Below are 288,358 nucleotides of genomic sequence, written 5' to 3'. Positions count from 1 at the left end.
GGTAGGTTTCCCTAGGTGCCGGTTGAGCTAGAGGCCAAAATCTACAGGTAGGCACTTTGCAAAAAACACCTCTGTTTTCTTTCAAAAAATGTGATGTGTCCACGTTGCGTTTTGGGGCATTTCCTGTCGCGGGCGCTAGGCCTACCCACACAAGTGAGGTATCATTTTTATCGGGAGACTTGGGGGAACGCTGGGTGGAAGGAAATTTGTGGCTCCTCTCTGATTCCAGAACTTTCTGTTACCGAAATGTGAGGAAAATGTGTTTTTTTAGCCAAATTTTGAGGTTTACAAAGGATTCTGGGTAACAGAACCTGGTCAGAGCCCCACAAGTTACCCCATCTTGGATTCCCCTAGGTCTCTAGTATTCACAAATGCACAGGTTTGGTAGGTTTCCCTAGGTGCCGGCTGAGCTAGGGGCCAAAATCTACAGGTAGGCACTTGGCAAAAAACACCTCTGTTTTCTGTACAAAAATAGGATGTGTCCACGTTGTGTTTTTGTCCATTTCCTTTCGTGGCCGCTAGGACTACCCACACAAGTGAGGTACCATTTTTATCGGGAGACTTGGGGAACACTGGGTGGAAGGAAATTTGTGGCTCCCCTCAGATTCCAGAACTTTCTGTCACCGAAATGTGAGGAAAATTTGTTTTTTTAATCCAAATTTTGAGGTTTGCAAAAAGATTCTGGGTAACAGAACCTGGTCAGAGCCCCACAAGTCACCCCATCTTGGATTCCCCTAGGTCTCTAGTTTCCAAAAAGGCACAGGTTTGGTAGGTTTCCCTAGGTGCCGGCTGAGCTAGAAGCCAAAATCTACAGGTAGGCACTTTGCAAAAAACGCCTCTGTTTTCTTTAAAAAAATGTGATGTGTCCACGTTGCGTTTTGGGGCATTTCCTGTCGCGGGTGCTAGGCCTACCCACACAAGTGAGGTATCATTTTTATCGGGAGACTTGGGGGAACGCTGGGTGGAAGGAAATTCGTGGCTCCTCTCTGATTCCAGAGCTTTCTGTCACCAAAATGTGAGGAAAATTTGTTTTTTTAGCCAAACTTTGAGGTTTGCAAAGGATTCTGGGTAACAGAACCTGGTCAGAGCCCCACAAGTCACCCCATTTTGGATTCCCCTAGGTCTCTAGTTTTCAAAAATGCACAGGTTTGGTAGGTTTCCCTAGGTGCCGGCTGAGCTAGGGGCCAAAATCTACAGGTAGGCACTTGGCAAAAAACACCTCTGTTTTCTGTCAAAAAAATAGGATGTGTCCACGTTGTGTTTTGGGGCATTTCCTGTCGCGGGCGCTAGGCCTACCCACACAAGTGAGGTATCATTTTTATCAGGAGACTTGGGGGAACGCTGGGTGGAAGGAAATTTGTGGCTCCTCTCTGATTCCAGAGCTTTCTGTCACCAAAATGTGAGGAAAATTTGTTTTTTTAGCCAAACTTTGAGGTTTGCAAAGGATTCTGGGTAACAGAACCTGGTCAGAGCCCCACAAGTCACGTCATCTTGGATTCCCCTAGGTCTCTAGTTTTAAAAAATGCACAGGTTTGGTAGGTTTCCCTAGGTGCCGGCTGAGCTAGGGGCCAAAATCTACAGGTAGGCACTTTGCAAAAAACACCTCTGTTTTCTTTCAAAAAATGTGATGTGTCCACGTTGCGTTTTGGGGCATTTCCTGTCGCAGGCGCTAGGCCTACCCACACAAGTGAGGTATTATTTTTATCGGGAGACTTGGGGGAACGCTGGGTGGAAGGATATTTGTGGCTCCTCTCTGATTCCAGAACTTTCTGTTACCGAAATGTGAGGAAAATGTGTTTTTTTAGTCAAATTTTGAGGTTTGCAAAGGATTCTGGGTAACAGAACCTGGTCAGAGCCCCACAAGTCACCCCATCTTGGATTCCCCTAGGTCTCTAGTTTCCAAAAAGGCACAGGTTTGGTAGGTTTCCCTAGGTGCCGGTTGAGCTAGAGGCCAAAATCTACAGGTAGGCACTTGGCAAAAAACACCTCTGTTTTCTGTACAAAAATAGGATGTGTACACGTTGTGTTTTGGGCCATTTCCTTTCGTGGGCGCTAGGCCTACCCACACAAGTGAGGTACCATTTTTATCGGGAGACTTGGGGAAACGCTGGGTGGAAGGAAATTTGTGGCTCCTCTCAGATTCCAGAACTTTCTGTCCCCGAAATGTGAGGAAAATTTGTTTTTTTTTAGCCAAAGTTTGAGGTTTGCAAAAAGATTCTGGGTAACAGAACCTGGTCAGAGCCCCACAAGTCACCCCATCTTGGATTCCCCTAGGTCTCTAGTTTCCAAAAAGGCACAGGTTTGGTAGGTTTCCCTAGGTGCCGGCTGAGCTAGAGGCCAAAATCTACAGGTAGGCACTTTGCAAAAAACACCTCTGTTTTCTTTCAAAAAATGTGATGTGTCCACGTTGCGTTTTGGGGCATTTCCTGTCGCGGGCGCTAGTCCTACCCACACAAGTGAGGTATCATTTTTATCGGGAGACTTGGGGGAACGCTGGGTGGAAGGAAATTTGTGGCTCCTCTCAGATTCCAGAACTTTCTGTCACCGAAATGTGAGGAAAATGTGTTTTTTTAGCCATATTTTGAGGTTTGCAAAGGATTCTGGGTAACAGAACCTGGTCAGAGCCCCACAAGTCACCCCATCTTGGATTCCCCTAGGTCTCTAGTTTTAAAAAATACACAGGTTTGGTAGGTTTCCCTAGGTGCCGGCTGAGCTAGAGGCCAAAATCTACAGGTAGGCACTTTGCAAAAAACGCCTCTGTTTTCTTTCAAAAAATGTGATGTGTCCACGTTGCGTTTTGGGGCATTTCCTGTCGCGGGTGCTAGGCCTACCCACACAAGTGAGGTATCATTTGTATCGGGAGACTTGGGGGAACGCTGGGTGGAAGGAAATTTGTGGTTCCTCTCTGATTCCAGAGCTTTCTGTCACCAAAATGTGAGGAAAATTTGTTTTTTTAGCCAAACTTTGAGGTTTGCAAAGGATTCTGGGTAACAGAACCTGGTCAGAGCCCCACAAGTCACGTCATCTTGGATTCCCCTAGGTCTCTAGTTTTAAAAAATGCACAGGTTTGGTAGGTTTCCCTAGGTGCCGGCTGAGCTAGGGGCCAAAATCTACAGGTAGGCACTTTGCAAAAAACACCTCTGTTTTCTTTAAAAAAATGTGATGTGTCCACGTTGCGTTTTGGGGCATTTCCTGTCGCAGGCGCTAGGCCTACCCACACAAGTGAGGTATTATTTTTATCGGGAGACTTGGGGGAACGCTGGGTGGAAGGATATTTGTGGCTCCTCTCTGATTCCAGAACTTTCTGTTACCGAAATGAGAGGAAAATGTGTTTTTTTAGTCAAATTTTGAGGTTTGCAAAGGATTCTGGGTAACAGAACCTGGTCAGAGCCCCACAAGTCACCCCATCTTGGATTCCCCTAGGTCTCTAGTTTCCAAAAAGGCACAGGTTTGGTAGGTTTCCCTAGGTGCCGGTTGAGCTAGAGGCCAAAATCTACAGGTAGGCACTTGGCAAAAAACACCTCTGTTTTCTGTACAAAAATAGGATGTGTACACGTTGTGTTTTGGGCCATTTCCTTTCGTGGGCGCTAGGCCTACCCACACAAGTGAGGTACCATTTTTATCGGGAGACTTGGGGAAACGCTGGGTGGAAGGAAATTTGTGGCTCCTCTCAGATTCCAGAACTTTCTGTCCCCGAAATATGAGGAAAATTTGTTTTTTTTTAGCCAAAGTTTGAGGTTTGCAAAAAGATTCTGGGTAACAGAACCTGGTCAGAGCCCCACAAGTCACCCCATCTTGGATTCCCCTAGGTCTCTAGTTTCCAAAAAGGCACAGGTTTGGTAGGTTTCCTTAGGTGCCGGCTGAGCTAGAGGCCAAAATCTACAGGTAGGCACTTTGCAAAAAACACCTCTGTTTTCTTTCAAAAAATGTGATGTGTCCACGTTGCGTTTTGGGGCATTTCCTGTCGCGGGCGCTAGTCCTACCCACACAAGTGAGGTATCATTTTTATCGGGAGACTTGGGGGAACGCTGGGTGGAAGGAAATTTGTGGCTCCTCTCAGATTCCAGAACTTTCTGTCACCGAAATGTGAGGAAAATGTGTTTTTTTAGCCATATTTTGAGGTTTGCAAAGGATTCTGGGTAACAGAACCTGGTCAGAGCCCCACAAGTCACCCCATCTTGGATTCCCCTAGGTCTCTAGTTTCCAAAAAGGCACAGGTGTGGTAGGTTTCCCTAGGTGCCGGTTGAGCTAGAGGCCAAAATCTACAGGTAGGCACTTTGCAAAAAACACCTCTGTTTTCTTTCAAAAAATGTGATGTGTCCACGTTGCGTTTTGGGGCATTTCCTGTCGCAGGCACTAGGCCTACCCACACAAGTGAGGTATTATTTTTATCGGGAGACTTGGGGGAACGCTGGGTGGAAGGATATTTGTGGCTCCTCTCTGATTCCAGAACTTTCTGTTACCGAAATGTGAGCAAAATGTGTTTTTTTAGTCAAATTTTGAGGTTTGCAAAGGATTCTGGGTAACAGAACCTGGTCAGAGCCCCACAAGTCACCCCATCTTGGATTCCCCTAGGTCTCTAGTTTCCAAAAAGGCACAGGTTTGGTAGGTTTCCCTAGGTGCCGGTTGAGCTAGAGGCCAAAATCTACAGGTAGGCACTTTGCAAAAAACACCTCTGTTTTCTTTCAAAAAATGTGATGTGTCCACGTTGCGTTTTGGGGCATTTCCTGTCGCGGGCGCTAGGCCTACCCACACAAGTGAGGTATCATTTTTATCGGGAGACTTGGGGGAACGCTGGGTGGAAGGAAATTTGTGGCTCCTCTCTGATTCCAGAACTTTCTGTTACCGAAATGTGAGGAAAATGTGTTTTTTTAGCCAAATTTTGAGGTTTACAAAGGATTCTGGGTAACAGAACCTGGTCAGAGCCCCACAAGTTACCCCATCTTGGATTCCCCTAGGTCTCTAGTATTCACAAATGCACAGGTTTGGTAGGTTTCCCTAGGTGCCGGCTGAGCTAGGGGCCAAAATCTACAGGTAGGCACTTGGCAAAAAACACCTCTGTTTTCTGTACAAAAATAGGATGTGTCCACGTTGTGTTTTTGTCCATTTCCTTTCGTGGCCGCTAGGACTACCCACACAAGTGAGGTACCATTTTTATCGGGAGACTTGGGGAACACTGGGTGGAAGGAAATTTGTGGCTCCCCTCAGATTCCAGAACTTTCTGTCACCGAAATGTGAGGAAAATTTGTTTTTTTAATCCAAATTTTGAGGTTTGCAAAAAGATTCTGGGTAACAGAACCTGGTCAGAGCCCCACAAGTCACCCCATCTTGGATTCCCCTAGGTCTCTAGTTTCCAAAAAGGCACAGGTTTGGTAGGTTTCCCTAGGTGCCGGCTGAGCTAGAAGCCAAAATCTACAGGTAGGCACTTTGCAAAAAACGCCTCTGTTTTCTTTAAAAAAATGTGATGTGTCCACGTTGCGTTTTGGGGCATTTCCTGTCGCGGGTGCTAGGCCTACCCACACAAGTGAGGTATCATTTTTATCGGGAGACTTGGGGGAACGCTGGGTGGAAGGAAATTCGTGGCTCCTCTCTGATTCCAGAGCTTTCTGTCACCAAAATGTGAGGAAAATTTGTTTTTTTAGCCAAACTTTGAGGTTTGCAAAGGATTCTGGGTAACAGAACCTGGTCAGAGCCCCACAAGTCACCCCATTTTGGATTCCCCTAGGTCTCTAGTTTTCAAAAATGCACAGGTTTGGTAGGTTTCCCTAGGTGCCGGCTGAGCTAGGGGCCAAAATCTACAGGTAGGCACTTGGCAAAAAACACCTCTGTTTTCTGTCAAAAAAATAGGATGTGTCCACGTTGTGTTTTGGGGCATTTCCTGTCGCGGGCGCTAGGCCTACCCACACAAGTGAGGTATCATTTTTATCAGGAGACTTGGGGGAACGCTGGGTGGAAGGAAATTTGTGGCTCCTCTCTGATTCCAGAGCTTTCTGTCACCAAAATGTGAGGAAAATTTGTTTTTTTAGCCAAACTTTGAGGTTTGCAAAGGATTCTGGGTAACAGAACCTGGTCAGAGCCCCACAAGTCACGTCATCTTGGATTCCCCTAGGTCTCTAGTTTTAAAAAATGCACAGGTTTGGTAGGTTTCCCTAGGTGCCGGCTGAGCTAGGGGCCAAAATCTACAGGTAGGCACTTTGCAAAAAACACCTCTGTTTTCTTTCAAAAAATGTGATGTGTCCACGTTGCGTTTTGGGGCATTTCCTGTCGCAGGCGCTAGGCCTACCCACACAAGTGAGGTATTATTTTTATCGGGAGACTTGGGGGAACGCTGGGTGGAAGGATATTTGTGGCTCCTCTCTGATTCCAGAACTTTCTGTTACCGAAATGTGAGGAAAATGTGTTTTTTTAGTCAAATTTTGAGGTTTGCAAAGGATTCTGGGTAACAGAACCTGGTCAGAGCCCCACAAGTCACCCCATCTTGGATTCCCCTAGGTCTCTAGTTTCCAAAAAGGCACAGGTTTGGTAGGTTTCCCTAGGTGCCGGTTGAGCTAGAGGCCAAAATCTACAGGTAGGCACTTGGCAAAAAACACCTCTGTTTTCTGTACAAAAATAGGATGTGTACACGTTGTGTTTTGGGCCATTTCCTTTCGTGGGCGCTAGGCCTACCCACACAAGTGAGGTACCATTTTTATCGGGAGACTTGGGGAAACGCTGGGTGGAAGGAAATTTGTGGCTCCTCTCAGATTCCAGAACTTTCTGTCCCCGAAATGTGAGGAAAATTTGTTTTTTTTTAGCCAAAGTTTGAGGTTTGCAAAAAGATTCTGGGTAACAGAACCTGGTCAGAGCCCCACAAGTCACCCCATCTTGGATTCCCCTAGGTCTCTAGTTTCCAAAAAGGCACAGGTTTGGTAGGTTTCCCTAGGTGCCGGCTGAGCTAGAGGCCAAAATCTACAGGTAGGCACTTTGCAAAAAACACCTCTGTTTTCTTTCACAAAATGTGATGTGTCCACGTTGCGTTTTGGGGCATTTCCTGTCGCGGGCGCTAGTCCTACCCACACAAGTGAGGTATCATTTTTATCGGGAGACTTGGGGGAACGCTGGGTGGAAGGAAATTTGTGGCTCCTCTCAGATTCCAGAACTTTCTGTCACCGAAATGTGAGGAAAATGTGTTTTTTTAGCCATATTTTGAGGTTTGCAAAGGATTCTGGGTAACAGAACCTGGTCAGAGCCCCACAAGTCACCCCATCTTGGATTCCCCTAGGTCTCTAGTTTTAAAAAATACACAGGTTTGGTAGGTTTCCCTAGGTGCCGGCTGAGCTAGAGGCCAAAATCTACAGGTAGGCACTTTGCAAAAAACGCCTCTGTTTTCTTTCAAAAAATGTGATGTGTCCACGTTGCGTTTTGGGGCATTTCCTGTCGCGGGTGCTAGGCCTACCCACACAAGTGAGGTATCATTTGTATCGGGAGACTTGGGGGAACGCTGGGTGGAAGGAAATTTGTGGCTCCTCTCTGATTCCAGAGCTTTCTGTCACCAAAATGTGAGGAAAATTTGTTTTTTTAGCCAAACTTTGAGGTTTGCAAAGGATTCTGGGTAACAGAACCTGGTCAGAGCCCCACAAGTCACGTCATCTTGGATTCCCCTAGGTCTCTAGTTTTAAAAAATGCACAGGTTTGGTAGGTTTCCCTAGGTGCCGGCTGAGCTAGGGGCCAAAATCTACAGGTAGGCACTTTGCAAAAAACACCTCTGTTTTCTTTAAAAAAATGTGATGTGTCCACGTTGCGTTTTGGGGCATTTCCTGTCGCAGGCGCTAGGCCTACCCACACAAGTGAGGTATTATTTTTATCGGGAGACTTGGGGGAACGCTGGGTGGAAGGATATTTGTGGCTCCTCTCTGATTCCAGAACTTTCTGTTACCGAAATGAGAGGAAAATGTGTTTTTTTAGTCAAATTTTGAGGTTTGCAAAGGATTCTGGGTAACAGAACCTGGTCAGAGCCCCACAAGTCACCCCATCTTGGATTCCCCTAGGTCTCTAGTTTCCAAAAAGGCACAGGTTTGGTAGGTTTCCCTAGGTGCCGGTTGAGCTAGAGGCCAAAATCTACAGGTAGGCACTTGGCAAAAAACACCTCTGTTTTCTGTACAAAAATAGGATGTGTACACGTTGTGTTTTGGGCCATTTCCTTTCGTGGGCGCTAGGCCTACCCACACAAGTGAGGTACCATTTTTATCGGGAGACTTGGGGAAACGCTGGGTGGAAGGAAATTTGTGGCTCCTCTCAGATTCCAGAACTTTCTGTCCCCGAAATGTGAGGAAAATTTGTTTTTTTTTAGCCAAAGTTTGAGGTTTGCAAAAAGATTCTGGGTAACAGAACCTGGTCAGAGCCCCACAAGTCACCCCATCTTGGATTCCCCTAGGTCTCTAGTTTCCAAAAAGGCACAGGTTTGGTAGGTTTCCTTAGGTGCCGGCTGAGCTAGAGGCCAAAATCTACAGGTAGGCACTTTGCAAAAAACACCTCTGTTTTCTTTCAAAAAATGTGATGTGTCCACGTTGCGTTTTGGGGCATTTCCTGTCGCGGGCGCTAGTCCTACCCACACAAGTGAGGTATCATTTTTATCGGGAGACTTGGGGGAACGCTGGGTGGAAGGAAATTTGTGGCTCCTCTCAGATTCCAGAACTTTCTGTCACCGAAATGTGAGGAAAATGTGTTTTTTTAGCCATATTTTGAGGTTTGCAAAGGATTCTGGGTAACAGAACCTGGTCAGAGCCCCACAAGTCACCCCATCTTGGATTCCCCTAGGTCTCTAGTTTTAAAAAATACACAGGTTTGGTAGGTTTCCCTAGGTGCCGGCTGAGCTAGAGGCCAAAATCTACAGGTAGGCACTTTGCAAAAAATGCCTCTGTTTTCTTTCAAAAAATGTGATGTGTCCACGTTGCGTTTTGGGGCATTTCCTGTCGCGGGTGCTAGGCCTACCCACACAAGTGAGGTATCATTTGTATCGGGAGACTTGGGGGAACGCTGGGTGGAAGGAAATTTGTGGCTCCTCTCTGATTCCAGAGCTTTCTGTCACCAAAATGTGAGGAAAATTTGTTTTTTTAGCCAAACTTTGAGGTTTGCAAAGGATTCTGGGTAACAGAACCTGGTCAGAGCCCCACAAGTCACGTCATCTTGGATTCCCCTAGGTCTCTAGTTTTAAAAAATGCACAGGTTTGGTAGGTTTCCCTAGGTGCCGGCTGAGCTAGGGGCCAAAATCTACAGGTAGGCACTTTGCAAAAAACACCTCTGTTTTCTTTCAAAAAATGTGAGGTGTCCACGTTGCGTTTTGGGGCATTTCCTGTCGCAGGCGCTAGGCCTACCCACACAAGTGAGGTATTATTTTTATCGGGAGACTTGGGGGAACGCTGGGTGGAAGGATATTTGTGGCTCCTCTCTGATTCCAGAACTTTCTGTTACCGAAATGTGAGGAAAATGTGTTTTTTTAGTCAAATTTTGAGGTTTGCAAAGGATTCTGGGTAACAGAACCTGGTCAGAGCCCCACAAGTCACCCCATCTTGGATTCCCCTAGGTCTCTAGTTTCCAAAAAGGCACAGGTTTGGTAGGTTTCCCTAGGTGCCGGTTGAGCTAGAGGCCAAAATCTACAGGTAGGCACTTGGCAAAAAACACCTCTGTTTTCTGTACAAAAATAGGATGTGTACACGTTGTGTTTTGGGCCATTTCCTTTCGTGGGCGCTAGGCCTACCCACACAAGTGAGGTACCATTTTTATCGGGAGACTTGGGGAAACGCTGGGTGGAAGGAAATTTGTGGCTCCTCTCAGATTCCAGAACTTTCTGTCACCGAAATGTGAGGAAAATTTGTTTTTTTTTAGCCAAAGTTTGAGGTTTGCAAAAAGATTCTGGATAACAGAACCTGGTCAGAGCCCCACAAGTCACCCCTTCTTCGATTCCCCTAGGTCTCTAGTTTCCAAAAAGGCACAGGTTTGGTAGGTTTCCCTAGGTGCCGGCTGAGCTAGAGGCCAAAATCTACAGGTAGGCACTTTGCAAAAAACACCTCTGTTTTCTTTCAAAAAATGTGATGTGTCCACGTTGCGTTTTGGGGCATTTCCTGTCGCGGGCGCTAGTCCTACCCACACAAGTGAGGTATAATTTTTATCGGGAGACTTGGGGGAACGCTGGGTGGAAGGAAATTTGTGGCTCCTCTCAGATTCCAGAACTTTCTGTCACCGAAATGTGAGGAAAATGTGTTTTTTTAGCCATATTTTGAGGTTTGCAAAGGATTCTGGGTAACAGAACCTGGTCAGAGCCCCACAAGTCACCCCATCTTGGATTCCCCTAGGTCTCTAGTTTTAAAAAATACACAGGTTTGGTAGGTTTCCCTAGGTGCCGGCTGAGCTAGAGGCCAAAATCTACAGGTAGGCACTTTGCAAAAAACGCCTCTGTTTTCTTTCAAAAAATGTGATGTGTCCACGTTGCGTTTTGGGGCATTTCCTGTCGCGGGTGCTAGGCCTACCCACACAAGTGAGGTATCATTTGTATCGGGAGACTTGGGGGAACGCTGGGTGGAAGGAAATTTGTGGCTCCTCTCTGATTCCAGAGCTTTCTGTCACCAAAATGTGAGGAAAATTTGTTTTTTTAGCCAAACTTTGAGGTTTGCAAAGGATTCTGGGTAACAGAACCTGGTCAGAGCCCCACAAGTCACGTCATCTTGGATTCCCCTAGGTCTCTAGTTTTAAAAAATGCACAGGTTTGGTAGGTTTCCCTAGGTGCCGGCTGAGCTAGGGGCCAAAATCTACAGGTAGGCACTTTGCAAAAAACACCTCTGTTTTCTTTCAAAAAATGTGATGTGTCCACGTTGCGTTTTGGGGCATTTCCTGTCGCAGGCGCTAGGCCTACCCACACAAGTGAGGTATTATTTTTATCGGGAGACTTGGGGGAACGCTGGGTGGAAGGATATTTGTGGCTCCTCTCTGATTCCAGAACTTTCTGTTACCGAAATGAGAGGAAAATGTGTTTTTTTAGTCAAATTTTGAGGTTTGCAAAGGATTCTGGGTAACAGAACCTGGTCAGAGCCCCACAAGTCACCCCATCTTGGATTCCCCTAGGTCTCTAGTTTCCAAAAAGGCACAGGTTTGGTAGGTTTCCCTAGGTGCCGGTTGAGCTAGAGGCCAAAATCTACAGGTAGGCACTTGGCAAAAAACACCTCTGTTTTCTGTACAAAAATAGGATGTGTACACGTTGTGTTTTGGGCCATTTCCTTTCGTGGGCGCTAGGCCTACCCACACAAGTGAGGTACCATTTTTATCGGGAGACTTGGGGAAACGCTGGGTGGAAGGAAATTTGTGGCTCCTCTCAGATTCCAGAACTTTCTGTCCCCGAAATGTGAGGAAAATTTGTTTTTTTTTAGCCAAAGTTTGAGGTTTGCAAAAAGATTCTGGGTAACAGAACCTGGTCAGAGCCCCACAAGTCACCCCATCTTGGATTCCCCTAGGTCTCTAGTTTCCAAAAAGGCACAGGTTTGGTAGGTTTCCTTAGGTGCCGGCTGAGCTAGAGGCCAAAATCTACAGGTAGGCACTTTGCAAAAAACACCTCTGTTTTCTTTCAAAAAATGTGATGTGTCCACGTTGCGTTTTGGGGCATTTCCTGTCGCGGGCGCTAGTCCTACCCACACAAGTGAGGTATCATTTTTATCGGGAGACTTGGGGGAACGCTGGGTGGAAGGAAATTTGTGGCTCCTCTCAGATTCCAGAACTTTCTGTCACCGAAATGTGAGGAAAATGTGTTTTTTTAGCCATATTTTGAGGTTTGCAAAGGATTCTGGGTAACAGAACCTGGTCAGAGCCCCACAAGTCACCCCATCTTGGATTCCCCTAGGTCTCTAGTTTTAAAAAATACACAGGTTTGGTAGGTTTCCCTAGGTGCCGGCTGAGCTAGAGGCCAAAATCTACAGGTAGGCACTTTGCAAAAAATGCCTCTGTTTTCTTCAAAAAATGTGATGTGTCCACGTTGCGTTTTGGGGCATTTCCTGTCGCGGGTGCTAGGCCTACCCACACAAGTGAGGTATCATTTGTATCGGGAGACTTGGGGGAACGCTGGGTGGAAGGAAATTTGTGGCTCCTCTCTGATTCCAGAGCTTTCTGTCACCAAAATGTGAGGAAAATTTGTTTTTTTAGCCAAACTTTGAGGTTTGCAAAGGATTCTGGGTAACAGAACCTGGTCAGAGCCCCACAAGTCACGTCATCTTGGATTCCCCTAGGTCTCTAGTTTTAAAAAATGCACAGGTTTGGTAGGTTTCCCTAGGTGCCGGCTGAGCTAGGGGCCAAAATCTACAGGTAGGCACTTTGCAAAAAACACCTCTGTTTTCTTTCAAAAAATGTGATGTGTCCACGTTGCGTTTTGGGGCATTTCCTGTCGCAGGCGCTAGGCCTACCCACACAAGTGAGGTATTATTTTTATCGGGAGACTTGGGGGAACGCTGGGTGGAAGGATATTTGTGGCTCCTCTCTGATTCCAGAACTTTCTGTTACCGAAATGTGAGGAAAATGTGTTTTTTTAGTCAAATTTTGAGGTTTGCAAAGGATTCTGGGTAACAGAACCTGGTCAGAGCCCCACAAGTCACCCCATCTTGGATTCCCCTAGGTCTCTAGTTTCCAAAAAGGCACAGGTTTGGTAGGTTTCCCTAGGTGCCGGTTGAGCTAGAGGCCAAAATCTACAGGTAGGCACTTGGCAAAAAACACCTCTGTTTTCTGTACAAAAATAGGATGTGTACACGTTGTGTTTTGGGCCATTTCCTTTCGTGGGCGCTAGGCCTACCCACACAAGTGAGGTACCATTTTTATCGGGAGACTTGGGGAAACGCTGGGTGGAAGGAAATTTGTGGCTCCTCTCAGATTCCAGAACTTTCTGTCACCGAAATGTGAGGAAAATTTGTTTTTTTTTAGCCAAAGTTTGAGGTTTGCAAAAAGATTCTGGATAACAGAACCTGGTCAGAGCCCCACAAGTCACCCCTTCTTGGATTCCCCTAGGTCTCTAGTTTCCAAAAAGGCACAGGTTTGGTAGGTTTCCCTAGGTGCCGGCTGAGCTAGAGGCCAAAATCTACAGGTAGGCACTTTGCAAAAAACACCTCTGTTTTCTTTCAAAAAATGTGATGTGTCCACGTTGCGTTTTGGGGCATTTCCTGTCGCGGGCGCTAGTCCTACCCACACAAGTGAGGTATAATTTTTATCGGGAGACTTGGGGGAACGCTGGGTGGAAGGAAATTTGTGGCTCCTCTCAGATTCCAGAACTTTCTGTCACCGAAATGTGAGGAAAATGTGTTTTTTTAGCCATATTTTGAGGTTTGCAAAGGATTCTGGGTAACAGAACCTGGTCAGAGCCCCACAAGTCACCCCATCTTGGATTCCCCTAGGTCTCTAGTTTTAAAAAATACACAGGTTTGGTAGGTTTCCCTAGGTGCCGGCTGAGCTAGAGGCCAAAATCTACAGGTAGGCACTTTGCTAAAAACGCCTCTGTTTTCTTTCAAAAAATGTGATGTGTCCACGTTGCGTTTTGGGGCATTTCTTGTCGCGGGTGCCAGGCCTACCCACACAAGTGAGGTATCATTTGTATCAGTAGACTTGGGGGAACGCTGGGTGAAAGGAAATTTGTGGCTCCTCTCTGATTCCAGAGCTTTCTGTCACCAAAATGTGAGGAAAATTTGTTTTTTTAGCCAAACTTTGAGGTTTGCAAAGGATTCTGGGTAACAGAACCTGGTCAGAGCCCCACAAGTCACGTCATCTTGGATTCCCCTAGGTCTCTAGTTTTAAAAAATGCACAGGTTTGGTAGGTTTCCCTAGGTGCCGGCTGAGCTAGAGGCCAAAATCTACAGGTAGGCACTTTGCAAAAAACGCCTCTGTTTTCTTTCAAAAAATGTGATGTGTCCACGTTGCGTTTTGGGGCATTTCTTGTCGCGGGTGCCAGGCCTACCCACACAAGTGAGGTATCATTTGTATCAGTAGACTTGGGGGAACGCTGGGTGGAAGGAAATTTGTGGCTCCTCTCTGATTCCAGAGCTTTCTGTCACCAAAATGGAGGAAAATTTGTTTTTTTAGCCAAACTTTGAGGTTTGCAAAGGATTCTGGGTAACAGAACCTGGTCAGAGCCCCACAAGTCACCCCATCTTGGATTCCCCTAGGTCTCTAGTTTCCAAAAAGGCACAGGTTTGGTAGGTTTCCCTAGGTGCCGGTTGAGCTAGAGGCCAAAATCTACAGGTAGGCACTTTGCAAAAAACACCTCTGTTTTCTTTCAAAAAATGTGATGTGTCCACGTTGCGTTTTGGGGCATTTCCTGTCGCAGGCGCTAGGCCTACCCACACAAGTGAGGTATTATTTTTATCGGGAGACTTGGGGGAACGCTGGGTGGAAGGATATTTGTGGCTCCTCTCTGATTCCAGAACTTTCTGTTACCGAAATGTGAGGAAAATGTGTTTTTTTAGTCAAATTTTGAGGTTTGCAAAGGATTCTGGGTAACAGAACCTGGTCAGAGCCCCACAAGTCACCCCATCTTGGATTCCCCTAGGTCTCTAGTTTCCAAAAAGGCACAGGTTTGGTAGGTTTCCCTAGGTGCCGGTTGAGCTAGAGGCCAAAATCTACAGGTAGGCACTTGGCAAAAAACACCTCTGTTTTCTGTACAAAAATAGGATGTGTACACGTTGTGTTTTGGGCCATTTCCTTTCGTGGGCGCTAGGCCTACCCACACAAGTGAGGTACCATTTTTATCGGGAGACTTGGGGGAACGCTGGGTGGAAGGAAATTTGTGGCTCCTCTCAGATTCCAGAACTTTCTGTCACCGAAATGTGAGGAAAATTTGTTTTTTTTAGCCAAAGTTTGAGGTTTGCAAAAAGATTCTGGGTAACAGAACCTGGTCAGAGCCCCACAAGTCAGCCCATCTTGGATTCCTCTAGGTCTCTAGTTTCCAAAAAGGCACAGGTTTGGTAGGTTTCCCTAGGTGCCGGCTGAGCTAGAGGCCAAAATCTACAGGTAGGCACTTTGCAAAAAACACCTCTGTTTTCTTTCAAAAAATGTGATGTGTCCACGTTGCGTTTTGGGGCATTTCCTGTCGCGGGCGCTAGTCCTACCCACACAAGTGAGGTATCATTTTTATCGGGAGACTTGGGGGAACGCTGGGTGGAAGGAAATTTGTGGCTCCTCTCAGATTCCAGAACTTTCTGTCACCGAAATGTGAGGAAAATGTGTTTTTTTAGCCATATTTTGAGGTTTGCAAAGGATTCTGGGTAACAGAACCTGGTCAGAGCCCCACAAGTCACCCCATCTTGGATTCCCCTAGGTCTCTAGTTTTAAAAAATACACAGGTTTGGTAGGTTTCCCTAGGTGCCGGCTGAGCTAGAGGCCAAAATCTACAGGTAGGCACTTTGCAAAAAACGCCTCTGTTTTCTTTCAAAAAATGTGATGTGTCCACGTTGCGTTTTGGGGCATTTCCTGTCGCGGGTGCTAGGCCTACCCACACAAGTGAGGTATCATTTGTATCGGGAGACTTGGGGGAACGCTGGGTGGAAGGAAATTTGTGGCTCCTCTCTGATTCCAGAGCTTTCTGTCACCAAAATGTGAGGAAAATTTGTTTTTTTAGCCAAACTTTGAGGTTTGCAAAGGATTCTGGGTAACAGAACCTGGTCAGAGCCCCACAAGTCACCCCATCTTGGATTCCCCTAGGTCTCTAGTTTCCAAAAAGGCAGAGGTTTGGTAGGTTTCCCTAGGTGCCGGTTGAGCTAGAGGCCAAAATCTACAGGTAGGCACTTTGCAAAAAACACCTCTGTTTTCTTTCAAAAAATGTGATGTGTCCACGTTGCGTTTTGGGGCATTTCCTGTCGCGGGCGCTAGGCCTACCCACACAAGTGAGGTATCATTTTTATCGGGAGACTTGGGGGAACGCTGGGTGGAAGGAAATTTGTGGCTCCTCTCTGATTCCAGAACTTTCTGTTACCGAAATGTGAGGAAAATGTGTTTTTTTAGCCAAATTTTGAGGTTTACAAAGGATTCTGGGTAACAGAACCTGGTCAGAGCCCCACAAGTTACCCCATCTTGGATTCCCCTAGGTCTCTAGTTTTCACAAATGCACAAGTTTGGTAGGTTTCCCTAGGTGCCGGCTGAGCTAGGGGCCAAAATCTACAGGTAGGCACTTGGCAAAAAACACCTCTGTTTTCTGTACAAAAATAGGATGTATCCACGTTGTGTTTTTGTCCATTTCCTTTCGTGGCCGCTAGGACTACCCACACAAATGAGGTACCATTTTTATCGGGAGACTTGGGGAACACTGGGTGGAAGGAAATTTGTGGCTCCTCTCAGATTCCAGAACTTTCTGTCACCGAAATGTGAGGAACATTTGTTTTTTTAATCCAAATTTTGAGGTTTGCAAAAAGATTCTGGGTAACAGAACCTGGTCAGAGCCCCACAAGTCACCCCATCTTGGATTCCCCTAGGTCTCTAGTTTCCAAAAAGGCGCAGGTTTGGTAGGTTTCCCTAGGTGCCGGCTGAGCTAGAGGCCAAAATCTACAGGTAGGCACTTTGCAAAAAACGCCTCTGTTTTCTTTAAAAAAATGTGATGTGTCCACGTTGCGTTTTGGTGCATTTCCTGTCGCGGGTGCTAGGCCTACCCACACAAGTGAGGTATCATTTTTATCGGGAGACTTGGGGGAACGCTGGGTGGAAGGAAATTCGTGGCTCCTCTCTGATTCCAGAGCTTTCTGTCACCAAAATGTGAGGAAAATTTGTTTTTTTAGCCAAACTTTGAGGTTTGCAAAGGATTCTGGGTAACAGAACCTGGTCAGAGCCCCACAAGTCACCCCATCTTGGATTCCCCTAGGTCTCTAGTTTCCAAAAAGGCAGAGGTTTGGTAGGTTTCCCTAGGTGCCGGTTGAGCTAGAGGCCAAAATCTACAGGTAGGCACTTTGCAAAAAACACCTCTGTTTTCTTTCAAAAAATGTGATGTGTCCACGTTGCGTTTTGGGGCATTTCCTGTCGCGGGCGCTAGGCCTACCCACACAAGTGAGGTATCATTTTTATCGGGAGACTTGGGGGAACGCTGGGTGGAAGGAAATTTGTGGCTCCTCTCTGATTCCAGAACTTTCTGTTACCGAAATGTGAGGAAAATGTGTTTTTTTAGCCAAATTTTGAGGTTTACAAAGGATTCTGGGTAACAGAACCTGGTCAGAGCCCCACAAGTTACCCCATCTTGGATTCCCCTAGGTCTCTAGTTTTCACAAATGCACAAGTTTGGTAGGTTTCCCTAGGTGCCGGCTGAGCTAGGGGCCAAAATCTACAGGTAGGCACTTGGCAAAAAACACCTCTGTTTTCTGTACAAAAATAGGATGTATCCACGTTGTGTTTTTGTCCATTTCCTTTCGTGGCCGCTAGGACTACCCACACAAGTGAGGTACCATTTTTATCGGGAGACTTGGGGAACACTGGGTGGAAGGAAATTTGTGGCTCCTCTCAGATTCCAGAACTTTCTGTCACCGAAATGTGAGGAAAATTTGTTTTTTTAATCCAAATTTTGAGGTTTGCAAAAAGATTCTGGGTAACAGAACCTGGTCAGAGCCCCACAAGTCACCCCATCTTGGATTCCCCTAGGTCTCTAGTTTCCAAAAAGGCGCAGGTTTGGTAGGTTTCCCTAGGTGCCGGCTGAGCTAGAGGCCAAAATCTACAGGTAGGCACTTTGCAAAAAACGCCTCTGTTTTCTTTAAAAAAATGTGATGTGTCCACGTTGCGTTTTGGTGCATTTCCTGTTGCGGGTGCTAGGCCTACCCACACAAGTGAGGTATCATTTTTATCGGGAGACTTGGGGGAACGCTGGGTGGAAGGAAATTCGTGGCTCCTCTCTGATTCCAGAGCTTTCTGTCACCAAAATGTGAGGAAAATGTGTTTTTTTAGCCAAACTTTGAGGTTTGCAAAGGATTCTGGGTAACAGAACCTGGTCAGAGCCCCACAAGTCACCCCATCTTGGATTCCCCTAGGTCTCTAGTTTTAAAAAATGCACAGGTTTGGTAGGTTTCTCTAGGTGCCGGCTGAGCTAGGGGCCAAAATCTACAGGTAGGCACTTGGCAAAAAACACCTCTGTTATCTGTCAAAAAATGGGATGTGTCCACGTTGTGTTTTGGGGCATTTCCTGTCGCGGGCGCTAGGCCTACCCACACAAGTGAGGTATCATTTTTATCGGGAGACTTGGGGGAACATAGAATAGCAAAATAAGTGTTATTGCCCCTTGTCTTTCTCTACATTTTTTCCTTCCAAATATAAGAGAGTGTGTAAAAAAGACGTCTATCTGAGAAATGCCCTGTAATTCACATGCTAGTATGGGCACCACGGAATTCAGAGATGTGCAAATAACCACTGCTCCTCAACACCTTATCTTGTGCCCATTTTGGAAATACAAAGGTTTTCTTGATAGCTATTTTTTACTCTTTATATTTCAGCAAATTAATTGCTGTATACCCGGTACAGAATGAAAACCCACTGCAGGGTGCAGGTCATTTATTGGCTCTGGGTACCTAGAGTTCTTGATGAACCTACAAGCCCTATATATCCCCGCAACCAGAAGAGTCCAGCAGACGTAACAGTATATTGCTTTAAAAAATCTGACATTGCAGGAAAAAGTTACAGAGTTAGGCGTAGAGAAAAATTGCAGATTTTTTCACCTCAATTTCAATATTTCTTTTTTCAGTTGTTATTTTCTGTAGGAAACCCTTGTAGGATCTACACAAATTACCCCTTGCTGAATTCATAATTTTGTCTACTTTTCAGAAATGTTGCGGTGTCTGGGATCCAGCATTGGTTTCATGCCCATTTCTGTCACTGACTGGAAGGAGGCTGAAAGCACAAAAAATCGTAAAAATGGGGTATGTCCCAGTAAAATGCCAAATTGTGTTGAAAAATTGGTTTTACTGATTCAAGCCTGCCTGTTCCTGAAAGCTGGGAAGCTGGTGATTTTAGCACCGCAAACCCTTTGTTGATGCCATTTTCAGGGAAAAAACCACAAGCCTTCTTCTGCAGCCCCTTTTTCCCATTTTTTTTAAAAAAAACGAAATTTTCACTGTATTTTGGCTAATTTCTTGGCCTCCTTCTGGGGAACCCACAAAGTCTAGGTACCTCTAGAATCCCTAGGATGTTGGAAAAAAAGGACGCAAATTTGGCGTGGGTAGCTTATGTGAACAAAAAGTTATGAGGGCCTACGCGCGAACTGCCCCAAATAGCCAAAAAAAGGCTCGGCACAGGAGGGGGAAAAGGCCTGACAGCGAAGGGGTTAAACTGTAGCTCTGAGGTGTTCAATGCAGATGTGCAATGCAAAATCAAACTCACCAGCTCCAACCGCAGCTCTTCGTGGAATTGCAATCCCCTGTGATGTTAGCTGCTGAACCTGGCTGTGGTTGTCAATGCAGCAGCTTCAAAAGGAAGGGACCCCCAAAATTAATGTTCAGCAAGAGTTATGTTCGAAAACGCAAGAATAACATAGCCATTAATGATTATGTTGGGAACATGTTGCACACCAGCTTCAGATGCTATAAAAGTGGCACAACCTGCTAATATCCTTTCACAAGGAGTTGGTTTATGGGCACAATTTGAGAATCAATATTTTACAACACTATACATGGCACACGTACCTGATGGACAGATGGTAGTGGGTCTGACTGCTAAAGCCAGGATGTCTTCCAAACCCCTGGGTGGTGCTGTCTGGGTCACAGAGGAGGTCCTGACAGCAGCTGTAATGTGCCATACATATCCATATTTCAATACAATGGAACAATGGATGATGGTAATCATTTTACATGTATGTGTCATAGATATAGAGCAGCGATACTCAAAGTACGGTCCGGGGACCATAAGCGGCCTGTCTGACCTTTACGTGCAGCCACCCAGGTCTTCTGTTAACTCAACATAGCAATGACATTGAAGACATGTGAAATTAACAGGTGAATGTGTATTTGAAGGTAAATTTAGATTAAAGAAAGGACGTAACTGGGATGCCCTGCATTGCTTAATGTTAGAAACACCTTAGTTGTAAAGACATCTTGAAGCCTACTTGCATAAGTATAAAAAAGTACCTTTAATATTCTAACAGGGAATTTCAATAATATGCAGAACTGTGTCACTTTAGTACATCAGATTACGTTGGTGCATTGCAGAATAGATTTTTTAAAGGGATTGTTTTCTGATGAAAATTTGCTAACATTCATTGTTCAACTACTAAGAGGTAAATCAGTTGTAATATGCACTCTCCGGGTGGCTTATGTTCCTATTCATCATCATTGTTTTTTAAACCCAACACTGGAGAACGTTTTGTACAGCACATGTCCTAAAGCCATATATTTCAAGGTTTTCTGACATGTAACCATGATGAAAGAGGAGGGAAAGTGAAATGAAACAGTTGCCTAGGATCACACACATTAGCCCTCATCACAACTTTGGCGGTCTTTTAAAAAGACCGCCGAAGCTGTGGGCGCCAGTATGCCACCAGTGCTGGCGGGATATCTGGTTTCCTATTATGACTTTTCTGCTGGGCCAGCGGACGGAAACAGTATTTCCATCCGCTGGCCCAGCGGACAAGTCACATCAACATTGCAGCAGGGTCGTAATAGAGCCAGCGGCAATGTTGATGTGCAGCGGGTGCAGCAGCACCCGTCGGGCATTTCATTGCCTGAAATTCGGGCAGTGAAATGCGCGATGGGGCTGTGCCTGGGGGCCCCTGCACTGCCCATGCCAAATGCATGGGCAGTGCAGGGGCCCCCAGGGGCACCCCGAGTCCCCCTTACCGCCAGCCTCTCCATGGCAGTGTTTACCGCCGTGGACAGGCTGACGGTTGGGGACTCATAATCCCCAGGGCAGCAGTGCTTGCCCTGTGGATTATGACCGCCAGGCAGAAGCCTGGCTGTATGTTGGAGGGGTCGGCGGTATGGCCGTGGCTAATGCACCACGGTCATAATAGCTGGCGGAACACCGCCAGCCTGTTGGCGGTGCTACCACCAGCTTACCGCCGGCCACCAGGGTCGTAATGAGGCCCATAATTTGGTTATGTGGAGAAACAGGGATGAATCATGCATCTTCAGGTTTCACGTTGTGCAGCTTGGCCACCAGATGTATATGGTTTGCTTCCCTATACCCACCTTACCACCAACCACCTCCACCCCCAAACACCAACCACATGCATGGGCCTCCGCCACATCCCTGACCATACATTTTTACCCCTGGGAAAATGTTTGAGAGTATCCATGGTATGAACTTTCAAGCCAGTTGTAGCTACTCCTCTTTATATGAGGCAATATAGGCAATTTGGTACATACTGTATTAATTTGACATAAATGTAGAGTCATCCTTTAATTACCCAACATGTTATGAAGTAGTAAACTCTTCTGAGCCATATCCGAGCATATGGAGATGAGTGATAACAGGGATATTAGACACACACCACACACTACTGACATATCATCCAATATTTCAGAAGCATGAATAGTTTGTGAAATCCTTATGAAGTACCATCTGCCCAGTATGTGGTGTCTGACCAAATGTCACTCCCATCTGTGGAGCAGAGATTGCTGTAGTAAATGTTTTTCCGGCCAACCTCATGTGGCCTGAAATGATATGAGTGTATTTAGTTTACATTCAAGTTGGCACATGTTATGTACCACGTTTCCTAGTTCAGTTCTCATGTTTGAGAGTATTAATGGATCCTATGTAAAATATCTACGGATTGTTGTATCACAATGTAGTAGAAGGGACCCTCTTTAGGCCATATTTATGTACCAGTTGGTGCTTGTGAAATGGATTGACGTTGCCTCCCTGCAAGTGAAAGGACCTCTGCTCCAGTGTGTGATCCTACACTGGTTGTATGTGGCAATGAAAATGAGACGTCAACAGATAATACCAACAAATGATGATTACATACAACAAATTACACATTTGCTCAATTGTGTCTAAAAGACAACAGTGATGGTTACTAACTCAGGCACGTTTTCTAATGCTACATACCAGTGTAAAATGAAATCACCAGTAGTGATGGGCCACAGTTTGTGAATGAGACAGTGGATGTTACCATACTTTTCACAAAGGATTCTAGGACGTTTAGTGCAATAGACAAAATGAGACACATGAGAGTCTAACTCACTATTGATATCTGAGCGACCTTGGACTGACTTCCATAGTCACATTTGCAACATATCATACACTTTAAGCATTCTAAGTCATTGTTTAATTCTTCACATATTACCTGGCACCACATTAAGTTCATCAGTCACATCAGCCCATGTAGCAGTTGGGAGTGCATGGTGGAGAGAACGTCCCTCCCAAGTGGTGTGAGTCGGAGGTGGGTTCCAGTTGGTCCACCAAGGAGAGTTCTGAACACCTCTATCCTGGTGAACTTCTCCTTCACCCGCCTCTGCTCATCCTGCCACGTCTTCCTTATGTCAGTGACAGTCCGGATGTCCTCTCCCCAATGCAGTAACAGCAGTTGCCAACTGCTGCCATAGGGGTGCTATTGGGCTGCCTTCTGTGTTGCACTGGTGTGGTAGGATGGAAGGCCATGCAACTTTTTGTAGTTTCCGACTACAAAGTTGACTTGGAAGTCTCATCCTCTCTGTATTTCTTCTTCCTCCTCAAAGGTAGCATGGTATAAGATTATCCAGGCACAGAGCAGGCAGGTGCAGTGTTGGTGTAGAAAGACCAGAGCCTTTAATGTGTGCTGCTTTTATGTGGTTTGTAGTGTAGGGTTGCAGGTGGTATTAATTGTCTGCAGGTGTTTGAGATTAAAATTTCCGGCCCAAGTGGGGAGTCTCCGCCTCGAGTGCGGAGATTCCGCCACAAGGGTGTACTGAATAACCGTCCCAAGTGCGGACATAAAGATACTACTCATAACTTACCTTTGTGAATACCAAAAGGCGTAAACTTAGACTTTTGGTCTAAGTTTACCTTTGTTTCTTTGCAGCATATGATAGTTTAAAATCTAACAGAGTGGTCTTTTCAAGGCAGCAAGAACATATAAAATAGACATAGTCAAATGGCTCGCAGCTGGGGGTAGAGAACACAACCAATATTTGGTTTTCATTTTTGCAAAAAAATGTGTCTTGGAAAACCCAGCCTTCTTAGCAAAATGCACTGACTGTCACAATAGGTAAATGCTTATTCATACTTGCATATATGTGTAGGTTTCCCTAGAATGTATGAGACAGATGTACCCCCACTGCATCTGCATGAAATTGAACGTTTTTCTCCTAATAATTTAGCATTCTTTTGAGCCGTTGATGGGAAGTCCATGAAAGCAGCGAGGTTGGAATTGAACGCATAAAACCTATGGAGAAATTCTGAGAAGTGATTACCACTTACCGGGGGCACTCACAGTATCTGTGCCACAGGTAGTTTTTCAGAAATTGAAAGTAAGAGTTCAATGATTTTCTGTTTATATGTCTATTGAACTCTTGGATAAATTATGTATTTCTCAGGAAGAAGTTATCAGCTATGGGACTGTGTGTTCAATATCTTTCAGTTAACTAGAAGATAGGGCACACTGTCAATAGATGAACAAAACTATCTGCAGTTTTGCAAAAGTTCAAAACATGCAGTTTAAATTGAGAGGCAATTTGCATTATAAATCAGGAGGCTTACTATTGGCTTGTAATAGAGGCTCACAGGTGTGGGAAAGAGATCAGGATGTGGACCTGGTATCAAGGATGCACCTCTTGTATTGTTTGTCTGCCAGTTTTAAATGTTTTTAGACTCTTACATTTGTACAGGCATCTTTTGTAAAGGTAATATTAGAAAAGTGCAGGTAGTAATGACGTATTTGTACTCCACATCCTTTGTAAATGTTTGTTGTCTTCTGTTTTGTTTTTTTAACTTCATTTTTTAACATTGTTATTTTCCCAGTTGATGCACTGTTGAGGATTAGGCATTTTATTGTTGTTTATGTAATTATTGAGTTGAACTTAAACTAGTTACACATAGCACTTGAATAACTGGGTCTGCAGTAGATCTAAGGGCATATGGCTAGATGACCACAAACACAATTACTACGTGTAAAAGTGCTCAGACGTATGGGAACCAGTCCTTCTGTCTTCAGGAAGTACTGTAATGCATAAGGAAGTGATCCATGATGTCTTCTAACACCTCGGCAAGATGCTGAGCTCTTTGCATCAAGAACCCACAGTTTCTTATAGAACCCTCAGCATAACCCCATTTCTTTATTGGGTTCATAAAAACGCAATGTGTTTTTTACTCCAACATCCGGTAGATATAAGTCATAGAAGCATGATCACCTCCCACCAGATCCAGTAAGGAATGATGCTTTGAGTACAGAACACACAAGGGAGCCTTTTTACTAAGCCATTTTGGGAATGTAAAACAGTACTCAAGTAGTACTCAGTTACGTACTCTTACATGCCTTTGAGAATTATCCTCATCGCATCTAAAATGCGAATAAGATAGGATTAGTCATGGACTATACATATACAGTTAGTACTCATAGAAAGGACTATTCCCTCTTTGCATTTTACTAATAGGGACATTTGTCTGATTCACCAAGGCAGGTATGAGCATGTAAAAGAGTACTACTGTAGTATTATTTCCCAAACTCCTAAATGCTTTTGTGAAGCACCTTCAATGTCCTTGGCAAGCATTACAGAGAGGCAAAAGTGTGGCCAATATCCCACCTGGTGGTACATGCACATCCATAGGAATTAAATTAATCCAAATGAAGTGCCAGCCTCACTAGGCAAATGTCCAGAAGTGAAACTCTGGCATTTGCCAATGCTCCCAAGGTTCATACACAGATACCATTGCATCGCCATCTTCAGCATGCCATTCCTGCCTTGATGGCCATGCTGGATCATTAAGTAGACTGTTCCCCACTCTAAACACTGCATAGACCATCTTTAAAATGGCTCTTCTCAGCAAATAGACCCATTATGGACATTATTTCAATAGAGATTGAGAGTAGCTTACTGAGCTTTCATTGATCTCTACAATGTGGGCCAACTCTCACTAGACAATGCTAGACACATAGCCCAGCAGCAGCTACAGATGCCACAAGATGAATTTGATGGTGTTGTACTGCTGATCGCAGATTGCACCACACCTCCCTAGACTAGCCTTTTCCTGAAGGGATAGAAACTCCAACAACCCTGGAGCTCCTGTTTATTTCTCATTGGCATTTGTTCTTATCTGGACTCGCTACATTACATCAGTGCTGTCCACCTGCAAGTCTCACACAGGCAATACCAGTATCCTTGAATCTCTGCAGACCGAAGACTGCCCGCACCCTCACATCCTCCTACGTACCCTATACCTATTGTCAAAATACATGTAAGTGAAGTTCAACATACCAGATTGATACCTACATCTAGATACTTACCTTTATAATATTTTCAGAATGTTTTGATTGACACCTGTTTATACTTACCTCCATAGTATTAAATACTTATCTGTATTTATTTACCTTCATAATATTCTCATAATATGTTTGTTGTCGATATTCTTGCTACAATATTTTTGTGGCATGATATTCATGACTGTATTCCTACTAAACCTGTTGTTAGTACAACTTCTTTGCTGTTTGGGTCATACGAAAGCTCAAGTGCAAGATGTTTTAGGTAAGCAACCCAGGAGACTTCTTTGACATCTCTGATGGAGTAAAAGCCAAAACTTTTCCTCCATCCCACATTCTGACCTTGTACCTGGACCCGGCAGCCATACAAATTGTGCATCAACTTTTTGAGAATGGAAAGGAATTTTGTATACCAACCTATGTACTTATAGACCGGTTAGCAAATTTCTAAATCATAGTGGTTCACAGTTCGACCTACCTCATTAATATGCATGAGGCAAGTCACAAATTGTGACCCGGTATGACTGGCTAGAGTCACAGGCATGGTGGTCTGCTCGGGTCAGCAGAGCACAATGCCTGGGATTGCTTTTCAATGAAGCAATCTTTTTTTTTTAAATGCAGCCCATTTTTTCTAATAGGAAAATGAGACACAATTAAAAAAAATACAAAGTTACAGAAACCTTTTTAGGAGTATCCCTGTTCCTAAAACACATTTTTATGTCCACATTTTCAAAGGGGAATGGATTCCCCTGGCAAATCCTTACAGTGCGCGAATGACATACCACCAATTTGGAGGTAAAATATTGTTTTGCAACTGGATTTCAGTTGTAAAACATTAATATATCTTTTAAGGAATCGGTATTTCGGAGGGATGCCCTTAACATGCTCCTTCGAAATAGCGATTTGTTATTGTTTACTTAACCATTTAAATGATTTGGAAATGTTTTCCTGAATCATTAACTGGGCTAGTAAATTACAAAAAGTGTTTCAGAGGTTGCAAACCCTGAGATTTATTAAATTTGAGTGTTTGTGATTGTTAAAACATTTTGTAAATCAGGCACTTTAAACCCTTCCAGAGAAGGAGAATAACATCTTAAAGAATATCTGGAGAAGCACATTCAGTACAGATGTGCCCATCCCTCTCAGTCACCTGCTGCGTATCAGCTGTTTCTTGTGCAAAGGGGGCAGTGAATCCATGACCACACCATGAGCAAGATAACCATAGAGGATAGGCACTGCTGTGATTGTGCTGATATTGGGCACAGTCAAAACTTCATCTTGGCTGAAAAATGAGACTTCAATGGGCTGGTCAGTTGGCTCACAGGACAAGAATAGAAAACTCTTGTTGACAAAATTCTATTTATGCAAATATCAGGTTGTGCCATAGGACCTTAAGAACCTGCTACTCCATAATACTTTATCTATGTATTATCCTGCAAGAATACATAGATACATTTTATATTGTCTATTTTGAATAACTTTTTTCATTTTTAGGTTTCCCCGACAGGACGCTTGGTGCATGCTTGCGAAATCTCTTGTAACGAAAAAAAAAAAAATGTTAAAAGAGGCTTAGAGTCCGCCCGTTACGTGACCTTTACTTACTATTGGTTGGCTCCCGCGTCACTATTGTTTCCTTTCTTCTTGTTGGTCAGCGCCTCCTCCTGTCACCAGCTTCCTGTGGCCAGTGCCCATCCACTGGCCATGAACTTGTAGAGGCACTTTATTTTTTTCCAGTGTCTGCATTCCAGTTTGTTGCACTCCCATTCCTCCCACCACCTCATTCCCATTGCTGCATGTCCCTTCTTTGTTCGTTGCTTGCCCCTCCCTCCCACCACCTCACTTCCGTTGTTGTATTTCCTTTCCCTTCTTGCCCTTTCTTCACCTAATAAACGACTTTTAGCAAATGTACACTCATTAGGAACCCTGCCCTATCTAATAAATGGACCCAAATGTCCCCACATAAATGTACCTGCATGCATATAAACACACATACATATGCAAACGTAAATACACAACAGCACGAAAGTACAGGCACACCCACAATGCATTCACGCACACATTCACACGCCTGCACACACATCAAACACACATGTACACAATACGCACAGACACAAAACACACAAACACATAAAGACGTATGTATGAAAACTGGCAAATGAAGGGCTTCCATTACAAACTTACATGAATATATTTAGAGCTCTCTGTGATTTTGCAAGATTTTTTTTTATAGTCACATAGAATAGGTTACCTGGAGCTGAAAGGCACAGGGGCTCTCCAAATAAATTCCTAACCCCCCAGGAGAAACCGTAATCCTGCAGTCACCACATGTGACATTTCTCATACGTGCCGCACCCGTGAGAACTCTGCATGTGGTGCATTTACTTTTTGTTATTGTGAGTTGTGCCTCCCGTTAACATGAGTGACTTTCCCGTTGACATGCGTGACATTGAAGTCTGTTTTCACCAGAGTAATGTTGCTCCTAGTATAATAATATTAATGCACAACACTCAAAAATGCTGAGGATGCCTTTAATTCTAATTTTTGATTGAGTTTAGACCCCTGGGTGTACTGTGCTAGGAAGAAAAATAGGAGACTTGTTTTTTCTGATAACTGCTTTTTTCTGAAATCATTAAAGGACTACTGTCAAGCATTGGCCAAGCTAATAGGTTTCACATATGGGTTTTTACAATGTTTTTTTACATGTTCCACAGAAGCTGAGCGGCTAAAAAAAAGCGCTATGACCCTGCCAGCCTTGTCCGCATAGCAAAACATATTGGCTTTGCCAGAGCTTGTTATGTCATGGAACGTTTTGTGAAAAAGTAAAGCGTAATATCTGCTGTGGTTGTCAATAGGCGGCACCGGCACTTGTTTTATGGAACCACAACTTAGGCCCAGATTTATACTTTTTGACGCAAATCAGCGCCAGGGCAGATTTGCGTCAAAAAGTTTACCGCCGGCTAACGCCATTCAAACGCGCCAGCCGGGCGCTTTATTTATGGAATGACGTTAGCCGGCGCTGCGGCTTGGTTAGCGTCAAAATTAATGACGGTAACTGGGCAGCGGAGGCGAAGGGAAGACTGGGGGTTGTGCGCCAAAGAATGGTGCAAGTCAGGTTAGAGTAAAAAATATTGGCTCTAACCTGACTTGCGCCATTTTTTGATGCAGAACCCCAATGGAAGTGACTCCTGTCTTAGCAAAGAAAGGAGTCATTCCCCCCTGCCCAATGGCCATGCCCAGGGGACTGCTGTCCCCTGGGCATGGCCATTGGGCACAGTGGCATGTAGGGGGGCCCAAGTTAGGCCCCCCATGCCACTTAAAAAATATATATATACATAATTACCTGCACTTACCATTGATGAGTCCCCCCATCCATGGGTGTCCTCCAGGGGTGGGCGAGGGTGGCAGGGGGTGTCCCTGGGTGCAGTGAACGGCACCTGTGGACTGCTTCCATGGTCTCCCACCATGGAAATGAGCCCACAGGTCCCTTAACGCCTGCCCTGACCCAGGCGTTAAAAAACGGCGCAAATCTGGCTGGGTGCCTTGTTTTAAGGCCCGCCTCCTCCTGTCCGTCATTTTGACGCCAGAGGATAAATAAGACGTACATGCCTTAGAGTTATTTTTTGCACGGGAACGCCTACCTTGCAGGTCATTAGCGCAAGGTAGGTTTTCATGCCCAAAAATTGACTCAAACTCCATAACTTTGGTGCTGGACGGGTCTAGCGCCAAAGTATAAATATGGAGTTAAGTTTGTGCCGAATTTTCGTAAAATAAATGATGCAAATCTGGCGCAAACAGAGTATAAATATGGGCTTTCATTTTTATCATCTGACTGTAACCCTGGGCACGAGAGAGGGAAAGGCAGAATAGAGAAGAGGAAGGAAGAGAAAGATAGAAACAAAATAAAAATGAGAAGCAGGGAGGAAAAAGAAATTGCAAACATCAGATATAGAGAGTGAAGAAGTGTAGGGTGGTGGAAGAAAGAGGCGTGAAATGTAATCAAGACTAGTCAGCCTTGGTATTCTGCAACCCTGCATTTGGCAGCACCAGGGCTCTAGACTTGTGATAAAAACATTTATTATTTACAAATTAGGCTTAATTTGGGCTCTCTACAACATACTCTGGCAACGCAAACTAATTGCTAGAGAAGAGGCATACCAGTGAATTCTAAAGACAATACCATTTTTGTGTTTTGTTAAATAATTCGGGGAATTTACATGGACTAGAACAATGTCCAAGCAGTGTTGAACTGACCTCAACCAGGCTGTTTTTGGGGCAACAATGTTTTGATGATAAACAAATTGTGCTTGCGAGTTTATTTACAGCTTCACAGTAGTAGCCCCATTTGACTGACAATTTCTCAAAGGGGCACAATTTGACTGTACCCCAAAATCTGAGGAAGCCTTTCTGAAGAAATGGGTGTCACAAAGTAAGTTGAAATCAGGATATAGTTTATCCTCACATTAGGAGAAATCCAGCTCAGCAGCAGACCAGTCTGCCATCCAGCACCAGAAGCCACCCAATTCAATTCCCACTGTTCTAAAATGAAACTCTAGCTGTCCCCAGCCTGCTCAGAGGCAGACAGACATAATGCACAGAACACAACGATTTCTCTTTCTAAATTCAGTGGCACCGTTTTTCCAACATGCCAACCCATTCTTACCCTCTGGAACCAACTTACTAGCCATGGCAGCCCCAACTCCAGCCACACCTCCTAGAACACCACCTGCTTCTATCCAGAGATTTCCATCGTTCAACTCTTTCCTTTGCAACCCCAGGCACCAGACACTGATATTGCATTAAGATTCCAGATCCTTTTATGCCACCCTCATTTGCCTAGCTGAATACTTCCACCACCTTAACTGGCACAGACCATTTCGGGAACCCCTTAACCAGATCAACAGGTAACTTAATACAAACCCATTTGTCAACTCTGGATTGAAGTCATGTAGGCCTTCCTTCCTTAGTATCTATATATTCTTGCGTCATATTCTGGTATTTTTCCACCCTTTCTCTCTGACTTTGTTCAAATTCATAACTCCACTATCACTCTTACAACCTTTAAGCCACCAAGCACAAGTTTGAAACCAGATTTCCTACCTCTCAACAATTCAGACAGAGAAAACCCAGTGACCAATTTAGGAGTGGTTCAGTGCATCAATAAAGTGCCTCCCTTCAAATGAAACTGACTATTTCCCCTCTCTGTTAAATCTTTCCACCTGACCAATTGAACATCTATCTATATATACCTCCACTTCCTTGCTGACAAACTACGGCCCATTATCTGACAAAAATTCCTCTGGTATACTTTCTCTGCAAAAAAATGTCAACAAGAAATCAAGGATGGCTCTAAATGTTACTTTTCCTACCATTGTAACTTTTTGCTATTTTGTAAAGTCATCCACTAACATAAGAGCAAATGCCTCCTTCTTAGGCAGCACCGAAAAAAGACCAACATAGTACCAGAGAACACTTTTTAACACAGTTTGGTGGATTTATCACTGCTAGCACAGGCAGAACACTGCCTCACACAATGATCCAGTAATCTGTCTATACACGACCACCATTAAAACGTTTGTAATATGTTTTTTTGTAGTTCACATACTCAAATGTCCTTCATGTTGTAAATTGAAAGTTCTTTTTCTCAAACCAATCAGCAAAGTTATAGGATCTTCTGTCATTAATACACCATTCTTTCCCATCAGTTCTTAGTTAACTTTAAATACAGTTCCTAAATCTCCTTTAAGTGTATGCTTTTCAAGCCAACTACTCACCAGATATCCACCCATCTGTGCCATTCCTGCATCCTTCTTATATGCCCCTTTCCACTCCTCCTTTGAAAACAAAGATTTTGATTCCTCCTTACCACTTTAAACATGAACATCCTCATTTGTAAATGCTCTTTACACTCACCATCCTCTGCCCTTAAACATGCATCTTATTACAGGGATAAACTTAACATCCAATCTGCTTGTGAATTAACCTGAAATGTACTCTCCAGAGCAGTGCCGTAGCGTGGGGAGTGCAGGGAGGGCTGGCCGCACCGGGCGCAACATCTTGGAAGAGACTAAATCCACGGGTTAGGGGGCGCAAATTAATTGCCTTGCCCCGGGTTAGGGGGCGCAAATTACTTGCCTTGCCCCGGGTGCTGACAACCCACGCTACGCCACTGCTCCAGAGAACTGATAGGAATGTAACCCAGCAGCCACGCATGCTAACCGGGCTGGTAAAGACCTCCCACCACCCAGTGATAACAAATCAACCAATGCTCAAGAAGAAGTAAAGGGAGCCCTTTCTCTTGAGGTCAATCGTCCCATGTTTACTGAAGCTTTGATTGATCTCACACTGCAGATTGAGGCACAGATCCAGTGTCTTAAAAAGGAGAGAAGAGGAGTTTTACATTCCAGTTGGCCAAGTATCGCTTTCTTAGAAATTTGAGAGATGGTTAGGACAGAAGAACTTATGAAAGTAGGGGCCACCAAAAAGACCATTCCACCAGAGGAAAAAGAAGGCCACCAGAAAGGTGATCTTTATTTTTACTATGTTCTTTTAGGTTGTTTTGTGAAGCAATGCATGCACCTGTCTGGAAATGAGTATGCGCATCCCTGGAGACAAGACCCAGGATGAGCATCTCCTAAAAATCTATCTTCGTCACCTCTGCAGAAATGTTTACACATACTCCTGGCCAAAGACAACAGTCCATTCCAGACATTTGCTTTAGTGGATTCTGGGGTCTCCAGCTGCTTTATGGACTAAGCCTTTGTAATTGCAATTGCATTTATACAATGTTTACTACAACTGATGAGGCACAGAAGGGCTTTATGTCAGGCAGCACGCTGCTTATAACCCAGGGTAGGTGGGTAGTCCAGTATTACTGGATATATTGAGTATTGGGATTAGTTTTATGTGGACAAGCAAACCACATTTCTTGAGCTGGATTAAATTAATATGAGTTATTTGTAGTCATTAAAGAGGGTATGCAACACAGTGGTGGGATTAACAGATGAGCTGGAGGAGGTTATCGATTCTTGGGTTGCAGGGGTATGACTTTCAGAGGATGGGAGGTTGTGATCTTGTAAATGTGGTGTCGGCAGTTTGTAGAAATACAATAATAGAAAATAAGGTGAACGTGCATGTAAAAGACTAGATTGAGCTCAGAGCGAGGAGGCATGCAGATATTAGAAGGGAAGGAGAGGGCCATTTTAAAAGAAAAAGGAGAGACAACAATCACAGTTTTTAAGTAAAGGTCAGTTTTTAATGCCAGAATTTAGGGGAATAGAGGATCTTCTCTCGAAAAGATCCTCTTTTTGAGATAGCATGCAATATGGGGATGCAAGACTGTACAAAGAAACAACATTATTTGTTTCTGGAGATAGTTCTATCTAAAATATTATCAGGCACTAGAGTCAGGCAAACACTCTGTCCCCTGCTAGGTTACTGCTAGATCACCAATCCAGCCTGGCCAGCTGATGAGCTCATGGGTTGGAAATGAAGCGTAATGGCTGCACGCATATGTAGGGAAATATCAAGAGCTTTAGGCTGCACTCACAGGAAGCTGTACCCTCAATATCATAGCAAAGTAAGAAGATATATGAGGAATGAATACAAATGTTGAAAATGCTAAAGCAGATGTCTTCTGATGTTCATCCTCAAGTTTGGCTCACAAAAATAATTATAAAAGCAAAGTGTTGTCTGTCTGGATGAGTCTGGTTTGCCATGGTACAAGATGGAGGGTTACGACAGCTTCCCCAGACATTGGGACAGTGGAAGTGTATTGCTCTTTGTAGGAGGCTGGACTGGCTTGTAGTGAGTACCAAGGGGTACTTACACCTTGCACCAGGCCCAGTTATCCCTTATTAGTGTATAGGGTGTCTAGCAGCTTAGGCTGATAGATAATGGTAGCTTAGCAGAGCAGCTTAGGCTGAACTAGGAGACGAGTGAAGCTCCTACAGTACCACTAGTGTCATATGCACAATATCATAAGAAAACACAATACACAGATATACTAAAAATAAAGGTACTTTATTTTTATGACAATATGCCAAAAGTATCTCAGTGAGTACCCTCAGTATGAGGTAGCAAATATACACAAGATATATGTACACAATACCAAAATATGCAGTAATAGTATTAGAAAACAGTGCAAACAGTGTATAGTTACAATAGGATGCAATGGGGACACATAGGGATAGGGGCAACACAAACCATATACTCCAAAAGTGGAATGCGAACCACAAATGGACCATAAACCTATGTGACCTTGTAGAGGGTCGCTGGGACTATTAGAAAATAGTAAGGGTTAGAAAAATAGCCCACCCCAAGACCCTGAAAAGTGAGTGCAAAGTGCACTAAAGTTCCCCAAAGGACATAGAAGTCGTGATAGGGGAATTCTGCAGGAAAGACACAAACCAGCAATGCAACAACGATGGATTTCCAGTCGAGGGTACCTGTGGAACAAGGGGACCAAGTCCAAAAGTCACAAGCAAGTCGGAGATGGGCAGATGCCCAGGAAATGCCAGCTGTGGGTGCAAAGAAGCTGCTACTGGACAGTAGAAGCTGAGGTTTCTGCAGGAACGACAAGGGCTAGGAACTTCCCCTTTGGAGGACGGATCCCTCACGCCGTGGAGAGTCGTGCAGAAGTATTTTGCTGAAGAAAGACCGCAAACAAGCCTTGCTAGCTGCAAGTCGTGCAGTTTGTGTTTTTGGATGCTGCTGTGGCCCAGGAGGGACCAGGATGTCGCCAATTGCGTCTGGGGACAGAGGGGGCGTTGAGCAAGACAAGGAGCCCTCTCAGAAGCAGCCAGCACCCGCAGAAGTGCCAGAATACGCACTACAAAGTGGAGAGAAACGGTGCTCACCCTAAGTCGCACAAAGGAGTCCCACGTCGCCGGTGGACAACTTAGGAGGTCGTGCAATGCAGGTTAGAGTGCCGTGGACCCAGGCTGGACTGTGCACAAAGGATTTCTGCCAGAAGTGCACGGAGGCCGGAGTAGCTGCAAAAGTCACGGTTCCCAGCAATGCAGTCTGGCGTGGGGAGGCAAGGACTTACCTCCACCAAACTTGGACTGAAGAGTCACTGGACTGTGGGAGTCACTTGGACAGAGTTGCTGGATTCAAGGGACCTCGCTCGTCGTGCTGAGAGGAGACCCAGGGTATCGGTGATGCAGTTCTTTGGTGCCTGCGGTTGCAGGGGGACGATTCCGTCGACCCACGGGAGATTTCTTCGGAGCTTCTAGTGCAGAGAGGAGGCAGACTACCCCCACAGCATGCACCACCAGGAAAGCAGTCGAGAAGGCGGCAGGATCAGCGTTACAGAGTTGCAGTAGTCGTCTTTGCTACTTTGTTGCAGTTTTGCAGGCTTCCAGCGCGGTCAGCAGTCGATTCCTTGGCAGAAGGTGAAGAGAGAGATGCAGAGGAACTCGGATGAGCTCTTGCATTTGTTATCTAAGGAATCCCCAAAGACAGAGACCCTAAATAGCCAGAAAAGAGGGTTTGGCTACTTAGGAGAGAAGATAGGCTAGCAACACCTGAAGGAGCCTATCAGAAGGAGTCTCTGACATCACCTGCTGGCACTGGCCACTCAGAGCAGTCCAGTGTGCCAGCAGCACCTCTGTTTCCAAGATGGCAGAGGTCTGGAGCACACTGGAGGAGCTCTGGGCACCTCCCAGGGGAGGTGCAGGTCAGGGGAATGGTCACTCCCCTTTCCTTTGTCCAGTTTCGCGCCAGAGCAGGGCTGAGGGGTCCCTGAACCGGTGTAGACTGGCTTATGCAGAAATGGGCACCATGTGTGCCCATGAAAGCATTTCCAGAGGCTGGGGGAGGCTACTCCTCCCCTGCCTTCAGACCATTTTCCAAAGGGAGAGGGTGTAACACCCTCTCTCAGAGGAAGTCCTTTGTTCTGCCATCCTGGGCCAGGCCTGGCTGGACCCCAGGAGGGCAGAAGCCTTTCTGAGGGGTTGGCAGCAGCAGCAGCTGCAGTGAAACCCCGGGAAAGGCAGTTTGGCAGTACCCAGGTCTGAGCTACAGACCTGTGGGATCATGGGATTGTGCCAACTATGCCAGGATGGTATAGAGGGGGCAATTCCATGATCATAGACATGTTACATGGCCATATTCGGAGTTACCATTGTGAAGCTACATATAGGTAGTGACCTATATGTAGTGCACGCGTGTAATGGTGTCCCTACACTCACAAAGTCCGGGGAATTGGCCCTGAACAATGTGGGGGCACCTTGGCTAGTGCCAGGGTGCCCTCACACTAAGTAACTTAGCACCCAACCTTTACCAGGTAAAGGTTAGACATATAGGTGACTTATAAGTTACTTAAGTGCAGTGTAAAATGGCTGTGAAATAACGTGGACGTTATTTCACTCAGGCTGCAGTGGCAGGCCTGTGTAAGAATTGTCAGAGCTCCCTATGGGTGGCAAAAGAAATGCTGCAGCCCATAGGGATCTCCTGGAACCCCAATACCCTGGGTACCTCAGTACCATATACTAGGGAATTATAAGGGTGTTCCAGTAAGCCAATGTAAATTGGTAAAATTGGTCACTAGCCTGTTAGTGACAATTTGAAAGAAATGAGAGAGCATAACCACTGAGGTTCTGGTTAGCAGAGCCTCAGTGAGACAGTTAGTCATAACACAGGTAACACATTCAGGCACACTTATGAGCACTGGGGCCCTGACTAGCACGGACCCAGTGACACATACAACTAAAACAACATATATACAGTGAAAAATGGGGGTAACATGCCAGGCAAGATGGTACTTTCCTACACAACCCCCCCCCCCCAAACGAAGGACAATAAGACTAGCCATGACCTGATGAGTCTTCATTGTCTAAGTGGAAATATCTGGAGAGTCCATCTGCATTGGAGTGGCTACTCCCAGGTCTATGTTCCACTGTATAGTCCATTCCCTGTAGGGATATGGACCACCTCAATAATTTAGGATTTTCACCTTTCATTTGTTTTAGCCAAAGTAGAGGTTTGTGGTCTGTCTGAACAATGAAGTGAGTGCCAAACAGGTATGGCCTCAACTTCTTCAGTGCCCAGACCACAGCAAAGGCCTCCCTCTCAATGGCAGACCAACGCTTTTCTCTAGGGGTCAACCTTCTACTAATAAAAGCAACAGGTTGATCCTGGCCCTCAGAATTAAGTTGTGATAGGACTGCCCCTACTCCTAATTCAGATGCATCAGTCTGGACATAGAATTTTTTAGAGTAACAAGGGCTTTTCAGGACAGGTGCAGAGCACATGGCCTGCTTCAGCTCCTCAAAAGCTTTCTGACAGCTAGCTGTCCACAATACCTTTTTAGGCATTTTCTTGGATGTGAGGTCATTAAGAGGGGCTGCAATGGAGCCATAGTTCTTAATGAACCTTCTGTAATACCCAGTGAGGCCTAAAAAGGCTCTCACCTGGGTCTGAGTAGTAGGGGGAACCCAATCTATAATAGCTTGGATTTTCCCCTGAAGTGGTGCAATCTGGTCTCCACCAACCAGGTGTCCCAGATAAACCACCTTCCCCTGCCCTATCTGGCACTTTGAAGCCTTGATAGTGAGGCCTGCCTTTTGCAGGGCCTCCAAAACTTTCCATAGGTGGACCAGGTGATCATCCCAACTGGAGCTAAAGACAGCTATATCGTCCAGATATGCTGCACTAAAAGCTTCCAGCCCTTGCAGGACTGTATTCACCAACCTCTGAAAAGTGGCAGGTGCATTTTTCAATCCAAAAGGCATTACTGTGAATTGGTAATGTCCTCCTATGGTTGAAAATGCAGTTTTTGCTTTTGCATCTTCTGATAATTTGATCTGCCAATACCCTGCAGTCAAGTCAAAAGTGCTTAGATACTTGGCAGATGCCAGCGTATCTATGAGCTCATCTGCCCTGGGTATAGGGTGAGCATCAATTTTGGTTACCTGGTTGAGACCTCTGTAGTCAACACAAAACCGCATTTCCTTCTTTCCATCCTTGGAATGAGGTTTTGGTACAAGTACCACAGGCGAAGCCCATGGACTTTCAGAGTGCTCAACCACTCCCAGTTCTAACATTTTCTGCACCTCTTGCTTTATGCAGTCTCTGACATGGTCAGGCTGCCTATAGATTTTACTTTTGACAGGCAAGCTGTCTCCAGTATCTATAGTGTGCTCACACCAAGAAGTGGTACCTGGCACAGTAGAGAAGAGTTCAGAAAACTGACCCAAGAGATTTATGCAATGGTATTTCTGCTCAGCAGTGAGACAATCAGCCAACACTACACCTTCCACTAGAGCATCTTGCTCTGTGGAAGAGAAGAGATCAGGGAGAGGGTCACTCTCTTCTTCCTGTCCCTCATCAGTTGCCATGAGCAGGGTGAGATCAGCCCTGTCATAGTAGGGTTTAAGGCGATTGACATGGAGCAGTGCCTAAGTCAACTAAGTAGGTGACTTCACCCTTCTTTTCAACAATTATGTGGGGTCCACTCCATTTATCTTGGAGTGCTCTTGGGGCCACAGGCTCCAAGACCCACACTTTCTGCCCTGGTTGGTACTGAACCAAAACAGCCATCTGGTCATGCCATTGCTTTTGGAGCTCTTGGCTGGCCTGAAGGTTTTTACTGGCCTTTTTCATGTACTCAGCCATCCTTGATCTGAGGCCAAGTACATAATCCACTATATCTTGCTTTGGAGCTTTTAAAGGTTGTTCCCAACCCTCCTTGACAAGTGTTAGTGGACCCCTCACAGGGTGTCCAAACAGGAGTTCAAAGGGGCTGAAGCCCACTCCTTTTTGGGGTACCTCCCTGTAGGCAAAAAGGAGGCATGGTAAAAGGATATCCCATCTCCTGCGGAGTTTTTCAGGGAGTCCCATAATCATGCCTTTCAGAGTTTTGTTAAATCTCTCCACCAGTCCATTTGTTTGTGGATGATAGGGTATAGTGAACTTGTAGGTCACACCACACTCCTTCCACATGGCCTTTAAGTAAGACATGAAATTACTTCCTCTGTCTGATACCACCTCTTTTGGGAAGCCCACCCTGGAAAATATTCCCAGGAGGGCCTTTGCCACTGCAGGTGCTGTAGTGGTCCTTAGAGGAATAGCTTCAGGATATCTTGTGGCATGGTCCACTACCACCAAGATAAACCTATTGCCTGAAGCAGTAGGAGGGTCAAGGGGGCCAACTATGTCAACCCCTACCATTTCAAAGGGAACCCCAACCACAGGCAGTGGAATAAGGGGTGCCTTTGGAGTGCCACCTGTTTTGCCACTGGCTTGACAGGTTTCACAGGACTTGCTAAATTCTTTTGTGTCCTCTGACATTCTAGGCCAATGAAACAAGGGAACAAGTCTGTCCCAAGTTTTCATTTGTCCCAAATGTCCAGCTAGGGGAATGTCGTGGGCTAGAGTTAGGAGGAACTTTCTGTACTCCTGAGGAATCACTAACCTCCTGGCAGTTCCAGGTTTAGGATCCCTTGCTTCAGTGTACAAGAGGTTGTCCTCCCAGTAAACTCTGTGAGAGTCACTGACATCCCCATTAGCTTGTTTGACAGCTTGCTGTCTTAGACCCTCTAGTGTGGGACAGGTATGCTGTGCCACACTCAGCTCCTCCCTGGCAGGCCCCCCTTCACCCAAAAGCTCAGCAGTGTCTGCTTCCAGCTCCTCTGGTGTAGGTTCTGCACAGGGTGGAAATTCTTCTTCCTCAGAAGTAGAATCCACTGTAGAGGGAGGGATAGTAGGAAGTGTTTTACTTCTACTAGCCCTAGCTTTAGGGAGCATTTGGTCCATTGTTCCAGGATCCAAGTCACCCTGTCCTTTTTGCTTTTTGGCCTGAGCCCTGGTTAAAGCAAAAATATGCCCTGGGATGCCCAGCATTGCTGCATGGGCCTCCAACTCCACATCTGACCAAGCTGATGTCTCAAAATCATTTCCTAGTAGACAGTCTACAGGTAAATCTGAGGCTACCACAACTTTCTTTGGACCAGTAACCCCCCCCCCAGTTGAGATTTACAACAGCCATGGGGTGCCTAAGTGTGTTGTTGTGAGCATTGGTTACTTGGAACTGGTGACCAAGTAGGTGTTGTTCAGGGTGGACCAGTTTCTCTATTACCATTGTAACACTGGCACCAGTGTCCCTGTAGGCCTGAACCTCAACACCATTTATTAGGGGTAGCTGCTTGTACTTATCCATGTTAAGGGGACAAGCAACTAAGGTGGCTAAATCAATAGCCCCCTCAGAGACTAACACAGCCTCTGTGGTCTCTCTAACAAGACCAACCCCAACTAAGTTACCAAAAGTGAGCCCAGCTACTCCCTTGGATTGGCTATTAGTAGGTTTGCTCCCACCACCACTGCTATTAGTAGGGACACTAGGTGTAGCAGTAGGGGTTGTAGTGGTAGGAGGCTTGGTGCTTTTCTTTGGACAACTGGGATCTGTTGTCCAATGGCCTTTTATTTTACATAAATAGCACCATGGTTTCTTTTCTTTGTTTTGATTAGAAGAGGATTTGGGCCCACCACCCCCACCAGAGTGTTTTTGTGGGCCTGATGAAGACTCATTTTTAGATTTGTCCCCACCCTTGTCAGAAGACTTACCATCCTTCTTCTTGTTGCCATCTTTGTCACCCCCTGTATGAACTTTTCTGTTCACCCTTGTTCTGACCCATTTGTCTGCCTTTTTTCCCAATTCTTGGGGAGAGGTCAGATCAGAGTCTACCAGGTACTGGTGCAACAAATCAGACACACAGTTATTAAGTATATGCTCTCTCAGGATCAAGTTATACAGGCTTTCATAATCAGTAACTTTACTGCCATGTAACCACCCCTCCAAGGCCTTCACTGAATGGTCTATAAAATCAACCCAGTCTTGTGAAGACTCCTTTTTGGTTTCTCTGAACTTCATCCTGTACTGTTCAGTGGTTAAGCCATAACCATCCAGGAGTGCATTCTTAAGAACTGCACAATTATTGGCATCACTTTCTTTTATAGTAAGGAGCCTGTCCCTACCCTTTCCACTAAATGATAGCCATAGGATAGCAGCCCACTGCCTTTGAGGGACCTCCTGAACAACACAGGCCCTCTCAAGTGCAGCAAACCACTTGTTAATGTCATCCCCCTCCTTATAAGGGGGAACTATCTTGTGCAGATTCCTGGAATCATGCTCTTTTGCAGGATGACTATGGGGAATACTGCTGCTGCCACCATGGGTTTCAAAACCCAGCTTCTGTCTTTCCTTCTCTAGTTCTAAGGACTGTCTATCCAAATACAGCTGTTGCTTCTTGAGCTTCAGTCTGGTTTGTTCCACTCTCAATTTATTGAGCTCCCTTTCTAACAATCTGTCATCAGGGTGGGTGGGAGGGACATGTCTAGAAACAGAAGTATGATGTGAAAGGACAGAAGGAGACCTGTCCCTAACAGAAGGCACCCTAACAGCTTGGCTCACAGAGACATCACTTCTACTATGGTGAGAAGCAATACTCTTACTGAGATGTGAGACCACACTATCTGTATGATGTGACTCAACATTAGTTCCAACTATGCTAGGTTGTCTGCTAGGGGGCAGGCTTGGAAGTTTCCCTCCCACCTCTTTAGCTAGGGGTGCCCCAGAATCAGAGTGGGAACCATCAGCTAACTTTTCAACAGTTGTGCCAGCTCTGGCCTTATCCTGTTCAATAAGCATATTCACTAACAGTTCTCTAGAAGGATTCTTCCTTACACTTAAACCTCTATCTATGCAGAGACTCCTTGCTTCTTTCCAGCTAAAGTTATCATAGGCAAGTTTGGACAGATCAACAGTTTGGCCTGTGCCAGACATTTTAGACAGTGTTTAAGTGACAGAAAAAGTGAAGAAAAGGCTTTTCAGAACTTTTAGAAAGACAGAAAAAAACTTTTTACATTTTTTAGAAAGTTTAGATGTACTTTTCAGCACTTTAGAAAAGAGGTGAGAAAAGAAATGCAAAACTTTTTGGTTAGATGTACATACACTGAACTTGTTTTGTATATTTTTCTCTTATGAAAAGTACAATGACAAAAGTGGTAAGTAGTTACAGAGCACTTATCCCACCACTGCACAACCAATGTAGGAGGCTAGACTGGCTTGTAGTGAGTACCAAGGGATACTTACACCTTGCACCAGGCCCAGTTATCCCTTATTAGTGTATAGGGTGTCTAGCAGCTTAGGCTGATAGATAATGGTAGCTTAGCAGAGCAGCTTAGGCTGAACTAGGAGACGAGTGAAGCTCCTACAGTACCACTAGTGTCATATGCACAATATCATAAGAAAACACAATACACAGATATACTAAAAATAAAGGTACTTTATTTTTATGACAATATGCCAAAAGTATCTCAGTGAGTACCCTCAGTATGAGGATAGCAAATATACACAAGATATATGTACACAATACCAAAATATGCAGTAATAGTATTAGAAAACAGTGCAAACAGTGTATAGTTACAATAGGATGCAATGGGGACACATAGGGATAGGGGCAACACAAACCATATACTCCAAAAGTGGAATGCGAACCACGAATGGACCCCAAACCTATGTGACCTTGTAGAGGGTCGCTGGGACTATTAGAAAATAGTAAGGGTTAGAATAATAGCCCACCCCAAGACCCTGAAAAGTGAGTGCAAAGTGCACTAAAGTTCCCCAAAGGACATAGAAGTCGTGATAGGGGAATTCTGCAGGAAAGACACAAACCAGCAATGCAACAACGATGGATTTCCAGTCGAGGGTACCTGTGGAACAAGGGGACCAAGTCCAAAAGTCACAAGCAAGTCGGAGATGGGCAGATGCCCAGGAAATGCCAGCTGTGGGTGCAAAGAAGCTGCTACTGGACAGTAGAAGCTGAGGTTTCTGCAGGAACGACAAGGGCTAGGAACTTTCCCTTTAGAGGACGGATCCCTCACGCCGTGGAGAGTCGTGCAGAAGTGTTTTCCTGAAGAAAGACCGCAAACAAGCCTTGCTAGCTGCAAGTCGTGCGGTTAGCGTTTTTGGATGCTGCTGTGGCCCAGGAGGGACCAGGATGTCGCCAATGCGTTGAGCAAGACAAGGAGCCCTCTCAAAAGCAGGCAGCACCCGCAGAAGTGCCGGAACAGGCACTACAAAGTGGAGAGAAATGGTGCTCACCCGAAGTCGCACAAAGGAGTCCCACGTCGCCGAAGGACAACTTAGGAGGTCGTGCAATGCAGGTTAGAGTGCCGTGGACCCAGGCTGGACTGTGCACAAAGGATTTCCGCCAGAAGTGCACGGAGGCCGGAGTAGCTGCAAAAGTCGCGGTTCCCAGCAATGCAGTCTGGCGTGGGAAGGCAAGGACTTACCTCCACCAAACTTGGACTGAAGAGTCACTGGACTGTGGGAGTCACTTGGACAGAGTTGCTGGATTCAAGGGACCTCGCTCGTCGTGCTGAGAGGAGACCCAGGGTACCGGTGATGCAGTTCTTTGGTGCCTGCGGTTGCAGGGGGACGATTCCGTCGACCCACGGGAGATTTCTTCGGAGCTTCTAGTGCAGAGAGGAGGCAGACTACCCCCACAGCATGCACCACCAGGAAAGCAGTCGAGAAGGCGGCAGGATCAGCGTTACAGAGTTGCAGTAGTCGTCTTTGCCACTTTGTTGCAGTTTTGCAGGCTTCCAGCGCGGTCAGCAGTCGATTCCTTGGCAGAAGGTGAAGAGAGAGATGCAGAGGAACTCGGATGAGCTCTTGCATTCGTTATCTAAGGAATCCCCAAAGACAGAGACCCTAAATAGCCAGAAAAGAGGGTTTGGCTACTTAGGAGAGAAGATAGGCTAGCAACACCTGAAGGAGCCTATCAGAAGGAGTCTCTGACGTCACCTGCTGGCACTGGCCACTCAGAGCAGTCCAGTGTGCCAGCAGCACCTCTGTTTCCAAGATGGCAGAGGTCTGGAGCACACTGGAGGAGCTCTGGGCACCTCCCAGGGGAGGTGCAGGTCAGGGGAGTGGTCACTCCCCTTTCCTTTGTTCAGTTTCGCGCCAGAGCAGGACTGAGGGGTCCCTGAACCGGTGTAGACTGGCTTATGCAGAAATGGGCACCATGTGTGCCCATGAAAGCATTTCCAGAGGCTGGCCTGCCTTCACACCATTTTCCAAATGGAGAGGGTGTAACACCCTCTCTCAGAGGAAGTCCTTTGTTCTGCCATCCTGGGCCAGGCCTGGCTGAACCCCAGGAGGGCAGAAGCCTGTCTGAGGGGTTGGCAGCAGCTGCAGTGAAACCCCGGGAAAGGCAGTTTGGCAGTACCCAGGTCTGAGCTACAGACCTGTGGGATCATGGGATTGTGCCAACTATGCCAGGATGGTATAGAGGGGGCAATTCCATGATCATAGACATGTTACATGGCCATTTTCGGAGTTACCATTGTGAAGCTACATATAGGTAGTGACCTATATGTAGTGCACGCGTGTAATGGTGTCCCCGCACTCACAAAGTCCGGGGAATTGGCCCTGAACAATGTGGGGGCACCTTGGCTAGTGCCAGGGTGCCCTCACACTAAGTAACTTAGCACCCAACCTTTACCAGGTAAAGGTTAGACATATAGGTGACTTATAAGTTACTTAAGTGCAGTGTAAAATGGCTGTGAAATAACGTGGACGTTATTTCACTCAGGCTGCAGTGGCAGGCCTGTGTAAGAATTGTCAGAGCTCCCTATGGTTGGCAAAAGAAATGCTGCAGCCCATAGGGATCTCCTGGAACCCCAATACCCTGGGTACCTCAGTACCATATACTAGGGAATTATAAGGGTGTTCCAGTAAGCCAATGTAAATTGGTAACATTGGTCACTAGCCTGTTAGTGACAATTTGAAAGAAATGAGAGAGCATAACCACTGAGGTTCTGGTTAGCAGAGCCTCAGTGAGACAGTTAGTCATAACACAGGTAACACATTCAGGCACACTTATGAGCACTGGGGCCCTGACTAGCAGGGTCCCAGTGACACATACAACTAAAACAACATATATACAGTGAAAAATGGGGGTAACATGCCAGGCAAGATGGTACTTTCCTACACTCTTGGTGGAGGTGGAGAGCTGGTGAGGAAGTTGGTGAAAGCTGGTGACAGCTCCCTTTAGAAATGTAGTGTAAGCTTTGTCAGCATGGAGCTGCTGATTAGACTTCCTGAAACAGGGTGCATGGTGAAGGTGCCCTTTAGGTGAGGTTCAGCCTTTTGTCTTTTTGATCACACTTTCAGTTGGCTGATGCAGAGACCTCACACCTCTTTGTGACTCTGTTTTGTTTGGGCCAGGCAGCAGACCTGCTGGTAGGTACTTAACTACACAAAGGTAGTGCCTGGAGAGCAGCCTGGAATGGACATTTAAATGGAGGACCACCCCAAACTCATTCTAATGCAGGAGACAAACAATTCAGTTTTTATACAACTTTAGACAAAAAGGGTCATTACAACCCTGGTGGTCTTCAGACACATCCAAATCGGTGGTCCGACCATTTTGGCTGCGTCTGACCACCACATTACGATCGTGGCGGTTGCGCCACAGTCGGACCGCCAGCACTGCCAATTTTCCTCCACAGGATGGACTGGCGGTGCTGGCGGTCCTAATCCACCAGGGCAGTGCTGCAAGCAGCGCTGCCCTAGGAATTACGACCCTCATCTTCGCCAGTTTTTACATGGCGGTGGAACTGCCATGTGAAGGCTGGTGGAGACGGGGCGCAGGGGGCCCCAGAGGAGCCCCTGCACTGCCCATGCACTTGGCATGGGCAGTACGGTGGCCCTCTGGCCAGCCCCGTCGCGCTGCTTTTCAGACAGTGGACAGCTCGATGGGTGCTGGTGCACCCTACGCACTGCAGCATTGCTGCTGGTGTCAATGTTGTAGGCTGTTTCCCGCTGGGCCACCGGGCGGAAACTGACACAGCGGGAAACTCCTAATGGGGCCTGCAGGAAGGCGGCCGCACTGGCAGAAACCTGATCGCAGGAGTTTGGGGGATGGCCTTTTCCCCCTAAATGACCCCCAAATTGTTTAACGTACAGTGGGACAGAGCATATTAGAGACAAATATTTCTTTGCAAAGTCATTTCCTTCCCTAAAAATGAGAAAACATTGTTCTAGTATGTATATCACCCTTTCTTATAAGACCCAAGTGCACCTTTGGACCAAAACATGGGCACAAGCTCTAAAACACAGTCCTCAATAGTTTGTACTGACGGCCCATAGTACACTGAAACTGGCAGGACTGCCCTTTTCTGCGGGTCATGCTATTTTATTAAATCCTTGTTCTGACAGGCTCTGATTAACCTCCTCATTAAAGATGTAACTGAGGTGCAGAGTGGAAGAGACACAGCTGTGTAAATGAATATTGTTAGTAATTGTGCTTTTAGGAGGCAGCAAAATTCAAATTATGAAAAAAAAGAACCGTAGCCGTCACCAAGCTTGCAGTGCCCCTGAAATGGCAGACACCAGCCAATTTGAGTATTTCCAGATTCAACCGAGGGATTACCAGCCTTTCAGAGGCTTGTTGGCAGATTCCAACATTTCACAGTGTAGGGCTCCGACCTTCCAAATGCAAAGCACAGTTATCCCCTCTCTAGATCTCATATAGAACTAATAGTATTCCACAGTCACAGGTCTGTTAGAATATGTATTCAGGTTTGCTATGGTACTACTAATGGACTGGAACACTGTTCTCAACACCGACACGAACACAGCGAAAGCCTCCCCAAAGCCATCAAGAATTTCATCAATTGGATCACCTCGTGTGCCAACTTCCTGGTCCTCATCAAACACAGGAATACAACAAGATCCAGACCACAAGTCAACTGGTACATGAAAGAACTCAGAACTAAGAAACATCATTTCAAACAAATGGAAAATGAGCTAGGTAGGACAAGGCAGAGAGGACCATGTTCAAATCCATCCTAGGATACTGCCACTAAATGATCCGGACCACCATATGCGTCGCTCCAGTGGACCACATCGATGCCAGCAAAAACAGAGGCAAAGAAATCTTCGTCATTGTGAAAGATTTGGCCTTACCAATCGCCATCTCTAACTTGATCTCCCCCTTGCCGGAGGACCTCTGCAACAATCTCTCTCAATTCTTCAGCAACAAAATCACCACCGTTTATGACAAATTCAACCCAAAGCCAGACCTGACAGACCTTGCCAAATGCATCCCGATCCTATCCAAAGAACCAATGCTAACCACATGGCCCACCAACCATGCAGTCCATAAACTCAGTGGCTCCATCGGTCCCCTGACCCCACCAATGCTTACGCCAGAGGACTGCAACCTAACTGCTCCTTGCTCATGTCCATTCTGAATGCCTCCATCTCTTTTGTTACCTTCTCAGATGCTTGAAAACAAGCAATTGACTTCTTATTGCTGAAAAAGCCCTCTGCAGACCCTCCAATACTCGCCACTACAGACCGATCTCTCTGCTACCATAGCATAACAGACATCTCACTGAATACCTCAATGACTGTCAACTCCTCAGCACCCCCAGTTCTGTTTCAGACCCAACCACACCACAGAAACTGCCTTCATCACCACCATGGCTGACATCTGCAAGACTCTGGACAGAGGAGACATGGTGGCCCTTATCCTCTTGTACCCCTCTGCAGGATTTGACACAGTGTCCGACCCTATCCGCATCCACTGCCTACAAGATATCAGAATCCAAGACCTTGTACACAAATGGATCTTTTATTTCCTAAATGAGTGGCCCAGTTAGTCAGCATGGCACTGTACGTCTCGGACACTCGCAACCTCATCTATGGTGTTTGACAAGGATCCTCCATGAGCCCGACACCCTTCAACGTATACATGATCCCTCTATCAAGCATCATCTGGTCTCACAACATCAACATCCTTTCCTACGCCAATGGCACACAACTCATTCTCTTCTTCATGGGCATGACACCGAGTATCCAAATCATAATCAATGCCTGCATGCAAGAAATCGCTCACTGGATGATGACCAACTATGTAAAGGTGAGCGCCGACAAGACTGAATCTTCGGTAGGAGCACATCACCGGGAGACTCCCCCTGGCAGCCAACAGAGTTAGCACTGACACCTCCCCCACCACCCATGCCAAGAATCTCTTGATTATCATCACCAGGAAGGCTTGACATGAGCACCCAAGCTAGTGCTGTCACTGCCTCATGCTTCCATACCCTCAAGATGCTGTAGAAGATGTTCAAATGGTTCCCAGTCAGCACTTGGAAAACGGGCACACACACCCTGTTTACAAGCAAGCTAGACTACGGGAACACCCTCTTTGCTGGGATCAACCAAAAACTCTCCAGAAGGTAGCCGACTATTCAGAAGTTGGAAGCCAGAATCCCTGTCAACCTCCTATGCCACACCGACATCACATCATACCTAAAGGAGCTCCACTGGCTTCCCATTCACAAATGAGCCTAATTAAGACTCCTTACCCATACGTTCAAGGAACCACATAACACTGGCCCATCATACCTCAACAATCGCATCTGCTTTCACAAACCTTCAAGACACCTCTGCTCACCCTGTATGCACACATCTTATGCATAAGGAAAACCCGATCCTGTGGTCGAACCTTCTCCTATATTGCTTCTAAAGTGTAGAACGACTTGCCACTATACATAACAGCTTCGGCCTTACTTCTTGAATTCTGCAGGAAGCTGGGTCCATATTTATATAGTAGTTGAGTAGTTTTTGTACCATGCAGTGGGGTGCGAGCATGACACAACTACTAAATGTGATTAAACACGCCACGCTAGGCCACCTTGCGTGGACATGAGTTGCTCGATAATTCCAGAGTAATGCAACGCAGCACAAATCACTGTGTTGCATTACTCTGCCTCAGGGAGGCATTCCTTGGGTGGTGCGTGGGGATTCCCACGCAATACCCATGGATTTTAATGCATTCCTAGACCCCGGGAAAGTGCCAAAACTGCTCTGGTTCCCCAGATTAAGTGTAACGAGAAGAAATATGTTTATTTCTCTCCATTATTCCACTTTCTATGTTTGCTGCATTCTCGCTCAGGTCTCCCCTCTCATCTGCTTGCTTCTCCCTTGCTTCAGTTCAGTCTTCCTCATGTTCGGGGTTTGCTGTTATTCTGTTGCGGGTTCCTTCAAAGGTTCGCTCCTTGTTGTCTCCTCCAACTTCAGCATCTTACCGGTATGCCTGAGCCGCTTCTTTCTTGTCCTTGTTTCTTTTATCATTAGTGATCCTCCAACCTGTTCATGGAAAATAGAGTCTTTCCTTAGTGTCTATAGGTTAGTGGATGACGTCAGCCCATTCTCCTCTCTCATGCTATTCTTCCTCTCTTCTTTTAGGTGCTGGTGGTGTATCACCCAGCTCTCCGAAGGACCCGCGTGCACCTTTGTGGGTATGTCCAGGGGAGAGTTTAGCCCCTTTACACACTTATCTAATGTTAACATGGCCCATATTAGAGACCAACATGGGATCCCTCTATTGTCCAAAGCCAAACCCATGGAAATAAGAGGAATCAATTGCACATTGTTAACATTAGGCCAGTAAAAACAGTAACTAAGCCTTTAAAAATGAGCATTCTCTGCAACCAGATGGGAATTATCCACTTGGATCTGTGGGCGTGTCCAGCCTTATATTTCTTTTGATAATTTATTTATAAGGTGACATGCATAAGGTAACCTTCAATTACCCTTAGAAGTCGACACGAATCTTTGGACTCAGATAGGAGTGAGATAACATCCTAGCAATCAACATTAATGAAATCAAATCAATAAACATCACTGTCAATATCGGAGTCAGTAATTTAAACACACCATGACCTATGTGGGCATGAATCATCACACCAGTTTAGTAAAGTTCAAACATTTATTTCCCTATATTAACAATGATAAGATCATGAAAATCAAATGCAAGACCAAATTATATAAGGACAAGAATAACACAGGCTGACCAAATCTTTGAAAGAATCTTAGCCTAAGCAGAATATTTATCATTAAGCATTCAAGAACTACCATACAGAATAACAACAATAACAAATCATAGAAACAGAATACATTTAATTATCACAGATGAATTTGTTTACAGTCAATTTATATGAAAAAGTCAAATGTGGATTGTGGCATCCCTAACTATTTCTTTAATTCGATAAGCATGTTTGGGCTTCATGCAAAAATAAAAAGAAGACAAAAATTAATTTGGAAGACATCTGACTATGGCGCTAACCAAAAATAGTGGTTGGATTTCAAAAACAGAAAAACATAAAAATCTGCAAGAAAAACAAATGCACATTGGCTATTCCTCTTGTTAGAAATGGGGTCTTTGGTTGGCAATCAGGCTACCCTCTGTCCAAGCAAGGACCCTCACTGTAGTCAGGGTAAGTCAGACACAATCCAAATTATCCTGTGCCCACCCTCTGGTAGCTTGGCACTGAGCAGTTAGGCTTAATTTAGAAGGCAATGTGTAAAGTATTTGTGGAATAAATCATGCAATAATACAGTTGAACACCACAAAAATACACCACACGATGTTTAGAAAAATATATAATATTTATCTGGTAAGATGCAGGTCAAAACGATTAAGATGCAATAAGTATATTTTGAAATATAATTGTAAAAATGATATAAAGTGTCTTTAGTCTCTTAAAAGCAACAAATGTCTCTTGCAAGCACAAAGGACTTGGTTTGCGTTCAAAATCTCCACAAAGAACAACAGAGGAGGGAATGCATGGAAAACAAGAAGGTGTGATTCGATTTCTCAGGCCACGTTGTTTATTTTTCATGCAGGGAAGGCTTTGCGTCAATTTCCGGCACTCGCACTTGGATCCTCTTTGGGTTGCGGGGTTTTCGGATACCCCGGGGACGATGCGTTGAAATCCGGCGCTGGCAGGATGAAGTCAGGCTGCGTCGTTTCGGCTCGGCTTTGCGTCGATCCAGTGGGCTGTGCGTCGAATTTCCGGTCGCTACGCTAGCGCTGCGTCGATCTTCTCCTTGCAAAGTCGGGCAGCGTCATTCCAGTTCGGCGTGCAGTGATTTTCTCACCGTGATGTAGGCTGTGTGTCGTTTCTGGCAGGCTGTGCATCGATTTTCACCGCACAGGGAGTTCTTCTTGCAGGAATGAAATCTTTTTGGTTCTGAGACTTCAGAGAACAGGAGGCAAGCTCTATCCAAGCCCTTGGAGAGCACTTCTTCAGCACAGCCAGAGAGCAGCAAGGCAACAGGGGAACTTCAAGGCAGCAGTCCTTCTTAGAAAGCAGTCAGGTGAGTCCTTTGGGCAGCCAGGCAGTTCTTTTTTGGCAGGTTGCAGGTTCTTGTTCAGGTTCTTCTCCAGGAAGTGTCTGAGTTGGTAGGGGCAGATGCCCTGTTTAAATACCCAAATGTGCCTTTGAAGTGGGAGAGACTTCAAAGAGTGGCTTAGACGTGCACAAGGTCCCCTTTCAGTTCCATCCTGTCTTCCAGGGTCCCAGTAGTGGGTGTGGCAGTCCTTTATATGAGGGCAGGCTACTGTCTTTTGACATGTAAGTGTCAGGCCCTCCACCCTCCCAGGCCAGGAAGACCCATTCAATATGCAGATGTATGCAAGTGTAACTGAGCATCTTGTGTTTGGGGTTTGTCTGAGTGAATGCACAAGGAGCTGTCGACTAAACCTAGCCAGACGTGGATTGTAAGGCACAGAAGGATTTAAGTGCAGAGAAATGCTCACTTTCTAAAAGTGGCATTTCTAAAATAGTAATATTAAATCCAACTTCACCAGTCAGCAGGATTTTGTATTACCATTCTGGCCATACTAAATATGACCTTGTTACTCCTTTCAGATCAGAAGCTACCACTCAAACAGTATATGAGGGTAGCCCTATTATTAGCCTATGAACGGAGCATGCCTCACAGCAGTGGAAAACGAATTTAGGAGTTTTACACTACCAGGACATATAAACTACACAGGTATATGTCCTGCCTTTTGTCTACACAGCACCCTGCCCTATGGGTTACCTAGAGCCTACTTTAGGGGTGACTTATATGTAGAAAAGGGGAGTTTTTTAGGCTTGGCAAGTACTTTTAAATGCCAAGTCAAAATGGCAGTGAAACTGCACACCCAGGCCTTGCAATGGCAGGCCTGGGACAAGGTTAAGGGGCTACTCAAGTGGGTGGCACAATCAGTTCTACAGGCCCACTAGTAGCATTTAATCTTCAGGCCCTGGGCACATATAGTGCACTTTACTAGGGACCTATAAGTAAATTAAATAAGCCAATAGGGTATGATCCAATGTCACAATGTTTTAAGGGAGAGAGCATATGCACTTTAGCACTGGTTAACAGTGGTAAAGTGTACAGAGTCCTGAAACCAGCAAAAACAGTGTCCAAAAATTGGAGGGAGGCAGGCAAAAAGGTAGGGGTGACCACCCTAAGGCTGTCAGGTCTAACACCTCTCCTATTAAGGATCAACAGGCAGCGATGTCTTCATCAGTGGAGCATCTTCTGGTCGCCTTCGTTGGGCAGTGACATAATAGGGAACAGTTCAGTAATGTTTGGCCTTAATGCATCTGAACTATCAGGGAAGAAAACTAAAGACACAACACATCATTACACTAGAAGAGTAAAGAAAATCTGCAGACAAATGCAAGGCACTGACAGGAACAGCAAAAACTGAACTAAATCACCTGATTTTGTGATATTAAAGTCCTAGAAATCAACTAGCTAAGTTTCTATTGGCCAGTCTATGGGGTGGTTTAGGTCAGAGCCTATTACATTTGCTCCACGTTTCAAAAGTAACTTTTCTTCATTTTCTGCATTAACAATTGACTCATCTTCTCTCACTGCAGTCACCAGTTTTTCGCAGCAGAATTCAATTGTTGCAGGTTATTCATTTAAACTGTAAACTATTGTCCTTGGGTACACACTATCTTGCAGGAAGGCAAACAAATGTTACAACATAAGAACATAACTTTTCCACAGTGAGCAAGTCACACAGGATGCTTAGAAAAACCTTTTCTGCAGTGTTAACAATTTTAAACATTGCCTCGGTATTTTACTAACAAGAGGCCTTTTTAAAACCATTGCTAAAACATGAGGAATTAAACATTTCCTAATATTTAAACTAGTAACCCCTTTTAGTACATATTAATATTCGTTTTTCAGTACATTTAATTATTTATACACATAATACATTTAATTAGACAGTTATTTATTATTATGTGGAACTAAATTATGGCTGTCACCAGAGTGGTCATATTTTCCAAAACACACTTTTTCAGTATTAAAGTTTAAACACGTTATTTTCATTATGCTTCAGTGTAAGGAAATGCCTCCTTGGCATGGTTACCCCCTGACATTTTGCCTATGCTGATGCTATGTTTTGATTTGAAAGTGTGCTGAGACCTGCTAACCAGGCCCCAGCACCAATGTTCTTTCCCTAACCTGTCCTTTTGTTTACACAATTGGCACACCCTGGCATCCAGGTAAGTCCTTTGTAACTGGTACCCCTGGTACCAAGGGCCCTGATGCCAGGGAAGGTCTCTAAGGGCTGCAGCATATCTTATGCCACCCTGGGGACCCCTCACTCAGCACAGACACACTGCTTGCCAGCTTGTGTGTGCTGGTGAGGACAAAACGAGTAAGTCGACATGGCACTCCCCTCAGGGTGCCATGCCAACCTCACACTGCCTATGCAGTATAGATAAGTCACCCATCTAGCAGGCCTTACAGCCCTAAGGCAGGGTGCACTATACCGTAGGTGAGGGCACCAGTGCATGAGCACTGTGCCCCTACAGTGTCTAAGCCAAACCTTAGACATTGCAAGTGCAGGGTAGCCATAAGAGTATATGGTCTGGGAGTCTGTCAAACACGAACTCCACAGCACCATAATGGCTACACTGAAAACTGGGAAGTTTGGTATCAAACTTCTCAGCACAATAAACGCACACTGATGCCAGTATACAATTTATTGTAACATACACCCCAGAGGGCACCTTAGAGTGCCCCCTGAAACCTTAACCAACTACCCGTGTAGGCTGACTGGTTTTAGCAGCCTGCCACACTTGAGACATGTTGCTGGCCACATGGGGAGAGTGCCTTTGTCACTCTGTGGCTAGTAACAAAGCCTGTACTGGGTGGAGGTGCTTGACACCTCCCCCTGCAGGAACTGTAACACCTGGCGGTGAGCCTCAAAGGCTCACCCCCTTTGTTACAGCACCACAGGGCACTCCAGCTAGTGGAGTTGCCCGCCCCCACCGGCCACGGCCACACTTTTGGCGGCAAGGCCGGAGGAAATAATGAGAATAACAAGGAGGAGTCACTGGCCAGTCAGGACAGCCCCTAAGGTGTCCTGAGCTGACTCTAACTTTTAGAAATCCTCCATCTTGCAGATGGAGGATTCCCCCAATAGGGATAGGAATGTGACCCCCTCCCCTTGGGAGGAGGCACAAAGAGGGTGTACCCACCCTCAGGGCTAGTAGCCATTGGCTACTAACCCCCCAGCCCTAAACACGCCCTTAAATTTAGTATTTAAGGGCTCCCCTGAACCTAGGAACTCAGATTCCTGCAACCTAAGAAGAAGAGGACTGCTGAGCTGAAAAACTCTGCAGAGAAGACGGAGACACCAACTGCTTTGGCCCCAGCTCTACCGGCCTGTCTCCCCCCTTCGGAAGAAAACTGCTCCAGTGACGCTTTCCCCAGGACCAGCGACCTCTGAATCCTCAGAGGACTGTCCTGCTCTAAAAGGACCAAGAAACTCCCGAGAACAGCGGCCCTGTTGACCCAAGACTGCAACTTTGTTTCCAAAGGAGCAACTTTAAAACGACTGCGTTTCCCACCAGAAGCGTGAGACTTGCAACTCTGCACCCGACGCCCCCGGCTCGACTTGTGGAGAAACAACACTTCAGGGAGGACTCCCCGGCGACTCTGAGACTGTGAGTAACCAAAGTTGTCCCCCCTGAACCCCCACAGCGACGCCTGCAGAGGGAATCCCAAGGCTCCCCCTGACCGTGACTGCCTGACTCTCAGATCCCGACGCCTGGAAAAGACCCTGCACCCGCAGCCCCCAGGACCTGAAGGATCGGAACTCCAGTGCAGGAGTGACCCCCAGGAGGCCCTCTCCCTTGCCCAGGTAGTGGCTACCCCGAGGAGCCCCCCCCTTGCCTGCCTGCATCGCTGAAGAGACCCCTTGGTCTCCCATTGATTCCAATTGAAAACCCGACGTGTGTTTGCACACTGCACCCGGCCGTCCCCGTGCTGCTGAGGGTGTACTTTCTGTGCTAACTTGTGTCCCCCCCGGTGCCCTACAAAACCCCCCTGGTCTGCCCTCCGAAGACACGGGTACTTACCTGCTGGCAGACTGGAACCGGGGCACCCCCTTCTCCATTGAAGCCTATGCGTTTTGGGCACCACTTTGAACTCTGCACCTGACCGGCCCTGAGCTGCTGGTGTGGTAACTTTGGGGTTGCTCTGAACCCCGAACGGTGGGCTACCGTGGACTTAAACTTGAACCCCGTAGGTGGTTTACTTACCTGCAAGAACTAACAATTACTTACCTCCCCTAGGAACTGTGAAAATTGCACTGTCTAGTTTTAAAATAGCTATATGTGTTTTATTTGAAAAGTATATATGCTATTGTGATTATTCAAAGTTCCTAAAGTACTTACCTGCAATACCTTTCATTTGAGATATTACATGTAAAATGTGAACCTGTGGTTCTTAAAATAAACTAAGAAAATATATTTTTCTATACAAAAACCTATTGGCCTGGAATTGTCTCTGAGTGTGTGTTCCTCATTTATTGCCTGTGTGTATGTACAACAAATGCTTAACACTACTCCTTTGATAAGCCTACTGCTCGACCAAACTATCTCAAAATAGAGCATTAGTATTATCTCTTTTTGCCACTATCTTACCTCTAAGGGGAGCCCTTGGACTCTGTGCATACTATTCCTTACTTTGATATAGTGCATACAGAGCCAACTTCCTACATTCAGTATCACAATTCTGTTAATACTGTGTACTCTAACAGATCGAATCAATTACTATTCATTTCCAATAGTGCCTGGAACACTGTGGATCAGATAGCATCATTTGTTCACTGATATGACGATTCTCAGGATATTACTATCAGCATCACATTGAAGATAAAATTACTATCTCTGACCAGTGGAATCAGCTTATCTGGAATGTTTTCTTTTACAGAAAGAGTCTGAGTCATTGAGAAACCCAAAGCAAGAGATAACCAAAAACTTGCTTGAGGTTAGTTAGGCCAACTTTGCAGATGTGTTCAGTAGAAACCTCATTGGAATACATTTGTGCTGTTTTTCTCAACCCAGGTTCCACTGTTCCTTAAGGGGGAATGTACACTTTGACAATCAAGGAAGAGGAAGCCCTCAAGCGGGTTTGGATGACAAGTTATCCAATGGCTGCATTAGGAACCCCACATTACCTGCAGTGGCTCCTAGTTTCATCGCCCCAAAAGCCAGTGAAGAATACCATATTATTTGTTACTGTGAGCTCAAAAACATAATCTTCGGGAAGCATTATCCTCTTCCTCTCATTCCTGTCCACTTAGATCAGATTAAGACAGCCAATATCTTTTCAAAATTAGATCTAAGACAGGCCTACAACTTTGTAAGGAGTAGAGAGAGACTAATGGAAGACTGCCTTCAGTATGCCGTTTGGTTACTATGAAGACCTAGTGATGCCTTTTGGTTTTTGCAAGGGATCTGCGGCCTTCCAGCACCTTGTGAATAACATCTTTTGAGATCTTCTTGACATAGTCTGAAAATGAACAACAGCATTGAGAACGTTAAAAGGAAGTGTTGTCTTTCTTATAGCAGCATTCGCTATATGCAAAGCTAGAGAAATGCCTCTCCAATGTCAAATAGACTAGCATCTTGGGATTCCAAATTTCAGCAAAGATATTGGAACGGACAAATCTAAAGTGCAAGCTGTATTAGACTGGCCTAGCCCCCAATGTGCCAAAGAAATACAGAGATTTGTGGTGTTCGCTAATTTTTACAGGCACTTCTTCAAGGACTTTTCCAGCATTATCCAGCACGTTGCGAACTCACTAAGATAATTATTCCTTTTCAGCGGAGACAAGAACATGAAGGATCCTTAATAACATTAGAGAAGACATTTACCACTGCTCCCATTCTTCGACATCTGAATCCTCACTTACCCATCACAGCAGAAACAGACACTTCATCTTTTGCCCCTGGGCCATCCTTCCCCAAAGAGATCCTCACACAGAGCCATTGCATCCGGTAGCATATTAGCCCTATACTTCAACCAGTACTGAATGTAATAACACAGTTTACGAGAGAGAACTCCTGACCATTAAAGAGGTGTTCACTAACTTGTGACATTAACTTGATAGTGCTCCACAAAGGATCATTGTATGGATAGATCGTGAGAACCTGCTCTATCTGGTGTCCATGTGTCAAGGCTCCGCATGCTTGTTTGTCACTCTTCTTTTCCAGGTTTCATTATGACATCTATTATTTACCAGGGCATCGATGTGGGAAAGCTGATGCCCTGCCAAGGAAAATGGAAGAACCTGAAGAGATCCATCCACCCTCAAACATTCCAACAGTGGTGCCCGATGCTGCTTATCTTTACAAGCAATTCCTGACAAGGGTTAAGCAAGCTCAAATGCCCACACATTCAGATAATTAGTTGTAGCAAGACCCACTTTGCCAACAAAGAGGTGAGTATCTCTTTCACTGGGGAGCTTCCGGAGGAAAAGCTACAACAGCAAATGATGCCCTGGTGTCATGGTTTCCTTGTCATGGGGTATTTAGGGTAGTGAAAGACACAAGAACTGGTAGAGAGAGACGTTTGGTGGCCTAAACCTAGTCAGTGAAGAAACATGTTCAAGGTTTTGTAGTGTGTGCTCAGGCCAAAGCTTTTCACAGGCGACCCAGAGGACTTCTCCAACCTCTCCCCACAGCAGAATGCCCATTGTCTCATATTTCTATTTTTTCTTAATAGAATTACTCAGTTCTCAAGGATTCACTACGCTACAAGTAGTCACTTACTATTTTTCTAACCTCAGACACGTTCTTCCATTGCACAAAATTCCTACAGCTGTTGAGTTAACACACGCAATACGTACAATGCTTTCTGAAGAACCATCAATTGGATTGGAAAAGTTGGATTGCTCTAGCCAAGCTTGCCTATAACAACACATTGTATTGCTCATTGGAAACTTTTTTTCTGTACCTTTGGCTACCATCCTAAGATGCTCTCCTCACTGTTTTCTGTGTCCAAAGTTCCCTGTGTCTCATACCTACTTCAGTGCCTGCATCAGGTGCAACAAATCGTTCAACAGCTTTTGTTAGGGGTAACCTGCATACAAACAGCAGTCACATTTATGTAGCCCCTTTGTTAATGTAGGAGATAAAGTACAGCTGTTTACTAAATCCTTCCCTATCAGAGGCTTGCATCCCAAATTTATTTCTGGATTTGTGGGGTTGTTTATGATTGCTGTCAAGGTCTGAAGAGCAGCAGTCAGACTTGACCTACCAAAAAATGGCAGTTATATCTCGTAGTACGTTTCGGAGTTAAACGAGAAATTTCAGAAATAGAGATTCATCTGTCAGCTATGATTTTTGAAGAGTCACCAGAATAAGGGATTCATCAAATATTTTTTAATAAAGTGTTGATACTAGGATTAGAACATATGGGTCCAAGGTGAGCAACTTAGGATCTTATTGAAGTATGGGGACTGAGTAGTGTCTGTCAGCATGGCAAAGCACATTGTCCTTGCAATCTCGAGGGTACTCCGCCCACCAGATTTAGACATGACCTCCAGCACTGCAATCATCCCTATACATTGAAAGGAATCATTCTCACAGCAGTTCCTTTCAATGTACTAAATGTTGTGTATTGATGTTGTGTATTGGTCGGTATAAATGTTGTCGTTTTGATGACGGTATACTAAACTGTTGACATTAGGAGTTTGTTATTGAAAAAGAAAAAACTAATGGCCCAATACACCTCAAGAGTTCGCTCCCAGGTCATGGGAGTCATTATTATTTTTCCTGTCTCTCACCAACAGGTTTTTCACGCAGTTGATGGTCACAAAAAAAGGGCATCATACTGTCAACCCTAAATTGGGCTGACTGTGTAATGTTCTTACTCTGATGGCCTCTGCTCTGTCCGGCCATCGGTGGAAGTATTCCGTTGACGCAGCGTACATGACCTTTGTTGGTAAAATACTTAGTCCAATATTTATATTTTTTGACGCAAACCTGCGCTAGCGCAGGTTTGCGTCAAAAAGTTTCGTGCCAGCTGTTGCCATTCTAACGCGACAGCCGGGCGTCACATTTAATGAATGACGGTAGCCGGCACTGCGGCCTGGTTAACGTCAAAATAATTGACGTTAGCGAAGGAGGCGTAGGGAAGACTGGGGGTTGTGCGTCAAAGAATGGTGCAAGTCAGGTTAAAGTAAAAAATATTGACTTTAACCTGACTAGCGTCATTTTTTGACGCACAACCCCAATGGAAATGACTCCTGTCTTAGCAAAGACAGAAGTCATGCCCCCCTGCCCAATGGCCATGCCCAGGGGACTTCTGTCCCCTGGGCATGGCCATTGGGCACAGTGGCATGTAGGGGGGCCCAAGTTAGGTCCCCCCATGCCACTTAAAAAAAGAAAAAAAATTACTTACCTCTACTTACCTCTACTTACCGTAGATGGGCCCCCCCACCCATGGGTGTCCTCGAGGGATGGGCGAGGGTGGCAGGGGGTGTCCCTGGGTGCAGGGAAGGGCACCTGTGGACTACTTCCATGGTCAGAGACCATAGAAATGAGCCCACAGGTCCTCTAACGCCTGCCCTGACCCAGGCGTTAAAAAATTACTCTAAGCAGGCTTAGAGCCATTTTTTAAAGCCCTCCTCCTCCAGTGCGTCATTTTTGAACGGGAGTATAAATAAGGTGCAAATGCCTTTGAGTCATTTTTTGCCTGGGAACGCCTACCTTGGATCTCATTGACGTAAGGTAGGTTTCCACTGTAACAAAGTGACTCTAACTCCATAAATCTGGCGCTAGACAGGTCTAGCGCCAAAGTATAAATATGGAGTTAGGTTTCCGCCGGATTCACGTCAAAAGAAATGACGCAAATCTGGCACAAACAGAGTATAAATATGGGCCTTGCGGTCTGCCCATCTTTACATGAGGAGGCGGACCGAAGGTTTGGTGGGCAGTGGACTCTGTCACGTTTGCAACAGAGTACCCTGTCTGCCAAATTCTGCTTCTGAACCTTAGGGCCTGATTACAGATTTGAAGTTATTTAACACATCCGTTAATTAGCAAATGCGTTAAATAACTCAAACTTTGATAAGTTTAGGCATGTCAAATCTGACGCAATTTAATGGGGGGGAATCATATGTTATTTACCACACCATGCGGATTTTGGCGTGCTAAACCCCAAAATCTGCATGCAATTCCACACAAACTCACAATAGGCGCTATATATCACACTCAATAAATAAAGTACACTGTGGTATCGTTATTTATCAGGTGCGGCAAAAAAACACATAACTCGTAATCAGGCCCTTAGCCATAAAATTGCATCTGCCCACATGTGGATTTTTCTGCAAAGAAATTCTATACCTTTATCTAGGAAGGGAGGAAGATGGATTTTGAAAGGTTTGCGGAACTTAGGGCCTTATTACGAGTACAGTAGTCCTGGGACTGCTGTACCCATGGTAGCGGTCTGACTGCCACCTCCTTGGTGGTCTGACCACCAGATTGAAAGAATGGCGGTCGGACTGCCGCAACCGCAAGGAACTCGGATCCTGGGGCGACGGTGGTAGGGAAAGCCGTGGCCGGCACCGCTGTGCTGATCATGACCTGCCTTTCCCCCAAACTTTTTATGGCGGGAAACCCGCCATGAAAAGCTCAGCAGAAAGGCAGGTGAGGTGTCCCAAGCAGGGCCACAGAGTGATTTTTCCCATTGGGCAGTGTGATAGGGGGCACATGTTGTGCCCCCCTATGCCTGCACTGTCGGTGCAAATTGTTTGTCATACACAACATTGTGCATGGCAACAGTGCACCCAAGATACATCTGGTGCTGCATTGCGGTGGCATGTGCTTCAGGCTCACTTCATGAGCCGAAGCATGCCTTCGCCGTGCCACCGCTGCAGACACTACCACCAGCCCGGCAGCTGTGTCGTAATGCGGCAGTCAGGAGGCCGCTGGCTTGGCACCGTCCTCTTGACCGCTGCATTGGCGGTCTGGTAGTCCAACCACCAAACTAAAAATCGGGCCCTTAGTTGAGAGAAACCTTTCACTTTATGTTTACATTTCCTCCCAGTACAAGGTCCACTCGTCTTTGAGATTACTCATAAGGTGCTGGGACACTTAGGCCCATATTTATTCTTTTTTAGCACCGCATTTGCATCATTTTGTGATGCAAAAGTGGTGCAAACTTACAAAATCCAATTGTATTTTGTAAGTTTCAGCCGCTTTTGCGTAAAGAAATGACGCAAATGCAGCGCTAAAAAAGTATAAATATGGGCCTTACATCTAAAACAGAAACTTTTTACTTTCGCCTTTATTTTTTTGTAATTCCATCTGCCATAAAATATTGGCTATTACTGAATCTTTGGTTTTAAAGTGTTTCAAAGAAACATTGTAAATAGTAGCAGGTTACATGAGGCCACTGTTGCCGTAATTGGTGCTGAAGCTGTTCAACCACATCTCTTCCCTGACTACTTCTTCTTTTAAAGAAATAAAAGAATAGTGTAGACCAACCCTTTGTGTCTATTGTTCAATTTTCCTTAAGAACAGTGTAGTGCTGCCAATGAACTACACATTTATTTGCCAAAATATTACAACATTGAAGTATATTTTCAGTTACTAGAGGACCGATCAAGATCATTTTTAGGTTTGGCTCAAGCAGCATTCATTTATGCCAAATCTTCAGCACATATCTAAATAACTTGAAAGAGCTGGCTTTGCACTTAGAACAAAAAGAGAAGTGTGCAAGTGTTATGCATAACATCACCACGTGGGGTTCAAGTGTTGTACCATGCTAATGTATGATCTGCTGTTGTTCTTGATGAAACTATTCAGAGTTTTGTCTTCACAAAACCCTTTTTGTAGTCTAACATTTGTTGTAACCACATGGGTGTAGCCAGTGGCAGCTTGTACCCTTTTAAAGTGGTGGGTGAGTGAAGTGCCCCACCATTTTGCACACAAAAAAAACATACACCCTCCCTCCAAAATCCCAAAGTAAACCACCCCCCCTCCAAAAGCCCAAATAACACTAACTATACCATAAATACAATCAGTAGACTTACATGCACTACACACTTACATACATTACACACATGCATTACACATTTAAAAAAAGGCACTTACCACGGGCTGCTCATCCTCCTCCATGTTCTTCTACTCTCCGATAGAGGATGAAGGTCCCTAACCAATCCAGACTCTGCTCTCATGCTGCCAACCAGCATGAGAGAAGCACCTGGATTGGATGGAGCGGCCTGGCTGGATGCTCCCTTGTGCCCTGGAGGCCTGGTCTCCCCCAGCTGTCTTAAGAAAGCTGAGTGGAGAGCTTCAAAGTGCGCATGTCCCTTTGGCCAGCGCAAAGCAGCCAGACAAAGTGACATGTGCACTTCTGAGCATCCAGTCTAGGCACTGCTCCGGTCCTCTGCTGCCAGCAGAAGAGGGCACGCCCAGCATGTCTCTGGGCTGGTGCGCGCTGTGTGAAAAAAAAAAAAATCTTTTCATTGCCATTCTATTTTTTCCTGCGTGGCTTGCAGCGGGGGTGGGGGTTGGTTGGGGGTGGGCAACGCTACCCTTCCCTCGAGAAGAAGCCACCGCTGTGTGAAGTTAGCTGCTTTCAGTGGCTGAAATAAGTAATCAATTTTGAAGTAATCCATTTAGTCTTACTTTCTTCATGTCCCATTACACTACATGATTTATTGCATTGAGCCCTTTTTGCAGAGAAATGTAACAACAGGTTAATTAAAGTTTAAAAGTATATCATAGGAAAGATTTGAAAAGGAGGAGCATGGAAATAAGTGAAATTATCAACCTCATAAGTAATAAATGGCTTCTTTGTTAGTGCAGCAGTGTTCTCTGCCTAGCATGTAGCGGTTATGCTGGCACATACAGTATTCTTTCTGCTTAAATGTATCTAGCTGAGCTACTTTCCAACCTATAGGGTCAATTACATCTAAAATGGAAGTAAGAAATTGTACTGACACACCATGCAATTCCTCTGAAAGAAAAGCCAGAGAAATCTTAGGGGAGGGAAAGGAACAGATAAATACATAAAACTGTGCCCTCTATGGTTAGAGATGTCCTGGCAGACAGGAGATGCTTACCTGCTAGTAGCTGTAAAGGGCAAGTTGATGTTGCACTGTGTCTTTGCGTTCGAGCTCCTGTGGAGCCAATAGTTGTGTCCTGTTATGGGGAGTTCTCAAGGTCTCGGGGAAAGGTGGAGGAAAGCAGGAAGTCATGCAGCATCATGTTTGGGTTGAGACTTCTTGCTCGCTAAGCCCAATCCAACATGGCCACTACTCCAGGGCATCAAATAAGATTTTTCTCAATAGAAGATAGCAAAGTTACTTCTGGGTTAGACAATTCCTTTCGAGGTCATTGAAGGGTGTAGGAGGCTGGCCTGGCTTATAGTGGGTATCTGATGGTACTTAAACCTTGTGCTAGGCTCAGTTATCCCTTATTAGTAGATTAGAAGTGTTCTAGCAGCTTAGGCTGATAGAGGTAGCTATAGCAGAGCAGCTTAGGCTGAACTAGGAGACATGCAAAGCTCCTACTATACCACTTATATCATATAGCACTATATCATAAGAATCACAATACTCAGAGTTACTAAAAATAAAGGTACTTTATTTTAGTGACAATGTGCCAAAAATATCACAGAGGATATATTCCCTTAGGAGGTAAGTAAAATACACAAAATATACACAAAAACCAAAATCAGGTAAGTAAACAGTTAGAAAAGTAGTGCAAACACTGTAGAATACAATAGGATGCAATAGGCCTAGGGACAACACAAACCATATACTAAGAAAGTGGAATGCGGACCACTTAGGGACCCCAGGCCTAGTGCAGTGTGTAGATCGCTGGAAGTGTAAGAAAACACTATGGGTGTCCAAGATACCCCACCCCAAGACCCTGAAAAGTAGGAGTAAAGTTACCCTACTTCCCCAGAAACACACTAAAGTCGTGATAAGAGATTTTGCAAAGACCACAACTGACTGCAAAGCACTGAAGACGGATTCCTGGACCTGAGGACCTGTAAAGGAAGGGGACCAAGTCCAAGAGTCATGAAAGTGTCCAGGGGGGGCAGGAGCCCACTAAACCCCGGATGAAGGTGCAAAATGGCTGCCTCCGGCTGAAGATTCTGCAACAACGGAAGATACCAGGAACTTCTCCTTTGCACAGAAGATGTCCCACGGCCTGCTGGAGGATGCAGAATTGTTTCCACGCAGAAAGACCGCAACCAAGCCTTGCTAGCTGCAAAGGTCGCGGTTAAAGAAAAAGGGTACTGCCCGGGCCCAGGAAGGACCAGGAGGTCACCACTTGGAAGGCAGCACCCGCAGAAGTATTTGAACACGGGTTCAAGAAAACTGAGCACGGCGGTCATCTCAACACTACAAAGGAGGGTCCCACGAAGCCGGAGATCAACTCAGCGAGTTGAGCAATGCAGGACGGAGTGCTGGGGACCTGGGCTGTGCTGTACACGAAGGAATCCTTGCAAGAGTGCACAGAAGCCCTAGCAGCTGCAGTTCATGAAGTACACAGGATTACTATCTGGCGTGGGGAGGCAAGGACTTACCTCCACCAAATTTGGACAGATGGACCACTGGACTGTCGGGGTCACTTGGATCCAGATCCTGTGTTGCATGGACCACGCTCGTCACAATGAGAGGGGACCCAGAGGACCGGTGAAGCAGAAGTTTGGTGCCTGCGGTAGCAGGGGGAAGACTCCGTCAACCCACGGGAGATTTCTTCTTGGCTTCCAGTGCAGGGTGAAGGCGGACAGCCCCAAGAGCATGCACCACCAGGAAACAGTTGAGAAAGCCAGCAGGATTAGGCGCTACAATGTCGCTGGTAGTCTTCTTGCTACTTTGTTGCAGTTTTGCAGGCGTCCTGGAGCAGTCAGCGGTCGATCCTTGGCAGAAGTTGAAGAGGGAGATGCAGAGGGACTCTGGTGAGCTCTTGCATTTGTTATCTGAAGAGAAGCCCACAGGAGAGACCCTAAATAGCCCTCCGAGGAGGATTGGCCACCTAGAGAGGTAAGCACCTATCAGGAGGGGTCTCTGACATCACCTGCTGGCACTGGCCACTCATAGGCCTCCATTGTGCCCTCACACCTCTGCATTCAAGATGGCAGAGGTCTGGGACACACTGGAGGCGCTCTGGGCACCACCCCTGGGGTGGTGATGGACAGGGGAGTGGTCACTCCCCTTTCCTTTGTCCAGTTTCACGCCAGAGCAGGGGCTGGAGGATCCCTGAACCGGTGTAGACTGGCTTATGCAAGGAGGGCACCTTCTGTGCCCTTCAAAGCATTTCCAGAGGCTGGGGGAGGCTACTCCTCCCCAGCCCTTCACACCTGTTTCCAAAGGGAGAGGGTGTAACACCCTCTCTCAGAGGAAATTCTTTCTTCTGCCTTCCTGGGACTGGGCTGCCCAGACTCCAGGAGGGCAGAAGCCTGTCTGTGGGTTGGCAGCAGCGGTAGCTGCAGTGAAAACCCCAGAGAGCTGGTTTGGCAGTACCCGGGGTCCATGCTGGAGCCCCGGGGATGCATGGGATTGGCACCCCAATACCAGATTTGGCATGAGGGGACAATTCCATGATCTTAGACATGTTACATGGCCATATTCGGAGTTACCATTGTGAAGCTACATATAGGTATTGACCTATATGTAGTGCACGCGTGTAATGGTCTCCCCGCACTCACAAAGTCCGGGGAAATTGCCCTGAACTATGTGGGGGCGCCTTGGCTAGTGCCAGGGTGCCCTCACACTTAGTAACTTTGCACCTAACCTTCACCAAGTGAGGGTTAGACATATAGGTGACTTATAAGTTACTTAAGTGCAGTGTAAAATGGCTGTGAAATAACGTGGACGTTATTTCACTAAGGCTGCAGTGGCAGTCCTGTGTAAGAATTGTTTGAGCTCCCTATGGGTGGCAAAAGAAATACTGCAGCCCATAGGGATCTCCTGGAACCCCAATACCCTGGGTACCTAGGTACCATATATTAGGGAATTATAAGGGTGTTCCAGTGTGCCAATTAGAATTGGTGAAAATGGTCACTAGCCTGCAGTGACAATTTTAAAGGCAGAGAGAGCATAAGCACTGAGGTTCTGGTTAGCAGAGCCTCAGTGACACAGTTACGCACCACACAGGGAACACACATTCAGGCCACAACTATGAGCACTGGGGTCCTGGCTAGCAGGATCCCAGTGAGACAGGCAAAACCAAACTGACACACAAGTAAAAATGGGGGTAACATGCCAGGCAAGATGGTACTTTCCTACAAAGAGTATTGAAGCTTTGCAGGAATTTCAACCAGATGCCTCACAATGCTTGTGGGGTACTTTTGTCTGGTGGGTTTCACGCTGCTAAAGTTTCCCCTCTTGAACTTTTGCCCATTTTTTTGCTTGCCTTTTCCCTTTCTGTTCCTCATTTGCCGTGTACCAGTAGTCCTTAATTATCGTGCCTGCTCCTGTTTGGTCTGTTATCCTCCTTCTTCACTAGTCTGCTGTTGTGGCTGGCAATTCCATAAGGAGGTTTTTTTCTGCTTCTGACTTTTTGGGTGGTTTAATCTCTCCAGTGGCATGACACAAGTCACTGGCTGGCAAAATGGCTTCCACAGAAGTTTGTCCTTTCTTCAAGTACAGGACAAATTAAAAGTAAAGACTATTTCACTTGCCCCCGCTGCACAATAACCTGTGCCCCTGGATGCACATCACCAAATAGTTCATTGTAAATCAAATTGTACCCTCTGCTGTTCATTACCCTCTGCCCCTTTATACACACATCCAGTATCCCTGAACTGCATGACACCCAATCCTCCCCTTATGTGCAAAATCCATTGCTCTCCTGAGGCACATTACTGAGGCAGACCACTCAGTGCCAATGTTGTGAATGAATGCTAGTCTGCACAAATGTGTGCTGGTATACTTGTTGGTCTAGTAAACAGCCATCTGTATGCTTGCTTGACTTTCTACATCCTGGGGCATAGCTCCAGGGGAGTGTTTGGGGTGCGTCACCCCACAGATAAATGCATCCTTGGTCTGGTAGTTGTGTCAGGGGGCCCTTATTTGGGCCAAGAATAAAATACAAAGCAGTGATCTTTACTGTAGACGGGACAGAGAGAGAGGCAGGGATATACCAGGTGGCTGAATTTCAAAATGTGAAACCAGATTACCTGAAATCAATAATGCTTCCCTGCTTGTCCTAACTGTGTGATGCTAGCTAAACATTTTATTTCAGAGCATCCTTTTAGTTCATTATCACATATGATAGCACTTTTCAGTACTTGAGTTCAGGATGGCACTGTACAAGCACCACTCGTGAGTGATTTAATAGATTATAATGTTGCTCCATCAACAATAAGAATAGGGTTTTACATGGGGGCTATTTGGAAACTGCATTCTGTCGTACATTTTGTAGTACTACAATAGCAGTACAAACATACCACAAACTGCTATTTATACATTACACTTCTAAAGTACTACTTTTTTGCAGTAGTACTTTAGAAGTACAGTTTATTAGTAGCATTTTGTGGTATGTTTGTAGTACTACAAAATGCATTTTGTGAATAAGCCCCCAGGCCCTTCATTTTGGTGGAGGCATGTACATTCCTATTTTACAGTACTTTACTCAAAAGTAGAAAATATTCAAAAGAGCAAATTACCTTTGTGAGTAAGGCCCATGTAGTGGCTGGTTTACCAAAAAAATAGTAAATCTATACCCATAGAAGTATTCATCGAATGAATGCAAATGTAACATTTTTCGGAATTCGCAAACGTTGGCAGCAGTGGACTTGGAAACTTGCATCAGTCTCAGGCTTCCAGGCATACTGGAAATCAAATACCCAAAAGGTGATGGGATAAATATTTACAAATAGTATGATCAGTGGCAATTGCTCAGACTAGCATTTCAACATATTGTTTTTCACCCAATGCGCTACTCTAGACGGAGGCCCACCTAATGCAAACCAGTACTAACCCTGTTCCTCATGGGATCAGTCCATTCGGAACGGTGGACATATCACCCCTCCACCCTGCAGCCCACTGCTTTTTTAGTGGGAAATCTAGGAATCTCACTGGCTAAGCTACACCCTGTGTAGATCTGTGGCTTTGTCTTCTTCTCTGCGCACATTGGTGAATGTATATATGTTGGCCTATGCGAATGCGTGTCTGTAGGTGTGCTGGTCTGTATGCATGTATGGTTAGTATGTTGTGTACCACTGTGGATACCTTATGCAAAACACAAACCAGTTTGATTTGCCATTGCTTGCTATTTATGTTGTGGTAAATTTATTTTTTCGGTGTTACTTATATTTAGACTTCTTTTGAATTCTTAAAGGGATAGAAGAGTTTGCAAAAAAATCCTCATTTGGTACTCTTTTACATGAATTTGTGAATTGTCCTTAAAACATCTAAAATAGGGATCTTCAGGAAATATTCATATTTAGTCCTACGATCAATAGACACATGTATCAACCTTCGGCAGCAGCTTGGCAGATGAAACTCTATGAGTTCAAGTAGCAGACCCTTGAACTGTTTTTTACCAAAGTATGACATTTTTTCCTTTCGACCCCTAGAAAGCACATTGGAAAAACACCACTAATTGAATTGTTGCTATTTTTGTACAAGTGCTCGCTTCAGCTGCACTCTTCACGTAGCTGTGACGCCCCCCATTAGCGTGCTACTTGGATAGCTCAATGAGCTGAAAGTTCATTTCTGCAACAAAGTGCAAACCAGTCGGTCAAGAGTTTGTGTCCTCTGTCCGACTCAGCTTTCAACTCTCTCAGAGGTCAGTAAACTGAGCACCATAATATCAGTATCAGTCTGTTATTTACAGTGCATGAAGAATAAGGGCTGTGAAAAACAAGTTTTATGAAAACTGCTTGAATGCAGGTGAAGAAGGGAGGCTGGCAGGTGTAAGACCCCCACGGAGAGGATGTCACCTCAAAAGGTGGGTAAGTTGAGCGGTATTTGTTAGTGCTTTTACCAGTAGGTCGATGTACATTACAATTTAATTTCCCAAACACATCCAAGTATATGGAAAAAAGTGTGCTTCTAGTAGTACTTCACATACTCATAAATTCTTTTGTGAATCAGAATATATATGTGTAATACCATTTAAAAATACATGAGCCCTGCTGAAGTTTATTAATTAATCAGAACTGTGGTAAATGTAACTTAAAATGGAGGGGCCGGTGGGAGGCAGAGGTGCAGCATAGTCTTCCCACAGGATTCTTCGTGGTGGGACAGGATAGGTGGTAGCTGGGCGGGGGGTTAAGCAGAACTATATGAAGAGCCACAGTAAAGGGGTCGTCCTCTTCTTGGGCTCGCACCTGACGCTATCAATGGGTCAATTTGGAATAGTTAATTTGATCGGAGCACTAGCGACAGGTGAGGTAGGCCTCAGTACATTACCATGTACCTGGCTGTGATGGAGGGCAGGGAGAAGGCTGATGCAGGGCGAGCAGCGCTACGGACGTTGAGTGAGGCAAGTCTGGCCGATCCCCTCAGGCCTGACAACCTTGACCAGGCCTGGGTCGGAATATCGCTCCCAATGCAGCCTGTGTCATGCGCGGTGGTTGTAGCAGTAGTGGCTTGCTCCTCGCCACGTGGGAAGGCTCAGGCCAAGCGTGGCGGGATTAGGCGGGGCATGCCGCAGCACTGGCAAACACAAGGCCTGCTCGAAGGCATCAGAGCCTTCCAGCTTCTGCATGACAGGTGATGAAGCAGAAGATGAAGGTTTTACATTTATTAACGTAGACGTAGTGTGAAATAATCATGTGTGACTTTAACCGAACTAATAAAGATTGTACGGGGACAAAATGTGCCCTCAGAGTAGTTTGCCAACATTTATAAGCGTGCTTTATATAACGTGGTGTATTAGAATTGCACTAATCCGACATAATCGTAAACGTGTGCTATGATTTGCTTGTTTGAAACGTTTTAGCTTAGCATTACTTTAGTGCAGGCTTCGGCCTAGTGGCCTGGTCTCACGGTTTAGATGCTCGTATTTTTCCAATGTGCTAATAAACGTGTATTTCTGCTTGAAGCTGTACTTTTCCACTGAGATCGTTCACATGCTTATCTTAAGGTTTCGTGCCAGCCTGGCATATTTTCTCTTTACTCCAAGGTCGATTTGCAGGTGCGGACAATGGAGGCTCTGAAAGTGAGCTAATTGGTATAAAATGTTGCAACTTGCGTACCCATCTCCAAGGATAATGTATGCTTAAGTAAAAGCTTGAGAACTGTCGTTTTTGATTGGGCAATTTGAAGCTAACCTATGAACCCTCCAATGGAAGACCCTACTGGATTTGAACTGTTGGCTATAAAAACCAGGTGCACGAGAGGAAAGCAGCCATTATTGGACATCGCCCATGCCCGCCATTTTGTAGACTTTGCAGCTATTATGACCCACTTTGCTGCGACGCCATTTTGAAAGAGACTTTGATGCTTTCTCTAATCGAGAGAAAGAGACTTTAATGATTCTTGCCCTAGAGACTTTAACTTTGATCCCTTGCATGAAGTAGTAGTTTTACCTTGCCACCGTGAGGCAACTGCCCCGTCGACCCCTGCCCCTTTTGCCCCGTCCCATGCTGACCGAAGAATGATACCTGTGAGACGAAGACTTCCTTGTATGCTGATCGTAATTGGTAAATATGAAAGGAAATTGTAAAATTGCATTGTGTTTCCTTTAGGTAACCAACTGCTGATTTTGATAAGAGCCCTAGTTAGGAGTTTTTCTAAATTAATGTTGCTAAATTGTTTTTGCATGAAGTCCCACATGCTGATGCTAATTTGGGGTTAGACGAGGATTCCATATGTCGCACGATGCAATTTGAGATCTTGTTATGCTGACTAAATGTATGCAATTAGTTCATTACAGATTATCGTATTAGTGATTTGCATTGCTATTATCGAATGCCTTGTGATTCAAATGCTACATAGATTGCACCTGTTTCGCCGCTATGGACAGCTATTAATGTTCATTTACGTTTATCATTTGGTGTTGAGACACATTTATATTGTGCTAGCTTTGTTAATATAGGGAAAAAAAAATCACTAACTTTGAATAAACTGGTGTGGTTATTCCTGACTGAAAGGTCAGGGTTCGCCGAAATGTATTCTGGATTAATTGTCAAGTGTTATGTTGATCAAGGTATTGCTTATGTTCGTTATTAATTATTGATTTAAGGAAATTGATCGATATAGAGTACAGAGAGTTCCACTTAGTCAAAAGATTCATCGGCCTAAAGAGCGCCCAAAATACAGGTAAATTATTAATACGGAACGCTCTATCAGTAGATGGTAGCAGAGGATGGTTACGTCTTTTGGGACCCTGTACTCTTAAAGTACATGGTGTTGAATTAACGGTTACGCATTTTGAGACCCCACTCGAGAAGTTGAATTAGATTTTTCTTGGGTAAAACAGATTGACAGAATGATGATGGGCTAGGTCCACCGCGACTTTCCCGGGATCTCGGAGCTTGCGAATGGAGAGAATGGAGGTGTGGATTCGGCGTTGGCGGTACTAGTGATGGTATGAGTGAAGTTAGGGTTTTGCGCTTGCACAGCTTATTGCCGCAGGGTGTGTGAAAAGGTTGCGAGGATTTTTCTTTTAGAAGATAGCGGAGGTGCGACTCCGAGTGTAGAAGTAGAGAAGTCGTCGAACTTCTTAGAAATAGCGGAGGTGCGACTCCGAGTGTGAGAGTAGGGAAGTCGTCGAACTTCATGTGCATGTGGCGCTTTGTGCATAAAAAGGTCCACGTGGTTGTTGTTGTTGAGACGGGCCCTGCGAGGTCAAGAGACTCCGGAGTATGTTGATCCATGTTGTGGTCTGGGCGGTTTAGTAGGTTGATCGGGCGTGGTCAACAAGTCGGTACGTGTGTAAGGGAGTGAAAGAAACTTCGACTTCGGGCTTTGACAAGATTCTAAGTGCACTAGAACAGATCATTGACAAGTTGAGAGTAGATCTGCGGGTCAGATTTGCTTGCGAACGTGGGGACCGAGAAAGATGGAATAACTGCCGAGGCTAGTGAAAAATCCCTAAGGTCCTGAAGCGATTGTGTTACCCTTCCTGTAGTAAACCGACAGATCTGTTTTAATTTTTGGTAGCTCGCGATACATGCAAGAAGTTGTTACGAGAGGAGCTGAGTGAAGGAAGACTAGCCGCGAGGCTTTGTCAGCCGCAGTGTGTGTGAGTGTGACGTCACTAGGAGCCGCGCTGGGATAGGTTGGTTGGTGAGAAGGGTCGCGCACGGATTGGACGCAGTCCGTGGGACTCGATTGGAAGGGGAAAGGCAAGCGAAGAGTATTCCGGGAATTAAAGTCACCTATTGATTACAAACTTTGTGAAATAAAAGACGAGAAAATGAAATTCCTTAAAGCATTTAGGAGTGCGATGAAGGGGGAGTCTTACATTAAAGCGAGCGTAGGAGAGGAGACGCCGCCCGAGGGCACACCAGCTTACATTGTAATGGAAGAGAAGGGGGTAGCTCCCTGTCTTTGGTTAAAGCAATGGCACAAACTGACAGAGAAACATGGGAGCGTAGCGTTCCCGATACATGGGACATTCAATATAAGGATTCTAGAGAATTTGAGATTCACGATGTACGACATGAAGGTGCCTCCAAGGCCAGCCCAGTTTGAGGCTCTAGCGATTTGGGAACTGATGGCTAGACAGCAGCAGCAAAATAAGTTCGAGAACAGGATGAGAAAGGTAGAAAAGACACTAGCGGATGCTAGGTGGGATAATGCACAGAAGGTGTGGAGGTCAGATGTATTGCAGGGGATAAAATTGTTTCCGGCAATTACTAAGGAAGAAGGGGAGGCAGGTAAGAAAGCTACCTGTAAGACAGACAGGAAGTGTTCCAAGGATAGAGAGGACGAGGAAAAGTTGAGAAGAGAAGAGGAGTTAGAAGATGAGGAGTTAATAATGCAATTGCTGAACGACCGTCCACCACCTTATGCGGAGAATGGACAAGGTCCAAGTACCAGTTCTGCCCCTCCGGCACCGGTACAGAACAGTGAAACTCAGAGTTCAGGAGCATCATCGGGGTCTAAGGACCCGAGTTTACTGTTCACCCCGCAGATACCGCAGGTTAGGAGAATATATCCAGATGTGCCCATGTTGAAACCAGCAGAAAATTATCAGCCGCAGATGCCAGGGTACTACAGCAGTGACAACAGTGGAGGAATGATTCTAGAACAAACCGTAAGGGGAGTACAGAATGGTCACAACCAGACATTGGCACAAGCTGAATCAACTCAGTTTTTGATGCCCCAAAAGCAGATGCAGGGGGGAAACGCACATGCTCAAATGACGGGGAGTCAGATGGGCATGCCGGCAATGATGACCCATGGTGTGGGAATGAACATGCCACAGAACCTGGGAAATGGACAAAACCCAGATGCGATATCACTACCCATTACTGTAGGTCCACCGGTACCTTTGTATAGTCAGCCTAATTTAGGTATGAGCGGTCAGGGATCAATGCTGCAGAATGGGACAGAGAGGAGGTGCATAGAAAACACTCCAGGGATAACTCCGATAGCAGCTCAGCCAAATGGATCTGGGTCCCTGATGGAGTTTAGTCCCATATGTGCTCAGTCAACACTGGTGAGGTCGAGTCCCCCACTGATAATACCTCTAACATCGAACACTGAAAAGTTGCCGCAACCATCAATGGCAGTCGATGTGAACGCTACACTGATGGGGGTAAATGCGCAACAGCTGACACAGTGGTTCAACAGTTTGAATTCCACCCAGGGCTCAGCCAGTGGGAAAGGAGAAGACTATCTGAATAGGATGAGGCTAAACATGGAAGCACAAGAATTGGTGGAAGGGACTATGGGTGTGAATAGGTTAGAGTCCTACTCGGAAGAGGAGCTGAGGTATCTATGTCCAAAGATTACGAAGGAAGTGAACAAGGTACATAAAAGCTTGCAGGAAATAGCTGACAAAAACGGGGTTGACATAGACAAGACAAAACATTTGAGCAGGAGCTACAGGTTGGATTTTGGGGCCACAGATTTTGAACACATGAGGTCAGCAGGCATGAAGGCGCACCTTAGGGAATTGCTGCAGAGTGCACAAGTGTGGAGGTGCTTAGACAAATGGGAAAGCAGGTGGGTAAAGAGAAAGGAAAAGAGGAGGGACAGTGCTACAGAACTCAACGAGAAAAGACCACAGAGTAGCGAGGCAGTAACCATGTTACCAATGAGGGAGACAGCAGGGGGAAAATTAATACATGTACCATGGCACAGAAGCGACATTCAGTCATTTACGGATGATTTTCCCAAACTGAGAGAGAAGCCGATCGAATGGTATCAACAGACTGATAGGTTTGTGAAGCTTGCAAAATGTCTCTGGGAAGACCTGAACACTCTCTTTGAGATTGTAGTTCCGGCAGATTTGTGGGAGGATTGCAAAAGAGCTGTAGGTTGGCCGACAAGTGAACCAGAGAGAGACAGGGATACGGGTGCACCATCACCTATGGTGATGAGCTTGTACTATAAGGTGATTGAGCATTTGAAGGCGAAGGTTCCTGCGAAAAATGTGGATTGGCAGAAGATCGATCGAACGGCCCAAGAGGCTAAAGAGTTGATTCATAGTTACTATGAGAGATTGTTGAAGGCGTTCAAGAACTACAGTGGCACGGAGACAATAGAGGCGAAGGACATGCTTCATTTTGTGTTTAGATTTGTGGAAGGGCTGAGACCAGAGATAAGTCAGATGATAAAGTCGCATTTGATTTGCTGGCAATCGAAACCGATTGATGAAGTGTTGAATTATGCGAAATACTGTAGCGACGAAATTGAAGTGAAACAGAAAAAGTTGAAAGAGAAGGTGATGATGATGCAACTTAAAGCAGCTCAGACAGGTCTGCAAGGTTTGCAAGGGACGCAAGGGTTCCAACAACAGGTACAGCAACAGCAGCCGCAGTTGCAGGGAAATATGATGTTTCAGCCACAGGCGAGAGGCAGAGGCAGAGGAGGTTTTGTGAATAATGGTCCGGATTTGAATACTGTTGTGACTTCGAATGGTGTGCAGGCATTGAAAAAGGTGATGCCGGGTCACGTGTGCGGAATCGTCGGTCATTGGAAACGCGAGTGCCCGATGGTGGTGCAGGAAGGTGCAGGTGCAGGTGTTGGTCAGCAAAACAATGATGTCAATGCATTTCAGACAATGAGGGGACCGAAAATGAGAGGTCCAAACCCAAATTTTCAGACCATAAATCAGTTGCAGGGATTACAACCTATGCAGCCGCAGCAGATGCAGATGCCCCGTATGCAGATGACGCAAATGCAGCCAATGCAACAGCAGTTACCCATGGTACCTAATCAGCAAATGCAAATACCCCTGGCACCAATGAGTCAGCAGCAAGCGATGGTTCTTCCACAGGTCTCGGGTCAGGTAATGAGTACAAATGGCACCGTACAACAGTTCCCATTACACAGTGAGAGTGGAATAAACAATGTATGGGAGAGTGAAAGCTCAGAAGAAGAAGGAGATTGTGTGCTTGCAGCATCCTTGGAAGTTGATCAAAAGGGTCCGTACGTGGAGGGAAGAGTAATGGGTCATCGTGTCTCATTCTTGGTTGACACAGGAGCAACACGTTCAACTGTTAAGAGCAGTGAAGTACCAAATTTGCCACTCTCAGGGAGGACAGTTCAAGTGGTGGGAGTAGCAAACAGGCACCTGACGAACCCAATAACAGATCCGGTACCAGTTAGCATCGGTAACTATCAAGGGGTACATCAGTTTGTGGTATGTGACTCAAGCCCGATAGCACTGTTAGGAAGAGACCTATTGTGCAAATTGGGTTGTTCGATCATGTGTTCGAACGAAGGAATAACAATACAGATGAGCAGTGATGGGGAAGAAGAGGACAGTGTAGAGGGGGATGAGATGGAAACTGTCGATGAAGAGTATCCTCTGATTTGTCTTTTCCCGATGATAACTGAAGAAGACATCCCAGCTGAATTACGGGAAACAGTCGGAAAGGAAGTGTGGGATATGACAGGGAAAGAGGTGGGATTGATGAAAGGAGTGGAACCAGTGAAAGTGACTGTAAAGCCCAATGCAATATTTCCCCAGACCCCACAATACCACATGGCACAAGACACCCTCATGAAAGTTGCTCAACTTATTGACGAATTTGTAAAACAGGGAGTACTGAAAGAGGTGTTAAGCAGTCCATGTAATTCACCAATAATGGGACTAATAAAGCCGAGTGGAAAGGTCCGACTCGTGCAGGACTTGAGGAAAATAAATGACATCATAGTCAAATGCTGCCCAGTAGTACCGAATCCAGCTGTGATAATGTTTCAAGTCCCTTGCGATGCTGAGTGGTTCTCAGTCATCGATTTGTCACAAGCATTCTTCTCGGTGCCTCTTCATGAGGACAGCCAAATTCTCTTTTGTTTCAAATTCCTAGACAGAGTGTACAGTTGGTGTCGAATTCCTCAAGGGTTTTCTGAATCACCGTCAATCTTCAATCAGATTCTAAAGAAAGATTTGGAAGCATTAGAATTGCCATTCGAGTCAACCCTAGTACAGTACATTGATGACTTACTGGTTGCATCAAAGACAGAAAGTGGCTGCACAGCCGATACCATTGCTCTGTTGAATCATTTGGGAAGGAATGGACATAAAGTGTCTCCTTCCAAATTGCAGTTCTGTCAGAAGAAAGTGAAATACTTGGGTCACCAGATAGAGAAAGGGTCACGGAGAATAATGAAGGAAAGAATAACAAGTGTACTTCAAATGAGTCCACCAAAGACAAGGAAGGAGGTGAGGAAGTTTTTGGGAATGGTGGGCTACTGTCGCCAGTGGATTCCCAACTTCTCAACTCTAGCGAAGCCTCTACTGAAACTGACCCAGAAGGATGCTTTGGATCAAATTGAGTTGAAAGGAGATGAGATGGATGCTTTTGTTGAACTGAAAGAATGCATGTGCAGGGCTCCAGCTTTAGGTATGCCTGATTACACAAAGCCTTTCACATTGTTTTGCCACGAACGTGATGCATGTTCTTTGTCTGTCTTGACTCAAGCCCATGGTGGCGTAAACAGACCAGTAGCGTATTTTTCAGCTACTTTGGATCCGGTCGCAGCAGCACTCCCAGGGTGTTTGCTCGCCGTAGCAGCAGTTGGTATCAGCCTCACTCAGAGTGAAGGAATAGTGATGGGACACCCAGTAACAGTCATGGTCCCTCACTCAGTTGAGATACTTTTGACCCGCTCCCGAACACAGCACATGACTGGAGCTAGACTCACAAGGTATGAAACGATAATTCTGGGCTCACCGAATGTGCAGCTGAAAAGGTGCACTACGTTGAATCCAGCAACCTTGCTCCCTGGAGAAAATGCTGAAATTGAGAACGCTGAAGACGTCGAGCATGACTGCCTTCAGGTGACTGAATTTTGCACAAAACCCCGACCGGACATTAAGGATACTAAGCTTGATGAAAATGACCAAATTCTTTTTGTTGATGGTTCATGTCTAAGAGATGGGATGGGGATTTTGAAGGCAGGATATGCTGTATGTACTGTAACAGGTGTCTTGGAAGCGGGATGGCTTCAAGGAGTCTATTCTGCACAAGTAGCAGAACTTGTAGCCCTTACCAGAGCATGTCAACTGTCTGCATTGATGAAAGTCACCATTTACACTGATAGTCAATACGGGTTTGGGATTGTGCATGACTTTGGACAACTATGGTCACAGAGAGGTTTCCTGACTTCCTCAGGATCCCCAGTGAAGAACGGGGAGAGGATAAGGGAATTGTTACACGCCATTCAAGTGCCAGCCGAAGTTGCAGTGGTAAAGTGCAGTGCTCACACGAAAGGACAGGACTATGTTTCTCTGGGAAATGCATATGCGGATCAAGTCGCGAGATTTTGTGCCTTGAACTGTATATTACTCAGGGACGAATGGAATTCAATAAGTGAGCCAGAACTCGAACCAGCTGAAGCATTTGCCTTGAAGGTCGTAGATACAATAGATGAATTAAAAGCATTACAAAATAATGTCAGGGAGGATGAAAGAGATTCCTGGATTAAATCACAATGTATAAAAAGACCAGGCGAGTTATGGGTTTCAAATGAGGGAAAATTTGTTTTGCCAAACAGTCTCTTATCACAGCTTGCGCGGTTCTATCATGGGCAAGCTCACCTAGGGAGAGATGCCATGATAAGATTGTTCAAAACTGATTGGTTTAACCCCAGATTTCGTCAAGCTGCAGAAGCAGTTTGCCATCGATGTGTCACTTGCCAGCAGATGAACCCAGGAAAGGGAACGGTTGTGAACGCGAGCCACATTGGCAGGGCCAGCGGCCCATTTAGTCGAATGCAGATGGACTTCATTGAGATGCCTGTGCATGGAGGTCTGAAGTACGTGTTGGTGATTGTGTGCATTTTTAGTCATTGGATTGAGGCATACCCCACACGTAGAAATGACAGCCTTACAGTTGCAAAGCTATTGTTGAGAGAGTTGATACCACGTTTCGGATTCCCGATCTCTTTAGAATCATATAGGGGAAGTCACTTCAATAACGAGGTGATAAAGTTACTTTGCGAAGCGCTGAACATTGAGCAAAAACTACATTGTAGCTATCGCCCTGAAGCCTCAGGACTGGTGGAGCAAATGAATGGTACACTGAAATCAAGAATGGCGAAAATATGTGCATCGACAAATTTGAAATGGCCTGACGCATTGCCCTTAGTGCTAATGTCAATGAGAAACACCCCTGATAGAAAGACTGGATTGTCTCCGCACGAAATTCTCATGGGCAGGGCTATGAGACTTCCTGCAGTTCCCGCAAACGCGCTTTTGAATATTACAGATGATATGGTGTTAGACTACTGCAAGGGTCTGGCTGACGTGGTTCGCTCTTTCTCTCACCAGGTGGAAGCGACCACCTTGCCACCGATCCAAGGTCCAGGACACGCACTGAAAGCAGGTGACTGGGTCGTGGTAAAGAAGCACGTGAGAAAGTCGTGTCTGGAACCCCGTTGGAAAGGTCCTTTCCAAGTGATCCTGACGACAACTACCGCTGTGAAGTGTGCGGGGGTTCCCAACTGGATTCACGCCAGTCACACAAAGAAGGTGTTGTGTCCCACAGATGAGGAAGTTGAAGCGCTAAAACTGCCAGTGCCTGACAAAGCAGTGCTGAGTGCTGAGACAGAACAAAATCGAACTGAAAGAGAACAGGCAGAAGCAGGAGAGAGAGAGATATTATTGGAGGAGGAAGACACAGACTCACTTGGGGAAGACCAAGGAGAAAGTTCAGACGGCGACGAAGAAGCTGAAGGTGACAAAGAACCTGAAGCAGCTGAGGGTAGCAAAAAGCCTGAAGCAGCTGAGGGTGACAAAGAACCTGAAGCAGCTGAAAGTGATAAAGAGCCTGACGAAAGTAACGGTGACGAAGGGCTCGAAGAAGGTGAAAAAGCAGGAGAGCCTGATCAGAGGAGGGCTTTCCCAGAAGCAGACGGTATAGAAAAAGAAAAAGAGAACGTGATTGATCCCCCAGAAGGAGGGGACAAGGCAGAACAGAACGAAAAGGTTCAAGCTTCCTCAGAAAAGATCGCAGGTCCGTCAAATGGACATGGTGCAAAGAGGAGACTAAGTATATCACCAGTAAAAAAAAGGACTAGAGAAGGTTTGAACGACGGAGAAAGGCCAAAAGTGAAAGAGAAAAGAAAGGAAGTGTCTGTCGTGGTACCAACCTCAAGTGAAGAAAAGGACTTGACAAAAGAGGAAAGTACCAGCGAAGCAGAATCAAAAAGAGAAGCAAAATTGAAAAGGAAAAGGATACCGAACAGAAGATATTCCGGTCCTGAATGGGCATATGCAGTCAATGACGATTGGACTGACGAGTTTGTATCTCTAAGCATCGAGAACGAAGAAGAAGAGATACCAATAGAAAAGAAAAGTTTTATGGACAGTGTTGATTGAAAGGGTGATAAATGATATTGCTTGCTACAATATAAAGTGAAACAAACAACCAGCTGAGACATTGCTAAACCGGATGAGACACTTGCTGAACTGATAAAGACTGAATTATTGCCGAATTGAGACAAATGCTGCTAACCGATAAGTGACTGGCCTCCTGAAGAAGATGGTGTGAACATTGCGCTCGTTCAGCTTTGTAACTGAATTGTTAAATAGTTTCATTTATAGGTGCTTCTAGCTCTCTGATTCTATACAGATCATGACGCAAAACAATAGAAAGAAATATTGTAAATATGTGTGTATAGGCTTGATAATTGCATGTGTACTAATAATAATGGCAATTGTGCTTGGAATACATGGTAAGACTGAGAATGAGAGAATTGATGCTTCTACTCTTGCTCCTGTTACTGTCACCGAACTAACCGCATTGAAAAGACTAGCATTGGATGAGAGACTCTTGCACGATAAGAAAGAGCTTTCGTATAACGTTTTCTATCGCTTGCTAACAGAATATGTTGAGACTATGGATGCAAAAGATTGTTATGTGTGTACACAGATACCGACATCAGTAAAGGAAGGGGTGACATATCACCACATGCCTCTTACATACGGGATTACATGTAGTATAGTAATGTCTAGATTTTATGGTCAAACTAACATACAGTATTTTTACTCGAATTATGATGTTACCTTTGCATATGTTCCTATAATAGCGCAGCTAAGCCAGATTGCTAAAGATTGGGATGCTAAGATAATGAGGGAATTTTTCGAGCCAATGCAACCTTTTGAAACGGCACACGCTCATAGGGAAAACCTTACCTGCTCGCTCTCTGCAGTAGAAATAAGCTTTTTAGATCGCACAGATGATAGAAGGGCACAAATGAATGCGAAATTAGAAAAGGAGCTACATAAGAGGACTTCAGTAGATAATTATGATTTTGCTGCAATAAAGACACAAGGGAAAATAGCTTTAGATGCTTGGCATGTAGGGAAATTTTGTATATATCGAGGTGAATCTTATTATGACAACATTTTTGTAGGAGCGAGTGAGTGTAAACATACGTTTATCTTTAAGGCCAAATGGACATTCATGATGGACGGACTTGACCCTGTCATTCCAGGTGTATATTACATTTGTGGGTATAATGCCTATTATCGTCTTCCAAAGGGATGGTGGGGGAGATGTTATTTGGGTATAGTGTTCCCAAAGGTTTATCAACTGGATGACCTATCGATGATTCAAAAGACATCTGGATCCCATCGTATCCAGAAAAGAGAGACCGCAGCTGCTGCGGTAGGAGATATATTTGGAGCCATGATTCCTTCATTGGGAGTTGTGTTGAATTCCATCAAACTACGAAAGTTGTCTACTATAGTGGATAACATGTTGACAAAGTTTTCAGGTGCTATAATCCTGATAGATGCTGAACTTGCAGCGGAAAGAGCTATGACTCTTCAAAATAGGCTTGCTTTAGACATTCTTTTAGCAAAGGATGGTGGCGTTTGCAAAATGCTTGGTGCACGACACTGTTGTACTTATATTCCTGACAATAGTGTGAAAATTAAAACAATGCTTGCTAATCTAACAAAAGAGAGTGCAGATTTGAAGGAACTGAAAGAACCAGGAGTGTGGGAAAAGGTTGGAAAAGGACTTGCTTCAGTGGGACATTGGATTGGGGGAATTTGGAATGGAATATTATTGAAAATAATAGAGGGAATTTTAATAGTGATAATTTGCATAATTGGAATTTGGGGAATAAAAAGGGGAATAATAATGATTATGGAAAGAATAAAGAGAAGAAAAGAAGAGAAAATTATGAAAAGAATGGCAGAAGAATACAAAGCGCAAACTAGGGGAATTAAAAGGAAAAGAGAACTGACAGAATTTTAATGGAATAAAATTTGTGGGCATGATTTGGTGTGATGACAAGTAGTCATCAGAGGAGGGATTGATGAAGCAGAAGATGAAGGTTTTACATTTATTAACGTAGATGTAGTGTGAAATAATCATGTGTGACTTTAACCGAACTAATAAAGATTGTACGGGGACAAAATGTGCCCTCAGAGTAGTTTGCCAACATTTATAAGCGTGCTTTATATAACGTGGTGTATTAGAATTGCACTAATCCGACATAATCGTAAACGTGTGCTATGATTTGCTTGTTTGAAACGTTTTAGCTTAGCATTACTTTAGTGCAGGCTTCGGCCTAGTGGCCTGGTCTCACGGTTTAGATGCTCGTATTTTTCCAATGTGCTAATAAACGTGTATTTCTGCTTGAAGCTGTACTTTTCCACTGAGATCGTTCACATGCTTATCTTAAGGTTTCGTGCCAGCCTGGCATATTTTCTCTTTACTCCAAGGTCGATTTGCAGGTGCGGACAATGGAGGCTCTGAAAGTGAGCTAATTGGTATAAAATGTTGCAACTTGCGTACCCATCTCCAAGGATAATGTATGCTTAAGTAAAAGCTTGAGAACTGTCGTTTTTGATTGGACAATTTGAAGCTAACCTATGAACCCTCCAATGGAAGACCCTACTGGATTTGAACTGTTGTCTATAAAAATCAGGTGCACGAGAAGAAGGTAGCCATTTGCCAGCGATTACGAACATTTGGACATTGCAGCTATTATGGCCCACTTTGCTGCGACGCCATTTTGAAAGAGACTTTGATGCTTTCTCTAATCGAGAGAAAGAGACTTTAATGATTCTTGCCCTAGAGACTTTAACTTTGATCCCTTGCATGAAGTAGTAGTTTTACCTTGCCGCCGTGAGGCAACTGCCCCGTCCACCCCCGCCCCTTTTGCCCCGTCCCATGCTGACCGAAGAATGATACCTGTGAGACGAAGCCTTCCTTGTATGCTGATCGTAATTGGTAAATATGAAAGGAAATTGTAAAATTGCATTGTGTTTCCTTTAGGTAACCAACTGCTGATTTTGATAAGAGCCCTAGTTAGGAGTTTTTCTAAATTAATGTTGCTAAATTGTTTTTGCATGAAGTCCCACATGCCGATGCTAATTTGGGGTTAGACGAGGATTCCATATGTCGCACAATGCAATTTGAGATCTTGTTATGCTGACTAAATGTATGCAATTAGTTCATTACAGATTATCGTATTAGTGATTTGCATTGCTATTATCGAATGCCTTGTGATTCAAATGCTACATAGATTGCACCTGTTTCGCCGCTATGGACAGCTATTAATGTTCATTTACGTTTATCATTTGGTGTTGAGACACATTTATATTGTGCTAGCTTTGTTAATATAGGGAAATAAAATTCACTAACTTTGAATAAACTGGTGTGGTTATTCCTGACTGAAAGGTCAGGGTTCGCCGAAATGTATTCTGGAGTAATTGTCAAGTGTTATGTTGATCAAGGTATTGCTTATGTTCGTTATTAATTATTGATTTAAGGAAATTGATCGATATAGAGTACAGAGAGTTCCACTTAGTCAAAAGATTCATCGGCCTAAAGAGCGTCCAAAATACAGGTAAATTATTAATACGGAACGCTCTATCACAGGCTGCTTTAGACAGTGACTCGCCCGATCTATTGGCTCCTCAGGGGGAAGGGCCTATGTAGTGCTTTCCTCTTATTTAGTTTCTAAGCACTAACATAACACAACAGAAATGCACTTCTGAGGTCAAAGAAGACTTTTATTGTTGTTATATGAATGACGAATTAGTAGCTTTCAAGTCCGCGTTAATCAAACAAAATATATCAGTTTGCAATATACACAGCAGGTTATATTTATAAGATATTGAATGCAAAGCAAAACAAATACTTCACCGTGTAGGAACTATTTACAGCTACATCTTTCTAAGGTCTGCAAGCTGATGACCCCTGTCAGCCGCGAGAAAGAGTTTCATCTACCCACACGGGATGCTGGCAGCTGGCGCCAAGCTCCAGCACGAGGTCCGGCAGATTCGAATCTGACTCTCTGCAGCCTGTTACATTCGTTACAAAGGTGTGCCCCCTCCTCTCAGACCTGGGAAACTGAGCAAGCCTTTTGGAGACTGGCCAGGTCTCCAAGACTACTCCTGTTCCCAAGCTCAAGCGAGGAAAAACAACGCCCATGTACCCTCTCTTATCAGGTCTAGTCTACTGTGAGAGCAAAACATCTTGGTTCATCTGGTGCAAAAACACAGCTTGGAAAAATACAGCTTGGATTCTCAACTGCAATGTCTAACTCCACGTTAAAGGCAATGGGCAGCTAACCTAAATATCAAATGCAATGTCATGTTAAAGGCAATAGGCAGCTAACCTAAATATCAAATGCAATGTCTAGTGTCATGTCAAAGCCAATAGGCATCTAAGCTGAATACAAAATGCAATGTCTTATATCATGTCAAAGCCCATAGGCAGCTGAGCTGAATACAAAATGCAATGTATAATATCATGTCAAAGCCAATAGGCAGCTGAGCTGAATATCATGTCAAAGCCAATAGGCAGTTAAGCTGAATACAAAATGCAATATATAATATCATGTCAAAGCCAATAGGCAGCGGAGCTGAATATCATGTCAAAGCCAATAGGCAGTTAAGCTGAATACAAAATGCAATATATAATATCATGTCAAAGCCCATAGGCAGAATATCTAATAGCATGTCAAAGTCAATAGGCAGCTAAATTGAATACATCATGTCAAAGCCAATAGGCGGCTCAACTGAACAAAACATACCATGTGCTACTGGTGAACATTGAGCAACTAATATGCGCAGTGGTGAAACACAAAGTCATTGGTCAAAACAAAACTTATCAAATAGCAGGACAGTCCGCCCTTTGACCAATGAATTTTTGTTTCACATATCTCATATTTCAAACCAAAAACAAAAAAAAACATCAGCACAAAAAAAAAAAAAAACATTACATTTGAATGATCAAAGCAATCCCTGTAAAGCAATAGAAGTGAATTAACACATTGATCTCATAACCTTTCACATCAGATACATCTACATAGAAAAGACTGGGCAATTTTTATACTCTGAGTGAGTCTCTAATTCAACAGTGTTAGCAATTTGATGTGGCATGAGTTCTGCTCATGTAAAAGATGCACGGTCCACCTGAAAGGTTTGCTGGAAGATAAGCAAAAGTCAGAGTTCCATACGAGAGGGAAAAAAAAAAAAAACACAGCAAACAAGTTGAACTTGAACTGAAGGCGCAGTTTGCGCAAAATGGATCCATGGTGCTGGCACTTTACTCAGCCAGGTTCAGGTTGGGGATTCGGTCCCTTCCCCGACCCCACACGCACACACTGGAAGGGGGACCACACAGCGCACTCAGGGACAGTGGCGAAACGTGGTAGGATCTGCAAAAGAAACAAGTATGACTTTTCTTGCAAATAACATTTTTCATTTAAACTGCACCCTTCCTCTTTCTTTCCCTGTTTTATAATCAGCAGGACGTTTTTGGGGCCCTTTGTTATATTTTCTGCAGGTTCTGGAGGGTCACTTGGGGCTTCAGCCCACACATCAGCACTGAGGTTTTTATCTGCTGCGCCACAGCTTCCCTTTTCTTGCACTGTCAGAAGGGCTGGGGCAGACTCCTTCTTTACCAAACCTCCATTCACTGCATTTTCTTCAATTTGGGCCATTCTGTCTCCAATTTGTATGAATGAATCAGATTCTTTTCTAGGTATCAGCATAATTTCGATTTTTCCTTGGTAATTTGCAGCAATCACTCTCCCTAAAACTTGATCAATTTGCCATTTCTGTTCTGGTAACGTTCCTCTCCCCAACTGCTCTGTGACTGCTTGCATGACAGATTGCTTTTGTGCGTGCTGCACAGTTTTTATCAAATCTAGGGGAATGTGCATCTCTCTCATCTCTGCCCGCCTGTAAGTGGCTTTTTCTCTCAGCTGTTCACATTTCTGGGGCACCCACTTAGCCATCCCCACTAAGGCAGAATTCTGGGTGTACACTTCTCTCTCTGCATTTTTCTCATTAACATCTGCAAGGTAATTGAACCAGTTAGGTGCTAAAACATTAGCAATGAACCAAAAATCAGCGTAAAAATGACACATCTCACGTAGCTCTTGCTTTAAAATCTGACACACATTATACAACGCTGTTCCTTCTACGGTGCCAGAAAACAACATTTCAGTCAATGAATCATTAGTAAAACAAACATGCTTTTTATCTTCAGTAGACACGAATTCAAATGGTGCACACAATTTCACCGGTAATTCTTTTACCTGTGGTACTCTAGCCCTGTCTTGCAAGTACCAGATCCATTGTATGATTCTAGCTAGGTGCACTATTTTCTTTCCTTGTTCTTGAGTTACATGTACATAAGTATTTCCTTCTTGCACTGCGCAGAAACTTAAAATCTGCATTATTTCATTTGCCAAATCACAAGCGCGCAGCTGCATATAATTTTTCACAGTGACCATATACAAAAGTGTTAGGATTTCTCTCAAATGAGGGCTATTCTTTTTCCAAAAATCAAACAAGCTAATGAAACTCGGGGTGTCTTGCTCTAAAATCCTTCGTTTTACTTGTGCATTTTGCAACGGTAACTCGTAAATCACATTCTGAGCTCTCTCGTCCCTGTTATCAGTTAAGGAATGCATTTTGGCTGCCAAAAACCCTGGCTCACACGGAAACTCAGTGCAGCTCGGAGCTGTCTTAACCCCCTCATTACTGGAATGGGACAAGAAAGATTCTTCAAAAACAGCCCTTTTATAACTTTCAGTCTTATTTTGAATTATTGTATCCTGGCTAATTTGCTCACGTAAATTCCTATTTTCATGTTCCAACTTCCTACATTTCTCCTGCATTTCTCTGTAAGCAGATAAAGGTATCCAGACCTTTCTGTCATCATTACTTCCAAAAGACACGTTTTCTACATATATACAACAGGAATTATTTCTCAAAACATTATCAGGCCTTTTAGCTACACATGCATTTTCTTCTGTAATTCCCCAAACAGAAAACAATTCACAGTTTTTCTTAGCACCATCAGGCAGTTCATCAACACATGTATTCTCAGACATGGTCTGCCGTGCTACTGTGATTCTCCAAACAGAAAACAATTTCTGTAATTCTCCAAACAACAAAAAAACAATTACACTTTTAAAGTGTGCACTTAGAAATCTACTAACTCGTCAAACCCCTTAATCACCTCTTAATGACCGACCCCACGACTCCAGGTACCAATTGTAGTGCTTTCCTCTTATTTAGTTTCTAAGCACTAACATAACACAACAGAAATGCACTTCTGAGGCCAAAGAAGACTTTTATTGTTGTTATATGAATGACGAATTAGTAGCTTTCAAGTCCGCGTTAATCAAACAAAATATATCAGTTTGCAATATACACAGCAGGTTATATTTATAAGATATTGAATGCAAAGCAAAACAAATACTTCACCGTGTAGGAACTATTTACAGCTACATCTTTCTAAGGTCTGCAAGCTGATGACCCCTGTCAGCCGCGAGAAAGAGTTTCATCTACCCACACGGGATGCTGGCAGCTGGCGCCAAGCTCCAGCACGAGGTCCGGCAGATTCGAATCTGACTCTCTGCAGCCTGTTACATTCGTTACAAAGGTGTGCCCCCTCCTCTCAGACCTGGGAAACTGAGCAAGCCTTTTGGAGACTGGCCAGGTCTCCAAGACTACTCCTGTTCCCAAGCTCAAGCGAGGAAAAACAACGCCCATGTACCCTCTCTTATCAGGTCTAGTCTACTGTGAGAGCAAAACATCTTGGTTCATCTGGTGCAAAAACACAGCTTGGAAAAATACAGCTTGGATTCTCAACTGCAATGTCTAACTCCACGTTAAAGGCAATGGGCAGCTAACCTAAATATCAAATGCAATGTCATGTTAAAGGCAATAGGCAGCTAACCTAAATATCAAATGCAATGTCTAGTGTCATGTCAAAGCCAATAGGCATCTAAGCTGAATACAAAATGCAATGTCTTATATCATGTCAAAGCCCATAGGCAGCTGAGCTGAATACAAAATGCAATGTATAATATCATGTCAAAGCCAATAGGCAGCTGAGCTGAATATCATGTCAAAGCCAATAGGCAGTTAAGCTGAATACAAAATGCAATATATAATATCATGTCAAAGCCAATAGGCAGCGGAGCTGAATATCATGTCAAAGCCAATAGGCAGTTAAGCTGAATACAAAATGCAATATATAATATCATGTCAAAGCCCATAGGCAGAATATCTAATAGCATGTCAAAGTCAATAGGCAGCTAAATTGAATACATCATGTCAAAGCCAATAGGCGGCTCAACTGAACAAAACATACCATGTGCTACTGGTGAACATTGAGCAACTAATATGCGCAGTGGTGAAACACAAAGTCATTGGTCAAAACAAAACTTATCAAATAGCAGGACAGCCTACACAGAAGGAAACAGGTGAGGCAGTTATGCTGCAGGATGTGGTGGCCCCAAGTGCAGGTGGGCCCCCTTTCAATGAAGGGCCCATTGAGTTATCAAGCAGGGTCTTGTGTGGCTCAGGGTTCGGGCGAATGCAACCCTTTATAGTAAAGCACAAGGCACACGTGTACAGGACCTAGGGGCAGAGCTGGATGTTTTGGGGTCAGTGCAGGGCACCAGCATGGCTTTGGAGATTTGGTTAGGTCTGCAGATGCCTCAGGTTCAAGAACAAAATGTGGTAGACATATCTGAGGGGCTTACAGGCCAGTGAATGGCTTTGGGTGGACCTCGAGGCCAAGATACAGGAACAACACAGGCTGGTGGTGGAGATGGAACAGCACTAGGAGAGGCTTTGAGGTGAGAGAGAGGGGGCTTTGGAGGTAATGGGGCAATTCAACAGGGTGAAGGGCATCTCCAGGCCATGACAGTATTGGTAGGCGATGGGTACGGATCCCTGAGGAGGGACCTGGAGATGACAAGGGGGCTAGTGTGGCCCATTGGCTTGGTAGCACGAGGAGCACAAAAGGTTTTAACGACCAGGCGGGGACTAGAGAAACAATGCCAGGGGGTGAGGCTGGCAGATTGATGGAGACACCAAAGGGGTGTAAAACAACTTCTGGACGTTGGTCTGAAGCAATTGGGGGGTGGTCAGTGGTCTTCCCTACAATGCAGGAAAAGACTTGTTCAGCTGATTTTGCTTTGTACACCAGCTGTGATAAGGAGGTGCCAGAGGTGCGGAACCCAAGTGTGGCTGAGTGTATGTGGGCAGAAGCAAAGGAATGTAAGGACCAAGAGGTTGGAGTATGGGGGAGATAGTAATGGGTGGGAGGAAGGTGAATTGCATGATGCACTGGAAGCAAGTGTGCCTGGGATACAAAGTGTGCAGAGCGGTGGCGCAAGGGCCTCTTCAGTTGGTGTTTTGCAGACATTAAGTGCGGAAACTGGAGACACGGTTGGGCGGTGGAGAGAGGCATGAGACAGTGGTAGCAAGATGATGGTTATCTCCAGGTAAGAGGGAGTGGTGGTCTGTATGGGAGAGTTCTCAAACTGTCACGGGTAGAGTACTGTGTAAATCTATAGTCGTAGGTGATGGGGTAATTGAGAAGGATGGGACATCTCAGAAGCAAGTAAAAATGGCAAAAGGGCAGAGCTAAGAGGTACACGATGGAAAGGTGAAAAAGGGGAAGGAGGCCTCAGCGGATACCAAGCAAGGAGAGGACGAGGCAGGCGCTGATGGCCTGGACGGGGGTGTTCATAAGAGAAGACAGCCATTTATGGGCTTAACAATGCCTTTGGGGTCACACGTCTCAGAATAACACAAGAACAGGATATGGAAACATGAATACATGGATGTTCATACATGATTCAAGTTGTTGCATAGGGACATACAGGCTAAAGAGAGGTCCAAAGAGGAGGAGTGGGAGCAAGCACAGTGACCCAGAGAGCCCTTTATGATGGAGAACTGGAAGCCTGTCTTTTTGATATTTGCTAGCATTTACTGTGAGAAATATGCGGCTAAGGCTATCACCCTATTCAAATACATGAACATTATAAGAAAAGCCCAGATGCATTTTGGGGGTATGACTGGCTCTGTTATGAAGAGGAATTATGGGCTAAGGTGGGTTTTAATCCTGATAACCCTTGAGGGGATGGGATTCGGAGTTATAGATGCAGGGGATATCATCGTCACAATCCACAACCTCTACGCATACTGCGAGTGGCCTGCCAATAGATACAAACCCTTTTAGCTGCGTCCCGCCCAACAAGGGGTGGGTGGAACACCAAGGACCTTGAGCACAAATGCGGGGCATGTTGGAATTTCAATAAAGGCTTTTGCTCCCAAAACCTGTGCAAATTTAAGCATGAGTGTTCCAAAAGTGGAGTGTATCACACTGGCAAGCCTATCGGAGCAATGGAGGGTGACCAAGGGGAGGGGATCTCAAGGTGCTTCTGGGCCAAAAGCTTGTATGCCAATTAGGCTAGACGGCTTATAGCCATGGCTGGAACTATATCCTGATAAAGAGAGGGCTTTGAGATTGGAATGGGTTATTTGGGAGGGTTTCAGGGTTGGTTACCAAGGGCCCAGGGGCAGAAGATGGGACAACAATTTGTGGTGGGCCAAAGAAGCACCGGGAATGGTGACAGAAAAGTTATGGAATGAGATTGATGATGGAAGGATAGCGGGCTCCCTTTCATGAATGTCCACTGCCTGACTTATTGGTTTCTCCTTTAGGTGTTGTCCCCAAGAAGAGGGAAGGCAAGTTCCGCCTGATCCAACATTTGTCTTGGCTGGAAGGGACTTCTATGAATGGCTTTATTGCTTCAGAGGACACAAAAGTGGTAAATGCTTCTGTAGATGATGCAATTCGGTTGATCCGTTTGTATGGTCAAGGTGCGGAATTGGGAAAGTGTCACATCAAGTCGGCATTTTGGTTGCTTCCTATTCATCTATGTAATTTCCCTGGATTGGGCATGCAACTGGATGGTGTGATTTATGTTGACCGGGTCTTACCTTTTGGAAGTCCCATTTCTTGTGCATTGTTCAAAGCATTTAGTACCTTTTTGCAATGGGTCTTTACGAAGCTGAGTGGATATCAAGCAGTGTTTCACTATTTGGATGATTTCATTTTTGTGGGCATGGTGGGGTCAGGTGAATGCGCCAGGGCCCTCAGGCATTTTGAAGACATGCCGGAGGATTTGGGGTTCCTCTGGTTCCGAAAAAACAGAAGGTCCAAGCATAGTTCGAACCTTTTTGGGGATTGAATTGGACACAACACAGTTGCTGGTGAGGCTGCCCAGAGACGAAGTGCAAGAAATTCAGGCTTTCATTGGTGAAGTTGTGGTGGCACAGAGACTGGAGTTCAGGGCAGTGCAGCAATTGCTTGGCTTTTTAAACTTTGCATGCAGAGTGGTACGGGGAGGGAGGACCTTTTGCAGAATGCTGGGCATGGCGATGTCAGGCGCAGTTTTGCCTCATCATAGGATTCGGGATTCCATGGGGGTGAGAGCTGACCTTAGGGTCTGTGAGACATTTCTGGAGGATTTCAATGGGGTCTCAATGGCTTTTCAGGAAGATGACAGGTGCAGATATTCTCTGATGCAGTAGGGGCTTTTGGCTTTGGTCTTTCTTGGGATGGGAGGTGGGTTGTGGAGGAGTGGCCTCAAACTTGGTTGGAGCAAGGGTGAAGCATAGCCACTTTGGAATTAATTCCACTGTTGGTGGCTTTGGCTGTGTGGGGCAGTTAATTGGCTGACAGGACGGTGATGTTTAGCATGGACAATGTGACTGTGGTGGATTTGGTTAAGAGTGAGAAGGCTCTGGTTCTGAGGGTTTTGTGGCTTTTGCAATGTTTCATGTTGCTCTGCCTCAAGTTGAATATTGTTTTGAAGGATAAACATGTGGCGGCTGTCAACAATTCTATAGGAGATTCATTTGTCTTGTTCACAATGGCATCGTTTTCACAGCCTGGCACCAGGAGCAGAAGAGCACACGACACCCGTTCCTGCAGATATTTGAGAGTGGGGGGCATGAACGTCATTAGGCTGGTCAAAAAGTCATAAAAGAGGAGCTACTGACTGACATGTACTGAATTTGAGCCATTTGAGGGGCAATCTGTTTTTTTTTTGATACAGGATCACGTTGCCATGGAGAATAAGGTTATACATTTTGTCATGTTCTTGAGGTTTGGCACCCGCGACAATAGCAGGTATGATGGCAGGTTTTTTTGAGGGGGGGAAGTTGTATCGGGGGGATTGACCCTCTCGGGATGACATACTGGGAAAGATTTTGAAAGGGTAGGGAAAATTAAAAATGGGGCAGGGCAGAGGCCATTACTTTTGAGTTATTGTTAGAGATCTTGAGTGTGTTGTAGCAATGGTTTTGAGGTTGCTATCTTCCAGTTATGCATGATACGGATGTTTTTGCGGCCTTCCGGGTGTCTGAGCTGTTGGGATCAGGACAAGAGTCAGGGGTACTACATGGGGAGACGCATATGGAAAGAGGTCAGTGGAGGATATGATTACGTAAATCCATGACAGACCAATGGGTATGGTCGCAACAAGGAAGGAGCGAAGGTGCTTGCCTGGAGAGTGAATGGCACAGTTTTAGCAAACGGCCAGGGCACAGACAGGAAAAAAAAAATTGTCATGCAAATGGAGACAAGGTTACGGCTTTTCAGCTTTTGTTGGTGCTACGCATGGCTTTGTGGAAGCTGGGTAGGAATGCAGCTAATTTCGGGACCCCTTTTTTCCGGATTGGAGCAGTTACTGCGGCTGGTCGACTGGGCTGGAACTGGACTCAGATCCACAAAATTAAGAGGTGGGGATCACCTTGTTGTGATAAAAATATGTACAAGTAAATGGGTGGGGGGTCGGAAGAGTGGACATTGGGGGGACTGGGTACAGCCTAATTGTTTTTCTTTTCTTGCAGGGTGTGTGAGCGACCCTGAGAAGTCTAAGATGGTCACATGACTGGTGGGACACTCATTCATCCACTAGATAGCCAAATATGTAAAGGTTCAGATTTATGGACGTAAGCTGGGATTGCCCAGCAGCCTGCATGATGTTTTTCTGGTGGGAAAAGAGTAGGGCAAGATGGGGGAACTTGCTGTCTTTCTTTGTGAACATGATACCGAAATGGGGTTGTCCGGGCATGCTGGTTCTTTACCCTGGGGAAAACAATCTGGTTAGTTTTTCAGGACTCACCCTACTGGAACACATGCAGTCGGACCTATTGCTATTTCAACAGAACCTGGCTGGGACAGTTGTGATGAGTTTGTGCCTTGAGCTATGAGGCATGGGGCCTTTGATGGAGCCAGGAGGAAACTAAATTGGGCAATGCAAGTTTTCTGTGGGGCTCATAACATCAAGTTTTTGGCACATGGGGGTCTTACGGAAGAAGACATGGGCCTTTTTTGACCTGACGGAGTGCATCTCACGGATATGGGCAATGCATATTACATGTTGGAACTGAGGTATATGTTGAAGGAACTTTGGACTGGAAAGGTCTTTTGCAGAAGAACAGATTGAGGTGCTGTGTTGCAGTAGGTTTCACTTGTGGGGCAGTAAAACCCCTCGATGGGTTTTACTGGGTGGCACTAGATGGGGGATTGGAGAGTCAGATGCAGGTCTATCCACCCTCAGGGAGGGGAGGAAAGAAGGGAGCATGGGTGAAAGTTGACAGTGTGTGGGATGCCTGGGACAGGGCGAGGAGTTTTCATTGAAGGGTGCTTGGGTGAAATATGTAAGAATGGGATTGGGTATGGAAGGAGCTCATGGAGGAAAAGGTGAAAGGGAGAATGAAACAAGTAGGAGTGAGGGAGAGAGTTTGTGGGAAATGAATGTGAGGTACAAGGGGATTGTGTTTAAGATGTTTTTCCAAAGTTAATTTATAATGTTGAAATGTCAAAATGTTAAATCAATTGCAATCCTGTCCTAATGAATGGCTGGCTACACTTTATTGCACTGTTGCATACAATGACATCACAATGAATTTCTGAGGGTAAACCCTGAGAGCAGCACCATCAAATGCACTGTTAGGAATTCATGATCCACCAAGATCCACTGTGGCACAGGGGACTCACCGATTATCTTATGCCAAACTACTCAATGTATAATTATTTAAATGTAGCACTTTGAAGAGTTACTCATTGTAGGAAAACACCCTTTTTGGCATGGTTAGCCCCCATTTTTGTGGCTGATATGGGATGTGATTTTGACCAAAGGTATGCTGGGTTCCTGCTAACCAGGTCCCCAGTGGCAGATCTCTTTCCCTAATTTGTGCAGTTGTTTTTCCCAATTGGCAAAACCTTTAGCACCCTCTGTAAGTCCCTAGTAAATAGTACCCCTGGTACCAAGGGTATAGGGTACTAAAGAAGGTCCCCAAGAGCTGCAGCACAAATTGTGCCACCATCAGGGACCCCTCACCAAACACACACAGTGCTGCCATTGCAGGCTGCGTGTCTTGGTGCAGACAAAAGTGAAAACACGAACAGTCACACATCCCCTTGTACCAGGTCGTCTACCACTGCATGTCATACTTGTAAGTCACCCCTCCAGCAGGCCTACAGCCCTAAGGGAAGGTACATTATAGCACATGTGAGGACACATGTGCATGAGCAGATATGCCCGTGCTATGTCTTTGTCAATTCTTAGACATAGTAAGTGGGCAGAGAAGCCATTTTTAGACACATGTGCTGGTCAGTACTAGTTCCCCAGTTACATGATGGCTTCTTTGAACATAAGGATGTTTGGTATCAAACATCTCATTGTAATAAACCCTCAAAGAATCCAGTGATGGATTTATTGATACATGCACCCAGAGGGCAATGCTAGAGTGTTGACTGACTGGTCTAAACCAGCACAGCCACCTTAGTCAGATTTGTGACCTCCTGAGGTGAGAGCCAGCACTGTCAGAGGCTAGACATAAAGTCTGCTCTGGACGGAAGTGTTATCAGCTCTTCTAGGCAGGATGACATTCCAAGGTGGAAAGTTTCAAAGGACCAGCCACCTTTGTTATGCGACCCAGGTCTCTCCATATGGTGAAGAAGACCACCCCCCTGTCCTGACCCCACTTCTTGGCGGCAAGACAGGCGGGAAAATTAGTAAGATTAAGAATTGTGCCCACATCATGCCTGTCCCACCCCTAAGGTGAACCAGCCGATGTGGACATCACTTTTCAAATTCCTCCATCTTGTTTTGTACGGAATTAGCATTCTAGGGTCAGGGTTATGCCCACTTACCAGCGGAAGTAGTCATATAAAGGGTGTAGTCACCCTAAAGGTAGGCAACCCATTGACTGCTACCTGGCACTCCCTTGAACACTCCTAAATTGAGTATTTACTTGGCATTCCTGAACCCAAGAACTCATATTTGACGGATAAAGAGAAGAAGGCTGAAGAAGAGTCACTGCCTGTGAGAACAGCTGTGGACTTTGGCGCAAAACCCTGCCTGCCCACACCTCTCTGCACAATCGTGACAGAGTGACATGTCTGGCAAAGCTGAAGAACTACCAAAGCCTCGGTTAGCCTGCCAGCATCTCACAAATTGCCGCCAGTCTCCTTGGAGGAGTTACTTCCCTGTAGTCTGCAATCACCAAAAAGCAGAGTATGGTCCACTGCCTTGAGGAGGTACCCAGGCCTGGAGGACAAGAACTGTTTCCCCACCGAGTGTGACGACACCAGGACCAACTGGAACCATGCAGCACCAAAACCCAGGATACTGGACGCCCTTTACCAAGGCCCCACAGTGAGAGTCCATTCCTGATTCCCACTGTACCAGGACCAAGCAACCATCAAGGGACATCAGCACCACTGAGACCCACTTTGTGAGTGGCCCAGCAGTCTTGATTTTGCCCCAGCCAGCTGTTGGCCCCTAACCGCAAGGATCATCTTTGAGCACAAATCCCAGTCACCCTATCCACTTTGCATCTGAGCCGCACGGCCTGGACCCCGAAGATCCAGCTGTGCCCCCCTCCTCTAAGGTCCCTTGTGACCCAAGCCCCTGTTTAGGAGCTCTCGGATATGTCCCCAAGTCCCCCTTTGCAGCCTGTTTCCAGGTGGCACCCCTTCTCTGTAGCGCACCCAGCTCCAAGCTCACCAGCACCTTGCTCCCTGTGGAATTCGGGGCACTCCCAACGAACTGCTGGTGGTACTTTGGACCCTGGCCCCCTACATCTCTAAACCCAGAAGGTGAACCCCTGAAACCTACTGTACTTACCTTTGTGCATTATTGACTTTTCCTTCCATAGGACTGCATTGTGCTTAAAGGCACACAGGTTTGAACTCTTTACTTACCTGTAAGAAATAATAATAAAAGCAGTACTTTCTTTTGAACAAAATTCTTGGTTTCAAACCATATATAAAAAGAAGTTTTATTTTTCTAAATTGGTCTCTGATTTATTCTTTGAGTGTGTGTCACATTGATTGCCTCTGCGAGTACAACAAGTGGTTTGCACTGCCCTCTAATAAGCCTAACTGCTCACCCACACTACCACAAATGGGAGCGTTAGTATTACCTACTTTTGCCTCTGTCAATCAATTAGAGATCGACTGAACTCTGCACGGTGTACTTCTTTTTAGTGCACCATATAGAGAGAGAACTTCCTACACTCATTTTCAGTGAAGATCTAGCAGATTCAGCCCCTTTTCAGCCAAGGTCTGGTATACTATGTTATTACGACTGTGTAGGCTGCATTCATTGGTAGGTACCATGGTAGGATGAAGTTGGTGCAGCCACATATAGACTTCTGTCCTATCAGTGAGTAAAAAAGTAAGGTTTTCAGCGTACTTCTGAACTGAAACTGGTTTTCCATTAGTCTCATGGGCAGAGGGAGCTTCGGCACTAATTAAGACAAAGAGCAGCTTTTGCTGAGGGTTCACTTTATTCGAGGAATCAAAATCCTTGCCTCAATTCAAGGCTCTGATAGTTATAGGCCCTGATTTAGAGTGCGGATGAAATGGTACTCTGTCACAGTGGCAATGGAGTATCCTTTTCGCCATAATGAAGGTGTATCTGCCTCATTTAGAGTTGGACAGATCTTCAGTATGTAGCTGACAAAGGTACTCCTTATTCCATCAGTGACATACTCCACTGCTGAACCGATGGACTAAAGGTCACCAGAGGTTTTATCATTAGTTTGTCCGCCCTACTTGGAGCAGGCGAACAGATGGCATGTTTTTATTTGAACACACCGCCATCCAAAACGTGGCGGTAAGTGAAAGTAAAAACATTTAGGGCCAGATGTAGCAAAGGGTTTTTCCCATTCTGTGTCAATGGGAAAATGTGTTCGTACATATGGCCCTTAATGACCCCCTCACCACGGAAGAAATCTCCCATAGTCAGGGGGTCACTGCTTTTTATATTTTCAGAAAGAAAATCCTTCTTTGTGATTTTCTCTTTTAAAATAAAAAAGATTTTGAAAATGTTCCGTATGGCTCGTCGTGTTGATGGAACCGCATGGCGCACTTCCAATGTAAGAGTTGTCCGCTGGGCCGGCGAACATTTCTAAATACGGCGGGCGTTGTGCCCTCAGCATGGTGGTCGACTCCATCAGTCGCACTCTACACAATGCCCTTAGTCTAAAAAATAGATTCCTTGGCTGAAAAATAGATTATTTCGCCAGAGAGGAATACTATTGTATAGTCCAAGTAAAAAGTTCATGAGGTTTCTAGGAGGATCTCTGGTAAGGTGCAGAAGTTTCAGGTTATCAGGACTGCTCCTGGAAACACTGCTGAGATCCCATTTATAACTATGTACGTAGCATGTACGTGGTGTACATTTACGCACAGGAACATGATTGGCAAGAATACAATTGCTCTTTGTACCTTTCCTATATTTACCTACCCACCAAATATCAGGGGTTTCTCTGAATGTCTCCAGGATGGGGACAGACAGAACTATGGTTTGTGAATATCCACAAACAAGCAGTGCTCTGGGTGGTCCTAATACTTTCTGAGAATTCCCCTCATGGACCGCCCACCCTAAGATTTTAGGAGAAGGCTAACACATGAAAAAGCATACGTGAGAATTTTTGTTTACAAGCGTAGAATCATGTTTAGAAACACGTGTTTGGGCTTGTGAAAAGGGCCATTTGCAACTTTAGGTCCATCATAGACGCATAAATGGATTTGCACATTGGGCCAGAGGTCCTGGAAAGGCACTCTAGGATCTCAGTGGATCCTCAGTGGAGTGAGCACACCCACTGTGTCCATGGGCCTATTTTAGCAGTTCCGCCAGGACATCTAGCATCTTCTGCAACATCTTTGAGTTATCTACTGAAGACTTGGCTCTGTTGAGTACAAGGGCCTAACGTCCATTGGTGGGCACAGACGACCCTGAGAGAGGACGTGGAAAATAAAAGGTTCGGAGACAAGGTGAGTGGAGCGAGCAGGCTGGTGGTGTGTGGACGAAGTGGAATAGATCTTTTAGATTTGAATCAAAAAAGGATATTGAAGAATACGGCCATCTTGTGATGAATGGCGGCAAAGTGTTTTCCTTGCTTCAAAGGTGAATGTTCAGAGAAGGAATGAAAGGAAGATTATTGGACCCTGCTGAGAATATGCTGTGGTCTCTAAGGCAGGGCCACTGGAATTATGCGGCAGGAGAGGACCAAATGATTAGCAGGTTTAACTAAATTATGCGGCAAGAAGAGGCAAATTATAAAGCAAAATGCAGCACATTTTGTGATAGTGTTACTTCCTTATTTTTCATTTTTACACAGGTTAACACAGTCTGGACAAAGGTTTCAGCAAATTAGCAGCCAACTTCTGCAAAGGGTTTTCCGTGCCCCAGCAAAACAGGTTGCTACATTTTTAGTAACTTTGATCCCTTTGATCTAGAAACATTTTTTGGTAAAATCTGCAGATTATGCAGCAGATGATGGATTATGTGGCAAACGCAGAAAATACATAATTATATTGAAAACACAGTGGTCACAAACTTGCATAATGCCAGTGACACCTGGTAAGGTCTCAATGACATTTACCCTCTGTTTCTCTTCACACATTGTATGCCATTAGTTTGTCTACAAACTCTGTGCAATGGAATAAATAGAAGCTCAATAAAGAATGAATTCTTCAAAGTATTGATGTGGCTGTGAACTACAATAATTAATACCAATATCCTATTCTGATAATGGATGCATGTGAAAAATATTTAGATGCATCCAATCATATTTAGAAAAGAAATTCCAAACAGAAAATATTGTCAAAATACCCAGCTGTTCTAACTGAAATGGAAAGAATCTCCATAATTTCCCCATGTGTTTCTCATAATTAGTTTTCTCTTCACTTTATCTTAATTTTGACTTTTGTAGCCTTACTTCCTGCACCTTTTGTTGGTGTTTGCTTATCTGGCACCTGGTCCTTTCATGTCAGCAGCACATTGGAAGAGGAGAGTCAGCGGTCTAGCTTCCAGTCTCGCTGCCATGCTTAACCTTCCTCTTCTTCACTGTTCAGAATGTTTGTACCAGAAGAATTGATCACAGATGAACAATGCAAAGGTTCATGTTAGTGCTTTCATGTGCTATTTTACTCCACAGTAGCTCTGCTTGTAGCAGGCTTGTCTCTGGGTTGGCATGTAAAAAATAACCATGCACTCTATGTCTGGTGCTTCATTGAGTTGGGGACCTAGGGTTTTAGTTAATCTCATTTAGAGTTTATGGGGTCCTATGGTGAATAGGCTGCTGGCACAACCTTCTTGAGTGCAAAGCCAGCTGAGGAACTCACTCATTTCCCCTGCTTCTAAATGAGGCTGGGGACCACAAGTTTGGAGGGGCAGGGGCCCCTCTGAGTTACGGCAGTTCTCCAACATCACCATTCATATATGACACTCTCAGTCTTGGTACATATAGTTTTAGGAAGCTTTTGCATATGTAATCCTGGAAGCAGGTGGCCACCTCTTAAGAGGTTTCATGTTATCTTCCTGATTGGTTATCTTCTTAAAGTAATTGTTTTATCATTGGATCCCATTATGAACACCTCAGTGGTGTCAAAGAACCTATGTTTCTTCATCTGACTCTGAGAGGCAGGTACAATTAAGGTTATCTAAGAAAATCAGGTATCCCACCAATGGTGTAGCTGGTATGGCAAGATCCCTGTTGCGAGCAAGGAAGGTCCGAGCCAGGCTCAAGGCAGAATCCCCAAGACCAGACATTCTGCACAAGACTGCTCAGACACCGGTTATAGATTTGAATATGCTTACCTTTTTTCAATAGTTTGCAGAGGGCCCAAAAAAGGGGGATTGACAGGGCTCTTATAGCCTGCTAAGACAAGTCTGGACATTTCAGGCCCCTTGGCTAAAATCCTCGAATAGGGACTGCATGCTCAAGAAATGAACAACCCCATTAATCCTGAAATTCTAGCGAGGTGAACATAGTGAGCCATCTGCCTGTTTGGCCTCTGAACGAAGGAAATCAGTCCTGTTACATATCGATCCACAACTGATGGAACTAGCCATGGCTGAACCTAGTCCTTTAGCAGAAGGACAATTGTTTGGGTATTGTTTTGTCAATGATCTTGGCAAATTTGTGAATACCTTTGCATCCATCGATAAAGCAAAATTCTCAATAAAGAAGGCGCTAAATCCACTCTTTGGCAGGGCTGGTTGTGGCAGAGGACGTCAGACCGGCCTCTTCACCCAGCAACGTCCTAAATGAGGATTGAGGTTTTGAGGCTTTTGGCAGGTTCCAGCCCACGCAATCTTCAAGATCCAGGGGGTTTCTAAAGGGAGATTCAACAGAGGTGCCAACAGGAGCAACCAAGCCACCTCCTCTTCTCAAGTCACAGGTACTGGTTCTTCCTCTTTCAAATCTTCCATTTGGGGACAGACTGCGTCATTTTTTGCACAGTTGGGCATTGATTTTGACAGATTGTTGGGTGCTGGAGACAGTTCAAGGTAATTATATAGAACTCATCCAAGCTCCTTTCCAGTTTTCTGCCTCCCTCTCCTTTTTTCCCAACTACATATGACTTTCATAGACTCAGACATTCAGGAACTCCTGTCAAAAGAAGCTGTTGCTTTCACTTCCCCTCATCCAGAGGGCTTCTGCAGCAATGTGTTTCTTGTCCAGAAAAAAGTTGGAGGTCAGAGACTTGTCCTCAGTCTCATGGAATTCAACCCATGGGTTTTTTACCGTTGTTTCAAGATGGAAGGTATCCATCTGTTTTGAGATTTCTTGCAAGAGCAAGATTGGATGGTGCGCATAGATTTGAAAGACGCTTACCTTTCAGTTCCTATTTTCCCTCCTCACAGGTGTTATCTTCAATTTAAGTAGAGGAATCAATAGTATGAGTGTCTATCCTTCCTTTCGGGCTCTCGTCAGTCTCTTGAGCATTCACAAAGCACCAATGGTAGAACATCTAAGAGAGATGAGAGCCTGCATGATCGTCTACCTGGACAACATGATTCTGATGGCACAAGGCAAAGCCACTCTGTTGAAACATCTGTCCTGGGCAGTGTCTCTGCTTCAGAGTTTAGGATTTGTAACCAATTCTAAAAGACCCATGGTGATTCTGCCTCAACGAGTAGAATTCTTAGATTTCCTAATAGACTGGGTCAAATCTCAACCTCTTCTTGCCCACACAAAAGTGAAGTCCATCCAGAGAGAATTAAGGTAAACTCTGTTCATACGGACTTTGTCTTTGAGATCCTTAGCACGGATTGTGGTTCTGTTGGCTTCTTCTATTCAGGCGATCTTTCCTGGTGCGTTACACTACAGGGCTCTTCAAAGGCTCAAAATCTATTATCTTCAGAAAGGTCTACTTTACCATACTCAGATTCCGTTAGCCCCCGATGCTCAGGAAGAGATTCAGTGGTGACTCCTTCACATGGACGCTTTAGAATGACAAAGCCATTTTCGGGGTATCCCCAGGTGTCACCATAGAGTCAAACGCCAGCCTCTGGGTTTGGGGAGCAAGGTGCAGGGACTTTGCTACAGGAGTACAATGGTCCTCAAAGGGAATTGGGGCTTCACATACATTGCCTGGAACTTTTGGCGGGGTCCTTCGCGATACAATCTCTTTTCCCCAAGAAGAGCAATTGTTGCATCCTTCTGTGGATGGACAATGTGTCCGCAGTCAAATATATCAATCGGTTAGGGAGCACCAGATTTCAGGTCTTGGCGATTATAGCCAGGGAATTTAGGCACTTCTGCCTCAGTCAGAAGATTACTGCAATAGCAGAGTTTCCCCCCCGGCAATGACAACAGGGGCGCGGACTGGAATTCACGATTCCTTGTTGATTGGAATGGCTGGAGACTACATTCGTGTATTTTACAGGAGATAGACCTCTTTGCTTCTCATCTGAACACTCAATGCAAAGAATGTTTCAGCTGGAGACCAGATCGGATGGCTCTTGTCACAGATGCGTTTCTTCAAGATTGGTCAGGTCACCTGCACTATGCATTCCCTCCTTTTGCCCTGATTCCGAGGGGTACTGCTCAGGTCGGGTGACCGCTAGCATCCATCATTTTGATTACCCTGTTGTGGAAAACACAGGCTTAGTTCCCGGTCCTTCTGGAGATGTTGATTGCTCCTCCCATATTCCTTCCAGTGTTACCTCAGTTCCTTCTGGATCCTGTGGTTTCCCCACACCCTCTTCTTCTTCAGGGCCATCTGGGTCTCATGGCATGGAAAATATCGGAAGACATGGTCAAATTGAGGGCATTTCAGAGGCAACTGCATCATTAATACAACAAGCTTGGGCTTCTTCCACCCACAGAAGATATTTTTCAGCTTGGAAGAGAAGGGTTGGTTGGTGTCTTCTGCGGAATGTGGGTACCGTGGAATCAGAGTTGAAAGATGTAGTCAACTTTCTTTCCAAATGTACAGAATCTAGATTATGTTAGAGGCCAGTAAATAATTCCAGATCCGCATTATCTGCTGGTCATGCTCTCTGTGATGGTAAATAGGTTGGTATGCACTCTTTGGTGTGTAAATTTCTTAAAGACATTCAGGTGGCTAACGCACCGAAACCTATATATTTTCAACTATAGGATGCTAATAATGTGTTGTCATTGTTCAGATCCTGGACTGACAACCCCAATTTACCTAATAAACAAATCTCTGCCAAATTGGCAGTGCTCTTTGTTTGGTTTCCTGTAGAAGGGTGTCTGATGTCAGAGCCCTTGATCTAGCAGGTATGTTATTTTCCCCAGACGGGGTTTCCTTTATTATTTCAGAAAGGACTAGGACTATGTCTAGATCGGTAGGTTATCTAGCTTTTCCTCATAATGCTAAATTATGTGTTGTCAAATGTTTGAAAATGTATGAAGAGCACACTTTGTCTTATAGGGCCGACCTCTTGGGTCCTCTTTTGTTAGCCATTCAAAAGCCTTTCAAGCCAGTGTCTGCTGCAACCTTAGCCAAGTGGGTCATTTGGATCATGGCAGAAGCAGGCATTGATGTTTCATATTATGGAGCGCATTCTGTTAGGGGGGTGATGGCCTCCAAGGCATTTATGCTTGGTTTCAGTTTAGAAGACATTTTACAAGCAGCTGATAGGTCATCTTACTCTATGTTTAAAACTTTTTATTACAAACCTATTGTGCATGATATTTCTGTTGTTTTTGGTCAGCTTTGAACCACCATAATCAGAGCCTTGGGTCCTGACATAGAATAGAAAATTTTCTAGGAGATGCAACAAGAATTTTAGATTCTATTAAGGACACGGAGGCAAGGACTATCCCACCCTGGGACAAGAACACTGTTATGATGTATTGCTTTTGAAATGCATATGATGTTGATTGTTGCTTATGACCTGACCGGTTGAAGGTACAGACTATAGTTTCTGATTTTCATGTACTTCGTTTCCTTCCCAGGAGCTGATCAGAAGCAAGGTTGAGGCATTCCAGAGTGCCTATATCTTTGGATTTTGGTGTTCCATCTGGCAGTTGGCGATTAATACCTCATGGGCAGTTTGATCATTTGGTTTCTATTATTGTTGGTTCCAGGTGATATTGAACCTTTTTCACAGCAATTAAAAGAGGCAGTCAAGATGGTGTTTCACTGTTTCGTAGGGTTTACTTCATTATTATTCATGGGTGATTATGAGGGCGTGGTTCAAAGTCTCATGGGATGTGTGGTTTATGTTTACTGTTTTTTGATTGGCTGCTGTTTTGGAGTAGTAAAGATAGAGAAAACATAATCCTCGCCTCCCTGTCCTTAATAGAATCAAAAATTTGTGTTGCATCCGCTAGAAAATGTTCTATTGTGTCTGACTGCATGCTGACTTAGGAGCTCATTTACACCTTGGCAGTAGGTTTGCTGGTCCACCAGGTCAGCATAGTGCTTAATTTGTAGAAAAAAAAAATAAGAGGCAGAGACCTTGTCAGGAGGCCATTTCCACTTGCACAGCCCACTGCTGCTGTCAGAACTGCCATTTCCAGGAACAATAGAACAATTAACGTTCACACTCCTACAAGTGTGACAATTTTGACTATTATAGGCCCCCAAAGCTGTAATAATGGCTTTGGCAGCAGGTATTAGTCATTTTTAATGTATTTTGAATTAATAAAACAACTGTTGTTGCGCTTGACTTTAAATTAAATAAACAGCACCACCATGTGGCAGACTGTCAAAAGTGCCGGTGTTGACAAATAAGTGCCTGTGCTGAGAACCGAAAAACACTTGCTCAATTTAAGCACTGGGTACAGTGGAGGCAATATTTCTTCTCACTAGAAGAGGGCCAGCCACTATATTTAGAGATCCCGGTCAGGTAGGTCGGGACTGCCATGCCTTCAGCAGAACCAGTGGAGATGGCTCCATGGAAGGCAATGAAGCTTTGTCCCTGCAAGTGGTGGCCATTCTGCATTTTCCCTATCTGGAAGTGCAATGCCTGACATTGTGATCACAGATGGACCATCTTGCCTAACATGGCAGTCCTAGATAGGCAAAACAATTGACGGATGCCGCACCCCACATATGGCAGAGTGACTGTCACTTAGGCCATCATGGAAGTTCAGAGGTTCCTGCCAGAAGAGCCATTGGAGACTTCCCTGCTAAAAATAACACTATTCAGGTGGAAAAAAGCCCATAGCTCTTTCCCTGACTATAGGGAAGCGCGTTTGGTTGGCGTGGAAAAATGCTAATTTAGATCCTATTTACATCAGTGATGTCGCGGCGCCAAACGCTAAATCAGGAGTTTAGGCCTTTAATGCAAGTTGAGAGAAAATCCCAAATTGCTCACATTATTATGAATTCAGAGGGAAAACCCCTACCACAAACACTTTTTCACCAGCAAAAAACCCTGGTGAAATTTATCTGGGGAAAAACTGCGTAAATCAGTGCGCGAACACTGATTTTCACAGTTATCTGAAGTACTGAAACTTACTATCAGAAGGGAACCAGCACCAGGTATTTACCACACTCCAGGATTACCTCTCAAGCTGTGATAAGGGGCATAAAATGTGAACTGCAGTAATTTACAAGAGTGAGACAAAATTACTAAAGGACAAAAATGTGATTTTTATAACTTGGTTTTCTTCAGTAAGAGTGCATAAGGAAGTCGTGCTTGATCCCGGTGTAAGAGAGAGCTGCTTAGATAAAGCTTAGTGAAACCAAAACTTTCCCGCGGATCTTGCAGTTTGAGGGAAGAAAACATAAAAACAGATTTCCATGGCATTCAAGCCGGAGTTGGGAGACACCATGTGGACATGTTGTGTAATGACTAGTAGAAAGTGCATTTCTTGTTTGTGTTGATCCATACACGCTTGAAGTTTATGACTTTTTAGGATTCACTGTGTTTCCTGTTTTGTTCGCAGTTCTCGGTATAGGTCATAAAAAATTGCTCAGCACATTTAGAGATGTCAAGAGCATCTGGGACCAGGTGTTTACAAACATGTTCACAAAGCCATGCACGTCAGCAAATACGAAAATAACCTTATCCAACAAGCATTTGGAATGCAATGGGTCTCTCGCGTTTGCTCGAGTTAGAGCTATTAGTTTTGTAAATTCCTAACTGGACTTTTCGTGCCACACAAACTGAAAATAAAAAGTAAAAGTAATTTCACATAAGCGAGCCGATTGAAAGCGCCACGGCCGCCATGAGTGCGAAGGAGCGAGACAAGAGGAAAAAGAAGTTTGCTTGCACTCAAAGTTATCGACAAAAGTGCAATTATCCATGTAACAGGGTCGATGACCAAGGGGGTAACAAAACTGCCCCACAGAGGGACAAACGTAAAGCAGTTACCAACGCAAACAAAAGATTTTTGAAAGGTAATCACACGAACGAGTGGTAGTGATTGGTGTGCGGTGAGCGTAGTTAAAAGCCCAGATACATACCAACACGTCGGAAAAGCAGCGCTTGTGCGCTCGACCTAAAAATTGGCACTGTCCTAACAAGATAATAGAAGGGCTAACAGTGCAATAGCGTTTTAGGAATTGAAAACTTTTTTTGGCTAAGGCAGCGCTGAAGTGGCATTTCCCACGCACCATATTTACAAAGTGGCGCAGTGCACGCATTGCGCCACTTTGTAAACCCTTTCGCCACATTATTCCTGCGCCAGGCATAATGTATGCTAGGAGGGCATTCCCCACTGGGGGGTGCGAAAAAAAGGCGCAAGAAAATCTAAGAGGTTTCCTTGCGCCATTTTGTTTTGGTACTTTTAATGCCTACTCAGAGCAGGCGTTAAAATGGGGCAAACCATTATTTATAATGGGTCCCTATGTACTCTGCAGGAGTGGCGCTACTCCTGCAGAGTACATCAATAGTGTAAAAAAAAAGACACTATTGCCCTCTACCCTGCGCCATGGTGCACCGTATTTTACAAACGGCGCACACATGGTGGCGGTAGGAGGGGCGCTACTGGGCGCACAGAAAGTTTCCTTAAATCTGCCCCTTGGTATTTTTCTGCCTCAACTAAATGTGCCTTTCTGCCAGTAGCTAGAGTCACATGACTGAATAGCTCTCCTCTAGGTATGATGTGGATTCCTTCCAGACATGGGGACAAAAGGGTCTTGGGTGTGGAGAAAGGTGAATTTTAAATGTAGGACATGTACTCGTGTGTTTTACATGTCCTGATAGTGAAATACTGCTGAATTCAGTTTTCACTATTGCAAGGCCTATCTTTCCCATAGGTGAACATGGGGATTGCCTTGAAATATCCTTCAAGTGTAATTTCCCATTGGGAGTAGATAGAAATGTGGAGTTTGTGGTCTCTGAACTCACAATTTAAAAATACATCTTTTGGCGGAGTTGGTTTTTAAATTGTAAGTTTGAAAATGCCACTTTAAGAAAGTGGGCATTTTCTTGCTTATCCTGTCTGTGCCTCTGCCTGTCTGTGGAATACATATCTGGGTCAGGATGGTAGTCGGGCTGTTTGTGAATTCACTCTAGACATTCACAGTAACGGATCTGAGGTGTGCCCTGCATACCCTGATGTGTTTTACTGGGCAACAGTGGTGGGAGGAGCTGACACTTGCACCTGAATGGGACTGTGCCTGTCCTTACACAAAGCAGTCTCCACCCCCTAGAGTGTGTCTGGGACCTGCTCAGGAAAGGCAGGGTCTTGTGCACTACAAAGACGTTCATTTGAAGCTTAAATGAGTACAAGTACTGGACCACTGAGACTACAACTTTAGAAGCCTTCTGGTCTGAGGATATTCTGGCAAGAAGATGAGCTTGATGGTGGAGGTGGTACTGCCATGCTGCCAGTTGCTTTGCTGTGCTGGCCTGCTGCTTCTGTCCTGGGAGTAAAAGGACTGAACTCCGCTTTCTATATCCTGCCTTCCAAAGTTCTCCAAGGGCTTGAACTAAGCTTGCCTCCTGTTAAGAATTCTCAGGGACATCAAAGACTTCACATTCCCATGACTGGGCTCTTCGGATGAGTCCTGACTAGCCAAGAGGTACCAAATCCAGTCCCTGGGCCCTTGGAAGTGGAAGCTGGTGACCTGTAGAAGATAATTCTCCCATCAGCACGCTGCAGCAGAAAAATTGATGCAGCACCTGCCCGATGGCTAAAAAATCAATGCAGCACCAGTCTTGGGGCAGAATAATCGACGCAGCGCCTTTTTCAGCGTGGATCTATTAACACAGCACGTCAAAATTTTCCACGCACCGTCCCTGGGCATCATTGTCTCATTGATCCCGTACCGTAGTAAGGAATCAATGCATCGCCTTCTCTGCGAGGAAAGAATTGACGCATCGCTTCACATGTGAGGAAAGAATCGACGCATTGCCTCCCCTGCACAGTAAAGAACCAACGCATTGCTTGCTTTTCCGACGCATCACCTCCTTTGCTGCCTCCATCATCTTTGTTTGTTTTGACGCATCCCAAGTACTGTGTGTTAATAGGTATGATTCCTATTGATTAAGACTTTTATTTTAAAAAGTGATAACCTTACTTGTGTATGTTAGATTTTTGTCATTTTAGTCTTGTTTTATTCCAATAAATATTGGTTATTTATCTAAACTGGTGTGGAGTCCTTATTGTAGTGTTTCACTGTTTTACTTTGTGTGTACAAATACTTTACAGATGCCTCTGAGATAAGCCTGACTGCTCGAGCCAAGCTACTAAGTGGGTGAGCAGAGGTTATCTTGGCTGTGTGGCTCCCTTACCCTGACTAGAGTGAGGGTCCCTACTTGGGCAGGGTGCATACCACTGCCAACTAGAGATCCCATTTCTAACAATCCTGAAAGGCCACTGTCGGTGATGTTTTCATTTATTGTTCCTATTTACAATTGAGCATGTTTTGTTTGCAGCTGCTGTACATTATATTTTTAAAACACTGCATTTCGGCAGTGGTGTAGCAATTTGCAAGGGGCTCTAAGGCATGCAAGTAAAATGGACCGTCTAAATGCTGCAAGGGTCACAAAGGACAGCAATAATCAGACTCATGAGTAAATCTGGTTTTGAATCTTACACCACTGCACATGCTGCACCATTAATAGCCATGACCTCTTTATTTCAGACATTTTTGTTACCTTCTCCCCACACTGTCAGGAGTGCCTGTAACTCACTTCATCGGAGAGTCGTGGTCCTTCTTTCGAAATGAAGAATGTGTCCCGCTCGCTGGTCACAGGTCTACAGGGCACCAGGCAAATCTGGTTCCATCAAGGAAAGGCCTAACTTTCAGATTGACCCCTGTCCTGCTGCAGAAAGGGAGTAGCCAAGTGTCAGTCTCTGGCTGCAGAGAATCACATTTGTGTACATTTAGGCACTAGAGAGAATTACCTCTTTCACAGCTAATGATATGGCAATGCATGAAGTAATGCAATATATTGTTTTATTTTTGGCAAATATTCTTGCCTCGTGCATCAGTAGTGTGGGGGTCAATGACAGCTTGAGTAGAAGAGGAACTGAAGTATTCATAGGAATGGGGGACTCTGGCCATAAGTGCTGAACGGGCTCACCACAGCTGAGTCCAGTGAGAGGCACTGATCAGAATTCACCTTCATTGCCTGCCAGTTCAGTGCCAACAAAGGACGACAATACTCTCCAATAGGTCCTGTTCTGAAAACACATTTGTCTGTCTGCTCACAAATGACTACACACGTCACAAGTGCACTTTATTTACATTGTTGATTTCAAGAGCAGTTTCTTCCTTGACTGAATCACCTTCGACAGCACCCTAACCCCATGCCTACCCTTATGCTAAGTAAAGTTTAAAAACCTAATAATTTAAAATACAGGCAGCTGAGCTGTCCTGATTAATACTTTCAGCCAGTTGTGGTGTTTTAGCCAACCCACTATACTAGCATGGATGATAAGCAAAACTACATCACCCAGAATACAATATACTGGCTAAATGGCTAAGTAGCCAGCACTGGCTGACAACATCACATGATGGGGCCACCTGGCACCTTGTTTACCTTACCATGACTTAAAGTCACTGCATATACAACCAGCATAATTTTTCTAGCAGGTAGCACCAGCTTTTAGGAAAATACTTTTGCTCAATTGATATAATTTGCTAGAAAGACGATCCCATACTGTTGGTAGTGTTTGAAACTGTTTCAGAGATATACATTTCATCGTTTTGAACAGTTATCTTACTTGTCTGATCATTTCTGGGTTGAAAATATCCTCTTAGTGAATGTCACAATTAAATAATTTACTCAATACTAAAATGCATGACACTAACCATCTATCTGTGGGGGTGTGGGAGACATGGAAAATGATACTGATTTTGAAGTCTTAAATATCACATTATGTATTCTTGAAAAGTATGCAGGATAGCAGTGAGTACTTATATCTGTTGTATTTGTTTTGCAGTAGAATCCAGAATTAATAGAGGCTTAGTTAGGGTTAAATTTTGCGCCATTTTAAACATGTGTTCATAGGTATGAAGGGGGAACAACTTCCTGCAGAAACACATGCATTCAGAAAGGCAATTTGTTCTGCCTATTGATGATGGTGATTTGGCAACCTTTGACATAACTGCCAATAAGCAACATCATATGTGTATGACGATTTCACCCTACCGGGGCTTTTACGCCAACAGCACTTTGAATTCCAGGACTTATATTTTCCTATTGGTATTGCACATAACATACAACTTCAAAAACTAAGGGACTGCCACCAAAATACTTTGTATATTGTTTATTCCAGCATGACAAACATTTCCAGTACAATCATGGAAAAAGGAAAAATAAAGTTGGTTACCAACATTGCATAAGCACTTCAGAAGAATCAGGAGCGTTTTAATGCTATTTCTAGGCCATTATCTTGTAGAAACCACAGCAATGTCATAGATGTATCTGATTACCTTAACATGCTCACACTAACTTTCCACAGTGTCACACATATAAGTTTGAAAAGTCACACACATGCACACTTTAAACATGAAAACCTCACACATAGGCAAACTGAAAATTTGGCAGGTATGTGGATGGGGACTACACACCTTTCTTTTGCTGGAAGAACAGTGTCGGTTCCTGCATGCAAGGGCTGAGGAGTAACAATCAATATTCTTGATTTGCATAGGAAAGGTATACATATAAGCAATTTAAACCTACATAACAAAATAAATGATTACAATAATTCATCAAATTCAAATAAAAACAGCTAAAACTAATTAAAAGGTACCTACAAATATAGCCAACAAATAAAACATGCTTTTCCTAGAATAAATAACAGATTTTAGACATCCTTGCAGCTTAATAACTGCAAGTATAGGAGAGCCACCCTGCATTGAACCAAATCTCCTTTCTTTAACAATGGTTTTAAAAACTGTTTGGTACACATTATATAAAATTTAAAGGAAAAAAAGAAATGTAACAAAGGGCCAGATGTATCAAGCTCCCAGTTTGCATTTCCTAAATAGCGAATTTTAAGAAATTGCTATTTAAGAAATGCAAAATGGGATGTATGAAAATTGTGAATCGGTAATAGCAATTTCTTAAAATTCGCAATCGCTATTAACGAATCGCAATTAGGGAATGGGACTCCATTCATCCCTGGGTGCGAATGGTTTTGCATTAACTAATTTGTGAATTCCAGTTAGGAATTCGCAAATTAGGTGATGCAAACCCCAGGGTGCTGGGGGCCCAAGGCCCCCTATGATGCACCCCAAAACAATATTTGCGGACATTTAGGAAATGCTTAATACATGTGCTTTGGAAATCACAAACAGGGATTCCCTATTTGCGAATTCTTATTCAGAGAATCGTAATTTGCGATTCTCTAAATGGAGTCGCAATTTCAGGGCATCGCTTTTTAGGCGGTTCCTTGAAATTGCATTACAAATGCCTTTCATACATCTTGAAAGGCATTTTTGCATTCACAAATGGACGAATTTTGCGATTCGCACTGTTTGCAAATGCAAAAATATTTGATACATCTGTCCCAAAGTTTGTTCGGAAATACCATAGCAGGGGCAGGCACTCAAATGAGATGCACATGTTTTGTACTTGAGCCTTCCCCAAGTACAAGACATGTTAGGAGTTATCGTCACAAAAAGTGCATGTTTAAAAATAAATTAGAGCCTAGTGGCCAAAGTGCAAAACACAGCAGCTCAAAGGGTAACTGGCCTCAACTGAAGCGGTTAAAGTGTGACCTGCTAGAGAAGCCTTATACATGGTTTCCCTTGAGAACCATGTAGTTCAAGTCCCTGTTCATGTCTCACTCGGATATGACATCTAAAGAGAAAACAACACCCCACAACTAAAAAACTAAATATATACCCATTTCTAAAACGCATCCAATGCAACTGAATCATAAAAGGTCCACAAAATGAGGAAGCTATCTCCATTCACGCAAGTTGTACTTAAGAGTCAGAAAACATGATTTATTTAATAAAATGCCCATGTAGCATGCCAGAGCTCAATAAAATGCAAGGTTGATATCATCCATTTGCACCACAGATATCAAACCAAATGTAGCCAAACAACACTGTTCGGAACAGAAACATCACATTTCTCAACTTAGATACTGCATTTGTGAACAAATTCAACCTACTTTACAGAAAGGAGGAATGACGAGAGGGCTTCCAGAATATAAAATATTCTGAATGGAGAGTAAATACCCTGCAGCCCATGGGCTGAATGATGACCATCGATATAAACTTCTGACAAAAAAGGATTTTGCACGAGAATGGATTTAAAACAATGATTTATTTTGAAGATTAGTAATCAAATGAGTTTTGATTACACCTCAAATTAATTTTGGCAAGTTAATAGTTTCATTTTCTGATCCTGGTACCACTATCCATTTCTAGGATGAAACTCGTGTAAGCATGTGTATCATGTCCATTGTTTAAAATGGAAGCAAGGGGATCACTTTCTTTATCGAACAATGGTGCCACTTTGCGTTAAGAATTTGTTTGTAAATTACAATTATTTATACCTTACTATTTTCCACAACTCCGAATTTGGACAGTTTCTGTTGAAATGAAAACATTTCGTGTAAAAGTTGGGGTTATTTGGAAATCTTGCACAATATCAATTGTTTTCACAACGTTTGATATTTACTTCACCTTCAGATAAAGGGTTTCATCCAAAACACATAGCAGTGAGGTGATGACATATATCCTCCAAAGATCAAAGATGAATTATTTAAAATAGAAAAGCGTATACCAAAATCAATAACGGAAGTTGAATGCATTGAAGAATAAAGAGTACAAGGTTTTTATAAGAATATGCAATTTGTTAAAATAAGGACCTTCATCGCTGGAAGGATTTGCCCAATTGAATAGGTTTGAGCAACAAAGGGAAGGGAATCCAAGAATGTTTGATCAATGTTGATTGCTCTCCCTGAAAGAGACAGGACAAAGTACTAACACCTTGCAAACCCTTTAAAAACTCACAGTTTGGATTATGAGTATTTCCAGTACATGTACCAAGGCGTGCCTATTTTGTCCGTAGGCAATGGTCCATAAGATATAGACCTTTCAGAAGGGAGAGTGTTGGAACTTGCCCTCTCTACAGGGCCACCCTAAAAAATTTACCTCTTTGCCTCATATTTTTGCTGTTTGATTATTTTTGTTGGCCTTGGGACTCTGAGCACTTTACCAATGCCGACTAGTGCTAAAGTGCATGTCCTTCTCCCCTAAAACATTATTTGATTGATGTATCCACAGTTGGCACATTTCATTTACCTGTAAGTCTCTAGTACCTTGCACTACCTGTGCCTAAGGCCTGTAAATTAGATTCTACTGGTGAAAGTGTAGCACTGCTTGTGCCACCTACTCAAGTAGCTCTTAAACATGTCTGAGGCCTACTTTGAAGAATCTGTGTGGGCAGGTTATACTGCCATGCCGACTTGGCATTTAAAACCTCTTGCCAAGCCTCAAATTCCCCTTTTAATACATATAATTCACTCCTAAGGTAAGCCCTAGGTAGCCCATACAGCAGGGTGCCATGTAACTAACAGGTAGTACTTGGATCTTTATTTTTTACATGTCCTGGTAGTGAAAAACTCCCAAAGTAATTTTTCACTACTGTGAGGCCTATCTCTCACATAGATTAACAATGGGGATTAATTTTCACATTTAATAAGCTGTAATTCCTAATTGAGGAGTAGCTATGTCATGTTTAGTACCTCTGGAATTGTAATGACAAATCCTTTTTAATGGTAAGTCTGATTTATTATTACAATTTTTGAAATGTCACTTTTAGAAAGCTGGCATTTTCCTGTTCTTAGTCCCGTGTGCCTGGAGCCTGTCTCCAATATGTAGCTGGGATAGGGTGACAGCTGGTTTCCTGCATTCCAGCTAAACAGCCTCACACAAAGGAAGGGTAGATGTGACTCAGTGGCAATCTGCATGTGGATGGGTCATCCTGGGCAGGATGGGAGGAAGGAGCTGACACTCTTGAATATCCAGTGTCCTGCTCCCACACAAAGGAATGCTTAACACCCAGTGGTGAGTCAGGAGCCAGGGACCTCTGTGCACTTCAAAGACCCTTCTTTGAAGTCACCCCCACTTCAAAGGCACAACTGGGTGCAAGTACTCAACCTCTGACCCTACCAAATAAGTACACGTCTGGACCTGTGGATACTCTGTCAGGAAGAAGCACTGCTGTGCTGCTGCAAGGACTGCCACTCTGCTGAGCTGTTACTCTGCTGGACTGATACTCTGAAGGAGCTGCTGCCTTGCCGTCTTGACCTGCTACCATCCTGCCTGGGGAAGAAAAACTGGACCTGCATCTCCATTTTGCTCCTGACTCAAAGGTCAAATCTGCTGGCCTCCTGATCTGAGCCTCAGGGACATAACAGGCTCCCCACAGCTCCTGAACAAGTCTTCAACCAGCTCCTGACCCCCCCCAAGAGGCGCATCTCAACTCCTGGGCCCTTGGAAGTTGTTGTTAACTCCCAAAATCAAGCTTTTGGGCACTTTGTGAATTTATGGGCACCGCTCCTAGCAGAACTGCGCCACTCACATGAGGAATCAGCACGAGCCACCAAAGTTCATCTCTTCGCATGGCAAACATCACCGCTCTAGTCTGCCCGTCCGTGATGCCCGGTCAACTCTTCCTGCTCACGTACCACTGCCAGTCATGCTCTCCTTGCTCCCGACGAACTTCTTCCCTGTGAATGGGACTCTTGGCTCAACTTTGTGAAGGTAAAACCTCAGTTGGACTTCCCTGGGACTGTATCCAACTCATACTCCATTGCGGTTGGCCTGAACCTTTGGATTTCACCCGTTCAGCACGACCAGATAACCCCAGTGGTCGCTTAATGCTTTAAGGAACTATAACTAAGTTTATTCTTTAAAAAAATAATTATCTGGACATCTACTTATTGGATTTTTGTTGTTTTGGTCTTATTTTGCCCTATTTTTCTAACCAGGAATGGTTCTCTTTTGTGTGGTGTTTTCACTATTTTACTATATGAAGTGTTCCATCAATACTTTACACATTGACTCTTAAGCTAAGCCTGACTGCTTTGTGCCAAACTGCCAGGGGGTGTGCACTGGTTAATTTAGGGTGTGTATCTGATGTACCCTGACTAGGACTGTGGTTCCTGCTTGGACAGGGTGCATACCTCTGCCAACCAAAAACCCAATTTCTAACTGTGAGGTTGACTGATAATATTGTATTTGTTTTCCTGCAAAGAAGAAGGCCAATTGGGATGGCAATGCTTTTTCCAGTCTGCACTGCATAATTACTCTGTCCCACTGTTGTTAAGAGAAACTGAAAATCAGACATGGTCTTAAAACACCACTTTTCTGTTTATACTTGATTATTGAAAAATCCACTTAGTTTCTTTTCAATTAATTGCCTTGAGGTTCTTAATGAATTTAGTGGCAGGAGACTGACTTGGTGCTGAAGGTTTTGTGCACTATAAAAATCCCTGACATAACAAACATAAAAGAACAAAAATAAAGTAACTAAAACGCAGCGCAGTAGTGGTTAGCAGAGAAGTCATCTCTTATATTCAATAATGCTCCTCTTCCCCAATCCTACAATACAGAGATTACAGGTTCTGTTAAAAAAGGGTGCATAGGCAAAGAAAGGGAGCATGACTTGTTGGCCTGCAGCTGAAGATAGCATTCCTAGTCCTAAGTGCTTAGCTTGTACGGATCTAACTTATGTATCACAGTGGCATCTTACGGAGTTTTGCTGCTCATGGCAAGAAATATTTCTAGGCCCACTATTTGGAATAATTTGGAATTTTGTTTACCTTTTTCTGCTAATTGAAGCTAGTACAAAACCCAAAAATGTTAAACTATGTTGAACTTTCAGAAACTGCATCACACAAAACAGCTGATATAGGATTATAGGATTTACCCAAGAATCCTTAAGATAAACTAGGTGGTGGGTGGGGGGGAGAGGGGAAGAAAAGGTCAGTCAGAGTATAACAGAGGATAAAAAGAATATATATATATTCACTGAAAAAACAGAGATGAAATGACGCTATAGTTATGTGAAAATATCAGTAAAAATAACACTGAAATTCACAAGTTACAGTTATCTATAGTAACTATAATTCGTGTCCTAAGGTAACTATAACTCGTGCACTCACCATGCACAGTCTTCTCATAAACATAACATAACATGTGTATTTGTAAAGCGCACGTTCACCCGTAGGCATCTTGGCGCTGAATAACAGATGTTAATTGTTACCCAACTCAATGGTACTCATTTTATCAACCTCAGAATTTTGGATGAAAGGCTGAGTGAACCTGCCGGGATTTGAACCTGTGACCATGAGGTCAAACACAGGCCCCTACAGTGGACGCATTAGTCCACTAAGCCAACAGACCCGGCATATCTCATCAATGATGGCATTTCAAATGTTGAAATTATGTTTAATAATGACGTTAAAGAGCATTTATAAAGGATGTAACATGTGGGGTAATCCGCAAGGGCATATTTGTTTTCCTTTAAAAAAAAAAAAAAAAGTCACAATCCTGCAGGAGTACTGCAGGTTTTCAACTTTTTTTTTCAAACAAATATATATATATATATTTACCCACAACGGCATGGCATCACTGATATATATATATATATATATACATATATATATATATATATGATTCCTGTGGGTGCGAATTGACCAAATTACTCAGTGGATTTACACCAAATGACAAAAAGCACTTTCTGTACGAAGATCTAGCTTCCGGCCAAATTTGGCATAATTGCATTCAGCAGTTTTTGCAGTAGAGCTACCTAAAAAAAGTCTATGGGAAATTTTTAGAAAGCTTTATGAAGATTTGTCAAACAGTGCCAAAGTTATAAGCAAACCAAGAAACACTCTATGGAAACACAGACTTAACCATAACTACCCACATTACGGCAGTGGGTAAAAATAATAATACAAAAAAAAAAAATATTTATATATATATATATATATATATATATATATATATATATATATATATATTCACTGAAAGGTTACAGGGACATTATAGATAGGAAATAGAATTAACAAAAAACATAGACATTCACTTAAAAAAACAAAGGTTACAGGGACGTTATAGTTAGGCTCACATAGAAATTCACCAGTTATAGTTAGAGTTACCTCAAGTAACTATAACTTGTGCCTTCGCCCGTGCGCAGCGGAGGTTACCCACAAGACCAGACCCTGTGGCCAACCGCCCTAACCACCTAACCCGGCCCTGGCGGTCCCCAGGGCGATCAGTGTCTCCATGGGGGAGGCCCCCCCCCCTCCAGCAAAAAAGACCTCGGGAGGTGGTAGTCCCCAAGGCTAAGGGGGTCCAAAACTGACCCCCTTTCCATTTTTGGCAGTTTGCCCCAGGGAGGTGGCAGTCCCAGGGGCTGTGTCAGCCTCCCCCACTTAATTTAAATATAGCCACAGGGAGGTGGTGGTCCGCATGGCCCTCTGCGTTAATGTAGATCATCACCATGGGGAGGTGTTGATCCCCAGGGCTGCGAGGCAGGGAGCGGGTGCCCCCCCTGCATATTAATTCTGAAAAGCCCCAGGGAGGTGGTGGTCCCCGGGGCAACGGGGGGGCGTGCCCTCCCTCGCATTAATGTTCTTTCATGCCACGGGGAGGTGACTGTCCCTGGGGCCGCAGGGGTGGGGTGGGGGGCATTACAATTCAACATAGCCCCAGGACATGGCGCACCCAGGGGCTTAAAAAAATGAAGAGCTTCATTTAAAAAAAAAAAAAATCAATCATTGGATCTGCCGCGAATCGCAGCAAAATTGTTTACAAAAAAAGTTTTTTTGCCCCAGGGCCCTTTGGATCCCCAGCACCAGGCCCCTTTTTTGTCTGGGACTCAGCTCAAGCCAAGTCCCAACATGGCTGACAATACTTCCTTGTTGAAGTGTTGTCAGCCAATCAGATCTCAGCACAAGATCGGGAGGGGTTGTGAATCCTTCGTGTCCCTATATATGTTACAACAAATGGTCTGTGGCGCGCATATCATGCTGGTGCCAGCGTGAGGAATGGAGCCTTCCTCCTAATTAATTTAAAAACAAATAGATAGTGAAAGTATTCCGACATCAGTGATTAACAATTATGAACAACAGTAAACTACTCTCTTGAGGACCAGTGCTAAGCTTATTGATTAATATGTAACTTGGGGACCCCTCTCCCTTTCTTGTTCCAATGTATATACGAACTAGCTTTCAAGAATACCTTCTTGGAAGCTTGTGCACTTTTTTGTTTTGCATGCACATATATTTTTAAGATGATTTCAATGGGGATGATATCCTTTTTTAGGATATATGTTTTTAAAGGTCACTACATATCCCATAAAGCACTATACATGTTAGAGGTGATAGACTATAAATAACAAACATTGAAGAAATACTCATATACTGTGAACAAGACCGGGAGGTCGAAACACGTCGGTGGTGATGGTTGGTGATGCACACAATTGATTAAACAGCAAAGAAACTTTCCTGGAGTGCAGCGCCATAACTGGTTTCAGTTTGGTTTCTAAATATATATATATATATATATATATATATATATATATATATTCCTTACATTTCTCAAAAACTACTGAATGGATTTACACTAAATAACAAAAAGAGCTCTTTCTGGAACCAAGAGCTACCTTTCTGGCAAACTTGGTGTAATTCTGTCCAGTAGGTTTGGTGCTATCGTTGTTCAGAATCCCTATGGAAAAATGAATTTCTATTTTCTCGGCCTCCCCTTGACAGATCACTCCAAAACTTTCCAGACAGCAGCTGATGTGAGTGTGAAAGTTTTCTAGAAAATTTTGTGAAGATTTGTCAAGTGGCACCAACGTTATTGGCAAAACAAAAAACACTTTTTCTAAAGAAACAAGGTCCTAACTATAACTATCTAGTGACAACAGCCACTAGGTAATTTGTATATACATATATATATATATGTATATATATATATATTGCTAGACCTGACAGCCTTAGGGTGATCATCCCCAAACTTTTTGCCTGCCTTCCTCCACTTTTCTGACACAGTTTATGCTGATTTTAGGACTCTGCGCACTTTACCACTGCTAACCGGTGCAAAAGTGCATATGCCCTCTCCCTTAAACATGCTATCAATTGAACTTGTATTCCTGCTGCTGCACTACCTGCATGTTTAATCAAGATTAGCACAAGACCGATCGAAGTATCCAAAATGTATTCACCCCATTCCTGGAGGAGCTCCCTGCTCACATCTTGGTGGCTAGGCATGATTGGTATACCTAATCCTTTTGGCACTCTTTTGACTTCAACATATTTCTTTAAAGAGAACACTTCCCACCATTTATTAATTTCCTTCTGTGACAGTCTCTCCCATTCTCCAAGTTTCTCCTTGGTATCTAACCTCCCCTGTGTCTGGGGGCCTTTCTTGTCACCAGGTTGGTCAGGGATACTGTCTGCATCATTGAAATGATTTGCTGCTGTTGCATTGCGTTTGGCCTCTCTAATTCATTCTCCAATTGCTTTGTGTGTATCAATTCAATCCATTCTGGTTGATCCCTAACACAGCTGATAGATCTGCGTAAAGAGCTCACGTTCCAGCTTCCAATGGAAGGTTTGCACTTCAAATTGTGGCCCCACTTTAACCACCACTTAACTATCATGTTCTATGTCTCCCTCTTACCTGTGTCTCAGATGAGATATTGCATCAGTAGGGTAACAGGATGACAGGCAGAACGAACGAAAACACTCACTCTCTCTCTCTCTCTCTCTCTCTCTCTCTCTCTCGCTCTCTCTCTCTCTCTTCTCTCTCTGCTCTCTCTGCTCTCTCTCTCTCTCTCTGCTCTCTCTCTCTCTTTCTTTTTTTTAATGGAGCGCAGCAGTGTAGTGAACACTCAAAATGAAAAACAATTGTGCAGTATTCACCAAACAGGTCTGCTTTCAATTTCGTATGGTGGTGGTTGGATTAACGTATAGTAATGAAAATTACTTTATGTTTAAAAAAACATAGAAATTCACTGAAAAAAACAAAGGTTACAGGGATGTTACAGTTAGGAAATATAATTTAAAAACCCTTAGCAATTCACTTAAAAAAATCAAAGGTTGCAGGTACGTTATGGTTAGGTTCTGAATTTACTTGCATAAAAACAGAACTTCAGCAGTTACAGTTATTTCAAGTAACTATAACTTGCGGCTTAGGGTAAGTATAACTTGCGCCCTCGCCGTGCACTGCTAATTACCCCAGATATTGTAGCACTCGTGGCAAGTTTTTTAATGTCAATAAAAATATCAATGAAACATTAGAAGTTAATTATTGAAGAAAAAACTGTGCATGGTGGGGGCATGAGTTATAGTTACCTTAGGGTGTAATGACTTGAAATAACTAACTATAACTGCTGAATTTCTATGGTTTTGTGCAAGTAAATTCTGAACCTACCTGTAACCTTTGTTTTTAAGTGAATATATATATTCTTTTTCATAATGTTCTCCTTTTCAAATTGACCCCAAAGATTGGAAGGCATTGCTCTGTACGTGCCACTCAGGAACATCTGGCACCCTCAAAGCCTTCCTCCTTCATCCTACTGTCTAAGGCTTATTTACCCGAAGGCTCACCAGGGCTAAGACATTCCTTTTGGTTGTGTGCCAACTGTTAGTATTCAGCCAGTCAGTATGGGCTTCCTGGAGCATGGTAGGCAGAGCAACTAGTTAACCCTCCGAATGACGCACTGATGTGACTAATTTCAAGTCATCTCAACAGTAAACCCGCAACCCCGGACCACACGCTCCCACATGAGTGTCTTGCAACTTGAAGGTCAATCTATTAAACAGATTTTAGGCTCACCGGGGCAAAGGAGGAGCACAAACTGGTGGATCCCGTGGTTGGTATCACAATGGCTTCATCTACAGCCAGTTGGGTGACTTACTGGGAAAAGTAGTGGATGCCCCTGGTGCCCGGTGAAACTCCCAGAAGTGTATGTAACAAGCAGTCAGGTTTACCCATTAGAACACAGTATTTGTGAAAGCAATCAAGAAGACAGTTCTCTCATTGTGGGGCCAAAGCCCCTGCAATCACCACAGACCTAACAGGTATCACAAGAACAATACAGCTTTCAAAGATGTCTCCGAATGGGGCCTCACGGTGCTTCTGGAAGACGCACTCAATGAAAGTAGGCTACGGCTGAGTCTTGAGATCTGGTTCAGTCCCATGTATGAGTAGTCTGCGTGAAGGCTTTGTGATGCTGAAGCTGGGAGTTCACCTGTGCTACAAAAGTGATTCATAAGTTCCGATAAGACAGTTGTATAACGTCATACTTCTTATGACTTCAGCAAATGCCAGAAAACAACAGTTTACAGAGGAAGGGTTGGCTATTCAGGCAATTAAATGTTGCTTTTTTGAGATTTTTATTTATTTGTTGTTTTTTTAATAAAAAAGACGTCATCCATAACACACCTATAATTATCTCTGATGATATAAACAAGAAAAAAAGCCAAAAACATCTCATCCCCGACATGACACCACATCTTATATACAAGTAGCATATGTTCATCCACCACATTAGGCATTATAAATTAATCTGCGGAAAGAAGAATAAACACACTATGAAAGATCACGACAAATGGATATATGTGCACATCAATCACACAACAGAGTTTTTTAAGAATCTGGAAATGTGCCCACCTCATTCAGTGCGAATCTCACCAAATCTTCCTATATAGATACAATCAGTTAAGTAAATCAATGCAGTATAATCTATTTGTTTCAGTAATTCAAATATGATGACAATTTGTGATGTGGCTCTAGTAACACTGTCAAAAGATGCAATATATAATTAAGAGGTTTTAGTGGTGGTGGTGGTTCACTTAGAATTTTACAACATAAAATTACTAATCTCATCCAAATACTCCATACGAAGCATGTGTGCGAGGCTACCTGCACTGAGGGAGCAACAATATATTGTATTGTGGAAATTCACATAAGCTCCTATGACAATAATAATATTGCTGACACACATTTTGATTAATGGATTTAGTGCTACTGGACGATTTGGGCCATTATACTAAATTAAAATTTTAATCCCACTGTAGTCCTGATGATAGCTGGCACTAATCTACTTCCTATACAAAGTGGGAACCATTAAGTTAAGTAATACTGGCATGAGTTATGGTCTGGTGAAGTGGGCTGGAAGTCAGTGCGGCCTGTACTGATTGGTGGAGCCGGGACCTTGCCTGGGGACTCCATGTAGGGAATAGTGAGATATCCAGGTAGACTGCCTGGCAACGGTGAGGAGGAGACAGGGAAACGACAAGGACTCTTTGGACTGGGTGGCCGCCCACATGAGACACAGTTTTAGGGGTCAATTGCTTGCAATGCTTCCTACACTGCCCTATAGTGGATTTTAATCCTGTGATATTATTCATGCCGGTAGCTCCAGGCCTGCTTCAATGTGGGCCCTGATACTGTCAGATTACCCTGCCCGTTTCCCATCTCATTAGATTGTCACCTCACTTGCCCTTGTAAGTCACAAAAAGTAAGTGTCCCAATAATTTACCCTGTTCTGACAGCAAAGTGTATAGTGAGGGGAGAACATCTGGGCACTACACCATGGTGAAACCATGCACTGAAATGACCGCAGCGGTGAACCACCTGGCAGGTGCTTACCCACTTGATATCATGGAGGAGAGACCTAGGCTTAAGAAGGTGGAAACGGTGCTTGAAGGACACACTGAAGAGTTTGGAAAACCACTAAAGCCATTTCAGATTTAAAAGGTTCACTAGAGTCCAAGATCGATGAAGTTAAAGTGGATGTGGGCCTTCTTCAGATGGAAAAACTGAGTGAGTGAATGACTGATAATGAATCTGTCCTGTCGTCCATGCGACAACTGATTCAGGAGCTGCCAGTCAAAGTGAAAGAGCTGGCGGAAATGGCGGGACATCTGCAGAAGTGGGCACAAGACGCGGAAAACGCTCCTGCATGAACAATATTCGTGGTATTGGACTAGAGAGGGGCTTGAGGGGCAGGATGTTGGACAATTCATGGAAAAGTGGCAAGATCTTTGGTGGTATTTCTCCTTTTTTTTTGTGACCGACAAAGCACAGAGAATCCCTGGTCGCCGACCTATTCCAGGTGCACCTCCTTGCCCTATTGTGATTCTAAAGTATAGGGACAGGCAACGCATCCTGGATGAGGCACAAGAACATGGTCCATAGGCGGTAGCCAGAACTCAATTGTTTCTGTTTCCAGATTATACCATAAGAATGCTGAAATGTAAAAGCTTTTTCCTAGTGATCAATACTAAACTGCAACAGCTAAACATGAAATATGCGCTATTACTTCTGGAATGCCTTTGGTGAAAACTCTACATGTATCTGAGAACTCCTCAGAATTCTGGGACTGGTTGAAAAGTAATAGGGTCCCAGTGCAGAAATGGGAAGAACAGAAAAAGGTGAACTTCTGGAGTAACAGGTCCAGGTTACAGAGGGGAACTGAGTTGAGCTGATGCCAGTCCTGTAGGAAGGCAGAGGAGGAATGGGTCAGAGTAGTGGCAGGTGGGCAACAATATGGACTGACACAGCAAACATATCTGGCCCTCAGCCCCCAAAATAGAGATTTTAGGATGGATCCAGAGGTGGAGGTTTCCTCGGATGCAGTCATGGAAGACCCTCAGGTGTCTCCCATGACAGCAGTTACTATAATAGGACTGTGGTGTTCTGCCTCTATGTAAGATTGCTATGTTCAGATGTCTTAAAATAACCAGGGCACTTATGCTTCAAATAGGAGTCTTTAATCAGAGGGAATTGTAATGAACTGGGTTACGAGTATGCCAGATACAGTGCGTCGATATAGTGTTTCTGCCTGCCCTCTTTGAGCAAGAGAGTGCAGTGTTAGTCCAGTAGGGACACCAAGTTCTAAGAAGTTTTCTTCTTGTTTTTTTGCTGTCCTTATTTTATATTGTTAGTCGGTTCATTGCAGTAGAGAGAGAGTTCTGCAATGTCTGATGTGGGTGGGGTCAAATGAAGCTATGTCAGTAGATGTGTGCAGTATCCCTTTGTGGTCCACCTTTCAGTTATCACAATCACATGTAGCTAGATGGATGGTACACACTGTCTTATGGAACATTATAGGGGACTCCTTTTCTGGTGGCAGGCGTGTATGCCCCAAAAATGCGGCGGATTACATTCTTAGACATATTGGCCCTGTACCTAGTGAAATATCAGTGCATCGAGGTATTTGGTGTTTGTGGGCTGAGGCCAAAGAAGCAATGTTAGTCCTGCAGCAAAGACAACTGGGCAGGTCTGTGCCACATGATGTAAGGGATATGACCTTCATCAAACTAGAACCTATATCAGATGATCTGCCACCTTGAATGGTCAGTCTGTGAATAGCTAGTTTATGTTCATTAAACAATCGGTCTCTAATACATAGTTATAAAGGATGAGTGCGATGACTAAACAACTAATTATATGAGCTGTTCGTCTATTAGTAGTTCTGTGGGTTTCTCTTGCATAGTATTTTCTCCAGTAAACTAGTTGAGATCATATTATGCAGTAACATACTAAGCACACAGAATAATAGCTTTGGAGAGTAATGAGTTTTGATTTCTCTCTGAAATACACCACCACACACCATAAATTTGGAAATTCAGCACGAATGGAGTGGTTAATGATTTTCTTGCTTTTCCTTCGTATGTTCTCTAGCAGTAGGATTGTAAGGTATACCTTAAGATGTGCCTTGGGGAGAAGTATTTGATTGTACAAATGATATCTGTTGTGCATGTGTGTTGTTCTTATTTGTTTTAATGATTGCTGTATGGGATAATGTCAATAAGCGGGAAACATCATTCTCCTTATTTTATAGGTCCCACATACCCGTTTAAAATCAGGAAAGAAATGTTTAAAATAAAAGTTACAAAAACATAACCTCACCATTTATTGACAGTATGTTTGAATTGCTTGGGTGTGATTATCTGGAATGGGTTACATTTGTCCGTCCTTGTCGATGATGAGTTTTAAAAAGGAGATAGATCCGATGCCAGCCTGAAAGGAATGTCTAACATGAATCCTTTAAGATGAAGCTGCTTGTTTCCGGAGATTTTGTTTCCATTTTCTATTTGTTTGTGTTTAGCTTATTTTTTTGGCCTGGCAAGTGCATCTAGAGGCATTTCAGCTCCGCTCATGTCAGCTCAACCTCAGGGGTTTCATGCAAAGTATTTTGTACATCTCCAGAAGATTGAGTCTAGAGACCATTTCTTTAACAGACACAGGACCTTCATGGACCCTGAAGATCATCTCTTTCTTTTCACTCACTTCCTTGGTAATCAAACATCATAAGCAGTTGCCTATGTCACATGTCAAGTACAGGACTACAATGTGGGCAGGATACTCATGTCTTTTAGTCGCCTCTTAGAATGCTTGTGGAAGCACCACGTCTATTAACTGATGGAAAATTTTGCAGCTGTTTTTATAATGTGGATCTAAGCAAAATTGTTCACAAGCTTGTTACATACATGTGCGAACTGCTGCGACAGTGCCCATTTTGCCCCAACTCTTATTTATTTGACCAGCAAGTCAGAGCACAACACATTTACTACATTGCACAGAGGTGCTTTCATATGTATTCATACCCTAATACAGTTATTCTTCAATAAGTGCTTGTCGCAAGTGCCTTTACTCTGCATTATGAATGACGCGCCTCGATGCATTTGGCCCATGATGTGCTGACTGCTAACACGGACCATGCTTTTCACATCCCACGACAATCAGGGTATCATAACAGAAACTGCACAGGAGTGACTTACCAATTATATATTCTCCAGTGAGGGCTGACGGTAATCCCCACGCAATCACAGTAATGATTGTAGTGAAGAATACATTTATGACAATATTTAATACTTCAATTTTATATTTAAAAAGACAATCTACAATAGTGATGTTGAACGGAGATACTTGCCAGGTGTGTTCATGTGAGTAACATTACTTACACAGAACACAGGCACAGTATGTTAAGAATGGACTGCCTTGCACACCATCAACACTTCTCCATTCTTAAACAGGAAAGTTCTGTTTGTTAAACACTGAGTTTCTTCTGTCTCCTAGAATCCAGCAGTCATTCCATTGACTACTAGAGAGACCTCCCAGAGGACAACCGTATGTGAAAGAAGCTGGACGGTGAAGATGACGGAAGGGAAGAACTTCACAAAGACATCTTGACTTCAATTCCTTCAGGATTGATACTGGTCCTCTACTCATTCACTATTTAATGTTCTTTAGAAGAGCCGTCCGTGAGTTGACAACCGCTTTGAAGGCATCCTCACTGCCAGGTGCCACGCATTTATCTGGATGAAGGAGTACTGCCAGTTTCCGGTAGGCTTTATTCACTTCATCCCTAGGAAGAATAAAAAGTTACTCATCAGTAAATACCATGCCCCAGTAGTGAGAGCTTCACACACCCATGGACATGGTCTTTTAGCTCAGGGACCCTCAGTGGAGTTGTGTTTACTAGGATGTTTGCTGTCACTACTCACTGTCGGTAAACTAGCTAAGTGTCCAATATGCCTGCTGAAGATATACATCAGAGTTTGTAGTTATGGACATTCATATCCTTGAGGTCCATACATTCAGTAGCGCTGAAATAGCTAATAAATACAGCTGTTAATTATGTCGCTTTTGATGCTCAATATTGTAGCATCAAGTGCTGTCTGAAAAGCAAAGTATTATAATTTTGAAGGTTTGTGCCTCAAAGGTAATATCTGCAGTCTTCAACATTACTTTACCAATCACGCCTCAAGGATAAGTCCCACACTATAACTCTGCGTTCCGGAAATGATATCCATATATCTCATAGCCCACTAGAAAGAGCAAGCTTTGAGTGACCTGTCAAGGACAATGTTTCACTATTAAGAACTCAGAAAAAACTTCCTAGAACAAAGTTATACTACATTTGACTAACTCTTACAGCATAGGGCACATCCTAACTAAAGGCAATTTATGGTGAGGCCACCTTTGTCACATACCAAGCACATATACAAAGAATGCACAGTGGGGGAATTTTCAATTAGCTTTGCTATAATCTTTCTAGAGACTTTCTTTACAGGCATTCTGTTACATAGTGAAGTGACTGACACATGCAGCTTTTCACAGATATGCCATCCCAGTAGAGTAAGAGAAAGTTAAACCCAAACCTCAAACATTAATGACCATGAAGATACACTAAATGCACTTACTCCAGTTGAAACAAGCATGCATCGAATATGCGTCTATCCTGGCCCCTGATTAAAGAAGCACTAGCAGTGTTACTGTCAATCATTTGGGATTTTTGTGTAGTGTAAGGGATGGAGAGATAATTAGATGCCAAGGAGAGGTTTTTGCAGGAGCAACAGATGTCCTCAGTGGGGAGGGGCGGGGAGCAGCTGGGTCAGCGGACAGATTTTCTTTACAAGATCTGTTGTTGATGAAATCTCTGTGTGAACTGCCTCCACCATACGGACTGTATTGTGAAGGAAATTCAACAGGCGGATTCCACTCAATATTTAGGATTGCTTCCGCAAATATGTTCTCTGTACAATTTGCTGTGGTCAAATATATTGAGAGCTCTAAATTGATTTTTGTTCTATAGCAGCGAATGTATCGTCCACAAAACACTGTGGGGCTGAGTTGCCTGAAAATTCTAAGTAAGGCCCTGAGTGTTAATCATCATGTGCAAAAATTAAGAAATAAAAAAATAAGCTGCAAAGTTCCAAATACCTTGTCGCTCCAGGTTTGACACCCAGCATGTCCCAGCTGTCTTTACTGTTACGGATCCTGCGAATAGCATCCGCTTGCTCTTTCGTGAAACTAACACTTACAGCAGACACCGGCCGTTTCCCACCATTTTCACATAAATCAATAATGGCGGAATAAAATGCCTGAAAGGAAACACATTACGTTACCATTGACCAACCATTCAGGTAAAATATTCAGAAAATCATTTCTAATGCTCTATTTTTCTTAGCATATAACAAATTTGAAGTATGGGGCCTTGCAAATGTTCTCCTTGGGTTATACTATTTGGGATATTGAAGGAAAATGATACCCACATCCATTAACTCCAATACCTTCAGTGGACAATTTGCTTTTCATTACTGACATACAAACCAGGAGCTACTGTGCACTGGAACCAGAAACTGTGACTTCATCATCTATAAAGGTGTAAGGAGATGAAAAAACACCTTTCCAGTGCCAAGATTACACTGGCTACATACCACCTTACCAATCTGTATGTCAAGTGACAAGACCACTCAAAGCCATGGCGGACTCGTAATGGGAGCATCCTTTGGACATGAACATAGGGGATGAACGTACTCTTCTTTAACATACCATGCATCTCTTTTCTAGTAAGAACTGCCTGTGTTTGGATTAACACAGACATGAGCCGCATCAGATGTCATGTACTGAATACCCCATTGGTTGACCACTTCCTACAAATGCACCATCAGGCAGAAGAAATTCAGTGGTTGAGCAGGGTCAGCACAATTCTCAGGCTCACGACATATCGATTCAATTACGACTAAAAGAAGGTCGCTGGATAGACATATTTGATGCTGTGCATGAAGGATTATTGAATCTGAAGAACTAGTAACCCTTCCAAATGTGTGTTACATAGCCGGGTATTTGGGTTCATTTGTGTAATCAGTCTCATGAACTATTACTCAGCATTATCATAATTATTATGCACTTGCAAGTTGTACATTATTTCGCTCTATATTTAATGGCCACTGAATTTTTACTTTATGCTCTTAATTGACTTATAATTCTAATGTCATTCCTTTGACTTTAGTTTGAAGCTTTGTTCTTTTGACACGGTCTCTGTATCTGTTTGGTTTATGGTTTTGATCTGAGTGATCCAGCTTACCACGTGTCTTTCCTCACGTTTTGTTCCCACCATTCCCCTCCACCTTTTTCTGGGACAGGAGCACCTAACCCAGAACATGATGTTACTAAAGTAGCTCCACATTACTTTCAGAACACCCGTGAGTTAAGGTTCCACCCGCTTGAAACTCGCATTAAGGAAGCTCAACATGCCACGGGTGTGCTTACCTTACAGAACACTGACAGTTGTGCCTGATGCGTATTTAGGAGCATGCTGATAGGTGAAATGTTTTGCCTTTATTTCCTTGCTGAAGTGAGTAATTTCACCAGAGCACACATTGGCTATCATTATGACCGGCCGTGGTGGCGGTCTCACCACTGATGGGCCAGCGGTGAAGACCACCATATTACGAGGTCAGCGGTTTGGCTTAAGCCGACCCGCAGAATACACGCCCGTACCGCCGCTTTTCCGAAGTCCGCCGTGCCAGAGGTCAGCACCTCCAGCACGGCGGACCCTGCAATACTGCCAGCAGTTTTATGAGGCGAGAGACTGCCAACATTTTCCTGGCGGTCGCACCACAAGCAAAATGCTGGTGGTCTTGCATCCTGGCGACAGGAATAAGCACTCCTGTCGCCAGAACACACTCGCACACACATCAACATACCTCCACGCATGCACCCAAACACTCTTACAGGCACACAAACACACACCCACGCACCCAGACATACATGGCCATTCACACTCACACATACACCGCTGCACGCATGCATTCACTCCCCCCTCCACAATGCATTCATGCACCCCCACTCACCCATGCATTCACACAAACATACATGCACTCACACTCAGCCCCGCATTCATACATTCACACACGCACCCGCCTCAGGCCCTGCATTTATACATTCAAACACACACTCACACATGCACGCAACACCCCCCCCCCCACATTCAAACACACATGATGACACCACACACACTCACTCAACACCCCCCACCACCTTCCCCTGTCAGACGATCAACTTACCTCGTCCATCGAGGAGGTCATCCGGGAGGGGACGGGTCCTGGCGCTTTAACCGCCGGCAGCGCCCCACCATCAGGACACCGCCACACCTTATTACTGGTCGGAATACGGCTTGCAGTGTGGGACCACCTCTTTATCGCCAACTGCCAGCACAACAGCTGACTGATTTCCACCTGAGTTCTGGTGGAAATCCCTCAGCACTCGTAATATGGCAGTCTGAAGACCGCCAGCACTGGCAGTCATTGGGAGTCCGCGGCCTTGGTGGCCTTGAGAAAAGATCGCCAAAGTTGTAATGAGGGCGAAAGTGTTTTTTTCTATCTTTTTTCAGGACTTTGTTCGATAAACTGCCCCTCACTAGTATTTGAATATTGTTTCTGACGAGATTCTTGGACCTCATTGGTAAATGTGATTAACTATGTGCCTTATGTTTTGTTCCAATTGTAATAGGGCCATTATGATCATTTAGTTACTATATACAGTACATCAGTAACAATGGCACATATATTCCAAGCACGAAACTCTGCTTGTACTGTCAACATCTATGAGCTTGATAAGCCAGTTCTTACCAATAATTACCCTGTTGTTTTCTATATTTCCTGGAGTCTGGGTGCTAATTTCTTTCAAATGTAAATACTTACAGTGTAGTTCACCCAGCATACACTGGCTGTTTGCCAGTGGGACTTTCAGTAGCCCTCTTTTGAACTACGTTGGCAAGCATATTTCTTAATTAGCTTTTATCCATCACCTGTGGTATGGTTTCACACTTTTCAGGCTTTTACGATAGTCACACTTTTACTTTCTCTGCTCATCAAAATTATTCCTTTAGAATGCTAAAATGTGTCCAGTAAATCTTTCACTTTCTCTCGATTGTCAGGTAAGTAACTCCTCTTTTATTCTCCTTAAATACCAAAACCTTATAATTACCAATTACAAATCTTAATGTCCTTTCTTTCTATTAATGATGCTACCCTCTTCACGTCTTTCATTCTGATGATGAAGGTTATATCAATTGATTCTTGTGGGGTCGAAACGTCTACTTTTCCAGTCTGTGACGGTCTATGAACCAGCTCAGAAGTGGGTTTGTCGAGTAGGAAAGTGGTTACTTTACAACCCACCTGCTGATCTGGCTAAATATTGGAAGCCACTGTCTCTTTCTTTTGTGTGCTTTTTCTTCTCACTTTTTGCATGTGTTATCACTTCAGTGCTGTGCTGTCAACTGACTCACTTCCATAGCACTCTTTAATGGTTTTTAACAGCTTTTATTATCATTGACATTGTATGAATTACTTTTTCAATTTGTTTGCATTATTTATAGTAAAATTACTAGCTACGTCTATGGGTTGCAATTCATGTGTACGTGAATGTGCAAGTTTAGTTGTAATGAACAGAACAGAATTGTACTTTTCGATACGTAAGAACTGGCTTTAACAGGGAGATACCAGGATGATATGACAAGGTCACCCAGGGCAGGCACATACATCATAAAGGATTCAACAAACTGATCATCCCCTCCTGCACTGATATCCTAAATGCAGAAAGAATGTGGACTGGCTCAGTGGGATGCTTTATGCAACAGTGACAGGGATGTGCTTTAAACACTAATAATCTACGTCATCTGTGGTGGTTCTGCCGTGTCATGTCGGGTGTTAGTTCAATGGGAAACAAAATGCCATTGTATTAGTGCAAATGCATTTTTTCATCCATGAGGAAACGTTTTCCCCGTAGCCTCTTTGCCTGTACCCCATGACTTGGTCCAGAAGCTTTGTTGGTTTTGAGTGTTGTAATCACAAGTCATTCAATGCATGTTCTCTATCGAACCAAAGGGCCTGATTTACAGTTTGGCGGAGGGGTTACTCCATCACAAATGTCACGGCTCTCTCATCCGCCGTAATAGAAAATCCATAGGATATAATGGAATCGTAAAACGGCAGACAGGATATCCGTCACGTTTGTGACGGAGTAAACTCTCCACCAAACTCCAAAGCAGGCCCTAAGTCTTTGAAGCAAAACAAGCTGCATTATTTGGAATGCAACACTAGGTGGCAGGGGAGTGTGCAACATTTAGGGGGTCATTCTGACCTCGGCGGTAAAAGGCCCTTACCGCCGGTCAGAAGTCTGCCATTCTACCGCTGCGGCCGGGGTAAACCGCCACGGTCATTCTGACCACCAACTGTGAAACCGCCAAAAACCCGACATCCAAGGAAGGCCGCCTCATCAGCGGGCCGCGGAAAACTGGAGATGACCAAACCTCCACCATCACGCCAACACAAATACGCCCATGCCATTCTGACCCACGAATCCACGCGGCGGTCTTTCAACCGCGGTATTCCATTGGCGGTACACACCACCGCGCTCAAAATACACACACAGCTCCAAAACACAGCCACATTGGACAATTTGAAATACACACACCTGACACACATACAAACAACACTCCCACACATCCAATCAACTATAAAACACACACCCACATCACCCACAAACCCCCACTAGTTGGAAATCGGAGAGAAGGCGATAGAGATAGAGATAGAGAGAGCGAGCACAGCAATCGAAAACCCCAACACACACAGGAACCCAACTTCATCACCCACACCACATTTACGCACACATCACCACATATCACCACGCACATCACCACAAACACCACCCCACACCTCATCCACACCACCCCATGGCACCCCAAAGACACCCCAGGTTCTCGGACCAAGAACTCAGGGTCATGGTGGAGGAAATTATAAGGGTTGAGCCCCAGCTCTTCGGCACACAGGTGCAGCACACCACTATAGCAAGGAAGGCTGAGCTATGGCAAAGGATCGTAGACAGGGTCAACTCTGTGGGACAGCATCCCAGAAATCGGGAAGATATCAGAAAGCGATGGAACGTCCTACGGGGGAAGGTGCGCTCAATGGTGTCGCGACACAACATCGCTGTGCAGAAGACTGGCGGCGGACCCCCACCCACTCCACCCCAATTCACAGCATGGGAGCAAGAGGTAGTAAACATCCTGCATCCTGATGGCCTCGCTGGAGTACACGGAGGAATGGACTCTGGTAAGTCGAATCTCAACTACTTCACCCCCCCCCCCAACCACCAGCATGCCAACCCCCCCCCCCCTCACCCCCAATCTCAACCCCCCAGCACACAACCTCCCTGCCAATGTCTCACCAGCACAACCCACCCTAAACAACACCAACCCCTGAATGCCAACACAAACCATAGACAGCCACCACCAAAGCATGACTATTGCACATACCCATACACCCCCCCCCCCCCACCACCCTCAAAACACCTCCCACAAGGGAATGCCAGCACTGGGGGACAAGGGCACTCAAAATGCACGCCATGGCACACACAGAAATAATAACCATACTCCTTTACCCCTGCAGGGCCCGAACGCCAACACACCGCCACGGAGGGTCCAGATTTGTCCATCCCACCCCCAGAACAGGCCCCCAGAGAGGACAGCAGCTCTGTCGACCTAGAACCTGATAATCAGCCCGGACCATCGGGGACCTCTGGACAGTCGGTTCCCCACACACAGACACAGGCCACAGCAGACCCAACCCCCTCTGGGAACACCAGCACAGCTCCCACCCAGCGGGCCCATGCCTCTGTCTCGCGGACGCGTCAATCAGCGGTGTGTCCGCCACTACAGGGCACCCAGGCTGACCCAACACCCCAACAACAACAGGGACCTGGGGGCAGTGGTAGTGGGCACACCGTCCAGGGGACAGAGGCCCGGGGAAACAGGGCAACTGGGAGGGCTGCTGTGCGACAGGGGGGGGAGGACAGGCCCAGGGAACCCACTCTCCAAGAGGCCCTCACCACCATCATGGGAGCATACCATCACTCCCAGGAGACGATGGCGACGGTACTGGCCAGGTTCACCGAGATCCAGGCACAGCAGGAGGAACGGTACATGGGGTTCAGCAATGAACTCAGGAACATCGCTACCGCTATGGGGACCATAGACCAGGCCCTCAACCGGATAGAAACCACATTGCGGGACCATGTGGCACCACAAAGGGCCCCTGTCACTAGCCAGGAACAGCCTACCACCTCCGCTGGCGGTAGTGGTCAGGAGGCCCCCACAGAACGACGGGCCACCAGAACCCCACCTCCTGCTGAAGGCTGAGCTATGGCAAAGGATCGTAGACAGGGTCAACGCTGTGGGACAGCATCCCAGAAATCGGGAAGATATCAGAAAGCGATGGAACGACCTACGGGGGAAGGTGCGCTCAATGGTGTCGCGACACAACATCGCTGTGCAGAAGACTGGCGGCGGACCCCCACCCACTCTACCCCAATTCACAGCATGGGAGCAAGAGGTAGTAAACATCCTGCATCCTGATGGCCTCGCTGGAGTACACGGAGGAATGGACTCTGGTAAGTCGAATCTCAACTACTTCACCCCCCCCCCCAACCACCAGCATGCCAACCCCCCCCGCCTCACCCCCAATCTCAACCCCCAGCACACAACCTCCCTGCCAATGTCTCACCAGCACAACCCACCCTAAACAACACCAACCCCTGAATGCCAACACAAACCATAGACAGCCACCACCAAAGCATGACTATTGCACATACCCATACACCCCCCCCCCCCCACCCTCACAACACCTCCCACAAGGGAATGCCAGCACTGGGGGACAAGGGCACTCAAAATGCACGCCATGGCACACACAGAAACAATAACCATACTCCTTTACCCCTGCAGGGCCCGAACGCCAACACACCGCCACGGAGGGTCCAGATTTGTCCATCCCACCCCCAGAACAGGCCCCCAGCGAGGACAGCAGCTCTGTCGACCTAGAACCTGATGATCAGCCCGGACCATCGGGGACCTCTGGACAGTCGGTTCCCCACACACAGACACAGGCCACAGCAGACCCAACCCCCTCTGGGAACACCAGCACAGCTCCCACCCAGCGGGCCCATGCCTCTGTCTCGCGGACGCGTCAATCAGCGGTGTGTCCGCCACTACAGGGCACCCAGGCTGACCCAACACCCCAACAACAACAGGGACCTGGGGGCAGTGGTAGTGGGCACACCGTCCAGGGGACAGAGGCCCGGGGAAACAGGGCAACTGGGAGGGCTGCTGTGCGACAGGGGGGGGAGGACAGGCCCAGGGAACCCACTCTCCAAGAGGCCCTCACCACCATCATGGGAGCATACCATCACTCCCAGGAGACGATGGCGACGGTACTGGCCAGGTTCACCGAGATCCAGGCACAGCAGGAGGAACGTTACATGGGGTTCAGCAATGAACTCAGGAACCTCGCTACCGCTATGGGGACCATAGTCCAGGCCCTCAACCGGATAGAAACCACATTGCGGGACCATGTGGCACCACAAAGGGCCCCTGTCACTAGCCAGGAACAGCCTACCACCTCCGCCGGCGGTAGTGGTCAGGAGGCCCCCACAGAACGAAGGGCCACCAGAACCCCACCTCCTGTTGAAGAACAACCACCTCGCAAGAGGAACCTGAGATCTCACAGGAAGACAGAGTAGGATGCCAAGACCCCCGCCAGCATAAGATACCCCCTGATGTCACCCCACTGTCCCACAGTGTCACCCTGTCCAACCTTGAACTGCCCCTGCTCCATCCTTCCACAGGCATATGGAAAATGCACCTGTGAAACTGAGAACTGGGCTCTGCCATGGACATAACTCCACCCTCACCCATCACCGTTTTAATATCATGTACCAATATCTAGCACTAAAAATAAATCACTCATTGCACTGAAATCATTCAGGAGTCAGCCTGTATTATTTACAAATGTATAACACATTACTGATCAATAATGTTCTGTTATTTTTGTGATGACAACATACCGATGTCAATAAGCATTAGTCCATGGGCTAACCAAGCAGAAGTCACGCAGTGTGTCATACAGCACTGAAAAGGGAAGGGAAAATCAAACATCAGTTTAAAAGAACTGGGGGGAAATACACAAAGTAAAGATGCAGGGGGCTTTCAGTAAATGTTAAATGGCGTGGGTGATTCTTACCTGTGTTACCTGTGTGCTACTGAAAATACTGTTGGATAACTCTGTCCCTGATGTCTGTGTCGTCCTCTTCGTCTTCCTCCTCTTCACTCTCCGCAGGCTCCACAGCTGCTTCAACACCACCATCTGGACCATCCTCCTGCAGGAAAGGCACCTGACGTCGCAATGCCAGATTGTGAAGCATACAGCAGGCCACGATGATCTGGCACACCTTCTTTGGTGAGTACATCAGGGATCCCCCTGTCATATGCAGGCACCTAAACCTGGCCTTCAGGAGGCCAAAGGTTCTTTCTATGATCCTCCTAGTTCGCCCATGGGCCTCATTGTACCGTTCCTCTGCCCTGGTCCGGGGATTCCTCACTGGGGTCAATAGCCAAGGCAGGTTGGGGTAACCAGAGTCACCAATTAGCCACACACGTTGTCTCTGTAGCTGTTCCATCACATAAGGGATGCTGCTATTACGCATCACATACGCGTCATGCACTGACCCAGGGAACTTGGCATTCACATGGGAGATGTACTGGTCAGCCAAACAGACCACCTGGACGTTCATAGAATGGTAACTTTTCCTGTTTCTGTACACCTGCTCATCGTCTTTTGGGGGTACTAAAGCCACATGGGTCCCATCAATGGCCCCAATGATGTTGGGGATATGTCCAAAGGCATAAAAATCACCCTTCACAGTGGCCAAATCAAACTCCTCAGGGAATACAATGTAGCTCCGCATGTGTTTCGTCAGGGCAGACAACACTCTAGACAGATGGGGGACATCAGGGCTGGCTCCAGCTGGGCACACAGTTCATGTATAGTGGCTCGGTCAAGGTGGTATCGTAGTATGGTATGGCGTTCTTCCATTGTCGACAGGTCCACCAGCGGTCGGTACACGCGAGGATTCATCCTTCTCCTCGCAAGTCCCAGCGGACGGTGCCTAGGAAGGACAACATGGAGCACAGAGTCAAGCAAATCAGAGGTACGTTCACCACAGCATGCCGAGCACACAATTATCTATGTATTGAAAGGCATGTATGTGTGGCAATGCAAGGCCTAGGCCTGTGTGACGCAGTACAAATTATGCCATGTGGGCCCTTGAAATGGCGGCTGCCTGACCTGTGAAGTGGGACAATGGGATGTGAGGTCAATGCGCTGGCGTGGCACACCGTGGCGGTAGGCGGGCGAAGACAGCTTTACGAAGCCGCATTGGCTAACATTGAAGCCTATGGGTTTCAGGAGCCAATGACGAGGTGCGCCGGCGGTCGCGGTACGCACCGCCGCGGTACGCACCGCCGCGGTACGCACCGCCGCGGGCATGACCGCCATTTTCTATCTGCTTAATCACTCGAGACCTGATCATCCACAGGAGAGGACCTATACTGCAAGTGCTGCTGTGACCTCGGTCTGGAAGTGACAATGGCTGCTGCGACTGGGGAAAGGGCCCCTGCCTTCACGTCTGAGGAGTTGGAGAAACTTGTGGATGGGGTCCTCCCCCAGTATGCGTTACTCTACGGTCCTCCAGACCAACAGGTAAGTACACTGGGTGCACATTGAATGGGCTATGCCTGTGTGGAGTGGGGTGGATGTAAGTTGGTGGGGTGGGGGGCGAATGAGGAGTGCAACGCACGACAGATGAGAGCATGTGCCATATGGCAAGGTTGGGGAGGGGGTGCCAATCACATCTAACATGCAGAAAATTGATGAATTTTTCCTTCCCACCCTGTACATGTCAAATAGGTCAGCGCCCATCAGAAAGTGGACATTTGGCGTGCCATCGCCAAGGAAGTCCGGGCCCTGGGGGTCCACGTCAGACGGGGCACCCACTGCCACAAGAGGTGGGAGGACATCCGCCGCGGGACCAGGAAGACCGCCGAGTCACTGCTGGGGATGGCCTCCCAACCTAGGAGGGGTGCCAGTCGTACCCTGACCCCCCAGATGTCCCGGATCCTGGCGGTGGCCTACCCTGATTTGGATGGGCGCTTGAGGACATCACAGCAGACACAAGGGGGTGAGTATCAGCACATTCTGCTATCTCTCTGTGCAGTGGAGGCGTCTGGGTGGGGGAGGAGGGTTGTGGGTGACATTAGGCCAGGGCGCTTTCTGTAGTGTAGTCCTCTCCTTTAGGCATGGCCCTGTGCTCCCGGCCCCCACCTCTGTAGGGTGACAAGTACAGCTATCGATGGTCCAGCATCACACATGTGCGCGTTTGTCGTCTCTAGACCTGTTGTCCTAGTCAGAAGTACTGAGTAGTGTACCCCAAATGCGCGGCTTAGTGCATGAGGCTCCTGTGTCTGTCCTCTCCGCCAACGGTGTTGACATTGCATGCACTCAACCTGGTCTTCGTTTTTCTCCCCCCACCCTTCTTCTTCATCTTCTTGTGCATGTGTGCATTAGCATCATCAGGCGGAGGAGAATTGGCATCGGAGCACGAGGGAGCTGCAAGTCACAAGGCCCCGGTGGGCCCAGGAACAGACACCGAGGGCACCAGTGATCCGGAGGGCGAGGGGAGCACCACAACGGGGACCGGTGGTGACACCAGCGACACCGACACGTCCTCGGATGGGAGCTCCCTAGCGGTGGCGGCAACATCCGGGCCCCCCGCCTCTACAGGTACAGCCGCCACCCAGCGCACCAGCCCCGCCCTCCCAGCAGCCCCTCAGCCTACGCTCCGTGCCCGCTCGCCCAGGAAGGCGGGCGTCTCCTTCGCCCCAGGCACCTCAGCCCCTGCCCCTGTCACCCCTGCTGCCCTCAGTGAGGAGGTCATTGACCTCCTTCAGACCATCATTGTTGGGCAGACTACCCTTTTGAATGCCATCCAGGGGGTAGAAAGGGAGGTGCATGGGAGCAATGCCTACCTGGAGGGCATTCATTCGGGTCAGGCTGCCCATCAACGATCGTTCAATGCTCTGGCCTCAGCACTGACGGCAGCCATTGTCCCTGTTTCCAGCCTCCCTCTTCTGACTGCCTCCACCCCGTCTCTGTCTCCTGTTCCTCAGCCTATCCCATCCACACCATCAGACCAGCCTGCACACACCTCAACACCCAAGGGCAGCTCATCCAGACACAAGCACCACAGAACCCACAAGCATTCACGCAAGCAACACCCAGATGCAGACATTCCAACAGTCACTACCACCTCTGTGTCCCCCTCCTCCTCGTCTCCCTCCTCCCTCCCTGTGACGTCTACACTCACACCTGCATGCACACCACCATCAGCCAGTGCTTCCATCACCAGCACACCCTCCAGTACAGTCCGCACACGTGCAGTCACCACCCCCACTACCATTTACACGTCCCCTGTGTCCTCTCCCACTGTGTCTGTCACCCCCTCTTCCAAGACACACAAACGCAGGCAGACACCCACCCAACAGCCATCCACCTCACGACAACCTCCAGCACAAGCACCTGCACCCAAAGACAGCACACCTGACTCTCCTACAACCACATCCTCTTCCTCCACTCCCATCACCACTTCTCCTACCCTTTACCTTGGTCCTAAAAAACTTTTCCTCGCTAATCTTAACCTCTTTCCCTCCCCTGACCCACCCCCTCCATCTGCAAAGAGTCCCAAGAGCACCTCAGCAACCACCAGCCCAGCTTCGAGTGTCACTGTGGTGCATGGGTTCTGGAGTCCACCCTTTGCCAGCTGTGACACTTCAATCAGCAGCAAGGGGACAGCCAGCCCCCCCCCAGGCAAGAGGACCAGGAAACTAAAGGGCCGCCGTGAGAGGACTGACACGGCTGCCCCCAAGGAGCAAAGTTTGCCCACTTCACCAGCCACAACATCTAGGGGAGACAAGGGCCCGAGAGCCCCATCTAAGGAGCGAAAGGGCAGCAGGGCGGAGAAGTCAGCCAGCAGGAGCGCGGAGCAGGAGGGGCCTACAAGCCCCATCCCGGGTGTTAGGGAGGACACCAAAGGGCCCAGGACTCCGTCACTGAAGGGTCCAGCAACAGCACGGTCGGAGGGCGACTGAGCTGGGAGTCCAGGCCAGGTCTGGCTCCCTTGACTTACTGGACGAGCACCGCTGAAGAGGGCCCCGCCGTGCAGAAGAGCACCGCTGAACAGGGCCCCGCCGTGCAGAAGAGCACCGCTGAAGAGGGATCCGCCGTGCAGAAGAGCACCGCTGAAGAGGGATCCGCCGTGCAGAAGAGCACCGCTGAACAGGGCCCCGCCGTGCAGAAGAGCACCGCTGAACAGGGCCCCGCCGTGCAGAAGAGCACCGCTGAACAGGGCCCCGCCGTGCAGAAGAGCACCGCTGAACAGGGCCCTTCCTGTCAAGCACCGCTCCGCTGGGCCCCGCCGTCTCAAGCACCGCTCCGCAGGGCCCTTCCTGTCAAGCACCGCTCCGCTGGGCCCCACCGTCTCAAGCACCGCTCCGCTGGGCCCTTCCTGTCAAGCACCGCTCCGCTGGGCCCCGCCGTCTCAAGCACCGCTCCGCTGGGCCCTTCCTGTCAAGCACCGCTCCGCTGGGCCCTTCCTGTCAAGCACCGCTCCGCTGGGCACCGCCGTCTCAAGCACCGCTCCGCTGGGCCCTTCCTGTCAAGCACCGCTCCGCTGGGCCCTTCCTGTCTAGCACCGCTCCGCTGGGCCCTTCCTGTCTAGCACCGCTCCGCTGGGCCCTTCCTGTCAGGCACCGCTCCGCTGGGCCCGCCGTCTCAAGCACCGCTCCGCTGGGCCCTTCCTGTCAAGCACCGCTCCGCTGGGCCCTTCCTGTCAAGCACCGCTCCGCTGGGCAGCCTTGGGGAGGACTTGTTTCCTTTGTCTAATATCCTTGAGACAGTGGGAATGCCTGCTGGTGCCACGTTCTTACCCACACCTGACCTGACTTCAGCTCACCTTCAAGTTAGATTCAACAAGGAGTCTAAAAATCTTATGATTTTTATTATGCCTTTTGGCATATATCTTTCACCTGTATGCCTTTTGGTTGCTGAACTGCCGCTGCAGCATTTCAAAGACTTATGAACAACTTGCGACGCATTCTTCCTGGGGTTAACTGTTTCCAAGACGATGGTTTGGTTTGTAGCAACACAACTGAACAGCAGGTTGAAAGTGTATCAGAAGTTCTTAAAGTTCATGGCATGACTCTGAAAGTATGAAAATGTAAGTTTGGGCTAAAGCTAAATTATCTTAGACATGTTGTCTCCGCTGTTGACATTCATCCAAAAAAAGAATTGATTGAAGCTATACAGAACACAGCCAGTTCGAAGAATAACGAAGACATTCAAACCTGTAAGAATGGTGGAATATTATTCACTAGTCTAGCACAAAGACATTCAAACCTTTAAGAATGGTGGAATATTATTCACTAGTCTAGCACTAAGACATTCAAACCTGTAAGAATTGTGGAATATTATTCACTAGTCTAGCACAAAGACATTCAAACCATAAAAAATGGTGGAATATTATTCACTAGTCTAGCACTAAGACATTCAAACCTGTAAGAATGGTGGAATATTATTCACTAGTCTAGCACTAAGACATTCAAACCTTCAAGGATGGTGGAATATTATTCACTAGTCTAGCACAAAGACATTCAAACCTTTAAGAATGGTGGAATATTATTCACTAGTCTAGCACAAAGACATTCAAACCTGTAAGAATGGTGGAATATTATTCACTAGTCTAGCACAAAGACATTCAAACCATAAAGAATGGTGGAATATTATTCACTAGTCTAGAACAAAGACATTCAAACCTGTAAGAATGGTGGAATATTATTCACTAGTCTAGCACAAAGACATTCAAACCATAAAGAATGGTGGAATATTATTCACTAGTCTAGAACAAAGACATTCAAACCTGTAAGAATGGTGGAATATTATTCACTAGTCTAGCACAAAGACATTCAAACCATAAAGAATGGTGGAATATTATTCACTAGTCTAGCACAAAGACATTCAAACCTTAAAGAATGGTGGAATATTATTCACTAGTCTACCACAAAGACATTCAAACCATAAAGAATGGTGGAATATTATTCACTAGTCTAGAACAAAGACATTCAAACCTGTAAGAATGGTGGAATATTATTCACTAGTCTAGCACAAAAACATTCAAACCTTAAAGAATGGTGGAATATTATTCACTAGTCTAGCACAAAGACATTCAAACCTTTAAGAATGGTGGAATATTATTCACTAGTCTAGAACAAAGACATTTAAACCTGTAAGAATGGTGGAATATTATTCACTAGTCTAGCACAAAGACATTCAAACCTTAAAGAATGGTGGAATATTATTCACTAGTCTATCAAGCAACATATGCTTTTAGAGAAGGGAGCGGCAGTTATTTGGAATAAAGAGTGTCACTGTGTATTAGACAACATTAAATTTAAGTTAGCTGCAGCTCAAGAACTGCAGAGATTCATTCCAAATATTCCTTATCAATTGATCACTGGCACCAGTGATAGTGGTTTAGACGCTCTTCTGAAGAAGGTCCAAAGCAAGAAATTTGTCACCACTGTGTTTGCCACCAGGGTGTGCGAGGTGCAGAGTGTATTTATTTCACCATTCAAAAGGAGGGTCTTGTTTTTAGGCAAATTCTGTCGGGAACTAAAATTCGAAGTGTACTCGGATCACAAGTCTTTGCCAGAAATCTTCAACAAGAAAAGACTAGCCATTGTTTCTGCCAGAATACGTAAATAGTCTGTAGCATTGTGAGATTTTTAATTTTCTTTTGAGGTTGACTGATATGTCTATCATTACTGATATAACCATAACCCTAAAGTTCTGCTGACAGGCAACAGGATTCAGTTGGTCTCCAGGGAGATGACGTTTTTTGAGAATGAGAGGAATTATTTCAAAAAGATGTGCTTTACGTAATTTCCAGACCAATGGGACAGTGTAACATTTCAATATGATTCTAAAGTATTCTGTATATGTATGAGGAGGAATTATAGAGAGATGAGTTATGCAGGAGGATAGAAGGATACAAAATTACTCCAGACACTACCACAAGAGTAACTACTTTTGAATTACTTAGTAAACTGAAACCAATTACCATGTTGTTTCCTCCACTGGTTAGGAAGAACACTGGAGAGGATCTTGATGAAGAGGTGGCTATGAGGAGTCTGGAGAAACAGCTGACAGCCCAGACAAAGAGGAAATTGGCTTTTGACAAATCTAAAGCTGCTACCAAAACTGAAGTGTAGGTGGGTGATAGGGTACTGGTGAAACTTCCAGAAAAATTGCAAGGGCATCCAAGAGTTAGTTCTCCTCTTCAATGCAGAAGTTCTCAGAGAGGCTGTGAAAATGGAAGAAGGACGTATTTGGAATCGTAATCGTATTTCTGTTGTCAAGAAATAATTATTGGAGGTACTCACTTTCTTTTAAGTTTTCCTGGTCTCTTTTTCCCTTTTGTCTATGTTCGGTCTTATATGTTGTCTGTCCAACTTCTCTTGTTTATTAGTGTTTGTTTCATGTGTTGTCTGGAGAAGAGGCTGATGTGGTATCTGTAGTTGGGTATTTGTTGAAACCTTAGCTCTCTAGTCACTCTCTCTCTCCCTTTTAGAACTTTCTGTGAGTTCTCATTGAGAAGTTTTTCTATGTATGTGTAGAGAATCTATGGTTGTTCGAGCTTAGGTACTGCTGGATGGTAGATGAAGTTCCTCACTTGAAATGAGCTAGCTTTCCTTGGGTATGCTGGACTACTGCTGAATTTGTTACACTAATGGACAGTTGGCATATCCTCTTCCTTAGAAAACAACACTTTAAACACCCTACTGGCCACATTCCGTTGCCCAACCTGACTCCTTAGATGTATCATCCATGCAGCTGCTCATCTCATCAAAATCTTTTTGGCAAATGCAATCAACCCTCAGAGAACGGTCACCACCTCCCGCCTGCCTGCATCACATTCAAGACCTGCTGCACTCTATAGAACAAAGTAAGCTCCGTCACCCCACTGTACCTGGTTACCAAGATTCAGGCTTCTGATAGAGAACACTAAATATACAACAGCAGCATTGCCTGACTGGAAACCAGTAAAAGTAGGAAGCTGAAATCCTGCTATGCCATGCCAGTCTCGATTTGCAAGGCTTCCTATTTCCTCCACTTGTGCAACAGAATGAAATCCTATATGTTAAAAAAAACACCATGCCACAGTATAGCCACCTAGTTTTTGGAAACCCTATATGTTTAAACAACACCCTATATGATTAAGCAATACCACATCACAGTATAACCACCTAGTTTTTGGATCACCCCAAAGAGGTCTCACCCCTTCCCAAGTCCCTCATTCTAACCCATGGATCCAGCTTGCAGTGTTCTTTATAGGCCAATCAGGCAACTTTTAACTGAATTCTTTTGTCAGCTTGTAGCCAATGTAGGGCTTTCAGAATGAGAGAGACCAACTCCTTACGTTTTATCCCTGTGAGCAATCTCGCAGCCCAGTTCTACATTCTCTGTAGCTGAGTTATTGCGACGGATGGCGATCCTAAGTGCAGACCATTAAAATAATCAAGCCTTGATCAAATAGTTGCTTGAATTTCTTCTTGTGGCTCTGTTTAGGCAGCACAGGAAGGATTTTAATTAACCTCTTTAGATACAGAACACATAATTCTGATCTATCTGTGTATCCAAAGTTTTGGAAATTGATTGATTGATTGATAGATAGATTGTAGGCAAAGCACAACATACAGTTCTGTCTTATCCCCATTTAATTTTAGAGCATTTGTGCTCATCCAGTTCATCACTGCTGACAGATGCTGTGCAAATGTGATACGGTTTCTACTTTCAAATACAACCGATTTGACAATTTGAGTGTCATCTGTGTAAGACATAAGGGAGGGCTGAAAACTTTCGATAAAAGCTGTTAGAAGGGAGATGTATATATTAAACGAGGTGGGACTAAACGTAGATCCTTTCGGAACACCCCCACACCAACAATTTTTCTTTAGTGGTAAAAGATGTCATTCTTACAGACTGAGATCTTTGAGATAGAAATGATGAGAACCAATCCACGGTTTTATTTTGCACTCCTTGGTCTTTAGTCTCTGAAACAGGACATTATGGGATACTGTGACAAATGATGTGCAAAGATCCAACTGTATCAGTGCTGCGCTGCCTTCACCATCCAACAGCATCCTAATGTTAACTACAACTGGGACCAGTGCAGTTTCTGCGGAACGCATAGATCTAAACCTACTTGTGTTGTATCGAGCATATTATTAATCTATAAATGGTTCTTCAACGGTCTGCCAATTTCCTTTTCTAAAGCTTTTGCAATAAAAAGGTAACTTTGAAATGGGTCAATAAATAGACAGTTCTTTTGACTCTAATGAGGATTTCTTTAAAATAGGCTGGATTTGCACATTTTTCCATTGGTTAGGGCAGACTGCCGAGTTGATAGATAGATCACATATAGCTCAGTGATGACCGCAGACAGAATATCTTTTGGTAGCTGATAAGAGGCAGGGCATGGATTTAATGGAGAGCCTGGATTGATTATTTTAATTGAGATACTCAATATCTCTTCATTTGTAGGCTCAAGATTAGTTAGTAACACAGCTGGGGGCACCTGAGAATTCACTACAGCCTCCTCCTCCCTTTGGTTCTTCTGAGAAGTTTCATAATGTTTCTCATTTATTTCCGCAATAAAATAAGCAAGAAAAACAAACATTCACAGAGGCTTCTATTTCAGCACTAGATAATGTAGGAAATCATCAATATTTTACTATTTTGAGCATGCCTCAGTCTGAATTATAAGCTTCTAACTTTTAGCATAATATGATTTTTTTTGGTTAATCTGCAAAGTTTTGTGTATGTTTTCAGTTGTGCCTTATATTTATTTATCTTCTTCCCTGTAAGTTAGGCACTATGTAAGTTTCCTTTCACAGTGTTTTTTCGTATTTGCAATTCTACGGAATTTCTAGGAGAGAAAGGATGTTTTCATCTATTTACTTTTGGTTTTACTGGGCAATGGAATCTAGAGCTTTTAATATCCTGTCATCAAGTTCAGTCACAAACTGGTTAACCTCTGTTGGCTTTCTGAACTGGACTCTTTTTCCTTGTAAGCGATGTTTGTGTAACTGTTGACCATGCTCATCCCATGAAATTGCGACCCTTCGACTCTCCTCTACTAGACTGAAAATAGTTGTTTCATTAAAAAGGTACTGCATGATGATCTGACCATATTAAGTTCATTGGCTTTGCAGCTCTTAAAAGATGACCTGTGGTGAAAAAGGGCCTGGCTGAAACACAGTTTCCAAGTCCTTAGTACGATGCAGCTCTTCTTGGTATTCATCAAACAAATGCAGGCTTCTGAAAAGGTTTTTCTGACTGATGCACAATTTGACTTAATATAACTATAGGTTTCTGCTATTCCTCCCTAGAACTACTCTGTGCCCTCCTCTAGACAAGTGATGGATGTTGCCACCTGCAAGGGTAGTTCCAAGCACCTGTAATGCTGCCATACATCATCCAATCCTTAGCAAGAAGAGCGACCAGAATAGACTTCAAATATTTGAGAAATTACATTGAAGATATCACCAACAATACAAAAAATATTCTTCATCTTGCACACTAGGTGTTCTTGGGAGAAGACTTAAATTACAGCTAAGTACATCAATGAATCCTAGCTGCAGGATTTGAGAAGTGGCTCAAACAAACGATTCAAGCTAACTGTTCTTCTGGAGAAACAAAAGGTATTTACACTTTTAGGATTCTCTAAATGGAGCGTTAAAGGTGACCATCCACAGAATCTGAGTGAAGTCTAATTATAACAGATGTGCAGCGCTGTAGAGAGTGGCTCACTGCAGGGCGCTAGAATAGCAGGGGCGCAGCAAACTAGAACCGAAGAAGGGATGGGTTGTTCTCCAAAGGAATGCGGATACGAACAGTGCAAATGGAGCAGCAATGGCAGTTGTCACTGACTGATGACTGAGCAAAAACTTGTGCTCATATTTTGGACAGTGGGTGGAGAGTTCCCTGCTTACCACTCTAAGTATTCATCTTATATGCTTGTTGCTAGAGGGTCTGCATCTGCTTTAGTTTTTTACTAAAAATAAAAAAAAAAACTATTTGAGATATTCTAGTTAATCTGATATTGTAGATGAATAAATCAAATGCTCACCATCGGGCGTAAGGGATGTGCCACTAACAAATTAGTTGCAAATAAGTTCTGCCCAAGCAGAGGTGGAAGTTCAAGATGAGACACACAAGGGTTGCGCAGCCTTAGGTGCTTGAAAGAGACCAGTACAGGAGGCTGCAAGGTCAGTGACACTCTGGACCCGTCATGGCTGGAGCGACAGTTACGGTGGAAAGGAGAATTGGCCTTTTATGGGAACTAAAACAGGTTTTGTCACAAGCAACACCAGCACCTCTGTCAGCAACTCCTAAAAACTTTGTGGGAGTAAGGCAGGAAAAAGGGAAGACTTTGCCGCAACCTTCTAATCAGCAGTGCTGGGTGATCTCATTTAAATGGGAGAGAGGAAGCAAAGGTTCTGCCAGCTTACCCTGACATAAGATACGCCTTATCCGGACGCTTATCAATGGCCAGATCAGGGCAGGATGCTTTGGCTGTTCAAGACTGACAAGTCATGTTAACTGCACCTCCAAAGCTCTCGTCACTGATGTGATGCACATCGTCTCCCTCAACTGACTGTTGAGTCACTGGAACCAGCATTTCCACTTTAAAACATTCCTGATGCTGCATATCAGGTCGCCAAATATTATATCTTCAAAGATACACAGTAGAGAGCACATGCTAAAAGACATAGCTGGAGTCTGCACAGGATTCAGGCGGTCATTCCCTGGTCAAAAGACCGCGGAGGCCATTCTGGCTTTCCCGCTGGGCCGGCGGGCGCCCACCAAAGGAGCGCCCGCCGGCCCAGCAGGAAAGGCCCTGCAACACAGAGGCCGGCTCCGAATGGAGCCGGCGGTGTTGCAGGGGTGCAACGGGTGCAGTTGCACCCGTCACGATTTTCACTGTCTGTTATGCAGACAGTGAAAATCATGCTGGGGCCCTGTTAGGAGGCCCCTGCACTGCCCATGCCAGTGGCATGGGCAGTGCAGGGGCCCCTAGGGGCCCCACGACACCCGTTCCCGCCATCCTGTTCCTGGCGGTAAAAACCGCCAGAAACAGGATGGCGGGAAGGGGGTCGGAATCCCCATGGCGGCGCTGCTTGCAGCGACGCCATGGAGGTTCAGCCCTGCCAGGGGTATTCCGGCTGGAAACCGCCGGAACCCCTTTTCTGACCGCGGCGGTAGAATGGGCACTGAAGCACCGCCAGCCTGTTGGCGGTGCTTCTGTTGCCCGGGGCCCTGGCGGTTTAGGACCGCCAGGGTCAGAATGAAGCCCTCAGGGTTCAAAGCACTCAGCTGGTGTTGCTGCCTCTTGGCGCCTGCGCTCTTAAATAGCCTTTTAACGGTGGGTGCAGCCAGTGCTCACAAATAATGTTCCAAGTATGTCCTTTGGAATTTGAGTCACCTGCATGGACACTATTCACTTTATTCTGCCAATGTAATACTACAGTCCAGTCACAAAGAGCACAAATTGTAAACTAAGCAAACTGAATATCGATGATGTGATGACAGATCATATGTATATATGTACATGCATGTACAAAGCCAACTGAATATCAACGATGTGATGACCGGTAAAATCAATCTATCTATCTATCTATCTATCTATCTATCTATCTATCTATCTATCTATCTATCTATCTATCTATCTATCTATCTATCTATCTATCTATCTACCACAATAAGCCCTGATGCTGCCCAATCCAAGTGATGGTGGTTTGTGTACGGGTCAGGCTCCCGATATTCTAAAATGTCACAAATCCTCCGATGTGTTTGTCAAGGAAACACTCTCAACAGGCACGTTGTACACCAAAACGCTTTGGGTATGTCATTAAGAACCCTGTTGAGAGCATTAAGATTGAATAAATCACATTTTTCAATATGGTGAGGAGTTCAAGTTTCCTTGACGAACACTGTGGGGGTCATTACGACCCCGGCGGCTGGCGGTAAGCTGGCGGTAACACCATCAACAGGCTGGCAGTGTTCCGCCAGCTATTATGACCGTGCCGCATTAGCCACGGCCACACCGCCGGCCTCTCCAACATACCTCCAGGCTTCTGCCAAGCACCGCTGCCCTGGGGATTATGAGTCCCCAACCGCCGGCCTGTTCATGGCGGTAAACACCGCCATGGAAAGGCTGGAGGTAAGAGGGACTCGGGGTGCCCCTGGGGGCCCCTGCACTGCCCATGCACTAGGCATGCACTAGGCCCCTAGGGGCCCCCCAGGCACAGCCCCATTGCGCATTTCGGCAGTGAAGGGCAGTGAAATGCGCGACGGGTGCTGCTGCACCCGCTGCACATCAACATTGCCGCCGGTTCTATTATGATCCGGCTTCAATGTTGATGTGACTTTTCCGCGGGGCCAGCAGACGGAAACGCTGTTTCCGTCCGCTGGCCCAGCGGAAATTTCAAAATAGGGTGCCACGCATACCGCCAGCACTGGCGCTATTGTGGCACCCGCGGCTTCGGCGGTCTTTTTGCAAAGATGTTCACACTGTTTCTCCATCACCAGGGCCCCCCAACTCTTCATAAACGGGGACGGAGTGACCCGTTGCATCATACACAAGAAAATACCATATTAAAGGTCTATTCCTGATGAATTTAAAGCATTTTTTTTAGCCACTTGTTATTCTGAAACCAATGCTTTAAATTCATCAGGAATAGAGCTTCAATATGGTGATATGGTGTTTTCTTGTATATATATATATATATATATATACACACACACACACACACACACACTCACTAAGCCAACTGAATATTGATTATCAATGATGTGATGAGCAGTCATATACATATATATACATGCATATACTCAGCCAACTGAATATTGACGATGTGATGACTGGCTGAAGGTGTATCATAACAAAAAGAGAAGGTGTTTGACAAGCCACCATATGAGTAAATGCTGGAGCAGAAGAAAATGGCAACTAATTCCACTAGCACAGGTCATAAAAAGGAATATATGAACCATTGTTTGGCATATCGTGGCCACTACATTTTAAATAAACTGCAAAACTGTGAGAAGATATTTAATGGCATGAGCTCTGACTGCGCTTGTCACCTCCAAAGAGTGCATTACTGAAAAGCTGCACTCAGTTTCTGGGGCTCGCATCGTACTGCGAAGTATGACAAAATAAGAGAATCTAAAAGCTGGATGAGGATGCAACAGGCCTTTCTAGGTCTCTCCTGAGACAGCTGTCTCTTGCAAAACATTTTGTTTACTTATCGGGGGCTTGGAGCACGCCCACCGCTTACAACTGGTTGGCTTCATCGTCACTCTCATTTCCTTGCCTCTCCATTTTGCTCATGAATGTACACTCCAAGAGTTGTTGGGGTTTCTTGCACTATCCAGCTGCCTGAATGCAGTGGCATCTTTTCACATACATAAAGCACAACATTACCGATGCCGGCTTTGTACATGTTTAATGATATCCCCATGCCAGAGCGTACTCCCGATCTGTTGTTACCTGGAACATCTCATTCACTCCTTCTCCCGTCTGTGCTGAGGTTTCGAAGTACAGAAACCCCCTGCTTTCTGCCCAAAGCCGCCCTTCACTTTCATCCACACAGCGATGCTTGGAACTGTCAATCTAAAAACATCAAGAGAAGCACAAATGAGAATACAAATATAAACCACTGCATCAAACACAACACAATCAGGCCTACTAAAAGCGAATCAGATTTCTTTCCCAAACGCAATGAGGCGCATATTGCAAGAATGTCCATTTTATACTGAATATAACAGTTTCATCCGTCTGAGTTTAACAGAGACACCTTGCACTGTGTACAACGAGGAGAGTACTGCATGGTGCAGCCCACCTTTGAAAGTACAACAGGATCACATCTACCCTCAGAGAACCCCAATGGCTTCCCCTGCATCATCTACAAGCCACCAACAGAGATGTGCAGGGGAAGTGAATGGGAAAAGAGATACAAGACAAGGCCCCTAAGGACAGCTCTGTTTTTAAATTAAGGATCCAGGCTGTCTCAGGGAACTCCTATCCCACCTTTAAGAATATTTTGTTTACGGACTGTACTAATAGTAATACAGCAGAGAAACATTAAAGAGTATATTATGTTGACTGCTTGCATGGTGTTTTATTCTTCCCTTCAAGTGATGAGGGGGCGTGGAGGGATGGAGCAGAGGGAACAGATGAGAGGAAGGGGGGGGGGGGCGGGGCAGCAAAAGATAAGGAATGAGCCTTGTAAAAACTCTCACCCAACATGGTTGCATATCACAGGACAGTGCAATAGTGCATTTTAGATATTCAACCCAAGATGTCTGATCAGCAAGAAGGAGAAGCAAGCAGGAAGCAGGGAAGTGAAGGCGATAGGAACAAGCAGGGAGCGGGGAAGTGAAGACAGAGATGAGTGTGCAGGGAAGTGAAAGAGAGAGGAACAAGCAGGGAGCGGGGAAGTGAAGGAGAGAGGATCAAGCAGGGAAGTGAAGAGAGAGATGAGCGAGCAGGGAAGTGAAGGAGAGAGGAACAAGCAGGGAAGTGAAGAGAGAGATGAGCAAGCAGGAAGTGAAGGAGAGAGGAACAAGCAGGGAAGTAAAGAGAGAGATGAGCGAGCAGGGAAGTGAAGGAGAGAGGAGCAAGCATGGAAGTGAAGAGAGAGATGAGTGAGCAGGGAAGTGAAGGAGAGAGGAACAAGCAGGGAAGTAAAGAGAGATGAGCGAGCAGGGAAGTGAAGGAGAGAGGAGCAAGCAGGGAAGTAAAGAGAAAGATGAGCGAGCCGGGAAATGAAGGAGAGAGGATGAAGCAGGGAGCAGGGAAGTGAAGAGAGAGATGAGCGAGCAGGAAAGTGAAGGAGAGAGGAGCAAGTAGGGAAGTAAAGAGAGAGATGAGCGAGCAGGGAAGTGAAGGAGAGAGGAACAAGCAGGGAGCAGGAAAGTTAAGAGAGAGGAACAAGCAGAAAGTGAGGAAGTTAAGGAGAAAGGAGCAAGCACAGCAGAGAGGTGAAGGAGAGGAAACAAGGAAGTCAACGAGAGAGGAGAAAGCAGGAAAGGAGAGAGGAGTTAGGAGGGAAGTGAAGAAGAGAGAAGCAAGGAGGGAGCAGGGAAATGAAGGAGAGAGAAGCAGGTAGGGAAATAAAGGAGAGAGGAGCCAGCAGCGGGCAGGGAAGTGAAAGAGAGGAAAAAGCAGGCAGCAGGGAAATGAAGGAGAAAGGAGCAAGCAGGGAAGTGAAGGACAGAGGAGAAAACAGGAAGGTGACGGAGAGAGGAGGACAAGGAAGGATGCAGAGATCAGAGGAAGGTATCAACTGTTATCAGAACCAGAGCTAAATATTACGAGAAGTGTCGCAAGTCAAGGTGATACCATGTAAGCATGAAACTGCTACCCCAAACCCACATCCCGACGTAATATCTAGCACTATCTATGCGCATGAAACATAGGGCACGGCTGAGTGACACACTAATGACAGATAGTGGGCTTTACAACTACTATGACACCATACGAACAGCATAAGCATAGGACATTGGCTTAGAAGGTAATTCCCACACCCACCTCCACTTCCTCTGCAAATCAGACTTTACCTTGTTGGCGCAGACAGCAAAGACAATATTCTCCATGTTCGCTTGTGGTCCAAGCTCCTGCTTCATCTCCGTCAGCCAGGTTTCCAAAGATTCAAAGGACTCCTTTTGTCCAACATCATACACAAGAATGACACCTTGCGTGTCCTTATAAAACTCGTTTCGAACCTACAGCAGAACACAAACCTGGAAGTTGTTTGTTTGTACACTACATGTTCCTTTCATCGTGCCAGTTTCCAGTCATTCACCAACATGTGACACAGAAAATTCAGCAGTAAAGTTTCAAAGAAGCACTATAGGAGTTCAAATATAAAAGGAAGTAATGATTTAAAAGAATATATTTAAACCTTCACATGTACTTCTTTATAATAGTAATGATTGGCAATTCTCTTGATATTATACATTACTTATGGAGAATAAAGGTTCTCTTTTAGGCAAGTAAAAATCACAGTAAGACAGTTATTATCTGGGGAATTATTACTTCCTTCAGTTTTCTTCTTTTCTCTGCAAATCATTTTACCTGATAGCACCTCAACTATGAGAATCGCTCAAATAGGCTAATATACATTGGTAGCTGGGTGTATGTTTGAAATAAACAAATGACTTGTAAAGGAATCGACAAACATATTTTGTGACAAAATACCATACGTGTTAAACTGATGAAGAACAAGACTGAAATTTTAAAACAAAAGTGTTGTGTTAAATATTCTGCAGATCTATGGATCTGATGTACATCGCATGGGTCACAAAGTGTCCTTGCACGACTCCCAAGGAAAGAATGGACTCTTGGAGCAGTTTGCTAAGTTGTTGTAAATATTTCCTATTTTTGCAGTTTGTGGTGGAAGAAAGCGATCTGAAACCATTGAGGACTACATTATTGAAAAGTAGACAAAATTCTTAATTTGGTCAGTGGTCATTTGCATAGATTGCCTACAGCTTTCCCAGAGAAACTGATGACAGAAAGAAAAAAAATAGGCACTAAGTAGGAAAAAAATACAAGAAGGTAACAATATTTTCAAGTCTACATTTGTGACCAAGATGGACGATTTAGAAAAGTAATATATCGTTAGGTCTGCCAGATTTATCCTGTCACAGGAATATGTAGTATTTTTGGTTGTCTGCAAACATGTGATCCCTAGAGTTAACCCATCAGCAACTTATAATTATTTCTCATTGTGTTCCAACCATACATCCATTTAAAAAAGGTAAGATCAATCAAATGAAAAACAGGTATGAAGGAAAGCTCTGCTTTACTGAAATGTACCCATAAATCTGAGCTTAGAAATAGTAGTTATTTGTAAAATGTTAAATCTGGTGTGACACAATATCAGGTAATTTAGTGGGCAGTTTGGAAAATGTGCTCTTTCTTCCACACTGGCTTACATCTGGAAGACAAAATTGCATTGAACAGCAATAGATCATAACAAATGTTTCACTATTCTGTGTTCCTGGGCTCCCACGCTTCTCCTGATAAAAATGATGCTTCACTTGTTTTGCTGGGCCAAATGCCTGCGACAGGAAAGGTCCTCGGAATCTAAGGGCCTGATTCTAACTTTGGAGGACGGTGTTAAACCGTCCCAAAAGTGGCGGATATACCACTTACCGTATTACGAGTCCATTATATCCTATGGAACTCGTAATACGGTAGGTGGTATATCCGCCACTTTTGGGACGGTTTAACACCGTCCTCCAAAGTTAGAATCAGGCCCTAAGTCTTTCTGACACTGTGGGTGGCATTTGGGCCCAAGGTTGGCCAGAACCTAGAGAAACCTACCAACCCTAGACATTTCTGACAACTAAAAATCCAGGAGAATCCAGAGTGATGTGGCTTACAGGAATCCTACCAACTTTTCTTCAACAGAATGCTTTGAAAATAGCAAAACCTTGGATAAAATTACAATTTTCCTCACGTCTGGGGAAAGTTATAGAATCTGTCAGAGTCCATGAATGTTTACCACCCATTGCTCGATGCACCTTCCTCTGATGAAAATGGTACCCCACTTGTGTGGCTAGGACAATCACCCGCAAAACGAAAGGCCACTAAATGCAATTTGGAGAGAACAATATTTTTCCAAGGAATTTCAGTCTTTTTGGTGACGTACATAGCTGCGATATGCGGGTTTTGGGTTGGCCATCATCCAGGAAAAACTACCAAACCTGGACATTTCTGAGAACAAGACACCTGGGCCAGGCCATCATTGTGTGACTTGCGTGGATGCCACTACTTTTTTGTTTTACCCAGAATGGTCTGTAAATGTTAAACTTTGGTAACCACCACAGATGTTTTTCATGTTTGTGTGAGAGAAAGTTCTGAATTTGCAAGGGATTGAGAAATGTAAACCCATTCAGCATTCCAACGCTTCGCCTGATAAAAAAGCACACCATGATTGGGGCCGGTCTAAAGTCCGGCCACATGAAATCAATGTGGTTTTCACATGGTTACAGTTTCGGTCAGTTACTATGGAATGTGTTAGGTCCACATACACATAAGGGAGGAGGTAGCATTTTTTTCTCTGGAGAATTGTGAGAATGCAGGGTGATAAGACTTTGGCCACTGGCTGGAAATGCCTGAGATTTCTATCACATAAATATGAGAAAATGCTGTTTTGTTGACCCATATTTTGATGTTCGCAGGGCATTCGGGGAAAGAAAACGTGCTGGGATCCGAGCAAGTCACACTACCCTAGATTCCTCTGGGTCTCCAGCTTTCTGAAATGCCCAGGATTGGCAGGGTTCCCCTGGGTGCTGGCTGACTCTGGTCTGAGATTTTTCTGCCATGGAATGAAAAGAAATTAGGGGCCTGTTAAACACAATTTCCATTCCCCAAAAAGTGGGTGTAAATTAGGCCTCGACGACTTGGGACTAGAAATAATTTTTGCAAATCATCCTATTTATTAATAGGTCAGTTCACAAATGTTTTATTGGACTTGGTGGCAATCCAATCTACCTCGTCATTATTCATCAGGTATGTTGTAAATTGTTACTCACTAAGACTGGATGCCACCACAGGAATGGTGGCCTGGTGGGGTCAGCAGACCACCACGCCTGTGATAACATTTTAAATAAAGTTAACTTTTTTCCCCATGCATCCCGTTTTCCTTAAAAGTAACTATGCTGCATTTAAAAAGTGTTTTTTTTTTGCTTTTTTTTTTTTACTCAACAACAGCCTTTCTTTTTAATGGGAAGGGTTCCCACGGGGGCCTCTTCCCACTCTTCCCATTTGTGACTGGGGTAACCCTTAATTTGAGGTTTTGGTAACATTTCAACATTTTGCGACAGGATTTCGGTCACATAATATTGTTAATCTACCTTAACAAAGTGCTATTTGAATTCCAAATAGTGATTTGGTATAGGTTTCTAAACCCATTTTGTCTTTTGGTAATGTATTACCAATTTGGAAAATGGGTTAAGCACATAACAGAAAGCCATACTGCGGTCTCAGACCATGGTATTTTGCGAACTGCAGGCTTTGCTGCTGCAAATTGACATTTTACATTAGGACCTAACTGTTTGATGCATATTTCTGATGTTTGCAGTGTAGTCGGGGACCCAGACAAGTCACACTGCCCTGGATCCCCCTGAGCCTCTAGGTTTAAAAACTACCCAGAGTTGGCACGGTTTCCAGGGTGCCCAAATGTTGCAGTTATCCCACTTGGCAATTGACAGGAAATTGAGATTCTTTGGGTATAGTTTTGAAAACAGAGTCCGGCAAAGAAAGAGCAAGCCCCCATCCCACCCTTCATTATGCTTCCACCTACTATCTCGTGGCTGGGGTTGTGGCTCGAAACCAAGAAGGTCCAGCATCCAACCCATACCTTTTCTCATTTTTCCATGGTAGTGATGGGCTTTAGGCCCTGCTGGGTGAGTAGAAAGTCCACTAGACACCAGAGACTGTTGCTCAAAAAAGAATTGGGCTGGGGCATTGGCCCTTCCTAGCACTGGTTCCTTCCATGGGCACCGGATAGTTTTTCTCCCACTCAGGGGAGGCAGAACATGGGGTATAACCCTTCTCTGTTTGCCATAGAGACTGCAACAGTAATTAGGCTCTAGACATCAGGGGAGAGATCGATGACCGTCAAAGGGTTGGGGATGGCCTGAAGCCAGCACAGACCGGCCTTCATCACATTAAAAAAAAAAAAAGAAAAAAAAAAAGTTCTGCAAGAGAATTACATTTCAGATGCACTGTCCCTATTTGCGCTGTAGTGCAGTGTAGCGCAGAACGGGACAGTGTGCCCGATTACAAAAAAATAAAAAATGCTATCCTCAACGCACGTGCGACCTCTGACAGTTCATGCCATCGCTGAGGAGAGGGCATTAGTGAAACACACAGCCACAGGTTGAAAGCATGGTTCTGTCTTCATTAGAGGCAGACCGACATCTCCTTGAAGAGAATCTAGGATCTGGCAATACTTGGGACTCTCATGCCCCCGACTCAAGGGACAGCCCCTGGAGGACACACTAACAGTGTGACAGCTCTATTTGATGCACAGTCAGTGCTTCTTTTTGCCTCTGTGTCTGTAATATGGTGAAAGTGCATAGATAAAATGTTCGCTCATTAGCTACACTTCGCCCATATGCAAATGAGGGCATTCCCCTTCGCCAATGGATTGGTTTAAGACATGTGTCGTGGGGTGCATATTGCAGGAGGGACCACACAAGCAACTGCAGCCTCTTCTATAATACAAAGTGATTGGAGCGGACAAACGCACCTTGTGCCCCAGAGCACCTTCTGTAATACAGCGCCTTATTCCCTAGTATACTTTCTGCTCCTCACTTGAGAAGGCATGTTAGGGGCAAATCCCCCAATCTGTCACCTCAGGGAGAGCTGAAAGACTGTAGGTGACTTCTTTGGTGTGGGGAGCATCAGCCCATGCTTGGGGGAAGGGGTCTCATCTCATTTTTAATATTCTGTGGTGTCTAGTCAGTGGATCCCTGCTCAGGAATCGTCCTCCTGCAGCGAACTCTGTGCAGGGATCCACGAGGGAGTGGTATCATTCAAAGGTGAGAATCTGTCCTTTCCAAAGGTACCCTCCTGTTATGAGTAGGGCTCACAGAGCTGAACTCTGCCCCTAAGCACTGAACACAAACAGCTTTTACTTGCACTTCTACATGATGGCTTCATTCAGAAACAAATACTCAAGACTACTGGGGAAATTCTGTCCCAGCAGCCTGATCACAGACCAACAAAAAGCAGGAATCGATTTCCTCCATTTAATGGGGAGAAACAAAATGCACGTCCTCTGCACAGTAAAGGTAGTGAACATCTATTTCTTAACACTGAAGTGATTATTGTGTCAATGCATGCAGACACAGAGCTAGGCAAATTCTGTTTGCATATCTTAGCACACAGCAGCCAGCTTTATGGGCTTTGTCAATGCTTGTTTAAAGTTAGGCTTGGTTAGAGGAAGGGTACAGGATGCAACAGAAAGGGTTAGGAAAGGCAAAGAAGTAAACACAGGCGTGTGCAGGACATCTGCATAATCACAATCATTTTTTATTACACTTTCCATATTATACTTGTAAACGTTGTTTTCTGACCCATGAGTATCACATACTAAAATCTTATCTTTTGTCTGTTTTTCCCAATACTACTTTAATCATTCCACTTTTGTTAAAATATGACTTCATGAATTTAGGAAACAATATAGTGCAGTCGACAGTACTCAACCTTTCTTTCTATGTGTGATTACATCCACTTTGTTGCAGACATAAGATAGATTTTTTGCAGACTGCTCCAAAATAGTCAAGAGTTTGCTGTAGTGAAAATAGCTGTAGCGGGAAACCTGAATGTTTCCCTGATGATGTTCAGAACCTTTCAAATGTAGTTAATGAACAAAGCACTTTACCAGACATTCAATTGCGGACAAAGCTAATATAAATTCAACAATTATTCTTCACTTTCTATCTATCTTATTTAAATATTTAACCCGAATTGGAAGCCATGCCATGGGTGTTTCTGCTTCTCAGGAAAAACAATAACGAAAACTGAGGGTTACACGAGAGAATCACAAAACGTCTCAAGTTTTTGAGGTGAGAATCAGTGATGTTGGTGACTCTATGTGATGTTTTCATTTGGTATTTTGCAGAAATGAAAGTATTCACAAAGTGAAGTAAAACTCTTCTGGTTAAATATTAACAGTAAAATCTCATACGATTGTAATTAGCAACTACTGAATGCATACATTTATGACACATGTAATTATAACAATTGTTTGACTGAATGTGAAGTGTGAACTTTTGAGAAGTAATTGGAGTAGTGAAGCACGATAACAATTTTGGATTTAATCAAAGATCAGGTGGCATCGTTACAAATATCTGCTATGGGCATATTCCCTGAAAAGGGCATAGTAGCCCCCGGTTTGCAGGTGTAGTGTGGTTTGTAGCAGGAAGGTGGGGTTCTTTCAGCTTTTATGTAACTGGCCTGGATGCATTTGACAATGCACCTGGCAATCCCTGCCTTGGACATAGTATGAGCTTTATGAGGCTGTGAAAAAGCCACAAACATTTGCGCTTTACGAAAGGATTTGGTTCTATCAGTGTAGTACATAACAGCACACTTGATCTTTGCGATCAAGTGTATGAAGTGCCCTTTCAGCTACTGAGTCTGGATGTGGAAAGAAGACTGTGAGCTCAATGGTTTTGTTAAAGTGGGATGAGGAGACCACCTTGGGTAAGAAGTTCAGATTCGCTTGAAGAACCACCCTGTCCCGATGTACCTGGAAGAAAGTTTCCTGCAATATGAGGGCCTGTAGTTCACTAATACGTCCCAGGGATGTTATAGGCCCTGCAAAGGGCATGAATGCAGTGGCTGAAAACAGGGGCCCATAGGTCCAGTGAGGACACCATTGAGATTCCACGCAAGGGGCACCGCTGGTGGAACGACACGCTTAAGGCCCTCAATAAAAGCTTTAATTACAGGAATTTTGAAGTGGGAAGAGGGTTCCTTGTTTTGCACATATGCATCAATAGTGGCTACATGTAGCTGGATTGATGTGTAGGATAATCCTGACTTTTATTAAGCGTAGGAGGTAGCAAATAATGTCTTTCACTGTAGGTTTAAGAGGGTTTATGTGCTTTAGAGTACAGTAGTGGCCAAAATGCTTCCACTTAGCAGCATAGTAGATGCTACGAGCATCCGTGAGTATGGCCATGCACTCTTGAGGTAAGTCAAGGTAATCAAATTCTAGGACCTCAGGAGGCAAACCACCAGGTTGAGTTGTCTGGAGTCAGTTTATCTGACTTTACAGTGGTTTTGTGTGAAAAGGTCCAGCCTGTTGGGGAGCTTCGCATGGGGGACGATAGACATTTCTAAAAGGGTTGAGAACCATGACTGCCTGGCCCGAGTTGGAGCCATCAGGATGAATGTGAGGGATGTTTGCTTGAGTTTCCTGACCACGTAAAGACTCAGACAAGGACAAGGAAAAGCATCCTCAAAGATCCCTAACCAATTCATCTACAGAACATTGCCCATGGATTGGGGGTGTGGAAACCTGGCAGTGAAATGTGGGCATTTTGTGATTTCATTAGTGATGAATAGGTCTATGTTTGGGATGCATCATCTCTGGAACAAAGGGAGAAGGACTTGAGGGTGGACTTTTCACATGTGGGTTTGTTGCTGCAACCTGCTGCGCAGGTCAGCAAAGTTGTTGTCCACTCCTGGGAGATACTCGTCGAGGTAGGGGAAGACATGAGTTCCTCCCCTCCTCAGGTAATCAGCTTCCACCGCTATACACTTGGTAAAGACCAATGGGTGGGTGTTCCACAACATCAAGAGTGGGTCTCGGAGCCAAAGTTGGTCTTGGCACCAACATCTTCAAAGGTTCAGTGCTGCCAGGAGTCCTCGGATTTGAGCCCTAAGAAATGCCTTTTCCTGGCTCCGAAGCCTTGCTTTAATGTTGACCAGCACTGGAGGGTGGTGATACACCAGAAGATGGTGGAGGCTTCAGCACAAGGCTCGATGCCAGACTGTCAGGGGGGGCGGTGCTCTGCTCTGATGTGCATCAGTCTGTGATGTTTAAGGTCTTGGGCGTTGAGGTGCTGTCTTAAAGTGTGGGCTGGAACCAACTGAGCAGGATGGAGCATCCCTGGGAACCTGCTCTACCTCTTCCATGAGTTCCTCCTCATCTGACTCAGAGATGTTGGAGTCAAGGAACTCAGGACTTGGCTGATGTGCTGGGAGATCTGGCAACTCACCCAATGCTTCCTTCTCTTCCTCGGCCCCCAGGGGATTGGCCTCATTGAAGATACTGGGCATGTCTGCAGAGGATGTGACCATCCTGCTGTGGGCCCACCATCTGTCTCGGCGCTGGTGCAGTTCTTACTGTGAAATGGGGAGCAACAGTTGCAGTGACTTTTGACATGCGGCGGTGAGAGGCAAAGCTTGCAGACTTTGTGGAGGTTGGCACAGGGGTATTTAGAGTGGCCTCTTCGAAGGTGTCTGTTACAATACCTCAGGTGTTTATTCTATGAAGGGTAGTCTGGAGCACATGGTGGCTTTAAGGGCCCTGATGTGTGATAGGCCCGGTCGCACAATGATGATGTACTTCTTGAATGGAAAAGGCAAATTTGAAGAAAAGTGTTGAAGAGTCTTCTCACATGAGATGGAAGGTAACGAACTCCAAAGCTGTGATGGGAACCAACACACTCAGTGAGACTGGGAGCACGCTGAATCACGTACAAACTAGATGGCGGAGAAAAACAATTAACAATGGAGTTGGTGTCAAGGGAGCATCTGTGACCAGAGGAGAAGTCACTAAAACCTCATGGCTCGAAAGACTTCTTTGAAGTAAAAAGTTGTGATCATCTGAGCCCAACACTAGATGGCAAGAGTATGCAGAGCATGTGTTTTTATAGCTGCAAGTGCTACGAGCTAGGAGGTTACAACAATGCCACTCAGCTTAAACATCTAAATATATCCTGGTATTATTTCTGGATTGTTGCTTGCTAACTTTATCTAGGTGTCCCTGTTCTGTAGAACAATAATTATACAAAATGTAATACTCATGTGATGTATAAAGTAAAAGATACTAAGTGATACACATATTACTGAGTTTGATAATTTTAGTGAACAAGTAAGGAATGATGCCCCTTATGTGAAATCTGAAATCATGGCAACTGTTTAAAAAACAAATTAGATAAAACTACTGTACTTACTGACTATTGACAGATGTTCTATCTATTTGTTAGCCTTGAAAAAGAGGTAACAATACTACCAAGCATATCATATGTGCATATTTATTGTATACTTCAAATTACCCCTCCTCATCTCTGTGTTAGGAATACACTCCCTCCAGTTTTGAAAATCCTGTTTGTACGGTCTTGGAAATACATTTTTGTCCCAAATTATGCTGAGGTATGCAATTTTCATTTTGTGGGAATGTTTTTAATTTGGCCTAATTTAATTTTTTCCATACAAGTAAGGCCCGACTCATGCAGTGCAGAGTAAATCCCAATGATGTCCATCAAGCAAAAGGGGATATATTTGCTGAGAAACACCCATATGTTGCCTCCTGCCTTCCCACTCTGCTGTGTAAAGTGCAGTTTATGGGAACATGGAATATGTGCTGCCTGGGAGCTGCTCCTCCCGGAAACATGTGAGTAGTAGGATTTAGCATTCACTGGCTATTGCTTCTCAGTTTGTTGGAAGAACTGGCATGTGCAGCAATGTAAAAGGAGGGCAGGGTATAAAATCAAGAGCAGAGTAAAATGTATGTGCATGGGACAGACTTTTATTTATAACAATTTCCATTTTCCTGGCATCTCCATGGTCTCTGGCGATGAGGACCTCTTCCACCAGTATCAGTGAACAGTGCTAGAGGGTCTGATCCTGCATTAGGCAGTTCATAATATCTGAACTAAGGAATGGAATTAAATGCATAACTGTTCTTACTGTTGCTTTTTCTTGTTGATATTTCCTAGAGGGTTTAAATTATGAATTTGACTGCAAACATGGACTCACTCATGGCTGGACCGGTCACCCAAAGTTACTCTCTCCAAAAAGCCTTTTCCGCTGACCGAGTACAAAAGGGATTTTATCAAATACGCCTTCTCAGGGACTCATTTTCCTAATGAGGCAAACAAATATTTCATATACACGGTAAAGACCCTCATTTGAAACTTCAGGCGCATGGAGGATTCAAAGCAGCACAGTGCAGGCCGTCTAAGGGTAAAAAGAATCCGGTGTGGTTCCTGTTTTACATCCATTGCTGCAACAGGGTCTGCTTTTGCTGGTTGCAGACATGCCCACTGGAATGTTAATCAATTTCATTACATTGTGTAGCTGAACCTGCCTTTGTCTGCATTAGTATGACTGGTCATGACGTTTATGCAGCCCAAATGACATACTCAGGACCAATCTTTAATTGAAAAATCTACTTTTCCTTCTGAAGGGCATTTGGCCTTCATCAGTTCCTCAGGCTCTATTTGTCTCGCTTGAGGGAGGTGTTATGGTACCCAACTTATGATAAAACCTGAACAAACAACCAGGACCTTTCCTTTATCGATCACAATGTAGAGAATAAACACCGGTCCCTTAAGCCTTCCTTTGTTGAGGGTTGTTAGTTGGCATTTCTTTCTCAGTGGGACAATGCGATGTCAGATCCCTGTGTCCTGGACATTGCCAAGAAGGGTTATCAGACTGAGTTCTGCATCAGTCGCCTATTTCTATACTTATGGTTTACTACATCTAAGCAAGACACTTTGCAGGAGGAATTCAAAAACCTGCAAGCCAAGGGGCAGGACTCTCTGTTCCAGAAGCAGAAAAGCCAGAGGAAGAATGCTCAGTTTTGGTTGTAGAAACCACCTGGTAATTACAGCCAAGTATGGAAACTTAATGTAGTAAACTGCTGTATTCCACAGCACTTATTTAAAATGGCCTCTCTTCAAACTATTACACCATTGATTCAGCCAGGTGATGTTCTGGCTAAAGTGTACTTAAGGGACGCACACCTTCATGCTCAAATTAGTCTAGATATTTTGTGATATGCAAGGTTTAGTGTGAATGACAAATACTTCTAATACAGTTTTCAGTTTAGAGCTGCAGCTGTGGCTTCATTAGTTGGTCTCTTATATTTACAAGAGACTTATGTCTTTCTCTACTTCACCGAGTTGATTTCAGCATTTTCTATTACCACCGCTCAGAATGATGTTCTAGAAGTGCATCAAAGTCTGAGGGTCCCTATGTTTTCTACTGTTTTCGACCAATCAGATCTTTTCACTAGACCACTTACATATTCAGCCAAAGGTCTCTCTTTTGTCGGCTCACAAGTATCTCCTTCCACTTCTTTCCTGGATCCTCAACAACCTGGAACAGTGGCAAGTTCCTTGTCACCTCCCGATGGGGCAGGGCCCCTCTTTCCTCCTTATACTTTGGTTTTGAAAGCAAATACTACCTACCTTGAACACCCTCCCTCCCCTCCATTCCTCCAAGTGGAGGAAGCTGCCAGCTATCCAGAAGGCTCTCCAGTTGTGTATCTTCACTGGGCAGTGAGCGCAGCCCTGGTCAGAGCTGACAATGAAGTGACAACATCATAGATCAATCACAAGGTGCACAGATCCAAAACAGCTCAGACATTCCAATGAGCTCATAGCAACACACAACATCACGAGGAACACATACACCGTGTACCCAGAAGCCCTGCACTCCCAAGGACACCTGAAGTATCTTTGTGAATGAGGGCTGCTTGGGTGTGATTGGTACTTCAAAGCAGCTGTGCACACAACACTATGTTCCATTATATAACATACATCACACATTAGACATAACACTGAGACCACATACAGTACAGATAAGATATTCTATATAGCTCAGTATCAGTGAGCTTACAACACCAACTATAAGAATAAACAAACTCCAAAAGAGCATGAGCCAGAACAATGCACATAGGTCTAACACAGCTCAGTGACACCATGAAGTTGGACCTGTTCCAGCCCACAACTACAGCCATACTTTAAAAAATAATACTCCTCTCCAAAGCACCTCATAATAACCCATTAAACCAACAAACACTAGTAGACTGATTTAGAGGGAAACTCTAGAACCCAGCTCCACACCACATTTACATTAAACTCACACACAGATACTGCAAACCGGGCAATTCTCTTACCAAACTTTCAGGTGGCACATACTCAATTTAGTAAGGGTCTCTGACTGTACACACCAAACACCACAACAGCCGTACAAATGCAGAAAGTATTAACCTAGTTGTTTCTAATAACAAAACAGTCCAAAAGACGACCCTGGTAATGAGTTACTCCTGATTTATGGCCCATTTCATAGGAATCCTCCAGATCAGACGAACATATTTGGAAAATAAGCCTTAGACAAGCATGAAGGCTACAAAAACAGTTTGGTTGGTGGGAAATGAACTTAGAGAACGACAAGTGACAACAAACATCAGGATCAATGCTAAGGGTGAGGTAGCCGAGTAATGCAGAAGAACCAAAGGGGCAGATAGCTACAGTCGACACTCAATGGTTCTTCCCCGGTGTATATGATTTCGGTCATCCTTTCCTTTTGGCATCAGCCATAAAAAAAAAGACTCAGCCATGAACCCTTGGGGAAGGGGTGAAAGAGACAGACGCAGAACATTTGTCTCCTAGGTTGTGTTCCGAGGGTATCCATATCCTCCAACCCCTGGGAAAGATGAATCAGGGACGCAGAGAGCTGCTGCCTTCTCTGGCCAGGGATTTGTCAACCTCCACTGTCCTTTTTCTAAGCACAGTCATATAGTTTGGTTAAAAACACATATAATGTTAGTGTCTACTAGTAACTCCTTCTTAAGTCTCGAGCACAGTGCCATATCCAGACCTAAGTACCACTTTTTGTAAGCCAAGAAATTTAATGTGTAAGTGATATTAACCCTGTTTTGATTTTTGCGACTAACAAGCACTGAGGCCTTATTCCAATGTTACACCAGTTGGGTCCTCATGTTGGAAAATTAACATCCAATCACAATAACCTCAGATTATTTAGACCGATATTAAGGTAAAAATTCCAGGGCCCAAATATTTTAAGGTTACTTTCAAAGTACATATTGGATCCAAAATAATCACATGGAAAAGGCGTAACCACCTACTGATTCATTTTCACTAGAAGGGGAAAGACGTCCCATGCACATAAATTTGAATCTTAAATCAGAAAATCTGAAAATCCACGACAGTCAACTAGGAAGTCTCAGGGCTCAAGGTATTTCATCCCACTCCTCACAGGGGTGTAAGTGTAGTTGAAAGCACCTCTGACATGGAATAGAATCCTTATCCACGTGGTTTGGTAATGGTACATTTTTGGACCAGCGTGGAAGGCTGTCATTCATCACTGAAATTATTTAGGTCACTAAGGGGGTTATTCTAACTTTGGAGGAGGTGCTAATCCGTCCCAAAAGTGACAAAAAAGTGACGGATTTACCACCAGCCGTATTACGAGTCCATTATATCCTATGGAACTCGTAATACGGCTGGTGGTATATCCGTCACTTTACCGTCACTTTTGGGACGGATTAACACTCCTCCAAAGTTAGAATAACCCCCTAAATCTTTTGTGTATTGTCCCTCACTCTTTCTGAGACCAGGTGAAATATACTTTCTCAAACAGCTTTGGTACAAATAAAATCTATAGTCTGCAAAAATGTTTTAATACACTGCAGAAAAATGTAATCTGCACAAACACAGACACACTAGGGGCCTCTTCAGCAGAGCACATACCAAGAATATAATACATGTATAAATGCAACAGATAATGAATAAACACCCACACAATCAAAGCGATCCACACTGTAAAAAGGTCAGGAAGGTAAGTAACTATGTAACACATTTCAACAGCAGTCTGACTATGTACAATATGTTCAAAACTAGCTAATGCTTCAAATAATATAGTTAAAGAGAATATCAACAATGAAAGGCAAATTGTAGGCCATGTATTTAACTCTTTTACAATATATGAGACATAAAGATGATATTTAAAGCCATGATTTTGAAAAGTTTACCTCATAGAAGAATGGGTGTCCTGCCATATCAAAGATATTAACTTTGATTTCTCTGTCTCTCATGCAGACTCTGTAAAGTTCAGAAGGGAATTCATTAACCTTCTATGTCATTTTTGGGATTAAACAACACAACCATTTAGATGGGCCACTTAACATTCCTGTGTCTGTAAGCATCACAGCACAAAACATTCATCCTTCACTAGAGAATTTAGAACTGAAGGTCTGTGGCGGCCAGTCGCACAAGTTCAGACAAGTGAAATGAAACACTTCCTTGCAGCGAGACAACCTCCCGTGACATTTAGGCCCTCATTAAGCCGCCCGCCAAGATCTGACCGCCGGGCGGCCACAAATGCAGCCACACTCCCACCGCGGTCTTTATGGGATCCCTGCTGGGCTGGTGGACGGAAACCTGGTTTCCGCCCGCCGGGGATCTCGGCCGCAGCACAGGAGCCGGCTCCAAATGGACCTGGCGGTGTTGCGGCCGTGCGACGGGTGTGTCGCGTAGGCTCTCATTATCCTAATGAGACTACTGGATTTTTGGGCGGCAAGATCGTTCACAGTGTGGGGGACTAAGTCTAACCCACGGTGAAGGACCCTTGTCACCCCAAATCCGGGTTGAGCTCCGGCTAACTAGCAGTGCCTCATCTCTCCCAAAGGGAAGAGACAATTGGGAAGCTGAGCGCATGACATCTTAGTGCTTCCCAGGGAAGTCATGGTCACTCAGTTCCCAACCAGTTCTCTCATACACAGTGTGGTCTCATATATAAATGACAAAGGCAGTTTACGTTTTAAAGATTGGTTTAATAAAACGACTGCATTTTAGATAACAAGACGTGAGCCGCAATAACCAGAACCATACAACACAGTAGGATTGAAATAGTAACGAGGAGAGTGAAACATAAGAATAACGCTATCATAGTGCAACTAGATTACGTTCTCTCTTCTAAATTCTATTTTGAGCACAGCATGTTAAGCTCTAAGCCTGCCTTTCAGGTTCCCCTGGGAGGACATCGACCCTCATACCTGAGCAAAGGCCTGTGATCGGGATCAGCATCTGCAACAGGGAAGTCAGCGTCTATTTGTGGTTTCCTGGTCGGAATCTCCCACTCACGTGTACCAGGACTAGGAAGTGTTTTTATAACTAACACGCCGGTGTTCTAAGAAACGTCCCTACGTAAGAATGTGTACTTTCTACGAACCCTAAAGACTAAACTTCTACCACGTCTATCGGCAATGTACCAGACTGTATCCTTGACTGAAGCACAGAGCGAGCAAGAATGTATTGTTTGAGAACTTCAGTGCTGAAGTAAGCTAAACAGTGTGATAGAAGAAAATAAAACAATACCGTGAAACTAGTTATTGTATAATAACAGTGCGAGGCTAAATAAAATGCATCTAGGGCAAAGTGCACAGAGGCCTAATACTTTAAGCAAACGCGCAGAAAGCTACATTAAAAATGGCTACACTACACCCTCCCCTTGTCGGTAGAAAGTTGTTTAAGCTGAAGCTAAAAATGCCCTATGCTAAAAGATAATTAAAACCCTACAGAATTTCAACAAGTCAAGAGGACACCAAAGCACATCAATCCTCAATTTAGAAATAAGCATGCTGCTAAGAGCCAAATTCATGTGACAGTGCTAATTTAGACCAGATCCAATTTAAGCAGTGGTCATGGAAAGCAGGAGGTTCTCGGCAGAGGACAAGATCGGAAAATCCACGCCAAAGACTATCAAGGAGCAGGTGTGTTCCAAAGCCCCAGTGTCAACCAAGGTGGCATCCCGTACAGAGTCCGTGAACGAGTTAATATCAACTTCCTCCAGGAAGGGTATCTCGTAATCAGCCTCACGAAGCAAACGCAGCCGCAGCACGCATGTCTGGGAATGAGCCCTCATCGGGAACATCAACTGATCAGCATCAACCACTGGGGGGCGTTGCTGTGAGAGACAGACGTCTAGTGCATGTTCAAAAAAGCACCAACAGCACCGAAACACGGGCTGCACACAATCCAAAACCGTTCTGAATGACAGAGACCAGTCACACCCCAAATGTTCTAGGAGTGTTGCTCCAAAGTGCTGCATCATGCATTCACGACACAGCTGCGCTGATGGGAGCGCCCACATTCGTCCTTGTTGCGGCGGGACAGCCATTGCGGAAAAACAACAGCAACAGCAAAATGCCGGCTAATAAAGCCAAAGTTATCGGAAATCCCCCAAAAACGCTTCCGAAAATTGAATGAATAGCCAAAGGTATTAAACCAAATATGGAAGAGAAGGTGTGAACGAAACCAACACGAACGGCTTTGAAAAAATTTGCTAATCCAGCCGTGCTGGACGCATTAAATATACGTCCCACGAGTTCACCAAAGTGGCTCGGAAAGTTGGTATTTAACAGGGACAGTATTTCTGCTGATGACCTTGCCACCTGAAGTGCATAGATCTCGCGTGCAGATGTAAGGGCCACATGCTTTTGAAACAATAAAGCCTTTAGTCTACTTAACTTGTCGAAATTCACCTTGGAAGTAGCAATGTGAGGCCAGATATCCGCTACCTCCCTTAATTTAGTGGGGGGAAACAACACACTCCCGCAGCAAGTAACGACCTTGGTGACCAAAACAACGTAAACTATTCCGGCCTGCATGCCACAACAGTCTTCACTATTGAGGAGGACGTAGCTGCTGTTTGAAAGCACCTGGAACGTGCGTTTAATCAAGGGGACTGGAACTCCCTTCAGATAGCAAGCCAAATTCGCAACCGAGGCATTACATGCCCCATGCAAGGACAGCTGCTTACAAATCATCGAATGGCTGACTGAAGTCTCACATTCACTCCCGCTAAGAAAGACCTCTTTCATGCCATTGAGGCATTTGTACAAGAAGGGAAGCTCCTACACCTCATGGATGTAACTATCTCCCAACTTTTCATATCTGCCTACAGGAACATGTTTCAAACAAGAAGTGAATTGTGAAGCATTACTACAAGGTGGTTGATGCTAAAATATCGCACATCTGAAACAAAAAGCAAGTAATATTCATGTAAGGCATAGAGTCATGAGGAGGGTGCCGCCTGGTGTAAATACCCAACCACCATGGGTATTGGAATGCACAGAACACAGCAGGATATCCGGATACCTCCTATGTTTCGTGCTGTAAGTGCCCTGGTTGTGCCTTTTGGTTGCCAAGAAGTGGATTGTAATGTAGAAATAGGCAGATTAATAACCCCGTGTATCAACCACTCAGCAGACGGTATTTCGGCCACGGTAAAAGGCAATCTTTCTAATTTCTCAATGTTGAGCATGACATAAGTCGCCTCCTTTTTAGCCATTAGTTGTTGTTGTCGCGTTAAATTAAAGGAAAAAAATATCTCCCTGGCACTGATGTGCTGCCATGGAACGCGACCCGCCTTCAATGTCTGAAGTGTCCAACCCAACTGCATAATGGACCGAGTCTGACTTTGTCCATGATATAAAGAAGACATATCAGATCGTATAATGTCTATAGCAGAAGAAACAATGTTGTTAATCGTATATATTCGGTGGGACAAGGTGTGAATTCCATTATCCACAACAGCTAATGCCTTTTTCAAATTTTCCTGATCTATTTGCCTTAACCGGGCTGCAGCCTCCTGTTGGGAAAGTTTCCATATTTCATTGTACACTCGTACAAGAAACGCTTCCTACGTGGTGTCTTCGTGCCTGACAAAAAATCTTGCAAGTCAGTGTTATTAGACAGGAGAGTGAGATGTGTCTTGACTGCATCTAGTGAGGATGATCTTAACCCTTGTTGGCACAATTTTCCCACACTATATGTAGTAATTATTTCAGCATGTTCTGGTGATAAATAGCGAGGGTCTGCCCGACTAGTCCTGAAAACCCCGAGGAGGTGACAAAACGTCGATGACACCCGTTGGTGTCTATAGGCCACAATAACCACCCGCCCGGACGTGTCAATGAAGTGTTAAATGCACCATTCTGGACCCAGTCTGTAAGCTCACTAAAAGTGGCATTTATGTATTTCTGCCAGTTATTAATTTTTGCAGGGACAGGTATACTAGGCATGTTCAATTCTCTAATCGTTGCTAAGCCCAAACAGCTAGTCTGTTGTACTGTTTCATTTAAAAAAATCATTTGGACGGGAATGAGACATGCTCTAAATAATGTTTCTCTACCCTTTGTCTGCCAATGTTTTGTTCCCCAAACACTTTTCAAATCAACATTATTTGACCAATATTCATAACCTTCAATCGACAGTCGGGAAACAAAAGAATTTGAGTATATGAATTTCGTATTAGTCAACAACATTTGCTTATCTGTAGACGGAGTTAACTTAAAATAATATGACTCAGCATTCATTTGATGATGCCCAGAAAAATACGTGAATTTGTCAGAATACGTTTTGGAACTCCCTTGCGGGGGAGTTGGGCAATGTTCCCATTGCGTATAGTCAAATATCTTTTTTGGACTACTTGCTTTATGTATAAAATGGTGCCCATAATAATTATAGCAAAACATGTCACCATAATTGTCTTTAAACTGGTAAACATCTTCATTTTCATAGACAGTATAATATTGTAATTCAGTCATCATGGAATCAACTGTCTTCACATCCCAATCATCAGATACAATGCCTGGTATTACGATATCATTCATAGACAACTTTAGGACATATGGTATTTGAATTATCTCAGTAGGACCGTATATATCAAACATTACTTTATCCCACACAATCCCATCCGGAATTGGCACTGCAGAAATGTTCACAAAGGACAAGTCTCTTTGAACCTTATGTGATGAAAAATGTGGCTTCAACACCTCCTCCACCTGTTCAACCGCTGATCTCTCAGGAAGAAAATGACCATGTATCAACAGAAAAAAGGTAATGACAAACCCTATCCAGAGAAAAAATGCTGACATAGTCAATAAGAGCCACAGATAGTTCCAAACAAAATACGTATCTTTAAGCCAACACATCAGCTTACGTGGACCTGGGTCAGTAGTTGAAGAGGCAAACAAGTCCGATAAACCATCGTTGTTGTTGGCAAAGTACCCAGAAGCAGTTTGTGCAAAAGGTGTCGCCGTATTCAATGGAGGTGTTGGTGTTTCTCGCGGTGGTACACTGTAGATAGCACCATCCGCAACGTCAGTAGTCGTGGTGACTCGTACAAATGTTTCTAAATTATTTGTTGTCAGTGGAACTAAAGCGAGATCATCATCCACCCTCCCCAAGCTCGGAGAGGCAACAGTGTTGGTATAGATAACTTGGAGCGGAACATCTTCCCCAGTAGTGAGAGGGATTCGGGAACTACTGGATGTTCCTCTTGGTCTGCTGTGCAGAATCGGCCACATGTTGTAACCTGACATTGTCAATAGAAACAAAGTGATTTTCTTTGGCACCCGGCAACGGTGGTAAAATAACAGTCCTCGTTCCGTGTATCCCCAACACAGGGACTGGTGCTCGATAGGAAGGGCCAAATTCTTTTTTCACTGCGACCTTTTCACGCACAAGATCCCCAACTCTGGGAATCCAACCAGTAGGTGTTACTGGCACATCCTTAATTCCTGTGGAGGAAGCACTTTTAGAAGAGTTATGTTCACAGAACTGTTGTAAGTCCTGCAAAACAGTGACAAGATCATTTATGTCAAAAGGCGTTTCCGCTGCCTCCACACCAGGACCATTAAGATCCGGAACAAACATTTGTGTTCCGAACAGGCACTCATGTGAAGTACGACCTCCCCAGGGACCTTCTAGGCAAGTTATTTAGTGCTCTGAGAACTCCATACAGGTGGGTTAGCCAACTACGACCGTACCTAAGACTCTTGCTGTTAAGGATTGCTTTAAATTGCGGTTTAATCGCTCCACAACAGAATTTCCCTTGGGATAAAATGGAGACGAGAACTGGAGCTGGACCCCCAACGAAGCCATGGTGTCCCTGAATGCCCTTGAGGCAAAAGCAGGGCCCTGGTCCGAATGGAATGCCGCAACTGCATATGTACTGACAAAGACACGCAAATCTTTAATAACAGTTCGAGCGTCAGCCGAGCGCTGTGGCCACACCCACACAAATCTGGAGCAAGAATCAACAGCGACTAGTATATATTTGTATGCACTATCCGGTGTGAGTGGACCGCAATTATCCAAATACACACATTGTAATGGTCTGTTGGATATTAAGAGGGGTGTTTGCGGCGGGCGCTTAGCTGTTGAAACTTTAATTTGTTGACAGATGTCACAACAAAGGACATACTGCTTAGTCTCCTTATAGAGACCAGGCCACCAGTAACGGGCCTGTAATAGCGAAATTGTGGCAGCCACGCCAGCATGTGCAGATGCCACTCCCTCATGCGCTGCATTAATCAATTGTGGTCTTACAACTTTATTGGGGAGCTCGCGTATGCCTACACTAGGTATTTTAACCTCAACGTTGAGCATCCTTCCCATGAAGTATTGATATTTATTAGGAAATCCTTTAGGATAGGGCGTGCCATCAACCGTAGCTTTTATGGCAGCCAGAATCTCTGTGTCTGGTTTGGAACTCGAACGAGTCACTGCGGCCACAGTGGCAACTGCCACTGCCGACTCTGCTGCTTCATCAGCCAAAGTATTCCCAGCAACGTGTATTCCAACGCGCTTGTGTCCAAGAGTATGTACAACATGGACTTTGGGTAGCGTCTCCTTCAGGTCTGCTACCTTCCCCCACAGTAGCCTGTGTTTTATGGTGTTGCCTTTCGAATCTCTGAACCCATTCAAGCGCCAGTAATGTAGGTATTTATTAAAAGACTGGACGCAATAATATGAATCACAAACAATCAGTGTAAACTGCGTCGGATCCGTGTGTTCTAATGCCATCAGCAGAGCCTTCAGCTCAACCAACTGTGCCGTACAATCCCCTAAGGTCTGTGTATAAGTATGTTGGGGGCAGAATTTCTCCCCCTCCATATGGCCGCTCACTACTGCACATGCTGCAGAATATTTGTGTTTTGTCCCCACCGCCGGCTATGCAGACAGTGAAAAGCTGCATGGGGCCCCCAGGGGCCCCACGACTCCCCCTACTGCCAGCCTTTTCCTGGCGGTTCAAACCGCCAGGAAAAGGCTGGTGGCCCGGGACTCATAATCCCCTGGGCAGCGATTATCACCGCCGGGGCAAATGTGGCGGGAAACCGCCGGCCCCGGCGGTGCGACCGTGTCAAAATTCCCTGGATTGCACCGCCAGCCTGTTGGCGGTGCAATTGCCACAACAGCCCTGGCGGTCTTTGACCCCCTTAGTCTTTCTGTGAATGGGTCAAGTTGTTTTCTTCTGTAAAGTGGCTGTAACATGGAATGTGGTGACTTGTCAAGCTAGTTAGTATGGTGATTTGCAAATGATCAAATTGCAAGCTATGGTAGTAACTCATGTATTTACCTTGCTGTAATAACAGCGTGAATGTGTACTAGTGCAATTGTTGTCAAATACTTAAAAACATCAGTTCTTATCTACAATTCTCATCGGATATTCCCTTACACAGTTTCTGCTTGTGAGAAAGTATTAGCAGTTCTGCAATTTAGGGAAGAGCGGTGTTAGCACTAAACCGTGTTTTCTAAAAGCGGCACTGCATCACATGTTTATAACGCCACTGCTCACCAGACACATTTGTGAGGAGAACAGATTTCAGGCTGGGTGTTTCTAGATCTTACAATTTTCTCCAACTATAAATTCTTACTTTTCTATTTCTCTGTTCAATTCAAAGTTTTACTGCATATATGAACACATCAAATGGTAACACAGTACAGTGAGCACCAACCAGTTCACACATTTGAGTTTTTTGCATGTTTGCTAGTCCCAGCACTCAGTAAGTCTATCTGTCCCAGTCCATAGCAATTGATTAATTTGTCCCATATACGTCCATGTTTCCATGGGTATTCCCAATCTGCGCAGATATATTTCTCGAGTTTGGCAACCATCCATACCTGTGCACCATTCAGAGTTGGTGGGTTGGTGGACCTTCATTTCCGAGCAATATCCCGATGGGCCACCACGGTCGCCATTCCAATCAGAGAGCAGTCACCACAGCTGTCCCCCACTTTGCTGAGAATCATCAGCAGTGCTTGTTTTGGTATAAGGGTGATGGGGGTTCCCAGTATCCCAGTAAGGGTGTTCATGACATGTCATCAGCAAGCGCCAACTGAGGGGCATTGCCACACCATATAGTAAAAATCTGCATTGCGTCAAGGGCAGCTGAGGCAGCCTGGGCCGGGCGAATGACCTCCGCGCCAGAGCCATCAAGGGGTAAGGTATGTGGCACGCAAGAAGGTAAGCGGTATGAGTCTGAGCTTCGAGGAGACTGCGATTTCCCGTGGCACCAGATGCGCCAAGGTACAGTCCATTTCTTCCAGCAGCCCGATCCAGTCCTCCCATTTCTGTTTCAGGGCTGGGAAACTGACGGGGTGTTTGTCACCAGAGTGTGACGGATGTGGGATATGCCACGCCATTTCCGAGTTTACCCATCAGGAGTTTTGCTTTTGACTGACTATATTCAAGGAGATCTGTTAGCTGGGGTTTATGTGTGTTTAGGGTGTGTCATATGCACAATGGATGGCGGGTAGGCCTGGTTTGGGAATGATCATGATGGTGGCCATGTCCATTTCAGAGCAAAAGTGTCCTCTGTCTACTGCTTCAGCATACAGGTTACGCAGATGGGGGGTAAGCAGAGAGGCACATTTGTGGTAATATTCCATCTTGAACCTGTCGGTCCTGGTATCTTACCCAAATTTAACCCTTGTATGGTTTCACCAATCTCCTCTTTTGTGATGTAGCCATCTAGGGCTAGTCAGTCCCCTGGAGACAGCATGTCAAGGGTTATATCCTCAAGGATATGAAAACAGTAGAGAGGAAACAAAAAGCAAAATGCGCAAAGAGAAAGTTTCACAGGAAGCAAAAACAAGACAAGTAGGTCTTCTGTGTTTGTATTTTATTTGTATTCTTCATCAGTATCCCCTCTCGGGGAGGAAAACACAGAACGAGATTCAGAAACTATCAAAGAGGGAGACATCAGAATGTAGACAATCAACCACATGTCTTACAAACGCGGAGACAACAATATGGGAGGGATTGAAAGCTGTACCGGTCTTTAACCTGGAATCTACCCCATTGTATCTAGAGACTGAATCCCTACTTAAGAAAGGGTTATCATTCATTCCTAGCACCTCTATCAACCAATTTGGATTACTCTCTGATCTTTATGCTTTCTTCCGGCGGATTAGGCTAAAGAGATTCTTTGAAGATAGAACGGACAGTAGAGAGATGAATGTATCGGGCCTAAAACCAGTCTCCACATTTACACCTCACTTAGATATGGTAGGACCGGAAGTTAAGATCTTTGAAAATATTGTGCTGGAGAAGATCAAAACCATGTTGAAATTTACTCCTAAACCCCATCACAATTTAAGCATATGTGAACAACAGGCTCTTAAAAACTTACAAGAAGATAAATATACTACAGTCAAACCCTGCGATAAAGGGGGTGGTATAGTGCTGTTGGATAATGAAGTATACAAATCCAAAATACAGACTATGCTAGATGAACCTGAATACTACCAAAAGGCCAAGAACAGCTGGCAACAATGAGTCAAACAAGAGATTTCGAAAATAAGCAATGAGGCGCTAAGTAAAGGACTTATCTGTCAGCAAGAGTTTCTATTCTTGAACCCTCAGAAGACTAGGACACCAGTCTTTTATGGAGTACCTAAAATCCATAAAAACAAGGAAGACCCTCCGTTGCGACCCATAGTCTCCACTGTTGGGTCCTTGACTGAACCCCTGTCCAAATACATTGAGAAGTTTTTGAACCCTAGAGTGGTTAATCTCCCTGCATACATTCGAGATACCGGACACATTATCTCCAAATTGGAAGGTACTTCTTTCAATCCTGCAACTCAGATCTTAGTAACCATAGATATTGAGGCACTTTACACGAATATTCCACAAAGAGAAGCGTGGCATGCAGTAGCTTGCCTATTTGAAAAAGAAGGCATGACCAAACATCTACAATTTGTCTTACAATGTTTGAATATTGTGCTACAAGAAAACTTCTTTGAATTTGATGGACAACTTTACCAACAAAAGAAAGGAGTCAGCATGGGGGCTGCCTGTGCCCCCAGTGTAGCTAATATCTATGTGGGCTCCTTCGAGAAAATACATATCTACAATGAAATGGCACCTTTTTTTGAAAACATCTTTTCTTGGTCAAGATATATAGATGAAATGTTTTTCTATTGGGCAGGATCTGAAGAACTCCTTAAAGAATTCAGTGAGTGGATTAATGTATGTAATCCCAATTTAAGGTTTACCATTCATACCAATCGAGAAAAAGTAGAGTTCCTTGATATTTGGATTAGCCACAATAATTTACAACTAGAGATGTCTCTATATATCAAACCTACTGCCAAGTATAACATTCTCCATTTCAACAGTTTCCATCCCACTAGCCAAAAACAGGGGATTCCTTTTAGTCAGTTCCTACGTATGCGTAGGAACTGTACTAGCTTACATGATTTTGAATATCATGCAGAAATCCTACAGCAGAAATTTCTTCTGCGAGGTTACCCCAAAAGACTTATCAAAGACTCATATAAAAGAGCCAAATACTACAATAGGGAAAGTATGTTTAACAGACAAAACAAAAAAACAAAATCCCAGATGGTATGTGTAGTTCAACATTTCAATTTGAACGAAAAAATCCGAAAAATAATCCTTCCCAATTGGAATATTCTTAATAGCAATTCTAATCAGGTACCACTGGAACGCCCACTTTTGGCTTTTCGGAAAAATAAAAATATCTCTAACAAACTCATTAGAGCTTGCTTACCCAAAATTCAAAGTTTCTGTCAGAAATCTATCTGTGGAAATCAACCGATTAAAGGCAACCACAAATGTGGAACTTGTAAGGCCTGTGCTGGAGCCCTAGTGGGAGATTCCTTCCAATGGAAACAGAAAACTTATAAGTTTACTGATATGACCAATTGTAGAACGACCAATTGTGTCTATCTGATTTGTTGCCCTTGTCCTCTTGCTTACGTTGGTGAAACAGGTAGAGAAGTTAGGGTTAGAATTCTTGAACATATGTCAAATATACGGATTGGAAAGGAAGGCACTCCTTTAGTTCAACATTGGAAACATCATGGACATAAAATAGAGGACCTAACGTGGACAGTATTAGAAAAGATTAAGAGACCAAGTTTGACAGAGGGGAATGCAATTAGGAAAAAACATGAAGTGTATTGGATCTATATATTGGACACACGTGACAGAGGCCTAAATGAATATGTCCCATGGGAAAATGCCATTTTGTAATAGAATTTACAAATAAAATAAACAAATATCTTTTTTAGTTTTTGAAAGCAGTTTTATATTAGTATAAAGTTTTTCATCCCCAGTCTTTCCTCCCTTACTTTCTCCTCTCTTTCTACTCGTGTTCATTTCACAGATTTGTTTCCATTATAGTTCCTTATCAGTCTTACTCTAATTCTTGCTACCCAGAGGGCCCATGGCACATTAGAGTTTGTCAGTGCCTAATCGGCGCGGAAATACTACTAAATCATTAAGACCGGATTGACCTATTCATTAGGGGATTATACTTGTTTACTCCGTTATTCTTAGTAGTCTGAGATGCTTCTCGCTGAATGCCTTTACCGCCTTATATTTATTTTATTAGAGCCATGACATCTACACAAATTGGGAATTCTTTATATTTCAATCACCTTGTCATGATTTAGAGGTATTTTCTACCAATACTCACCACTTAAATATGGCGCTGACTATCTTAGCTTGCGCCCTTTTCAATTCAAAAGTGGAACATCTCACCATCGGGTATTCCAATATGGCGCCCGCTACGGCTACGCGCGCCTGTATCCTAGTGCACTCTCTAGTGTTGTATATCATTCGAACTGCTGAATGCCGCATATAAAATGGGTTCCTTTGGTCGGGCGCCCGTATTAGGGATCGAATGCCATTCCATCTAATTCTGAGGTAAGGCTTGTGGCTTTTCATTTCTTGTTTGGCATTTAACCCATAATATGACGATGCCTCCTCTATTAGGGTAATTCAAGGCTAGCCAACCCTGTTAGCTTATTAATCCATCAGCTCTTCCACCCATTTTTTGTATTTTTGCCCCTCGATATAGACTACGGTGAACCAAATATGGGACTAATTAGAGGACTTCGAAGTAATGTTTCCTCCCCACTCTTCTGTTACTAGGATCTCAGGTAAATATAAGCTACCTGTACACAAGTAGTTTCTTTATTTCAGCCAATTTCTGACTTGTGATTCCTCATAACTCAATTCAGTTTTTTTCATGTCCCTGGTCCCAGTTATTGTGATAATGACTAAAGTTTTTTTCCTTTCTTCAGACCCCTGAATCCCTATTGACGGCAAAAGACATTCCTTGTTACTATCTTGAAAATGAAATATTTTCACCTTAAGAACTATACCAGACTCCTACAACAGGTACTATATAAAAAAAAAAAAAACAAACAAGAATGTTCTGTCACTACTAATGTCACAGAACACTCGGTTGCATGTTTGAGTAAGCTTGGGACAAACAAGACCAACGGACTCACGGTGTGGTTCTCTTATATAGTAACTTTTTATTTCATCTATCACACTATAATCAGTTCACTGTTTGGTATCTAATGACTATATCTATGCATCCTTTAATTAATATATCTTGTTAATGGCATGCTAGTAATCCCTCCTGGAGTATCGTTGACTTCTTAGACTGATTCTACTTATGCATGGTATGTGCACCGGTGGCGTAGTCCATTACATTATATGCCAGTACTCAACTGTTTGAGACTGACTGTGGGTCTAAATATATAAATATGTAAACTTAAAACTAAAAAAGTTCTAATTAGAAAATTCCCGGTTTATACACTCTATCTATACATATCTTTTTATTAGATCTCACGTGAATTTGTGGCATGTACCCAGAATTTGGCGCAAGAAGGTATTAGAATGTCCGGCTGTTGGGATTGCATCAACAATGGATTGTAACACTTGGAACTGCCCTGATGAAGGTGACCTCTATAATCGAGGAATACCGAAACGCGCGTAGGCAACAGGTTCCTATTGAATCTCACTTGAGAACATAATACTATTATCATTCTACGTGGACATTCCCCTTTTGTGTATTGGAGTACAATACAGTTACACTAATACTCCTGGATTTGTATCCACACTGGATTATCATATGCAATTCTTGGATTCTATTTTGTTATTCTACAAAGTGTATGATATTAGGATCACTTTTCTGTAATTTTTGTATCTCTTTAGACATTGTATTCTTGAGGTTTTAGCACAGTATGCATGTGGAATGATTGAGGTAGGTGAATGGCTAGGTGTTTTTTCTATTTTGTTTTATATCTTTAATATTTTGTAAATGAATTCCATAAAATTATATATTGTTGATAGAACATCTATTTTGTTATCCAATAATATATGTAGCCCAAACCGTACATTCTAAAGTTGTTGTACTATATGACATACAAAATTATGGTTATTGATATTTATAGCGATATGGCATTTGAGGAATATCATTCCCATGATAATTGTTTGTGGTTCGTAATTTAGTTTTACTCTCTATATAAACAAGTGCAGCCAATGCATTTCGCTTTATCACAGGCTTCGTCAGAGCTGCAAATATGCAAGGAATACAGATGTAAGTATATACAAATTTAATAAAAAACACAAAATAGTCACATATTGCAGTCACACATGCAGATGTAAGCATATACAAACTTACTAAAAAAAAAAAAACACAAAATCACATATGGTAGTTAAACATATAGTGCAAATATCATCACCATGTATGACGCCTGATGCCTAACACGTAAGACATAAAAAGGGGGTGCATACAAAATGTAAGATGGAAACCAAAATTGATTTTTTAGACACAATACTGCAAAGACAATTTATATTCTGAAACGTAAAGCTCAAGTCTGTTGGTTTAGAGACTTACAGAGAACATATATAGGTAATGTATAAAAGAAACACAATCAATGTACACATATACACAGGAATAACATCATGCTATCTAACAGTGGACAAATTATATAATGCCAACCATTGTGGACAGGTACAAAAAGAAATGAGAATAACAACACAAACACAAAATGGGGGTGGTGGGTGAGGAAGGTGGTGATGCTTAAAGACTAAGAATTGGGAAACATAAAATATATAGTACGCAGTTGTGTACCGTATACCAAGGAGTCCCACTGGACAAGATTAGATAAGACACCATAGTGAAGTGCAAGAGGAACGGCAGCGACATGAGTGCAGTGTGTTAAAAAATGTACCAGAATTGTATAAGGAAAGCGTATAGAGACAATTTGGACAAGAGCGTTGAAGAAGATGACCAAGCATCCGGGGTAGACTATAAGTTGAGATACGATCACCATGAATAATTCAAATTCTTACAGAAACTCTTAATTGTAAGAAAGAATGCAAAGAGTGAGAAAAAAGGCTAGGATTAAGTGAATAAAGAACAAAAAGGGAAAAAGGATTCAGGTTTACGGGTGCCAATGGACCGGAGTTCTCACCATGTAACCACAAAAGGTGCTCCCAACTAAAAGACATGTTTTAGAAATTTCTCTAGACTCAGGCTGTGGTTGAGGGTGAGTATACCTTAGGTGAAATGACTTTGCTAGAGTTGTGGCATGAGTATTAGCTGGCCTATGATAGGATCAGAGTCAAATGTGCAGAGTCACAGGTTCAGCCGTCCAAGCTATGACGAATAAAAGAAAGCATCAAGACAACAGGCCACAAATACGCCAATATTACAAATAGTGTAGACCTTCATTCAATCAAGGGTTCTGAGAGTCTGGCAGGCTCCTGTGTACAAATTGATAATTACGCCACAAACCAAGCCGAAGTGCATGGCTGCTGAGAACCATGTTCCCCACGAAACGCGCACCCATGTAGTTATGAGGGACATGAGCATGTAACATTCAAAGGCTCCATAAAAAGGTGCAGAGAAGTGCATTTCCAGTGAAGCACACACTCACTCAAATACAAAAACACAGGCATGTAACATTCGTACAGCTATAAACTTAGCTTTCATACTGACACCAGCGTGTAACCCTCCACAGCTCCGTAAAGAGGTGCCAAGAAACACACATGCAGTAAGGTGCCCACTCAAATAAAAAATCACCAGCATGGAGCGTTCATGCAGCTAAAGACTCGGCTTTGTGCTGACATTAAGACTCATTCTAAGGCAATGAACTTTCAAATTGTGGCCGCAACTGTCCAATGCCTGATGCTAAATAATTAATCCACCCACATCTCACAAACTGTCCATATACAGTTTTATCATACTCGGTTTCCCGCTACATTAAGGCTCTGTACATGGCTCGGCGTTAGTGCAACAATTTAAATTTGTAAAATAGCTGTAAACCTCCAAAACATTGACGCAACTGCATAACGCCCCAAGGAATTATCCATATTCATATACTCATGCATAACTCATGTATGCTGGCAGTCAAATGCATATAGTATAGCGCGTTGAGCCACTCACCTGTGTTCAGCAAAGGGGACACATCTTCCAATTAAGTGTTTGATTGCAGTAAGCCCAGCTGCAAGTTATCGGCACCTTAAGTACTGATAGGGCACACCCCCATGGAAGACTAGAGTGATGACCCACAACGAGGAATACTCATGTGCAGTCCGTAAATGGCCAGTACGTCGGCATGCCCAGGATCAGGAGCTGTCGACTACTGTTGCATGAGTTATCTAGGGGCCATGCTCCCTCTGGCAAATAGAGCGGTGCCCATATTTCTATGTCAGGACCGGAGGCTCAGATTATGCTTTCTCTTTCTTTTACTGTTCCAAACAGCAGCCAATAAAACAACAGTGAAACAAAAACATCAATACCCATGATGCTCAACAATATTGTCAAATGGCCCAATCATAACACAAGACCTTAACCCATAAAAGCCATGACCCCAAATGTCACTTCCTCTTTGCTGCTCCACAGCCAGATAAGTACAGCATTGTTACTCTGCACTATTCTCTTATATTATTAAATGTATATATATCCACACTTATGTAGCATTCTGCTAGTTTGGTTTATGTTTTTTTTTTCTGCACAGCGCTCGCCATCTGGCCATAACATTGCCTGGTGGAGCGGGAGCGGACTACGCAGCCTTCTTGTAGTCCTATTCTATGTCTATTACTCGCGTCGTGTCGCGTGTACGAGCCGGCGTTTTTCCCTTAATTTTATCGGAGATGCCGGCTCGTTTCTCTGCGACACAACGGAGGATTAGTGCCCTCCTATCTGGCCCTCTGTGCTCCCTTTGACGACCTACTGCTAGAGCGTGGGGTCGTATAAATTGAATAGGCACTGCCTAGAGTGCATATTCCAAGCTGCTCCCTCCACGTTTTATAGGCACTGCAAAGAATAGCCTGGCAGGGGTTTTTGCACTCCCCCTTTGATCTCTCCTGCATATTTATCGCTAAAATACCTAAGAAGAAATTTTAAGAACAGGAGAATGGCTCAATGGCATGGGGATGAGTCAGGATACTATCCTGAAGATAATTCTGATCAGCTTGAAATGAATCTGGTTAAGGCCCTTGAATCTAGGGTCCAGCAATCTGTCAACCCCCGTTAGGGCATTGGGACCTTTTTCCAGTCAGTTGATTGATTACTCTTGTAATCAAGGTTGGATGTCAGGGATCCCGGCTCCTGGTGAAAGCTCTAAGTCTAAGGACAAAGGAAAAAATACTGAGTCTACGTCCCCAGATGCCCAGGCTGACACCTTTGATAGACTTCGCCGCAAAGGAGCCAGCAAGCATAATTATAGTAGTAAAAAAGATGCTGGTTTTTCACCATCCTCTTCGGAGAATGACTCCTCCTCTGATTCAGACAACCCGGATATTCTCAGTCCCAGCAAAAGGCCCAAGAAACAAGCCTCACCTCCTAAAGTGCTTGATTTTGACCCCACGGAGATTATTCACCTCAGGGCATCCAATTGGGTCCCCTCTCTGGAATAACTAATTATGTACAGTCCCACTTATGCAAGAGTTTTGATAAGGAGGTTGGAACCCGCCTTCGGGCTGAATGCTCTAGGGCAGACTTAGAGGGTAAAGTTGCTGACACCCCAGAAGTGGATCCCACTATGGTGATGTTCATGAAGAAATTCTCTAAAGACCCAAAGAAGGGCTTAGACAGGGTGTGGCGCAACTGCCAGGACAAGCTTTTGGACATGTCAGGCCCTCTAACCAAGATTCTAGAATTGGCTTCCCACTCCAAGGAGTCTGGAGCAGCGGTGGACAATGACATATTGATTGGCTGGGAAAGAGAGCCATCTGCCAACTAGGCAATACTAACTATGCTATTTCTTCCGAACGGAGACTGACCTTCCTGATGTGTATTGATCCCAAACTAAACGATTTAGCAAATTCGGAAGCAGGTCCTGCGGCAGATGGGATTCTCTTTGGAGCATCTCTTGTGAAAGAATTATCAAAATTCTGCTCTACCTACTCCTCCCTCGACAAGGCACAGATGTCCCTTAAAAAGGTTTTCAAACGTGGCCTTTTTGTCAGGACCGGTCATTATGGAGGGCGTATCCCCAGCCAAGGATTGTTTACCAGCCCTCAAACCTACTATCCCAGAGGTAGAGGAGGTTGGTATGGAGAATCTGCAGATACCACCTTTTACCCCACCCGCTCCCGTGGAGAACACGCCAGATTCAGCAGAGGTCCCAGAAGGGGACAACAAGGAGCAATCTAGGGTGCTGGATATTCCAGCAAGAGTCATACCTTTTTCTCAGGTGACGTTGGGGGGGCAGAGTGGGTTCATTCCTACACAATTGGAAACTGATTTGGGAGGATCCTTGGGTTCTTCAGACGGATACAGGCTTCAAGCTGGAGTTTTTCAGTACCCCAAAACAAATTCGGCCTCCTACCTCAATGTATTTTTCCCTAGCAGATCTGTCTATTATAGATCTAGAGGTTCAGTCCCTTCTTAAAAAAAGAGCAGTGGGTTTTTTATCCCCTCACCCTTGCGGTTTCATCAGTCTTATTTTCTTGTTAGACAAAAAGGGTGGAGGTCATCGTCTAGTGTTAGACCTCAAAGACTTCAATTACTGGATATTGTACAGGCATTTTAAAATGGAAGGAATTCACATGCTAAGGGACATTTTGTTAGAGGGCGATTGGATGGTCAGTCTGTATCTAAAAGATGCCTACCTCTCAGTTCCCATTTTTCCTCCTCACAGGAGATTTCTCCAATTTCTGTGGAGATGCCAATGTCTAGAGTTCAAGGCTCTCCCTTTCGGCCTGTCGTCGGCTCCTTGGTGCTTCACCAAACTAATGAGACCAGTGGTGGAGTCCCTTCGAGCAAAAGGTGTTCGTCTGATAATTTATCTGTACCACATCTTACTGATGGCACAGGATGCTCAGACTCTCCGGAGTCATTTATCGTGGACTGTTCAGCTTTTACAGGACCTGGGATTCCTTGTCAATGTACAGAAGTAATTGTTGAATCCTTCCCAGGTGACAGATTTTCTAGGTTTCCAGATAGATTCTGTCTGATCCCAGCTGATTCTCCCTTCTCAAAAGATTTGCAACATCAAGAGGGAGTTGAGGTCTGCTTTAACCGACCAGACCGTGTCATTGAGAGCGATTGTCAGGATAGTAGGACTTCTGTCCTCTTCCATTCAGGTCATCTTTCCGGCCCCTCTTCACTATCGTGCTCTCCAGAGATTAAAAATTCAACACCTTCGGAAGGGCTTGGCTTATTCGGAACAGATTCCATTATCCGAGGAAGTGAAGACGGAAATTTGCTGGTGGTTGGATCATATGGAAGCCTGGAACGGCAAAGCCATTTTCGGATCTCACCCAGACATAGTAATTGAATCGGATGCCAGTCAGTGGGGCTTGGGGGAACATTGCAGATCGATTGTGACAGGGGGCTAGTGGTCCTAGGCGGAGATGCGTCTTCACATAAATTGTTTGGAGCTTCTATCGGGCTCATTTGCCATAAAGAGTCTAGCCCCTCAGAAGTCGGATTGTTGTATTTTATTGAGGATGGACAATATCTCAGCAGTGAGATTTGTCAACAAACTGGGGGTTGGGGGGCAAATCTTGAATTTTAGTTGAAATAGCCAAGGAATTTTGGCATTTTTGTCTCAACCACCGTCTGAGTGTCACGGCGGTTTATCTCCCGGGGTCTCAGAATGCCATAGCGGACTGGAATTCCAGGTACTTGAGGGATGTCAACGATTGGAGGTTGGATCGGAATCTTTTTCTCCAAATCCTTTTAGAAATGGGTCCTTGAGACATAGATCTCTTTGCCTCCTGTCTCAATGTCTAGATTCCGACCTTTTTCAGTTGGCATCCTGATCCGTTGGCTCTGGCAACAGATGCCTTCCTTCAGGATTGGAGTCAGTTTCGGGGATATGCATTTCCACTGTTCATGATGATTCCCAGGGTTCTGTCACAGGTTCGAAGACAAAAGGCGGAATTGTGCTTCTAACCCCTCTTTGGAGGGCTCAGCCCTGGTTCCCAGTAGCTCTGTGGTTAGCCTGCGCTCCTCCCCTTCTCATTCCGCCTCGTCAGAATCTTCTGATGAGTCCGGAGGGCCTTCAACATCCATTGGTCCTGTCGAGAAACTGTGGTTGATGGTTTGGACGGTTTCAGGTCAAGATGGAATTCCTCAGGCATTTCGAAACAGGCTGCAGGTTTCATCAAACAGGCATGGGCAGCAGGCACTCATAAGCAGTATGCCTCAGCTTGGCGGAGATGGTCTAGTTGGTGTGACGGAAGGATTATCGATCGCGTGGCGTCGAATGTTGACATGATTGTGAATTTTTTTAGCAGAACTCACGGGTTCTGGTCTAGCCTATTGTACGGTCAATTTCAGGTCAGCCATTTCAGCTGGTCATGCACAGATTGAAGGTAAGCCGGTTGGGGAACATCCACTAGTTTGCAAAGTAATGAAAGGGATTCGCATGTCATCTCCTCCTCAACCCAGGTACTCTTCCCTTTGGGACACAGATATAGTTTTGAGGTTCTTAGACAAATGGCCATCTAATCGTTATCTTTCTAGAAAGCAAATCTCAGTGAAGTACTTTGTCTCGTTTCTTGTAAACGTGTGTCTGCTTGAGATTTGGCAGGGAGAGTCTTCTCTCCGGTGGGAGTTACATTTAAAATCACTACAAGAACGAAAACCAATTGCAAGTTGGTAACATATCCTATGTTTCCTGAAAATCCACAGTTGTGTGTAGTTCAATGTTTGAATGATTATGAAAATGCTACAGTTGATATCAGACAAGATTCTAGGGGTCAATTGTTAATATCATTGCAAAAGCCTTTTAAACCAGTGTGATCTGCTACTTTATCCAGATGGATGAGATGGTTGATGAATGAAGCGGGAATAGACACTACTAAATTTGGTGCTCACTCAGCTAGGGGGGCAATGGCTTCCAAGACCTATGCATTAGGCTCTCGTCTGGAAGACATTAGGAAAGCATCAAATTGGTCCTCCAGAATCTACTTTTAGGAAATTCTATCACAAACCGGTAGTTGATGTAGCGACTGTGGTTCTTGGACAGCTTAAAACTAGCATAATCTGAGCCTCCGTTCCTGACATAGAATAAAACATTTTCTATCTTACGCATCAAGAATTTTCAATTCTACTAAGGACAAGGAGGCGAGGATTATCCCTCCCTTAATATTGTATGAACCGCATTTGGTTCTCAGTCATGAAGATTTTGTCATTAATTTTGTTGAATGTTTTGGGTTTTGCCCACCCTGAATTATGGATTCTATGCAGATGTTTCATTTTGAGTATCTGCTATTTTGGTGAAAGTATTACCTTCAAATTTTGTTATCTTTAGGATCGGATCAGAAGACACTGTGATAGTTTGGATCTATTGATTCCTATTTTTTTTAGAAAGCAAGCTCTATGGATATCAGTTTTCCTGATGAAGCTGCTGGTGTTACATCTTGCTCTGGCGCCTGTTGAGCTTGGATTGAGGTTCTGGACTTCAAAATGGTTGTTCATGGACTGTTAATCTGTAAGGAGTTTCGTTTCTACTGTGTTCTGGTTCTTATCTGAATATTTCAAAGAAAGAGGAAGTGACATTTGGGGTCATGGCTTTTATGGGTTACGGTCCTGTGTTATATGATTGGGACATGTGACAATATTATTGAGCATCATGGGTATTGATGTTTTGGTTTTACTGTTTTTTTATTGGCTGCTGTTTGGACAAGAAAAGAAATAGAAAGCATAATCCTCGCCACTGTGTCCTTAAAAGAATTGAAAACCCTTGACGCGTAAGCTAGAATTTTTTTTATTCTGATGTGCCATTTATTGTAATATCATGGGTTCTAAGCGTGGACACAAATTGTGAATAAAAACCGGCGTGGATGCAGAACAGAAATAAAGAAAAAACAGTACATAAAAGCCAAAGGCAAGAATCCCAATTATAAATAAAGAGATTCCTGAAATAGATAATACAAGACTTGATTTGACCCATTTAGGAGCACCTAAATCCAAAATATGGGAGAAACAGTTGAAAAAAATAAGCAGTAAACACAGTAAATACAAAAAATTGAGCCACCACTATGGATTCATAAACGTACATTGATAGTGACATAAACTGAAGTGACCACATAACCATGTACGAGCTGTAGCGAGAGAAAATGAGGCACCCCGAAGGAAGAGGAAGTTGAATAGAAACTCAAGAAATATATAACATGCGCCTGAGTCTCATGTGGGTAATTCAACAATGTATGTCAAAAGTAAAACAACACAATCAAAAAGAACACATATATCTAACAATATGCTTGCAGTCAGATAATATACTTTAAATCAAACAGGAGGGTCTCATCAGATATAGCCAATCCATACCACAGTATGACCAACAAACATAAAGAGTACACCTGAGACATTCACAGTCATGGCACACAAAGGAGCCATGGTATTCGCAAATCAGGGGAGTGGCCGTAACACACAAAACTACCAGAGGAGTACCTTGTAATCGAAAAATAAAGGGAGAAGGAACATCAGACAGAGAGCTATTAATCAGCCATGTCTGATCAGAATAGCAGCAGAACCAAGAGAAAACAATTTTTTGTAACTGAGGTGCTGGTAGTCATGGTACACCATGTCAGCTCAAGAAATAAAAACAGAGGCAGCAGCAGATACAGTTAGATGTAGGTGGGAGAACCTTCACAATAAGTGCCCAAATTGAGTCCCTTATTCACAGATCTTAGCCTACATATCCATCTGGCTTTTGGTTGTCACAAATGCAGTTTCCTGTTTCCCTCCTTCCAGTCAGGTAAGGCCAAATCTATGCCATGCAACCTGAAATTAGCTCTGTTGGGGGTATAGACAATATGAGTGTCTTCTGTGTTTGGGTATCGTGCCTCTCACCAGCCCCTCCCCCTCGAATTAGAAGCACTTTTCATCTTTAACCTAAATTTATATGTGCATTTAGTGGCACACTATATTATATTTTGTATAATGCACATTTAAAAAAATAACTTGAAAATTCACAGCGCATTCAGGGACCAACCAGAACTAAAAATACAGAAGTCACTTTTGCCTGCTACACCAAACAGGATTCAATTCTGTGTGCCTTTGGTTGTATACACATGTATATCTTGAGTGATTGCATAGAGGTTTCATTAACTTAAAATAGTGCATTTCCCACTGTAGGAGGCTGGCCTGGTTTGTAGTGGGTACCTAAGGTACTTACACCTTAGACCAGGTCCACTTATCCCTTATTAGTGTAATGTAGGCAGTGTTCTAGCAGCTTAGGCTGTCTAGAGGTAGCTGTAGCAGAGCAGCTTGGGCTGAACTAGGAGACATGAAAACCCCCTGCAATACCACTATAGTTACAGAGTACTTATACACAATAAAAGACAATATTCAGTGTTACCAAAAATAAAGGTACTTTATTTTAGTGACACAAGGCCAAAAATATCTTAGAGACAATACTCCTTCTGGAGGTAAGTATTATAAACAACATATACACTAGTAACCAAAATCAGGTAAGTAAACAGTCATAGAATAGCGCAAACAGTAGAAAATACCGTAGAATGCAATAGGCCTAGGGGCAACACAAACCACATACTAAGAAAGTGGAATGCAAATCGCGAATTCCCCCCTTGGAAAGTGTAGTGTGTAGAGGGGCGCTGGGAGTCTAAGAAAACACCAAAGGTAAGTAATGTACCCCACCACAGAGCACAGGAAAGTAGGAGTAAAGTACTGCAAGTTTCCTCAGGACACACTACACGTCGTGATAAGAGATACTGCAAGAACCAAGCATTAGTGCAATCAACAACCGGTGGATTCCTGGACCTGAAGACCAGTGAAGAGAGGAGACCAAGTCCAGAAGTCGCAGAAGATTCCAGGAAGGACAGGAGCCCCTGCCAACCTAGAAGATGGTGCAAAAGTGGATTCTCTGGTAAGAAGAAGAGTACAGAAGAGCACCAAAGAAGATAGCTGCGAGTTCCTGCGTGGTGCAGGAGATGTCCAACGTCTAGTTGTTGGATGCAGGCTGTTTGCATCACTGGATTCTGCTAACAAGCCTTAGTTCACGCAAGTTCGTGGTTTGCATCAAAGTACCGCTGCCTGGACCCAGGAGGGACCTGGGGGTCTCAACTCGGACTGAGAAGACAGAGGGGGCTCTCAGCACTGTAAAGAGCCCATAGAAGACCAGGCAGCACCCACAGGAGTCCCAGGACATGGGGACAAAGAAGATGCAAAGTGCGGTTGTTGCAGCACAACAAAGGAAGGTCCCACGGCACCGTAGAACAACTCAGCGAGTTGTGCATCGCAGGATGGAGTGCTGGGGACCTGGGCTACACTGTGCACGAAGGATTCTTAGAAGAAGTGCACAGAAGCCCAAGGAGCTGGAGATGACGCAGTGCACAGGGGAACTGTCGCAACAGTGGGAGGGAAGCTCTTACCTCCACCAAATTTGGACAGCTGGACCTTAGGACAGTCTGGGTCACATCTGTCCACGACCTGTGTTCCAAGGAGCACACTTGTCGTCAGGAGAGGAGTTCCAGAGAACCGGTCGTCGTCGCAGAAGGGTGCTTGCAGAAGCAGGGAAGTGACTCCGTCACTCAACTGGAGATTCCTTCGGTTCTTCTGGTGCAGGATGAAGACAGGGTGTCCTCAGAGCGTGCAAACCTTGGAAACTGTTGCAAATGCTTACTGGAGATGAAGTTGCAGGTCCACAGGAGTCATCCTGGATACTTTGTTGCAGTTATAGCGGTTCCTGGAGCAGTCTGTGGTTGATGCAATGGTAAGATGCTGAAGCAGAGGATGTAGAGGATTCCTGGAGGAGTCTTGCAAGCTGAATCTGAGGAAACACCCAGAGGAGAGACCCTAAATAGCCCTAAGAGGGGGATTGTCTACCTACCCAGGTATGCACCCATCAGGAGGGGTCTCTGACGTCACCTGCTGGCACCGGCCACTCAGAGGCCTCCAGAGTGTCCCCACACCTTGGAATCCAAGATGGATAACACCAGGAACACACTGGAGGAGCTCTGGGCACCACCCTGGGGTGGTGATGAACAGTGGAGTGGTCACTCCCCTTTCCTTGGTCCAGTTTCTAGCCAGAGCAGGGTCTGGGGGGTCCTTGAACCGGTGTGGACTGGCTTATGCAAGGAAGGCGCCATCTGTGCCCTTCAAAGCATTTCCAGAGGCTCTGGGAGACTACCCCTCCCAAGCCTGTAACACCTATTTCCAAAGGGAGATGGTGTAACACCCTCCTCCCAAAGGAAATGCATTGTTCTGCCTTCCTGGGACTGCTGCTCAGGCCCCAGGAGGGCAGAAACCTGTCTGTGAGATGGCAGTTGTTGGGGCTGCAGTGGAAACCTCAGAGAGCTGGTTTGGCAGTACTGGGGATCAATGGTGGTGCCCCCAGGATGCATGGGATTGGCCCCCCACTACCAGATTTGGAATAAAGGGACAATTCCATGATCTTAGACACCTCACATAGCAATACTTGGAGTTACCATTGAGAAGCTACATATATGTATTGACATATATGTAGGGCACGCGTGTAATGGTATCCCAGCACTCACGAAGTCCGGGGAATTGGCCCTGGACAGCGTGGGGGGCAACTTTGCTAGCACAAGGGTGCCCTCACACTTAGTAACTTTGCACCTAGCCTTCAGTAAATGAAGATTAGACATATTGGTGACTTATAAGTTACTTAAGTGCAGTGAAAATGACTGTGAAATAGTGTGGCCCATAAGGATCTCTTGGAACCCCAATGCCCTGGGTACCTAGGTACCATATACTAGGGACTTATAAGGGGGGTCCAGTGTGCCAATTGGAATTGGAATATGAAGTCACTAAACTATAGTGACTAATTTGGTAAGTAGAGAGAGCATAAGCACTTCAGTGACACAGTTAAGCATACTGACAACACACACATTAGGCCACAAACTATGAGCACTTGGGTCCTGGCTAGCAGGATCCCAGTGAGACAGGCAAAACACACTGACAAACAGGCAGAAATTGGGGGTAACATGGCAAGAAAGATGGTACTTTCCTACACCCACTGATTAGTTTAAAGTTTATTTATTTCTCTGTTACGGTGTGCGTTATTTTGTATGCTGTTACTCGACAGTGAAAGATCAACAAAATGGTTATGGAACATTTTGCTCTTTTTAGCCACGTCTTTGATTCCACCTCTGCGCTCACTAACCCCCACATCATGTAAAATACTATAAAATTCAAGACAAGTGTATTTCTTTAACATGTGAAGCAGTGATTTTAATAGGTCACATTAAAGTCTATTAAATCAAATGCAATAGGTTTTTGTACTGGTACTTGGAACTCATATATATGAAAGTGCTTTCATATGCATTAATGATGTGAAAGGTGTTTTGTACAAATCACCCAGGAAATGGGTATTTGTATTTCTTTATGTTCAGAATTTTAAAAACTTTTTTGTGCATTTGTCTGCAATTTTTATATAGCGTGAACTCGACCCAAAGGTATTGGAGCACTTTACTTGACCACCACTTACATTATACAAGGACATATTCATTGTTTATAGGCAAGGGGAGATTACGTGGTTTGCCCAGATTCACAGGATGTTGAACCGATGCAGAGGCTCAAACCTGGTTCCCCAGTTTCAAAATAAGCAGCACTGGCCCTAAAGCCACATACTGGGTAGAATGGAGGGAGCAGGCAGAAGCCACAAGAAAGCTTGGTTTGTTATTGGTTTGTGATTCCAACAGGACGTCAAGCTGAGCCAGGCTTCAGGCTCAAGCCTGGCTCATGCTTTCAGTGGCTCGCCCACCTCTAGAATAGCTACATAATTTCTAAAAAAATCAATGATATTAGCTTGTGTTCCCTGCCTTCCCTTACCTTCAATATGGACCTTTAGATATTGTCAGATTAACCTGTGATCTGTATTTAACACAGTATACTAGTCATCTTACAGAACTGTACAAAACACTGTCTTCCTTAAATAAATTAATCTAGTCAGTGGCTTAAGTGCACTGTGTATGACCGGGAAGCCTGGGTTCAAATCTCGGATTGCCTGCATGGCTAAATTGTGTGATCTTAGTCAAATCAAATTAGTTCATGTACCTAATGTACTTGATAGCGACATTTGAGAGCACTTTCAAGTAGTTCGGTCTAAGATGGACTGTGTTAAAAAAAAAAACACATGTATGTTTTATTAGCCTGGAATATTCCACCATCCATAACAATAATATTGGCCATGATATAAGGGACACCAGATAATTGGGTCACTTTATTCACTCCTGGTGTTGTCAAGAGGGAGAGTTAGTGAATGTTTTAAAGTACATTTTTAAAAAACTTTACTTCAAATAAAGGTCAATGCAATGTGGTGATCTAATGCACTAAAGTGAAACATTACTTTATGTTTTTTAAAAGATTTTATTGTTGTATACCAAAAGTTACATAACATGAAAATAGCCAGGCATGTAGCAATAGATTCCATTGCATAATTACAGAGGAACAGTGCTGGGCTATGTATGCAGAGTTAGCATACAATTTTTAAAAAATCTGTGTAACAAACTGACTCAAAAAACTGTTCCTTCCACCCCCCAGTTGCAGCTGCTTTACCTATCACCATAGGGAAGCAGAGCACGGAACCCTGTGGCGCTTAGTAGAAAGTATTCTAGAGGGGAAATCATGGCAGTGTTTTGAAACTAGGCACCCTTAAACCACTGCCTTGAGTAGTTGCCTCGATGTGGCAAGAACAACTACTGTATGGACGGAAGAAGTTAACCCTTCCAGAGCAGTGTAATACCAGTGTTTTACTAGAAAAAAGGCAGGTTGAGGAACTAGGCTGAGGGCTTCTCAAACTTAGGGTAGGGAAATACGCCTAATAGGACCACTTCTGATGTTGGTTGTGTCGAAGTGTTTGAAGAAGGAATGAAAGGTGAGCAGGTGAAGGTTTGCAAAATGATGCAATAACCGGGATAGCACCATCATGATTCACTAGTACCGGGTGGCCTAATACCTAAAGTCCAAAAAGCAAACTGGGCTCAGAGGGACCGGGTTGCTCTGCCCAGATTTCCATTCTGCCAATCTGTGGAGGAATGGTAAATAGTAATCCCTAGGTATCGAAAAGTAATGAAAGATAAGTGATTCCCAGTTCAATCTGGGGTATAATTGTATATAAAGGGGAAAACACTACCATATGTTAAAGAAACACTTCGTACGTTAGAAAAACTTTAGAGTGTTCTTACAGTTTGCTTGTCAAATTTACATCCCAAATATTTTGAAGATTCTGCATGTACTTTGGCACTTAAGGATGAGCTGGATCACTGGCTCAGCTTTAGTTCATCTGCAGAATCATTTTAAGACATGGGCTTAAATTGCCCAGCACAACCTTCCAATGGGCTCGGCCCCTGCTCACACTTAACACACGTGACCAGCGGACCACTGCACCAGCAGAGTTTGCCAGGGTAGGTGGACGCTGCTTGTTCAACCACTTAACAGTACCTCTTCTGTATCTGGCCTCTCTGGTGAGACAACTCCCCAGGCATCCAATGCTTTCGGATTCTCATGGCAGGTCCACCTCTTCTAATTTTAGGAATTGTCCCAATTTGTTCTTCTCTTTCTTATTTATCCAGTTCTTAGCAACAACCTGGATAGGGCATATGTCCTTGACACTGTGCTGAACGGCATTATTTTACTATTGTACAAGGGCATAATGTGCCACCTGAATGTGGCATACCTAGTGGCAATCACATAAAGACCACAGTGAATAAATAATGCTATGTAGAAAATAGTAAATAAATGCATGTATAAAGTAGTGGGGTATGGCCTCTCCTTGGCGTTTCCATAAAACAGACTTTTTCTCCTGAGCTTTTGTCCCAAATTTTGACCCTTCATCCTGAACTTTTGTCCTGAATTTGACCCTTTGTCCTGAATTGTTTTACAGTCCTGTCCAGAATTTGCCTCCATGTCAGGTGGTCACCCAACCTTCAGTCAGCTGCTCAGAGTCTGTCTTGCGCCGGGTCTACCGGGTCCCTCAGTAGAGGTCCATGCTGCTTTTCCCACCCGGGCAGGGGGCACGTGCAGCCAGGGCTGGGTCCCTAGCCCCAGGTATTTTGTGTGGCCAACTGCGGGCGCATATCTGGTGTGCTGCTGTGTCAGGGAAAAAGGGGCAGAAATGCAGGTGGGAAATTGCCAATTGGGCCCGGGGCATCCAGCTGTCAGCCAGGGCTCCCTATGTTCCCAGACCCCCAGGTGTAGCCTGGCCTCCCGTTCTGGGGCTGCTTGGTGGTGGTATGGGTCTCCACCGCTCCAGAATGGTGGGCACAGCAGGCTCAAGCGAGTACATGCGGGCTGCACCAATGGTTTTGCAGCCCACACAAGGATGTTGTTGTCCGGTTCTGGAGAATTCCCCCAGGGGCCTTCGGTAGGCCTGGCCGCCAGCAGCAGGCTGAGCAAGGTGCAGAGAATCGTGTCTCGGGCCAAGGCCGTCTACAGAGAGGTTGGGAAATTGTGGCCCCTTGTACCACTGGGATCATCCCTGCACGCCCAGGAGTGAGGTAGGTGTCGGTGTTGAAAGGTGGGGACTTTGTACTTTCTGCGTCTGGTTCCGGGTGATTGGTGTGGCTGAGACCAAGAGATGGCACCACAGAGCGGGACTTTCCCAGCGTTGGGTGCCGGGGATGGACGATGATCTCATCTGGTCTCTCATAGGTTGGATGTGGCAGGTCCCGGCCTCATTGTGTGGCGATGGTGGAAGAGGTCAGAAAGCACCACTAGTGTGCATCAGCCACCTTGGCTGGTCCTGTTAAAAAATGTTTCATTTATTTTGCAATATGTCCGCTATTGTTTCTAATATTTTTTTGTCACTGTTTGTTTCTCCCTCTTATTTATTTTTCCACCTGGTATTTGCTCAGTTGATTCCCACTTCTACCTGCAACTCTTAGTCCATGCTCATAATGAGCATTCCACAATCCTTTTAAACCCATGTACTTCGTTTTATTCTCTCCAGTTTTTTGTTCTTTGCTTTTTATGCCTTATCTCTTATGTCTGGCCTTTGCGATCTTTGGTTTATTTGTTTACTTTGTTAGCCTAATTAATGTACTGATTCACTGCATGAAATATATTTATATTTTGCTTGACATAATTGTTATCAAGAACATTCTTTTCTCCCTGCATTTGTCCTAATCGAGTATATGACCTCTTTCTAACTCTGTCTCTGCCTTATTGACTTTTCTCTCCTGTCAACCTTTTGTTCACATTTTGTGAAGTTTTCCTTCTTGTTTCCTTTGCTTCCAGGTATCTCTCTTCTTCTATTTTCTTGCCTTGTTTTATCCCAATCGCAATGTTTTACCCTTCCACAGTGTTCTACTTCATCATTTCATTCTGCCTCATTTTTGTATCCCCTACCTTTATTGGTCAATCAACAATGCATCAGTCTGCTTAAAGTTGCAGGGACACATACATTCTTCGAAATTAGCCCATATCTTGCACCTACTTCACATACTTTATGTTCTCCATATAATGATCTACAATGGAAGGAAATCAAATGCGCCTGTGAAAAATCACTGTGCTAAGTATGTGCAGAGGGAATCTCACCCAATGTCAAAGTGATGTTTTACACATTCAGCAGCTCCAGGCTGACTGTGCTTACCACCCAAGACCACCCTTGCCAAAGGATAAGGATACTCACTTGGTTACTCCATAGTCTATTCCTATTGTTGCCATGTATTTCGGAACAAATCTCTTCTCACAGTAGCGCTTTATAATACAGCTCTAGAGGAAAGAAAAAATGCAAACATAAGTGATGAATACAGCTTCAAACAGGAGTCACAAATTGCAATGAGAGATCACAGCAACTACTCAGAAAAGTGAAAAAATAGAAATATCCAGAAAAGATAAAGCAAAGTCTCTGTTCTTTGTCCATGCAATAATTGAGGGCACTGCAGTGACATTTAGCTTTAGTGTTTGAAAGACCTTGGGCACAACTTAATTTTTGGTGGAGGGGAAACTCTGTCACAACGTCGCCCTCCTCACCAAGACCATGGTTTGCTCGCCCGATTTAGATTCGGGGGGCATAGTTTGACGGTGATTCCTGTCAATGCTTGAAATGTCTGCTGGTTACTTATAAATTTGGCAGTTGAAACCTCTGTGAGGACGCTGGAGTAATTTACTCTGATTTCCTGGCGGAGGATGGCTCCGGCCACCAAATATTAAATTGGGCCTTTTTAATCTGACAGCAGCTACGTCATAGTGAAAGAAGGTAAAATAAAGGTTCAAGGATCGAAGTTTCTTTTTTAGATTTAAATGTTTTACTTACAGTTTTTCACAAACACTGAAGAGGCAATAACATCATAAAAATCAAATGTTATGGTTATGTGAAGACAGGGCTTGCAGTATTGTGTGGTGCAGTATTTAGAGCAAGCTTTAATTGTATTTGTTAGCTTCAATCAAACATGACTAGCCTAGATTTTTCGTACTAGCCTCTGAGAAGGATGAAGAAGGGGGAAGTAGTCCTGACATTACATTTTTTTATGCTGAGGATGACATGGTTCTACGTTTCTAAAGGGCAGTGTAGTTACTTTGCCATGAAAGACGAACCAATACTGCTACTGCACTGTATAGTTTGTGCACGTGTTTTTTTCAAAACATAGGGCCTGATTTAGAGTTTGGAGGATGGGTCACTCCGCACAAATGTGACGGGTCACCTGTTCGCCCTTTTACAAGTTCCATAGGCTATAATGGAATTGTAACACAGCGGATGGGTAAAATGTCGAGTTTGTGAGGGCGTAAGCCCCTGTGCCCAACTCTAAATCAGGCCCATAATATTTAGAGCAAGAGCAATACAAGAGGTACAGCACTAAGCGCTTTAATACTCATGTTGCCTTATCTTCCAATTCATTCTAAACTTCACTTCAACATAGAACCCTTCCAAAGGCCTATACTAATAAAACTGCCATGGTGTGTGAGAGAGAACAGTTCAAGTGATCAAACACCGCACACAAACCATCATCAAGACGCTTGACGTTTAAAGAAATTAACAGTACCTCTGCAACCTTTGTTCCCCTGTTACTTCCGCTAATGGTTGCCCTAAGTTCTGTAACATGCAATTTTTGATGAATGCAAGGACTTTTTATGAGGTGAGGTATGAAGCCCAGATCCTTTACAAGTGAGAGAATCTGAATACTAACAGATTAAAGTATATGTCTGCAGTGTCCCAATTCGTATTGTGCATACCTGGCCACGCCTATTAAGGCCAGTACATATATACATAATCAAATTCACCAATATACTTTCTTATGTTGTAATTAGTTTTTTCCCAAGAAAGAGACTCACATTTCACTACTGTGATTTTTATATCAAGACTGTCAACAAAGGTGGACAAATTATAAAACACCCCAACATTGGTTTTTAACTATTTAAACCACCACTCACATCTGTTTAAGGAACACAGAACTAGAATCTTAATGGTAAACTTGCATAGAGGCATTTTCAGCAATATTTGACCATATATCACCACTTGATGCTTCCAAAACTTCAAAGCACATAGAGAGGAACAGAATTCTTCCTTGGGGTGGGGCAAACACAAGGTAACAGCTAATAGCAGCCACCAAACTCATCTGGTCAACATGTTCTCCTACCCAGGCAATGACTTGCTCATCAGCTCCATCTTTGTACCACAAACATTCCTGCTCCTGCTGCCCTTCATACAAGGAGATGACTGAGTGCAAGGAAAAAGACCTGCTCCCCAAAAAGTTCCAGAAGAACGAGTTACTTACCTTCTGTAACTACTTTTCTGGTGGATTCATTAGCTACCTGTGGATTCCTCACCTAATGAATACTCACATGGCGCCAGCATTCGACGGAAATCTTCTTCCCAGCTTCTGCACGTCGACGAGGACGTCACATTAGCCCACGCGACGCCGTCTGACGTCATACAGGCAATAAGAGGTCCTCGCCGACGTCAGTACCAACATTTTTTACGTGCATGAGAACAATAACCCTATGCAATGAGAGATCAAGGCAACATCTGATAACATTGTAAAGTACACAACATTTCAATGAAAAGGCTATAGATTTAATAGAACTCTTGTTTCTTTCTAAAACAAAACATTTATATAAATCAAATATGTATATACGCAAGGAAATATATATATATATATACATGAACAAGTATCCATATATACAAAATCTAATACAGCCCCAAAGACCAAGAGGAGTACACTCAAGGACAACGGGGAGACGGGTGGGACCGTGAGGAATCCACAGGTAGCTAATGTATCCACCAGAAAAGTCGTTACCGAAGGTAAGTAACTCGTTCTTCTGATGGATACAACTACCTGTGGATTCCTCACCTAATGAATAGAGTCCCAAAGCAGTACCACGCCCGGTGGTGGGTGCCTGTATGGTCAAACCAATAAATCCTGCAGCACTGACCGTGCAAAATGGCCGTCCCTTCTGACCTCAGAGTCCAAGCAGTAATGCTTCGCAAAAGTGTGAAGGCACGACCAAGTTGCGGCCTTGCAGATGTCGACCACAGGAACACCCCTAGCCCAGGCCGAGGAGGCCGACTTAGCTCTGGTGGAATGAGCTCTTATACCATCAGGAGGATCCTTCTTTGCTAAAGAGTAACAGATTTTAATGCAAAGAACAACCCACCTGGAGAGTGTTCTCTTGTGGACTGCCTTTCCTCTCCTCTTGCCCACGTATCCGATAAACAGCTGGTCCTCCAGCCTGAATTCCTTCATTCTGTCAATGTAGAAGCTTAACGCCCTCTTTGGGTCCAAGCGATGTAGTCTTTCTTCCTCCTTTGAAGGATGAGGCGGAGGATAGAACGTGGACAAAGTGATTGTCTGGGCCAAATGGAAGGGTGAAACAACCTTCGGAAGGAAAGCAGCCTTGGTCCTCAACACCACCTTATCCGCATAAAAAGTTGTATAAGGGGGTTTTACTGATAAAGCCTGCAACTCACTCACTCTCCTTGCAGATGTTATGGCCACCAGGAAAACTGTTTTAATAACTAAGTACCTTAAGGGCCAAGAATGCATAGGCTCAAAAGGGGACCCCATAAGGAAAGTCAGGACCAAGGACAAATCCCATTGTGGCATAACGAATGGTTTTGGAGGATATTTATTTAGAAGACCCTTCAAGAATCTAAGAACAATAGGAGACTTAAACAGTGATGGTTGGTCTGGCAGACAAATGAAGGCTGACAAGGCAGACAAGTAACCTTTAATAGTAGCCACTGCACAACCTTTCTGCGCTAGAGACAAAGCAAAAGATAAAACATCTGACAAATGAGCACGTAAGGGATCAATCTGTCTCTCTCCCCACCATACCAGAAATTAGCGTATATAGTTTTAGTGGAGTGTCGCCTGGCCGCTAAGATAACATCCACTACATCAGGCGGGAGAGAGAAGGAACTCAGGTTGCCCCGTTCAATCTCCAGGCATGAAGGTGCAGGCTCTGGAGGTGGGGGTGTAAAACCTGCCCCTGCGACTGCGAGAGGAGGTCTGCCCTGAGAGGGAGACGGAGCGGAGGGCACATTGAGAGTTGGAGAAGATCGGAATACCACACCCTCCTAGGCCAATCCGGAGCTATTAAGATTACTTGGGCCCGGTCTTGGTGAATTTTCCTCAATACTCGAGGAATCAAGGGTATGGGGGGAAACGCGTAAAGCAACTGGTCGCACCAGGTCCTCTGAAACGCGTCCCCCAAAACCCCCTGCACCGGATACTGGAGACTGCAGTATAACGGACAGTGCGTGTTCTCCTGGGTGGCAAACAGATCTATCCGAGGAACCCCCCACAACTGGAAGATTAGACGGACTTGATCTGGATGGAGACGCCACTCGTGGTCGGCTGAGAAATGGCGACTGAGATTGTCCGCACGTACATTCAAGACTCCGGCCAGATGATTTGCTACCAAGCAAATCCGATGGTCCTTTGCCCAGGACCATAGTCGAAGAGCTTCTCTGCAGAGAAGGTACGACCCTACTCCTCCCTGCTTGTTTATATACCACATTGCGGTAGTATTGTCCGTTAGGACCTGAACAGACTGACCGCGAAGGGATGGGAGGAAGGCCTTGAGAGCCAGACGTACCGCCGGCAACTCAAACAGATTGATATGAAAAATCTGTTCCTCTGGAGACCAAAGCCCTTTGATCTCCAGATCCCCCAGATGAGCTCCCCACCCTAGAGTGGAGGCATCCGTTATGACCGTGGTCACCGGTGGTGACTGCGCGAACGGCTTTCCTTGTGAAAGATTGTCGCCCGCAATCCACCACTTCAAGTCCGCAGCAGCATCTCTGGAGATTTTGGCCGAACTTTCGAGATCTCCTTTGTGTTGAGACCACTGCCTTCGGAGGCACCACTGAAGAGCCCTCATGTGCCAGCGAGCATGGGTGACCAACAGTATGCAGGAGGCAAACAGACCGAGCAGACGAAGGACCTTGAGGACTGGAATGACCGCTCCATTTCGAAACATTGGACCCAACTCCTGAATATCTCGAATCCGCTGAGGCGGAGGAAAGGCTCGATTCAATGTTGTATCCAGTACTGCCCCTATGAACAGGAGACGTTGAGAGGGCTCTAGGTGAGATTTGGGCACGTTCACCGAAAAGCCCAGGTCGAAGAACAACTGGGTTGTTGACTGTAGATGATGCGACACAAGCTATTGGGACTTGGCTTTGATCAACCAGTCGTCCAGGTAAGGGAATACTGCTATCCCCTTTCTCCTGAGCTCTGCCGCAACCACCGACATCACCTTCGTGAAGACTCGAGGTGCTGAAGTAAGACCAAATGGGAGGACCGCAAACTGATAGTGCTGCGACCCTACCACAAACCGGAGATACTTCCTGTGCGACTTGAGTATCGGGATATGAAAATAAGCATCCTGCAAGTCGACAGACACCATCCAATCTCCATTGTTCAACGCCAAAAGCACCTGAGCTAGGGTCAGCATCTTGAACTTTTCCTGCTTGAGGAACCAATTCAAGATCCTCAGGTCCAGAATTGGTCTCAACCGACCATCCTTCTTGGGAATCAGGAAGTATCTCGAGTAACAACCTCGACCCCTTTCCTGCTCTGGGACCAACTCCACCGCGCCCTTTAATAGGAGGACTGTTCTAGCAACAGGAGATGTTCTTTTGAACAATACGATGGGCGGGGCGGGATGGGGGGCGGAAACTCCCGAAAGGGAAGGGTGTAGCCTTTCCCCACAATGCTGATAACCCAAGTGTCCGATGTAATAGTCTGCCACTTGTGAAGAAAGTGTCGTAACCTTCCCCCTACAGGAGAGGAGTGAGTGGGGACTGGTGGAAGCCTAAGGCTGCTTCCCCTGCTGCACCCCTCCAGAGGATGAGGAAGAGGCAGAGTGCTGCTGAGAGGCTCCCCTGCTGCGGATCCTACCTCTCCCTCTAATCGATCTAAAGGTGAGAGAAGAGGCAGGTTGCTGGTATCTCCCCCAAAAGGAAGAGGAGGAAGAACCCCGTCCAAAACCACGAAACCTCCTAAAAAACCTAGAGGAGGCAGAAGAAGGGGCTTGCAGTCCCAGTGACTTGGCTGTGGCTCTGCTTTCTTTAAAACTTTCCAAGGCCGAATCCGCTTTGGCTCCAAACAGTTTGTCCCCATCAAACGGGAGGTCCAACAGGGTCGACTGCACGTCCGCAGAGAACCCTGAGTTGCGGAGCCAAGCCTGTCTCCTCGCCACCACAGCCGTGCCCATCGCCCTAGCCACCGAGTCGGTCGTATCCAACCCAGACTGGATAATCTGGGTGGCGGCAGCCTGGGCATCCGAAACAATGCTCAAAAGTCCTTGGGGAAGCTCCGTATACGAAGATGATATGTCGTCCATAAGAGCATGGATGTATCTCCCCAAAATGCAAGTCGCGTTGGTGGCCTTCAACGCCATACTGCAGGACGAAAAAATCTTTTTGGATTGTGCGTCCAACTTTTTGGAGTCCCTGTCCCCTGGTACAGTCGGGAAAGATCCAGGCGCTGATCTAGAAGAACAGGAGGCTTGCACCACCAAGCTCTCCGGCGTAGGGTGTCTATACAGAAAGCCAGGGTCAGATGGCGCAGCCCGATATCTCCTGGCCACAGCCCTATGAACAGCCGAGGGAGATACTGGCTTCTTCCACACCTCTAACACCTGATCAAGCAAAGCCTCATTGAATGGCAAAAGAGGCTCCGCTGCAGTAGAGGCCGGATGTAGCACCTCAGTCAGCAAATTCTGTTTCGCCTCTGCCACCGGCAAAGGCAGTTCCAGAAAGTTAGCTGCCTTTCTCACCACAGCGTGAAAGGTTGCAGCCTCCTCCGTATACTCCCCTGGAGATGATAGGTCCCACTCAGGGGAAGTATCCAGCCCACTGGCTGTATCCAGACCATGAAGTCCATCACCAGAGTCCTCAATCTCTCCTTCCTCCAAGACTTGTTGGTATTCCTGCTCTTCCAAAAGACGGAGAGCACGCCTTCTAGAGTACAGCCTTTCTTCGATACGCGGAGTCGACATGGCCTCCGCCGAAGTCGAGGATTGGAGCCGATCTCCGGATCCATCCGACGCCATGTCCGGCGCCACAGGCAGCTTCGGCGCCGAGGTAGGAGCCGGACGAAGAGAGTCGCGTCTTGGAGTTTCTGATGGTCCCGCCGGAGTCACAGGTCAAAATCCCGAAGTCGACGGGATGAAAACCTCCGGGGCCAAAACCTCTGGAGCCACCGGAGCGGCCACCGGCGCCGACACCGGCGCCGAGCCCACATTCCCTAAAGGGAGAAAGGGCATAAAGGGTGCCGGCCGTAAAGGCGCCGGAGCACCCAAGGAAAAAGCCAACGGCCCCGAAGGACCAGCTGGAGCACCTCCTGGGGCCATCTGCTGAAAGATGGTATACATTGCATTCAAAAATGCGGTATTATCGGCTCCATGGGCAGGAAAAGCCGGATACTGGGGTGCCTGGATCGAAGGCGACCCCGACACCAGCCTCGACGTCTGCGACGCCGGAGAAAACACCTGAGGCTGCGTCACCTCAATCACTGAAGTCTGTCGAGGCGAAGTCGGTGACGCCGGAGAAGGCAACGGCGTCGACGGATGTGGCGTGACCGTGGGACTGACCTCCCAAGTCTTTCAACGCCGAGCCGAAGGCGACCTCGAACGAGACTCCTTGCTGGAATGACGCCGTGAATCCCTACGGCACCGGGAGTCTCGATGACGCCGATGAGACCTCGGCGAGGAGGACTTCTTATGATGCCTTTTTCCTTCCTCTTTGACTTCGCCATGAAGAGTTTAGCCTCTCGTTCTTTTAGGGCTTTCGGATTCATGTGTTGACATGAATCACATGTTGCGACGTCGTGATCAGAGCTTAAGCACCATAAACAGTCGGAGTGAGGGTCAATAACGGACATCTTGCCCCCACACTCCCGACAGGGCTGCAAACCCGACTTCCTCTGAGACATAATAACCGCAGAGAAAATTCACACAGCAGAAAATATATACTATAACCACGAAAGTAACAGTAGCTCCCTCGAAGATAACCGTTTCGAATGCACGGAAAAAAGGGAACTGACATCGGCGAGGACCTCTTATTGCCTGTATGACGTCAGACGGCGTTGCGTGGGCTAATGTGACGTCCTCGTCGACGTGCAGAAGCTGGGAAGAAGATTTCCGTTGAATGCTGGCGCCATGGGAGTATTCATTAGGTGAGGAATCCACAGGTAGTTGTATCCATCAGAACTAAGAGGTTTCTGTACCCGTCCACTCATCCAAAACAGCAAACCTCCCAACCACCCTTTTTTAAACATGGAAAGAAGGGTTTACTTGGAGCTTTTTCCCTTCCTCCTGGGCCTTCACACAAGCACCTTGGAACTTTGGGTCTTTCAAATGGGCAGCTTGCAAATTTTGGTCCCCCTGCCATATGTCATGAGAGAGTTTTAACAGTTCTCCTCATTTGTTTCCTGCTTCTGCTCCTTCCTAGTCTTGTGCCCTTCCCCATGACTTGTATCCCCTGTAGAGAGTCCCATAAATAACCTTTAAAGGCTTCATTATCAGTACCTATGATCAAGGCCTCTGGGAGCTCTGCCACCACTTCAACTTCTGTATGAGTTCTTACCCCCTAGATTTTTCCCAAGTAAATCCCAGTCACAGGGTATTTCTTTTGATCTCCAAGAACACATTTAACGCTAACCCGTCTTCCTGGAAAGATCTGTTAAGACATACCAAGTTCTTATGAATAACTAATTGTTTACACCCTGACTTTATTGGGCTTCCTCTACCCTTCACCTTTATAGGAGAGTGAAATGGAATCCCTGATCACAGTACCCATACAAGGGCCTTTGTACCCATCAAATTTCCACAGGCTGCTTCTGCTTTTTTGTTGGCCAAAACCAGTCAATATGGCCCCCACTCCTCATACTCAAAGTACTGAGGTTTATCAGACGTAAAAAGAGGCTTGAGGTTGGGGCTAGTTATTGCATATTCAGTCTTATGTACATTGATAGCTTTAAAGTTGCCTCATCCAGCTCTGGGTATGTACTGGTAAGGTTTTCAAAAAACGTTTCATGTAAATATTATCGAAAATTTCCTCTTTAGTTGCATTTTGAGGGTATACAAATATTTATCTAGCCAGTCTATGAACATGTAGAAAAAACGGTCCTTGGTGTGGTGTCTTTACCAGTTTCTCTTTCCTTCCTAAAGCAAAGTCTCTAAGTTTCAGTTTCAAAGATCAGTCTTTCCGGCATACGTTTCCTAATCTCAGGATATGAGGTATTTCCCGGAAGGTAGATGGTTTGATCAGAAGCCTGTACATCTCTTATCAACCACGGTTTGAGGTAATGTGCCCATTGTTCAAGTGGCCAGTTGGCAGCCTGTACAATTCTCTCAAAGTTATAGAAAAGGAGTCCCAGCCCCCAATGGCGTCTGAAGAATTACTGTGGGAACCTGGTTAGTGTGCCCCCTAGTTTGCGCCAGTGTGGTAATCAACTGGGTTACGGGATTAGTCTGAGACGAGCACAGCTGTTGTATTTGTTCTCCCTGAGATTTTTGTGAGAGCTGTGGATTACTCAGCCCATTTGGGAGCTACAAATATACTGTTGTAGAACCCATGTTCTCTTTCTCTGTCCTTCTACACTCCGACCCGCCAACTGCGCTCCGCGAGCCTCGCTCTCGCCAACGTCCCCCGCATCCAACGAACCACCTCCGGCGGCAGATCCTTCACCTACCTCGCCGCCAAGACCTGGAACACGCTCCCTACCTACCTCCGACAGACCCAAGACCTACTCGCCTTCAGAAGACTACTCAAGACCTGGCTCTTCGAGCAGTAGCAATCCTCCCCCCCCCCCCCAGCGCCTTGGAACCCTAACGGGTAAGTAGTGCGCTCTATAAATATCTGTGATTGATTGATTGATCCATCAACTATTGCACCATGGCCTCCATTGCCATAACCTGGACACTCCCACCTCTCATACCATTAGTTGTGGGTACGGCCGGTACAAACAGGATACACTGCAATTTTTATGTTAGTAGAGGAGTTTCTTTATTCTTGCCCAAATTTTGTAAATGCCTCCAATAACTGTTTACATATAACCAAAGGGTGCTTGTGTTATGGCTTGGTCCTTCTCAGAGCTTTTCTCCCAGTGCCTTCCTTCTCTTTTATTTTTAAGATAGTTACAGCTCCGAGACCATTCCCAAATCCTCCTTGCTTGAGCCGTCACTCAAAAGAAACCAAATGAATGTACGTAAGAAAGAGTTTATCTTTCACTCTGATCACCCTTTCTACTTCCTTATGTTTCTGAGCTTTCTATTGTTTCTTAAAAGTCTAATCTTTTTTTCCCTGGCTCAAAGTAAACCCCACTGATAATGACCAACAGGATGAGTTCTTCCCTCTTTCAGTTTAGGCCAGTAACTGTTAAAGCAGCCTTTTGCCTCAGTATGACTCCCATATTCTTCATCTCCAAATAGGTTTGCTATTTCCAGACCTCAATCCCTTCTAGGAAAGCTCCTTCCATTTCACAACACCCACCTGCGGGTGCTACAATACTCCTGGATCGCGGTCGGGAAAATGCATCTCTCTGGGCAGTCTGGAGCTGCTTCTTCCCTGAGCGCAATTCACTCCTCGACCATAGGCAGGTCGTGAGAAATCTACTCGCTATAGTGAGTCTGATTTTATCAGGGTAAGCTACTTTTATCCTGGCTCGAGTTGGAAAAGAACAAGGTCTTCTTTTTGCTCACAAAGTGAATATGCAATAAAGATACCTTTACATTTTGTTTTTATCTTGTCGCATTTGCTGTGAGTTCAAAGACAGAGCTTTTGCGGACGGATTGTATCCTTAGATTGGTGTATTATTTTCTTTCTCTGAATGCAAAGTTAGAGGATTTTGTAAAGTGAACTGTCTAGCAATCGTGCTAAAAGCAAAAAGAACAGATGATGAATGGAATGCTGAACAATGCAAACATTCACCGCCAGTAACAAAGTTCTGGGTTTAATCCATCGTTTTTTTACCCACCACACCACCCCAGTTTGGAGCCAGCCATATGCAAATCAGCCTTGACCCTGTTCCCCATGGGAACAGTCCCGCCCAAACTGCCAAACCAGGTCCTTCCTGGACCAGAAACAAGCATCCTGGGACCAGTTTCAGGGTATCACCCATCATCAGCCAGGCTAGCTTGAATTCAGTGGCGCAGTGAGCATGAGACCTATGTCTGGGCATAACATTCCCACTTAGCGTGACAAAAGCAAAAAGAGCAGATGATTGATGGAATGCTGAGCATTGCAAACACTCACTCCTAGTCACAAAGATCTGAGTTTAATCCACTGTTTTTTTTGCTCACCACGCCACCCCAGTTTGGACCCAGCCATATTCAAATCAGTTTTGACCCTGTTCCCCATGGGAACAGTCCAGCCCAAACTCTCAAGCCAGGTCCTCCCTGGACCAGAAACTAGCATCTGGGGACCAACTATCGTGCTTGGCACACAACATTTAAATGGCGGGTAAATGAACTGCACAAATATTTCAAAATACATTTCAGCAGTTAGAAAAACACTTTTTGTAATTCTGAACTGAGATGGAAACAAAAAAGTTAATAGGATCAAAACAAATCAGAATGCTTTATCCGGTAATGTGCAAATAACAAATAGTTGCTCGAACTAGATTTCCACACACTGTTTGTATGGTATTTACTTTTATCAGTAAAACTGAATGACAGTGAAAGTTTGTGGCCATTTCAATAGAAAATGTCTGTCTGTGAATGACAGTGCACTACCTGTCATGCTTTAGTAATAGATGTATTAAAATTAAGAGTTTTTAAATATGAACCAAGAAACATTTCTACGCCCTCTTTAATGACAATGCTATTAATAAACTAAGAGATAAGTCTGGGAACATACATACCCTAATATGAGGGATAGATTGTTAAACTACATGGAGCAAAAATCTCCATGTATTACTAAATCAATCTAAATAAGTTTTGTACAGCAGAAAAACTGAACTTACATATCTGAAGTTGGTCTCCTATAGAATGATGAAGAAAAAGGCGACTTGGTAAAATAAAATATTTACCTAGAATCGCACAATAGGAGACAAGTTTATGGGTCAAGCACATTACAGTTAGGTTGAGAAGATTATGCAGATCACTAGATCTGCAGATCTGGTAACATTGACTGACTTTTCGAGGCTGCACAGGCACCTTCTCCCTGGTGACTGGATTGCTGACTTCTGGTCCGCGTTCAGTCCGACTGTCCTCGTTCTCCCGCTCCTCCAGGTCTTTACTTGCAGTCTTCCCACCTTTCGGTTCCTCCTCAGTGGGGAGTCTATGGTGAAGTTCCCTCTTGTGGCCGACGCTCAGGTTCCTGGTGGAGTGATGAAAACAGTCTAGATTCTCTTTTTGCACCTGATCTCTCCTCAGCCTCCAGTCTGTCCTTTTCCTGTTTCTTTCCCTGCTACTGCCAGTCCGTTCTCTCACTTACTTTAATCCCTAACTCCTTTTCAGGCACAGTGACACTGCTGGGGACTGGAACACGACTTTGAAAATCCCAATACTCAGGTATGTCCACTGTCACCCTGCCACACAGGCTTCGGTGAATTTAACATCTTCATATTGGACGTGGTACAATTCAATACTTACTCACACTTTCAGCAAGGATCTAGATTTGTGCCTATCTCTAGCATTAGCGCAGTCTTTTTTGGTCCATCATTGTGTAACAGACTCCAGGAGGTCATGTCAAGATTGCAACAGTGTAGTGTCTAGTTTGTTAGTGGTACACATTTCATGCTGTGGTGTTTCTCTGCCCTCACAAGGTTGCAGAACTTCAAGCGCAGATGATTCTAGAGAGCCTAGGAATCTCTCCAAGATTCTGGGTTCATGAAATTCCTTATAATTTCCATATATAGTAAGTAGCATGAGGGTGGGTTCTAGAAGGCTATTTCTAAAGTACTATTTATGTAGCTGTAGCCTCCTTGCCAACAATTTCCTGAGTTTCATGTTAATATCTAGCCTAGAGAAACATACTGTTATGGGTCTGTGCATGTCTTAATTTGCAGTATGTCTAGATTTTAGGAGATGAGACTGTCGGAAAGTTTGACAAGTTTGCTTCATCATGGCTGGTATTAAGGATACTAGACATGATAGCATGTCATCTTGTTTTTCATCTTCAGGGACGTCAGCTAGTCTTAGATTACGTTTCCTACTTATGCCTTTAAGGTCATCGGTCTCCTTATGCAAGTTCTATAATTCCTGTCCCAAATCAGCTGCCTGGCTATGCTGGTCTATTTGGTTCTCCACAGCCTCTGTTGTCCTTTACCTCACATCTAGCCTGGTCTGAAAGGTAGCTATCTACATTATAATTTTCACTCCAGGTGCCTTATCACAAGTAGGGGCTCTCACAAGCTTTAGGACTGTCCTGAGATTAAGTCTTTCACTGGTATGTCCACAGCCACGTTGCTGGTTGTGACTGGTTTCTGGTGTTTTTGTTTACCCTTTACTGCTTCTGTGAATGGAATTGGTCTTGAACGTTTTGCCTTAGACATATGACATACTCATTCAAGATAACAAGCTGAAAGGGCAGTCTGCGTACTTTCGGGAAATGAGATTTCAAGGATTGATCAGAAAGAGGTGAATGTTTCCAGTGTGGTTGTCACCAAAACAAGCTAGAATCTTTTGAGCCAATGACCAAGGATAGTTTTCGAGCAATAGCAATGTCCACTGCATCAGGCTCCCCATTTGATCCTCTACCACATGGAATTTGGAAAAATCCGGCCGAGGAGCTATTCTCCCCGCTATTACAAATTTGTAATCAATCATTGGAAGTGGGCCTGTTGCCCGGGCTTGAAAAAAAGCAATAGCTACTCCCCTATTAAAAAAGCCCACAGCTGACTCTCTGGTGCTTAGCACTTACAGACCAATATCTTTATTACCCTTCCCTGTAACAATTCTAGAATGGTATGTAAGTAAGAAACTGTCAACACATCTGGAAGATCAAAACCTCCTAGAGGAGGAGTAGGCTGGCTAGACCACCGCATAGTACTGAATCAGCATTGGTACTGGCAATGGATGAACTCCAGATTATTGTGGATAGTGGTCAATTGGCAGCACTGATACTACCTGATCTGTCAGCTGCTTTTGACACATTAATCACCAGACACTACTGTCAAGATTAGTGAAGAGTTGAGTTGACGGTATGACATTGACCTGGATAAGTTCATATCTGACAGACAGATGTCAATCGGTTTCTCTATCCCCATGCTGCTCAGATTTTAAAACAATAGAGTATGGAGTCCCCCAATGGTCACCCTTAGTCCGATTCTCTTCAATAGCTACATGTTGCCTCTGATAGCGCTCATTAAATCCCACAACATCAGGCTTGCCAACTATGCAAATAACATGCAATTGATATTGTCTTTAGAAAGAAGTAAGCCAGGTGCATTGGACTCTCTTCACAACTGTCTGAAAGCCCTCATCAACTGGCTAGGTAACAACTCCTGAAAATTCAACTGAGACAAAACAGAGATTCTCTGTTGGTCGCCTTGTAAAGTCTCCTTGGAGCTTCCAACTGATTTCAAGCCACTGACAATGGATGATGATCTAAAAGCCTCACAGATGGTCCATAATCAGGAGATTACCTTTGATAATAAGTGGTCTATGGAGGGCCATGTCAATAAAATAGCAGCTACCTGATTTTTACTTCTCTGGAACCTAAGGAAACTCCTTCTGATCTTACCCACTCATGCTAGAGCACTGATAGCGCAAAGTACTATTTTAAGCAGGCTCGATAATTGCAATTATCTGCTGCTAGAAATACCAGATTATTAAATAAACAAACCTTACAGAGTACAAGCTGCAGCCACAAAACTAGCACCAGGCAAAGAATGCCATACTCCTCCACCACCTGGAAGGAACTTCATTGGCTTTGGATAAAATAAAGGATAGAATTTAAATCACTTTGTATAGCCTTCAAAGCGATTCAGGGTTAAGGATCTAAACCCCTGCAAAGGAAACTCAAAAGATATGTCCCTAGGAGAAACCTACGTTCAGCGACCGCAAATCTTCTGTGCATTCTAAAATTCTTGAAAATAAGACAGGGAGGACAAGCTTTTGCACTTAAGGTGGCTCAGCTTTGGAACAAACTACCTGCTTCCCTGCAGACAATGCATTTCAGGAAGCACTAAAAACTTGGCAATTTCCATGTAATTCGTAGTAACTGTTCTAGCCACTTTAATAGCAGCGCCGTTCAAGAGAGGTAAGCACCAGGATACCAGTTAGGTTACACTGCACTGTATAGATAGTATAAATAAATAAATATGAAGCATGCACCACTGTTCCCTTGCCTCTGCTCACTGCCCACTGCTTCTCCTATCCGCTCTGCCATTGCGCCTTTGATCTCCTCACTGTCTGTAACACTTTAATAAATTAATTGTATTATTTTTGGTTGGCTTGACAGCTACTATTTGCTGCCTGGGCCACTGCACAATACAAAACACATTTCATTGCTATTAAATTTTCATTTACAAAGCCATCTTTGATCGATAAATAAACAATGGCATTCACATCATTTCCTAGGCACGAGCATGAGTGGTGGCGAATAAGAGCATCTACTTCACCTCGCAGGTGGGCTCCTAAGGAATTACTCAGCCGCCAGTAGTGTCTTTTTTCCCCATATTTGATTTTTATCAATGAGGCACCACACCAGCAAAAAAACATTGTCAAAGCCAATAGATCACGAAGATGAGCCATATTGGCTTAGCTAATGCTTAGTTACATTTAGTCAAAGCCCCCTTCTTTTACTATGCTCCTTGACTTTTATTATGAGGGTTCTCAGATCTTCTCAACTTATGGCTACAAGAGTTGAGTCATCAGCATACTGACGCTTGCTGGTGTTTCTTGGATAGTCCTGCAAGTTCACTTCACAAGCACAGAACTGGTGTGGCAATCACAAAATAAGTTCATTCTTGCATAAAAAAAGGAAGTTGGCAGCAAAACTGCAGCAGCACAATCAAACTCTCACAAAGAACTGCTTCATCACTGACAGCAACTGTAAGTTATGTTATGTCCATTTGTATAGCGCACTAATCACACGCGAGGGTATCCACACAATCCGGCAGGTGTGTGGTTCCCTCTGTGTTTATTCAAAGAGCCAAGTCCTCAGCTTCTTGCGGAATGCAATAACTGAGGAGGGGTTTTGATGTGTTGAGGGAGGTCATTCCATGTTTTAGGTTCAATGTAAGAGAAAGAGCAACCTCCTATCTTGCTTTTGTGGATGCAGGGAGTGTGTGGCAGGGAGGCAGAGCGTAGGTGTCTGGTGGGCTAGTGAAAGTGTATACAGCTGTTCAGGTGTGCTGGTCCTGTGTACAAGCTTCGTTTATACAGATAATATTGGTACAACATAGACAAAGGTTCAGGTTTCACTCTTTCACACTACAGTTGAAATATCGGCAGCAGCAGTACAGACTTAACTAACATATAGATTCAGCACAACTAGTAGAAGTGCAAGTTTCAATCACAACAGGTACACAGTCCTTGAAGAAGAGATATAAGCTTCTTTCTCACATGCCCACAAACACACTATGTGACTCAGATTATTATCTTGGGCTGCTCTCTCATTCCTGCGACATGGGGTTTTAATATTTGCCGTACGCATCAGCTTGTGCCCTGAAGAAGGTGTGTGGTCGGCTGAACACTTGACACCGAAATGCACGCTGGCACCTACATTTCAGTCATACAGTTACCATACAAAGTCTTGGTTGCATTTGGGTGATTGTGAGAACGTGTAATTTCTATCTTTCATGTGGTTCTTAATTATTTTCTGCCAGCCAAGTTTGACTTATTCCTGTTCACTAGTCTATTATTTACGCTCTATCAATTTCTCTGTATTCTGTGTTCACTTATGCAACTAATTTGCTTAAGTAATTTTTTTATTTGAATCTTTTGCAATGTGAGATTAATTATGTGATATGGTATGAAGTACACGTTTTGTCGGTATCCACATCATAACTATGTTAATTTAATGACTTGCCTTCAACAAAATAATCAGGTACTAAATTCATCTGTGCTTTTATGGGTGTATAATAGAGTATGATATGCTGAGTGGGAATGGTATGCATTGAGGTTGTGAGTGTATTTTTTTAATCTGTTGGGGGTATAGGGCAGCTGTATTATGTTATTTTTTAAATCATTTTTGAAATTGTAAAAGTAAATCTTGAATCAACAAAAGTAACAAGAGGTATTTTGCATTGTAATAATTCACCTGTGATGTTTATTGTATTTCACAACTCTCCTTACGAAAGCGTCTAGTTGGAGGTGGATTGTCTCTGTTTTGTCATGCCTTCCTTGTCCCACTCCAACATCAGGTGCTGGTGGGGAACCTGTGTTTCCTTTTTCAGTTCCACACCACTTTCCCCACAAACTACAGGTAGGTAGGAACCTAAAGAATAGGTATTGTTGAAAACCACTTGCAAAATTGCTAAACCGTAGTGACATTTTTTTCCACTCCATCGGCGTCGAAAATGTAGGTAGAAGATTATCTTAGCACACATAGCAAACTTTTTGTTGATGCAATATTTAGGAAAAGGTGCACAGCACATTTTCCCATTTAAAAAAACAAAAAACAAATGTTTGCCACATTCTGGCAACTTTCTATGCCCCCCTACAAAGAAACAGCCAACCCATGGTACTTTTACAATCTCCAAAGTGTTGGGTAAAAAGGACACAAATGTGGCCTGGTTATCTTGTGGAGGAAAATAGTTATGAAGACTTTCCCCTGAACTGACCAAACATCTAAAAGGTTTCAGCACTGGGTTGGAGGAATCCTCAGCGCTGAAGGGGGCTGGTTGAAAGGAAAAAATTGACCAATGGATGTGGAATTTTCTAAAATATCTACTTGTCCAAAGGATGGAATGCTCTGAGAATCCACTTGTCACTTTCGATGCCCTGCAGGGAACTGGTAGACAGTAGTGTTGGAATCACATCAGAGCTCTGATACCAGTCTGGCTCATTATGCAATGGTTCATATCATATCAGGCTTTGGGTTCAAACAGGTTTTGATACTGCAGCATTTCCACAAATCTACTTACATAGCTGCATGTGGAAGCAGTAGTTGCAGTGCTGAAATGCCTTACAAGTCTGAGCACGTTCCAAAAAGTACATGTATAAGGGCACCCTTGACTTATTTCCAATCTCTTCCAACACTGGAAAAGATTGGAAACATAATACTGACATGGACAGAAATATTTTTCCAGACGGGTAGGGAAAATAAAAGTGATGTAGAAAAAGCGAATTGGCAATTTCTCTGCACATTTTTGCGTGTGAAAATATATACATATGTTCATGCAAAAATAAAATTCACAAACATTTGCAACAAGTATAGTTTCCAGGCCTACTTCTGTAAACTTTTGTGGGTTCCTAAAAGCTGTAAATCTGCACCACTTGAAGGGCATTACCTGCAGGTGCACTTTTGTGACTTTCCTGAAGAAGTGAGCCCATAATTTATTTTCTTGTTGGTCAACATGTTGCTGATATTGGTTCTCCATTATTAGTCTGTTTTTCAACATATTGCTATAAACCAAATACGTTTTACGAATGATACCTCAGACAAGTGGTATCAAAAGTTGCACAATAGTTTAGCAAATTCTTCAAATTGGAATGTTTGTGTGCACATTTTATTTGGAAAGCACACATAAAACCGTTATTGCTTTCACGCTTGTGCATATCATTTGGAACCAATCAAAAAGCATTATTAGTAGCCTCAAATTGTTAAAATTTTTAAAACGTGTATACTGAAACCAGCATAGGTCATGCAAGCTGGAAGCACAGCTCACTGCATTTCCTTACAGCACTCGCCTTAAAGATAAAACATAACAAACATTGGGCAGTCAACGGGATAATTTAACCAAAAGCAATTTTAAAATTACTTTAAGTACTCATTTTATATAAAATACTCACTACTGGTGTTAAAGCACAAATCCAGCTGAAAACAAAATGTGAATGTATCAGCAAAAAACAACTAGTTAACCAGAAAACTAATTGACAAAACGGTGTACGTATGAAAAACATTTACTTCAATTAATCCATCAAAATGTTTTGTATCAACCAATTCAGGATATTTTATAAATATGCAAAGGGGTATGTATTCAGCAAATGTGAGTCCAATGCAAAGCAGAAACTTCAAAATGTTCATTCTTATCTAAGACATGTAAGTGCTGATCCACTCTTCAACGACTTGCTTAAGTGCTGATCCACTCTTGAGCGACACTCTTGCTGTATTCGTCATCCCTTCTTTCGCTTGTCTGGTTGTGATAACTGAATGCATGGCTTATGAAAAAGTAAGTAGTGGGCTCATGTCAATGTTTTGGTCTCTATGCTAATTAACAAACAAGACCATCCTTAGGACAAAAAAAATGCTTAGAGCAGTTATTGATGACTCCATTTCAATGTGAATAAGTTAAACTATATCATATACAAATTAGTATTACTTCTAAGGTGAATGCATACTGCAACTGTGGAAAGACGCACATGTGTAGGACAAACAATTGTACAGTGCACACACGGTGAATCACAGTCTTGTAAAGACAGACTTTATGAGAGCGAAGAGGATACAAAGTAAAGACTTTGCATTAGTGTATCATATAGCCAAGCTTGAACAACCTATACATGGGCCTACAATGCTCGCCTTTGTTGCAGACAATCCCTTTTCACAGATCCATACTGTAAACTGGCAGCTAGAGGGTTTGTGCTTCAGTGGGTTGGGTCTACTTTTCCAGTGCACACAGTAAATACGAAAACTTGTTGTCCTTGTCCCTATCCAATATGGACATTGAAAGATACAAGTTCCATACTCCTAGGACTTAAAGCGAGGCAAGTGATTTTTGTCTGTTTGTCAGCCATCCCTGATTATATATTCCTTCACCCTCTGATTTTTTACTCAAAACAGCTGCAAATTATATATATTTTTTAGTTCAGTTGTTCCCAACCTTTTGACTTCTGTGGACTCCCATTTTATGAATACTGCAGCCCGGGGACCCCCACTGAATCATTATTGGAATCCGGGGACCCCCACTGAGTCATTACTGATAGTTGGAACCTAATATTATTACATTTTCCAAGCAGTCGCGGACCCCCTGGGGAGGCTTCGCGGACCCCCAGCGGTCCCTGGCCCACAGGTTGGGAACCACTTTTTTAGTTTATTGATATTAAATGTATTATATTTTTATCTAACACTAACTGAGACCTAACTAAATATAATGCAATTACGCTGAGTATTAGACCCACATTAGAACAAGCAAATTATATTGATGTGAAGAAAAAATTGATAACTAACATTTTAATAGGAGCTAACAAGAGCCTGCGTTTGCCAATCTGATAGAAATATAAATCCTCCACTCTTGTCACACTTATCCTTAGGTCAGTGATACTGAATGCAGCTTTCCTGGTATGTTGTTCAAAGTTCATGGGCGGGGTCTCAGCTGACGAGCATAGCGAGCACAAAAATTCAGATTTCCTCCACAAGCTATAAAGGAGTGGATTTTTACACACTATTTCATTCTAACAACATCTTTGCCATTGTTACCTCCCTAGCGGACATCAGGCAAACGCGCAAGAAGCATACTTGAATGAGCTCATGAAAATGATGTTTTACAGGCTGCACATCAGCCTGGGCAAAAACAAACTTTACTATGGTAACATCATAAATCAACTGGAGTCTTTTACAGTATGAATACAAGAGTACTTCACCATTTCATGTCACCCAGCCAGAGACCAAGGATCACAGGTCATACATAACTTGTACTAACTGGTGCTATTCACCAACAGGGCACCATTTTTGTATAAGAGTGGATTTTCTTGTTATCACTTCACCAAAACTGACAATTATTACTTTGCCATTTGCAATACTAAATGTAAGGATTGCCATCATCTTGCATAGGGAACACTATAATATTAGTTGCCTGAGCAAGAGGATACAATGTGCTGGCTATTCGGGATTCTATCTAAGCTTGTACAATTTAGACTAGTGGGTGTGTGTCTATTCATTATGTTGTGTTAGAAATGCTTATATTGCTTCTATCCATATATACCTTTTTGGTTTGTTGGTGCATAATTGTTAAAAAAAATTCTTTGAATTACAAAAAGATTACAGTTTCACTGCTAGTTTTAATATACGGTGCAAATGAAATTGTAGAATTCCACAAAATAAGTGAACAGGGTTTATATTTAATTGTACAATGCAAAGCAAAGAGTAATAGTATTCGAAATGGACTAGGACACTATTTAAAATTGAGAAGCACAATGTCCAAATGATCTTTGTCATGCGTTACTCCTTCAGCCAGTTCTGGCTTTTTTATGCAGCAACACTTTGCATGTTTGGATTTTCTGCTCCTACTTGTGAAAGTTGCAAACTCAAACCATCAAAAGGTTATAAAAGATAAGTGGTCAGTACATGAATCTTGTTATATATTTTTAATTGATTCAAAATTAGAAGATACAAAATACAATGCTAAGAGAATTCGTAGAGAAAAATCGAGCAATTTCAGTATGGTATCCTGGTAGACCAGAAGGGTGGTGGAATGTAGTGTAAAGTAGTGTATAGATGTGCAAGTATGTGCGTGGAATGTGTTGGAATGTAGAATAGTGGGGGGATGAGAATGCGTTGAAAGATTTTTGGAGAAGGGACCAGGAGAGAAGCTAGGCACCAGTATCGCATTGTCCATTTTTAAAGTTAAATAAGCTTACTTTACTTCCAAACTATATAACAAATATTCTTAATTGAACGTATACACTTTTCCTTGAAAGGAAAATTCCCTAATATGCAATATGACAAGCTAAAGAAAAACGGAAAATTTTATGAGGGGATCCAAGCAGGAGACGTCAGCAAGTAAAGCCTCTAAAAGGCAGAATAGAATAAAGATTCAGTAAGGTAAAGGAAAATCGATTTGCTCAGGAGTCCAACTAGTTGAGCAAAAGCAGAGAGGTCTCTAATCTCAAAGGAGCAGAAAGTGGCATATAAATCTAACTATCTCAGCAATGTTCAATTAAAACATATTTGTCTACAGTATGTAATACTCCTCATGGTTCCAGGGAGAGGAGACCAATCTTGATTTAACACTTTATGATAAAGTAGAGTCAAGCCTTATTTCCAGCCCTCTCACCTTGACCTTAAAAAGATATCTTGTATCAGGATGGTACAACACAGTCAGCATGTTCCAGGCACAGATGTGGAAATTCAAGATTCACTTTCTATGGAATACATACAGATAAACAATTTTCACAGAGACCAAAACATTTTGTAACATTCCAATTAAAGTAAACTACTGCAGCTTGGCTCCTGAAATGAGAGAAAGGAAAAATACACAGCAAACACAGAATGATTGTGCTGCTGGACATCGAAGCAAAGGTTTATGCAAGCCTATTACTAAACAATCTTGATTTCAGGGCTAATGGCGAGGGCATTTTGCCCATTTATCGATCAGGCTTCAGGGAATGGGCTTTTCCCACAGATAAAATGACGGCCTTATCTTACCTGATCGAGCAGGCTACCTGGCCAAACAACCATCCGCTGTTTGCTTGCTTTGTTGATTATGCTGCAGCTTTCAACGTGTGGAAAAAATTAAGCAGCTGGGGAATCCTAAAAAAGTTGCTGGATGCCATTATCACACACTACTCCCAAACTTGGTTCCAAGCAAGCTCACCCAAAACACAGCAACTGCTAAAGTGTACACAGGCCAAGAACTCAAACAAGGTTGTGTCCTTGCATCCATGCTCTGCAACCTGTGCTTCGCCAACCTAGGAAAAACTTCAAAAACTGCAAATTTGTTAGCACCTAAAATCGGGCAGGACAGTCTATTCCTGTTGCAGTACGCCGACGATATGATACTAATGGATCACACAAAAGTGGGAATGCAGAGAGCCCTGGATGCATTAAATACCTACAATCTTACCAACAAACTAGTGTCAAACTGCAAGAAGACAAAGGTTGTCATATTTGGGCGCTACCCCAACAAACATAAGCTGCAGTAGAGATTGGGAAACAAAAAAATAAAGACCTCTCCCACCTATTAACTATCTGGGGGTATGGTTTGCGAGCAACGGCAATCCTAAGGTGCATATTATCTGCACTGAAGAAAAGGGCAAGGCAGCGACCTATGCCTTGTGCATACTACACGCCACTCTACATAGCCCAAGCACCAAAGCCATCTGAAAGGCAATCAGAGAAAACCTATTACATTCCATCTGCTATGGACAAATAGCCTTTCCAGGGGCCTTAGTGAACGTCATGGAGCGGGTGCAATGTTGCACTTACAAGCGCATCTTTCAAATCCCTTCATATGTTCACAGCTCACTAGTACACCTGAAGTTTGGTTTGAACAAACAAACTCTGGAGAACTGGGCAGCTATAGTTTGGTACTACTTTAGAATCTGTGCTTCATCTCCAAATACTATGAAATAAATCTTAAAGGGCATCTGCATATATGAGACAAACCCATGGTCACTGCTCCAAACAAAATCTGGTTACAGACAATTGGGAAAATCTTGCAAACCATCCGACGGCTCTAAAAATTGCACTGAAAAAACAAGTCCGGTTTTTATCCAGGCAGAAAGACCTAAAATCAATTGAAGACTCTAATAGCAACATCCAGGTCATACTGATGTTGCTCAGACAAAAGCGCCGTCAGCCCTACATAAACTATGCATTAAGAAAGCCTATCCTCAAGCAGATCGTCTTCTCAAGACTCACGGTGCTCCCATTCAAAGCAGCTCGAAGTTACTTGCAAATATTGATGCATGTAGACTAGGTCACCCACATTAAGAATCCTTGGTCTATCTGATCTGCATATGTCCTGCCCTCCTAAATGCAGGCCACACTTTAATGAAGTCACTCTTTTTAAAACATGTGCACGTTCATGCGGAGAGGGAAAAGAGATGCTTTTTAACCTGGAAAAGGTGTGTGTTTGTGTGTGTGTATGTGTGAGAGAGAGAGAGAGATCTTCTTAAATTAATTTTTGGTGCATGCGTGCATGTTTGAATGTTGATGTGTGTGTGTGTGTGTGTGTGTGCGCGCAAGTGTGCTGCCCGCCTCCCTCCTTCCTAAAACTATCAGCTGCTACTGATTTATCTTAAACGTTGCTAAATTTCTTAGAGCTGATAAACTTTGACTGCCCAACTAGCACAAATCGGAAAACAGGTAGTCTCAGCAAACTGACATTCTAAGCATAATTAACATTTTGCACTTTAGCATATGGTGCTAACCTGAAGGGCTTACTCCGCTGCAGTATCATAACTGAACCTGAGTCTCGGTCCATGTAAATGAACGTAAAGTATTGACCATGATTTTACAAACAGCACATCACACTTAGTGGCCAGTGTACCTCGCTGACTGCCAGTGAGACCCAAAAGCACAGTTTACGTTTTTACAACTGGACCTTGCACCTTCGTGGTGCCCGGTGACGAGGTGGTCTCAGCAAACCAATATTCTGAAGCACGATCAGTACCCTGCAGGTTAGCACATGGCGAAAACCTGAAGGGCTTACTACACAGCAATAGCATAATTGAACTTGGGACTTTGTTCATGAAACTGAACAGAAAGTAGTGTTCATGTTTTTACAAGTAGCACTTTGCACTGTAGTGGCCCCATGCCTTCTGCTGACAGCCTGCAAGGGCCAAAGGCACAGCCCACGAACCTTGTGACTCTGTGCTCCCTGCTGGCTGCACAATAGTGTCACAAACACAGGACCTGTATGTTAAGCTTCACTGGATACTCCCGGTTGCGTAGGACACTACTGACACTTTCGTCCTTTAATATCCTTGTTCTGTCTGCGGCCTGCTAAACCACAAGCATAGCCGCTGCTTTACCACTTTTTATCTTTGTGCTTCCCGCTGGCAAAGGTCAGGCTTGGGCCACACAGCTAGACTCACCATTGCCAAATGCCCTCTCAGAACATGTTTAACTTTATGGGCACGCTCTAGGCCTGAGTGTTTTGTGTAGTTGGGCCAATAAGATACACTGCACAAATGACAGCGATTGCCATATATTTTACGATAGATAAGACATTGCCCATAATCTTCAAGGGCGACAAATTATGTTCCTTCTTTTTACTTGTATTTAATGTGTTATGACATTTTGTAACCATTTTAATTAATTGAAACAAATAAAGAATTGCTACTACACAGCAAACTCAGAAAAATATGTTTTAACATAGGTTACTCGAATTGAGACCTACAATAACCAGTGCTTTAAATGGAAAAATAGAAGTGCAGTTACTCTCTACCAGAGTACCTGCTTGTTTCTGAGAAGTGCCGGTACTCTCCAATTAAAAGTATTACGTTTTTCTTGAGATATGCCGGTACTCTCCCTCTCAAAATAAAAAAGTGCTGGTATTCAGTACCGGAGAGTACCGGCCCATTTAAAGCACTGACAGTAACTATGGTTAACTTAACATGATCATCACAACTTATTATATAAAAATGCATGTGCAGTTTAATGTAAGGTATACATAGCATAAAATAGTGATGCGCCACCACACCACTTGTAACAACAAACGCTCGTGTGGTGCAGCTGTTTTAGAAAAACCCTTAAAGCAGTTAAACGTGTCACAGCAGTATGCGGGTTTTAGTACGCTTTCAAATATCATCATCATCATCATCATGCCCCTTCCAAACTGGGCACCCAGGTTACTGGAGCCCGAAAGGCCCTCAGAGTTTGACAGTCTTATATACCCTGCTGCCTGCCCAAGGAACGTGCGAAGGGGCGGGGCTGGCGCGGCACGCCCCACAGTTGCCTTGGAGATTACACGCATGCGCGAATCACAGTATCTGACAACTGTTCATGGATGAAACATACCCCCATCCCAAAACCCTCTTTACTCACTTTGCCCACCTCCGCGTTTCCCATGCTTATCACTTTGATGCGCAGGGACTTCTCTTTCCGCTTCTGTAAATTGGTATCCATGACAACTCGTATGGCCAGCTGTTCAGAATTCCTCGGCGGAGTTCGTTAGCTGAGGCTGAAATCCGTTGTCCGTTTCTAATCCTTTAAGGGTGCATTTAGCCCAGATATTACGGGGAACGGGGCCAGCGCTTGTTGTGGCACCTAGCCGCTCATAACCAATCACGTAAGTGGAAACAAGGACTATTCGTGATTGGGGAGTGTGGCAAAAAGTGACCTCAGATTGTCTAGGAGATTCTCAGTTTTTCATTGGCCTTGGGGGCCAAGGCCCCTGCATCGTGAGTTAGGATTGGTTTACGGAGATGTTTGCTAGGTATTGATTGGCTGAGGTACTGAGATGACCGCGCGAGGTCCTGTGGCGGTGGGTTCTCTCCTTGAGGGTGGTTGATTCATTTTTAGTTTTGTCTCTGGAAATGGAGCACGGTTGCTAGGTCTCCGAAACTGGCCCGCGGCCGCTGCGTTTGATCGTTTCGCGGAGAGCCGCCCGATACGAGCGCCTCTTCCATTGCCACTGGTTGTTCATGCTCTGCCGCGCCCCCCCGTATCATTCCAGTGCCACTACCAAGTGCAGTATCCACAAGACCCGGGTTGAGAGGGTGGTGGGGCGGCGTATTGTTTGTCCTGGCCCAATTTACTCTAGGGCTGGACACGACATCTACCGCGTTGCCCTATAAGTTATTTACTATATCACCTTCTTTTTTAGTATCTGTCAAATTGATGGAACTGAAAGCCGATCATGTTTATTTTTCCCAATGTTTATTAAGATTTGTTCACGTAAGACGTCCCTGTTCTACAATCCCTTCTATCGCCGTGTATTTGGAATCTGAACAGATATTTTACTCTTTGCTACGCCAGCACCCGTTGTAAATTAATAAAGCATGATAATTGGTGTTTTCGCTTGCAGTATTGGTGCAGTGCATCCGGGGCCTAGTGCACTGATTACAGGCCGCTGCTTAAAATGGGGATCTCTTATGTCAACAGGGAGGGTTAAAAGAGGCAGTAGCTACAGGCAGCTGTTTGTGGCCACAGCTGATCTTGTTCCCGTGCCTTCAGTCGGTGAAACGGGAACAAATGCCGTGTACAGACAGGTATTTTCCAAAATCAGGTTTTCACATCCGGTTCCTGTAACCTCACCATGTGCTACTGAAAGTTGCTAAATCTCCACAGGGGTGGCATACCACTTGGGGTATGAAAGCACACAAATCCATTCTTATGGTAATAAATAGTTGCTTGCAACCCTTTCTTCCAACCCGCCCCTAAACCCTCTTGCATTGTTGGTGCACAGGTAAGCGATTTTTGATGTGGGCAAACATGGGTCACAAATAAGCGGCTGGGCCACCTGCAAGGGCCAACCATGAAGATTGTTTGCATGTGTGTAAAAAAAAAAAAAGTGTATGTATATTACCTGTCGCCACTCGGTAGTTATAGTTAAGACCTAGTTTCTATCGAAAGAGCGTTTTTTGTTTTGCTAAAAACTTTGGTGCCATGAATCTTCACAGAATTTTCCAAGAAAATACAACGCTCAATTCAGCTGCTGTCTGGAAAGTTTCAGGATGATCCGTCAAGTGAGGGCCTGAGAAAAAGGGGCAGTCCCAAAACATGTTTTCCCCATGCATTTTTCCATAGGGATCTAGAACAGCGATAGCGCCCAAAACGCTGGAAGGAATTACACCAAATTTGGCAGAAAGATAGCTCGGAGCCAGAAAGAGCCCTTTTTAGGGTCTCGCTTGCGAGACTCTGTTGTGTTCAGTACAGTGCTTAGAGCCCGCCTGTTGCCCTCCATTTTTTGGTTTGCTTGGCACTCTTCTTTACAGCCTCGTAATTCATCAAGGCACGAAATGTATACCATTTCAAAACCATATTCTAAAATGAACATTTGCAATTTATACATGCATATAATGCGTAGTTAAATGATATATGTACAACTGTGGGTGTAATTAATAGACATAAAAGAAATACCCCATATGATAAATGGTCCCATATGGGATAACTTACCTCTTTCATTCATGCTATATCGAGAAAGCATAAGAGAAGCAATCGGAAATAATATCAATTTGATAATCTGTAAATGCATATTGTGCGTAATTAAATATTTTTGTATAATTGCAACTCAAAAGAATAACATACCATATAAAATATCAGTTCACATCCTGGTAAATGATAGGCATCAAAACATCTCATCAAAAATAGCCTACTCGGTCCTAACGTTTCTTTATCGTCTCTATTGTTAAAAACTGTACCCCAGGAGCATAGTTCATGATGATAACTATACAACATTACAATGACGCATAGCAATATGCCAAGGCAAATAGGGCAAATCAAGCATAGTTATATGTGATTACTCATAGACCAAGTGCAATCGTGGGGAAGAAGAAAGTGGAGTAAAAGGAAATATACAATTCAAAAGGCACAAAGAATAATCATAATTATCGGGATGAGCTTAGCCAAATATATTCTGCAGATCCTTCACCTTAATCGCTGTTCAGGCCGTTTGGTATTTTCCTATTGAGATCAATGATATAGTGTGCTTCAAGAATGTAGTTGATTCTCTGTCACCTCCTCTTACCTACTTTCCACCAAGGAAACTCAGGAGTTCACTATTCCCATTATGTTTCAACTGGAAATGTTGTGCCACTGGTTAATCTTGATCAAAATTCTTTATGGCATGCTGGTGTTCCAGGATTCTCTTTTTTACGGATAATTTTGTACTGCCTATATATTTCAGGTGACAAGGGCATTCCAAAACATAGGCCGCATAATCCGTTATACGTATGATGAATTTGCAAATTTGTCTAGTTTTTCCATTGGAAAGGGTATTTTTTTTTTGTGTGCAGTTTACACTGTTTCTGCAGGCCTTAGATGAGCTGCACTTGAAGAAGCCACCACGGTTTCCAAGCCATGTGGCTGGATTAGCTGGATCCAGAAAACTATGTACCTGCTTATCCTTAATGGACCTACACCTTCTGTATGTGATGGAAGGAGAAATTCCTACCATTGTGCCTGTCAGAGGATCTGCTGTGTTTTATTCTGAATCTCTCGCTATAAATTCACTGAAAAAAAAACAGGTTACAGGGACGTTAAAATTAGGAAATAGAATTAAAAAAAACATAGAAATTCAATTAAAAAGCCAAAGGTTACAGGAAGGTTATAGTTAGGCTTACATTTTAAACATACAAAATGTTTAATTTGCAGTCCATGGCCAGGGCGCGAGTTATAGATACTATAGGACACGAGTTATAATTATTTGAAATAACTCTGACTATAACGTGAATTTCTTTGGTGTTGTAAGTTTAAAATGTGAGCCTACCTGTAATGCCCCTCTAACCTTTGTTTTTTTTATTTTTTTTATTGAACTTTTATGTCTTTTTAAATTCTATTTCTTAACTATAACGACCCTGTAACCCTTGTTTTTTTCAGTGAATTTCTATGTTTTTTGTGACGTAAAGTAATTTTCATTACTATACTTTAATCCAACCACCGGCATGCATGGCAGCGGTTGGTCACAGGGCCCTGGCCTGTGGCCAACCCCTATAACCACCCAACCTCGCGCTGCGCTTGGCTTTTGGCTGTGCGCAACAGGTGTTGGCCGCAGGGTCTATACATGTGTAGATATGTTCATGTGAAAATCTATTGAGCGTTTACAAGTTCACTTTCCTCCAACCACTTTTTTCCCCCACCCTGGAAGAACCTCTACTTCTTCCCTTGTCAGGAGTACATTTCTAACCTTTCTCATTATGGGAAAAGATTAGAAAAGAGCTGGTGAAAATCCTTAAAACATGCAAGTTAGTAGGTTTGCAGACTCAAAGGCATTCCAGCCTAGGAACTATTGCTTACTGCTTTTTCTAGCACCAGTATGTAGATCTGCAGAAAGGTGGCAAAATAAGGAAATTGCCATAGTAGGGACTGAAATTGCAAGTATTCAAGCACTATTGTAGTAGTAGCCCTGGAATAATCAGAGAGGCTATTATCAGAGCTCTTTCATAATGTTAAACCTCCACACGGAGATCGCAAGAGTCCTGCCTGGGAGTTAAACGACATAATTACTATACTTTGTGTTACTCATCTGTATCTGAAGGCATCATCAGTGATTCAGATCCCCAAGTTGAAAAGCTGCCAGTTCCTCTTTTACCATATGGACTAACTCCCATCAAAACGTAAACCATATTGTAAACAGACTGAGGGACAAACACAAGAAGATGAAGGCAAGCCAATAAACAGCAAATGAGAGTGACAATAAAGCCAACCAATTGTAAATAATGGGTGAGTTGTAAGCCCACTGAAAGCTCAAAATAGGTCTTTAGCAACCAAACAACTTGCGCTGTCCAGTAAACAAGACCTAAACATGGCCTGCTTCTGCTATCATCTCCTGGGCGGGTGTACTAAAAACGTTGTCTTGTGCCTTGCACAACCTTTGCACCATTCAACTCGAACAAGCCAAAAGCAGCTGGCCTAACAATCTTCTTTACTCCCCTCTCCTCCCGGAATTCGTCCCATCCTACACTGCCCCCTAGAAACATCTATTGTCCCTCCCTCCTGGAAACAAACTAATACAAACCAATTCTGAAGATTTATGGTGACTTCACGCCTTGTCTATCTTGTCCACAGAAGGCTCCTGGGCAGCAGATGTGGTGCCTTTGTGAGTGTCGGGGCACTGATTCCGAGTGGAGGTTCTCAAAGTTGGAGTGGGAGTCTGCAGTTGATGTTCTACGGCGTTGTCTCCTTGATTTCTGGCATTTTGCCGGGAGACGTGCGAGGTCCCTTAGGGGGCCTGCGCCCGTCCCTCACGGTTGGGACCCCCACATAGGAAGCAGACTGCGTCTCAGGGTGTGCTGTTCCATTGCACACTATCAAGCCGACTCGAGTGTCAACAAAAGAGGTCTTAGAATCGTGAATGATCTCAAATCATGCTGAGAACATCAGCAAGTATTGCAAGTTCGTTTCCCCGAGTCTCATTTTACTTTGTCAAAGGACTTCTGGAGTTTTAGAACATGCTGGGTGTAATCCGGGAAGGTGCTACTTTGAGATTGACAAGTGAGGTTTCCACTCTTGCGGGCATCCTGAAGAATCATGGCACCATACCTGTAATTCAGGATCTTTACAATAATTGGGTGGGGGAGAGGCCGGAGGAGTGGGGTTGGGTACCAGGGACCCGTGTGCTGTTTCCACCACAAGGCATGTGGATAGTTGAGACAAGAACACCGAGGATGTAATCCATCCTTCAAGAAAATCATCCAGATTTGAGCCCTCCATACCTTCTGGAAAGCCCACAAATTGAAGAGTGCAGCATTGAGCTCTGTTTTAGGCATCCTCTGGATGTTTCTTAAGTTTTGTGGTTGTCGACCGTTTGAAGAGTGTGGATTGAAGTTTGCTCAGGATATCTGCCAGTGTGGATGTTAGAAATGGGGGTCTTTGGTTGGCAGTCAGGTTACCCCCTGTCCAAGCAAGGACCCTCACTCTAGTCAGGGTAAGTCACACACAATCCAAATTATCCTGTGCCCACCCTCTGGTAGCTTGGCACTGAGCAGTCAGGTTTACCTTAGAAGGCAATGTGTAAAGTATTTGTGCAATAAATAATACAACACCACCATATAGCACCACAAAAATACACCACACAGTGTTTAGAAAAATATATAATATTTATCTGGATATTTGCAGGTCAAAAACGATCAAAGATGCAATAAGAGAATGTAAAGATATCACTGAAAAGTGATATAGAGTGTCTTAAGTCTTTTAAAGGCAAACAAAGTCTCTTTCAAGCACAAAGTACCTGGTTTGAGTGAAAAATCTTCGCAAAGGGCCGCAGAGGAGGAGAAGTCTGGAACCAAAGGGGTGTGCATCGATTTCTCAGGCCGCACACGGTTGATGCATCGTAGTTTCCACGCAGGGACGGCTGGGCGTCGATTTCCGGCGCTTGGTCTTAGATCCTCTTAGGGTTGCGGGTTTTTCAGACGCCCCGGGGTCTGTGCGTGGAATCCTGGGCTTGTTGACCAGCTCTGCATCGTTCCGGTGGGCGATGCAAGGACATTTCTCCCTCACAGCAGGCGCTGTGTCTATTTCCCTCTGGAAGTCGGGCGTCGTCGTCCCAGGTCGGCTGTGCGTCGATCTGGTGGGCCGCGCGTCGAAGTTCCGGTCGCACCGCAGGTGGCACGTCGATCATTTCCTTGCAAAGTCGAGCGGCGTCGTCCCGGTTAAGCGTGCGGTGAATCATTCACCGCTGAACAGTCCAGTTGCAAGAGAGAAGTCTTTTTGGTCCTGAGAATTCAGGGAACAGGAGGCAAGCTCTATCCAAGCCCTTGGAGAGCACTTCCTCACCACAGCCAGGGAGCAGCAAGGCAGCAGGGAAACAGCAAGGCAGCAGTCATCTTCAAAAAGCAGTCACGTGAGTCCTTTAGGCAGCCAGGCAGTTCTTCTTGTCAGGGTGCAGGTTCTGGTTCAGGTTTCTTCTCCAGGAAGTGTCTGAGGTGGTAGGGCAGAGGCCCTATTTTTATACCCAAATGTGCCTTTGAAGTGGGGGAGACTTCAAAGAGTGGCTTAGAAGTGCACCAGGTCCCCTTTCAGTTCAATCCTGTCTGCCAGGGTGCCAGTAGGGGGTGTGGCAGTCCTTTGTGTGAGAGCAGGCCCTCCACCCTCCCAGCCCAGGAAGACCCATTCAAAATACAGATGTATGCAAGTGAGGCTGAGTACCCTGTGTTTGGGGTGTGTCTGAGTGAATGCACAAGGAGCTGTCAACTAAACCCAGCCAGACGTGGATTGTAAGGCACAAAAAGATTTAAGTGCAGAGAAATGCTCACTTTCTAAAAGTGGCATTTCTAAAATAGTTATATTAAATCCAACTTCACCAGTCAGCAGGATTTTGTATTACCATTCTGGCCATACTAAATATGACCTTCATACTCCTTTCAGATCAGCAGCTACCACTTCAACAATATATGAGGGCAGCCCCAATGCTAGCCTATAAAGGGAGCAGGCCTCACAGTAGTGTAAAAACGAATTTAGGAGTTTTACACTACCAGGACATGTAAACTACACAGGTACATGATCTGCCGTTTACCCACACAGCACCCTGCTCTAGGGGTTACCTAGGGCACACCTTAGGGGTGACATATGTAGAAAAAGGGGAGTTTTAGACTTGGCAAGTACTTTTAAATGCCAATGCGAAGTGACAGTGAAACTGTACACACAGGTCTTGCCATGGCAGGCCTGGGACAAGGTTGAGGGGCTACTTAAGTGGTTGGCACAACCAGTGCTGCAGACCCACTAGTAGCATTTAATCTACAGGCCCTGGGCACATGTAGTGCACTCTACTAGGGACTTATATGTAAATTAAATAGTCCAATTTGATGTTATCCAAGGTTACCATGTTTAAAGGGAGACAGTATATGCACTTTAGCACTGGTTGGCAGTGGTATAGTGCGCAGAGTCTAAAAACCAGCAAAAACAGTGTCCAAAAAGTGGAGGGAGGCAGGCAAAAAGTTAGGGGTGACCACCCTAAGGCTGTCAGGTCTAGCAATGGAGATTTGGCTTTCTGCTTTAGTGACCCTTTTCTGCCACACTGTGAAGGTCTTGGCACAGGAGTGATACCTCCTTTCCCACCTCCCCGATCTTTCCCTGGATTGCAGTGTGAGACCATTTAATTGCTGTCAGAATAGCCCCTGTGTCTTTGACTGAAGTGAAGGCCGACAGAGCAGCTTCAGAGTCCTGGGGGCCTCAGGTTCTGTTGGGCCAGAGGTGCCCTGGTGGCGGTGGTGGTTTACACCCCCCCGGTCTCTGTAGCACCTATGGAGTCTTGTTACTAAGGTTCCTCAATGTTGAGGCAACACACAGTTGGGTGTTCCTGGTGCTGGGTGGGGACAAGGGGTGAGGAGACCCCTGTGGAAGGGATGAGTCGGTGACAGTACTCTGCGTGTTAGGGAGGTCCCTTTTGCCGCACAGGCCAGCGGCAGAAAGCGGCTTACCACCCTCCGGCATTCCCCTAGGCCCGAAGTACCATATGGCTTCCGTGGGTCGTCATTTACAAAAATTGGGGAGGAGGGAAAGGGGAAAGAAATCCCCACGGTTGTCTCCAGGGCCCCAGGCCTGGTCTCACTACTTTGGGGTTCCCTAGGACCTCTTTCACTGAGCGGCTGCATAGCTGGTGGCACGCGACTCCGGGGTCTTTGTTGAAGCCTCTTCGCTGACATCTTGCTTTCAGCCAGCAGTCTCGCCGGTCAGCACTGTGTCATCTGTGGCAGTGTCAGATTGCATTGGTGTCCCCTCGCCCCAGTTCTACCCATCTCCACACACGCCCCCCCCCTCACCCTCCAAGGCACAATATTTTAACACAAAGGATTGAAGCTGAGTTAGCCTTGAGAAGCCAATACAGCCAGACCCCTGTTAACCCTTAACAACGTCATAGGCATAGAAAAAGAGAAGCCTGGCTGCTGTATTTTATAGATGTGCTGTATAGGACCTTGAATGTTTATTATGAGGTCATGAGGAGGTACTGAAGGGCACTCGGACAAATTGTTCCATACACTAATCTGTCCATTCCATGATGGTGCCCGAAATCTTACACTTCTAGGTGAGTTCACATCAGCCACATCACTTTATTCAGTTTTTCTTTGCTTCTAGAATGCAGGTGACAGACATAGTACCAGCCTTGCCAAGTACCACACATTAGGAATTAGACATATTTTAGTGCTGGTGCCAGCATCACCTTAGAAAAATGCGTTAGTCATTCATTATAGAGCCTCATGGGACCACTCCAGTTGAGGGGCATTAACACCAGAGCTCAGCTGCATAATAACATCAAGCAGCCTGCCAGTGCCTTGTCAGTTTGATAAGTGGCCAGTGGTGGGAAGGTGCTTCATGTCATTTGTGACACGTTCTGTTACTTTTTAAAGTCGAACACTTTGCATGCTGGGACTTTTAGTTTTCTCTTTTCTTATCATGCCCTACTCTATGGGCATGATCGAAATTCTAGCATGCAAAGTGCACGGGGAAAAAAATGTCTGATTCGTGTTTAGGCACGATCTTTCTGGAAGGAGATAGTGTGCTGCTTCCTCACGGCACTACTAGAGTGTGAGGAGCTGCAGGGCATGCCTGATGATGATATGGCCTATGGGTTGGTGATAAGGGAGCAGTTTAGGGGCACAAAGGAGGAAGAGAGCATAGCGTGTGTCAGTCCTGGTTTGGAGCATTGGGTTACAGACTTTCAGACTTAGGTGCTTTGAACCATTTTAAAGATCATTTTAGGGTTGAACCTGCGATAGCATGTGTCTTGCTTGTTAGGCACTATCTTTAAGAAAAAGGGGTTGGAGCCCGCCTGCTGCTTACCATTGTTGGCTTGCCTGGTACTCTTCTTTAAAGCCCCGTAATTGGTCATCGCGTGTCAAGCATCATTTCCATTCCTTTGTGTGGAGCAGGAACCAAGCACTAATTGGTTAAACTTAAGCAGTACTTGTCAACTGCGCCCAACGTGATTGAGGTACTGTTTTGTTCTTTTTACCTTCTAGTGCCCTGCAAACAGAAGGCATGTGACAATAATGTGCCCAACAGGACAAACAAAATTGCAAAGTTCTATTTTCTATAGTTAACTTTTTTATTTTGCCAATTCATCGTTTCTCCCTTTGCACTCATGTTTTGCTTGTGAGCTCTGTTCTGAAAGAATAACGATTATCGTGTTCTAAATATTGCAAAGCAACATTGTTTCGTTCTGATGTGTAATTTCCAGAATTATGCTTTAACACATGATCGTGCACTATACCTCCAGTCCAACCCATCCCGCCCCATTCCAATCAAACTCACTTTATTCCAATCCAACCCACCCCACTTCAGTCCAATCCAGTCAATTCCAATGCAATCCACCCCACTCCAATCCAATACAGTCTACCCCACTCCAATCTAATCCACCATAATCCAGCCCAATCCACTGCAACCCAAACCACTCCAGTCCAGTCCAACCCACTCCAGTTCACACTAATCTGATTCACTCCCTCCAAACCACCACGCTCCACACCAATCCAGTCCATCCCACTCCAATCCACCTTAATCCAACCCACTCAAATCCAGTACTCACCACTCTAATCCAGTCCACTCCACGCCAATCTAAAATTCATTCCAATCCACCCCACCCCAAACCAGTCCACCCCAATCCAATCTAATCCAGTCCAATCTAGTCTTTCACTCCACTCCAATTCACACACCTCACCCCAATCCACACCAATCCAATTCACTCCCTTCAATCAACCCCGCTCCAATTCAATCCACTGCACAGCAATGCCTCACACTCCCATCCAATCCATCCCATCAACTCCTATCTACCAGAATCCAATCCATCCCACTCCAAAAATCCACCCACTCCAGTTCACCCCACCCCAATCCAGTTTACCCAACCCCACCCCATTTCAGTCCACCCCACTTCAATCCACCCCATTCTACCCCACTTCAGTCCACCCAACTCATTCCAAACCACTCCAATCCAGTCCACCCCACTCCAATCCATTCACCCCTCCCTTATCCACCCACACCAATCCAACCCACCCACTCTAATCCAGTCTACCCCACTCCAATCTATTATCCCCACCCTTATCAATCAACCTACCCTAGTTCAGTCGACCCCACTCCTAGCCAATCAGCCACATCTAATCCACCACACTCCAGTACAATCTACCACACTTCAGTCCAATGCACCATATTCGAGCCCTATCCACCCTTCTCCAGCCCAAACAACCCCACTCCAATCCAATCCCATCCACCCCACTCCAATCCACCTCACTCCACGAAATCCAATCCACTCCACCTCGTTGCAGTCCACCCCACTTCAATTCATCCCACCCCACTCCGGTCCAATCTACCGTACTCCAGTCCAATCGAATTAACCACAATTCACCCCGGTCAAATCCACCCCACTGCCATTCAGTCCACCCCACTTCAATCCACTCCAATCCAATGCACCTCAGTCCAATCCACCCCATTCCACTCCACACAACCCACCTCACTCTACTTCAGTCCATCCCACTCAGTCCATTCCTCTTTACCCAGTCCAGTCCACCCAGTGTACTTCAGTCCAATCACCCCTCTATCTCAATCCACTCCAACACACTCCATTCTGTCCCACCCCACTCTACACCATTCCACGACACTCTCTGTCACTGAACTCTACCTACCTCTTCTCCTCTCTATGACACTTTAGTCTCCCTTCTACACTCCATGACACTCTACTCCAAAAAATCCATTCAGCAATTTGAGGGTCAGTTGATAGTTGTGGTTATTAGCATACATACCAACATCTTAAAACTGGGAATTGGGAGATAAAAAAAAATGGGGGAATGCATCTTTCCCATTGACCTATTGAAGTAGAGGCAATTTTAGGTGGGAGGCAGCTAAAATAAAGCCACGTTTTGCTTCAAATATCAAGAGTCTTCTGCCTGAATAAGTTGGCAAGCATGTGTGGAGTAGGGCCATTTTTTATCGGTATGGCCAGTATTTCAATGGCCCAGCCAGTACAGAATTTTGGAAAATCACTTTGAGATGGTATTTTTCTGATTATCAATACATACTTTAAGCAGTGAATATAAGAAGAAAAGAATGTAAAATGTGCTCTAGAGCTGCTTTAACGATCACTGATTGATAAAGTAAGTAAAGACAGAAAGGCCATTTTTAAAAAGGAATGCAGGCGATTTTATGTAAAGTTCTATTTAAATGTCAGGTGTGGACCTTTACAAAATCTTAAAACGCGAACAAATGGCTGGTATTTTTCTCTGAAAAGGGTAGCAGCCCTGGCACTGAGTCGTATTCATATGTTTCATAACTGAATGCTTGATACTCTTTCTTGCTCATTGCACTCTGGTCACACCTGTTTCTCGTTTCTCTTGCCTTTCCTCCCATTGTATCTTTCCCCAGGGGTTGGCTTTTAAACTGAGGTGCACATATTTTGTTGCAGGAGCGTAATATTAGGGGGTGTGAGTCAGAAATGTTCTAACAGGGAAGGCTGTGTACCCAACTAAAAAGGCACTATATGGGCTACTGGAGCCTGGCAGGGAATGGCTTTAATGGGCATGGCCTTCTCACAAATGCTAAACTTGCTGCTTTGCAAAACGTGGCTGGCAGAAATACACGTTTGCAGATCCCTACCCAAGAACATGCCATAATGGCCAGTTATGTAACAAATGTGCCACTGCTGTGTGCATGGCTTGGCACTTGTTGCCTTTCTTATTAACAATCAGCGTGCACATCGCTATGCCCCTCTTGTGGTTGTGAGATAAGAATGAGGACATGCCAGGGCTATTTGTTAGGTCGGATTTCAGAATGTAGCTAACACACAAAATATGCAAACTTGGAACAGAGTGCATTTAAAGGAGTGCTGTGCTGCTTGAAGCAGAGGGCTGTCTCAGTGGTTAAGGCAAAATGATGTACCCTTGCAAAATGTTTACTCGGGACTCTTCAGATTCTTGCACGTCACAAATGAACAAAGGGCGATTTGGGGGGTCCTGAATGAGTGCTTCCCTTCTAGCTCCCCACAGAGTGCCTGATGTAAGTGAATCTGATTTACTTGAAGTGGACGGGCCTAGCTGTTTTCAAGTTTTGTCTGTAACATTTAAGGAAACTGTCACTCTAAATGTGCAATTTTGATGGCTTGTATGTGACAATTGTTATGAAAACAACTAATCAGTCATGCCCACATATTCGAAATTGGGTAGCAGCAATAAAACACAGATTGATAATCCCCAGAGAGAAGAAAAGCAAAATATTGAAAGGTGTCCAATTAAGTTAGTTTTGAAGATTTGGGACTTGCAAACATAAATTCATAATCATTCTAACATCTGGTATTCCCTTAGTTCACAAAAAGGGAAATAAGACCACAAATATTTGACTGCATTATCTTATTGGATCAACAGTCCCAAGTGAGCCATCAATTTGTCTATCCCATGGAAGTCTTTTTGCAACCCACTAATCCTCATGTTAATGACCATAGACAGATGAAGGGCAGACTAAGCCCTGCCCAGATTTTAACCTATGAACAGTCGCTTAATAGAAGTTCTAGGCAGAAGGAACTCAAACGCCTGTGCTTTCTCCTTATAAAAGTATATAATGAGATCAAATATCTAAAACAATATATCATCACTGCAAATCCCACTGAAGTGGCTAACATCATAGCAAAACTCTCTGAATTAAACTCATGCTTATAAGGGACACATACATGTCTCAAAATGTGATGCAAATTACACAATAATGCCGGTTGCAGTGGGGCCAGTATATTTGCTCCTGATTCTTCGTACTATCCCAGGCGGAAGAGGTTGGTGAAGTGGGCTCTTGGGTTCTAAGTAGCGGCTTGACTCAAAGGATAACTCCACTCCTCGCAACTTGCTGATTGTGGGTTTGTCAGTCCAGCACCCAAGCTGCCCTCCAGAAAACCCGGGTCTGCAGGAATGATGAAGCATAGGATGTGGCCATGCCTCTTTACATCTGACTTGGATGGGAGTAGGAAGCAGGCCCAGAATACCACCTTGCAAGCACCCGCTACTCGAATCATGGAACAGGAGGCCTCAAACTATAGAAAGGTGACAGCCGGGTCGAGCAGTTCCTTTCAGGATAAACACACTCTCAGAAGCTAAATTTACGTCCATCTGAGTGCAGGGATGCTCAAAACATTTTACGTTGCACAAGACTTTGACAACGGTGTTGGCAATCAACACTGATTTCAATTCAACAACAGCCAGGACTTCCAAATTGTGACAAAACCCGACATGCATTGCTGGCCACATGACTCTGAAAAGTGGTGGTGCACCCCATACACCCCCCCCAAAGCTACACTCCTGTATAGTTGTGGGTGTTAAGCGTTAAGGAGGTGTGGCGGCTACCAGCTTGCTGACATACTGTAGGAAGCTGGCTCTGTATATACTATATCAAAGCAAGATACAGAGTCCAGGGGTCCCCAGAGTCTTGACAGAGGCAAAAATAGATAATACTAATGCTCTATTTGTGGTAGTGTGGTCGAGCAGTTAGGCTTATCAGAGGGTAGTGCAAAGCATTTGTTGTACACACATAGACAATAGAAGAAGCACACACTCAAGGACTTAACTCCAGACCAAGAAGCTGTCGGAGGGCAGACCTGGGGCGTTCAGGGGAGCAATGGGGGATGGGAAAGTAGTCACCAATCCCACACCCTCAGAGACACTTGGACGGTCGGGTGTAGAGTGCAAACAGGACGTCGGGTTTCCAATGAAACCCTATGAGGGAACCCCAGGGGTCACTCAGGTGCTGCAGGTAAGGTACATGGGGGGGGGCTCCTCGGGCAAACCACCGACTGGATAGGGAGAAGGGCCGCCTGCTAGACAATGCTGCACCAGTGGCCGGTTTCTCCTAGGCCTCGGGTATGCAGGTGCAGTGCTTCTTTAGGTGTCGGATAACTTCATCTGGGGCAGTTGCAGTCAGGGGGACCCTCGGGATTCCCTCTGCAGACGTCACCTTGGAGGGGTGGAGAGGTCAACACAGGCAGGGCACTTGCTAGCAATCACCTGGGGAACGTCTCTTGCTGTGTGGACCACCTGGACATGGCCCGGGGGCATCGGGTGCACAGGGGTCAAGACTCATGCTTTTAGAGTGAGGTGTTAGGGTTACTTGCTCCTTTTGTTAATAATTGCCTTTTGGGTGAGAGGGCACAACATAATCAAGACCCACTGCTTTATTAGGACAGATCTACAGCTAGCTTCACAGTAAGTAATCATCAAACAACTCTGCCTCACTAATACATAAAAAAAAAACTGTCCCCTCTCACCTTTAGACCTCCCCACAACCGTGGCAAAGATCCCCAACCAAACAACTCCGGCATCCAATCTGATCAACCATCCTTTAAACCTCAGTCCTGTCACCCAGCCCCAAACAGTCTTTCTGAGTATTCCCATCTCCAGTGCCCCCAGGTGACCCCAAAGCTTTCTGTCCTTGAGTCTGTACCTACATCTCTGGAGATTGCCCTAGAGCAGCATGAACATTGTCTTACATATGACAAAAAAGGAAGTTAAAAACCAATAAAGCAACCAGAACAATGTACGTTAGAGTGAAAAACAGCAGATAAAATTCTAAGAAATATGTTGGAATGTTATGTTATGTTGATTTGTATAGCGTACTAATCACCCAAGAGGGCATTTAGGCACTTGAGCAGGTGTGTAGATGTGTGGTTCCCAAGGTGCTTATACAAAGATCCAGGCTTTCAGCTTCTTGCAGAACTCAAGAAGTGAGGAGGAGGCTCCGATATGTTGAGGAATGTCGTTCTCTGTCTTGGGTGCGATTGAGAGTGAGGTAGGTGTCTGGTGGGTTGGTGAAAGAGTTTGTGGCTGTTCAGATATTTTGGTCCTGTGCTGGGTAGGACTTTCTATGTTTGTGTGAGAAGTTTGAGTTTGCTGCGCTTGTGAATGGTGAGCTAGTGAAGCTTGCTAAACGGCGGTGTGATGTGGATATGGCATAGGATGTTGAGTGAGTCTTGCTGCAGGGTTCTGGATGGTCTGGAGTATGTGTAGGAGTTGTTTGGAAATTCCGGCTTAGAGAGAGTTGCTGTTGTCCATCCTGCTGGTGGGAAAAACCCGAACCTGAAAAGAATTGTGAGGGAGGGAGGACAAGCAAAAAGAAACTCCTACACTGGACAACATCCACCAGATGTCGAATGCACGATGACCTCCTGTCTTCTGTATCCCCTAAAACCCACCTTAGGGATAAAAGTGACCAATCTCAGTACTTCCTGCAAAGCCCGAAGATCCTGACGGAGAAGTACTAAGCTTCTCTTCCCTCTGGGTCCTCATTATAAAGACCCTTGAACTAGAATTAGATGTAGATATGTTTTCCATCACATCTGTCAGTGTGAATGGAGCCGCCTCTGGGCTGCAAAATCTACAAAAGACTTTAATACCATGGACCTTTAAAGGGATCAGCTGGTGAATGATGTCACACTGCATCTTAAAGCCGCAGCAGCCTTCTAGAAGGCCTCTTGTGGGTGATTGAGATGCAGGGCTCGGGAAAGAGAAGTGTTTTTTCTCCAGACTGGACTGCCCCTTTAAGGCAGCGGGCGCAAGTCAGTAAAGGAGGGAGCTCATTTCCTTTTCAGTGTTTTGGTTACCTGCCAGATAAAATGGATTTAGTGTTGCGCGTCCCTTGGTACCGCGCTGCACCCTGTGCACACTCTCGGTATGTATTCCTTCTCCCTATTCTTTAATAGTTATGAGTGATTACACATATTCTGACATAAGAAAATTGAAGATGACTTTTTAATGGCCTGCCTTCCCGAGCAATGAATTATTCATAGGAGCTCCAGCTTAGATAAGAGCTGCTGGGAGAAACCTGGTGATGAATGTGCTCTGAGGATCCATGCTAAGTGATGGAGTGTCATAGCTCCTGAAGTAAAGCACTGTTCACCTCATTTTGTTGCAGTACCAGGGCACATTTCTAAAGGTCGTGTATGGTCCCTGCGATGACTCTAGGCAGTACATCACAAGCGGCTGTCCTTCTTATGGAAGCTAAGGAAAAATGTACAAAGTCTGCTTGCAGACGCGGGTCAGATGGTACCTGAGAGACATGTTCTCCATGGAATAGCTTTCTGTTGCTGTGCCCTAGCAGAGAGAGGGCTCAGAGGCAGCTGGCCCAATGCACGCACAACAACTGTAGGCATGTGGTGGAGCTGCTGGTGCCATTGGAAGAAGCCTAATCCTTAATCCCACCCATGTGCTTTGTCACATGCCAAAACCGGTGTGCCACAGTTGTAGGTGGCCTAAAGTGGGTTGTCATATGTCAAGACCCTGCAGGTCCTGTGGCCTCTGCTGGTTCTACGGGTGACGTTTAAAGGACAGCGGTGAGCATGCTCATGCATAAAAAGATGGGTGTTGGCTTTTCTCTGTCTCTCGTGGGCTCTATGATGTCCACACCAGATCTTTAAATCTCTGGAGCAACTACACAGCTCAGGAACGTAACCAAGGAGCATGGGAACAGTACGTCTTATAGCATCTGTACATCAGCCAAGCCATAGCCTTGGGATAGGCTTCAACAAGGGAAAGAAAGGAGTGAAGGGTGTTGGATTGGGTACAGGAGCCCGAGGTTATTGTGCCCTGTGTGGGTGTCATGGCATGAAAGAACATACAGGGCTCAAACATCAGTCACTGTTCAGACCTAAATCCATGAGCGCAGCATCCCTCTTTACTAGTCCTGCATGCCGCAATGGTATGTTTGACGCTCCAGGTCCCTACTTAAAAAGTCCTCGTTGCCACTTGGTGTCTGAACATAACATCCCCCCCAAATTAGATTGAAAGCATCAAAGTTTCAGCACCTCGTGGATCAGTGAATGGGTCTGCTTTCCAAATCCAGATTGAGCATTTTAACATGAAGTTTCTCAGCTTTACCGTGGTTTTGGAGCGGATTGTAGGTGATACTTGGACTCGTGGTTTGCATGTGAAAATATAGAGGTCAGTAATATTAACCTGCACACCTACTGACTCTGCCTGGTCAGCTACCACCATATTATCAAGGTAAGCATGTATAGGAAAGTGTAGATTTAATATTCTAACTCCACGACTACTTACCTTGACAATGTATTGGCAGTGAACGCTGTGAAGTCAGTATATGTGGAGGTTGCTAGTCTAACTTTGATGGTTTATTACCACACCGGACCCCTGCTCTCAAGCACTATGAGGCATTGCTGACTAGGCCTGGACGATATTTATATTACGTGGGACTAATCAGAGTATTTTCTGCAATTTTGCATTACTGTTATGATACAAAGTACACAACATTATGTGATTATGCCTGTTTGTGTAGCTTGGAGTAGTTTTGGACAAAATGTCTACCCAGGAGCACAGGAACAGCGAAAGCAGCCGCTGCTGTTACAGTTATGTTGCATTTAGCACCTTGATTAATTTTGGATGCGAGGGTGCATTTTGCGCTAAGAAACTAGCACTAAATGCAGGGTTACACTCCTCGTGTAATCTTGCAGAATTTTGCTGTAAATTTGCTTAATTACCCAACGACAAATCGCACAAGTTACACCCACTCCAATTGGTGACCTCTCAGACTTTGTAGCAGTCCCACTCTATGGTTCCCCAGCCCAGGTCAGGATCAGCACTGGTAAGGTCCCCAACTGGACTATAGCCACCTTGTGCGATCACCATCACTCTCTGTTTGTTTGCTTCATCTTCCCTGTCATATGGACCAATCGTGTCCAGGAATTCTTGTAACCTATAATTTTGGCAGAGTTTCTTGAAGACGGATACATTCTTGCGATACTGACAGTGGTTGGGTTTCCTTAACCATGGGACTCTTCACTGCACCAATGTATTAAATGACTTCCAGAATTCCCTATTTGGGCACCATTCCCTCACCAATGTCAAACCACTTTCAGCCACTTTCACATATGTCTGACATCTTACGCCTGCTCTGTAAGTTATGTTCATTGTTCTTATTTCGCCTTCCCAACATACCTTCAAAGTATAAGGCTAGCAGCACCGGGTAGCCATGTATTTGGTGAAAAGCAAAACATCAACATGTCTTCTATTGGTCGACAAATGAGGATTAGGTTTACAAGATTAGAGAAAATGCTGAGGACAACTTCATTTTGTTTTTTTATTTTTCGTCGCCAATTCTTAGGACTTATTTCAAGTCAACTATTAGGCATTCCACTGTTCCCGTGTGGCAATCATGCTGTAATTCTGTCATGGGTTACTCCCTGAGATTTTATGTTTTGTTTGAATCGATGCCCTTGCAGAGGTGAAACACAGCTACCACCGCTGTATTAAGAAGTGGCTTCTTGAGCACCTGGTCCAGTGCAAATGTGCATGACAAAAAATAGAAGTATAAACATAACACACTTTAAAATTAGTTAATGGCATATCATTTTAAAAACATTCCAGGTCTATCCCACCACAATTTAAACAAAAACCCAAAGACATTTCAAAACCATTATTGTGTAAATCCATTATACAATCCTAAGCATAACTATTGGTTGTAACCTCAGATTTCTAAAACAACCGAAGAAGAAGTTTACGACAGAATAATTTTAAATGAGCAGATACGTTCAGATTATTTTGAAACATTTATCATTTCTGTTATAAATTCATAATGGCCCTTCGTGGTAGTATATGAATGTCAGTGAGTAAGACCCACTGTAGCCACTAATAACAGGTCCTGCACCTGCGTCACAGTATTGGTTTCTTTAAGACTAATGTTAATCTGAGTGTCAGTAGCTTTGCTTGGGGTTCCATGTAATAGTTCAGTATCAGTGTGCAAACAATAACATTATCTGATCCCATCCTGAAAGTATCTAGAACGAAAGATTGACTAACCACTCAAGCCTGATTTAAATACTCTTGCGCATATTTCAGCAATCTAGAAACCACTTTTCCTTCAACAACTACGCCTAGTAATGCAATTGATATAGATGTTGAAAACTGTCCATTTCACTGTGGGCCTTTTAGGTCTTTTTCAATAGTGACTTGACCACTACTGAAGTAAAGTACAGTAGGGCTGCACGTAAAGATAGGAACTAGCGTAGGAACAAGGCCATGCGTCAAAGATGGCAGATGTCTCTCCTTTACATTTGCAATAGAGACATGAAGGCTGGACGATTTCACTCTACAGGAGAGACCATCCACACCAGCAGCTGGCTTGAATGTGTGGTGTGTGATGGGTTAGATGGTAGAGAATCATGGCCCCTCTCTTGTGAACCGACCACCCAAGGCGCAGTCGAGATAGCGTTACTGGCACTTCTCTGGACTCACATTGAGGCAGAGACAGGGCTGAAGAAGATGGCCACCTAACAACTTGGAGATCGTGCGGGGGCAGGAGATTTGGCTTTTTATGACTGAGATAGGGGCTAAACTCAGATGCCCTGTACCCCTAATCACTGCGAACAGAGCTTCAGGATTGTGAGTGGGCTGCTGACTTCATAAGCTCCACTTCTGCTGTGAGATGCACCACCTGAAAGAAAACAATAATTGATTAATAATGAAATCAGTTGAGAACACAAAATGGTGGTTATCCCAACGATGGGATAACAAAATTGAGGTATTCTGTGTGTAATTGCATATAATTGTTTTTTTTGCTTGGGGCAGTGCACAGCAGAATGGGGATAACACTGCAGGCTGAAAGGAATTGCCCATTGCAATGCACCGACATGATGCCACAGCCACTTTGCAGTGTAGTTGACTGTTAACTTTGAAATAAATGCCTTGCACTAACGAAAAATTAAATTATGGGTAACATATGCATTGTAGGCTTCATACTCCATTTTGTTTGTGATGTTTACTACCAATGTTCTGTGTCACGTGAACAATTTAGAATTTTCATGTCTCAGTAAAATAATGTTTGAATGTAATGTATTTTCACAAGCAAGACAATGACTTTCCCAAAAATATTAAAATGTTGTTTCAGCAGAATTGTACATGTTCAAGTTTTCACCTAGCTATTTTAGCAGAATTACATAAAAATGTAGCAATATTTGTTCTAGTACATGTGGTGGCCCTAAGAAGCTCCGTGTTGTATAATTATGAGATTTCTGAGATGAGACGTATTTTCTTGCAACCGTTTCACTGTATTTAATTCTGATTGGTTTATTCTCTGGGAAACATGTACAGAGGTATTGAATGTATAAAATCCCTCATTCAGAACCCTATAAAATGATGCTCTTTTTGGGTGTGTTAGGGGGCCCTTTCTTACTGACCTTAGGAGGTGAATCCATGCCGGATTGATCTTTCATAATATGCTCTGTATTTTGCTAACCTGAACTTTACCGAGTTCTGTGATTGATTCTGTACTCTAACTGAACTTTGCACTTTGATTTATGGATTAATTGATTTTGATGACACTACTTCATTTCTGTATGACTTGCAAACTGAAAATAAACCTTTAAGATGTAGCCCTTTCCTGTCTGTCATTTTTCTAGGACCAAATGGATTCTACATGTCTGAATGAAAATGGTCATTTATAGTGCTTTAAAAAGAAACATGTTAAGCAAGCACCAAAATCCAATAGATATTAACACTGTTCCTGGTCCATCACTTGCACAAAAGATGGAGCACAACGTCAACTGTAAAGGCGAGGAGGTAAATCTTGTGTGCAAAAAGGGCGAGTGAGAAAGTCCAATCCTGGAAGGGGTTGGAGAGAGTCCTAAACAATGTTCCCCTGGACCAAAGTCCTTCCGTCTGAGTTTGAATTTTCAAGGGTTGCCAAGTGGGATTCAAGGAGTCATATGCACTCTTTTGAAGGATGGATGGTCTGGCATGTTTAGAATACAAGGGTATTTAGCGTTCCAAAGCGATTGCACCAGGTGCTCCCGAGGAACTGGATAGTAAAACGTGCACTGGACCTGGTCCTTAAACATCTGCCTTCCTTGCTCTTCCTGGAAGCAGTACACGTGAAGATCTATGGAATTCAGTGTTTTGGTCATTTTTAATGCCTGCTAGGTGATCCTCCTACTGTGAACTATCTGAGTGTCCCTCTCACTGGTGGGATATCATCATGTTTGCAAGGAAAGAGAAAGGAGCCTTCAGATGAGGAAGAGTTGACGAAGGGAGAGTGCACCTTGCTGCAGTCATTTACCACTTTGAGAGCTGACCGGCACCGGTGCAGCTGCACTGGAGCAAGGTTGAGAAAGGGGAGGGCTGCGTCCGTGGCTTGGAAACCCTAACGGTGTAGACTATGACAAAGGTGAAGGAGGTGAGCTCCCTCAAACACTGTGCAACCACTGCTAGGATACAACTTAGTACAAAAACTGAACCGCTTTACTGCTTCAGGAGTGCGGGTGCTGGAAGCTTCAGCGGAGGTTGTGCCTGACTCTCTTCAGGTCTGGATGGAAGGAGTGATCTGTGGTTTCCTTCAGTTGCAGAGTGGGACAAACTATATGGTGAGTGAGAAGACCTATAGACTGCCCTCGAGCAACCGGGATGCTGAGGCCACTTCAGGGATATGAGAATGACGGTGGTACAGGCTGAGCAGTGGAAAGACCAAAGTCCGCGTGGAGCAATCTAAGAGAAAGCGGTAAAGTCAAGCGAGAGCAGACTTCCTGGATCTCCGTATGAGCGTCCTGGCACAGACAGACATTGGGAGAGGCTGGGTGGCGTGTGGGATCACACCATCAGTGGGATTCCTGGTATAGGTGGACGTGAGCACCAAGGCGAGCATATTTTATTTTCCTCAAGTCAAGGTTCTTCATTGTTTCTCTGCTTTATCTCTTCATTACTAAGCACCATGGAGCCAGCGGTGTTACATGATTACAGTGGATGCCACTGTAGTGAAATGATTATTCCATAAATGTAACCCTTGGCAGTTTAGCTGATGGTTGATACAGGAACAATGCTGACTTGAAAGAAAAAAAACATCATGTCGCTCTTGTGCAACATTCTGTGAATAAGTATAGACCTGATGCCCACATTCAGGGGGTCATTCTGACTTTGACGGGCGGCGGAGGCCGCCCGCCAAAGTCCCGCCGTCAGAATACCGCTGCGCGGTCAAAAGACCGCCGCGGTAATTCTGTGTTTCCCGCTGGGCTGGCGGGCGACCGCCAGAAGGCCGCCCGCCAGCCCAGCGGGAAACCCCTTCCCACGAGGAAGCCGGCTCCGAATGGAGCCGGCGGAGTGGGAGGGTGCGACGGGTGCAGTAGCACCCGTCGCGATTTTCAGTGTCTGCATGGCAGACACTGAAAATCTTTAAGGGGCCCTCTTACGGGGGCCCCTGCAGTGCCCATGCCATCGGCATGGGCACTGCAGGGACCACCAGGGGCCCCACGACACCCCACACCGCCATCCTGTTCCTGGCGGGCAAACCCGCCAGGAACAGGATGGCGGTGAGGGGGTCGGAATCCCCATGGCGGCGCAGCAAGCTGCGCCGCCATGGAGGATTCCTGAGGGCAGCGGAAAACCGGCGGGAGACCGCCGGTTTTCCGTTTCTGACCGCGGCCATACCGCCGCGGTCAGAATGCCCTTGGGAGCACCGCCAGCCTGTTGGTGGTGCTCCCCAGGGTCAGAATGACCCCCTCAGTGTCAAAAAGGAATTAGCCAATCAAGCTGAGGTATGACCTGGTACCAGGAAACATCAGAACTCCAATATAACCCTGGGATAAAAATAAAACAGCTATTGTGATCCACTGGTTTTCTGTATTGAGACTGAGCAAGTCTTCAATTGTAGACCATTGAGGGAAGCATCCTCTTCTTAACTCAATTTTCCTTTAAAAGTTATAGCGGCGCTGTGAAAACAGCTTATTTTGCAAAACGAGGCAGCCTGATCTCAGCAAGTCTGAGCACGTCAAAGGTGCAGCGTTTAAAGAAGTGAAGATACAAGTTCTTAAGCATGGTGGACTGCAGACATACGCTTTAAGAAGTTTCTTCCGAAGGACGGCAGACATGTTTTAAGAATGACCATGACCAAGCTCAGCTGAGGCATCTCTAAGTGACAAAGACCCATGCACCTTTCTCAGCACATCCTTTGTACTCTCCAAACACATTCAGGGGCAGATGTTCTTCCCCCCTCTTTTTGTGTACAGAGGGTAGTAAAGATGTTCTCGACCGATCCCACTCTGACAGTTGAGAACATATTAAGGGCAAGGAATTGCATCTCTTGTGTTCTGGATGTGATGACAGTAACGGGTTCCTCTGGGGTCCATTACAACAATATTATGTATCCTGCTACGCTGCCCTGGGCTACGTAACCAGCCGTGCTCCATTGTGCATTGTGCGATGTTCCTTCTGGGTCTTTGCTTGAAGCGTTGTGTGATGTGTTATGGTTATTCTTGATTTCTAATGGACCACTGAGCTGTGCTCTGTCACCCTGTGCCTGGCTTGTCCTTTATGAAACTTCAGAAATAAATACATGAATCCTAATGGACATAGGATTATCAACCAGGATGCCTGTAGTAGATTAGTGAGGGTGTGACTGTTTGTCCGTCAGTCATTCAAGAAGAGAGCGAGTGGCAATATGTACACGGTTTGATCTTCTCTTCATCCCGATCAAGGCTTTCGATGCTCTTTAGCAAGTTCTTGGTTTCCCAACATGTTTTTCTGCCTGATCGGGTTATCATCCTTGGTGCCTTTACCCTTTGTATTTCCCAACCTGCTCTTGGTGATTAAAACTAATCTAGAGATTGCCTTATCCCTCATTTTGCCTTTTTGTAAAGAAGCCCATTGAGCACTCAGGTCATCTGTCAGATCTTATTGTTTCTTCAATCTCAAAATTAATCGCAGAGGAGTCTATCCTTTTTATTGGGAGAAATCACTTTCGAATTCCCGTCCATTTCCATTACATTAGTTGCTAGCCAGTATCCACCCTGGGTAAAGGGATAAAACTCCACAACTGGGGCACAACCCGAAGTGAATTAACTCCAAACTTTACTTGTTATTCTTATATGACAACCTCAGGGACCCAGGTTTCCCCAAGCGTTTCCGCCCCACTTCTCTCCTTTTGAAGGCTTCTTAATCAAAGGCCACTGGGGAACTTCCTGCTGTAACTAACTTTGCCTAATCCGTGACAGCTAAAAAGCTGAATAGATGGTTCGCCACCATACTACCGTGCCCTCGAAAAGCAAAAAAGCCAAAAACTTTGAACCAGGGCCCTATGTGGCCCCCTACTTGTGTCATTTACAGGCTGAAGAAAAAAAACTGGCTTTCCTGCCTGTCACTTTCTAGTACTGCACACCATGTCACTTGGAGTCCCTTTTGTGACACAGGGAAAAAGTGATATTGCTACTTTTGTGCCCCATTGTTGTTCCAGAGTTTCAGCCCATTTAAAGCACTGGCGACACTTCAAATAAAGTTTGCAAAGTTTTCTCTGCACGTAATATATGTAAATACTTTGCACCTTCTGGGCGCTCAGCTGCCTTACTTTAAGATCTAATTGTAGGTGATTCTGGAGGAAAAAAACAGTTACAGAAACCTGCGCTGGGCAGCTGGTCTGCACCAAACTTGATTCGTTAGGTCTGGCCTGGAGACAGCTTTAGCTAGCCTCTGCCCAGCCCTCGTCATCCACTGGTCTGTTCGTCTGACAATCCCATTCCCATTCTCCACAGCATTCTGCATGGGGCAATGGGTCAACCCTCTTCAGCTACTGGAGCTCGACAAGTGTGCCTGGCGGCAATCACCGTATCACATGTGCACATTCGCACAAAAAGAAGTGCAGGAGCTGCCGTTCTTTGCCAGGACTTGTGGACTAACACTTTACCACGTCTTTTTCTATCCATTCTTTATCCCTTTTTATATGTGTGAGTATGTTTTGTATGTTTAAACTATGTCTTCAAATAAAAGTAATTTAAAGACAATACTACCTTTTCTTTGCACCAATTAAAATCAATTTGCATGTGACGTGTCTTAAAACTGAAATGGGGTTTCCACATATATTCAAAGTGCATGTGCTTACTAGAAGTCAGCCACACTGTCTGTTGTATCAAACCTTCCATACCATGGCTAATTTATTTTACTTTAAATTTTGATTTCAAGCAGAGGGCTGCCTTGTTTAGGCAGTGTAATTTGTATAGAATGTGCTTCAAATGCATTTTTTGGTTTTTCAAAAATCAACCTGCACCCCAGCTTACCGACGAGAGACCTACTGTCTTTGCCAATGCTTATTTTAAATGAATGGAACTTCAAGGATATCAGATTGATTCTGCTGACTGCGCTTCATAATGAAAAAAATCCCTGTAGCCTTTTTTTCCTGGATCACATGGATCCCGTTTCTTTTTTACCTCCCCAACTCCATATATTGTCGTTTCTTTCTTCCTCACGGCCTACCTCTTTCTATACCCAAGCCTCCCCCCCTTTGTCTTTCAGTTTCTATATCTGTATCCCGTCCTCCGCTCCTGTCTAGACCCATGTACTTGGCTCCTGCCTATCCCGTGGAGCCTCCATCACTCCCTGTACTCCAGATCTCTACGCCCCTTTCTGCATCCAAGTTTTTGCGCCTCTCACTGACGCGCTTGTACATCTACAGGTATGTATACCTCTGTACCTCAACAGCTCTCTGTACCATCAGGCCCTAGCACTACTACTCCTATTTATGTCTTAGCTTTCCACCAAGTAACTATACTCTTTCACCTCTACTGCTCAGTTTTGTTTTTTTCCCATCATGAGGTAGATACCTACTGACTTCATTTGTAAAGTTGTTGAAATCATACTTCTTGTTGAACAAGAGAATGTCTCACTTGCCCAGACTTCCCTCCTCAGTGACATTCAAATGACACTGCCCCTTTCCCTCAGTCTGATTCATCTCAAGTCACTTTTGACACTAGTTGCTTACTGTCGCCTGGATGGAACAACTCACATCTATTCTCCTAAGCGTATGCAGCAACTAATTACTATTACTGGAAGTCACTTATTAATAGTTTGTTGACTTTTTTTCACTTTATGTTCTGAAATCCCATAGACTATCAGAAAAGAGTACAGCAAGCGAAATGATGGCCGCTAAGTTACCATCTTAGCTTAGGACATTAGGAAACACTACAGTAACCAACAACACAGCCAATAATTGGCCAACTCAGAGCGAACATTGGTTATATATCTGTGTATAAAAAGATTGTGCTGGGAGCGGGTGCCTAGGGAATGTGGACCCCTCTTCTCACTTCAATTGGACATCCATATAATCAACATAATGCTCACAGAGTCACACAATTGGTACTCCTATAAAAAAAAGTCATTTTCCCTTTCCAAGGATGGACTCAGGGTGGATTGTTTAGGCAGGAGTAGATGTATGTCTTTCTAGGCACCTACTGTCCTAGGCTTGGTAAGGTACGCGTGGGCAGGTGGGAGTACCAGGAAGGAGTGGAGCCACAAGGGAGAACCAAGGACAGTGAGGAATAGGGTGCTAGGAGTCAGGAGATACATCAAGAGTGAGGAGAACGGGGGAAGGCGGTTGGGTGATGTCAATGCCTCCACCCCTTGGGCTAGATAGGTGATGAGGATGGGTTTAAAGGGAGCAGCAGTGAATAGGGGGTTGGCAGAGAGAATGAGCCGAGGACACTTGTTGGTGAAAGAGAAAAGTGAGAATGGAGGCTGCTTTGGGAGAAGTCGGGGAGGGCCAGAAGTGAAGGGAGACGCGGCCTGATTACGCTCGTACCTCCATGGTTAGAGGGTTGTCGTCCAGAGAGCTGCAGTCATTGGCGCCTCTTCTTCCAAGGAAAACTCTACCATTTGGATTCCATACAGCGATGCTTCTGAGCGGTACCCTGGCCTGTGTGATGCACCCCTTTGGCTGCCTGTTTCCACCACAAAAAACCATCTCTATACAATAGAGAGCACGTAGGATAAAGAAACGATTTCTACTGTTACATTTTCACCGTTCTGATTCCCCAACTATATTTGTTTTAGCAAATTTTTGCTTGATATAACTTTGATCCTTTGATTCTATACTTCCTACACTTAAAGTATTTTAATTAATACAGTTCAGGTGTAGGGTATTTTAAAAACTTGACAAAAATATATCACTTCTGCTGTATCGAGATACTGTGGACTACTTTAAGCACAGTAAAATGATTAATAGCTTGTACTGAAATCACATCACAGCCCCAAATATCATGTAATTATAATAAGTGGGAGTAGCCTATAAAAAAGGAGATTAACTTGCTGTTGAATAATGAAATGTTTTTCCACTATAGAAGTCCAAAACAGCAGCAAGGTCAAGGCAGGACCGAAGGTCTAAATGTTATATTTGGACCTACTTTGTAATAAACTTCTTGATGTGCTATTTTTCAGGTGCTCCTAGACATATAAGAGGGATGGGGAGCAGTTTGGACCCAGAGGGAGGGAGCTCTATATTGCCTAGTCATGGTTTTGGTTGCTGCTTCTTGGAGGGATCAGGCAAGTGTAGACATTACTCTGCCAGTCTTGTCCTTCCATTCCAGGTCTACCATCCGAATACCCAATGGACAGGCAGGAGTACACGGCGGTTGTACAATTACACTGAGTGGTGCTACTGTTTGTAACAGGGGGTGTGGAAAGTCCCCAGTGAGGGTCCTCGCCTCCAAAGACTGCCTGTTCCCACTGGATGCAAGAAGATATCAGCACTGGGTCCGTCTTTAAAACGATACGATATGGGGGTTCAGATTTACACACCAAATTATATCACATGGCACCAGGTGTACATAGTAAGTAGATTGAACACACAAAAGTCTCATGAATTTCAGTTGTTTCTATTTAATATGTTTGTTTCCAGTTACCCGTTGATCAACAAACATGTTTTGCCTATGGTGTTCACTAACATTAGCTGTACAATATATTTAATCTTATGTTTAATAATTCATAAACATGTTGATGGACGTGACACACTTTCTCTGGGTACACCATCACTAGAAAAGAGTCTTTTCAAACTAACCGTCTTGTCTTGTGTACCTAATAAAACTTAAGACCTATATCAACCAGCATCAAAGGTGTGACGATCTATTGTGCACTAACCCAGGACTGGCAGAAAGTGAAAGAGAGGGGAAGGCATTCTACCTCCACGAAGCATCCCACTGAAACCATGGAGGAACACAAATGTTCATGGCACATAACAACTATTGCTTCTCCCGCCTTACTCTCGCAATCTAATTGGAACAATTTTACATTTAAAAGAAACTATCAAGACATATCTGGCACAGGAGTCTCTTAGATCCAGGTATCCATAATAATAAACAATCAAGCTTCTGACACTCAATAAAGTCGACAATGTCTTCATGTTGTTTAATAATAGATTTCAGTGCTGCATATATGCCTGAAAAGTAGTGCATTACAATCTCAACAACACTATACAAATATGTCCCGGGTTTAACTAGTATAGTCTTTATTCTCTTTACTTTTTCATTCATTTTTAATGCGTTCACCCTATCTGGTGATGGTCTGGCACTAAGACACACCTTTCCAAAGGATATATTTGTATTTTGTTCCCTCGCTAAACTCTTAAATGATCTCAGATAGCCCTATGTTTGTAAGAGTCAATTCATAATGAATTGTTTGTGTCCTACCTTTGATACAAGTCTAAGATGATTAATTGGGTGTTGTTTTTGTTGTCACCATTATGCTCTGTTAGTTTATCTCAGGCATCTATATGGTCGCATGTCTTAAAATTAAGATTCATTTTGAATTGTTTGCATGTTTATTTTGGATTTACAGAGTAAGGGCTTTATTTAGAGTTTGGAGAATAGGATACTCATCAACGTGTGTCGGATATCCTGTCTGCTGTATTGCAAGTGCTGTGGCTATAATGCACTAATACTATGGCAAGCAGGACAGCTGCCATATTTGGGACGGAATATCCTGTCCGCCAAACTCTAAATCAGACCTAAGTGAATTAATTAAATGTATGTCTCAATCAATCAATCAATCAGGATTTATAAAGCGTGACTAATCACCCGATAGGGTATCCAGGCGCTTGCAGGTCCTGGAGGCTTATTCGAACAGCCAGGTCTTGAGAGCCATTCGGAATTCTGGGAGTGAGGTGATGGTCCGGGGGTGCATGGGGAGGCTGTTTTCTAGGTTTTTGCTGCAATGTGAGAGAAGAAGCGTCCGACACTTCTGCTTCGGTAGATGCGGGGAATATGGGCAAGTGAAAGGGAGGCAGAACGTAATCTTCTCAACATTGGTAGAAGTTGAGGCGGTGGTTAATGTATGCAGGTCCTTGGATGTGTAGAACCTTGTGTGCGTGGGTCAGGAGCTTGTTTTGGCGTCTCTTCTGCACAGGGGCCAGTGGAGTTTCCTGATGGGGAGTGTGATGTAGGTTTGTCAGGGAAGGCCAAGAATGAGTTTAGCTGCTACGTTCTGTATGGTCTTAAGTCTCTGTAAGAGGCATGTTTGGCAATTCCTAGGTAGAGGATGTTGCCAGAGTCCAGTCAGCTGATAATGAGGGCCTGTGTCACGGTGCGTCTCATGTGTAGGGGTAGCCACTTGAAGATCTTACGTAGCATGCGCAAAGTGAGGAAACAGGTGGAAGAGACGGCGTTGTTCTGTGATTTCACAGTGAGCTTGTTGTCAATGATGATTCCAAGGTTTCTGGCATTGTTGGAGGGAGTGGGTGTGGATCCTCGATCTGATGGCCACCAGGAGTCATTCAATGGTTTGCTGTTATTGACAAAGATCAGTCTGTGTTCAGCTGCAGGCAGTTGTTCTTCATCCAGTCAGCAACGCTTGATGTGCACTACCAGCCTTTGGGACATCCTAGGGAGCTACACATCCAGGAATAAACGTGTCAGCAGGAACTTTGTAAACTTTGTCCTGGAGGAGTCAATAATATGGAATCAGCATATGGTTTTCATCAGATGCTCAATTGTGATTAATGATTTTGTGGATTGTTAAAAATGAAAAAACAAATAATCAGTATTCTAGTGCTGTGCAAGTTACTTATAAACCAGAGCTACTAATGAAACACGACCTGGGTGTGCCCTGGAATCCTACCACCAAATGAAAGCGAGTACAATCAACGGGCAAGCAGACTATTGTGATATTTCGACACATGATAATGGTAACGTATGAAATTACTCGCTTGATAAGGCTTACTCTTGAATGTTGTCTGCATATAGAAATGTGTACTGCATCTCAGCACAAATTTCACTCAAAACGCTGCTGGCTCATCTAGAATTGTTAGCGTGAGCACGGCCAGTGACATCATCACTGTGCTTATCATTTTTACCATAGAATTCGACGCAGCCCTGCAGTGCCACACCCCTGACGTCAGTGATTAATGGAAGTGTGGAAAGATGGCGAGTGCCCTTCTTCAGTACCATCGCGGAGCTGTCTTCAGAGCTTTATGAACCTATATCTGCTTTGTGAGGACAAAACACCTAAAATCCAGGACTCTCATTGGTTGAAATGTACCCTCGCTGCCTAACAAGTCACAGGTGGAATCTGTGTGTCCCCTTTCTGTGCAGGCATCTTCAATCCTGCCAGACTTTACCACCTTGAGCCTAGACGAGGTCAAGGCCTACGTGGGTACCACCAAATCCAGCTCTCCGGGTGACCCATGTCCTGCTTCCATTTTTAACCTGCCCGGGGACTCTTTAGAGCAGCATTTAATGCAGGTGTGCTGCGACTGACTGACACCTGCTGCTGTACTCCTGACCTGGGAAGAAGCGCTGGTGGTCCCCTGGTAAAAGAACCCACTGCTGATCCCACGATCCTAGCCAATGATCGGCCTACCTTTCCCAGTCAGATCCTGAAAAAAAGGGGGTACACCTCCGGCTCTCTGCAAACGTAGAGTCTAAAAATCACAGAGCCGGATTTTGGCCATTTCATGACACCGAGGTGGCTCTGCTGGCGGTTACTGATGATAGCTGCTTGAGGCTCGACTACAGGCTATGCTGCGCTGATGCTATGGGATCTCGGCGCAGCCTTTGGCACCGTCTCACTGTCTTTCCTTGGTCAGCTCAGGTAGATTGGCGTTTGTGATCCTTTAAACTCTTTATGAGGGCACAGACTTGTGATAGGACAGAATCAGTGTTTCACCGCTGCAAAAAAATTGAGTTGGCACGTTTATTCTGTTTTCAATGCTTGAACGTAATAAGAAAAGGAGCAGCTATGATTTCTGTACTCTTAACAGGAGGTAGAAAAACTAAAATATTTTGTGATATGGATTGAAGCAAACTTTACAGGTTCCTTGTCATATTACGCAGTTAATGAAAGTGGTGCAAAAGGGTTCTTACTCAGTTGTTGCTCCAGCGAAAGCTTTATAGAACCTGCCGCAAGGTTTTACAAACGTAATATGTGCACTTTATGTATTATACCCGCAGAGAAATCAGAATAGACACATTTGTGGGACTTTGTCATTCCGCGCAATAGACACATGGTGGCAGCATGCCCCAAGACGTCTTCGTGAAACCTTTGTGGAGAAACGTAAGGTTTCCCCGAAAATTATTTATTTTAGTGAATGTGCCATCCATGTTTTTGTGCGAGTTTTGTTCCTCTCCACTCTAAAGTGGCACCTTAGGAAGGCATCTTCCACTTGCTATGCCAGCCACAATGAGTGTTTTTTTAAAACTGTTTCTCTAGTTTATAACCCGAGCTCAGCGTACTGGTTCCAGAATATAGCCTCATTTTAGTGCTTTAGTGCCAGCCATCTGACTTCAGTGCTTAATTTGTAAATAAAAAAACGTGCAGGTGCCCAAAGCTCTCCTCTGAAACGCGGCTGCTGCAATTAAACGTGAGAACACAAAATACTGAGGCAGCGTAATGCTGATGCCACCTCGGGCATCTTTCGTCCATTTACAGCTGCTCCCTGACCCTTTAACTCACCCTTGCAGCTTTCTGCTTTCTCCCTTTGTGACGCTTTTCTTTCTTTCTCTGCCTCCGTCTTTCCCATATGTGTCTCTTGATCGCAGTAATTGCCCGAAGCTGAAAAGTAAGTGCCCCCCCCTCCCGCACCCCCCCGCCACAAAATAAGTGCCGGTGCCCGGCACCGGCAACCACTGGCTCAAATTAAGGACTGGGTTATCTACTGCTGTGACCGTGCATGCCTTCGCGGAAACTAAAGGCACCTGGGGTTGTCGTACTAGGAAATTGCCCCAGAAACGTGAAGGCATACGACATCTATATTTAGCTTTCTCGGGAGGGATTGCAGATCGTTTGTACCCCTGCGGTGCTCTTCCTAGCGCAAATTTAGCGTCTGCGCAACATACAGCGAGAGAGAGATCTTTCATGTGCACGCGGGCGTGCCCCATCAATGCAGCGCCTTTACTTGTGCATTTACTCAGTGTTACGGACGCAAACACAAAACCTCTGCCCCACCCACTCTGCTCTAGCCTCGAAGCCCTTTAGGCAGTGCTTAATTTGTGTTGGGGGTTTACGGTGCTCGGCACCGGCACTTATTTCTGAGGGCCGGCACTTATGTTTCAGCCTCAAGCATTTACTGTGAGCAAAAGAGAAATGGGAAAGATGGAGGAAGAGAAAAACTAAAAAGCGTCATAAAGGGAGAAAGCAGAAAACTGTAAGTGAGCTGAGGGGGCAGGGAGTGGCTGTAAATGGATTAAAGAGGCCCGAGATAACTTCAGGATTGCGCTGCCTCTGTGTTCACACATTTAATTGCAGCAGCCGCGTGTTTCAGAGGAGACCTTTGGGCACCTGCACCTTTTTATTTACAAATTAAGCACTGCCTGTAGGAAAGGTATTGAACAGGCATGGGACAGCACCCCACTCTCCCCTGGCCCCCTCCTCTCAGGGGAGGCTCGTAAGGCCCCCGGAGACACACTGACGCTCCAGGAACCTCGCTGTCAGTGCTTTTGAGGGCAATCCTAGATGCAGCGCCCATCCACCGCCCCCACCCCATGTGCCCAGATGTAAACCTTCCTCGTGGGAACCTTTGGGAGAACCCCCTTGAGGAGAGCTTCGAGGGCATCTTCCCAGAAACGTGAAGAAGCAGGTGAACCACTGCAGTGCCTTTTTAGGGAGTTTTGAGGACTCCTGTCTAGCACGTTGATTTTTTAACCTATGTTTAGCTAATGTATGTCCTCATGCACCAACCAACAGTAAATGAAACGTTAAACTTTCATAAACCAGGCACCAAAAAGAAAGCTTGATCACGCGTTGATAAACCACTCCCTCTGGTGCTTGGAGCTAGATTTTTATGTCTTGTAAAACAATTCTTAAGTGGATTCAGTGCAAAGCCTATTTTAGGAAAGGCACACAAAGGGTGTCTTGATGGATGTTTAGTCGACTAGTGCACAGTATTAAAGTATTGTGCCCTCACCAGGATCCTCCCCATTAAATCACCCAGAAGCCACTTGCATTAAATTTCAATAACAACAAAAGACACGCATTGGCAAGGCCAATAGGCCTAGTGTGTCTGCCAGCCTTATGCCAAGCATCCTTTCCATGGGTTTTGCAAAACTTTATTGTTCGAGAAGCTGCTGTGCCCTCACCAATCTAATCAAAAACACTGGTTAAAGGTATCAATGTTGTGGTCTCAAAAAAGCACACATTTCGGTAGTACTCCCTGGCACTAAAGGGAGCTACTTTGTATGTTGATGTGCCCTTTGTGAAAGGGAAGTAAGACTAACTCATAGTGAAGTCCTACCAATGGCTGCCGTGGGCTGACACATTGCCCCTTGATGCAAGCTGGAGTGGGTGGAAGAAAAAAGTGAATGACAGAACCACAGACTAATGGACGAAGTCTGACTGAAAACCCCTAGAGGTAAAATCAAAAGGTCTTGGCAAACAGAGACTTAAAAAAGCCAATCAGTCTGTGATTGGCTGGTAAGAATGAAAGAAAAAGGAACAAAAGAAAGAAGGAAAAAAGAACGAAAAAGAAGGAAGGAAAAATAATGAAAAAAGAAAGAAGGCATGAAAGGAGTAAAGACAGAAGGAAAAAAGAAAAATAGCAATGGAAGAAGGAAAGAAAGACAAAAAAGAAAGAAGTAGGGAAAGAAGGAAAGAAAAAGAAAGAAGAAAAAGAAAAGGAAGAAAAAGAAAGAAGGAAGGAAAAAAGAAAAAGAGAAAGAAGAAAAGAAAGAGTGAGGGAAAGAAAATGGATAGAAGGAATGAAAGAAAGGCAAAAGGAAAGAAAAAAGGAAAGACAGTAAGGAAAGAATGAAAGAAGAAAGGAAGAAGACAGGAAGTCAAGAAAGAAGAAAGGAAGGAAAAGGAACTAAGAAGAAAGAGGAATGAAGTAGAGAATGAAATAGGACAGAAAAGGAGTAAAGAAAGGAACGAGAGCAGGAAAGAAGGAAAATAAAAAATGAAAGAAAAGGAAATAAAGATTGAACAAAAGAAGGAAAGAATGGAAGAAAGAAGGGAAGAGAAGGGTAGAAGGAAAGAATGGAAGAAAGGAAAGAAAGAAAAAGAAAGAAGGTAAGAAGGAAAGAAAGGAGCAAAGCAAAAATAAAGGAAGCAAGGAGAAAAGAATGAAGGAATGAAAGAAAAATAAAGATAGAAGGAAAGAAAGAAGGAAGGAAAAAGAAGAAAAAGAAGAAAATGAATGAAGGACAGTATCAAGGAAAGAATGAAAGTAAAGAAAGAAAAAAGAAAGGAGGAAAGAAGGGAAATAAGAAATGGCAGGAAAGAAAGCAAGAAGGAATGAAAAAGGAATGAAAGAATGAAATAATGAAAGAAAGAAGAAAAGAGTAAGATAGAAGGAAGGAAAGTAAGGAAGGAAAGAAGGAATAAAAGAAGAAAGAAAGAAGTAAGGAAACGGGAAGAAAGGCGTGAATGAATGAAAGATAGAAGGAAAGAAATGAAGAAGAAAGTAGAAAGAGAAGAAGAGAAAGAATGAAGGAAAATGTCAAGGAAATAATGAAAGAAGGAAGGAATGAAGGAATCAGAATGGAAGGAAAGCAAAAGGAATGACAGAATGAAAGAAAGAAAGAAAGAAAGAAAGAAGGAAACAGAAGGACAGAAAGGAAGGAAGACAGAATGAAAGGCAAGAAGGAAGGAAAGAAAGAAGGCAAGAAAGAAAGAGGAAGTCAAGAAAGAAAAAAAGGAGGGAAAGAAGTATAGAAAGAAGCAGTGATAGACAGACATTCAGTTAGGATTGCATGCATAGAGCAGCCTCATGAACTTATATTCAGAGAGCATGTGAGCTGCTGGTATGATGTGAAAAAGCAACCTCAGATAAACAAAATAATTTGTAACAGCAATGGCAAGAGCCAGCAACAGATAAAGCTGTAACGTGCCCTGTGCTCTCGACTAGTAGAACGCCTCCTGCTATCTTCTCAGGCTCTACAAACAAAGGCAACACTGAAATAATAATAAAGTAAAAACAAAAAACACTGGCAGTGAAAGGAACTACATTGTCTGCGGATTTGCTTCTTGAGGAAAGGCTAAATGCAGTCACTCAAAGTGAAATTAGCCAGTGGCTGAAGTAGGCTGACCCATTGCCCCATGCTGTATGCTTTAGTGGGCGGAAGCAAAATGTGAATGACACAACAACAAACCAATGGATAAGCCCCTTTATGTATATATATTATTCATATGATGTTGATAAAATCAAAAGGTTTGGCTAATGCCAGACCTAAAGAGGGATCTCCTAAACATAATACAATGGTTTCCTAACTATGGTGATCCCTACTCTGGGAAAGCTCCCTTGCAATTTAAGAGAAGTAGAGAAAGTGTTTGATAAAAAGTGGAAACGCTAATCACTTAACTGACATGGACTGAACATATGCAGTACACACGGCAATACTGAGAACGCTCAAGCTATTTGAATAGGAATCACACATACGAAACAGCAATACCTGATGTCAGATGCCTCAAAAGAGGATTTACAATGTGTAAAGGTATTGTATAGAAACTGGACACTTATTTAACACTGCTCAGGCGCACTTGAGAAAAAAAATAATTCAGAATTTGGGGGTGAAAGGGTGTGAGAGAAATAGAGTTAAAAGGAGAGAAATGTGGTTTATGGTTAAAGATATGTTTATTCATGCATGTGTATATTTATATATATATATATATATATATATATATATATATACATACACATATATATATAAAAAACACCAACGTTGCCAGACATCCGAGGCTGCTATTACAGTAGCGGTCCAGGCGTGGACCTAGCCATCCACATATTATTACCAACAATCCTCCTGTTTCATACAAAGAGTTCCCGGATACCAAGTGGAGGTCCAAAAACTTTATTCACCAATGCTTCCTCCCAGAACAATGTGTTTCAGCCGTAGCCTTGATCACACATATATATATATATATATATATATATATATATATATATATATATATATATATATATATATATACACACACACATATATATATATACACATATATACACACATATATATATATACACACATATATATATATACACACATATATATATACACACACATATATATATATATATATATATATATATATAAATATATATATATAAATAAATATGTCAAAACAAGACCCTCTCAGGATTAGAGTGACTCATAAATTATGCAAAAAACAAGAGAGAACTCTGGGAAGTTCCCAAATTTAGGTGGACAGCAGCTCTAGTAAGGAGCACCCTGCAACACCAGCGACACTCTAGATGTCAGGGGTGTGGAATGTATTAAAATATCTACTTGTCCAAGGGGACAGGTTGCTTCTCAAATCTACTTGTCCTGTAAAAAGATCTACTTGTCCCTTTGGTGCCATGTAGTGTGGCAACAAATTATGGCAGCAATCTCATTATGTAAGAGCTCTGATAATAGCCTCTCTGATTATGCCAGGGCTACTACCATAGTAGGGCTTGAATACTTGCAGTTTCAATCCCTACTGTAGCAATTTCCTTAAAGGAAAACGAGATGCATAACAAAAACGAAAAATGAAACGTTTTCGTTTCATTTTTTCAGAACAGGCAGTGGTCCACAGGACCAATGCCTGCTCTGAAAAAATGTTTGCAGTGACATTCACAATGGGGAAGGGGTCCCATGGGGACCTCTTCCCATTTGTGAATGGGTTACCACCCATTTGAAATGGGTGCAAACTGCGATTGGTTTGCACCCGTGGTCACAAAACAATCCTACATTGCACTGCGATTCGCAATTAGGAAGGGAACACCCCTTCCTAATTGCGAGTCGCAAACCTGTTTTGCGATTCGGTAACCAGGTTACCGAATCGCAAAACTGGGTTTGTGCATCGCAATGTGCTTTTTGCACGTCGCAAACAGCGAAAGTCACTGTTTGCGACATGCAAAAAGCTACCTACATGTGGGTCTTGGTCCCTAACTAGGTCTGGTGTTAACAAAGACATTTTTTTTTTATTGATCTTCTATTTCTCTCTCTTTCGGCTGGCTTTACTGTGAGCGATCGCATTCTGCTCTTCCACAAGGAGCATATTGCCACACAAAGTAGTTTTGTTCAGTGTCAGGAACTACAGTGGCAATCAGTGATGTAACGAAACTGGAGGGTGCCCCTTTGCAAAGAACATGGAGGAGCCCCCTCTCGAGGCTCACTCAGGGCAGGTGCTGTGCTGAAGGGCCCCCCTGGAGGGCGGCTGCGGGGCCTTTGTTATGCCGCTGGTGGCAACGTGTGCTTTTAGAGTTCAAAAGCTTTTTTGGGGGGGGGGGGTTTGCCAGTGTTTGTTACAATGTTGAGGGCCTGGTAGCTCCCACAACAATAAAGTGTTACAAAAACCATGTCAAAACAAGACACGCATTGATGAAACTAAAAGACTTATAAAAATATGTCAGATCAGTTGGCTTTGTCAGTGTTTGTTTATTTTCATGCTTCCCATAATCATGTTGAAAATGGTTACACTGATTTTACATTAGAAATATTTTTGGGAAATATTAGCATGCATCAACACATTTTACTAAATGACACTTCATTTGCATCTAATCAGAGAGCATTCTGGGAGCATTATACTTAGCCTCATAGCCTAAACTTTTCAAACATGTGTATACACGTTTTTTTTTTTTTTTGTACTGGAACCAACGTCAGTAGTGAAGTGTGACCTTAAAACATTTATTTACAGCACTCACCCTAATAATGAAGGCTTTCAAATAATGAACCATAAATGAAAGTTCGAACAGCATTATCTTTTGGAAACACATTACCTCAACTGCAGAGAGTTCCACTCTCTGTAAACAGGCAGCCAAAGGGCTTGTGCTGCAGAGGGTTGGGCCTACTTGTCCCAAGGACAAAGTAAATATAAAAACTTGTTGCCCTTGACCCCAAACAAGATGTCCCTTGTTGGGCGATAGGAATTCCACATCCCTGGATGTTCTCACCTCAAATGTCTGCTTATCTAGCAAAGTTTTTAAGCATAGGATCAGCACAGTGCTATCCTCGCCGAGCTAGATAGTGACAAAGTCTTTTGCCATTTGTACAGTAAAATCTTTAAGCATAGGATTGACCCAGTGTCATCCTCGCCGAGCTGTAAAATGACAAAAGCCATTGTGTATGTATGTGTATATATATATGTGTGTATGTATGTGTGTATATATATATATATGTGTGCATGTATGTGCATGTATATATATATATATATATATATGTGTGTGTATGTATATGTGTATATATGTGTGTGTGTATGTATATGTGTATGTATATATATGGGTGTATGTATATGTGTATACACAATTTCCAGATTGGATTATGGGAATGCGCTTTTACTTAATCTAAATAAAGAATCTCTGCGCCGACTTCAGTTGATGCAGAATACGGATGCCAGGCTGCTACTAAAATGACCTCGTGGGGCCTCTGTTAAGAGGGGCCTTAAAGATCTACACTGGCTTCCGATCATCCATCGGCTTTCTTTTAAGGCTCTCTGCATCACTCACAAAGCTGCTCATGGGATTGGGCCTACAACACTAACCACCAAACTGAAATGGCATAAGCCTAATCGCTTGTTGCGCTCAGCCGGTGCCTATCAAATTCAAATAGCCCGTACTAGGAAAGTAAAATGGGGTGACAGAGCTTTCACTATTGCAGCTGCTAAAATTTGGAACTCTCTTCCACTGAGTATAAGGCAAGAACACAACCATTTAACTTTCAGGAAACTGGTCAAGACATGGCTGTTTCCTCAATAAGTTTGGGAGCTCTTTTGCTTAGGTCTTTACTGCCTCACCCAGTTAGCGCTTCGATGCCCGAGGGCCGGAATGCGCTTTATGAATGCCCAATACATACATATGTGTGTGTGTGTATGTATATATATATATATATGTGTGTATATATATATCTATGTGTGTGTATATATATATCTATGTGTGTGTGTATATATATGTGTGTGTGTGTGTATATATATGTGTATGTATATATATATATGTGTATGTATATATATGTGTATGTGTATATATATGTATGTGTATATATATGTGTGTGTGTATGTATATGTGTATACATATATATGTGTATATATATATATATATATATATATATGTATGTATATATGTGTATGTATGTATATTTGTATGTATGTATATGTGTATGTATGTGTATGTGTATGTATGTGTATGTATGTATATGTATGTATGTATGCATATATGTATGTGTATGTATGTATGTATATATGTGTATGTATGTAGATATGTATGTGTATATATATATATGTATGTGTATGTGTATATATGTGTATATATGTGTGTATGTATATGTGTATATATGTATATTTATATATATGTTCGATGGCATGTGCAGCTGCAGATGCACATGGTGTGCATTTCTCTTCCGACAACTAGTGTGTCTCTTCCGACAGCTGGTGCTGGGCTCGGGTGTTGCAGGTTATTTTCTTCTGGGAGGTCTTTTCATGGTTGCGGTGTCGGGTGGCTCCTCCTCTCGGTTGCAGTGCGCATGGGCGTCGACTTCATGGTTGGATTGTTTTTTTTCGCTGTCTGGTTCAGACGTGTTTCCTCTCACTCCGAGTTTTTAATCGTAAAACCCCAGAAAACCTATTTATTTGTCGGTATTGTTTCGATTGCGTTTCCCATCTAGCTGGTAGTACCGTCGGAACCTTCATTTTGCCCTTCAGGGTGCGTGCGCCCTACTCTGGCCTGTTCGGGCCTACCGCGTGGAAAGCCTGATTGCTCGGACTCCATTTTGTTTCTGCCCTTGGTGCCACGCGAAGTACCCATATACAGACCAACACCTGGTTTGTAATTTGTGCCTTTCTCCAGACCATCGGGAGGAAGGTTGCGAAGCCTGTCGATCGTTTGGATTAAAGAAGACCTTGAGAGATCGCAGGGCCCGAAGACTAGAAATGGTGCCGAAAAGCACCGAACATCTCGAAGTCATGGAGGAAGAGCAGGAGCAAACAGCAGTCTCCATCCGAGACACCAACTCCGAACAGGAATCGTAAGATAATAGACCCATCACAGCTAGCCAGCATGTGAGTATGTCTGCCCCTACAGCCTTACATAAAAAAACATCAGAAGGCCTTGGGTACACCACTGCCGGAAAGCCATGGTTCGGCCTGAAAAAAGACTGTTGGCGACCGACCTTCGCGGTCGGTGCCGAAAAAGGCCACTCCTCCGTCCACATCGGAGTCAAGTGAATCGGTTAAAACTTCCACCTCAGACTCCAGTAAATGACCTCATTCCTCGGAGTCGAAAATTCGACACTGTTTTGGAACCGAAACAGGCTACTTTTTCGGGACTGAAAAAGATCCAAACTTCGGAGCCGAAAAAATACTGATATACAGGGGAACAGGGACATTAGATAAAATTAAAGCAAATCTCAAAGCCCATGCAGGAATCTCACAAAGCTTCTGAAGAGCCTGAGATTGAGCCAATATTAGAGGTTATGTATTAAAGACAATCGAGAATCCATCTACATAAGGAGACTGGACGAATCTTCACTGCACCTCCTTTAAAGACTAAAAGAAAGCTGGCTTTTCAAGAAGAGTTCGACTCTCTTCAACCACCAGCACAAGTGCAGAAACAAAAGGAGAAACTAGAACCTCTCCCTACTTCTCCTCCTCACTCTTCACAGCTTTATTTTTCACCTCACAATAGTCCACCACCTTTGCCTTCTCCAACACACATTATATTCCCATGGAGATACAGTAGACCCATGGGATCGCTATGACCCTGATCCCATTCCAGACCATGATCCCGACCTCTACCCATCTAAACCTTCTCCTCCAGAAGACACGTCTGCCTACACCCAAGTAGTCTCTAATTCAGCAGCTTATCATGGAGTGCTTATGCATTCTGAACCCCTGGAGGAAGACTTTCTATTTAACACACTGTCTTCCACTCACTCCATGTACCTGTGTCTCCCAATTTTGCCTGGAATGGTTAAACATGCTGAGTACATTTTTTATGAGCCTGTCAAAGCTAGAGTCATCACCCCTAGAATTGACAAAATATAAGCCTGCCCCTACGGACCCAGACTATAATCACACATCAGGTTCCTCCAGACTCAATGGTAGTCAGTGCAGCTAGGAAAAGAGCAAACAGCCAGTCATCAGGAGACGCACCTCCTCCTGATTAGGAAAGTAGGAAATTTGACGCAGCTGGCAAAAGAGTCGCCACACAAGCGGCTAACCAATGCAGAATTGCCAATTCTCAGGCACTTCTAGCCAGATATGACAGGGCCCGTTGGGACGAGATGCAAGATCTTATACAGCACCTTCCAAAGGAGCATCAAAAGAGCACAACAGGGGGTATAAGAGGGACAGGCTATAAGCAATAACCAGATAAGGTCTGCCCTCGATGCTGCTGATACAGCCGCAATACTGCCATTACAATTAGAAGGCATGCATGGCTACGCTCCTCTGGTTTTAAACCAGAAATTCAACAGGCAATACTTAATATGCCCTTTGACAAAAATATATTCAGCCCAGAATTGGACACCACTATTGAGAAACTGAGAAAAGACTCAGATACTGCAAAAGCAATGGGGGCATTATATACCACACCATATAGAGGCTCCTTTCGCAGACCCCAGTTCAGAGGAGGTTTTAAGCAACAGTCTCTGATGCTTCTACCTCCCAGACAAAGCAGGGACAACAAACCCAATATTAAAGAGAGGGGGTTTAGAGGGTAGAGGACAAGATTTCAGGAACAGAGGCAAGTTCAAAACCTCAAAGCAAGCCACTACACCACCTAAGCAGTGACTTCCTTTCCACCTCTCCACTCCACGCTTCTCCTGTGTTGGGGGGGGGAAGACTTCAGCAATTCCACTCTCATTGGCAAAATGTTACCACAGACAATTGGGTATTATCAATTATCCGCAATGGCTATTGCCTAGAATTAATCTCCACCCCTCCAAACATTCAACCACGATACCACAAATTGTCCCCCGAACATTGCAACAAGAGGTACAATCTCTACTATTAAAACAAGCAATAGAATTGATTCCACACTCTCAACAAGGAACAGGAGTATACTCCCTATACTTCCTCATCCCCAAAAAAGACTGCACCCTCAGGCCCATCTTGGATCTCAGGCCTCTCAATCTATACATTGTCAGAGCATTTTCACATGGTAACTCTGCAGGATGTCATTCCACTACCACAAAAACAAAATTACATGACTGCTTTAGACCTCAAAGATGTTTATTTCCACATACCCATCCATCCAGCTCACAGAAAATACCTCTGGTTTGTCACAGCAGGAAAACATTACCAGTTCAAAGTTTTGCTATTCAGCAGAACAGCTCCAAGAGTGTTCAAAAAATGTCTAGCAGTCATAGCAGCCTACTTAAGAAGACAACACATTCACGTCTTTCCATATCTAGACGATTGGCTAATAAAATCAAGCAATTTTACACAATGCCAACAACACACTCAATATGTGATAGAAACCCTACATACACTAGGGTTAACTCTCAAATACCAAAAATCACACCTTCAACCAGCACAAGTACAACATTACCTAGGTGCTATTCTAAATACTCGGAAAGCCCTAGCGTATCCAAATACACAAAGGATACAAGCGTTCCAAAATCTCATACCACAAATACAGCCAAATCAACAATATACTGTAAGATTCATCATGAAAATTCTAGGGATGATGGCATCTTGCATAGCTATAGTTCCACATGCAAGACTAAACATGAGGCCCTTACAACAGTGCCTCTCACAACAGTGGTCTCAGGCACGCGGTCAACTTCAAGTTCTAGTGTTGGTGGACCGGCAAACACATATGTCCCTTCAATGGTGGAATCTCTTCAATCTAATGAAGGGGGCAGTCATTTCAAGACCCTGTGCCTAAGACCATAATCACAACAGACTCATCCATGATAGGTTGGGGAACTTATCTCAACAATCATGCCGTTCAAGGGAATAAGATGCCAAACAAATAGTTTCACATAAACCAACTAGAATTATTAGCTGAATTTCTTGCCCTGAAAGGGTTTCAACCTCTCCTCAAACAGAAGACTGTTCTAATAAAAACAGACAACATGACAACCATGTATTACTTCAACAAACAGGGCGGGACACATTCATCTCAACTGCCACTAGCCCAAACAATATGGAAATGGGCAATTCACAATCACATTCATCGGTTAAAACAATACATTCCAGGGATATACAATCAGCTGACACATCTCCTAAGTAGGAATCACCAACAAACTCACGAATGGGAGATTTACTCCCAAGTACTTCAGAAGTACTGTCAAAAGTGGGAGACACCAGAAATAGACCTATTCGCAACAAGCGAAAATGCAAAATGCCAAAAACTCGCATCCAGACACCCACCTCCCCTATCCAAGGGCAATGCTCTATGGATCAATTGGTCAGGGATATTTGCTTGCACTTTTCCCCCTCTCACACTCCTTCCCTTTCTGGTCAGCAAAATACGAAAAACATAATTCACCATGATACTCATAGCCCCAGCGCGGGCACGTCAGCATTGGTACACGACACTCCTAGATCTGCATGTAGTACCTCATTCCAAACTCCCAAACAGACCAGACTTGTTAACACAGAACAAAGGTCAAATAAGGCACTCAAACCCCAATGCTCTCAATCTGGCGATTTGGCTCCTGAAGTCTTAGAACTTGGTTACCTAAAGCTTCCATCAGAATGTATGGAAACAACTGAAGAAACACGTAAACGTACTACTAGACAATGTTACACAAACAAGTGGAAAAGATTTGTCTACTACTGTCAATCTAAAAATACTGAACCACTTACAGCATCTATACAAGATATTCTATGCTAGTTACTTCATTTGCAGAAATTAAATTTAGCTTTCTCATCCATCAAAATCCATCCTACTGCAATATCTGCTTATTTACAAAATATTCCACACACTTCTCTACTCAGAGTTCCTGTTATTAAAGCCTTCGTGAAAGGATTAAAATGCATTATTCCACCCAGAACAATACCTGTTCCTTCCTGGAACTTAAATATCGTACTTACCAGACTTATGGGCCCACCTTTTGAACCCATGCCCTCTTGTCAAATTCAATTTTTAACATGGAAAGTTGCCTTATTCGTAGCTATTACTTCTTTACGAAGAGTTAGTGAAATACAGGCGTTCACTCTTGAAGAACCTTTTTTCCAAGTTCACAAACACAAAGTTGTACTTAGGAAAAATCCAAAATTCCTTACAAAAGTAGTATCTCCTTTTCACTTCAACCAAACTGTGGAATTGCTAGTCTTCTTTCAACAGCCAGACTCGGTGCAGAAAGAGCTCTTCATATCTTAGATCTCAAAAGAGCTCTTATGTACTACATTGACAGAACTAAAAAATTTAGAAAAACAAAACAACTTTTTGGTGCCTTTCAACATCCGCATAAAGGTAATCCTATATCTAAACAAGGCTTGGCAAGATGGATTGTTAGATGCATCCAAACGTGCCACATCAAGCAAAGAGAAAAATTTAGTCACTCCTAGAGCACATTCTACAAGAAAGAAAGGTGCATCAATTGCATTTTTAGGAAACATACCAATGGCTGATATATGTAAAGCTGCCGCATGGTCAACTCCTCATACATTTACAAAACACTATTGTGTTGATGTTTTCTCACAGCAACATGCTACTGTAGGCCAGGCTATATTAAGAACACTATTTCAAACAACTTAAAACTCCTACAGGCTAGCCACCGGTATTTTGTTTCGGAGGACTAACTGCTTTGTAGTCTATGCATATCATTTGTATCTGCAGCTACACATGCCATTGAACCGAAAATGTCACTTACCCAGTGTACATCTGTTCGTGGCATGTAGTGCTGCAGATTCACATGCACCCTCCCTCCTCCCCGGAAGCCTGTAATCGTTCAAGTTTAACCATTTGTTCATAGGTATATATATTTACATTTGCATGGACTTCTTTATATTCTTCTACTCTCAGTCCTTCCTTCACCCTTTGCAGGAAAGCAGTCTGACTGTGGAGTCGATGCCCATGTGCACTGTGGCAGAGAGGAGAAGTCACTCAATCCTGTGATTCCGGGGGGACTTCTTCGGGGAGGGGCGGCTTGTGGCACTCCGGGCCTGGCACTGGATGTCAGAAGAGATACGCACAGCATGTGAATCTGCAGCACTACATGCCACGAACAGATGTACACTGGGTAAGTGACATTTTCCATGTATATTTATTGCTTTATTAACATACCATGGGACTCCCACTTTGAAGTTGAATATTCGAGCATGTGGATCTATGAAGAATGCCAATACTGGAGAACTTCAGTTACAGGTATGTAACTAATTTTCAAATGCATTTAGGGCCAGAAGATCTGGGTGCCAACGCCCCCCAGGGAAGTAGAATGGGAGAGAGCATGGGATGATTTATTTGGGGGGGGTGTAAAAGGGAAAATTTAGCACATTTCAGAGTCTCTGGAAGGTGGGTGGTGGCTGAGCACCCACAAGTTTGAAGCGGATTAGTTTGCTTTTGACAATTTGGATCTTAGCTTAGTGCAGTTTTGACTTCTCCTGTTTTCCCCAGTTATACCCCTCCTCATGTACCATATCTGACATGAGGTTCTACGTTTATAAGCAAGAGCTCTCCTGTGCAGATTCATTCAGTTGTTTCAAATGTAAATGGTCCATTATGGAACATTGGTACATAGACTATTTGTGCTCTGTCTTGATTTTACAAGGGAAAGCTAGTTTGCAATTTTTATTCCGTTCTTTCCTTCACCTCATAGTGGATTGTGCCATCACAGAATGGTTCCATTTATGTTATACGTTCTGTTATCTGGAAGCATAACTTTAATTTCTTTTTCAATGGTGAACGGGAACATACTGGCAGATTGTTGTAGATCTGCAAAATTTAATTATATTAAGCTCTTTCTTTACAAAAGTCCTATGTATTAATACAGACTTGGTACCTGTATGTAAGATGAGGTTTCGTTATTTTTCAAGCAGTAGTTTTTGTACAAAAATATTAGTAAATGGTTTCTGCTTTTAGTGAAGCTGTGAAGGCGTTCTGTCATGTCCTTAGTTTGAATTTTTTTCAAATTCTGTTCTTATATTTTATTAAAAACTGGGGTGTCTCAGGTATGTCACAGCCAATGTCATGGAGCTCAGTAAAATGGCTTCTGAACATGGTCAGATATCCATAGTTGCTGTTCTAACTAACCAGTTCTAGCCCTGATTCTCAGCTGAGTTTATTCTCACCTGTCTGCTAGCAGCCAAAGATGGATCAGAGTGCAGGGACCTGTACGACACTGCACAATCGTCAGTCTGTTCTTGGTACACATGCTCATGATGGCCTAGTAACCCATCTAAAACTACGGTCTGCTATCTCCCCCTTCAGCCATCCCTCTATCGCTCTGTTCAAACCCTTCCTTTACCATTAATCGACCCAATGCAGTTCCTTTCTCTGTTAATAGCTGAGGAATCCACTATAACAAGAATGTGCTATCCAAACTTCATATACTCAACACTCAGTGTTATCAGGTATCACTCCACCGCCATATCGGAAAACTATTCATGTTTCTCCTTTCATAAGAAGACCCTTCTCAGTGCTCTTCAAGTGCACTCCTTCAACACCCTCTATCTAGGGTTGCCCCAAAATGACTTGAAGAACCCTAATCACTGTTATTTATCCAAACTATCATCCACCTTCACAAGCTAGATGTCCCACATATGCGGGCTCACTGATCAACAGGGAGACTTTTATAAATTGTTCACTCTAAAATGCTATCCAGTTCATTGCCTCATTCTCCAACCTAAACAAGTGTTTCTATTCCCATAGCTTTTTGTGCACTGTTCTGATAGTCGGATCTCATTCTTAACCTCTCTACACGTGAACTATTGTCTCTCAGGCCACTTCCCTAATCATTTCAGTAATTCGTACTGCGTCTAGAACATCAGAATAACAGTTCTCCTTGCACTTAGTACACCAATATTTTACCATTTGTTTCTGGTCTCTAGATTATCAAACCTTTTCCCCCACCAGCCTCCTAACACTACTTATTGTTACAAGTCCTATTTGATGAGCTTGCCAAAAAGTAAATTGTGTATCACATAGGTGTAACAGGCAGCTATGAGGCCTTCAGCAAACCATGTTGTATTAGCTCATTTCACAGACCTTCATTAACTAACAATATTAATTGTATTCACTAAAACAAATGGGAATTATTCCCCGGCTTAGAACACCACCATACAAGAAAAACACTATAGGTGGTACATCCTTCTCCGTTCAAGAAGCCAAACTATGGAATTCATTACCCCCAACTATAAGAGCCACAGTTAACTTTCTTGTCTTCAGAAAACTACTCAAGAGTTGTCTCTTTCCTTCATAACCACCATATTCAAACAACTATGAACTGCATTTGCCTATGTTGATAAATATTTTTTTCAGATTATGTATATATTTCTAGTTATGTATAGTTTCTTTAGAAAATATGTATCACTACTATGTCATAACAATAAAATAGACACACACTCTTTAAACCTGTTTGACTAAGTATATTTTACCCATAGTTTTAATTATGTATTGTATGTGCATATGTGTGTGTATTCATGTGTGTGTATTCATGTGTGTGTGTATGTATATATATGTATGTATGTATGTGTATATGTTGTTTCTGTGCTTGGCATGTTCGTGGGTCATTGCATGGCTCTTGGGTGGGTTATTATACTAGATATCTATGAATTCCTGATCTCATCTTATCACACTTATCTACCCATCATCATATGTCATGTCTCTATCAAACTGTCCTCCATTCTCACTCTGACTCATCCCAAATCCTTTCTACTACTTTCATCTCCTAAATAACTCTGCCGAAGCTCTTCCCTCCGCTTCCACATCTAACTCACCAAACCTCACTCTACTACCATGACCTCCCACACAACCCTACTAAATTCTCCTGCATTTATCTCACCCTGCTACTATGCTCTCCCTAACCCTTCCACATACTCTTCCCTCCTCCATCCCCTTTACTCATCCCAAGCCTTTGGGTTGAGTAAATGAAGGATATACTTCCAATTAACACTTCTGGATTTCTTTCCTCCTCCACCCCTCCATTACTCCAGTCAACCTAACTAACAAACACTCATATCCGCGGCTCATTTTAACTCATATTAATACTAAAACTGTACTCATTATTTCCCGATACTAATCGATCACTAATTCTTGTTGGGTTCCAGAGTAGTGCGCTACTCACCGAAAAGTGCTTTGACGCCTCGTCAGGGGTAGTAAGCGCTATATAAATACGATTACAATACAATACAATACAATTTACTACTCCAGGCACAGTATTACAGCTTTGGACTGGTCAAATACCGTCCAAGCCAACCTGGAATGAGTAAAGCAACCCCTGACACGTGTTTCGCTCTCATTAGAACTCTTCAGAGGGGTTTAGCTTTGTCCAGACACAAGGGAGCACCCAGTACAAGTCAAAACACGACCCTTTCAGGGTTAGAGTTACGCATAAATTATGCAAAAAACAAGAGAACTCTGGGAAGTTCCCAATTTTAGGTGGAGAGCTGCTCTAGTAAGGAGCACCCTGCAACACCAGCGACACTCTAGATGTGCTCACCTCAAATGTCTGCTTATCTAGCAAAGTTTTTAAGCATAGGATCAGCACAGTGCTATCCTCGCCAAGCTAGATAGTGACAAAGTATTTTGCCATTTGTACAGCAAAATCTTTAAGCATAGGATTGACCCAGTGTCATCCTCGCCGAGCTGTAAAATGACAAAAGCCATTTACTACTCCAGGCACAGTATCACAGCTTTGGACTGGTCAAATACCATCCAAGCCAACCTGGAATGAGTAAACCAACCCCTGACACGTGTTTCACTCTCATTAGAGCTCTTCAGAGGGGTTTAGCTTTGTCCAGACACAAGGGAGCACCCAGTATAAGTCAAAACAAGATCCTTTCAGGGTTAGAGTGACACATAAATTATGCAAAAAACAAGAGAGAACTCTGGGAAGTTCCCAAATTTAGGTGGAAAGCAGCTCTAGTAAGGAGCACACTGCAACACCAGCGACACTCTAGATGTGCTCACCTCAAATGTCTGCTCATCTAGCAAAGTTTTTAAACATAGGATCAGCACAGTGCTATCCTTGCTGAGCTAGATAGTGACAAAGTCCAAAGCTGTAATACTGTGCCTGGAGTAGTAAATGGCTTTTGTCATTTTACAGCTCGGCTGGGCTGGGCTGGTGGTTTCCGGTGCGGAGCACTGGCACTTATTTTTTAGGGCTGGCACTTATTTTTATGTCTCAAGCATTTACTGCGAGCAAAAGACACATATGGGAAAGATGGAGGAAGAGAAAAGAAAAAAGCCTTACAAAGGGAGAAAGCAGAAAGCTGCAAGAGTGAGCTGAAGGGGAAGAGAGTGGCTGTAATTGGATTAAAGAGGCCTGAGATGGCTTCAGGATTACGCTGCCTCAGTGTTCTGTGCTCGCACATTTAATTGCAGCAGCCGTGTGTTTCAGGTGAGAGCTTTGGGCACCAGCACATTTTTATCTACAAATTAAGCACTCTGGGTAAGGACAGGGTCATGGCAGGTGGAAGTCCAGTCTATGATCGGTCTTAAAGCTCTCACCCCCATAATACCTCCAGGCATCGCCCATCAGAAGCCTGAGGGCAGCTACTCTCCTTCGAAATGTTAGTATTACTTCCATCCTCTACAGTCCCTCCGGCTGGGCTTACCTCGCCTGGCTACCATGTCTACAACAAGGCGGTAAACCATCTCCAGAGATGGCTGTACCGGACAGGAACTCATATAGCTGAATATGGGATGCTTGCTGGTGTTATCAACGCAGCAGCCTATAGGCCCTAATTGGCGTGTGTAAAGCACACATGTACATCATGCAGCTGGTAGCCTTTTCATAGTGATGCAACTAATTTGAAAAAGGTTAGAAGCCGCTGATAGGCACATCTGAGCTTAAAAAGCTTTTTTTATTTGTCCTAAAGTAACTATAACTCGCGCTACCGCCATGCACAGTTTTTTCGTCAAAAAGTTTACAGCACATAGTACATTGATATTATCAATGATGTTATGGAAGATGGCATGATTGCCGTAATTTGTGGGGTAATTAGCAGTGAATGGCGAGGGTGCGAGTTATAGTTTCCTTAGGGCACAAGTTATAGTTACTTGAGGTAACTATAACTATAACTGGTAAATTTCTATGGTTTTTTACATTTAAAATGTGAGCCTAACTATAACTTCCCTGTAACCTTTGGATTTTTAAGTGAATTTCTACGTTTTTTAAAAGTTCTATTTTGTAACTATAACATCCCTGTAACCTTTGCTTTTTTCAGTTCATTTCTATATTTGTATTTACGTGTAGTAATTTTCATTACTATACATTAATCCAACCACTGGGGCGCACGGTCCTCGGCCGTGCATGGCGGCAGTTGGCAACAGGGCCTGAGTGGGTCAGTGCTTGAGTGGGTGCATGAGTGTCTGAGTGGGACTGTGAGTGGGTACATAAGTGTTAAGTGGGTGTGTGAGTGGGGGAATTGATTTAAAGAGAGACAGAGAGAGAAAGTGAGATGGAGAGAGAGAGAGTTTTTTAGGCGTTGATGTCTTAGATATACTTATAATGAGATAATTGTATCCAATAAAACATATATATATTTTTTTTAAATACAATCTTTTTTTAATTAAAAAAATGGTAATGAGTCCAGGTGGACTCAAACCCCCGAAGCTCAGTGTGAAGGTCTGCAACCTTCACATTGAGCGACGTTTACGTAGTTTTTTTTTTTTAGCCCTTTATGGGCTATCTGGGACCGCGAGAGAGCCCTCTTTATTTATTTATTTCTTTTTTAATAAAATAAATAAATAACTTAATAAAATCCACTTTATGGGTAATCTGGGGCTCCCCGCGGTCCCTCCTTATTTATATATTTAATTTAAAAAAAAAAAAAAATGTCCTTTACGGGCTACCTGGCACTGCGGAGGAAGCATCAAGGCTTCCCCCACAGTGCAGAAGCATTTCATCTCTGTCCCCTGCATGCGTACAAGGGACAGAGGTGAAAGCTCTGCTGTTTAACAGTGGGACATGCTTTACAGGCCCGCTGTCAAACAGCTGAGTGTTTGCAGGCAGGGCAGTCGGAGGCTCCAAGAGCGGGACGTGTGCCTCCCTCCAACGAGAATAGCCCCATGGGGTGGCCATCCGCGTGCAAAGGAAAGAGATGAAACTTCAGATTTTGACAGCGGGACCTGCTTTAAAGGTCCCACAGTCGAAACCTGAAATGTTTGCTGTGGCTTAGCTGCAGCTGCAGAGCTTCAGTCAAGCCACAGCAAACAGCTATGTCAAGTGGGTGGGCACCCCGGGGCATAACAGGAGCCAGCCCTGGGGGGCGGCGGTCCCCAGGGCCATCTGTGGCTCCACGAGGGGGGCCACGCAGCACCCCTCCCACAAGAACTTAGCCCCGGGGGTGGTGGTCTTTATTTTTTTTTAAACATTTGCCCCGGGGGACAGGTGGGGTGTTTCCCGGGCGTGGGGGAGGGCACGCAGCCCCTGCTCCAACTACAGTGTTGCCCTTGGGGGTGGTGGTTCCCAGGGTAGTAGGTGGGCCAGATACTCCACCCTGCATAGTACAATAAAGCCCTGAGGTGGTGGTGGTCCCCAGGGCTGTATTGTAACATGCTTTTTAGCCCTGGGGGCTAAAGGGTCAGGGTGTTTGTACCCTGGCCCCTTTTGTTTTTTTAATTACTTTTTTTTGGGACTCGGTTGAAGCGGACTCCCAAGATGGCTGACAACACTTCAACAGCTTCTTTTGTTGAAGTGTTATCAGCCAATCAGATCTCAGCACGAGATCGTTAGGGGTTGTGAATCCTTTGCGTCCCTAGATATACAAATTTGTTTTCCCCTTAATTCTCAAAAACTACTGACTGAAATTACACCAAAACAATAAAAACACTTTTTTCTGGACCAGGACCTACCTACCTGCCAAATTTGGTGTAATTCCATCCTGTAGTTTGCGCACTATCACTGTTCAAAATCCCTTTGGAAAAATTAATGGGGAAAGCTTGTTTCGGTACCCCCTTTTTTTCTCTGCCCCCTAGACAGCTCACCCCAAAACTTTCCAGGCAGCAGCTGACTGAACTGGCAAATATTTTTTGAAAGTTTTGTGTAGATTCGTCAAGCGGCGCCAAAGATATAGTCAAGTAAACAAACGCTTTTTATATAGAAACTAGGTTGTAACTATAATTACCAAGTGGCGACCACCACTAAGCAATATATATATATATATATATATATATATATATATATATATATATATATATATACACACACATACTCACACACACACACATATATATATACATACACACAGACACGATTTGGAGTATTACTTATAGGGCGCATTGAATTGTCACTCCATGTACTCACAATTAAAGACACACTTAGGATTCCCACAATATTGCATGTATTCAGGTCAATGAGACTCATCCATTGCCTGATCAAAGAGTTACTTTATTAAACTTTCGGGGATGGGGGGCTTTCCATAGCTCTTAAATTCGCAACAAAACTACCGCCGCTTTAAGACTGCCAATTTTAACCAATGCGCTAGGTACTGACTTGCTTGAAAATGCACAATATCGCACTAATTATTTCTAGAATATCCTTGGACTAGAGTCCAGGGGGCTTCACTCACAGGTTTACACGCTAGCCCCACAATTGTTAGACTTCTGATTTCAGCCGCACCAGGCACCTCCTCACAGCTCTGTTCTATGGGCAGCGCGCTTTGTTCGAGGGTCTCTCCGTGCAGTAAAACTTCTCCTTAAGGCGCTTTGCTGTTCCTCGGTTTGCTCTATGTCAATGCCTAAAAAATCCCCCAAAATAAGGGATCATGAGTTCAGAATCTCAGACCTGGAAGACGTTGCTCCATTCGAGAGCCCCCTCTGTGTGATTACTTTTAGGCACCCACTGGAAAGATGCCAGTAGTTCAGAAATTGCCAGATGGTGAAATGGAAAAGTGTTAGTCTCTTGTGATTGCCTGCGACAGGAAGGAACATGCCGTGCCTGCGGCGCAGGAGGACGGATTAGAGGCGGCCAGTGGTCAGCTTCTGTGCAGACATGGCCGGTGCCTGTCAGGCTTCAGGCCGCATCCACATTGGAAACACCTTCTTGTGCTTACACTCAGAGGGAGGAGGTATGATTAGACTTTTCACTCTACAGGTTCACCTGCCCATCAATCATTTAATACTCAATCTCCTCGAGCAGTGCCTGGAAGTGTACAGCCAGGCATCCGCAGGGCCCCCAGCACTGGCATCACCCACCATGGAGCTGGCAGCCAGGATCCTGCAGGTGAGATGTCTGCTATGCACGAGTGCAAGAAGTGACACTCAGTGAAGATGCAACAGGGTTAGGCTGGGCACCCTCCAGTGTGTTACACAACTACAAGCCTCGCCAAAGGTGGAGGCAGCTCGTGTGAGGAAGGGTCCCTCTTAGCATCTGTTAGAAAGAGCATCCCTAGCCCAGGCCCGCGGCCAGGAGTTTAGCTTTGTTGTGGGTGGGGGGAGGGGGGGGTAGATGGAGGCTGTGAGGGTGGGGGATCATGGCTCCTGGTAATGACAAAAATGCAAAAGGGATTTTGGAGGAGGATTGAGTGAGTTTAACCAAGACAAATTGTTAAGGAATGTAAACACTACTGTGAGAAAGGACTCAAAATAGAATGTAATTTTACAAGGGGTTTCCTTAACACCTTTCGAAGAAATTTGTGGCAAATCATATGTTTTAAAGCTGTTTGTTTATTACCATTGGTGAGAACTGGAAGAGGTTAAATACAGTTTTACCGAGGAGGACATAGGAGTCTCCCATAAATAGTAATTGTGAGAATGAATAGGACGGTGCATTGTGTGCCAGGAACACTGGTCAAAGCATGGCAGGGTTAAGCACAACTACAGAGTCATTTTGGGGGTTCACTCACCAAGTATGCATGAGGACACACAATCCAAATTGTGCACATAATATTTGCATCAGTTCTGGAAATTAAAATAATTAATCTGTGAATTTAGCAGTACAGGGTGAGCAGAGTCATGAATATCTTGTGTTAGGCAGCGGCGCGACTGCTTAGGTCAGTGGTTCCCAACCTTTTGACTTCTGTGGACCCCCACTTCATCAGGACTGGAATCTGGGGACCCCCAGTGAATCGTTATTGGAACTAGGGACCACCCAATGAATCATTCCTGAAAGCCGGGGCCCTAATCTGTTAATATTATTACATTTTCTCAGCAGCCACGGACCCCCAGAGGAGGCTTCGCGGACCCCCAGGGGTCCCCGGACCACAGGTTGGGAACCACTGGCTTAGGTGAAACAGAGTTCAGAAACAAATCATGTCACCACCATATTAATAAAATAACCACACTGTCAGCATGGCTACCAAATCCTTAATTCGAAGGACCAACACTTTTTATTCGTACTACCGCGCTCTTTATGAACAATACTACCACTTCTAAGGGTTGCCTTACCTTTATCATAGAATATTGATATACCTTTCAGGTCAGCTATGCTTTAAAATAATGTATTATAACTTTTCAGGAGGGCTGCGAGGTCTTCTATAGGGCAGTAGAGTCACATCTCAGAGGGTCTGCCATAAAATTATTGAGTATTCCCAACACTAAAGGGCATGCCTAGTGCTCATTATATAGTCTTACTTAAAACCCTGCAGCAGGACTTTGATGCATTATTGGGAAATGCCAATACTTCTCAGTTGGGCTGCTATACTCATCATGGGATAGGGCAGCACTTCCCCAACACTCCAGTCGGAAATAAAGCTAAGGGATTTATTACAAACACAAGCTCAGAGTCATGTAGACAATTCACACAACCAAGTTCTAAAAGATATTAACATAAACAAAACTATGCATTCAAGAAGGATAATAAATATCAATAAGAGAAATATCTGTAATACAGATTAAGTATTGCTCAGAATTAGCAACCATCAATTTAGTTTAGCTGAGTCACAATTTTAGCTGGGCACTGAGAAACCCTACAACTAACAAAATCAGGGAAATACACGTGTTGGGCGGAACACATACATTCAATTAATACGTTTCAATAAAACATATTGTAATATGCAAACAAATGAGTTCAACATTACTAATTCTACATTAATATTGGTAATACATTTAATTTCAAAAGGGGAAAACTTTGTTAAAGCATTTCGTTAGCTATAACAGAGAAGTACATTATTGTCATTTTTTATATGCATTGTTAGTTCATTAATCATTAGAAATTCAATATTGTTTCAATACATTCTTTTAGTGTACAGTCTAAATTACATTAGAATATCAGTTTAATCATTCTAGCATATAATTTAAATCAAATACCACCTAATTCAGACTCTCCAGTGAGAACAAACGCACATTTAAATTGCCTGTCAGTGCAGCTTCTAAGTTGCAAACCATTAGTGCTTTGATAAACATAAGGCTTAAACTGTCTCATTTATAATTACTATTGTGACACGAGGGACTCTACTAAAATTTAGACTACATCTCACTAATCATGTCTAGGAAATCCTTGGACTAGAGTCCAGGGGGCTTCACTCACATGTTTACACGCTAGACCCACAATTGTTAGATTTCTGATTTCAGCCGCACCAGGCACCTCCTCACAGTTCTGTTCTATGGGCAGCGCGCTTTGTTCGAGGCTCTCGCCGTGCAGTAAAACTTCTCCTTAAGGCACTTTGCTGTTCCTCGGTTTGCTCCATGTCAATGCCTAAAAAAAACCCCAAAATAAGGGATCATGAGTTCAGAATCTCAGACCTGGAAGACGTTGCTCCATTCGAGAGCCCCCACTGTGTGATTACTTTTAGGCATCCACTGGAAAGATGCTAGTAGTTCAGATTTTGCCAGCTGGTGATACGGAAAGTGTTAGTCTCTGGTGATTGCCTGCGACAGGAAGGAACACGCCGTGCCTGCGGCGCAGGGGGATGGATTAGAGGCGGCCAGTGGTCGCCTTCTGTGCAGACATGTCCGGTGCCTGTCAGGCTTCAGGCCGCATCCACATTGGAAACGCCATCTTGTGCTTACACTCAGAGGGGGGAGGTATGCTTTTCACTCTGCACGTTCACCTACCACGCGTTTAACACCCAGTTATCTCGTTGCAATGCATGGAAGTGTGCAGGCCCCTTTGTGTGTTGTGGGATGGCGGAGGATTCGAGCGGAATGAGGCAAAGACTAGATCTGGGAAATGTAAACTTGTACGTGCACAAATGCATGCATGTTTTACTGATACTATGTCTTAAGTTATTTATTTTTATATTTTATTTCTAGGATTTGTAAAGTGCCCACAACTCTGCTAGGTTGAATTGTAGAGCTGAAGGATGGAGCCAGGGGTGGTGAGAAAACATTATTACAATAGGTTTTTGTCTAGTAATGATGAGGGGGGGAGTGGAGGTTAGCTGGGAGTCATCCATACAATGCATAGAAACTTAGCTACCCCAGATACGCAGCACCACACCAGAGGCTAAGACGCCATCAGATTGGAAATAAAAGAAACTGCATAAAGGAGACTACTAGAAGACAACCGTTCTCCATCTATGCTCCCAGCATCTGGAACAACATCACCATCAACATCAGGACTACCCTAACCATTCTGCAATTCAACAAGAGCCGAAGACCCACCTTTTCAAAGGACATTACATCTCTACGTGCAGGTCCAGACCAGAAAATAAATACCTGTCCCACACACTGCATGAGGTCGCAAACAGAATGGGCTGTAAGGGCTCTCGTGATTGGGTCCTTCCAGCCCATCCTCCTCTGAAAGAAGCTTGACAGCCTGAAGCCTGCCGGAAAAATACCATAGTTGTGGAATGGTCAGTGCAGTGTCCATATAGTGGGATTCACTACCTACGAACATCTGACTTTATTGTAAATTATCCTGAATCATAACTTAGGGCTCCCATCATTGCTTAGTGCTCTAGTACTCTCTTGCTAGGTTTGCGCTCTACAAATACCTATACATGCACATATACATACATATATAGATACATACATAAAAACATACATACAGACATACATGCATACATACATACACTGGCATCAGATGAACTGGTAGGGTACAGGCAGTCTGGAGAAACAGTCTGGTGCAAGTTTCTTTTTGGGTCAGTACTTTAGGCAGGAAGTTTGTACAGGGATTTAAGTTTCTGCACATTAAATCCTTATTTTTCTCAATACATGGTGTTGGGCCCTGTAGAGCTTTAAAATAGTTTTTTTGCTGGGAGGAAATCACAGATGCTGTTGCAGTACTGCAGGTGGGACATTATACTACATTGACTGTCATCTATCATTGCCCTGGGAGGAGCTTCCTCAAAGGGAGCACAAGAAGTACAAGACACTCTTCAATACTGAAATGAAATAGGGTCCAAATTGTAGTCTGTGGTAATCATTGCTGCTAAGTTACTTTTCATCTACATTTGGGAGGGATTTTATGTCCTGAGACATCTTGGATGCTGGACAGTCCTGGGAATGTCTTCCCCTGCTCACCAAGATGGTAATGGTACCATCAATGAGGCAACGTGAATGGCTCATAAAATTATCCTGCTGAGCCCATACCAAAGGCAGAGCATTTTATCAAGACACTGTCACTGGTTCCTTTGTGGCAAAAGCTTCACTCCATGTGCCCTGAAAGCCTGTACCTCATCGCAACTATAGGCTCATTTTAGAGTTCGGTGGACATGGTACTCCACCACAAACATGGTGAAGTACCCTGATCATCAAACTGACGGCCCACCTATTCTATTTAGAGTCGGGCAAACTATCATGCTTCTGTTGGCCATGCCTCCGCAGGGTCTGCAGGAGAAAACCATATACAGATGGCCCATCAGAATGGGTCTGTTGGTATATTTACATCAGATTCTCAAATCTCTTTAGAGCTGATGGTGTCAGGTGAAAGCACTAACCTGTGTGTTTGATGCCGTGGAAGTGAGTTGGACTCACAAGTTGATGGCTCCAAACACCACTCTAAGCCTCTTGCGCAAACACCTGAGATTAAATGATAGCTACAAGTTACCCAGCAGGGGAGAGGAGAAGGGGATCAGAGAGAGAGAGAGAGAGAAGAGGGAGATCCTCCAGTTAGGGGTATCAGCTTTCAAAGCCATTCTGTAGTTCTTGTAAAGCGCATGGCTACGCACAGACCTCCCAGCGCTACAACCAACACTGCACTAGCCACACCGCCACGGGGAAGGAGGGACTAGTTCCTAAACAGCCAGGGGAAGGGAGGGACTAGATCTTAAATAGCCATGTTTTCAGTCCCTTACGAAAAGGGAGTTCAAGGTCCAGTCAGCGTAACTCTATTGGAAGATTGTTCCAAAGTTTGGGGGCCATGTAGACCATTGAGTGACCTCCCCATCTAGACCTGAAAATCTTAAGAACATTCAGCTGGTGTGCCGAGGATGATATGAGTGGCCTACAGGGAGTGCATGATCATTGATAACAGATGCATGACAAGTGTCGCCGACTGGATGAAAGAAAACTGCCTGCAGCTAAATACAGATAATACTGAAGTTCTGATCTTCGGCAAGCGCAGCAACTCATAGAGTGACTCCTAGTGGCCTTCAGAACTAGGACCTACACCTATTATCTCCAAACATGACAGGAACCTCAGAATCATCATTGACAACAAGCTCACCATGGAATCACAGATCAACACTGTCTCCTCCCCCTGCTTCTTTACTCTGCACATGCTATGTAAGATCTTCAAGTGGCTATTCCCGCGCATGAGATGCACCGTGACACAGGCCCTCATCACCAGTCGACTAGACGTCATCAACCCCTCTATGCAGGAATCGCCTAGCAACCCCTATGGAGACTTCAGACCATGCAGAACGCCGCAACCAGACTCTCCCTCAACCTTTCCTGAAGATCCCACATCATACCACACCTCAGGCAACTCCCCTGGCTCCCTGTGCAGAAGAGCTGCAAATTCAAGCTGCTGACCCACGCGCACAAAGCTCTACAAAACCACAACCCACCTACATTAACCACCTGAATTTCCACCAACTCTCAAGAGGACTACAGTCTGCCTCCCACACTCCACGCATCCACTGAAGCAGAAGTGGAGAACGTGCCTTCTCCCACATAGCAGCAAAAACCTGGAACAACCTCCCCACACATCTCTGGGCCCTCTCATCCAGCCCTCAAGACCTGGCTGTTCTAATGACCCACTGAGACCTGCAAGAGCCTGGATACCCTGGAGAGTGATTAGTCACGCTTTACAAATCCTGTTTGATTGATTGATCGGATCTCGTTAGAAATCGGGTCTCTTGGTGGCAGTCAGTTTACACCCTGTCCAAGTAGGGATTCTCACTCTACTCAAGGTGAAGGAGTCACATACCTAAGACAACCCCTGCTCACTCCCTTGGTAGCTTGGCACAAGCAGTCAGGATTATCTCAGAGGCAATGTGTGAAGTATTTGTTCATACACACACAGTAACACAGTGAAAACACCACAAAAGGACCCACACCAGTTTAGAAAAATAGCTAATATTCATCAAAATCAAACAAGACCAAAACAACAAAAAATCCAACACACACAAGTAAAGATATCACTGTTTAAAATTAAAAGACTCTTTATTCATAAAAGTCATTGGTTGCGTTGTTTTAGCAGAAAGTACCTGGTGTCAAAAATAAAGCCGCAAGGGAGGTGATGCATCAGAAAGGCAAGTGATGCGTCGATTCCTTACTCGCAAGTGAGGCCGTGCATCGATTCTTTCCCCCGAATGGCAGGCAATGTGTTGTTTCTTTCCCTGCAGGAGGACGATGCATCGATTTCCAGATAAGCAACCTGGAGTCCTTGCAGTGTGGTTGAAGATTTAACACCCAGGGATGATGCATGGAAAATCCAGATGCACAGCAACCATGGATCCGCACTCAAGAAGGTGATACATTGATTTTGCAGCCGCGAGACAAGCGCTGTGTCAATTTTTCTACTGCAACAGCTCGGGTGCATGGATTTTCACTCAGGTTACCAGCTTCCACTTCTAAGGGCCCAGTTACTGGATTTGGCACCACTTAGCAAGTGGGTACTCTCAGCAGAAAAGCCAAGGCACTGGCAGATTAAGACTTTGATGTCCCTGAGACTTCACAACAGGAGGCAAGCTCAGTTCAAGCCCTTGGAGAACCTTGGAAAGCAGGATGTAGAAATCAAAGTCCAGTCCTTTGACTCCCAGGGCAGAAGCAGAAGGCCAGCACAGCAAAGCAACAGGCAGAGTGGAAGGTCCTCCTCAAGCATCCAGCTCTTCTCCCTGGCAGAATGTCCTCAATCCAAGAGTGTTCTAAAGTTATGGAGTCAGCAGTCCAATACTTATACTCATTTCTGCCTTTGAAGTAGGCAAACTTCAAAGGGACGTTTTTGTAGTGCACAAGACACTGCCTCTTCCTGCCCTGGCTCTAGACACATTCTAGGGGGTTGGAGACTGCTTTTGTGTAAGGAGAGGCACATCCCTATTCAGTTGCAAGTCTCAGCTCCTCCCTCCACTCTAGCCCATGAAGACTCACCAGGATATGCAGGAAACACCTCGTCTCCCTTTGTGTGACTGTCTAGAGTGAATTCACTAACAGCCCAGCTGTCAGTCTCACCCAGGCGTGTATTCCACTGCCAGGCAGAGGCACAGCATGGTTAAGCAAGAAGATGTCCACTTTCTAAAAGTGGCATTTTCAAACGTACAATTTAAAAAATACACTGCACCCTGCCAATGGGGCTGCCTTGGGCCTACCTTAGGGGTGACTTACTTTAGGAAAATGGAAGATTTGGGGCTGGCAAGTTGTTGTACTTGTCTGGTTGAAATGGCAGTTTAAAACTGCCCACACAGACACTGCAGTGGCAGGTCTGAGATGTTTACAGGGCTACTCATGTGGATGGCACAACCAGTGCTGCAGGCCCAGTAGTAGCATTTGATTTACAGGTATAGTGCACTTTACTAGGGACTTACCAGTAAATCAAATATACAAATCATGGATAAACAAATCAACAATCCAATTCAGACAGAGAGCACTTGCACTTTAGCACTGGTCAGCAGTGGTAAAGCACCCAGAGTCCAAAACCCAACAAAAACAGGACTGAAAAAATAGGAGGGAGAAGGCAAAAAGTTTGGGGGTGACCCTACAAAAAGATCCAGGTGCAACAGATCTGCTAGCACTTCTGTCAGCCTACCTTTAATTCCCTCTTTGTACTCTGATCAGGTTTGTGTGCTGCCTCTCATGTAGCCTATGATTGTTCTGAACTTCTCTGGATGAATCTTGTGCATTTCTTGGGAGTACTTTCATAAGGAAATAACAGATTATCACTATGTAAAATCAACTATGTTTTCCAAACGTGCATTTTTATGCACCACATCAATGTCCATGGCACAATTATAAATGCAAGTTTTCAATATATATCTATACATCTTTTATTTTTGTTTGTTTACAGATTGTTTTTTTACTGTCTTTCTTGTACCGTCGGTAAGTATAACTTCTCTTAGTACAAGCGGTAACCACTTGTGGACGATGATGGTGAGGACCTGCCAATGCTCTCACTGGCTTTGTTGTTCTTACAGGACGCCGCATGGGGGACGTTGTGCATCAGTTTGCTGGTTTGGTTGACTCGCAGGAGCGAGCTGACGACTGGCAGTCCTTCCAGGTAAATATTCCAATAGCAATGGATTCTGATGATTTTTTCAGATGGGAATTGTGCAACAATCACGGGGCACCAATATGGCCAATGGGTTCCCACCTTCTTTTCTCAGTGCCGTATCTTTCCGATTTATGATGTACAAAAGTTTACCACATACTTGATTATAGTCCAACATGTCTTTCACCTCACATTCAGGATGATGTTCCACTATAATTGGATGCACTGGTGCCCACAAGCGCGTTGCTTCAACTGTTGGTTTCACCAAGGAGATGTGGAATGCTGGATGTACTAACAGTATTATATAAGTGCAAGTTTGTAATAAATTCCGATGCACTTTTCATTTTCCTTTCTTTACAGGTTGTCTTTTGACTCCCCTCCTTGTACTTAGGTAAGTGTACCGTCTCTTAAAGAAAGCGCATCACCAACTGTGGACAATGGTGGTGAAGAACTGCCATTGTTTTGACTGCTTTTCTTCTTTCGTGTTAACACGGGGTACCCCACGGTGGACATGGTTGTTGGTTTGCTACTTCGTTTAAGTCACCAGAATGAACTGAACACTAGAGCTCGTTCCAGTTAACTAATGCACAGGAGCTATAGATAGTCTGAAGTGCTTTATTTTTCTCTTTGGGACCACCAGTAAAAGCCTGGTGCTCCCATAGACAAAACAAGCATTTGCAATGCAACGGGTCTCGCGTTTGCTCGTGTTAGAGCTGATAACGTTGTAAACTCCTAACTGGACCTTTCACTCGTAATGAAACCTATCGGCAAAAGTGCAATTATGTACGTAACTGGAAAAAAGTGCAATTAACTGTGTAACAGGGTCAATATTATGCAAAGCGCTCGCCTTCTGCCAAGTGAAATCGCGCTGCGAAAATAGAGAAAAAGTAGTCCACGAACTGGACGGAAAACAGCGAGCCTCGTATGTTTTCTGTACTTGGTCGATGCGCTCGAGGAGAGCTAACCACCGGAAAAGGCATCACGTATGCGTGCCTTCCACTAATGAAATCAAGCAGATTCTAACAGGCAAGCCCACGAACCAATGAAAGACACTGACTTGACGTGGACGGGGCTCCGAGCCCTTTTTAATTCCTAAAGCGTCTCGCTTAGCGAAACGCATGCGCAAGCACATGCGACGCAGGCCGACCCTAAAAAGGGAAATAACACTCACACTGGGAGAAAACAGCTAGCGAGTTTGTTTTTGTAGAACAAAAAGGTTTGCTGAGCAGCGGCATGAAACATCACTGGCGTCCATCAAACATTCAATGCCCTCCGAGGAGCTGGGGTGGCGACGGCTCGTCTGAAGTTATGCGCATCTCTGCAAGGTCAACAGAGATCTCTAAAGCTCTCCACACTGGGATTCAGACCTGCTCTTGCAAGTTCCAGCTACCCACCACCTTCATGGGCTGTGAAGCAATTGGAGGTAACATCTTCCCTGCCAAGGCTGGCATCCCATTCCAACAACACTTGCTCTGTGGATAATATGCTCCATCCCTGTCTGAACTGTCTCATACTGGTCTCAGCATCATTTCAACTCGTATTCCTCAAACAGGGGGCTGCAAAATTAAAAATATGCCCGCTAAGTCATGTGAAGTCAGCAAACTTTACCCTTTACAAGGTGGGGAGCATTTTCTGATTCTGCCCAAAGTTCAGCAAATCCCATCTCCGAATCCCTTCAGCTGGATATCTCAAACAATAAGGGTTTGACAGCGGCTTCAGTGAGCTGGATATGCAGTGGGGGGAGTTATCTCTGCCACCGCTCAGGACTGCCCTCAGGCCTGAGTGGACATCTTTGAATTCACATCATATGTGAACTTTTAGCGTCTCTCTGAAATATTTGCTTAATTTGTCAGAGATCGGAATAGAAAAAATAAGGGTTTATTTGCTGAGTTCATTCACACTATATCAGAACATCAATGCGTGTATTCCTCTTTTTGAAATAAACTCTGCATTTCTTGGCTCCGCATTCCATCACTCTGAGCACGCGGCTCGTCATTGCTTCTGTGAATCATCCCTGTGGAAAAGCATCTCGCCGCTTTATATCTCTCATCAAAACGGTGGTAGACGTGAGTTTTTTGCCTAAGGGAAAAATACACTATGGCCCTCATTCTGACCCTGGCGGTCGGTGATAAAGCGGCGGCCAATCCGCCAACAGGCCGGCGGTTCAAAATATGCAATTCTGACCCTGGCGGGAACCGCCAACACAGCCCGCCGCATTAACACTCCGACCGCCACGGCGGAACAAACAAACAGCGCGGCGGTCACTGCCAACAGCCAGGCGGCAGACAATGTACCGCCCACCCTATCACGACCCACCAATCCGCCACCTTTTCCGGGGCAGGAGCACCGCCGATAAAAACACGGCGGAAACAGACTACGAACGGGAAAACGCTCACCTCCACATACTCCACGCGAGATTCCGGCAGTATGGAACCCGAGTTACAGGTCATCCCCGCACTCCTATACCTGCTCCTGTACCAGGAGCACGCCCGGCGGCGCGGAAGACATCGGTGAGTACTGCACCTACGACACAGGGGAGGGAAAAGATTACCGGCACACACCCACCCACCCACACCCACTACAACACACACATCAATGCATTCCCACAGATCACTGTCACAACCCACAAACCCCCCCCTCCGAAATAATGCAAAGACCAAAAGAAGAGATCTTAAACGGGCAGATATATTGAAAAATGGACAGCAGTAATCCAAATAAATAAATAAACTATGTACAAAATATATACATCTACTATATGTAGTCCAACCACTGTCCGTGGACCACAGGGGTCCTGAGCAAAGGGGCAAGGCCCAGTCCCACGACAAGAACTCCATGGAGAGAACACTGCAGGGGCATCAGAAAGAAAAAAGGACAGGCACCTCAGGGGGAAGGGAAGGGGGGGCACCTCAGCCACTTGAGTACACGACGCCAGATCCACGAGGGGACTCCATGACCACTGGCCCATCCTGGGGAGTGCAAAGCCACAGTCCATACAGTCCATACAGTGGGTGGCCTGCCCACTGGGCCATCCTGGGGAGTGCAAAGCCACAGTCCATACAGTCCATACAGTGGGTGGCCTGCCCACTGGGCCATCCTGGGGAGTGCAAAGCCACAGTCCATACAGTCCATACCGTGGGTGGCCTGCCCACTGGGCCATCCTGGGGAGTGCAAAGCCACAGTCCATACAGTCCATACAGTGGGTGGCCTGCCCACTGGGCCATCCTGGGGAGTGCAAAGCCACAGTCCATACAGTCCATACAGTGGGTGGCCTGCCCACTGGGCCATCCTGGGGAGTGCAAAGCCACAGTCCATACAGTCCATACCGTGGGTGGCCTGCCCACTGGGCCATCCTGGGGAGTGCAAAGCCACAGTCCATACAGTCCATACCGTGGGTGGCCTGCCCACTGGGCCATCCTGGGGAGTGCAAAGCCACAGTCCATACAGTCCATACCGGGGTGGCCTGCCCACTGGGCCATCCTGGGGAGTGCAAAGCCACAGTCCATACAGTCCATACCGTGGGTGGCCTGCCCACTGGGCCATCCTGGGGAGTGCAAAGCCACAGTCCATACAGTCCATACAGTGGGTGGCCTGCCCACTGGGCCATCCTGGGGAATGCAAAGCCACAGTCCAAGCAGTCCATAACAGACTCCACTGCCACTGGAGGAGGCATGTTGGCCAGAGGACATCCTGCAGCCCTGCCCGAGACAGATCCTGCCCTGCCACGTCTGCCAAAGGGCCAGCGGTTCTTGCCTGGAAGGGCCCAGTTCAGCGGTTCTTGCCTTGAAGGGCCCAGTTCAGCGGTTCTTGCCTTGAAGGGCCCAGTTCAGCAGTTCTTGCCTTGAAGGGCCCAGTTCAGCGGTTCTTGCCTTGAAGGGCCCAGTTCAGCGGTTCTTGAGACGGCGGTCCCCAGCGGAGCGGTGCTGGAGACGGCGGGGCCCAGTTCAGCGGTTCTTGCCTTGAAGGGCCCAGTTCAGCGGTTCTTGAGACGGCGGTCCCCAGCGGAGCGGTGCTGGAGACGGCGGGGCCCAGTTCAGCGGTTCTTGCCTTGAAGGGCCCAGTTCAGCGGTTCTTGCCTTGAAGGGCCCAGTTCAGCGGTTCCTGCCTTGAAGGGCCCAGTTCAGCGGTTCTTGCCTTGAAGGGCCCAGTTCAGCGGTTCTTGAGACGGCGGTCCCCAGCGGAGCGGTGCTGGAGACGGCGGGGCCCAGTTC

The 288,358-nt window shown here is 44.4% G+C and overlaps 1 protein-coding gene across 2 annotated transcripts; it reads right to left on the bottom strand.

Moving 5' to 3' along the window:
• Window positions 1-120,956: 120,956 nt before the first annotated feature.
• Window positions 120,957-278,255, bottom strand: DNAJC27 (DnaJ heat shock protein family (Hsp40) member C27). Of its 2 annotated transcripts, none has more exons than XM_069233755.1 (7): window positions 278,088-278,255; window positions 196,145-196,227; window positions 165,982-166,051; window positions 152,003-152,167; window positions 149,931-150,053; window positions 127,314-127,474; window positions 120,957-125,955 (listed from the first exon to the last, which is right to left on the bottom strand). In XM_069233755.1, the coding sequence occupies exons 2-7, from the start codon at window positions 196,177-196,179 to the stop codon at window positions 125,823-125,825; spliced, it is 687 nt and encodes a 228-aa protein (XP_069089856.1). In that variant the 5' UTR covers window positions 196,180-196,227; window positions 278,088-278,255; the 3' UTR covers window positions 120,957-125,822. The 2 variants fall into 2 exon arrangements, with proteins under 2 accessions (XP_069089856.1, XP_069089854.1); XM_069233753.1 differs by lacking the exon at window positions 278,088-278,255 and adding an exon at window positions 221,786-222,035.
• Window positions 278,256-288,358: the final 10,103 nt, after the last annotated feature.

This window comes from Pleurodeles waltl, chromosome 5, assembly GCF_031143425.1.
Source record: "Pleurodeles waltl isolate 20211129_DDA chromosome 5, aPleWal1.hap1.20221129, whole genome shotgun sequence".
Taxonomy (NCBI): domain Eukaryota; kingdom Metazoa; phylum Chordata; class Amphibia; order Caudata; family Salamandridae; genus Pleurodeles; species Pleurodeles waltl.
This window is presented reverse-complemented; position numbering and strand designations above follow the sequence as displayed.

What these genes read in the sequence shown, in the direction of transcription:
- DNAJC27 (XM_069233753.1), bottom strand. Translation starts at nt 221,866, where the DNA reads ATGGATACCAATTTACAGAAGCGGAAAGAGAAGTCCCTGCGCATCAAA. An exon ending in GAAACGCGGAGGTGGGCAAA is followed by an intron (nt 196,228 to 221,785) that starts GTGAGTAAAGAG and finishes TCTTTCCTCTAG; the next exon opens with AGCTGTATTATAAAGCGCTA. An exon ending in GACACCCATTCTTCTATGAG is followed by an intron (nt 152,168 to 165,981) that starts GTAAACTTTTCA and finishes GTTCTGCTGTAG; the next exon opens with GTTCGAAACGAGTTTTATAA.